Source organism: Carcharhinus amblyrhynchos, chromosome 3, assembly GCF_965287045.1.
Source record: "Carcharhinus amblyrhynchos chromosome 3, sCarAmb.v2.hapA, whole genome shotgun sequence".
Taxonomy (NCBI): Eukaryota; Metazoa; Chordata; class Chondrichthyes; order Carcharhiniformes; family Carcharhinidae; genus Carcharhinus; species Carcharhinus amblyrhynchos.
Window position 1 is genome coordinate 118,292,476 of NC_137326.1, and position 288,358 is coordinate 118,580,833.

At 42.6% G+C, this 288,358-nt stretch overlaps 6 protein-coding genes across 8 annotated transcripts in view; 4 read left to right on the forward strand and 2 right to left on the reverse strand.

Annotated features, from left to right (window-relative positions):
* Positions 1-85,266: 85,266 nt before the first annotated feature.
* Positions 85,267-101,020, reverse strand: LOC145341069 (D-beta-hydroxybutyrate dehydrogenase, mitochondrial-like). Of its 2 annotated transcripts, none has more exons than XM_080185866.1 (6): positions 100,907-101,020; positions 97,378-97,435; positions 94,934-95,044; positions 92,118-92,259; positions 91,133-91,285; positions 85,267-86,986 (listed from the first exon to the last, which is right to left on the reverse strand). In XM_080185866.1, exons 1-6 carry the CDS (start codon positions 100,969-100,971, stop codon positions 86,517-86,519), a joined length of 999 nt encoding a protein of 332 aa, XP_080041992.1. In that variant the 5' UTR covers positions 100,972-101,020; the 3' UTR covers positions 85,267-86,516. The 2 variants fall into 2 exon arrangements, with proteins under 2 accessions (XP_080041992.1, XP_080041991.1); XM_080185865.1 differs by having other exon boundaries at positions 97,378-97,438.
* Positions 101,021-112,973: 11,953 nt separating this feature from the next.
* On the forward strand, positions 112,974-144,853 carry LOC145341508 (D-beta-hydroxybutyrate dehydrogenase, mitochondrial-like). 2 transcript variants are annotated; one of them, XM_080186484.1, is made up of 5 exons: positions 112,974-113,350; positions 124,313-124,423; positions 133,810-133,951; positions 140,819-140,971; positions 144,049-144,853. In XM_080186484.1, the coding sequence occupies exons 1-5, from the start codon at positions 113,138-113,140 to the stop codon at positions 144,516-144,518; spliced, it is 1,089 nt and encodes a 362-aa protein (XP_080042610.1). In that variant the 5' UTR covers positions 112,974-113,137; the 3' UTR covers positions 144,519-144,853. The 2 variants fall into 2 exon arrangements, with proteins under 2 accessions (XP_080042610.1, XP_080042611.1); XM_080186485.1 differs by having other exon boundaries at positions 133,816-133,951.
* A 13,068-nt stretch (positions 144,854-157,921) lies between these two features.
* On the reverse strand, positions 157,922-162,979 carry LOC145341509 (uncharacterized). The gene is made up of 2 exons (XM_080186486.1): positions 162,872-162,979; positions 157,922-158,929 (listed from the first exon to the last, which is right to left on the reverse strand). Exon 2 carries the CDS (start codon positions 158,927-158,929, stop codon positions 157,922-157,924), a length of 1,008 nt encoding a protein of 335 aa, XP_080042612.1. The 5' UTR covers positions 162,872-162,979.
* Positions 162,980-167,563: 4,584 nt separating this feature from the next.
* On the forward strand, positions 167,564-219,319 carry LOC145341510 (very long-chain specific acyl-CoA dehydrogenase, mitochondrial-like). Its single transcript, XM_080186487.1, has 19 exons — positions 167,564-167,664; positions 171,574-171,643; positions 175,071-175,143; positions 189,079-189,143; positions 189,885-190,019; positions 192,133-192,277; positions 193,538-193,661; positions 194,308-194,433; positions 196,344-196,542; positions 201,403-201,507; positions 203,326-203,412; positions 206,326-206,388; positions 206,710-206,811; positions 208,414-208,511; positions 210,629-210,701; positions 211,546-211,618; positions 214,075-214,147; positions 217,349-217,424; positions 219,182-219,319. Exons 1-19 carry the CDS (start codon positions 167,564-167,566, stop codon positions 219,317-219,319), a joined length of 1,926 nt encoding a protein of 641 aa, XP_080042613.1.
* A 13,575-nt stretch (positions 219,320-232,894) lies between these two features.
* LOC145341511 (apolipoprotein D-like) lies at positions 232,895-263,878 on the forward strand. Its single transcript, XM_080186489.1, has 6 exons — positions 232,895-232,946; positions 235,435-235,561; positions 239,354-239,475; positions 243,939-244,027; positions 253,859-253,888; positions 262,758-263,878. The coding sequence occupies exons 2-6, from the start codon at positions 235,454-235,456 to the stop codon at positions 262,982-262,984; spliced, it is 576 nt and encodes a 191-aa protein (XP_080042615.1). The 5' UTR covers positions 232,895-232,946; positions 235,435-235,453; the 3' UTR covers positions 262,985-263,878.
* Positions 263,879-275,272: 11,394 nt separating this feature from the next.
* Positions 275,273-288,358, forward strand: part of LOC145341254 (apolipoprotein D-like) — a 25,944-nt gene continuing 12,858 nt past the window's right edge. The window contains exons 1-4 of the mRNA XM_080186181.1: positions 275,273-275,352; positions 279,112-279,212; positions 281,863-282,002; positions 285,953-286,083. Of these exons, the coding sequence (XP_080042307.1) occupies positions 275,273-275,352; positions 279,112-279,212; positions 281,863-282,002; positions 285,953-286,083 (452 nt within the window). The remainder of the gene's footprint in view (positions 275,353-279,111; positions 279,213-281,862; positions 282,003-285,952; positions 286,084-288,358) is intronic.

The following is a 288,358-nucleotide window of genomic DNA, read 5'->3' on the forward strand; positions in this document are numbered from 1 at the left end:
CAACTCAATCAAGAACAGTGGGGTAAAATAAAGTAATCTGTCCTACACTCCAACATCTGGACCTTTGGGTTTGAGCTTTGCCATCACCAAGACTGGTTCAACAAAAACTATGCTGAAGTATGTGACCTAGAAGAAAAGTGAGCAGCCTTCATAGCCTGTAGAACAACCAGGATCACAAGTCAAGAAGGCAGTATTCCAAGTGCTCAAGCCTAACGCCTAAAGACGAATCCAGAAAGAACATGGTGGGTAGAGAAAGTTTGGAAGATCCAATAAAATGACTGATCACCACGACATACAAAACCTTTTTGAAACCGTCATATATAGACCAAGAATAAATGGACAAGATCTTCTTTGCTCACAGGATGAAGGGCAGGATTTTATGGTCCCGCTGAAATTTCCACCTGAGGTCAAGGGACATTTCCGTTGTCCGCTCTTTGCCCACTCCAATTCCTTGGTGGGTGAAATGGTAGAATTCCAATGGATGTATCTCTTCTAAAGAATGACAATGCCATTGTCATTGCTGGAAAGAAAATTTTCAACAACTCCTCAACCCTGAATCTACAGTGACAGCTGATATTCTTTGGATTACCCTCCAACTACACTGAAGTAGAACACACGGATGAGCCATGAGAGTTGCAACAAGTAGTAAAATAGATGTAAACCAACAAAGCCTGAGCCCTGATAATATTCCAGCTGAGCTCTTCTAAGCTGGGGGCTTTTTGCTCGCATCAAGACTTCATGCATCCTGTGGCATTGGGGGGTGGAATCGCTAACGTTTCAGGGGAAGAAAAAAATCTTCAAGACACTCTGAACCTCGCCTTGAAGCCCAGAAACAATGATGTTAATGACTGGGAAGAGCTTATGGCAGATAAGTAAAAAAGGAAGTAAATCCAGCATTCCAAATCCCACTACTTCATGGACTATCCTGAGCGATGCGCCAGTGATCTGTAGGTCAAAAATTGGCCTGTTTAGTCACAGGAAAACCCATAGCTGAAACTCACGATCCTGAATAGATGTCATTTTCAAATCCAGGGGCAGCTGACATTTGTTTCAGATTTAATTTTAATCTAAAGGTCTTGCTACTTAACACTTAGCTACAACAACAGTTTGCATTTCTATAGCTCTTTAATGTAAACATAGTCTCAAAGCACTTCTTTGACTTTCCTCTGCCCTTTTTTTCTTGTTTCTGGAATTTTCTGTTCTTAGCATCAGGGGGCTTGCTTTATGTCCCTCTGTATTGTCCTGTCTGCACTGGCAGCGTTTGTGGAAAGCTTCTTGCTTCTGGGTTACACTGTTCCAATTGAACTCAAATACTTCTGCTTTTCAGTGTGACCCTCTTGTTATTGAGCTCACAAGTTTAGTTTTGTTTAAGCCTGTAATTGCATTTAAATTGTAAAATCTCAATTACAATGCAAGCAAAGTTTAAAGTGAAACTAAAACCCATAAACTTGTAGGCACCAAAAGTGAAGTAAACTGAAATGATTAACCTTTTCTTCATAAATGCAGAAAGACAAAAAATAAACATAAACTGATAGCTTATTTCTGGCACACACAGACAAATATAAATTACTTAAACTGTCTCTATTTCCTAACAAGATTGTATGTCATTTACCATTCTGCTAAAGATTCATGTTATATTGACTTGAGTATTTGTGATGATAACACGTAGCAGCTGCAGTTCTGTATGAAAAACTATTGTAAAAACCATAAATAGATTCATGAAAGGTCCTGTACTTAGTGGAATGTATAAACTCTCCTGGCTGTGCACCATGTGACACCAGATGGTTATGTGAAAGCACTACTCAAAGCTGCATAGTTAAACTGAAGGTCATACAAGCTACATGAGGTAGCAAGAATATAAAAGTAGGTAGGTTTTGTATCCTTACCTTCTGGCTTTTTTTTTACAAGACAACTTTCTGTTTTAAACTGAGTCAGAAATACTGTATTATAGCAGTTGTCAGAGTCACCAATGAAACAAGAACTACCAACCCTTATGTAGTGAACAGTTAAAACAGGAAGCCACTGCCAAAAAATGTACACCAACCTATCCAAAGTACAGAGTGCTGGGCCAGCAACACCGAGTTTCATTCCTCGTCTTTTAAGGACTCCTGGATCATGCTGTGCAAACCTCTATCAGTCTGATTCTTTCCACTCTGCTCCTCACCAGTAGCTCAGCATCATCTTTGAAGCGTGTATCACCACCACAAAAGAGATTACACTTATGCTATCACAATAAATGTCCTGATTAGAATTTTACACATTTCCTGTGTGATATCAAGATTATACTTTACTGGGAACAATGGATACGCTATTGACGAAATTGAAAGACGCTATCACGCAGATACATTTTGGCACTTACACCTATGTTGCATATGTTTGGGCATAAAAGTTGACCAGTTTTGTTTAGCTATCTCTGGGTGCATACATTGAAGGGCAGATATAAATATATTTGGTGATTGGTTCACTAACGTGCATCACTGACAACTCTCTTTGAGTTGAACAAATAATTATTTAAATTGACCAAACCTTGGTGCATTTTTGAGGGTATTTCAGCAGTTTAACCTGTTCAATTTGGCGAGTTGGCTTGAAACTACAGACAGAAAAATCTAACCGTTTGACTTCCATAAGTGGAAAGACCAAATGAATAGTGGTGGTCATAGAGTTCAATGTAAAACCATGCATTTATTACAGAAATTTAATTCATTTTTTTTTCAATGTTGACTATTATAACATGTACTGTAACTGCAAACTGCAAGTTGTTTGCAAGTAACTTTAAATCTACTTGATAATTAAAGTTTAAAATCAGTTTGATATTGTGATACCTCATTATTTACTGAAGGTCCAATATAGGAATAGAATAGATCCAGTAGTGAAACCAAGTCACCGAAAAGCCATGCGTTCATTTTATTGAGCTTGATTGTGGAACTCGTTGCTCCATAGCATGGTGGAGTCTGAATTGTTGAATGGTTTCAAGATGGAGATAGATATATTTCTAATATAAAAAGGGATAAGTGGATGTTTGCTAGAGCAGCTGGGGAGGATTTAAACTAATATGCCAGGATGATAGGAACCTATGTAAGGAATCCGATAAGGAGGGAGCAAAAACAAAATGTGGGGAGAATATTCCAACTACATCAGAAATCAGGAAAAAAGTTAAAAGGAAGGAGAACTCAGAAGATGTTATTAGTGGAAGTATTAGAATTCAAAAAGAGGGTACAAAAGGGCAATTTATCTGAATGCTCATAGCATTCGAAACAAGATAAATAAGTTGACAGCACAAATCATTGTGAATGAGAATGATTTGGTGGACATGGTTGTAGGATGTTCACAATGGGAGTTAAATATATAGGGGTGTCAGACTGTTAGGAGGGACCGACAGGAAGGTAAGGGAGATGGTGTAATCTGATATTTAAGGATGACATCAGGGCAGTAGGGATGATATAGGTTCTATGGAAAAAAAGATTGAAACCATTTGAGTGGAAATTAGAAATAATGAGGAGAAAAAAATCACTGATAAGTGTAGTCTTTAGGTCATCAAATAATGACATCATGATGGTGTGAGAAATAAACAAAGAAATAACTGATGCATGTAAAAATGGTATAGCAATTATCATGTGGGATTTTAATTTACATATCAATTCGTCAAACTAGGTCGGTCAAGACATCCTTGAAGAGGAGTTCATAGAATGTATCTGTGATAGCTTCCTTGAACAGTATGTAATGGAACCTACAAGGGAACAAGCTATCCTAGATCTGGTCCTGTATAATGAGACAGGAATAATTAATGATCTTGCAGTTAGGGATCTTCTTGGAAGGGGTGATCACAGTATGGTTGAATTTAAAATACAGATGGTGCGTGAGAAAGTAAAATCCAATACCAGTGTTTTGTGCTTAAACGAAGGAGACTACAAAAGAATGAGGGAGGAGTTGCCCAAGGTAGACAGGGAGCAAAAACTTTACGGTGGGACAATTGAGGAACAGTGGAGGACTTTCAAAGCGACCTTTCACAGTGCTCAGCAAAAGTATATACAAGTGGTAAGGAAGGACTGTAGAAAAAGACATAATCAGCCATGGATATCTAAGGAAATAAAGGAGGGTATCAAATTGAAAGAAAAGGCATACAAAGTGGCAAAGATTAGTGGGAGCCTAGAGAATTGGGAAATCTTTAAAGGTCAACAGAAAACCATGAAAAAAGCTGTAAAGAAGATGGATTATGAGAGTAAACTAGCTCAGAATATAAAAACAGGTATCGAAAGTTTCTAAAATATATAAAACAAAAGAGTGGCTTAAGTAAACATTGGTCCTTTAGAGGACAAGAAGGGGGATGTAAGAACTGGAAATGAGACAATGGCTGAGGCATTGAACAGGTATTTTGTGTTGGATTTCACAGTAGAAGACACAAATAACATGCTAAAAATTGATAAAAGGAAGGCTATGGCAGGTGAGAACCTAGAAACTATCATGATCACAAAAGAGGTAGTGTTGGGCAAGCTAATGGGGGCTAAAGGTAGACAAGTCTCTTGGTCCTGATGGAATTCATCCCAAGGGTACTAAAAGAGATGGCGGGAGAAATAACAAATGCACTAGTGGCAATTTACAAAATTCGCTGGACTTTGGGGTGGTTCCCGCAGATTGGAAAACAGGAAATGTGACGTCACTGTTTAAAAATGAAGGAGATAAAAGGCGGGTAACTATAGGCCGGTTTGCTCAATTTCTGTAGTAGGGAAAATATTTGAATCTATCATCAAGGAAGAAATAGCGAGACATCTAGATATAAATTATCCCATTGGTAAGACGCAGCATGGGTTCATGAAGGGAAGGTCATGTTTGACTAATTCGGTGGAATTCTTTGAGAACATTACATGTGGATGGACAATGGGGAACCTGTGGATGTGGTGTATCTAGATTTCCAGAAGGCATGTGATAAGGTGCCGTACCAAAGATTGCTACATAAGATAAAGGTGCACAGAGTTACAGGTAATATATTAGCATGGATAGAAGATTGGTTAACTAACAGAAAGCAAAGAATGGGTATATGGGTGTTTTACTGGTTGGCTGGTGGTGTGACTAGTGGTGTGCCTCAGGGATCAGTGTTGGGACTGCAATTGTTTACGATTTACATTGATGACTTGGAGTTGGGGACGCAGATAACACTAAGATGGGTGGAAGAGCAAAATTTGCAGATGACACTAAGATGGGTGGAAGAACAAAGTGTGCAGAGGATGCTGAAAGTCTGCAAAGGGATATAGATAATCTAAGTGAGTGGGCGAGGGTCTGGCAGATGAAGTACAATGTTAGTAAATGTGAGGCCATCCATTTTGGCAGGAATAACAGCAAAATGGACTTTATTTAAATGGTAAAAAATTGCAGCATGCTGCTGTGCAGAGGGACCTGGGTGTCCTTGTGCAGGAATCTCAAGGAGTTGGTTTGCACGTCAGCAGGTAATTAAGAAGACAAATGGAATTTTGTCCTTCACTGCTAGAGGGATGGAGTTTAAAAACAGCGAGGTTATGTTGCAGCTGTAAAAGGTGCTGGTGAGACCACATCTGGAGTACTGTGTATAGTTTTGGTCTTCTTACTTGAGAAAGGCACTGGAGAGGGTGTAGAGGAGATTCACTAGGTTGATTCCAGAGCTGAAAGAGTTGGCGTATGGGGAGATACTGAGTAGACTGGGGCTGTATTCATTAGAATTCAGGAGTATGAGGGGAGATCTTATAGAGACATATAAGATTACGAAGGGAATAGGTAAGATAGAAGCAGGGAAGTTGTTTCTACTGGCAGGTGAAACTAAAACTTGGGAGCATAGCCTCAAAATAAGGGGGAGCAGATTTAGGACTGAGTTGAGGAGGAACCTCTTCACACAAAGAGTTATGAATCTGTGGAATTCCCTGCTCAGAGAAGTAGTTGAGACTACCTCATTGAATGTTTTTAAGGCAAGGATAGATACATTTTTGAACAGTAAAGGAATTAAGGGTTATGGTGAGTTGGCAGGTAAATGGAGCTGAGTCCACAAAAAGATCAGCCATGATCTTATTGAATGGCAGAGCAGGCTCAAGGGGCCAGATGGTCTACTCCTGTTCCTAGTTCTGAAGTTGTTGAACTCAATGTTCAGTCCGGAAGGCTGCAAAGTACCTGATCGGAAGATGTGGTGCTGTTCCTCCAGTTTGCATTGGGGTTCTCTAGAAAACTGCAAAAGGCCAAGGATGGACATGTGGGCAGGAGAGCAGGGTGGTGTGTGGTGTGTTGAAGTGGCAAGTGATGGGAAGGCTTGGGTCATGCTTGCGGATGGACTGACCCAGTCAGAGTTTAGTCTTTCTGATGTAGAGATGGGGAACAGATGGGGAGGTGGATTTAAGACAAGGGAGAGATCAGCCATGATCTGATTGAAAGGTGGAGCAGGTTTGATGGGCTGAAGGTGCCTTTCTCAGCTCCTAATTCCTATGTTCCAACGTTCCTTGATAAAGAAAATCTTTTCCAGACATCAAGGTCTGGGAAGATACCTCAAAGACCACTGAGAATTAAGATTTACCTCTAAGAGAAATGTAAGATACAGAAACTGAAGCGTCTTGAGTAAGAGATATACGAAAGACTCGAAATATAAAATGCCACTCACAAAATACATAAAGGGCAGGTTTTTTAATGGTTAAGATAGAAGCAAAATACCACGGATGCTGGAATCTGAAACAAAAACAGAAAAATGCTGGAAAATCTGAGCAGGTCTGTGGGGAGAGAATGGAGCCAACACTTTTAGTCTAGATGACCCTTCATCAGAACTGAGAGGAAAGAGAGTCAGCAGATATTTATGCTGTGAGGGTAGGAAGGAGTGATGGAATTGGACAAAGGGAATGTCTGATAAGATGTTGAAAGTGTCCATTAAGTGATCAGAATATGTGAATGGCAGAACAAAGGTACAGCTTGGTAAATGACTGCCTGAGGAATGTGGCAGTAGGCCTGGAGAAGGGAGAGGTGGAAAGAAGGAGAGCAATAAAATGGGGAATGAAATGAAATGAAATAAAATAAATGGAAATGCGGTGGAGGGGAGAATTCATGCTCTGAAGTTGTTGAACTCAATGTTCAGTCTGGAAGGCTGTAAAGTACCTGATTGGAAGATAATGTGCTGTTCCTCCAGTTTGCATTGGGGTTCTCTAGAAAATTGCAAAAGGCCAAGGATGGACATGTGGGCAGGAGAGCAGGGTGGTGTGTGGTGTGTTGAAGTGGCAAGTGACGGGAAGACCTGGGTCATGCTTGCGGACAGACTGACCCAGTCAGTGTTTAGTCTTTCCGATGTAGAGTAGATCGCATTGGGAGCAGCAAATGCAATAGATCAGACTGAAGGAGATGCTGGTGAAGCACAGCTTTACTTGAAAGGGATGTTTAGGGCCTTGGACAGTGAACAGGGAGGAGGTAAAAGAGCAGGTGTTGCACCTTCTATAATTGCATGGGAAGGTGCCGTGGGTAGTGGGTGTGATGGAGGAGTGGGCCAGGTATTCTAGAGAGAATGGTCCCTGCAGAATACTGACAGGAGGGTTGAGGGGAAGATATGTTGAGTAATGGCATCGTGTTGGACTTGGTGGAAAGGAAGGAAGATGATCCTTTGAATGCGGAGACTCATGGAGGTGAAGGGATTGAGAGAATGGGATGGAGACCTTACAGGATATGGTGTGTGAAAAGCTGGAGTCAAGCTAGTTGTGAGAGTCAGTGGGTTTGTAGTGAATACTAGTGGATAGTTTATCACCAGAAATGGAGACAGAGAAGTCAAGGAAAGGAAGAGAAGTGTCAGAGATGGACCACGTGAAGGTGATAGAAGCATGGAAATTGGAAGCAAATTTGATAAATTTTTCCAGGTCCAGACGGGAGCATGAAGTGGCACCAAAACAGTCATTGAATTTTAATGGTTTCTCAGTTGATAAGTGAAATATGTTGCATGTGAGTTATATCAAAGATCTGTAGAACACACACACACACACACACACACACACACACACACACACACACACACACACACACACACACACACACACACACACACACACACACATGCAATGATATGAGTGAGAGAATAATACAGAATCTTTGGTTTATTTGATTGTTATAATGAATATGCAGTTTCTTAAAATAATATGTTAGTGAGAAGATGTTTCATAGGGCTTGTGTATTAATTAGAGATCAAGCAAGCTATAAATAGCTTGTACCAAATAGTATCATTATTATGAAATGTATGCTGTAAAGGTGGTGTTTTGTGTGGTTTCTTTATTAAGGAGAGAGCCTCAAAAGTATTTGTTATACCAGATGGTGCTGTATGGGGTGTTATGTCAAGATTTCCATTGTTTTGCTATTAAAAGGAAGAAATAATTGCTGCAACATGCATTGTAAGATAATATTGATATGATGATTGCAATGTAAATTCCAATTTCCTTGGACCTAATAAGAGTTCTCCGTATTATCATTGCCAATTGATACATTTGGGAAATTTGTTATAAGATCATAGTTCATTAATTTTTCGTGTTGGGTTAATTTATTTCTAATATGTATTTGTAATTCATACTTCTTGAGATCATTTGCCTCAACCTCACTATAAAAGCTGCTACTGCCTTCCTGGGGGCTCTTGCTGTTGAGTTGAACTTATATCATTGCATACTGACCAAGGGCTTTGGCTAATAATGCCCTTATACTATTTACATGAGTTCTTTGGAGGTTTTAAACTCGGTCCATCTGGAGAAGTCAAGCTTCTTACCAACTTATAACTTCAGGCACTGCAGACTCTATTTACCCTTTACCTCTGTCCGCACCCCCCCCCCCGCAAACCAAACCACCACCTATTTCATTTGCTTTGAAGAAGTTGAGCAGGTGTTCAATCTATTGAACCAAATCCTCCAAGTTAATGTTGAGTGGCTCAAGCTTTCCGAATAGAAGCATTATGATAACTCACTGACTGCTGAACATAAGAACATAAGAAATAAGAGCAGGAGTGGGCCATCTAGCCCTTACAGCCTGCCCCGCCATTCAACAAGATCATGGCTGATCTGAAGTGGATCCACTTTCCCGCTTTCTCCCCATAATCCTTAATTCCCTTGTCTATCAGAAACCTATCTACCTGTGACTTAAATATATTCAGCGAGGCAGCCTCCACCACTTCAATGGGCAGAGAATTCCAGGGACTCACCACCCTTTGAGTGAAGAAGTTCCTCCTCAACTCTGATCTAAACTGCCCCCCCTCCCCTTATTTTGAGGCTGTGCCCTCTAGTTCTGCTATTCTTTCTAAGTGGGAAGAATCTCTCTATCTCTACCCTATCTAGCCCCTTCGTTATCTTTTATGTCTCTATAAGATCCCCCCTCAGCCTTCTAAACTCCAACGAGTACAGACCCAGTCTATTCAATCTCTCCTCACAGGCTAGACCCCTCATCTCCGGTATCAGCCTGGTGAACCTTCTCTGCACTCCCTCCAAGGCCAATATATCCTTTCGCAAATGCGGCGACCAAAACTGCACACAGTATTCCAGTTGCGGCCTCACCAGTGCCCTGTACAGTTGCAGCAAGACCTCCCTACTTTTATATTCTATCCCCCTCGCTGTAAAGGCCAACATTCCATTCGCCTTCTTGATCACCTGCTGCACCTGCAGACTGGGTTTTTGTGAATCGTGCACAAGGACCCCCAGGTCCCTCTGCACCGTAGCATGCTGCAGCTTTTCGCCCTTTAAATAATAATCCCTCCTACTACTATCTCTACCAAAGTGGAGAACCTCACATTTGCTAACATTATACTCCATCTGCCAGGTCCTCGCCCACTCACTCAGCCTAACCAGATCTCTCTGCAGACTTTCCGCGCCTTCCACGCAATTTGCTTTTCCACCCATCTTCGTGTCATCAGCAAATTTCATTACCCTACACTCAGCCCCCTTCTTCAGATCGTCTATGTAAAAAGAGTTTACATAGACAATCTCCATAAAGAGTGCTTCCAACGTCTTGTATATAAGGCTTGTTCTGCCGTTCTCTGTGCTAAATGAAAAATGTCCCATTGATCCTCATCCCCTCCAAGAGCTAACAGCTGATGCCTGACTGCAGTGAATCAGGTGCCAAGCATTGGGAAGTCAGTGTGAAACACATGGCGAGAGAACTAGCCCATTATCATATTCTACATAGCTTGTGCAAATCACCAGTGACGCCAATGGGAAACACTCTGGCTTTCCCTCTGGTGTGGATACTAAATTCCAACTGGGAATAATCACAGCCAAGAACTTGAAGAGACTTAAGCACAAGAACAGGGATTTTAAATTTGAGATGTTAGGGGTTGCCAATGTCCAGTTATTATGGATGACGTTGATGAGTTATTGGGACAGTATACAGAATACAAAATGGGCAGCAGAGATTTTGGATGAATGTAAATTTAGAGGGTGGATGTTGGGAGGACAGCTGGGAATATATTGGAGTAGTTGCACCTGGGAGTGTTAAAGACTGGCATAAGGATTTCAGCAGCCCAATGGCTAACACTGGGGTAATAATATTGATGGACAGGATGGGGAATCATTATCGAATAGACACTCAGATTGTTCCAGTGGGATGGTGCTCAGGGTTGGTGGAGGACAAAATCATTGACAAACAGGTGCAGTTTTGATGGAATCTTCAGATTTCCAATGTTTACTTTGATATTAGAGAAGTAATGACAATACAGTCAGTGAGAGGTTTGGGAAAGGAGATGGTGAAACTGAGCTGGTTGTCATCAGCATCTCCGTGGACGCTGACCTCATTTGTTCTGATGATGTTGCCAGGTGACATCATGTGAATCAGGAAGGAAAAGGAACCTATGATAAATCCTTGGGATATTCCACAGACAATGGTGAGGTGATGTTGTACAGAAGCCATAGCTGGGGATGCTCTAGCTTCAACCGGTCAGGTCAGGATGGAAGCAAGGGGAGTCTCACAATGGAGGAGGATAGTGTGGTTGAGTTTGTCACGTATGCCAAAGTGAGAAACAAGCATGGATGAGATAATGCACCATGGTCAGACTCAAAGAGCATCTCTTTAGTGACTTTGATGAAAGTCACCAGAGCAGAAATGTGATTGGAAGGCTTTGAACAGCGGAGGAAGGATGGACTCAGATTTGGAAGGCAACACCCATGAAAATTGAATGAAGTTCAAAACGGGAAGGTAGCATGCATGGACGGAGGGGAGAAAGGCACCTTTTTGAAGAGGGTAGTGTGTATTTACAGTTGTTTAAAAATAGAATTGTCAGCACCTAGGAGCAGGGATTATAATGCTTTCCTGGTTTGGATCAAATCATTTATCATAGACTCAGAATTAAACCTATCACTTTCTCTACATCTTAATAACTTACTGATCCACTGGAGAAATTCCAAAACATTTTGAATGTATTTTATTGAGCTTCGAAGAGTGAGCCAATGCCTGAAAAATAAATATCAAATAATGACCAATTCAGGAGCTTTTATCCCAAAACGTAAGTCAGCAAAGTGCCTTTTGTCCACAACTAATGTACTTCTTTATTGATCAGCAAAAAACTAATTAAAAGCTGCATATGTCAGCGTGACAAAAACTTCATTGCATTTGATGCATTACTCCTGTGGGCATTGCAAAAGTTTTTTTATTCACTCGTGGGACATAGGTGCCGATGGCTAGCCATTATTTATCGTCCATCCCTAGTTGCATGAGGGCAGTTGTGAATCAACCACATGTAGGCCAGACATGGTAAGGATGGCAGATTTCCTTCCCGAAAGGACATCAGTGAACCAGATGAGTTTTTCCAACAGTCAAGAAGTCATTGGCAGATTCTTAATTCAGATTTTTTCATTGAATTCAAATTCCACCATCTGCTGTGGTGGGATTCGAACCTGGATCCCCAGAACATAAGCTGAGTTTCTGGAGTAATACAGTGTGTTAATACCACTAGGCCATCACCTCCCCCGTGCAGGATTTAAGCAGTTCGGCTATTATTAGATCAAGTTATAGCCAGTACTTACTTCCCGACGTCCTGCTGTATTTACGGTGTACCTCATAGTTTATGTCACTTTATCAAAATGCAGCTGTGGTTGTGGAAACAAAGTGGCCTCAACTACCACTTGAGTTGTGTGCGTCAAGACCAGTGATACACTGATTGATTTGGATTTATTGCTGTCAACCTTTCAAGTGGAGAAATGAACTCAACTTGCCTCCTGTGATCTATTTAGAAAATACAATGAAACCAATTTAGTTTCAGCAGAGGGCAGGTGACAATTGGGCTGCTGTCCCTTACTGGCACTTCTGAAAGGTTTGAAGAATTTTAATGGTCAGACCTCATTTGAATCTCATTGGCAAGTTGCTAATGTGTTTTTCAGCAATGATAGACAGCTTGCCTATTGAAAGATCAACTTTACCCATGGCTCCTTACAAATAAAGCTTTAAAATAGTTTGGGTAAGTAAATAGCTTGTGAACTTAGAATTTTAAAGCAGTTACTACTTTTGAGCAGGTAGATGTACCAAGAAACTGTGTGTAGACCTTGGTTGACTTTACGTAAGCTTAATTATTTCTCTTGCTTTTTGTTGCAGCCCAAGGACTACAGCAATTGCAAATTGAGACACTGCAGTTCATGGCCATGTCTCTTGGAGCCACAACCCTTCCCAGGCCTGCACAGATTGAAGTCACACCTGTGTTTATTTGCACATTTGGGGGTCAAGCACACATGTGGGGGGGGGGGGTGCACTGTTGGTGCTGCTCTCTATCACAAACCAGCTGTCCAGCCAATCTGTAATCCAGGCTAAATCACAGTGCATATCAGATGGCATGAATGCAGTTAACATACATTACCCTCTGTGATATCCATCACATTTACGGATTTGCTTTGTGTGTGAACAGCCACAGTTTTTATCTGGGGCGTTCAGAAAATCATACCTTCCCAGCTGCGGAGTATAAAGACTGTTGGCAGGATTTTCCATGCAACTTGCTGTCTGATTTGCAGTGGAGAAGGCAGCCTACCATTGTCCGGCAGCAGGATCTTCTGAATCCCACCGTTGTCAACAGGGATTCCTGTGGATGCACCCATTGTGGCTGTGAAACTTGAGGCGGTGGAGCACCATCAGCTGGACTGGAAGTTCCTGCTGGCGTGAACAGCCAGAAAATTCTGATCTATGTATTTCCCTCAATATGAAATTTTATTGTTCACTAAATGATTACAGGTTTTTTGCTTCCATTATTCTATCTGAAAGTCCACTCCATGTATTGATAAGTCTATACATAAAAACATCCCTCCTGATGTCAGTCCCAATTTTACCTTTACTACTTTGAGCCTGTGTTCCCTTGTCTTTCTTTTACAATATAGTTTGATGTAACTTTGTGGATTTTTCTTTGTTACAATGTTAAGTATCTCACTGAGGTTATTTCAGGTTGCTCTCATTCTAGCCATCTCCATCAGCCTTACAAAACTGTAACCTCAATCATGTGCAAGGACGAGGGCAGCAGACATATGGGAACCACCATCTGCAAGTACTCCTGCAAATTGCAGGTATTCTGACTTGGAAATATATTGCTGTTCCTTCATTATTGCTGGGTCAAAATCCTAGAACACCCTTCCTAACAGCACTGCAGGTGTACCTAACCAGATGGATTGTAATGCTTCATCACCACCTTCTCCAGGACAAGTTGGGGTGGGTAATTAATGCTACCCAGCTTTCTCAGTGAGGAATGTAGGGTTAGGATTGGGATCAGCACGACTTTAGTGGTAGTTATTGTCGGTCCAGTCTCAATAGGCGGAAGGCCTTTTCTGTGCTTTATGACTCTAGGAGTAAGTTTGTCTAGCCTTCTTCATTCAATTAGATCATGACTGGCCATCTACCTTGATATCACTTTCCTAGGATATCCCCGTATCACTTAATGTCATTAGTATCCAGATATCTATCAATTTCTGTCTTGAGAATACCCAACAAGTGAGCTTCCACAGCCCGCTAGGGTAGAGAACTCCAAGGATTCACAACCCTCTGAGTGAAGAAATTTCTCCTCACTTCAGTCTTCCTGGTATGGTGGCACAGCGGTTAGCTGTGCTGCCTCACAGCACCAGGGACCTGGACCTGATTCCTGGCTTGAGTCACTGTCTGTGTGGAGTCTGCATGTTCTGCGTGGGTTTCCTCTGGGTGCTCCAGTAACCACCACCGCCCCCACCCCACCCCGCCCCCGTCCAAAAGCACTCGTTAGGTGTATTGACCATACTAAATTCTCCCTTGGTGTACCCAAGCAAATGCCAAAGTGTGGCGACTAGTGGATTTTCATAGTAACTACATTGCAGCGTTAATATAAGCCTACTTGTGACACTAATAAATAAACTTTTTTAAACTAAAAAAAACTTAAATGGCCTGTCCCTACTTTTGGGGCTAGTGTCCTCTTGTTCTAGATGCTCCAGCCAGGGAAACATGCCCTGTAAGAATTTTGTAAGTTTCAATGAGATTGCTGCTCATTCATTGAAATATCCCATGAAAGAATATTTTATAAAGCAACCTGCCACTTTTGGTCAGTTGACTGGCATACCAAAATAAAATCTGGCAGTCAAAACTTGCCAGTCCTCCTACCTGTGTGGGATTGTTTTTTGTCCCATCTTTTTTCTGCCAGGAGTTAAAATCGACCCTCTTGTTTTCTTCCACAATGCTCAGTACCTCTTTATTATTGTAATCTCTTGAATAGCTTCTCAGGCTTTTTTGCTATGTTTAGCAACCTAAATCCATCCAGAATTCTCATTTCCTTGGTTTTTGCAGAGTTTTCTAAATTGAGACAGTTTTGCTTTATTACATCAATCTTGCTCATTCTTAAAGATCAAACAGAAATTGTACTTCACAGCGCCCTTCTTAATTATGCTTCTTTCAACGGGCTCCACTTTTGAATTTCTCTCTCTCACTTTAACCTCCTAATTGTTAATGCCTCAGGTCTTTCCATATGATTTTACTTAACCTTTACATTAGCTCCTGTAACTCACCTTCTTCCATCCAAATACGACAACACAACTTACATTTATATAGCGCCTTTAATACAGAAAACAATACAGGATTCCTCACAGAAGGCAAACGGAAGATCATCATTTTTGAAGAGTGAGGGAAGATGGAGGGATTTAGAAAGGAGATTTAAGAGAGTGAGGGTGAGATGAATGAACGTTTTACACCAACAATGGTGGAATTATTATAAAGGATACTGCATGGAAGTGCTGTATAAATACAAGTTCTTTATTTACCCCTACAATTTCTCCAATCCAATGCCCCAGTTTATGCCTTATGGCCATTTAACTCGATTGCACCACACCCCGTCCCTCATGATCCAAAACAAAGTTAGCTCCCTTATACTACATTTAGGCAGTGAATAATCATCAGTTTCACCAAGTGTTGTAGATCCTCAAGCTTTGCTGTCCACAATGCTACCACACAAAAAGGTCACTGTGGTATGTCAAACATTGCAAATAAACACTGCGTTCCACCCACTGCTACTTAATCCCGAGGCAATCAGTTTATCCGTCACAGGGACAGACATATCATAGTGTTAATTGCTTTAATATAACTATGATTTATTGTGTACCAGGCAGAGACACTGTTTATTTAGAGTACTATAAAAGAGCATGAAGCAATGTAAAACCTCCTTCGTTACTTTTGTGTTCTGTTCTGAACGGCCAAATTCTTGTTTCAGAATATTAGCAAATTAAATCAATAGCAGTGTTACTGGAACATTGATTTCAATATAATGGCCCTAGAAGCTCTGGGTTTGGAGACTGTGTACATATCTTTGCAAAGCCAGAAATCTTTGTCAGAACCTAATAAATGCTGAGTTTTGTTGCTGTGGAGTTTCGGGATGCCTGGTACAATTATAAACAGAAAAAGCTGGAAAAACAGGTCAGGCTTTGCATTGTACAGTCGTCTGCCTTCTCAGCGGCAGACACACGCAAATGACAGGGTTAGGATGGGATGACATGACCTGTCCTAAATCATGTCAGTCCTTCTCTCCTATTCACTCTGGCTGAATGTGCACCACAATCTAAATGAGGAAGTCTGCCAGGCTACATATATCAAGGTAGAAGTATTTGATTAAAAACAGAGATTGCTTTTGGTGACTTTTGACCATATATTGAGGTTCTCTGCAATTACAGGAAAAACTTTTCCATTTATACTTGGCATACCTTTCACAACGGTTAGCGCCGCTGCCTCACAGCACTAGGGACCTAGGTTCAATTGCCGGCTTGAGTCACTCTCTGTGTGGAGTCTGCACATTCTCCCCCTGCCTGTGTGTGTTTCCTCTGGGTGCTCCAGTTTGTTTCCACAGCCTGAAAGATGTGGTGGTTAGGTGCATTGGCCATGCTGAATTTCCCCTTAGTGTGCCCGAACAGGTGCCAGAGTGTGGCGACTGGGGAATTTTCACAGTAACTTCATTGCAGTATTAATGTAAGCCTACCTGTGACACTAATAAATAAATAAATTCTTTATGTTCGGCGATACCTTGGAAAGCATTCTATTTCAATACAATTACTGAGATATTTTGTGTAATATACATGAAAGAGGAAGAAGTGGACATGACAAGCTAGATTTAATCATGCAGCAGCATAGCAAAGCCAGTTTATCCCAGAATAGCCATCTGGTAGGATATATAGATCCAAGGCCTTTCCCAGGGGATCTGGAACACGATCTTACGAGCTGTTCACACCATGCTACCACTACAACAAATACAGAGAATTTGGCGACAAGCCAAATCTCCGTTCATTGCAGCAGTTTGGGAAAATCCCGTAACGTGAATGGTCAGAAAATTCTGGCCCAGGTGTAAGGAGACTGTAGCTAGAATTTTACCGGCATGCCCGCCCAAATTCCGGGGACAGACAAGGCTCGGAAAACGGCATTCTCCATTTGGCCTCGGCAAGATTGTGCGAACCTCGGGCGGAAATTCCGCCCTGTGTTTCAGTCAACATATGAATTGGGAACAGGAGTAGGGCACTTGATCCCTTAAGCCTGCTCCACTGTTCAATAAGATCATGGCTGATCTGATTGAGAGTATAGAGTTGAGGTGACAATGTCAACTCCATATTCCCACATACCCTCAGTAATCTTTCACCCTCTTTCCTATTAAGAATCTATTTCTTTCTACCTTGAAAATATTCAAAGTCTTTTCCTCCACCATCTTTTGAGGAAGAGAGCTCCAAAGGCTCACTACACTCTGGAAAAAAAAATTCACCTTATCTCCATCTAAAAGGGTGACCCCCTTATTCTTAATGAGTGACCGCTAATTCTAGATTTCCACAGGCGAAATATCCTTTTCACCATCTATCCTGCCATGACCCCTCAGGATCTTATATGTTTCAATTAAATTGTCTCTTACCCTTCTAATCTCCAGCATATACAGGCCTAACCTGTCCAACATTTCCTCATAAGACAACCTGCCCATTCCAGGCATTATCCCTCTCTGAACTGCTTCTAACATACTTGCATCTTTCCTGAAATGAGGAGACCAATAACTGGAGTACACAATACTCCAGATGTGGTCTCAATGCCCTGTGTAATGGAAGCATGATTTCTCTACTTTTCTTTTCAATTCCCCTTGCAATAAACAATAATTTCTTGCTGTACCCCTATACCAACATTTTATGATTCATGCACTAGACAGCATCTCCGAGCTCTGCAATCTCTCAACAATTAGATTTTATGCTTCTTTTTTATTCTCCTGGCCAAAATGGACAATTTTACATTTTCCCACATTATACTTCATTTGCCAGATCTTTGCCTACTCACTTCTACATCCTTTTGTAGCCTCCTTACATCCTCTTCACTACATAATTTTCTACCTATCTCTTTATCACCAGCAAATTTAATCATGAAACTTTGAAGCCATTCTGATTATTTGCAGGTCCACGATACACACAGCTCTGACTGGCAAACAAAGTGATCACAGTTTTCAATTTTTATGTGACAGGCTCAATCTAAAGAGGACCTTTGCTAGGTCAGCCAATTTCCTATGTATTGCCCCTCTGAAGGCAAGTCATCAATTATCCTCTTTATCAGGCTTTGTCAAAATGTACAACTCTGCAAAACTTCCTGATGGATAACTGAGAAGGCCATCAATTTGTTTTCAAGATGGCCAGATTCCCAGAGTTGATTGTACCACTGCAACATTACATGGCCCAAATGAAATTTGCTCAGCACACCCCCCCCCCCCCACCCCCCGTCTTGTTTATATGACCTGCAAAGGCTTCCTTTCTCTGAATATGTAGCAATTTTGCTGTTACAACTTTGTAAATTCATGATATGATGGGAGCTGGCAATGGCTATTGTACTTTGCCCACCCAGTGTCTTAGATCTATTCCAATAGCAGGAAGCTACAAGCAGTATGAACACATGGGATGACAATGGTCACATGACTTATTGCACCTCATTGTAAGAGCAAACATGAAGACAAAGCTAAGAATTGAACAATTGACCATGAAGAGAAACAGTCTCTGAAGCATGCGTATTAGTTCCACCACTGTTGCTGGACATGGTTATAAGCTTAACACAATCAGAAAAATCCTTAAGTTTCTGATGGACAGTCATCAAATTTATTTTATTCTTTCTGAGATTCTGTCTTACATAACTTGCAATCAGAGAGAATGTACGCCCTCCAAGACCTGATATAGAATTGAATGAGTTTCCTGGACCTTTCATGAAGTGAGGTCAGGTCAACAGGTTCTCCTGCAGCAGCTGCTGAATCTACATTGCCCTGTCAATGTTACTGCACAACAGGGCAGGTCTGAAGTTATTCCAGCTGCCTGCTGGGATTCCCAAGAGAGCTCCCACAGATATTCCACATGCATATGGCCCTCTATTTGGATCCCTCCTTAATGAAAGGATCCACAAGATCATTCTTCCTCATTTTCTTTGCAGCCAGGCGCTGACATTAATTATGCCTCTGCTCAACCTCACTCGGCCTTAACTTCCACGTGTCCCCTCTGTCATCTTGTGTTTCACCATGTGTCGTTTCTACAGAACCTGTTACTGTCTGAAAAGGGTGAGTGAATGATTGATAGGGGGGCAAGTAGTCACCAGTTCTGCCACAATTTTACGTTCTACAGTCTGTGGGGAGCAAAAAGATGCAGTTAATAGTCACATGCTTGAGTAGCATTCTACCTTAATGTGAAAAATTGGACAGGACCCATAATTGGCTGGTAATCTTTGCCGCCATTTTTATACCTGGGTAACGAGTTGAAATTGCCCTGAAGGATGTGCTGGCTTTGGAAAGGGTCCAGAGGTGGTTCAGAAGAATAATCCTTGGAATGAAGAGATTGTCATATGAGGGATGTTTGAAGATTCTGGACCTGTACTTGTTGGAATTTAGAAGGATGAGGGGGTCTTATTGAAACTTACAGGATACTGCGAGGCCAGGATAGAGAGGACATGAAAAGGATGTTTCCATTAGTAGGAAAAACTAGAACCTGAGGGCACAACCTCAGGCTAAAGGGATGATCCTTTAAAAGAGAGATGAGGAGGAGTTTCTTCAACCGGAGAGTGGTGAATCTGTGGAACTCTTTGCCGCAGAATGTCGTGGAGGCCAGGTCATTGAGTGACTTTAAGACAGAGATGGATAGGATCTTGATTAATAAGTGGAGCAGGGGTTATGGGGAAAAGACAGAAGAATGGGGATGAGAAGAATACCAGCCATGATGGAATGGTGGAGTAGACTCGAGGGGCCGAGTGGCCTAATTCTGCTCCTATGTCTTATGATCTTTGGGTCTTATGGCCTTCTCATTCCTTTAATACTGCAAAAGTTCATTTCAATTGTATCACATAAACCTATGGAGTGAGTATTCTACTTTTGCAATGTTAAAATCTTAATGTGATCAGCAAATTAATAAATAATTTCACTTGCTAGTTATAAAATTCGTAAAATAGATTCCCATAGCTGGAATTATGCTCTGTCAGTAGAGCTACTTGGCCTCCAGCCTTGTGATCCTACGCTCCTTATTCCACGTGGCACCATTCTGGTCTGCAGGGAGTGGCAAGCTCACAGATGTACAGTTAGAAGATGTGCTTCCAATTCTGTGCTTCCAAACTGCAACATTTGGAAATAATTTGTATTGCAAAGGAGAAATACCAGAAAGGATATTCATAGGCAAGTGCCTGAACTGCAGTGCCTGATATTCACAGTTAGCTTACTATGAACCTCTAGAGAGCCCACCATCTGGTTAATGAACTGACAAAATCCATTTATTACCAAAAAGCAATATAATTTCTTTCGAGGTTTCTCAGTTGTTGCTTGGCGCTTCTAATAATTAATGGTAACACTATAACTCCAGGTTAGTAAGCATAAGGAACTGAGATTATTTTGATTATGTGATTGCATGTGTGTATACTGTAACAATTTAAACAAATGCGTTACAGATGTGTTTGATCTACACATGTGGGGCTGAACAGATTTACTATATTTTGAGGGCGGGGTGAATAACCAAAAATAAAACTTACAAGGAAATGTCTTCCCAAACACTGAAGGAAATTATATAGAAACTCCACAAGATATCAATTTATAGATCCATAGAGTCACAGAGGTTTACAGCATGGAAACAGGCCCTTTGGCCCAACTTGTCCATGCTGCCCCTTTTTTTAACCCCTAAGCTAGCCCCAATTGTTCGTGTTTGGCCCATATCCTTCTATACGGCATCTGACCCATGTAATTGTCTAAACACTTTTTAAAAGACAAAATTGTACCATTTCTACTACTACCTCAGGCAGCTTGTTCCAGACACTCACCACCCTTTGTGTGAAAAAATTGCCCTTCTGGACTGTTTTGAATTTCTCCCCTCTCATCTGAAACTTATGCTCTCAAGTTTTAGATTTCCCTACCTTTGGGAAAAGGTATTGACTATGTAGCTGATCTATGCCCCTTGTTATATTGTAGACCTCTATAAGGTCACCCCTAAGCCTCCAGAGGAAAAAAAGTCCCAGCCTATCCAGCGTCTGCTTATAACTCAAACCATCAAGTCCCAGTGACATCCTAGTAAATTTTTTCTGCACTCTTCCTAGTTGAATAATATCCTTTCTATCATAGGGTGACTAGAACTGTACACAGTATTCCAAATGTGGCCTTACCAATGTCATTGTATAACTCATGGAATTCTATCTGGACTGGCTATATGTCCACTATTTTCTTCTTCTGAAAAGATTTTCAAATGTAAAATACCAAGAGCTGCTCATGGTATTGTATCCTTGCCAGAGAATAACATGCTGTAAAAAACATCCATGATAGGGATGCTTTTATTGGTTTTTTTGCCATAAAATAGGCGCTAGTAAGCACAAGCATATTTGGCTCTTTGGTGTACAGGTATGATTATTGCTTCAGGAGTTTCCTTGAATGAATTTACAAAAGGCCCTGGGTTCAACTCCCAAATGAGCCCTTCTGTCTATCAATACAGGTCAGTGGCGCTATGAATAATGCGTCTGAATATCGCTCAAAAGATTCCAGGTTCAACTCCTCGCAGACTAGAGGTGAGCTTTCCAAAAAGAATTTATGGAGAAGTTATATTTTCAATTACTTTAAATGGATATGGCCCAAATGCAGACAAATAGGATTAGTTTAGATAGGCATTTTGGTCGGCATGGACGAATTTCCTTACGAACCGATAGACGGGCACCGCAACAGCTCAGTGACTAGCACTGCTAGCAGTGCAGATACATGGATTTGGGCCTGTGTCTGTGGGAGTTTGCGCATTCTCCCTGTAGTTGCGTGGGTTTCCTCCGGGCGCTCCGGTTTCCTCCCACACCCCAAAGATGTGCTCTTAGGCTAATCGGTTTCTACCAAATTGACACTATTTCTTCCCTGAATCTGACTGAGTAGGGTCCCATTCATAGACATGCAGGGTAGAATAGGTGTAGGGTGATGCAGCGGCGCGGGCTCGTTGGGCCGAAGGGCCTGTTTCCCGTGCTGGGTTGTTCTTTGTTCTTTGTTCTTTGTTTTTGAATTTGGGCCAAAGAGCCTGTCTTCATGCATTAGATTCTATAAACATGTAAAGGACTTGCTCATTCGAGGGTCATGGGCGTCCCTAGCTCGCCAGGGTTTATTGCCCATTTCTAGTTGCCCTTCGAGGGCAGTTGAGAGTCAACCACATTGCTGTGGCTTCTGGAGTCACATGTAGGCCAGATCAGGCAAGGACAGCAGATTTTCTTCTCTAAAGGACATTAGTGAACCAGATGGGCTTTTCTGACGATTGACAATGGTTTCATGGTCATCAGTAGATTCTTAATTATTTCATCACCATATCTGATGCCACATTTTCCTGGCTTTGTGCTTGGTGGAAGTTCGCAGAGCAGCTCTAATGTCACTGCTCTTCTCAAGGATTTGAGAGTGATAGGTAGGAAGTCTGTCCAGTCTCAAAATAGTAAGGCTGTTGGGAGCAGTCACATTGCTGGGGGTTGGCCTGTAAAATCCAAACCTATCTCAATGGTCTGGACCCAAAAATACGTAAGAACATAAGCACATAAGAAATAGGAGCAGGAGTAGGCCATCCAGCCCCTCAAGCCTGCCCCGCCATTCAATAAGATCATGGCTGATCTGAAGTGGCTCAGTTCCACTTTCCCGCTTTCTCCCCATAACCCTTAATTCCCTTGCCTACCAAAAACCTATCTACCCGTGTCTTAAATATATTTAGTGAGGTAGCCTCCACCACTTCAACGGGCTGAGAATTCCAGAGATTCACCACCCTTTGAGTAAAGAAGTTCCTCCTCAACTCTGTTCTAAACTGCTCCCCCCTTATCTTGAGGCTGTGCACTCTAGTCCTGCTGTCCTTTCTGAGCGGGAAGAATCTCTCTACCTCTACCCTATCCATCCCCTTCATCATCTTATACGTCTCTATAAGATCCCCCCTCATCCTTCTAAACTCCAACGAGTATAAGCCCAGTCTATTCAGCCTCTCTTCATAGTTCAACCCCCTCAACTCTGGTATCAGCCTAGTGAACCTCCTCTGCACTCCCTCCAAGGCCAAAATATCCTTGCGCAAGTGCGGCGACCAAAACTGCACACAGTACTCCAGCTGTGGCTTCACCAGTGCCCTGTACAGTTGCAGCAAGACCTCCCTGCTTTTATATTCCATCCCCCTCACTATGAAGGCCAGCATCCCATTTGCCTTCTTGATCACCTGCTGCACCTGTAGGCTGGGTTTTTGCGACTCATGCACAAGGACCCCCAGGTCCCTCTGCACTGTAGCGTGCTGCAGCTTTTCGCCCTTTAAATAGTAATCCCTCCTACTATTAATCCTGCCAAAGTGGATAACCTCACACTTGCTAACATTGTATTCCATCTGCCAGGTCCTCGCCTACTCGCTTAGCCTATCTAGATCCCTCTGCAGACTTTCCACACCCTCTGCACAATTTGCTGTTCCACTTATCTTTGTGTCATCAGCAAATTTCGATACCCTACACTCAGCTCCCTCCTCCAGATCATCTATATAAATGGTAAATAGCTGAGGCCCCAGCACCGATCCCTGGGGCACTCCACTAGTCACCAACCGCCAATCCGAATAGCACCCATTGACACCTACCCTCTGCCTCCTATTAGACAACCAATCCTCTATCCACGCTAACACCTTACCCTCAACTCCATGCCCCCTAACCTTCTGTAGCAACCTCTTGTGCGGCACTTTATCAAACGCCTTCTGAAAATCGAGAAACACCACATCCACCGGTCCCCCTCCGTCCTCCTCACAGGTCACATCCTCATAGAATTCCAATAAATTCGTCAGACACGACTTCCCCTTAATGAAGTGCTGCGTCTGCTCTATCAAAGAATTCTTCTCAAGATGCCTCACTATTTTCTCCTTGATTACGGATTCAAGCATTTTTCCAACAACAGACATTAAACTAACTGGCCTATAATTCCCTGCCTTTTGCCTGCTACGCTTTTTAAACAGCGGCGTAACATTAGCTGTTTTTCAATCTTCCGGCACTTCCCCGGAATCCAGCAAGGTTTGGAAAATAATCACTAAGTTACATTCATGTCAGTTCAAGCTCAGAACATATTGTGCAGGTGGAAAGTAGGAAATAAGGAAATTTGGCGCCAGTATGTGTTGAAAACAGAGAACTGCTCAGGTGTTTTCATGGAACCATTCTAACATAGAAGGAAGTGATTCAACCTGTGCAGGTTTTGTCACATAAAGATTGTGATAGAGAGAGCGCTGAGATTACAAAGAACGCAAATAGTGCCTTTGAGTCAGATCTATTTATCTGTAATGTACACAATAGTCATTATGACAAGGTTTTATTTAATGTCCTGACTGCCTATTTGACAGCAGTTGCTATCAGAGTGGATGTCAAAAGACAATGAGCTTTGTTTCATTGACAATTTTGTTACAATCTGTGCTGAATGATTAATGATTAAATGATTATCACTGCAGGTTTTATCTCTGATAACCGTTAATCATGGGGAAAGTGGTCACTGAAGAATCATTAAAGATTAAGAGATGAGACAACAGACCCAGAAAAGAGAATGTTTAATGTGTGTGTGGAAGAGTATTGATGAGCTAGCTGGAAAAGGGTAATAATCAGCCTCCTGCACTGTGTAAGCATTCCCTGCTAATTCCAAGCATATAGATGATTCACTTCCGAGAATTTGGATGATGTCTGAAGGATTGCTTCACTTTCCCCATTGGCGCCTTTTTCTTTTGTTTTATCTGCCCACATCTACATTCCTGTTTTCACACACTTTTCTCCTCTTGCCGAGAAAATAGACTAGCAATCTTGGACTTCTGCCAGTGCTGCTCTGTAACTGACTCTTCAGATGAACACAAAAAGGTGATCCCTTTAGTGTGCAGCTTCAGTGTTAATTTACTTCCGTCCCTTTGCGTCTCCGCCCAGCACTCTGGTTAAGGTACAGACACAAATCCATGTCCTAGCACACCTATATGGTGGTGTAGGTATTAAGCTTCGTGAAGTAACAGATTTTATTAGGCCAAAGCTGTGGTAGACAGTGAATTAATGGTCCCTGCAATGTGTTAGAATTGCCCACCTCCAAAATCCTGTTGCACTGGAATATTATAGAATAGAATTGTAGAAACCCTACAGTGCAGAAGGGGGGCCGTTCAGCCCATCGAGCCTGCACTGACAACAATCCTACCCAGGCCCTATCCCGACAACCCCATATATTTACCCTGCTAATCCCTCTGACACTAAAGGTCAATTTAGCACGGCCAATCCACCTAACCTGCATGTCTTTGGACTGTGGGAGGAAACCACAGCACCCGGAAGAAACACACGGAAACCTCTGGAAGCTAGAGATCCAAATGACACAGGGTCTTCTACAGGACATCTAGAACCTATGTGAACAGGGTAAGCAACTGTGCTTGTTCTTGAACTATCAGATTGGATTATTCAGTTCAATGAACTGCCTGAACCAGGAAGTATAAATTAGACTATTTAATTCAAGGTCAAATCAAGTGTAGAAAGAAAAACAAAACAGAAAACAAAAATTTTAAAAAAAATCAGCATTCATTTGTATGAAGATTTATGTAGTGCTGTTAATTTTGGCATCATTTATACAGAACTCATTATTATAAAAGCAAAATACTGCGAATGCTGGAGTCTGGAACAAAAACAGAAAATGCTGGAAAATCTCAGCAGGTCTGACAGCATCTGTGGAGAAAAAACAAAGCCAACATTTTGAGTCTCGATGACCCTGCGTCAGAGCTCTGTTTTTGTTTCAGACATTATTCTGTTGTCATCACTAAGTCATTCTGCTGTAACTGCAAGCACATAGACATGTCAATGAAATATACAGCAAGACTGACAAGTATGAGACTAAATGCTAAAGTTCTAAAATTATAGGTTTGGAATTATTTCTCTGTCTGCTATTTTAACAAAAGCATTAGTTCATTTAAAGGTCAGAGGTTTACAGCATAGAAACAGGCCCTTCAGCCCAACATATCTGTGCCTCCCAATTTTCACCACTAAGCTAGTCCCTATTGCCCGCATTTGGCCCGTATCCCTCTATACCTATCTTATCTATGTAACTGTTTTATTAAAGACAAAATTGTACTGCCTTTACTACCATGTCTGGCAGCTCATTCCACCCATCACTCTCGGAATGAAAACACTGCCCTCTGGACCCTTTTGTATGTGATTCCATTGTGCTTATAGAGGATTACAGTGTGAAGAATAAAAAGAAGTCATAAGCACATGGGTGTTGCTTTTAAGGTAGGAAAGCTTTCTATTCTTAGTTTATTTGAATTTGATTGCAATGATGAGACAGAATACAGGAATGAGATAGAGAATCTGGTGAACTAGTGTGGCAACAATAATCTCTCCCTCAATGTCAACAAAATGAAGGAGATTGTCATTGACTTCAGAAAGCATAAAGGAGAACATGCCTCTGTCTACATCAATGGGGACGAAGTAGAAAGGGACAAGAGCTTCAAATTTTTAGATGTCCGGATCACCAACAACCTGTCCTGGTCCCCACATGCTAACACTATAGTTAAGAAAGCCCACCAATGCCTCTCAGAAGATTAAGGAAATTTGGCATGTCAGATATGACTCTCACCAACTTTTACAGATGCAACATAGAAAGCATTCTTTCTGGTTGTATCACAGCTTGGTATGGCTCCTGCTCTGCCCAAGACTGCAAGAAACTACAAAAGGCTGTGAATGTAGCCTAATCCATCACGCAAACCGGCCTCCCATATATTGATTCTGTCTACACTTCTTGCTGCCTCAGCAAAGCAGCCAGCATAATTAAGGATCCCACGCATCTCTTCCAACTTCTCCCTTTGGGAAAAAGATACAAAAGTCTGAGGTCACGTACCACCCGACTCAAGAACTACTTCTTCCCTGCTGCTGTCAGACTTTTGAATAGACTTTGCATTGCATTAAGTTGATCTTTCTCTACAATGTAGCTATGACTGTAACACTATATTCTGCACTGTCTTGTTTCCTTCTCTATGAAAGGTATGTTTTGTCTGTATAGCATGCAAGAAACAATATTTTTCACTGTATGTTAATACATGTGACAATAATAAATCAAATCACATTAAATCAAATCAGTTGGGTACAAGACACCGGGGAGTGAATATCCCTCAACTGTGCCAGGAGAAGCTGGGCTGGACAATGGAGTTATAAAAAGATGCAGGATTCCTAAGAAACATGATAGCATTCAGATAACCAGGAATTTGGGACAGAAAAAGTGTCTAAGATGACTGAAGTTAAGCAAACAGAGACCAGGGTATTTTTCAGGAGCATTCAAGGAAGAGTGAACAATGAGTTCTGAGTTAAAGATATAATTGCAGTAACCCCAGATTTAAGGTGAGAAAGCAGACTCCAGAGATAAATCAAGCGCTTGATGCTATGGAGCCAGAGAATTGAGAGTTAAAACAATTGTGAACAGTTTGTACAGCAGTCAAGACAAGAAAGTCCTAATGGTGTAAATCCTGGGCTATATGCACTGTTAAAGGTGGAGTGAAAGCTTTGTTTAATAATGTTATTTGGAAAAGCTGGACTGGATTTTGGAATGTAAACTGCTAGTTATAGAGGTTTACAGCATTGAAACAAAACAAAGAACAAAAAAACAAAGAACAACCCAGCACGGGAAACAGGCCCTTCGGCCCAACGAGCCCGCGCCGCCGCATCACCCTACACCTATTCTACCCTGCATGTCTACAAATGGAACCCCTAACTTAGCCAGATTCAGGGGAGAGTAGTGTCAATTTGGTAAAACCAATCAGCCTAAGAGCACATCTTTGGGGTGTGGGAGGAAACCGGAGCGCCCTGAGGAAACCCACGCAACCACAGGGAGAATGCGCAAACTCCCACAGACACAGGCCCAAATCCATGTATCTGCACAGCTAGCAGTGCTAGTCACCGAGCTGTTGCGGTGCCCGTCTACAGGCCCTTGTAACAAAGGGCCGTTGAAACAGGCCCTTTGGCCCAACTTGTCCATCCGCCCTTTTTTTAAAAGCACGACCCTTAGACTAATCCCAATTGCCTGTATTTGGCCCATATCCCTCGATATCCATCTTACTCATATAACTATCTGAATGTTTTTTTAAAAGGCAACATTATACTCGCCGCTACTACTACCTCTGGCAGCTTGTTTCAGACACTCACCACCCTCTGTGTGAAAATGTTGCCCCTCTGGACACTTTTGTATCACTCGCCTCTCACCTTAAACCTATGCCCTCTAGTTTTAGACTCCCCATCTTTGGGAAAAGATAATGAGTATCTATCTGATCTATGCCGCTCATTATTTTATAGACCTCTATAAGATCACCTCTCAGCCTCCTATGCTCTGGAGAAAAAAGTCCCAGTCTATCCAACCTCCCTTTATAACTCAATCCATCAAGTCCTGGTAGCATCCTAGTAAATCTTTTATGCACTTTTTCTAGTTTCATAATATCCTTTCTATAATAGGGTGACCAAAATTGCACACAGTATTCCAAGTGTGGCCTTACTAACGTCTTGTACAACTTCAACAAGACATCCCAACTCCTGTATTCAATGTTCTGACCGATGAAACCAAGCATGCCAAATGCCTTCTTCACTACTCTGTCCACCTGTGACTCCACTTTCAAGGAACTATGAATGTGTACCCCTGGATCTCTTTGTTCTGTAACTCTCCCCAGTGCCCTATCATTAACTGAGTAAGTTCTGCCCTGGATCAGTCTATTGAAATGCATCACTTCTCATTTGTCTAAATTATACCCCATCTGCTATTCTTCAGCCCACTGGCCCAATTGATCAAGATCCCGTTGCAATTGGAGATAACTTTCTTCACTGTCCACTATGCCACCAATCTTAGTGTTACTAACCATATATTCTCCTATACTCTCATCCAAATCATTAATATAAATGACAAATAACAGTGGACCCAGCACTGACCCCTGAGGCACATAACAATTTACCCACCACAGAAAGCATAGTGAAAGCATTGTGAGTGAAGCATGTTCTGTTGTGACTGGAGTTTAGAAACTTTCATGTGACAATCATCTGGAGTATGTCTGCAAATATTCACTTGGGGTTCAGAGTGGGGAGTGTATTTGACTACATCCATCTTATGTGTTTAAAAAAGGAGGTAGTGTTACTGAGACTATTGTAGTTTAAGATACACTTTGTCATCCATGTTCAGATTAAAATCTGTGTGCATTTGTTAAGATAAGGGGGAGTGAAGGAATATTGTATAATCAACTTCTCATGTTCAATAGATTTTTTTCTTGTTAAGACAACTTAGCAGTCTTGTGACTCTGCGAAAAAAAGAAATAGAAGTTTGTCTTTTGAGCCAGTGTTCCATTCCAGGATCTTTCCAAGCAGTCACAACATTGACTTGGCTCATAATAAGTTTCAAATTAAGCTCAGTGTGTTTTGCAGATGATGAACTGGACAGATATATTTTTAAAAGCAAGCTGTCAAAAAAATAAAATTCACAGAATCATAGAATCCAACAGTGCAGAACGAGGCCATTGGGCCCATTGAGTCCGCACTGACCATCATCCCACCCAGGCCCTATCTCCATAATCCCATGCATTTATCCGAGCTAGTCCCGCCTTACAGTAAGAGGAATTTTGGCATGGCCAATTCACCTAACCTGCACATCTTTGGAATGTGGGAGGAAACCGGAGCACCCAGAGGGAACTCATGCAGACACAAAGAGAATTGCAAACTTCTAATGGACGGTGATCCAAGCCAGGAATCCATAAATTTAATGATGAATTTAATATTTTGAGACCAGGTTAAAATTACATTAAACCATTTCTAAAGGCACAACTATGTTGAAAATTCAACAATTTAAATAGGGACCTGGTAATCAGAATGTGTTGCTGTCACGGGATAAAAATGTGCCATTTATTGTAAATGGATCAGTTAAAAGACTGTGTGCAGCAGCAAAAGAATGAGGAATGTTAAAATGTTTTCCCCAGGAGTTCATGAAATGGAAAGGCATAACTTCTCCAGCAACATTCGTGAAAGTGTGAGCTGGTAATCTTAGCCAACCCACTGTCTGGGGGAAGGGAAAGGAGGATATGTGGTGCTCAATGTGTGTTGCTTCCTCCTGAAGGGAGGACTGACAATAACCTAGGCAAACAAACAACTATCTTACTCACACAAAGAGACCAACAAGCAATTCACAAAATAGGGCAAGGCAAGTTTCTGACTGAAGTAAATTCAGTGTAAAATTATTCAGGGTAAAGCTGCCTAGGAATAAATTACATAGCAGCAATCTCAAGGGCATGACTGGAGGTCAGTGTTCTCATTGTTTTGTCTGAAAGTTCTGCAGTTGCTGACGAAGTACATGCAGAAAAATGATAACAAAATAATATTCAGCCCCTCTCTGCTAGCTTTCTTTTGCATCCAGGAATCTCTCTTAAAGCAGAACTCAACATTCAATCTCTGTGAACCATTTGTCAACTCCTTCATCAGTACAGAATGCTTGTCTGGAATCTGCAATGCACTGTCTGGGAAGCTAGTCAAGGCTGGAAACCTTGCAATCCTTTAAAAAATATTTGGATGAGCACTTTAAAATATCATGATATTGAAGGATATGGGACAAGTGCAGGAATATGGGATTAATGCGCTTTTCGTGGTAGATGTTGTTAGTGCAGAATCGATGGGCCAAAGGGCCTTTTCTGCACAGTGTGACTCAATGGGTGTGATTTTCCAGCCGCACTCATTCCAAACAGGAAAATCTTGCCCGCTCCCATCCCGTCCGCTGCGATTCCCATGGCAGGTAGGACAGTAAAACTCCCCCCCGACTATATGGACGGCATTTTCTGCCTGCACTCATCCCAAAGTCAGAAAATCCCACCCGAGATCAACAGACCTTTGTAAGATCGGTCTTACATAAAATGTAAGCGACTCATTAGTGGTCTCTACTGACACTGATGCAATGTGGACAAGTGTTCCAGTTCTCCAGTATTGAAATTCCACACTTTGATGAGTGCAAAAAGGACAGATAAACAATGGCTCAAATATTCTGCAATTTTAAAATAGCTTTGAATTCAGGTCATATCAGACCATCAAATAACACTGCACACAGTAAAATAATTGATACTGGTCAAGGTCTTCACTTCTGATAATGTATCAGATTACACTGTTACAAATTAAAGGACCGGTTGAATAGTGAACCCAGCTGTAGACACACTTAATGACCTGAAGAAAAATTGCCCCTTTACAATTCAGTTCTAAAGGTGATGAAATGTTCCTTAGGGTTGGCAGCTTGTCATTGTGGACAAGGTGAAGTAGGAACACATATTGTCAATGTAGTCATTTTCATTCTAAGATTAAATAAAATTACAAGACATCGTAGAAGAAAAAGTCAGATGGGTTTTAGTCCAACAACAACAATGTTCATTTATGTAGTGACTTTAACATAGATAAACAGGAACATTAGGAACATTAACACACAGATGGATCTGAGCCCGCAGGTCCACAGTTCCCTAAAAGTGGCATCACAGGTTGCTAAGGTGATTAAGAAGACTCATGGCAATATTGCCTTCATCTACTGGGGCACTGAACACAAGAGTTGGCAAATCAACTTGAAGCAATGTAAACCCTTGGTTAGGCTGCATTTGGCATTTGGAGTATTGCGTGCTGTTCTGGTCACCACACTACTAGAAGGATGTGGAAGCTCTGGAGAGAGTGTAAAGAAGGCTTACCATGATGTTGCATGGTCTCGAAGGCGTTGGCTGTGAGGAGAGGTTGAATACACTAGCATAGTTTTCACTTTAAATATGGAGGCTGAGGAGAGATGTGATAGAGGTGTACAAAATTATGAGAGGCATAGACAGGGTGGATAGTCAGAGGCTTTTCCCCAGGTTGCAAGTGTCAATCACAAGGGGGCACAGGTTCAAGATGAGAGGCAGAAAGTTTAAGGGAGATGTATGAGGCAAGTTTTTCATGCAGAGTGTGCCTGGAACACGCTGCCAGAGGTGGTGGAAGCAGGCACATTAGCAACATTTAAGAGACCTCTGGATGGGTACATAAATAGCGAAGGAATAGGGAAGGACCCAGTCAGGGCAGGAGGTTTTTATTAGTCTAGTTAGGGCACCATGATTGGCATGTGCTTGGAGGGCCGAAGGGCCTGTTCCTGTGCTGTACTTTTCTTTGCTCTTTGTTTGAAAAAATCCCAAAGTGCTTTACAGTAGCACCATAAAAACACATTCTACACTGAGCTACTGTAATGACTTTAATCAGGCAATTCAGATGAGCCTGTTAGAATGTGAACTTCTTGATTATGGGCCAAATTGATGGTCCAATCAGGGAGCCTCTTGCTTTGTACTTAACCAGGAGTGTCAGTTCCTCTGGGACTCCCAGTGTAGACTGCTAACTGAAAGCACTCTGTATACTGCTGTCAGAAGTGTAAATAAAAGGATTTTGGTGAAGGGACTTCTGCCTCCAAGGACTTACTATAGCCACTAAAGGAGATATTAGGGCAGATAGCTTAGTCAAGGAGTTGTCAAATCATCTTTAAACGAGGAGAGAGATACACATAGATGAAGACGTTTAGAGAGGAAATTCCTAAACTTACAGCTAATGCAGCTAAAGGCACGGTCACCAATGATTAAACATGTAGATGCAAAAGAGACTAGAATTGGAGGTCAGCAAGACTTCAAAGTGTTGCAGGGCTGGTGGTGATTACAGACGAAGAAACATCATCCAAAAATATATTTCATCAGGTTGCTCAAAACACAGTTTTAAAAGCAAAAGATAATTGGGGTGCGTAATTTGGCTGATGCATAATAAAGCTTAAAGTCTACAATACCACACATTGTGATTTTCACACAAAAAATGTATTTCTAAAGATATTCTGCTCTGTGAATCACCACTGATATATTTTACATGTATTGCATACATCTTATCTTGTTCAAATCCTTTCAAAAAATATACTTGTGCAGTTGGGGTTAATCCCAAGACTTACTGTAACAGATGGTCTCACACTGTTGCCGTGAGATCTTTACATAAGCCAGTTGGCTTGGAGATCTACTGTGATTTCAGCAATCCAACAGCTGAAAGGGAACTTGATGATGAAGCTCCCTCTTTAAAAGGAGATTTTGAAGTTGACATCAATCTATATCAAAGAAAAGTGAAAGTAAGGATAATGTTATCAGTATTATAATAAATTCCTTCTAGTGAAAATGCATGACATTATACAGTGGCCTATTTTTGCACATTAATGGCAGAATTTAATGTCTTCCCTCACGGCGAGTTTGGTGACAGGGATGTCATTTAATAGAGTGGAAAGGTGACCACTTTCTCATCTTTAGGTGGCAACTAATGCTTATTTTCTTCCCACTGATTTTAACCCAGTGGCAGATGGGCAATTCTTGCTGGGTTGTTTGCACGGAAGGCTCCTCATTCGAAGGCACTCAATACCTGATCAAGGAACTGGCATCAGGAAGGACAAGGGCTATCAAACCCCTTCCCACCCTCCCAACCCGTGGGGCAGCACAGTGGCACAGGGTTAGCACTGCTGCCTCAAAGCGCCAGGCACTTGGGTTCGATTCCTAGCTTGGGTCACTGTCTGTGTGGAGTTTGCACATTCTCCCTGTGTCTGCATGGGTTTCCTCTGGGTATTCTGGTTTCCTCCCACAGTCTGAAAGATGTGCTGGTTGGGTGCATTGGCCATGCTAAATTCTCCCTCAGTGTACCCGAACTGGCACCGGAGTGTGGCGACAAGGGGATTTTCACAGTAACTTCACTGTAATGTTAATGTAAGCCTACTTGTGACGTTAATAAAATAAAAAAAAGTAAACAGCCCCTGAGTAGCACCTAATTTGATGGGCCTTTCTGAAAAGAGATGACGCAGGGATGTTGCTGACTCTTCAGCTGGCAGGTGAGAACATCATCGTTTGCATTAAAACCAGTCCAAAGCATTAGATTTTAGACTCCAGATTTGTTGTATTGATCAGCTCCATACATTGAAATGTGATCTGTCTAAAATGAAGATGTTTCTGCTTATCCCTGTACCTGAAGATCATACTTCAAGGCTCTTTGGTTCATAACCTCTGATTTACTCTGAATGGCTCAGGCTAGCTTTTCTCGTTCATTATTTAAAGAGGGCTATACTTGTATTGAAGGCAGTTCAGAGAAGGTTCATGAGGTTGATTGTTGGAATGAAGGGGTTGCCCTAGGAGGCAAGATTGAGCAGGTTGGCTCACTGCCCATTGGAGTTTCGAAGAATGAGAGGGGACCTTACTGAAACAGGTAGATACTGAGACAATGTTTCTCCTGGTGGGAGGATTTAGAATGAGGCAGCATTGTTTCAGAATAAGGAGTCATATATTTAACTTAATGAGCTGGAATTTCTTCTTGAGAATCTTTAGAATGCTTTACTAAAAGAGCTGTGGAGTCAAATTTATTGAATATCTTCGAGGCTGGGACAGACAGATTTTTGATCTACATGGGAATCAAGGGTTATGGGGGAAAGAAAGAAGACTTGAGCCTAAAAGCAAATCAGCCATGATCTTATTGAATGGCAGAGCAAGCTTAAGGCATTCTCCTGCTTCTATTCCTTATTTTCTATGTTCTGATTCTAATACATTTAACTGTGATTTATAAGAATTGGAGCCTCTTACCAAAAGAAACCTTACAGCAGATCAGAAGCTGGACATGCTGCAATGAGTAACTCACCTCCTGACTCCATAAATCCTGTCCATTGTCTGCAAGTCACAAGCCAGGAGCGTGATGGAATACTCTCCACTTGCCTTGATGGCTGTTGCTCCAACAACACTCAAGAAGCTCAACAACATCCAGCTTGTCAGTTACTCAATCCCTCAGATACATCCAAATGCAAAAATATCACGGTTTATAATTCACTCGGTCCCTCTCTATCCGTTAGAGATTAAAATTAAACCTTATTTGGTGTAATAACCAGCCACACCCACCCTATCAAAATCAAAGCACGGGTGGAAAAGGGACAGGTTGGAACTTGCAGCAACACACACGCACACACTGGGAATGTTTTCAGGTGTTAGTGGTTTGAAGACTCTTGTGCAAATCACTCTCTTTATTTTTTTGGTTCATTTTTGGGACTGTTGGATGTGTTTGTTTGATTCGTGGGGCCTGCCTTGACGCAGGGTCCTGGAGTGCTTCTGGCTGGTCCCCGCAGCACAGGCGGCGGAGAGAGAATGTTGCTGATCTCACTGTGGATTGACCATATCCATGTTTCAAGATGACGCCAGAGTGTGGTGACTCTTTGTGAGCTATGTGTGGTATGATTTGGATGGCAAACAATGCTTTGCACCATATCTCAGTACATGTGACAATAATAAATTAAATCAAATCAAATCAAACCATCCAGAACAAAGTAACTTGCTTGATTAGCACCCAATCGATCACCTTAAACATCCATAGTGGCAGCAACGTGTCTACAAAATGCATCACCAAACGCCCCTTCCACACCATAACCTCTAACATCTGGAAGGACAAGGGCAGCAGATACATGGGAATACCACCACCTGCCAGTCCTCTCCAAGCCACAAACTACCCTGACTTGGTTCCTTCACTGTTGCTGGATCAAAATCCTGGAACTCCTTTACAAACAGCAACTGTGGATGTACCTAGACCATATGATCTGGAATGGTTCGAGAATGTGGCTCAATGCCACCTACTCAAGCACAATTTTGGGTGGACAACAAACATGCAACGCAGACTGCTGGGGCAGTAATTGGCTGGACTGGATATGTCCTGCTTTTCATGGACAAGTCATACCTGGGTAATTTTACATATTGTCGGGGGGATGCCAACGTGAAAATTGCACTTGGACAGTTTGGCACAGCTAGCATTGGAGGGAGCACAAGTGTTCAGCACTTTAGCCCAGATGTTGTCAAGACCCATAGCCTTTGCACTGTCCAGTGCCCTCAGCTGTTTCTTGATGTCATGTAGAATGAATCAAATTGGCTGAAGACTGGTTTCTGTGATGCTGGTGACCTGAGGAGGAGAAGGCCGGGATGGATCACCCACTCAGCACTTCTGGTTGAAGATGTTTGCAAATTATTTAGCCTTGCAGAGAGGAAAAAGATGCTGGCTGCTTCAGAAAATATCAGAACTTAAAGTACAAAGAACTTTACAATGAAATAATGCCTTGTGCACTGGTGGAAAGAAGCTCGTATCATTGGAATGCTCTGTGTAGTTTTAGTTCAGTTTTTTGCTATGGTGTCAATGCTGATTCCCGCCACATCCCTAATTTTGCCGCACTATGTGACTGCCTGGTTTATCCTGTAGTTGCACTGGCCCTGCTTTGCACTCTCGTACCAGGTTCTATCATTGAGGGGGGTGAAGTTCATGGAGTCTCCTCTTCCTGTTAGTTGTTCAATTGTCCACCAATATTCACAACTGGAAGTTGCAGGAGTGCAGAACTTTTATCTGATTTATAGGTTTTTGATCACTTAGCTGTCTATAGCAGGCTAACACCACAGTTTGGCAAACAGGTATTCCCGAGTTGCTGCTCCACCAGGTTGGCAGCTTATTTTTAATCACTCCTGGCATGCTGTCCTGCCATTCTCATTGATGCAGGATTGAGCCCTTGGCTTGTGGGTCATGGTGGAGTGAGGGATTTGTGAGGCTATGATGTTACTGATGGTGGTCAAAAACTCCAGTGCTGCTAGTGATGACCCACGGTGCCTCATTGCTGTTCAATATTGATCTTTTGGATCAGAACCGAGTCCGTTGCAGCATGGTGGTACTGCTACACAACATGATAGAACATACCCACAGAGTGAAATGGGACTTCACCTCCACAAGGACTATTTTATTGGACAGGTGTAGTAACAAAAGACAGGTCGGCAAAGTAGCAAAATCAAGTAGGTTTTCCTTTGTGTTGGTTCTCTCACCACCTGCTGCAGACCCAGTCTGCGGATACATCCTTCAGGACTTGGTCAGCTCAGTGCTACCAAGTCACTCTTGGTGATGGGTTCCTCACTCAGACTACTTTAGATGCCCCAGATACATTCAGGGGTGCCTTCCAAGTGATGTTCAACTTGGAGGTGTAATGATTCAACAGTAAGACAGGGTGGCAGGGGGTCATTACCAGGAAGTTTCCTTGCCAATGCTTAACACAATGCCATAAGACTTCATGGGGTCCAGAGTTGATGTTGAAGATTCTCGGAGCCATTCCTTCCTGAAGTATACCACTGTACTGCCACCCTTTATTGGTTTGTCATGCCAGTAGGACAGGGCATATCATGGGATGATAATAGACAAGACAGGGACATTGTCCATAAAGTGTGATTCTGTGACTATGGCAATGTCTGTGGGACAGGTCTTCCAATTTTAGCATAAGTCCCTAGGTATTTCTTTTTTTTATTCATTCGTGGGACATGTGTGTTGCTGGCTATATGTGTGAGATTTGAACCCAGGTCTCCAGAACATTAGCTGAGTTTCTGGATTAATAGTCTAGCGATAATACCACCAGATCATTGCCTCCCCTACAGTGCAGAAGGAGGCCTTTCAGTCCATCGAACCTGCACTGATAACAATCCTGCCCAGGCTCTATCCTGTAAACACATGTATTTATCCTGCTAATTCCCTTGGCACTAAGGGATAATTTAGCATGGCCAATCAACCTAACCTGCATATCTTTGGAAGGTGGGAGGAAACCGGAATACCCGAACATGAGGAAAACTCCATGCAGACAGCCAGCCAAGGTCGGAATTGAATCTGGATCACTGGCGCTGTGAGGCAGGGATATAACCACTATGCTAATGTACCACCTGAAGGAGGATTGCTGTATTGGCTGATTGTGTGTACCTTTGTTTTATGCCCAGGTCAATGCTGGGTGGCCCATCCTTTTTATTCTTATTTGAATTTTCCTGAATTGTTTGATACAACTGACTGGCTTGTTAGGCTACATGAGGGGGTGCTTAAGAATCAATTACATTGCTGTGGGTCTGAAGTCACATGTAGGCCAGACCTGGCAAGGATAGCAGATTTCCTTCCCTAAACAACATTAGTGAACCAGAATGGTTTTTAAGACAATTTGGTTTTTTCATGCTCGCGATTACTTAGGTGAGCTCTTTGTCCATTTAATGAATCAAATTCAAATTCCCCCAGCTGCTGAGGTGGGATTTGAACTCATGTCTCCAGAGAACTTGTCTACCTCTCTGGCTCATCTTGCAGTAACATTTCCAGTATGCTACTGCTCTCAATATTTTTGTGGAATTAAATTTCTCCATTCTTAAAGTGCAGTAAGTGATACATTATAAATCGCTTCATCTGCCAGACAAGTACGTAAGTATATGGGACATACATATGATAGATTAAACGAGATATATATAATAACTTCCCCAAAGGATTGTGAGGAAGAGGAACCTGCTGGTGTAGTATTAAATCAAACAGGCCATAAGATCCTAAAATCAATTCCTCATCTGTGATGAGCTAGTTGATCTCAGGAACAGGGATACTCTAATTGGCCTCAGTGCCCCTGTTGGTCAGCTGTTGATTTTTAAGGATGAAAGGTGATCTTAGTGAAATGTATAGAATTCTTAGAAGGTTCGATGCTGAGAAACTGTTTCTCTTGGCTGGGAAGTCTAAAGTTGTATTTTAGTTTTAACTGGCTAAGGAAGGTTGCGGAGACATTGATAAAACAATCACCATTTACTGAACGAGCAAAACTATTTAAAGATATACAAGACTCCAAATCATGAGCTTTTTCTTCTCAATTCTTAGTCATGTGACTCACTCTTACATCATCATGTGGGCAGTACTGTTTCTCTGGCCCCACACATCAACCTTGCTCGCTCTGAACTCTCTAATGCTGCATCTAGAACCAGGAAGGCCATGGTCTCAGGATAAGGGGTCGGCTATTTGGGACTGAGATGAGGAGAAATTTCTTCACTCAGAGTGTTATGAATCATTGAGCACAATTCTCCCTTCTCGAATTAGGTCATAGCGTGGGGTGGGAGAGGTGAATTCTGTTGTAGAGGCTCGTGGGAAACCATACCATACCTTCTGGCCCTGACCCCATTGATAATGCGCCAAGGGGTTTAATTCTGTATTCTGTGGCGAGGCAGCATGATGGTATGCATCCTGCCATCATATTTAGATGCCATATTGAAAAAGTGCCCAAAATCACTGACCCACCATTGAGAAAAGAAATTAGACCTCCTGAAGAAGAAGATGGATCTCCAGGAACAATCTGAGGCTAGAAGATGGACTTGAATTTAGAAGATCCACCTGCAGATGCTCCTCCCACCTACTGCCGGGGTTCAGGGTCCAGGGTTGCTGGCAGCCCCCATCCTGAACTCCTGAGGCAGCCCCAGTCATTGTTCAAGTTGTCAAGTGATTACTGCACACAACATTATTCCAATGGCAAGACCCCTAAGACAGAGGAGCAGAAGTATACCATTCGGCCCATCACGTCTGCTCCGCCATTCAATGAGATCACGACTGATCTGATATGATAATCTACAACTCCACCTCCTGCTTTATCCCCAAAACCTTTCATACCCTTACTGTCTCCCGCATCCTTGAACAAAGTTAATGACCCAGCCTCTACAACGCCTGTGATAAAGAATTCCAAAGATTCACTACTCTCTGAGAGAGGAAATTCCTCCTCATCTCTCTCATAAATGGGTGATGCCTCACTCTGAGATTATGCCCTCCAGTCCTAGACTCTCCCACAAGGGGAGGAACCTCTCAGCATCTATCCTGTCAAGCACCCTGAGGTTCCTACATATCTCAATAAGGTTGCTTCTCAATCTTCTAAACTCCAATGAGTACAGGCCCATCCTCCTCACCTATCCTCAGAAAAAATCTCTTCATTCCCGGGATCAATCTGGCGAACCTTTTCTGCACTTCTTCCAATGCCAGTATATCTTTCCTTAGATAAGGTAATGAAAACTGTTCACAGTATTCCAGGTGTGGTTGAATTCATGCCTTGTTTACTTTTAAGAAGACTTCCATTTTTTATATTCCATTCCCTTTGAATTAAAAGCCAACATTTCATTTATCTACTTTATGACATAGAAACATACAAAAACTACAGCACAATACAGGCCCTTCAGCCCACAAAGCTGTGCTGAACATATCCTTACCTTAGAGATTACTAGGCTTACCTATAACCTTCTATCTTACTAAGTTCCATACTACCTGCTGAATTTGCATGTTAGCATTTTGTGATTTATGCATGAGGACCCCAAAATCTCGATATGTTGCAGGGTTTCTGCATCTTTCGCCTTTTAAATAATATTCAGCTCCTTTGTTCTTCCTGCCAAAGTGCCTAACTTCACAGTTTCCTACATTACATTCCATCAGCCAAATTTATACCTACCCACTTAACCTGCTTATGTTTCTCTGTAGACTCTTGTCATCCTCACCGTTTGCCTTCCCACTTATTTTTGTGTCACCAGCATACTTAACAATAGTACATACATTTCTCTTGTTCAAGTCATTAATATACATTGTAAGTAGTTGCAACACCAGTACTGATCATAGAAATCTTACACTGCAGAAGAAGGCCATTCAGCCCATCCAGCCTGCACTGACAACAATTCACCCTGGCCCTATCCCCGTGACCCTACGTATTTACCCTCTTAATCCCCCTGACACTAAGAGGCAATATAGCATGGTCAATCAACCCAACCTGAACACCTTTGGCGTGTGGGAGGAAACTGGAACATCCTGGAGGAAATCCATACTGACACAGGGAGAACATGCAAATTCCACACAGTCACCCAAGGCCAAAATTAAAGACATGTTCCGGTGCTGTGAGGCTGTGCTAACCATTAGGAAACTATGCCACTGACTCGACGAGTTACACGTTGCCATCCTGAAAATGTCCCTCTTATCCCAACTTTCTATCTTCAATCAGTTAGCCAATCCTCTATCCATTCTAACTTATGGGCTCCTAGCTTATTAAGTACCCTTTCTGTGGTACCTTATCGAATATTTTGGAAATTCAAGTGTATTACATCTAGTGGTTTCCCCTTTATTTATCCTATTCGTTACCACCTCAAAGCATTCAAATAAATTGGTAAGGCATGATTTTGTTTTCATGAAGCCACATAGTCTCTGCTTGATTATAATACGCATTTCTAAATGTTCTGCTATTCCATGCATTATAATGGATGCTAACATTTTCCCAATGACAAACATTAAGGCCTATAGTTGAATAAGGATGTTATATTGGCAGTTTTCCAATCCTCTGGGATCTCTCCAGAATTTAAGGATTCCTGAAAGATTACTACTGGCGCATCCATGATTTCTGTAGGTACTTCCTTTGATATCTAGGATGCAACCGTTAGCCTCAATAGCTTCCTTAGTACTATTTCTCTAGTGATAGTTAATTTGTCCTTTGATTATTTAGCACTTTTGGAATGTCATTAGTGTCCCCTACTGTGAAGATTGATGCAAAGTATTTATTTAACTCCTCTACCATTTCCTAGGTCCCCATTATTATTTCCCCAGTCTCATTCTCTCAGGGGGCCTATGTTCAATTTGGTTTCTCTCTTTGTTTATATTTAAAGAAGATCTGTCCATTTTCATATTACTTTCCCTTGAAGTTTATCTTCTCCCTCTTTATTACTTTTTTGGTTATCTTTTGTTGGTTTTTAAAACTTTCCCAATCCTCTGGTTTGTCACTATCTTTGCCATGTTTAATGTTTTTTTCTTTTGTTTTAATACTATCCTTAACTTCCTTGGATAACCATGGTTAATTTATCCCCATCCTAGAATCTTTCTTCCTCACAGGAATATATGCTGTGCATTTTGTTAGGATTTGGAAGTACTCCACCTTCTTGGTGTATGCAATAAAATAGCGTCTGGTGCTTAGTCACGTTTCTATTTCTTATAGTTTTATGATTAATATCGGGTTAAAATCAGGCCAGAATTTGAGAAGCACAGGTACCTCATAGGACTATGGGAATAGAGAAGATTATAGAGATAGGGCCTTGAAAACAAGAATGAGAATTTTAAAATCAAGATGTTGTTTAACTGAGAACCAATGTAGGTCAGCGAGGATAGAGGCGATAGGAGAATGGGACTGTGTGAATTAAGACATCTGCAGCCAAGTTTTGGATGACCTCAGGTTTACTAAGAGTAGAATGTGGGAAACCAGCCAGGAAACAGTCTGTCACACTCTCGATAATCATTGCTTATTCCGCCCTCAAAATAGAATTCTTTTAAATCCTATTACATTGGAGGTGACAACTAAATGTAGAACTAATAAATCAAATAATACCAACAAGGCATAAATAGCTATCTTTACCTTTTGTGCAACTGTAGATGTAGAGAGTTAGCACACAAAACAGTTTCGAGAGACATGAATTGTTTCTTTTTTCTAAGTGTGCTACATGTGAGAGAATGCTACTTTTATTCACTGTCTCAAACAACTTGTCACCAGTGAAATGATGACTGCTTGGTTTGTGGTTAATTCAGTTCAATAACAGAGTTATGCGGTTGAATTTCAACCACATAGCACCTGTTTTTGGGATCTAACTGGCCTCCTAAACCTACAACATTGGAAGTGCAGGTTTGTTTTAAATTGATTTTCATTTGATTTGATTTAGTATTATCACATGTATTGGGGAGGCAGTGAAAAGTAATGTGTCTTGTGTGCTACACAGACAAAACATACTGTTCATAGAGTACATAAGAGAGAAAAAAAGGAGAGGGTGCAGAAGTGCTCCACTTATTTGGTGTAGGGAAGGAAATGGAGTGAGGTGCCTATGTCTAAAACAGAATTTAAACTTTTTGAAGCCCTGACACATGCAGGAAAATTAGGGCCTGAATCTTGTCCTGGTCAGGCGTGTACGATCAGTGGGCCTGGAAGCCGATACAAAAAGGTGCTTTCAGCTTCTCTTGGTCCCCGAATGCCACTTCACACTGGCTGGCCAATTAATGAGACCTGTGCTGAGAAAGGCTCTGTGCTGCTGGAGGGAGGGGGGTGGTGGGGAGGGGGGGCGGTGGGGGCGAGGTTGTGTGTGTGTGTGTGTGTGTGTGTGTGTGTGGTGTGTGTGTGTTTGTGTGTGTGTGGAGTTGGCAGCAAAATGGTAGGCATTGAGAGTGCAGGTGGGCCCTTCTAATGAGCTCCCTGAAGGGACCTGTCCAAATTAAATGAGAAGAAAATGCAACAAACTGCATCCGTGCAGCATCTTCAAGCGGCTGACAGCAGAACTCAACAAGCTCAGTCCCCCAACACTTTTTCCAATTATATTCCACTCTGGACATTTCATCCCTCCCTGGATTGAGGTTGTAGCAAAAACCTGGAGGCTATCTGGCCGACTGGCCCATCAGCCAATCGTAAAAGTGGATGGTCATATAAAATCGCTTTCAATTCACTCCTTAATGGACCTAATTGCCTGCTAAACCGTCAGCGTGCATGCTTCTGACTGTTGCACACACCCACCGAGTGACATATTATGCAAGTGCACGGTGACATTGGGACACGTGCACAACATCTTCTTGCATGATTTCTCGCAATGTTGAGTTGGGCTTGGCTCCACTGCAATGATGGAAAATTCTGACCTAGGTTATATGCAGCACCCCTTTTAATTTTTCCCTCAATTAATTTAATTTGGTTTAGTTGTTTTGTCTGGAAGACCAGTTAAATGCAGCCTAAGAGGCAGTTGTTAAAGGAACCATTCAACAAAACGAGCACTTAAAAATGTACCTTCCTGATTCTGAAGCCTGGAAGGCTGGAACCTGGAACCCCACTTGGAAACCACTGCTGTTAACCAAAGCCAGACCAGTTAGTAGGACAAGTGACCAAAATCCTGGACAAAGAGCTATGTTCCAAGCAGAATCTTAATGGGAGACAGAGGCTGAGAGGTTTTGGGAAGGAAATCCAGAGCTTAGGGCCAAAGCAGCTGAAGATGCAGCCAACAATGGTGGATTGATGAGAATTGGGAGACTGTAAAGGTTTCACACTTGTGCTAATTAACTTAATGGATTAACACAGAAGTATATTTAGAAGTTAAAGCATTGTATCACACACTTCTGTTAAAAAGCATATGTAGAATATGTACTCATATTGTCACGTTTTGGCCTCTAATAAAACATTATTTAACGGAGCACACAGCAACTCACATGTTGTAGGCTTGGTGGAGGTTACAAAGATTGCCCTAGGAGAGGGATGGAGAGATTTGGAGTCCAGGGTGAGAACTTTAAAATTGAGATGTTACTTATCTGGCAGCCAATTTCGGTCAGTGAACAGAAGATGATGGATGAGTGGGGCTTCGTGCAAGGTGGGATAAAAGCAACAGTGTTTTGGAAGTGTTCTATTTTATGAAAGGTGAAAGGTCAGAGGTGGTCAGGAAATTTGTGGAATAGTCAAGTCTAGAGACGAAAAAGGCACAGATGAAGATTTGAGGCGTAGCAATGCTGAGTGATGTTAGAAATTAATTGGTGTAGACAACAAAATGGTGTGTGGTGCCTATGTCTAAAACAGAATTTAAATTCTTTGAAGCTCAGTGGAGAAGATTGCAGAGATAGGGAGAGGCGAGGCAGTGGAGGGCCTTGAAAACAAGGATGAGAACTTTAAAATCAAGATGCTGTTTAGCTGTGAACCAACGTAGGTCAGCAAGGATAGAGGCAATAGGAGAGCTGGACTGTGTGAGACATGCACTCAAGTTTTGAATGACCATTGATGATGCAGCAAATGTATGTTCAAATCCCAGTTCAGTCAGAGTGGTTAGGGTCTGTTTCAATGACTTTGATCAAGAGTTAGGGAGAGACAAGAACGCACATTGTTGTGTAATTACATTTAATCTATCACGCAAGCAATTAGGAATCCTTTACAAAAATATGATATTGGGTCATTTTCCTTATGTAACAAGGTTTCAGATAATCTGAGAATTGCTGATGAAATTGACCTAACAGCGACATTGACCTAATATCCACACAATGGCCACAAGGTCAGAGGAATTCTGCGGCAATTAACTCACTTCCTGACTGCCCAAAGCCTATTCATCATCTACAAGGCACAAAATGGGAGTGTAATGGAATACTCCCCACTTGCCTGGATGGTTCCAGTTCCAACAACACTCAAGAAGCTTGATCCCATTCTGGATAAAGCAGCCCACTTGATTAACACCCCACCACCAAACATCCACTCCCTCCATCATTGACGCTCAGTAGCAGCAGTGTGTATAAACTACAAGATGCACTGCAGAAATTTACCAAAGATTCTTGGTAAAACCCACGATCAATTCCATCTAGAAGGACAAGGGCAACAAATACATGGGAACACCATCACCAGCAAGTTCCCCTCCAAGCAACTTACCATCCTGACTTAGAAGTATATCACTGTTCCTTTGTAGTTGCAGGGTCAAAATCCTGGAATTCCGTCCCTAACAGCATTGTGCGTCAGTCCACAGCACGTGGACTGCAGCGTTTCAAGAAGGTAGCTCACCACCACCTGCTCAAGGGCAATTAGGGATGAGCAATAAATGCTGGCCAGCCAGCGACACCCATGTGCCATGACTGAATATGAAAAAAATTAAAATAGCTTGGCAGAAACTGACAGGCTGTATGTGGAGATTGTAAATTCAGATTACAGATAAACAAAAATAAGACAATGTCATGCCAATTGGGAAGTATTAGGATGATGTTTAAATTACAGTTGGAGAGGCTATTGGCAATAAGGTTGGTAGATTTATATACCCTGATGGTTTTTAACTGGCACTGAAGTATTCATTTCAAAGGAAGCAAAAGTCAGGCAATTTCTATAAGGATTGACCAATCTGCAAAGGCTTATATATTTTCACACACCACGCGTGATGCCAAACCAGATCTACTAGTTTATACTTCAAATGTTTGTCAGCCTGTGACTGTCCAACACAAACATAAAATGCAAAGTGCAATAAGTGACTCAAATTTCACATTTGTTGTAAAGCTACCAATCAAAAGTCAACACATTGCAGTGCATTGCACTACCCTTTAAAAACAGATTCCTATAGCTACAAAAAAGGAATTAATTGCATTCCTCAAAATATTACGAGGAAGCTTTTGGGTGTCATGACCCTTCCATTTTCTGTTATTGCCATTTTGGCAAGACACTCATTCTCCCATCATTTTTACTATTGCTGCTTTACTTGATTTTTAAACAGGTTTTCCATCACTTGAACCTAGCCTTGTCTGCTGTTCTAATTTGAAATTGATACTCTTTCAACATTCCCTTGCCTCCTGATGATTGACCCAAGCTTTTCTGCACATGCATGCAGTGTGTTGCTCAGTGTCATCTCTTGGGGCCTGAGGCCTCAAGGCCAGTGAGAGTCCACCTAATCTCCAGCTCAACCTGAGAGATGTAAATAAATTGCATTAGGAGCAGAGGAAAGACAGGAGAAAGGGGACAAGTTGGTGTAAAGTGTAAATAAATAAGCAGGCAGAGAAATTAAAGAGACAAGATCTGAGAACAAACAGCAAACATAACAAATCAGCAAACATAAAATCTAACAAAAAGACCCAAAAAACTACGGACTGGGAGAAAGCAGAAAGATGGTCATTATTTGTCTTTGTAAGGGATGACACCTATGGTGGCATGGTGGCAGAGTGGTTAGAACTGCTGCCTCACAGCATCAGGGAGTTGGGTTCAATCCTGGCCTCAGGTCACTGTCTGTGTGGAGTTTGCACGTTCTCCCCATGTCTGCGTGGGTTTCCTCCGTGTGCTCAGGTTTCCTCTCACAGTCTGAAAGATGTGCAGGTTAAGTTGATTGGCTATGCTAAATTGAACCTTATCATTAAGGGCAGAGTAAATACATGAGGTTATGAGGATAGGGCTTTGTGGGATTGTTGTCAATGTATGCTTAATGGGCCAAATGGCCTCCTTCTTCACTGTAGGGTTTCAATGTTTCTATGGTTTCTATGTGGGGAATCAATTAGTAATGGAACTGAATAGATAGTGGTTTACTCCATCAAAACCCATAGAATAGGCAAGTAATCATTCTATTGTTTTAATTATGCAGAAAAGTAAATGCACTTGTTTCCCTTCACAATGGGGATGTGTATGAAGGCTATCCGGTTCACATTTGTAATTTGTATTCAATATTTACTGTATACAATCATCTTTGAATTCTTCATTCCTCATGCAATAAGGCATAGTCCAGCAAGTACATGATCAAATATTCACTTTATACTTCAAGCCTTGAAATTCCAGAAGAGTATTGATGATGGAAAGAAACACAAAGTTGCCCCTCCCCCATGTGCTTACAGCTATAATTGCTGTCGGTAAGGTTGAGGTAGGTCACATTTAATTGGTTCAAATGCACATGTTGACTTCTAAATTTCAGTTTATAAATCACCATGGTATTCTCTACTATTCAGACATAATCACCACGTGTAATATCTACAGGCAGACTCCCATGGAATATATATTTTCTGAAAGTCCTGTTTCCAAAGCGGTATTCAGATCTGTACTTAATATATTATTGAATTCTGATGCAATACACGCTCAGTTCAGAAGTTAAGACAAAATTACAAATGAATGTAGCAATGTCATGGCCAACATTAAATAAATCGACATTCATTTTATTCATGGCTTATTTCATTTTAAGAGAAGAAACACTTTGTTAAACATTAACAGAGGTGCGCATTTCAGCTGTAAATCTACCTCTTGACATCCTTCAGCCGATGTTTCTGTGATTGTAAACATGGGTAGGAGTTTAAAGGAGGCAGCTTGAAATTGATGTAGGAAGCTCAATGTAATATGATGCTAGTGAACTAAATGGGCAATAGCTTTGCAAGTGGCCTTGTCTCCCACCTCAGCAGCAGTCACATCTGAGAACAACCAAAGAAGTTTACTCTGAAATCCTCAATAACTTCAAATTTCCTCATTTTGATTGCACAGGAGTCTGCAACAATAAAAGGCTGCTGTGGAAATGTAAAACAAGATGAAATATCAAGTTAGAATTAGCAGCAAACCTGGTCATTGTGCTAACATATTGCGAGTTCTTAATCACGTCTGGGCTGTCGGAACCATATTGGGGGAGGGGATGGAAAGTTCCTTCTAATGGCCAGTGGAATAATATTGGTGCAGGCTTGCCGTAAGGCCATCTGTGGGGTATTTTAGTGGGTGCACTTTGCAATGCAAGTGAAAAGGTAGAAAGATATTAAAAGGAGGAAAAAATAATTTGAGCAGAATATATTAAATGGAACAAATTGACATTTGAAAAGCTCAAATTCAAAATCCAGATTAAGAATATAATTTAAATCAAACTTTTATCTTGTAAGTATTTAGTGAGTTCAGTGTGTTCCATTAAATAATGTATTATTAGGAGCTATAATGTGACAATATGAGTACATGCCCTACATATGCTTTTTAACAGAAGTTTGAGATACAATGCTTTAACTCCTTAGTATACTTCTGGGTTAATCCATTAGATTAATTAGCACAAAATAAAACCTGAAACACAGGAAAAAGGAAGCATCCATACCAGTTACTACCTAATCAATCACTAATTGCAGTGATTCAGGATATCCTGGATTAGTCTATATTGTTTCAGCCTGTGCTCAATTGATTTGTTGAAGCATGAGTTTTTTTTCTCTCTGACCAGACTAAGGGTAAGTTTCTGTATTTGAGCAAAACCAAAAAGACTGAAACGTTCTCCTCCATTTTGTAAATTAACTTCCAGTTGCGTCCTTTTTATTAAGTGGAGTTTTAAATGTCCTGGGTTTCCTCCTGTAGCTTTAAGGGTAGCAAGACCCCAGTCCACCCACATAAACCCTGCACATCTGCTGACATTGTGGTGGGTGGTATGGTGGCAGAAAGTTCCACCATCCCACCAAAATGCTGAAGCTAGTTCAGCATTTAAGTTCAAGAAAGTTTGTTCCTTTAATTTTCTAGACTGTCATTCCTCCTCCTGCATTCCTATCGTTTAAGTCTCTTCACACCAGGTGTAAGCCACAAAAAAGCGGGATACTTCTCTACTGCTTTGTGTAACAAAACTATATATACCCCAAAAACATTTGTAGCGACCAAAAACAAATTAATTCTTATAAGCAGCAAGGGGGTCTTGTCAATTCAATTCCTAAACCATCCACAAGGTTCTCACCTGTACTCAACATGCTAACATATGCCACCTGGCTTCATGTCCCAACAGAAATTTCTTATCAATTGGGGAATTGTTGGGAAGAGAATCCAAATACATAACTGAAAGAAAAATGTTTACATACATGCTAACCTAGATAATGAGCGAATGCTGACACAGCTCTTATTTCGAGAACAAGCCACAAATATAAGAAGTTATTAATTCATCTGTGATGTATTTGTACACTAATTTGGAACATATACTCTCTATTCCACATGTCTCTGTGGTCTTCATGTTGCTGGTTCTCTACCTAGCCCTTTCTGTTCTGATTCACTCTCCCTAATTATTAATTGTATTTCTCTCTGTCTCCTTCTGCTTTTTCCCTCTTTTTGTTTCTTTTTTGTGTGGGAATGACACAATGTGGCGTGGAGAAGAGACAGCAATGGCTGCAGTCTACATTCAGGATGGTGGCTGTGGTAGAATGTGGTTGTCAGCAGCTCCCTTCTGATGCTCTCTCTCTATTTTTAGCGTTTCCCTGCCTTCCCATAAGCTTCTATCTCAAATGGATCTTACACATACCAGCCTTGAATTCCATGGAGCATAAAGAATCATAGAAACCCTACAGTGCGGAAAGAGGCCATTTGGCCCATCGAGACTGCACCGACCACAATCCCACCCATTTCCTACCCTGATATCCCTACATATTTACTCAGTAATCCCTCTATCCCAGAACACGAAGGAGTAATTTTAGCATGGCCAATCAACCTAACTCGCTTATCTTTCGACTATGGGAGGAAATTGGAGCACCTGGAGGAAACCCATGCAGACATGAGAAGAATGTGCAAACTCCACACAGACAGTGATCCGAGCCGGGAATCTAAATCAGGATCCTGGAGCTGTGAAGCAGCACTGCTTCACATGTGGAATAGAGAGTATATGTTCCAAACCACAGTGCTACTGTGCCGCTGTTAAAAGTAAAGGGATGCTTTGATTAAGGTTCTTAGCATTTTGAAGGGAAGTAATAGGGTAGAAAGAGAGATATGCTTTCTTTCAGACAAAGGAAAATAATGCTAAAATCAAAGCCCATCTATTTGTACGAGGAGGATCATAGAATCTTACAGTGTGGAAGGAGGCCATTGAGCCCATCATGTCTGCACCAACCACAATCCCACCCAGGCATTATCCCCATAACTCCATGTATACCCTAGCTAGTCTCCCTGACACTAAGGGTCAATTTCGCGTGGCCAATCCACTTACCTTGCACATCTTTGGAATATGGGAGGAAGCCGGAGCGCCTGATGGAAAGCCACGCAGACATGGGAAGAATGTACAAACTCCAAACAGACAATGACCCAAGCTGGGAATTGAATCCAGATCCCTGGCGCTGTGAGGCAGCAGTGCTAACCACTGTGCTGCTCCCAAAGGAACAGAAGTTTAGTAGAAATATAGAACCCACACTCTTACAAAATGCAATCAATGCTAGCTCAATTCATAGAAGAGTTTTTGCTAACCAAGAGTGTTAAAAGATCTGGAGCCAAGGGAGGTGGATGGAGTTAGGATGCTGATAAACTATGATCTCATTCAATGGTGGAATAGACTTGAGAGGCTGGATGGTCCATTTTTATGTCTCTGTCTCGCGTTAACACTCCATCACACACCCCTCCTTTTGGGATAATTCTTTAGTTATCCTTCTAACAGATTTGTAGAGTTAGAAACAGTAGTGTGTTTAACGTACATCTTAACATTTCATATGGTAGGAAATGTCTAGTACCGTACTTGAAACTTCTAGATGTTAACCATGAGAAAACATTATCCAATCTTGAAGGTTGTGCTATGATCGGTGCAGATCCGATGGGCTGAATGGCCTCCTTCTGCACTGTAGGCATACTACTGTACTATAATACTTCCAGAAGCCAGTGTTCTAAAAACATATGAGAGTAAAATTGTGCACGGAGTGGGGGGGGGGGGGCGGAATCGCAATGCACAATTAGCTAGTATCCATTCAAAATTGATGGAGGCAGCATGACAACTTCACATTACCTGCTCGCCATAATGATTATGGCGTGCAGCCCAATGCTGAACATGCTGTGTGACTGGTTGCATATCTCAGCACGGGAGGTTTGTGTGAAATGAGCACCATTTGAAGCCAGCCTTGATGTCAGACCGTACCTCTTAAAAAGGAGAAAGGAACATTCTGATTGTAACGGGGGCTGGAACTTGTTAGAGTTGGAGTTAAAGAACATGAAGTACCCACAGCGTGGCAGCTTCCTTGCTCAGCAACTCAACTGATTAAAAAAACTTGATCGGCGATGCCATCAAGAAATGATGCGAGGCAATGGAGTCTGAAAGGAGGGTGAGAATTAAAAGTTAAACCTTCAGCAATTGAAAACACAGCAATAACAACAAGAGCTCAGCACGTGGGGAAAAAGTGAAGGGAAGGAGTCCATGACAAAATCAAAGGGCAGAGATATCAGACTTTCCTCAGGACCATAAGCAGCAGACTATTAGCTGAAAAATAATCAGTGAAGAATCCACGCCTGCTGATTACAGATTTCTAATTTAATTTTATCTTCGAGAGTTTAATAGAAGTAATTAATTCACTATCCCTGAGTAATATGAAATGTCTCTTTATTACTTTCCCGTTATCCCCAGCAAAAGAATTCTAAGCACATGGAGGTTATCAAAATGTACAATGAGAGTTAATTAAAAATTGTAATCCAATCCGTCTTCATAGCAGCATCAAACCAAATTTCCAGAAAAGAATGGGTGTGTTTTCAACCTCCCCTCCCCTCCCCATCTTGCGCTAATAGATGCAAACATGTAAATTTCCTCTTGGCAGCTTTTGTAACCAATAACAGCAGTTTGGATAAAACGTGTTCTGTGGAGTTCAAGTTCAAAAAGTTATTGAAACAAGCAGCAGAATGCATTGCTACACTGTTAGGCTTTGTCAAAGAATGTTAGGGGAGGGGTTGGGATCTATAGAAATTCTAACCACCTCAGCAAGGACAGGCACTGAGCTGAGTGTAGATGCCTTTGAGGGGAAATGTGAGGTGTAACATCGTACTGGGCTTTGCAATACTAGAAAGACCCAGGTTTGTGTTCAATTACTTGCTCTCAACTGAGGGAGAAGTGGAATGCTTGAGAACTTTTTGCACTGAAGCGCAAATCACCAAGTTACAGAATTTGGAAACGCTTCTCCACTTAAGCGCACACTTATTTTTGTAGTGTCATTTTTACTTGCTACTATCATTACAATGGTATCATTTAACACCCCTAATTCCATTTAGCCTAAATCAATCACTCTAAGTGGAATTCTATTGTATCAGTGTGCTTTTAATTGTTGCCCGAGCCAACAAATGACTGATCTATGTCGGAATTGCCCTGATTGCAACTATTTCGGAAATGACTAGTTATCACCAAGATGTCATCTATAGGTTACTGAGCTACGATTTCTAGGTAATGAGGCTGTTAATTAGGCGAGCATGCCGCTGTGGCCAAGGTTGTTAAACTGTTGTCTCAAGATGTGTGGGTTAGGTGGATTGGCCTCGTTAAATTGCCCCTTAGTGTCTCAAAATGTGTAAATTAGGGGCGATTAGCAGGATAATAATGTGGGATTACGGTAATGGGGTCTGAGTGGGATGCTCTGTCAGAGAGTCGGTGCAGGTTCGATGGGCCAAATGGCCTGCTTCTGCAACGTAGAGATTCAATGATTCTATGATTCTAAGAACTTTTTGCTATTGCAAGGACCTGGTTCTTAGATACCTGGATTATTGCTCAGTCTTCATGCTGTATTCATTTTGCAGTTATACCAGTTAATACTCCACTAGGTTACTGAGTTGTTGTTGCCAGATTACTAGGTTATTATCAGGTTGCACAGAAACCATCAAATATTTATTTCCTTTTTAACTCTAAGGCCTCTTTCTTTCCCTTAATGTTCCCTTAGCAGCAGTGAAGATGCTAATTATAGCTTTTCCAATTAAGCCCATCTGAGTTGCTGTCAACTCTGGAAATTGAATTGGCAGGTCTTAGTTACAAAAGTAGTTTAATTTCAAGGTGAGAGGAATTGAAGCACCCCTGGCATTAAAGGTAAACAGCTGCAGATGAAGACAGGATTTACAGAAGAAAGTGCAGCAATAGTTGTCGTGTAAAAGAAGACTAGTTTTCAAACGACTGCATCAGAAATAACACAATCAGGCCCCTGCCCCTCTCACCTCTCATGAAAAGCCATAGGATTTGTATCTCTGCTGACTTTCTCTGTTGATCTGCCCAACCCTAGCCTCCCATCCCACAATGTTTTCATTTCTCCCATTTCTAATACCTGGATTCCTGTGTCTGCGTGGGTTTCCTCCTACAGTCCGAAAGATGTACCGGTTAGGTGCGTTGGCCATGCTAAATTCTCCCTTAGTTTACCTGAACTGGCGCCGGAGTGTGGAGACTAGGGGATTTTCATTGTAGTGTTAACGTAAGCCTACTTGTGACACTAGTTTATAAAAAAAACTTCCTCTATGAGACCTGGCATCAGTTCCTTTGATCTTGCCAGCCAAGTTCTTAGCCACTCAATGACCATTCTAATGCATAATTCTCATTGACTTTCAATAACCCTAGTCATTGCTCCGCCCTTTCGCCCTTCAAAGATTCCCTGTCCTTTTTAAAAAGATCACTTTTCTGATTGAACTGAAATGTCGCCACAGTCCCAGACAACCATAGGTTGCTCTCCCCTAAGAGCTGACCGATGGTGATTTAACCTGAGGGTCACCACACCTCAGGCCTAGGGCAAGGTTGAGAATGTTGGCCTACATGAATTACCTCAGCCGGTATGGGAATTGAACCCACGCTGTTGGAGTCACTCCACATCACAAATCAGCCATCCAGCCAACTAAGCTAACTAAACCCCCTTACCCTGATTACTGCAGTATCTCCAGCTTCTTCCATGTCATCAACCTGAAACCTTTACCTTGTTTCTCTCTTCATAACTGCTCCTGATCAGCATTTTCTGAATTCCAAGTCCCTCTTGCTCCATCAAGATTTGCACACTTTCCATCCACCGCTTACTGTTGCAGACCTACCAGTCTATTCTACTTCATATTGGACTCCAAACGTTAACTCTGTTCCTCTGCCAGACGTACAGAGTTTCTTCAGAGTTTTCTGTTTTTATTTCTAGATCTTCAGCATTTGCAGCATCTTGGTTTTGCTCGTCACCTATTTTCAGATTCTGGCCTATTGTGCATTGTGATGTTTGAGTACCTTTAAGAGATTTTAAAAAAAATCATGTTCATAGCCCTCGGTGATGTCATTGTTGGGAGGAAGAAAAGGCTGCGGGCAGGTCAAGTGGCAGGAGTTCATTTTCAGTTTCAGTTTTGGGAGGTGGATTTTAGAAGGGACATCAATGTTTTCCATCTCTCCCTGTTGCTTTGAAAATTCTGCTGGTTAGTTGAAAACAAGATCTTGTTTTCCTGAAGGGTGAAATCCTGCTGTTGTTGGGAGCTGGACCAGAGTCTCTCTGATGTTTTAGGAAGCTGTCTTGTCTTCAAACGCTTCTGAGTCTCAAGAGCATTTGAGTGCAGAATTCAACTAATGGCCTTGATCCCACTATCATATCAGCATTATTCTGTGCTATGTTAAACCTGTAAAAACAGTCTTTTGTCTATGGGAAGTTTGGTTTTGATTGGGACTGCTTATATGTAGTCATTAAGGGCTATGTATTATCATGATTGTTTGTTTCTTGTTTGTAATTGATAAAAGCCCTTGCTAATTTTCTTATTATACATGTTAACTATATTCTTAAATAATCTTTGTTTGATAAAAGCTCCCTAGTAGGTCATTTGAATCAGACATGAAGTGCTCGAAGGGCTAGATGGCCTACTCCTGCTCCTATTTCTTATGTTCTTATGAAACATCTTATGCATATCCTAGCCAAATTCAAGATGCAAAACTTATGATTCAGGCAGGCTTCATAAAACACTTTGGAGTTTCTGACCTGAACCTTAACACCATCTATCTCTACCACCCCACTACCACCCCCCTCCCCAGAATTGCCAGGAATTAAAGATTAATTTTCAGGAAACTGCTATAAGCCTCTCAGGAGAAAGATCATTAAAGATTGTTTTGTCTCCTTTGTTGCTGATTTATAAGCAAAAAGGATTGGATGAAAGGCTGATAGTCAGGAATGATTCAATTGGGTACCAACGAAACGGCGTGGTTTCAAATTGACATGGGAATGTGCTATACCAAGATAAGGGACATGTCGGACAACTAATGTCAGGAGCAAAGGGGGCCAGATGGTTGGAGGCTGGAGGTCATGTGAATATGCCTTTCATTACCTACTGTTCCTCAATTTGAAGATGTCTATTTAGGGTCACAGGTTTCTGCTATGATATTCATGAGATTGAACAGGCTGAGATCTGCACATCTTTGGCCACATGGGCAGAATAGGTCCAATCTGAGTTGGCCTCCCCAGACAAAAATTTTCAACTAGCATAGTTCTTCACTCTAGAATTGTCTTCTTCAACTTCTACTACTCTGCTACCTATTTATTCACTTTCCGGCAGAAGCGTTAGCCCCATTGTTGGGACCATTGCTGCTCACCACATACAGAAATGATTTGGATTCAAATATTTGGATGAAAATTTGTCAATAATACCAATCGGGAGGGCACAGCTAACAATGTGGAGTATTGTGTCAAAATACAGAAAGATGTAACTGGCTTCAGAAGGAACCTGTAAATTCAAATGAAATTAAATGCAGAAAAGTGTGAGAAGATTCACCTGATGAAGGGGCTAACCCGAAAGCTTGCGAGTATATTATCAAATAAATAGGTTGGACTAAAACCTGGTGTTGTCAGACTTTTTACTGTGTTTACGCCAGTCCAACGCCGGCATACCCACATCAAGATTCTTTTTGGCAGGAGGACTAGCTTAGTGTTTCAAAGGTAATAAACTAAATAGACTGAGGAGAAATATAAGAGTACAGATGTGTAAATTATTAACAGTAGTAACATTAACTGGTAAAACCTGTTAAAAAGCATATAAAGTACTGGGGTTAGTTTCTACAGGAATAGAATCCAAAAGCAGGACTATAGTGATAAATTTGTATTAAAAAATCTTGGTTGTGTTATATTTGGTGTGAAATGTGCAGTTCTGGCCTCTTTATGTTAGAAAAGGGGACATTGAAACATTGGAGAAAATGCAGAAAAGATTTACAAGTATTCTACCAGAATTGAGAGAATGTGATTATCAGCAAAGTCTAAGCAGATGGGAGATTTTTTTTTCTCTGAAATAGATGATTATAAGCAGACATGTTTAGAGGTTTTAAAATTATGCAGGGATTGGATAAGGTTGATGTGGAGAAAATGTTTCCACTTGTGGGTAAGCCCATGACAAGGAAACACTTACTGTACATAGTGTAGTTACCAGATCAAATAAATAATTTAGAAGGAATTAATTTATACGGGGTGGTGAGAATGTGGCGCTCGCTGCCACATAGAGTGGTCAAAGTAAATAGCATCAATCCATTTAAAGTGAGACTTGGTGTGTGCGTGTAAGAGAAGGGAGTCAAGGGAAATGTAGAGGAGAGGGATAATATAAATACATTAGAATGGCCTATTTGTACACAATATACAGTAAGTCAAAAGTCCCACCTCGGGGTGGATTTATGATGAAACACACAGTGCCTAGTGTGACATTAGTCTACCTTTGAGAAGTGTTTTTCATCATGTACTCTGCAATCATAAGCAAACTTTTTCAGTTTGTTTTTCTCATTGTTGCCAGGCTGTCTTTGAGAGTCTTTTTAGTGCTGCATAAATGGGGGTTTGTTTATTTCTACTGGGATGATTATGATTCTGTATTGTTAGGAGACGAAATGGTTGGCAGGTCAGAGGATAGGAGTCTTTTTCATTTTCAGTTTGGAGCTGCAGGTTTGAGGTTTAGTTTTAGAAGGGGAATCAAGCTGAAAGTAAGTCTCTCGCTCTCTCTCCTGGTTTTGGAAACGCCACAGGGCATCCAAAAGCAAGGTCTTGCCTTTCTGAAGGGAGGATCAGCTGCTGGTGGTTTGCCTAGAGTCCCTGATGTCTTGGGAAGCTGTTCTGACTTCAAACTGTTCTGAGTCTGTCAGAGAACTGCAAATTTCATCCAAAGGTCTTAAGTCCAGCACCACATGAGCATTAGTCATTGCTGTGTTAAACCTGTGTAAAGTCTTTTGTCTATGGGATTGGTTTGAGTGGAACACATTGGGTATATAAGGGTTATACATGATATTTGCTGTTTTGTTTTTTGTTTGTAATTGATAAGAATTCTTGCTAATTTTCTTACTATACATGTTAACTATATTCTTTGATATCTTTGTTTGATAAATGCTCCCTAGTTGGTCATTTGAATCATACTTAAAGTGAAACATACCCTAGCTAAATTCAAGAGGCAAAACTTAAGATTTGGATGGGCTGCATAAAGCACTTTGGAGTTTCTGACCTGAACCATAACATTAGGAACAGAATCCCAATCATTGGGAGGGCCCCACTGGCCACCCTGTGGTGCCGCCAGACCTGGTACTGAGTTTTCTGAGCTGAAATGCACATCAACATAGCCAGATAATGAACAGGGCATCCAATCAGAGGCTGATAGGCTGACTACTTTAAGCTTATTCGCAGCAAATGCAGAGCAAAATCAGGGTCTGATTTAGGGTCGACATGATAGCACAGTGGTTAGCACTGCTGCCTCAGGGACCCGGGTTCATTTCCCCGCTTGGGTGACTGTCCATATGGAATTTGCACATTCTCCCCGTGTCTGTGTGGGTTTCATGTTGGGACCATTGCTGCTGGCCACATACAAAAATGATTTGGATTCAGATACTTGGATGAAAATTTGTCGATGATACCACTTGGGAGGGTACAGCTAATAACATGGAGTTTTGTGTCAAAATACAGGAATATGCAATTGGCTTCAGAGGAAACCTGTAAATTCAAATGAAATTAAATGCAGAAAAGTGTGAGAAGATTCTCTTTGGCAGGAGGACTAGCTTAATGTTTCAAAGGTAATAAACTAAATAGACTGAGGAGAAATATAAGAGTACAGATGCATAGATCATTAACAGTAGTACCATTAACTGGTAAAAACTATAAAACATATAAAGTACTGGGGTTAGTTTCTACAGGAATAGAATCCAAAAGCAGTACTATAGTGACAAATCTATATTAAAAAAATCTTGGTTGTGTTATACTTGATGTGAAGGTGCTGCAGTTTCCTCCCACACTCCAAAGGGGAGAGAGCCTGGATAAGATACTCTGTCAGAGAGTTGGTGCAGACTCAATGCACCGAATGGCCTGCTTTTGCATTGTAGCGATTCTTTGATTGGATGAGAACCAAACAGTGGGAAAATAAGTAACAGTTGGCAGCAAGTGCGCATGCACAAGATCATAAGACGATGGAGTGGTACCATTGATGAGGACACAGTGTGGGGAAGCCCAGATCTGCGCTGGTAGCAGGGTGGACACCCCGCACCCCCCACTACCAGGCCAGCAGCAGGCATGTAAGGTCAGAGGTGAAGGCAAGGCACAGCAAGGCAGACTGCCTTAAGGACATTCAGGAAAGCAAGGTGAGAATGGGGAAGAGTGTGAAGAAATGAGGGGTGGGGGGAGACTGTGAGGGGATAGAGATGAGGATGTGGGCTGAGGGAAAGTTTGTGAGGAGGTTGGGTTGCTGAGGAGAGTGTGTGAGGTGGGAATGGATGTGGGGGGGTGCTGGGGGGGAGGTGAATGTTGGGTGGAATGAGTGTTATTTGAAATCCATGAGCAGAATGACAAGTTTATAGTTAGGAGATGAATTCCATTTTTGCAGAGCTAGAACTTGCTGAAAACATGGGATTGACTGTGCACGTGCCTGCTCTTTTAGACTCTTCATCAGCTGCCTAAGGTCAAGATCAGTTTCTTTAGCAATATGAGGGGGCACCATGAGACTGGCAGTTAAAAATGCAGACAAGTGAAGGTGAGACAGAAGGACAAAGCTAAACAAAAAGATAGTTTGTCGATTTAGTTTAGAGAGCTCAAAGTATTTGTAAAGTTATGAGAGGTATGGATACGGTGAACAATCAGAAGCTTTTTCCCAGGCTAGAAATGACAATTACAAGGGGGCACAAGTTCAAGATAAGGGGGGAAAGGTTCAATGGAGATGTACAGGGGAAGTTTATTGTATAGAGGGCGGTGAGGGCTTGGTTTGCACTGCCAAGTGATGAGGCAGTTACGTTAGCCACATTCAAGACTTCTCTTGATAGACATAGGAACAAACGGGGAATGGAGAGATATGAGCGATTGGTTTAGATGAGCTTGGAGGGCAAACGGGCCTGCTCCTGTCTGTACTGTTCTTTGCTCTTTGTTGTTCTTTGTTCTAACAAATAGTGCGCACTCATGTAGAAGAATGGGTGAATTATTTGATGACTTGCCGATTTCCAGGGATACCACAATGACTGCAAAAGTTGAACAAGTGGATTCTGAAATGACAATGGAACTACAAGACATTGCTGATTCTGTTGAAGTGAGGGAAGAAACTTACCCTGAAGACATTGCCTTATGGCCAAAATATGTTCCACTGGGTATGGTAGAGTATTTCATATTAGATAATCCAGAAAACATAAGTAATATGGAAAATTTGAGAAAAAAGCTTGAGGCTGAAGGCCAAAAGCAGGTTAGAAGTCTTCATAAGTCCCATTTTCTGAGGATGAAGAGAAATGTTTCGAGTCTGGATAACCCTTCATCAGAGCTCTGATGAAGGGTTATCCAGACTTGAAACGTTGGCTTTATTCTCTCCGCGCAGATACTGTCAGATCTCCTTTGATTTTCCAATATTTTCTGTTAATGTTAGGCTGATCTTTCTCTGCGCCCTAGCTATAGACTCAGAGACATTGAGGTTTACAGCATGGAAACAGATCCTTTGGCCCAACTTGTCTATGCTGCCCTTTTTTTGAAAAACCCCTAAGCTTATCTCAATTGCTCACATTTGGCCCATATCCCTCTATACCCCTCTTATCCATGTAACTATCTAAATGTTTTTTAAAAGACAACATTGTACCCACCTTTACTACTACCTCTGGCAGCTTGTTCCAGACACTCACCATCCTCTGCGTAAAAAAAATTGCCCCTCTGGACAATTTTGTATCCCTCCTCTCTCACCTTAAACCTATGCCCTCTAGTTTTAAACTCCCCTACTTCTGGGAAAAGATTTTGACTACCAGCTGATCTGTGCCCCTCATTATTTTATACACCTCTATAGGATTACCCTTCAGTCTCCTACGCTCCAGAGAAAAAAGTCCCAGTCTATCCAGCCTCTCCTCATAACCCAAACCATCAAGTCAAGGTAACATCCTAGTAAATCTTTTCCGCACTCTTTTTAGTTTAATAATATCCTTTCTATAATAGGGTGACCAGAACTGCACACAGTATTCCAAGTGTGGCCTTAACAATGTCTTGCACAACTTCAACAAGGCATCCCAACTCCTGTATTCAATGTTCTGACTGATGAAACCAAGCATGCCAAATGCCCTCTTCACCACCCTGTCCACCTGTGACTCCACTTTCAAGGAGTTATGAACACGTACGCTTAGATCTCTTTGTTCTGTAACTCTCCCCAACACCCTACCATTAACTGAGTAAGTCCTGCCCTAGTTCAATCTACCAAAATGCATCACCTTGCATGACTGTAACATTCTGTACCCTCTCCTTTCCTTCTCCCCTGTGTATTCTACGAACGGTATGTTTTGTCTGTAGAGCGCCTAGGAAACAATATTTTTCACTGTATGTCAATAAGTGTGACAAAAATAAATCAGATCAAAATCAAATAATTTCCAATTTTGACTTGACTTTTGAATTGTCGGTGGTGAGCTGGGATCAGCTTTGTTTGCCTTTGCATTCCTTCAGCTTGTTGCAGGGTGGACTGAAAGGGGAACTCTAGATTTGAGGAGGTGTAGAATGCAGCTTGTTGGAGTTTCTAGATATCTGCGTCTTGCCCATTGTTTTCCAAGTAATTAAAATGCGGGTGACAGTGAGGTCATCTCATGAATGGGCTTGGCCAAATCCTGTCACTGCGGCTGCATTGTTTATAACTGGGAACGTTAAACCAGGAGGGAAATGAACTCGCCAACAGCTTGACTGCTGCTCCCATCTTCACCTGTTGTTTTGCTTAAGGAAAAGTAGCATTAGAAAAGCTAAGCTGATGCGTAGTGTATTTTAACAATGTGTGTCTTATGGTACATTGGTATTACAAATATACAAATAGCCTGAGAGATGGTATGCCCTGACACAACAGATGAAACTCGAGGTTTTTCAGTCATACCGTGGGTTGCGAGTTATTTGAATGTTTGGCAGTCTTGTGTGGTAACACAGTACCAGCCTGTACAAAAGAGTTGTTATTCCGCCTAAAAACATCAGGGAGAGTTTGTGCGAATGACTGAATAACTGGTTTGTTCAATGGAGACACCTTTTAACATTCACTCCCTCAGCAGCTGGATTTCTTTCACAATTAAAGCAAGAGTTCTTTTGCCACTGGGATCATTTTGTAAAGAAAGCAGAGAGTCAGTGGACTGTAGACCACTGGGAAGTAAAGGTGTTGATTCCAGCCTTGTTCTCACTTACTGATTATATAAACGCTTTTCCAAACATGGATTCATATTTGTCATCCTCTGTAGTACAGGGTGGCACAGTGGTTAGCTCTGCTGCCTCGCAGTGCTTACCCCAGTCCAACACTGGCATCTCCACATCATGGCTTCACAGCGCCAGAGACCTGGGTTTGATTCCAACTTTGGGTCACTGTCTGGAGCCTGCACATTCTCCTGCTTCAGCGTGGGTTTCCTCCGGGTGCTCTGGTTTCCTCCCACAATCTGAAAGATGTGTAGGTTAGGTGCATTGCCCATGTTAAATTCTCCCTCAATGTACTCAAACAGGCGTTTGAGTGTGGCAACCAGGAGATTTTTACAGTAACTTCATTGCAGTGTAAGCCTGCATTAGAAACCAATATAAGCCCACTTGTAACACTAATAAAACTTAAAACTTCATCTTAATCATTGCACACTGGCTAAGGTCAGCTAACAGCATGGATCAGGAATTGAATCTGACAATCACTGCACACCACATTGCATTTACACATTCAGCCACTGGCAGAGTTTTAGGATCTCTTGAAGGAGGAATATGACCAATAATTGAGTTCTAAAAGGTGGAAAAGGGTGCTCGCTGATTTGCAGGATTTTACGAAATAAAGGGCGGCACAGTGGTTAGCACTGCTGCCTCACAGTGTGAGGGACCCGAGTTTGATTCCCAGCTTTGTTCACTGTCTGTGTGGAGTCTGCACATTCTCCCTGTGTCTGCATGGGTTTCCTCCAGGTTCTCAGGTTTCCTCCCACAGTCCAAAGATGTGCAGGTTAGGTGGATTGGCCATGGTAAATTGCCCCTTAGTGTCAGGGGGACTAGCTAGAATAACTGCATGGAGTTATGGGGATAGGGCCTGGGTGGGATAGTGGTTGGTGTAGACTTGATGGGCCGAGTGGCCTCCTTCTGCGCTGTAGGGATTCTAAAGCACAAAGTAATGGTGTTTAAAAAGGGAACATTATCGCAAGGATCTCTCTTTGAATCAGGATAGCTTTAACCCCATTCCCGCTGCGCTCACCCCCTGCCCACAACCCCCCTTTCTCCCCCCACACCACACACCCACACACAGCTTTACCTCTAGTGTCATTTGCTGACATGATGACATTGACAGCACATGCACCTAGGTCTGTAATTGTAAATATGGGTTCCTGTATGGTCACATCACATGTTTCACCAACAGGATGCTTTGTAAACAGTGGCTGAATGAAGAGACGAAAGGGGCAGGAATGCACAAACATTACTCAACCTGAATCAGCATGCTAATTTGTACTGGCTTAACCACTATTTGGCCATTATCATTTTTGACATCTAGACTAAGGATAACAATGTGATTATAGACTATCCTGTTTACTTTATCTTATTTTTTAAAATCACTTCACTTTAATGATGGGGTAACAGAAGTTCTGGTCTATCACTTCATAGCTTCATTATTATCTGCCAATAGCCTGTTTTAGATTACTTCCATTACAAAACACTAAATATGATGCTAATGATTAGCTGGGAAACGTCAGCATTTGTGCATTACAACATTTATAAGTATGGAAGTTCCTCTTTGAGTCTCAGCTGCAGATTTCTCCCCCAGGGTGAACACTTCAAATATGGTGATCAACGCCCCTGCCTTCAAAACCAGGAGGATGAGGAAATCACATTCATTCTACAAACTGACAATTCTCTGACTCAAATCTGCCCTCTGCTGGTAACACCTTGCCAAACAATAAAAACCTCGCAAAACAGGTCAGGGCTGGTGGTGGGTGGAGGTCACCAGATAGAAATCCTTTTAGAAGATACCTCAATAAGGACTGTTCCAAGCTGATGCAAGCAAGGCAGTGATGCACATCAGGAGACACAAAATAACATGAAATTGAAGGTTAAATTCAATGACTGAAAGAAAGGGGGTTCCGACAACTACAGTTCATTGATGAATTGACTTGTGGGCCAGGATTTTACCGGCTTACCCTGTCCCTCAACGGATGGAACGAGCTGGTAAAATCGCGTGAGAACTGAGAAATCAGGATCATGCCTGATTTCTCGGCTTTCGTGATCTTACAAGAGCTGGATTTCTGACAACGTCACCCCCCTCACCAGATAAGGGTGAGAGGCCGAATAAATTATTCTAATTTATTCCAATGTTAATTTGCATTTGATTAGCGAGTTCAGTGCTGAATTGTCTGGGCCCGCTTACCTTTATGGCCTTGAGGTTCTCTTCAGCGCGGAAAACACCTCTCTCCATGAACTGGGAATCGTCGTGTTGGCCTTGCCGATAGATCTGGAGGCCATTGAGGCCTCCAAGAGAGGCCGCGAGCAAGGTGAGGTGCTCCAACGGCAGTACTAGCCTGGCAGTGCGATCCTGGCATCTTGACACTGCCAGGCTGGCACCTTGGTATTGCCCACCGGGCATTGGCAGTGCCAGGTGCAGAACTTATAGGGATGGGGTTTATAGGGGAGAGCTTATACGGGTGGAGCCTGCAAATGGATGGAGGGGAGGTGGGCCCATTGCCACTCTGCTGGCAATTGATGGGGAAGAGAGAAGGCCTACTCTGCATTGCATTGTTGCGAGGGGGATGCAATCAGTCTGCGCAGTGGTGGGGGCGGTGGGGACTGCATGTTGGGTAGTGTGGTGTGCATGATAGCCTGCAAACCCCCGTGATTATGGGGGGGGGGAGGAGAGTTTGTTCTGGCTGCCTACAGCAGCAGGGGCCTGACAGTTTTCTCTGTCTGTCAGGTTTCTGCTGCTGCTATAGCGCTTGTGCAGAATCAGAAGTTTGCATATGTGCAATAGTTGCTATTGTGCACATGCAGATATGGAGATCTGCGCATTCACAATAGCACCCCCTGCAGGCTGGCTGGCAAGTTAAGCTGTAACCATTGACTGCAACAGCTAGAAATGGTCTAGATCATTTTTCCATGCATTATGTGTAACAAGATTGGGTGTGAGAACTTGCTCAAAAGTGGGTCTGCAACTTTCCCATTTTCACGCTAGCTGGACACTTACAATCATTCTTGTTAAATTCTGCATGAGGTTTCACCTTTTGGTGCTAAATATACTTTTGTTTAGCATATTTACTCTTTTTGATTTCACATTTGATTTGATTTATTATTGTCATGTATTAACATACAGCGAAAAGTATTGTTTCTTGCATGCTATGCAGACAAAGCATACTGTTCATAGAGAAAGAAATAAGAGTGCAGAATGTGGTGTTACAGTCATAGCTGGAGTGTAGGGAAAGATCAATTTAATGCAAGGCAAGTCCAATTAAAAGTCTGACAACAGCAGGGAAGAAGCTGTCTTGAGTCAGTTGGTACGTGACCTCAGACTTTTGTATCTTTTTCCCAACAGACGAAGGTGGAAGAGAGAAGGGTCAGGGTGCATGGGGTCCTTAATTACGCTGGCTGCTTTGCCAAAGCAGTGGGAAGTATAGACAGAGTCAATGGATGGGAGGCTGGTTTGCGGGATGGATTGGGCTACATTCACAATCTTTTGTAGTTCCTTGTAGTCTTGGGCAGAGCAGGAGCCATACCGAGCTGTGATACAACCAGAAAGAATGCTTTCTACAGTGCATCTGTAAACGTTGGTGAGAGTCTTCAACCTATAAGAACACTCATTCGCCAAGTTAAGCCATCCATACAAATTTGAGTCAAATTATGCAAAATCTGGAGACTGGAATTTTCCTGCACGACCTTGATTACAAAGTGATTCATTGTAGATTGGTAGTGGATTGAGCAAGTGGATCCATAGTAATGAGAAGAAACAACTTACAGTGAAAAGTTACATTTATATTAATGAAAGCAATCATTAGTTGGCAAGAATATTATTTGACCCATTAAGTTCTGAGTATCAAAATTTTGGACCCAGGAGATCAAAAGTTTTACCTTATAATTACCTTTAAATAATTCATATTTAGACACCTACAAAAATGAATGGTCACAGATACGTGGAGTAGCTCTAATATTACATTACATATTATGAGGGAAGGGCCGCTTATTCCTAAGTTTCTGGTGAGTTGATTTCTGATTAGTTTATTTCATGAATTCATCGTATATAGACATTAACTGTGGGCATTGTACACTAATGCGATAAGGACACCAAAACCCTGTTCATATCATAGACCTGGGATTATGCACAATCTCACTTATCCAGTTCTTCCCAAAAATTTCCAGAAATTTGAAAAATAAATAAGCTGGAGATGGATAACTTTCTCCTTGATAGCTCAGTAGGCAAACAGCACTACTTGATACTGAGAGAGATATGAAAGGTTTGCAGGTTCAGTCTGTGCCAAGTGAGCTGATCTCAGGACAGATGGAGCAATATTGGAAATGGGTCAGGTGTCTCTGAGCTTTGGAAGAGGAGATTGTTTGGTGGGGAGGTGAAGGGGTTGGTGGAGGGTGGGGGGAACTGGAAATAAATCAGTCAGGATATTTTTCACTCTCGACAATTATTCAGGTTCCTGTGCTGGAAGTCCTGTTAGTGTGACACACAAACATATGAATTAGAAGCAAAGGGAGGCCACTCTGCCCCTCGAGCCCAGCCCGCCATTCAATAATCTCATGGTTAATTGGATTGCTAATCTAACCCCATATTCCTGCCTCCCCCAGATAGACTTTCACCTGCTTTTTCATCAAAAGCCCATCAGTCACTGTGCTTCCACTGCCTTTTGGGAAAGAGAATTCCAGAGATTCATGACTCTTTGAAAGAAAATATATCTCATCCCAGTCCTAAGTGAGCGCCTCTTATTTTTAAACAGTGACCCCTAGTTCCAGATTCTCTAACAAGGGGAAACATCCTCTCCACATCCACTCTGCCAATGGCCTCTGAATGACTTGAATGGACTTATCTTGCATTAAGTTGATCTTTCTCTACACCCTAGCTATGACTGTAACATTACATTCTGCACACTCTCTCGTTTCCTTCTCTATGAACGGTATGCTTTGTATAGTGCACAAGAGACAATACTTTTCACTGTATACTAACATGTGACAAGAATAAATAAAATCAAATCAAAGCACCTGCTGTGTATTCAAAGAACTCCAATAAAATGGTTCAATTTGATTTTCCTTTGGGCAAATTGTGGGCATTGTACACTAACCGCTGATGCATACTCTCTAGACAGAAATGAGAAGACTACAACCTGGTTAAGTTAATGGAGGGCAACTTGTACATGTGAAACCTTACTTTTATAATGCTGGAAAGGCAATGTTAATGGTCTGCCCCTATTCATCCTGATGGTATTAAAAGTCAATCGTACTCTGTGGCACTGGAATCACGTAAGGGTCAAACTGAATAGGAGTGACAGTTTCCTTTCCCTGGTGTGACACAGTGGCACAGTGGTTAGCACAGCTGCCTCATAGCATGAGGAACCTTTCTCCATGCAGAGTTTGCACATTCTCCCTGTGTCTGTGTGGGTTTTCTCCAGGTGCTCCAGTTTCCTCCTACACTCCAAAGTTGTATAGATTAGATGGATTGGCCATGCTAAATTGCCCCTTAGTTTCAGAGGGCTGTGGGGATAGGGCCTGGGTGGGGTTGTTATCAGTGCAGCCATAATAGTTCGAATGTCTTCCTTCTGCATTCTACGATTCTATGACATGAGTTAACACAAGGTTTCCAGGACAATCCAGCAACCTTAATGAAAATTTTCTTGTGCAAGCTTATGATTTAGCACAACTATAAAATTTAGTTTCACATTTTATATGCTAGATGTGGATTGGAATTTATTCATCCAAATGCATAAACCATGAGGCAACCTGAGGAGTGTGAGAGGGCAGGGCATGAAAATGTTCAGTATTTTATGTAGAAGCCTTAAAAAAGAGGAATCATGAATTTGGGAGAGAGATGTGGACCTCAATCTATTGAAGAACAGGAACAATAGAAGATCAATATCTCAGAATATTTTTTATTTTGTAGCAATATTTTAATTTTGCCTTGTTGTTTTAATGAACATTATTTGCTAGAATAGGAGAAACAGCGAGAAAGCGATTTTCTGTCACTCTTGTTCCTCGAATAACATTAAAACACGAGTGTAAAATAATTCATTCTCAAAGTTGAGCGTGTTACTAATGTTGGATTTCTATACAGGTTTATCTGACAAACATGCAATACAAAGGCAACCACCAACTTCAGCTGACTGACAAAATGGGCGTGGAGAAACAACAAACTGACCAAGATGTTTATCTACAATGCTTGTATCCTCAGCACATTGGTCAATGGCAGCAAAGCCTAGACAACCTACTCCTCACCAGAAAAAAAGTCAGAATTTCCCATCTCTGGTGTCGACACATGCTTTTGGCATCACATAGAAAGACAAAGCCACCAATGAAGCAGTCCTTTCTACATGGCAGTGCCAAGCATGCTGGTGTTAATCAAGCGAAGGGGATTCCCTGGCTTGAACACATGCACAGAAGGTGGCTGTGTCCCCAAGGATATACTATAGGAAGGAGTCTGTACCAAGATTTCAACAAGGAACTCAGAAATCGGACTCAAGGACGGTGTCAGTAGAGGGAAGCCCTGTTAAGCTTGTAACATTTTAAATAATTAAATTTGTGTGACCATGTTCCAAGCTGATTTTTTTTTATTTCATCTGTGGGACATGGGCATCACTGGCTGGCCAACATTTATTGCCCATCCAGAGTTGCCCTTAGGGGACTATTGAGAGTCAACCGCATTGCTGTAGCTCTGGAGTCATAGGTAGGCCAGACCAGGTAAGGACGGCAGATTTCCTTCCTTAAGGTCATTAGTGAACCAGACAATTAGCAATGGTTTCATGATTATCAGTAGATGCCTAATTCCTGACATTTTTTATTGAATTCAAATTCCACCAACTGTCATGGTGGGATTCAAACACAGAAGCCCAAAATATTACCTGAGTTTCTGGATTAATAGTCTAGTGATATCACTAGGCTATCACCTTTCTGGGTGTTCCAGCACATCTATATCCCTTCAGCATGTTCATGCATGGATCTTTCCTTGTATTAATGTAGCTAAGAATATTGCGTTGATTCAATTTTTAATTTGTGATTTTTTTTACTGATCCTTCAAAACATATAATAAGTAATCACAGTTGATTGTCTTAAAAGATCACAGTGTTTAAGCAATTTAAATGCATTGTGAATTGCATCAGAGTTAGTAGTAATTAATCTTTATAATTGTATGGTTCACAGTAGATTCATACTTTTCCATAAATATACTGGATATAACTAACACAGAATCATTAAAATGGAACTTATCACAGTCTGATTCATGCTTCATGTCGTTAGTGTGCTTAAACTGGACCATCTCGAGGGCAACATGACAGCTCAGAGACTATCTCTGTTACTGTGCGGACACATGGATTTGGGCCTGTGTCTGTGGGAGTTTGCACGTTCTCCCCGTGGTTGCGTGGGTTTCCTCCGGGTGCTCCGGTTTCCTCCCACATCCCCAAAGATGTGCTTTTAGGCTGATTGATTGGGTACTAAATTGTCCCTAAATTGGACCTCCCTGATCCTCGCACATTAGGCGTAGACTAAAATCATGAATAGGTCACTGAGACAGTGGGACGGCGGCGCGGGCTCGTTGGGCCGAAGGGCCTGTTTCCCGTGCTGTGTTGTTCTTTGTTCTTTGTTCTTTGATTCAAATGTCTGTGCCCTAACAATTGTCTCAATAGCTATTTTAATCATAATGCACTAATGCACGACAGCTAGATTAAGTTACAGCACATACATTGGTAAAAAGGGGTGCGGACCACTTGTAATTATTAGATGCCAATGGTATCTGTGGCTCTGGAGTCACATGTAGGCCAGACCAGGTAAGGATGGCAGATTTCCTTTCCCAAAGGACAATAGTGAACCAGACAATTGACAATGGTTTCATGATTATTAGTAGATTCTTAATTCCTGACATTTTTTATTGAATTCAAATTCCACCAACTGTTGTGGTGGGATTCAAACCCATGTCCTCAAAATATTAGCTGAGTTTCTGGATTTAGCACATCTAAAACTCTTTTCCAATTAATGCTTTTGTAGGTCAGATCATGGGAGAATGGTGTTGGTACACTCTCATGTGTTTGCATTGCTAAAATTTGTTTTCTTGCCAGGTTAGATGTCATATTTTCACAACCTGATCTGATACCATAACACTCGTGACCACATTACTTGTGCCAGATCACACTAAGTGGTTAAACATTGCCTCCAATGGAAGCCTGCATCTGTTCTCTGCACCATGCTTTCTCATTCTGTGCTTCTAAGATCTCCTCCCATGCTACACCATGGATGTCCTCCAACACTTAACAAATACTTTTTTCTGTATCAAATTCTCTTTGCAAAGTTCTCACTCACATGCTGAAAATATTAGCTCCCACCGTCATCACATTCCTTCTTCCTTGCTCAACGCCTGACTGTCGTCCACTGTTCTCAGTATATCAGTAAGTCCTTCTTCCCTGATGTTATTCAGTCAAACATCCTTTATTCCTCAAATCTGACCTTTTAACAACTAATAAACAAAAATATACAACAAAAATTAGAAAAAAACCTCATTTTTTCCCCCCGAATTGCTAATACAATATTCAGGTTATTTCTCCATTCCTGGAAACTCCAAGACAATCCTGGAAGACTGAATTCCCAGTCTACTTTGAGGCCAATATTGAGGTGAACAATCAGGTTTGCCTGTGATGTCCCACTTAGTTGAGCAAGATTGATAATAGTGATATGGGCTTGCAGGTTAACAATAAATGAGGTTAGGCACTACAGTGCAACCTTTGTAATTATCTGATATCATCATTCAAAACTTTGCAGATGGCAGAGGAGAAAATGGTTTGGGGGTGGAGGGAGGTGGCGGGTAGTGGAACGGGAAACTAGATAGTGCAAAATATTTAAATAAGTCTGCAAACTACCACCTGGAAGGACAAGGGTGGCAGTGCAAGGAAACACTACACCTGCAACCTACCCTCCAAGTCACTCACCATCCTGACTTATAGTGCCTTTTCTCTATTGTCTCTGGGTTAAAATCCTTGAACACCCTTCCTAATAGCACTGTGGGTATACCTACAATAAATGGATTGCAGCAATTCAAGGAAATGTCTCATCACCATCTCCTCAAAGGCAGTTTAGGATGGACAGTAAACGATGGCCTAGCCAGTGACACACACACACACATCCTGTGAATGAATAAAGCAGAAAATCTTTCCTCGTGCCAATCCTCAATAGATGGAAATGTTTCTCTTCTTTACCCATGACGTCAGTGATGAACTATTTGACCTCAGCAACTCCTTTTCTCCTTAACCTTCGGGGGTGGGGTGGGGGAGGAGGTCAAACAGACGTCCTCCTTGGGATCAGAGTTGCCAGTTTTCTCAGCTTGATCTCATCTCTAGACAGTGGTGCATTTTTCATTGTTTTTAAACGTTTTGTTTTTAATTCCCAGAGGTTAGTTACGACAGACCCCCTTGAAACTTCTTGTGAACCCCTCGGGGACTGCAGGTTCAGACCAATGCAACTTACACACCTAATATTGCAAATTAAAATAGAAAATCTCGGTGAGACACATCAGATCTCTCGGCAGTTATGGAAAGAAAAGATTAGTTCATGTTTCACAGTACTTTGTTGAAGCCCGAATCAATAAAACCACAGACTGCTCACTTGTTTAGCAATATCACAATGTGAGACTATGTTTACTTGTTCAGATCTTTGGACTGTTTGGAACTGGTTTGCAGCCAATTTTGGCAAGCACTGCAAATAGCTACAGCCTTCTCTGAGGTTGTGCCTGTATAATCGCTTGTTATTGATTTTTGTAAGTTTAGCCCAACATAGGACCTTGTGAAAGATTTCAGCACTGCTCTGTCCTTGCACAAAAAGGGAAGTCTGAGATTGAACCACAAACAACCACCATCTGTTGGAAAGTTAGTAAGAGGAATTAGGTTTTCTAAGTCAAATAAACATGATCTACACAGTTCTAAGAACAAAGAAAATTACAGCATGGGAATAAGGCCTTTGGCCCTCCAAATCTGCACCGACCATGCTGCCCGACTGAACAAAAACCATATCCCTCTATTCCCATCCTATTCATGTATTTGTCAAGATGCTTCTTTGTGTATATCTTTAGTATCTTTTTTTCCCAATGAAATGCCTCACTTTTAAAGGAATGAACTGTCCAAAGTCAGGGCAAAAGTGAGAAAAAAATAATGCTTCTTTAAAAGTGAGAAAAAATAATGCTTCAGTGAACGAAGTGTTAGAGGTTCGATGAATTGTGATTGCTACAAATTGCTCACCAGATGTAGAATCTTAGAGAACTGAGGCTATTCGGCACATTCTGGCTGTTCTGGCTTTTTTCCACCAATTAGTTTTTGCTCTCCTCTTATCTTCCACAGCCCTGTAAATGTTTTTCATTCTTACAGATCCAATTCCTTTTGAAAGTTACGAGTGATTCTGCTTCAGGCAATATGTTCCAGGTCGTAACAACTCCTTGGTGAAACCTTTCATCTTCCCTGCGGCTTTTTGTTAATTATTTTAAATGTGTGTTTTGGCAACTGATCCTCACGCCAGTTTTGGTCTATCTACTCTAGCTCTTTGTGCCTACTTTCTGCTTTCGCTCTTTGCCCACCCTGCAAATGGCTCATTGGATGAGTAATTTGTCAACATATGTAAGTAAGTGAAGTAAAAGATTCTTTCAAACTATTTGGCTACGTTTGGATGAAATTCACCCTTCCTTTAAAATATTTACAACAAAGCTAACCAATGTTGCATGAACAAAAACAAAATTCAGTGGATGCGGGAAACCTGAAATAAAAACAGGAAGTGTAATTAATAATCTTGCTGTTCAGCTAAAGTAAGTTGTCTTTCTCCAAGGCTATTGGACAGAACATAAGAACATAAGAAATAGGAGCAGGAGTAGGCCATCTAGCCCTTCGAGCCTGCCCCGCCATTCAATAAGATCATGGCTGATCTGAAGTGGATCAGTTCCACTTTCCCGCTTTCTCCCCATAACCCTTAATTCCCTTGTCTATCAAAAACCTATCTACCTGTGACTTAATTATACTTAGCGAAGTAGCCTCCACCACTTCATCGGGCAGAGAATTCCAGAGATTCACCACCCTTTGAGTGAAGAAGTTCCTCCTCAACTCCGATCTAAACTGCCCTCCCCCTTATCTTGAGGCTGTGCCCTCGAGTCCTGCTATCCTTTCTAAGCGGGAAGAATCTCTCTACCTCTACCCTAGCCATCCCCTTCGTTATCTTATACGTCTTGGCAGCCTAACAGGACAATAGTAGTCGTAGCAATAAAAAATGGTTACGTTTGATATTCTTAATGTTCTTCCAAAAAGTGACTCCATGGACTGGATTTTCACAACAATGGAAAGGCCCTCCAGCATTGTGAAAATAGTGGAAGAGGTCAGAATTTGGAAATCCCATCCCCAAAAAACAGCATCCACCATTTTTGTGGAGGTGGGAATGGGCCTGGTTTGGGGATTTGTACATGTGCTTTTTGTGGAGGCAATTGCCAACAGCATAAGACAGCAGCTGCCTCAAGTTGTGTCTAATTCTCATTAGCCTGGAGTAGCAACCGGTGTAAACTTTGACAAAGTGGGACATATCCTTTTTGAGAGCTAAAGTCCTCCTTTAGATATGGTTCTGGAATACCTTTGAGGTAGGTCAGGTGCTCCTTGGGATTGTTAAAAGTAGACATAAATTTTTTTAAAAAGTACATAAACTCATTAACTGTCTAGCACTTTGGAACTGTCAAAAATGCCTAAATGAGCTGTCAAAGGCAATGTCAAGCTTTCAGGGCATTTAAAACTCCTTCCCTTTAAACCTTTGAAAAAATGACTGGAATGTTTAAAAAAAATCAGATTGCTATTTCACTTTGTCTATTTGTATACATCTGAGGATTACTGGATTAGTGCTGCATGACTGATTTCACAACGTTCCATTATCACAGTGAGGTGCCTTCTGATTCAAAGCTTTATCGGCTGCTCCAATTGGCTACAGCCTATTTTGAAGTCCGACTACAAATTCAAATCTTCATTTTTATAAGGGACAAGGACTTGAATTAAATATATGTTTTTATAAGAATATAGTTGAAGGAATGTAAATGTAGTGAATATGTTATGAAAAAGTGTTTTTAAATTAAAGTCTGCAATAGAAACTTAGACGAGTGAAGGAGCAGAGAGAGAGCTAAGATTTTACCTGTTAAAAACCTGTTTAAAATAAGTTTAAAGCACTTTGTTCTTTGTAGAACTGTTTAAAGCATTTTTTATTGTATTTACTGCTTTAAGAATTCTGAGGGAGTGGTTAGCAGGCAGTTGTGGGACATCAGCTTTAAATCAGCGCCAGGTTTAGAAGGAGGCCTGGTGTAGACAGCGGGCAGCGTCTGAGCGGGCAGCGGAGTGAGTGGGAAGCAGAGTGAGCTACTAGGGCTTAATATCAAAAAGGGCTGGAAGGAAAAAAGGCCAGGTGAGTTCGTTTGAAAAACAAAAAAAACAAAAAAAATTTTTTTCAAAACTAATACTAATAATACTAATAAAACTAATAATGGAGGGGCATGTGATGTGTGGTTTCTGTATGATGTGGGAACTGGTGGACTCCAGGGTTCATCCCAGTGACCATATCTGCAGTAAGTGCAGGTTGCTGGAGGAGCTCCAGCTCAAGGTGGATGAGCTGGCCTCTGAGCTACAGACACTGAGGCTCATCAAGGGGAGAGAGGGTGCCATTGTCAATGGGGTGCAAGTGACATCCACCCCCCCTAGACTGGCTAACTCTAAGGGTCATGGACAAGAGGGGGCTGCTGGGAGGAGGAAGGGGGGTGAGGAGTGGAGGCCTCAGCCTCTTAATCTGCATAACAGGTTTGAGGTTCTTGCTTCCAGGCTGGACGAGAACGAGGCAGGTGAGGTTGATGAGCAAACTGCACACGGTACAGTGCTGCAGCAGGACATAGGCAAAGAGAGGGGGAAAAGGAACGTAGTAGTGATTGGGGATAGTGGGGTGAAGGGTATTGACACTGTCCTTTGTCACAATGACAAAGTGCACAGAAGGGTGTGTTGTCTGCCTGGTGCTCGGGTACGGGATGTCGCAGCTGGGCTGCAGAGGAACCTGGAGTGGGAGGGTGAGAATCCGGTCGTTGTGGTTCATGTGGGTGCCAACGACATAGGCAAAGTGCAGACTGAGGATCTGGGGAGGGAGTATGAAAAGCTGGGAATGGAATTAAAAAGTAGAACCGACAAGGTGGTTATCTCTGGGCTACTGCCTGAACCGAGTGCAGACAGGCGTAGGGTTGACAGGATTAAGGAAGTGAATGGGTGGCTCAGGGATTGGTGTGGGAGGAATGGGTTTGAATTTATGGAGCATTGGCACCAGTATTGGGGTAGGTGGGACCTGTTCGGGCGGGATGGGGTTGGTCTGAACCGTGCTGGGACCAGAGTGCTGGCGAATCGAGTAAAGAGGACTGTAGACAGGGCTTTAAACTAATTGGGGGGGGGAGGGTGCGAGGGTAGGTGATGGTACGAGGTCTAAAGTTAAGGAGAGTGTACATGTAAGGGAAGAGGCCGAGGATGTCCCAATAATAAAGGGAGTAGGGGGCGTGAGTATAGTTGGTGGTGTTGCGGCAAATAGGGTCCAGGTGAAGGCTGGGATGAAAGCACTTTATCTGAATGCACGAAGCATTCGGAATAAAGTGGATGAGCTGGTGGCGCAGATCGACACAAATGGATACGATCTGGTGGCCATAACAGAGACGTGGCTGCAGGGTGACAGGGACTGGGAGCTGAATGTACAGGGCTATCAAGTGTTTAGGAAGGATAGGCGGGAGGAAAAAGGGGGGTGCGTAGCTCTGCTGATTAAGGATAGCATCACGGTGGTAGCAAGGGATGATATTGGAGCCAAGGAGCAGAGGGTGGAATCGTTGTGGGTGGAGATTAGGAACAGCAAAGGGAGGAAAACGCTGGTGGGTGTCGTCTATAGGCCTCCGAATAATGATCTGGAGGTGGGGCGGGCTGTTAACGCGCAAATAAGTGCGGCGTGCAGGAATGGGACGGCCGTAGTTATGGGGGATTTCAATCTGCATATTGATTGGTCAACCCATGTTGGACGTGGGGGGCTCGAGGAAGAGTTCTTGGAATGCTGCCGGGATAGTTTCCTCGAACAGTGTGTGTTGGAGCCGACGAGGGAGTGAGCTATCTTGGATCTGGTGCTATGTAATGAAGCGGGTAGAATTAGGGACCTTGTGGTGAAGGATCCTCTTGGGGAGAGTGATCATTGTATGGTGGAGTTTCTGGTGCAGATGGAGGAGGAGAAAGTGGGTTCCCGGACACGTGTCCTTTGTTTGAATAGAGGGGAGTACGGTAGGATGAGAGAAGAATTGGCGAATGTGGACTGGGGGAGCGCGTTGGAGGGAGGGTCTGTTGAGGAGCAGTGGAGGATCTTTAAGGAGATCTTTCTTGGTGCTCAGCGGAAATTTATTCCGATGGTCAAAAAGGATAGTAGGAGGAGAGGTAATAAGCCGTGGATAACGAAGGAGGTGAAGGAAAGTGTTAAACTAAAAGCGGAGGAATTTAGAGTAGCTAAGAGTAGTGGGCGAGAAGAGGATTGGGAGAGGTTTAAATGTCAACAAAGATTGACAAAGAAGTTGATAAAGAAGGGTAGGAGAAACTATGAAGCTGGGCTAGCGCTTAATATAAAAAAGGATAGCAAGAGTTTTTATAAATATATAAAAAGGAAGAGGCTGGCTAGGGTGAATGTTGGTCCTTTAGAGGATGAGAAAGGGGACCTAGTGGTAGGGGATGGGGAAATGGCTAAGGTATTGAATAACTTTTTTGTTTCGGTCTTCACGGAGGAGGACGTGAATAATTTGCCGGGTGTTAGCGATGGAAAGGTGGTAGGACTGGAAGTTCTTAATGACATTACTGTTACTAGAAAGGCGGTACTCGACAGACTGGAGGGGCTGATTGTGGACAAGTCCCCAGGACCGGATGGAATGCATCCGAGGGTTCTGAAAGAAATGGCGGAGGTGATAGTGGATGCCTTGGTGGTTATTTTTCAAACATCGCTGGATTCCGGGGAAGTGCCGGATGATTGGAAAACGGCTAATGTTACGCCGTTGTTTAAGAAGGGTGCCAGGCAAAAGGCGGGGAATTATAGGCCGGTTAGTTTAACGTCTGTGGTAGGTAAAATGTTAGAATCTGTCATTAAGGAGGAAATTGCGAGGCATCTTGAAGGGAATTGCTTGATAGAGCAGACGCAGCACGGTTTCATTAAAGGGAAGTCGTGTCTGACAAATTTACTGGAGTTCTATGAGGATGTGTCTAGGGCGGTGGATAGAGGAGAGCCGGTGGATGTGGTCTTTCTAGATTTTCAGAAGGCGTTTGACAAAGTGCCTCACAAGAGGTTATTGCAGAAGGTCGAGGGACATGGAGTTGGGGGTAGGGTGTCAGCGTGGATAGAGGATTGGTTGTCAAATAGGAGGCAGAGTGTGGGGGTCAACAGGTGCTATTCGGATTGGCGGATGGTGACTAGTGGAGTGCCCCAGGGGTCGGTGCTGGGGCCTCAGCTTTTTACCATTTATATAGATGATCTGGAGGAGGGAACCGAGTGTAGAGTGTCGAAATTTGCTGATGACACCAAGATTGGGGGAATGGCAAATTGTGCGGAGGGTGTGGAGAGTCTGCAGAAGGATCTAGATAGGCTGGGCGAATGGGCCAGGAAATGGCAAATGGAATTTAATGTTGGCAAGTATGAGGTGGTCCACTTTGGTAGGAAGAATGGTAGGAAGGACTATTACTTACGGGGCAAAAAACTGCAGCAGGCGACGGTGCAGAGGGACCTCGGGGTCCTTGTGCATGTGTCGCAAAAACCCAGCTTGCAGGTGCAGCAGATGGTCAGGAAGGCGAATGGGATGCTGGCCTTCATAGCAAGGGGGATTGAATATAAAAGTAGGGAGGTCTTGCTGCAGCTGTATAGGGCATTGGTGAGGCCGCAGCTGGAGTACTGTGTGCAGTTTTGGGCACCGCACCTGCGCAAAGATATTTTGGCCTTGGAGGGAGTGCAGAGGAGGTTTACTAGGCTGATACCGGAGTTGAGGGGGTTGAGCTATGAGGAGAGGCTGAATAAACTGGGCTTGTACTCGTTAGAGTTTAGAAGAATGAGGGGAGATCTCATTGAGACGTATAAGATGATGAATGGGATGGATAGGATAGAGGTGGAAAGACTCTTCCCAAAAAAGACTCTGCTCAAAAAAGACAGTAGGGCTAGGGGGCACAGCCTCAAGATAAAAGGGGGGCGGTTTAGAATGGAGTTGAGGAGGAACTTCTTCACTCAAAGGGTGGTGAATCTCTGGAATTCTTTGCCCGTTGAAGTGGTGGAGGCTGCCTCGGTAAATATTTTTAAGAAGCGGGTTGATGGGTTTTTGATAGGAGAGGGGATTAAAGGTTATGGGGAGAGGGTGGGAAAGTGGAACTGAGCAGCGACAGATCAGCCATGATCTTATTGAATGGCGGGGCAGGCTCGAAGGGCTGGATGGCCTACTCCTGCTCCTATTTCTTATGTTCTTCTTATTTTGTTTTATATCATCATGGGTTCTGAGGTCTGCTCACGATGGATACTGGGTGAATTGGCATGGTAGGTGTATGGGGAAAAGGATGATGGGTGGGACATGGGTTGGCACAAGTTGGCAATGTTGAGATAGGAGCTATAAAGGGCCATTGGAATGGGTGGAGCAACATAGATTGGCCTGAAAGGTAGGTAGAGGACATGGGTGGGCATGGGTAGTGCATGAGGGGCTTGAGGGCATTTCGGAGGTGAGGTGCTGGAGAACTATTCAATTTTATTGCTTTTGTAAAATCTTGGGCACAGTGCGGAGCATAGAGACAGGCTCAGCCTACCTCCGTAACTTCTTTTGTTCATTTGTGGGACATGGGTGTTGCTGGTTGGCCAGCAGTTATTGCCCATTCTTAGTTGCCCATGAACTGAGTGGCTTGCTAGGCCATTTCAGAGGGCAATTGAGAGTCAACCACATTGCTGTGGCTCTGGAATCACATGTAGGCCAGACCAGTTAAGGACGGCAGATTTCCTTCCCTAGGGGCATTAGTGAACGAGGTGGTTTTTCTGACAATCGGCAGTGGTTTTATGATCATCAGTAGATTCTTAAGTCTGGATATTTTTTATTGAATTAAAATTTCATTATCTGCCGTGGTGGGATTCGAACCTGAGTCCCCAGAACATTAGCTCAGTTTCTCGGTTAATAGCCCACTGAAAATATCACGGGGAGAGGAGGAGGAGGAGGGAGGATGGCGGGTGGGGGTGGTGTGGCGGGGGCGGGGGGGTGGATGGGGGGGGGGTGGGGGCGTGGATGGGGGGGAAAAGAGGGAGCGATTGGCGGCAGCAGGCACAAATCCCAAAGAACCTCCCAGCCTGCCAGCCTGGAATGAAAATCCCAATCTCTGGGGTCCTTTCCACTGGCTGGGATTTGAGAAGTTGGGAATTGTCTCAACTCTGCTCCCTTGACCCGACTCCTGAAAATCCAGACCTATAGATAAGGAATAACATACAAAAATAGAGACCAGGGATGGATACTTTGGGGAGGTGATGGCCTGGGGGAGGAAAGAGAAGTCGTCGGTGATGAATTAAACATTAAATAGTTAAAATAGGAATAATACAATGAGATTTTCGGTTTCTGAATTGTTTACATTGGTAAGTTTTAAGACTGAAAAAAATGATTTATTTCCACTTTGATTTAAAAGCTTCTGAAATGTTTGGTGCAAATTTTCAGATAAAACAGAGCTTTGTGACTCCTTGGTCTTAAATATTTGATGAAATCATAGAATCCTTACAATGCAGGAGGCCATTTGGCCCATCAAGCCTACACCAACCACAATCCCACCCAGACCCTATCCCCATAGCCCCACACATTTACCCCACTAATCCCCTGACACTAAGGGGCAATTTAGCATGGCCAATCCACCTAACCCTCATATCTTTGGACTGTGGGAGGAAACCCACATGTGCAGACTTCACATAAACAATCACCCAAGGCCGGAATTGAACCCAGACCACTGGCGATGTTTCTTTCCTTTTGTATTCTGATGCAGAGTGTTAAACTGGCTAAGGAATAGTACCTGACTGTGAACTATTCTCATCTGAACTGTCTGTGGTTTGTGGTTTACTATTCTGCACATTCCAATCCTCTTATTCTTCTTGCATTAACGTATCACTGTTGTTTTGTGAACATGAAATGAACCTTCTGAACTCTTTTGCTGCTACATGATACAGACAAAAAAAATGAAAGTGACATAGGGGGTAAAGGAGATTAAGGAAACCAAGTAAACAAAAAAAGGGAAGCAGAGCGAGAGAGACAGAACACATGGAAACAAAGACAAGAAAAAACATAGTGCGAGAGAGAAAATGACAAGCAGGCTGATAAATGGCCAACCTCGGATGTGCTCAGCTGCTGATAGGCAAGTGATTGAGATATGTTGAGATTGTGGTAGAAATTCAGTTGATCGTTGATAAATCCGAACATCATCAATTGTGTTATCATGTGCAATGGGACAATCAGCTCTAGTAGCAATAAGGTAGCAATGGGTCAGGCTGTGCAAGCGCTATTGCAAGCACGGATTTGCTAATGCTGGACATAAGACCATAAGATGTAAGAGCAGAATTAGGCTATTCAGCCCAGTGAGTCTGCTCTACCATTCAATCATGGCTGATATGATTCTCATCCTCATTCTCTTGCCTTCTCCCCGTAACTCTTGATCCCCCCTTATTGATCAAGAACCTGATCCATATGTCTATGACCTTACACCACTACGACCTTAATCACATGAGCTTTTGTCTCAGCTAGGGTCTCAACCTAGTCATGGTTCCATGTTTCTAGAAAATCTTGCTTGCCTTTGGGGAATCAGAGAGCTTTAGTGAGAAGACTGATAGTTAGTACAAAGTTGGAACAAACGGGCTTCAGGGGAAGTATGTCTCTTTCTACTTCCGTGGCAGTTAAATGGTTACCTTTCCACATATAAATATCTAAGTCATAAAGTAAACAGGCCACAGTGCTGAAATATTCAAAGTCCAAGCTTCTTGCCACATTAAACCAAATATTTTACTTCACATAGCACACAGCATTCAAGTAAACACAACTTAGTCATATTTGAACTCAGTTCAACTCAGTGCAAACAAAATGCACATTCAGCTGTGGCCCTCTGGCTTACCAGCAAATTTCGGCACCGGCAGAAAGCTTCACACAGTGAGTTATTTCTTGCCTCATTTTTTCAGACTATTCATGATTCAATGAGAATTTTCCGTGAACATTCATAATCTTGGTGAGCTCAGACAGTTTAACAGGATGGAGACTGACAGTATTCTGCCAGAATTTGGCTTCAATCCACGATCGTGCCACGTGGCAGGGCCAGCTTTTCAAGAGTTCAGCCAGGATTTTAACAACATTAATAATTAACAAACAAGGGTATATCAGTGGCAACGTACTCGCAGGAGGTTATTTACCATACAGCTGTCAAAGAAAATCTCATGACGAATGGGTGACATGCTTGAGTGGTAGTGTCTTCTTAGAGTTCATAGAATCCTAGAATCCCTACAGTGCAGAAGGAGGCCATTTGGCTGATTGGGTTTGTACCTACCAGGCCCAATTCCCATAACCCCACATATTTACCCTGCTAATTCCCTGACACTATAAGGGTCAATTTAGCATGGTCAATCAATCTAATCCGCACATCTTTGGATTGCGGGAGGAAACTGGAGCACTTGGAGGAAATCAATGCGGACGTGGGGAGAACGTGCAAACTCCACACAGATAGTGACTCAAGGCCAGAACTGAACCTGGGTCCACTGGTGCTGTGAGGCAGCAGTGCTAATCACAGTGCCAGCATGTCACAACATTTGCCCCATGACATCTGTGTTGTCTTTTCATTGAAACAATTCAAAACTACTTATGCAACCCTGTGCTTTGCATCTTCCTATATTTCAAATATAGCTTCAAGGAAGTCATGGTCTCTGACCCAAACAGTTTCCACAGCAAAATCTTTCATGTTCCAGCATCACTTCAAAGAGGCTTTTCTCCAAACCTTGCTTCTCAGTCTTAGAATAACTTAAATTATTGCTCCTTCATCATGGATTCTGTAATCAAAGGAAATAGTCATACTCATTCTCTATTAAAACCCTCCAATTTAAAACTCAAATCTTCTCAACCTTCCCAGTATCTTGTTTAATTTGGATTGGGGAGGGGGGGGGGGAGGTGGAGAGAGGAAGTGCAATAAATGGCCTCCTTCATTGTTTAAGAAAGGGAACAGAGACTTCCCCGGGAATTATAGACTGGTGAGTCTTACTTCTGTTGTGGGCAAAGTTTTAGAAAAAATTATTAGGGATAGGATTTATAGTTATTTAGAGAGTAATGAATTGATTGGAGATAGTCAGCATGGTTTTGTGAAGGGTAGGTCGTGCCTTACTAACCTTATTGAGTTTTTTGAGAAAGTGACCAAAGAGGTGGATGGGGGTAAGGCAGTTGACGTGGTATATATGGACTTTAGTAAGGCGTTTGATAAGGTTCACCATGGAAGGCTTCTGCAGAAAATGCAGATGTATGGGATTAGGGGTGATTTAGTTAATTGGATCAGGAATTGGCTAGCAGATAGGAGACAGAGGGTGGTGGTTGATGGAAAGTATTCGTCATGGAGTTCAGTTACAAGTGGTGTGCCTCAGGGATCTGTTTTGGGGCCACTGCTGTTTGTAATTTTTATAAATGATCTGGATGAGGGTATAGTTGGGTGGATCAGTAAATTTGCTGATGACACCAAAGTCAGAGGAGTGGTAGATAGTGAAGAGGGGTGTCATAGTTTACAGAGAGACTTGGACAAGTTGCAGAGCTGGGCCGAGAGGTGGCAGGTGGAGTTTAATGTGGAAAAGTGTGAGGTAATTCACTTTGGTAGGAATAACAGGTGTGTAGAGTATAGGGCTAACGGTAGGACTCTGAATAGTGTTGATGAACAGAGGGATCTAGGTGTATGTGTACATAGATCCCTGAAAGTTGGGAATCAAGTAGATAAGGTAGTTAGGAAGGCATACGGTGTCTTGGCGTTTATTGGTAGGGGGATTGAATTTAGGAGCCGCAACGTCATGTTGCAACTGTACAAAACTCTGGTGCGTCCGCACTTGGAGTATTGTGTGCAGTTCTGGTCCCCACATTATAGGAAGGATGTGGAGGCATTGGAGAGGGTGCAGAGGAGGTTTACCAGGATGTTGCCTGGTATGGAGGGAAGGTCCTATGAGGAGACACTGAGGGATTTGGGGTTGTTTTCGTTAGAAAGAAGGTGGCTAAGAGGGGACCTTTATTGAAACATATAAGATGATTAGAGGTTTAGATACGGTGGACAGTGATAGCCTTTTTCCTCGGATGGAGAAAGCTAGCACGAGGGGGCATAGCTTTAAATTAAGGGGTGGTAGATATAGGACGGATGTCAGAGGTGAGTTCTTTACCCAGAGGGTGGTGAGGGATTGGAATGCCCTGCTTGCTGCAGTTGTAGACGCGCCTAGTTTGGGGGCGTTTAAGAGATCCGTGGATAGGTTTATGGATGGAAAGGGATTGGTTTAGGTTAGAGGGTCATTGCTTTTTTAATTGGTCGGCGCAACATCGTGGGCCGAAGGGCCTGTTCTGCGCTGTAATGTTCTATGTTCTGTGGTTCTACACTGATGAAAACTGAGATTGCCATATGGGGAATCAGTTGTGTATTCCAATGATCTTCCTTATAAAGGAGTACAGTTTAGAGCTTTTCCCTAGTGAATAATTGAGCTAAACAGACTCATTTGAGGCATGGCACCAATGGAACTATACTCGCAAAAATAGAATAACCGCAAGAGAGAAGAAAAGAAAAATTGATGGGGAATAAAAATAATGAAAGGTCAACAACTTGTGCATATCTTATCTGCCAGTTATGAAGGGATACTGAAGGAGGTCTGACTCAGTCCACTGCAGCAGGATGGAAATTTCCACTGACGTGAACAGTTGGAAAATTCTAGCCATAATCTTTAAGGGGAAGAGTACACAACACCAAGACAATGAGTCTTGATGTCTGCCAAAAGAGGTGCACAAATTTACTTCTTCTGCAGAGCCTTGACGTTACAATTATAAGTGTCAACTACTTCCCCTCTTCTTGAATGTCGACCATAACCAGTTCACTCAATCATAGCTGCCAGTTTTAACATCAAGGACCAGTATGCTCCATTAGCTACAGGTTAAATACCATATTTACTCACCAGCATGTGAGGCAACTGCAAAGTGAAATTGATGATAGTGCTTGAAGAATCCAATTTTGAAAGGAACTGCGCTTAAAACCCACAGAATTAGAGGCAAACTTTGATGTGGAAGTACAGCCAAATGGGAGCTGAAGTTAGATTACCAAAATGTTATTTATAGCAGCAATAACTAAACGTTATAATCAAGTCTCTTGGTTTTGATGTTGACATTTACTTTGGCCAGTTTTTTTGGTTCACAAAACTGAGTATTTACAAAGCTGGATATGTTTAGTAAAAAAGTGAGCAGATACTGAGTGTACGGACATACAAAATAGGAGCAGCAGTAGGCCATTCGACCCCTCGAGCCTGCTCCAACATTCAGTAAGATCATGACTGATCTGCTTTGTTTCAAATTCCACATTCCCACCTACCCAATATCCTTTGATTCCCTCTGCCTTAAAAATATTCAATGACCCCCGCCTCCACCACCTTCTGAGGAAGAGTTCCATAATTGTACAACCCTCAGAAAAAAAACTCTCATCTCTGTCCTTAAAGGGTGACCCCCAACTTTAAAACAATGCCCCCTAGATCTGGATTCTTTCACAAGAGGAAACATCCTTTCTGTATCCATCAAGATTCTGAATCTTGAATGATCAAGATCATTCAGCTTCTTACACACTTCAACCAAGTCATTCCTCACCTTTTCTAAACTCCCAAGTGGAAACAAGCCCAACTTGTCCAACCTGTTCACACATGACCCATTCATTCCAGGTATCAATCTACTATACTTCTTCCGAACTGCATTTACATCCTTCCACAAATAAGGAAGTCAAAATTTAAAAAGTATTTGAGATATGGGGTGAATGTTACTGTCCCGCCCGCCACAGGAATCAGAGCAGATCATAGAGAGGTCTGTTGACTAAGGCACGATCTTCCAGTTTCGAGGCGAGCAAGGCTGGAAAATCCCGCCTGTGGTTCCACCAATGCCCTATGTAACGGACAGTAAGTAATCTCACTACACCAGGTTAAAGTCCAACAGGTTTATTTGGTAGCTCAAGCTTTCGAAGCATTGTTCCTTCATTAGGTGAGTGATTTAACGGAAGCATAACATCCTTACCTTTATGTTCAATTCCTTTCGTAATGAAGGATTTGACATCTTAATTACTTGCTTTACCTGCACACTAGCTTTTTGTGACTCTACTAGAACACTTAGATCCCTGCGCAACTTGGAATTCTGTAGGCATTCTCCCTTTAAGTAGTACTCTGCCTTTTTATTCTTCCTGCCAAAACAGAACAACTTCACATTTCCCCACATTATACTCCATTTACCAGATCTTTGCCCACTCACTCAACATATGTCTGCAACCTCATTATGTTGCCTTTGAAAATGTACTGGCTCAAAAGGGATGAACACAAGCTCTTGGCTCACAACTTTTAGGTCATGATTATGCAGGTAGATTTTGAAAAGCAAAACTGTAGAAAACACTTGGTGATGATATTACGTTCACTTCCTTCCAGAATTTCCAGTGCCAGTTTGGTTCTATCAAATGAACAACAAATCCAAAATGTTTTGCTCGGTTCAATTTTATTGATTTGCTAATGATTCAACTGGGAACCTTACATATATTTCATGATAAAAATTTTAAACACCATTTTTGAAGTGATCATTTGGAATAAAGACAAAGGCATCTTTCAATTTAATCTTAATAAATAAATGTATAGATTAGCACCTTGGGGTTTATTAAAAATGTTAATTTGTACCATTTCACTGAAGTTCCCTTAAATACAAACAAATCATTCCCATGTCAAGTTGTCTGAGTAATCTCTACAGTACCAATTCAGGGAATGAGATTCTAGTCATTTTTTAATATCACAGTAATTGAAATGCTTTGCTAACTCTAAAAAGGCAAGTCAAAAATAAAATCCACACAATTTACTTCAAACTCGGAGGAAGGAATTTTCCTATCCCGCCTGCCACAACATTGTGGTGGGCATGTTGGCGGGAGGTTGGGGGGAGGCTGGGGCGGATCTGACAAAGATCTATATACCTTGGGTGGGATTTTCCGGTTCTGAGGTGAGTGCAGCAGGAAAATCTCATCCTAACTCTTTGAAGGAAGCTGAACAAATCTTAATTACAATATATATATATTACAATTATAATCAGTCCTATGAAAGTATGGTGGAGGCTTTTTTTTAAATTTTGTGAATTACACAAATTTCCAACAGAACAATGTGACGCTAATGAAACTGATAACTAGTGAATCAATTCCTGGACAGTTATACCCGATCTAAACTGCTTGGCTACAACTGCTTTCTCACGCATTAGGAGTTAACTCCTGGTAGGTAGATGCAGTTGTACAACATGGGCACCAGTATCAGCACTCTTAAACATGCAAGTAAACCTCTGCTCAAGTTTCTAAGCACCTTTGAAGAACTCCTGTGGATTTTCACTGATATATTTGCAGTGAGACTTCATTCTGCCTTCCATTCAATGTTAAGGTTATGAAATATGAAACAGACTCGCTGAGCAGCTGACAAGACTGCATTTCTGAAGGCAGATTGGGAGTTGTATTGTCCCTTCTATGGAGCAAATGTGGTACCATATTAACGGTCCTGAGCACTATGAGAATTAGTTAGAATTGTTAAATATTCAAGTCTTGATAACCACTAACAAGAGTTTATAAAACAGTGCATTCTGTTCAGTGATTCCATTGTATAAATGTTATGTTTAGACACTGCCTCAATCACAGTATTAATCTGATCAGTAAAAAGATAGAAAGCATTTTTAAAATAAAAGTTATCAGTTTAAAATCACTTTAGTGAATGTATATTCGATCAGATATAGCAGCTGGAAAATGGGTCATTATCTGCATCCTCAACCACCAATAGTAATCCATTGGATTATAGCGGGTATATGGGGATGCAGAGGTCAGTGCATGTGCCACATCGTTAATAACTGTTGACGTGTCTGATGAGCCACCCCCAACATAAGATTGCATTTTGGAAATCTGTTCATCAAAGTATTCCTTCCCATAATCCTTACGGACAATGTCAGGCAGTTCATTCCACATCTTTTCCGTGATCATTTTGACACGCTCAGGACTGTAAAGATTGGTAGCGGCTATGAAATTACCAGGTTCAACGACACTAACTTTTACACCCCAGCGATGCATTTCATAGCGCAAGCAGTCCGAGAACGCCTCCACTCCAAACTTAGTGACACAATAAGGGGAGCGAGCAGGATTGGCCATCCGTCCCAGCATACTTGTGATGTTTACCACACGACCTTTCCACAAAAATGAAAAAGGGAGGTTAAAACGTTGCATCATTATTAAATGAAACGAAAGGTTACACATTATTAATACTCCAGTACATGAAGGTTGTATCAAGTGGATAGTTATAAATAGTATTTCATGGGGTTATAAACTTTTAAGGTATAAACCTCAGCACATTCATACATAACAATGAGTCCAAACAAAAAATTATTCACCACTTATCTGTTAAATTTTATACTCTTGCTTTCATAGCCGTTTCTCTAGTTTAATTCCCAGCAAGACTGTTTCATTTTCAGGGTACTACTAAATCATAAAATCACAGAAACCCTACAGTGCAGAAGGAGGCTATTTGGCCCATTGAGTCTGCACCGACAACAATCCTACCTAGGTCATATCCCCGTAACACCACATATTTACCCTGTTAATCCCTCTAACCTACGTGTCCCATGACATTAATGGGCAATTTAGCACGGTCAATGCACCTAACCCGTACATCTTTGGACTGTGGGAGGAAACTGGAGCACCCAAAGGAAGCCCATGCAGACACGGGGAGAATATGCAAACACCATACAGACAGTGATCCAAGCTGGGAATTGAACACAGGTCCCTGGAACTGTGAGGCAGCAGGGCTAACCACTATGCCACCATGCTGTCTAAACTTGAAATGTCCCCAGTGAGAAATGATTGCATAGATCAGATTGATTTTCTCTTGTACTACCTCCTGCTCATAAAAAGTGTGGATCAGGGTGAATGGAATTTGGGAAAGAAATTGTGTTCCATCTCTCCAAGAGCAGATGCATTTACAAATAGGATCACATAATTTCTGAAAGGAAGCACTCACCAACATAGGTAATGGTTGATTTACAGTGCTAATTCAATAACTTTCAAAGAGAAATCTGTTTCAAATAGACCCCTTCGTCAATGTAATGCAGAGCTGATAATGAATTTCTGAAAACACAGGGTGGGATTTTCTGGCCATGCTTGTCCTGAGGCTGGAAAATCTCACCTGAGGTCAACGGACAGTTGTGTGGTCTGTGTCCTGCCCGCTACGATTCCTGAGGCAGGCGGGATGGGAAAATTCTGCCCATACTCTTTTTAAGCAGAAGGTGGATTTGATGCATTTATAAACTCAGGCAAGCTTGTTCACAAACAGTGGTGAGGGACTGAAGTATCCATATTCTTTCCAAACTTACCTACTGGACATTTCTAATGGGAAAGTGCTACTTCACGAGCATGGATACTGCAGCCTATCATAGGATGATTTTCAGAGAGGAATTGATAGAGTGGACGTGCAGAGATTATCTCCTCGGGTGGATGTAGCTGTTACTAGGGGGCATAACTATAAAGTTCATGGTGGGAGATGTAGGACGGATGTCTGAGGTAGATTCTTCACTCAGAGTGGTTGGGGTGTGGAATAGACTGCCTGCTGTGATAGTGGGGTTGGACACTTCAGGAATTTTCAAGCGGTTATTGGATAGGCACTTGGAGCACTCCAGAATTATAGGGAGGGGATAGCTCGATCTTGGGATTGGACATAGCTCGGCACAACATTGAGGGCCGAAGGGCCTGTACTGTGCTGTAATGTTCTATGTTTCTATGTTTCCTGATCATTTGGTTCATGAACATGGAGGAAGCTGTAATCAAGATGCAAATTCTGAAATCACTAACTGCACACTTGCCACCCAGGGTCATCTGTGAGCAGGTGAGTAGGCAGCCAGCGCTCCCACACAAAACAAGTGGAAGGCTATTGTAGGTCCCAAAACACACTTATTCACCTGATGTCTACCCATATTATTAGTACCACTTCCTTAAGCTGCCAAACACCACAGTACATATTGGGAGGTGGCCATTGCTAACAACAAAGTATCAACCTCTGCTCACAGGTAAAACACTGGAATGTTTGGGAAATATCTTGCTGTCATTACAGCGTGGTTTTGTTGACCAATGCTCATGTTTGCTGCTGAGCATTCTTACTCTTGAGGGACTTCAGGCAATGCAATGCTGGTTGGAGGATCAGGTGGTGATTTAGGAGTAGGGTGAACACAAAGCTAACTCTGCAGAGGAATGCAGGAGAAACTTTGACCTTCCAGTATGTATAGCCCCTAGGGTAATACACTAGCAGTCTGAGAATCAATGAATAAGAAAGCAGTATCTCACCAGAGAGGCTATCGGATGTCCGTTACTTCTTAAAACTAAACCTATAAACCTACATAACCAGTGTTTGTTTTGGTCAAAGTTATTAAAGCCTCCCAGCTTCTTTGCCTCCAGTTCCTTCCAGGCTGCCAGAATGGGTATCTGTAACATCAGTTTTGGGGAATCCTACACCTGAACAAACTCGACCCTCCTAGGCCTGAACTTGCTGCTTGTCCACAGCGAGAGTGATGGTGTAGTAACAAGACGTATGGCCCAGTTGATTTCCTGGCACCAGCGCAGACATTTAGGTCAAGGGAATCACAAGGGTGCAGACGTTCTGTCGTCAAGAGATGGCAACATATTCATTCCCCATTGCATGGCAGCCAGTTCTAGGGGCCACGGACCAGAACTTACATCGCTCAGTGGCAAAATAGAAAGCAGATCAGTGATCAGACTGGAACCTGATCCATACGGCTTCTCAGCTGCCCACGCATTTCAGATTCCATAACTGATGCGATAGACCTTTCAATGAGGAGCCCAGCTGTAACATATATCAAAGCAACCAGAACTTCTATGGATGACTGCAGAGTGCCAACATTATGCACTAGACCACATGCAAGTTGGGGTTCAGTGCTCTGACATGCTGTGAAAGTTTCCTGGCAAGCAATCCAATGGATTCACCAAATGATGATGAGAGCACGCATCAAAGCAGGATGCCCCCTGGGCCTGAATGCACACTTCGGGATTTAGGACTTTGACCAGAGAGTCTGTACAAAGTCTGGTAATGGGCTTACTTATGCTCTGTGTTGAATATGTGTGAGGCAGCTTAACATAGACTGTAAGATGATAGGCAGTAGCAAGTCCCAAGCATGTGTTCAAGCCGAAAGAGCTGCAGTGAAGCATCCTGTTGTAACTTAAGGAGAGATATGGAAGGAAGGATCATGAATATGCTGTGGTTAAATTTTAAAATCTTGCATTTATATAGCATCTTTCACAACCTCCAGACATCTACAAGTGCTTTAAGCCAACACGCACTTTTGATGTGCAGCTACTGTTGTCATGTAGAAATCACAGCAGCTAATTTACACGCCGTAAACTCTTACAAACAGCAATGTGCTGCCAAGCAGATCTTGGACGGAGAGAAACATATTGCTCAGGACACTGGGGATAACTCATTCTCCTTTGAAATATAGTGTCACAGGATCTTTTACCACCATCTGAGTGACAGGCCTAGAATTAACTTTTTGTCTGAAAGAAGGCAATTCAAGATTCTTTCAGAACAGTGGTGGGGAGTTAGCTCTGATATTGTGCTCAAGTCCAGAAGTGGGACTTGAACCCACAACCCTCTGATTCATATGTGAACTTATGGTGATGCAGAGTTCTGACGAGTGTGGAAGAAATGTGTAACAAAGTCTTAAATTAGAAGTTCTGGAGAAGCCATTAATTTGTGTCTGCGTGACTGCTAAGATTTTGGGAACAAGGGTTGCTCTGTCATCTACATTAATTGAGGCTGTAAAGGTTTCCTGTCCACCAGACACCATTCAGATGAACCTGACCTCATTCCTACTGCACAATTAGCATCATCCAAATTTCCATTGCCCTAGATGCAGTCATCATGCCAACAGATTCTGACGAGTGAATGCCTCTAAGAGCCAAATAGGAAGTGCATTGCTCCTTCAAGGGGCTGTTGGCTGGTATTAGATTGCAGCACTAGTGCTGGATTTTCAGCTGTCAAAAATCTGTAAGTGAGCAGGTTATAGGGAATGGCACGAGCACTGGCAGCTCACTAGCTTATTCCAGTGAAGCCAAACCACGAAATGAATCAGAGCATCACACCAATATCATCAGATGGACAGAGTGAATTTTGCTGCTCATCATCTGTCTGATTTTTTACACAATGTGAACATCAACGTCCACTCACTGCAAGGTCACCTTACACAATGGGTGTAATGTTCAGTTCAATTGTATGAGCCACAGAACAGTTCTGCTTCACGCAGACCGTACTCAAGCAAAACTTCACTCACCTTTTGCTCTACGGATATAGGGAAGGAAACCTTTGGTCACACGGATAGTTCCCCACAGGTTAACCTCTGCAACCTGCTTATAGGTATTCATGGTGGTGAACTCCACTTCCCCAAAGGTTGAGATACCAGCATTGTTAATCAAGCCCCAAAGACCTAATCAAAGAAAGGAATTACTGTTTAGAAATACTTCAGTACTTACACAATATTTGAACTGACGTTAATTAATAGTGTACAGCCTAATACTTAGCCTTTAAAAAGAAAAATGAAGTGAAGGGAAAGTGTTTTTTGTTGAAGTGCTTCCCTTTATTACACCAGGAAACATTTACTGGATATTTTTCTCCAACTCCGCTGATAATCTTTAGATAGGGTCCCTCCCCCTGCCAAGCTTGCTCACTAGTGTCAGCTTCTGACAGGATTCCGGTGTGTTTTATGATTGGTATCAATACAAACCATAGAACAAACCACACTCTGCTTATGGATTGCTTTTCACTCCCCAAGTCAGCTTAGCTTCAGTGCTCCCACCTATCGTGATGTTGCAACATGACATTACACAATCATTCCCGGATTACAGAGTTTCAACAACTGGAATCACCAGAGCTTAGCCATAGTTGTGAGGAAATTCATGTTCACTAATGCAAAAATAAGAGTTGGTTGAAACAAAAATTTCTCTCTTACTATTCTTCCATAACTCTATACACACAAATACACACAATTCAACTCTATCAGCAGACACATGGAGCTGAACGGGATTCCTCTTTCCATCCACTCTAATTTTTCTTTTTATTTATAAGACAAGAGTATGTGGAAGTATTGTACTGTCTGCCTGACAGAAAGAAACAATGCTTTACCCAAAACAGTATCTGTGGGCAAAAGTGAATTTCTGAAAATCCTAAAGCTTTTGGAAATATTATTGGCTTGCGCATAAATATTCACCATAAACTCTATTTAAATAAGTTGTAGAGGTGGGCTCTTAAAACCAACTGACCTTTTTCTTTATCTGTTAAATGTTCTTTCACAAATTCCACTGCCTTCTCTACTTCCTCATCCTTGCAAACATCTAACTGGACGACAACCATCCGATCACTCTTCATATCCTCCAGCTTCTGTGGCCCTTCCCCACCTTTATCCTGAAAGCAAAGAGTTACCAGTAGTGCAGAATCTGGATAAGGTTGTAACCCATCACTAGCGTAGTCACAATTCTGTATTGACAGCAGCTTAACCCAAAATAGAATCATAGAATCCTGCAGAGCAGGAGGTGGCCATTTAGTCCATCGAGTTTGCATCGAACACAATTCCACCCAGATTCTACCCTCATAACCCCATGCATTTACTCTCGCTGGTACCTCTGACACTCAAGGGCAATTTAGCATGTCAATCAACCTGCACATCTCTGGACTGTGGGAGAAAACCGGAGAACCCGGAGGAAATCCACGCATACACAGGGAGAATGTGCAGACTCCGCACAGACAGTGACCCAAGCCGGGAATCAAACCTGGATTCCCGATGCTGTGAGGCAGCAGTGCTAACCACTGTGTCACTGTGCTGCCCATTTAAAGTAAGACAACTCTAGATTGGCAACCAGGGTTTCACACAGGTTCACGATGTTCAGGATACCGTAGGATAATATCAAGTGCGGATCAGCTACCTTCCAACCTGAGGAAGGGAGAGAATGTTGGCATTGGTTTGATTATATGCAATCCTTGCTCCTTCCCTCAAACAGTGCTGAAATAATCCTGTCGTGGCAGAACATTTAATACTGGGTGCATAACATTCAAAATGTTCAACTGTGGAATTAAATATACTTGAATATTTTTAAGGTTGAAGTAGATATATTCTTGACATGCAAGGGAATCCAAGGTTATCAGGGAAAGATGGAAATGTGGGATTCAAAATACAAAGAGATCAGTCACAGTTCTTATTGAATGGCAGAGCAGGCTCAGGGGGCTAAATGTCCTACTTCTGCCCCTACTTTGTAGGTTTGTATCTACTTAGACTTGGGCCAATTTACCAACATGGTGCATGTTAATTGCAAAGCATTTATATATATATAGGGTAAAGGCATGGTTGGGTCTGGCTGTGACATGCTCATGGTAAAATGATCTTCGGATTCACACTGTCCCTTGCGACAAATACAAGGGAATCAGCAGCATCTGCTGACTTCTACTTCTAACAGGATTCAACGCTTACAGCACTGGAAAAGGGGTAAAAATTAAAATATATATATATTCTATTGCCTGCAAAGTTTTTACAGGGATAGATCTTATTGGTGTCCAGAATAATCTAAGTATTCCACTTGGCATTCTGAAAGCTCAGTCTCCAATCCAGAATGCTAAATTCAATACAGTACGGAAGAGCAGAAACTGGTTTAAAAAGTCAGGTTAAATGGAAATCTCAATCTGCATGGATAACCAAGAACTTGGACTTTTCAATTTTATATATTAATCTAGTCACTGGAAACTGAATAACTATTACTTTAATTAATTTCCACTTAAAATCTTCAAAGCTGCAATAGAAAGGGATTCTTCTCAGTCTGAGCCACATTCATCGAGAGTGAGGATCAATAACCTCTCTGCAGTACTATACTTTAAAGGAAGTGCTAAGACAATGATTTATCTGCACTTGTGACTTAATTAAAAATGTGCTTGGCAACTGGAAAGACTGTAAATGTTCAATTTTTAACGGTCTTGTGTATTTTATCTTGAAGTTTCTTCTAAGTTACCAGCAGAATGCATTTTTCTAACAATTATAGCCTCAAATGTTTTCCAGACCCAGAGTCTTTTTTTCCTCAGCAACTGTTTAACCTGCCATTGAAGCAGGTTAAACAGCGAGGAAGACTGACAGCATGTGGCTAGGTAGGACTACATTCTGCCTCAACTAAGTAGTCATGATGTGGGTATGCCGGCGTTGGACTGGCGTAAACACAGTAAAAAGTCTGACAACACCAGGTTTTAGTCCAACCTATTTGTTTGATAATATTCTCACAAGCTTTCGAGGGGTTACCCTCTTCGTCAGGTGAATGGAGAGTTCTGGCCTCAGACAGAGCATATAAAGCACAGACCCCGTGACTTGCCTGGGTTTGCAAAACCTCACTTACTGTACTGTCTGGAGACAATACACATCTCTTTAAACTGTGATCAGTGCTCCTACCACTCACATTGTCAGCCACTTCAGGTCTTGAACAGCAGGTTAGGTGTAAGGATTCGCATTTTAATCAGTAATCTCTAAACTGTCTGTGCTTTATATGCTCTGTCTGAGGCCAGAACTCTCCATTCACCTGACGAAGAGGGTAACCCCTCGAAAGCTTGTGAGAATATTATCAAATAAATAGGTTGGACTAAAACCTGGTGTTGTCAGACTTTTTACTCAACTAAGTAGGACAACTTCTATCAAGAGACAAATAAGAGCACGCAAACATCATTGGGATCAAATATATTCATTATTTTCTGTGTACGGAGCTCCTTATTGAAAAGCCTTATGGCTCTCTCTCAGAGTAATCTTTTAATGACGTTGCTCAAAACGCCAAAACTTTTTGCTGCTTTTATTGAAAGATTATCAGGGATAGGTAGGAATGTGACGTTGAGATTAAAATCAGACCAGCCATGACCTTATAGAATGGCAGAGCTGGCTTGAAGGGCCGAGTGGTCTACCCCTGCTCCTAATTCATACGTTTACTACCTGATAAAGCATTAAACATTAAAGGAGAGGATTGCTTTCCTGTTTTAAACCAGAAGCTTTACGAACAAAACAGTTTTGAAGGCAATTCGCACACAATGTATAGTCAAGAAATAATAATATCTGTACCTTTAACAGGCACCCTGCAAATATTTTGAACCCTTTATCATGTAGGTGCTGTGCCAAGGAAAATCCGAATCCAGTGTCACATCCTGTAATGACGATACTTTTGCCTTCACTCTGGTTTAAATAATAAGAACATCATAATGTTATAAATATTTTTAAAAAGAGAAAATGCATTTGCGTAGCATTTTTTGTGACAGTAGGAACTCTCAGAGTGAGTTAGTGCCAATTAAGTAGACCTGATGTGTAGGAAATGCTACAGCCAATATGTGCACAGGAAGCTCCAGTAAAGAGTAATGAGATGATTGCAGGATATGTTATAATGATAGTTACTGGAGGATCAATACTGGTTAATCACTTGAGAGAGCTCCTCTGGTCTTCTTCAAACAATGGCATGGCATCTTTCACCTCAGCCCAAGAGAATTTCGGATCTGCATCAGGGGAGGTGATGGCCTAGTGGCTTTAGACTATTAATCCAGAAATGCAGCTAATGTTCTGGGGACCTGGGCTCGAATCTTACCACAGCAGATCGTGGAAATTGAATTCAGTAAAAAAAAAATCTGGAATTAATGATGACCACAAAACCATTGTCAATTGTTGGAAAAACCCATCTGGTTCACTAATGTCCTTTAGTGGAAGGAAATCTGCTGTCCTTACCTGGTCAGGCCTACACATGATCCCAGAGCCCAGCAATGTGGTTGACTCTCAACTGCCCTCGAGCAACTAAGGATGCACAATAAATGCTGGCCAGCCATGAATGAATTAAAAAAAGAACTCATCTGAAATGTTGCACTTTCCAACAGTTAAGTGTCAACCAAGATTATGCCTCTGGAGTGGGACTTTAGCCCATAACCCTTTAACTGAAGGGACAACCAAGCCAAAGTTGACACCCATGTTTTGTTTTTAATAATTCAGCATTTTTCTTACTTTATTATCAGCCCATCAACCCCAACAACATGGAAGAAACTCTTAGGCTCTGCTGGCGACGAACACCACAAAACCACTTCCTCTTTCATTTCTAATCTTGTACAAGTCACTCTTTGCTCAGTTTTGTTCTCAGGTGGCTCACTAAGATCAGGCAACTTGTGAGTGGGTGATCCTGAGAAAAAGTATCAGTAATAGGCATGCTCAAGACAGAAAAGTAGGAAAACGCTAAAAAATTATATTTGGGCCTTTAAGATCAGCGGCTTTAAAATTAATTTCATTGATTGGATAACGAGAGGTAAATAAGCATTATAAACTTTCCAAATTCACACTCAAGCCAGAGCAGAACCTGGAAACAAACCAGAATTAACAATGTTCCACATTGATGCCATTGTAAATATTCTGTGGGAATGCAGTCCAATTGTTACTAAACCAGTCTGTAATCTCTCCTTCAATGTCAGTAAAACTAAAGAAACAGTCATCTATTTCAGGATACATAGTGGAGGACATGCCCCTGTCAACATCAATGGGGATGAATTGGAAATGGTCAAGAGCTTCAAATTTCTAGGTGTTCAGATCAACAACAATCTGTCCTGGTATCTCCATGCTAACATTATAGTTAAGAAAGCCCACCAATGCTTCTACTTTTTCAGAAAGCTAAGGAAGCTCTCACCAACTTTTACAGATGCACCAAAGAAAACATCCTTTCTGAATGTGTCACAGCTAGGCATGGCTCCTCCTCTAACCAACACCGCAAAATGCTGCAAAGGGTTGTAAACGTAGCCCAGTCCATCATGCAAACCATCCTCCCATCCACTGACTCTGTCTACACTTCCCGCTGCCTTGGAAAAGCAGTCAGTTTAATTAAGGACCCCATGCACCCTGGACATTCTCTCTTCCACCTTCTTCCATTGGGAAAAAAATACAAAAGTCTGAAAATACATACCAACTGACTCAAGAACAGCTTCTTCCCTGCCGCCATTAGACTTTTGAATGATCCTGTCATATATTAAGCTAATCATTCCCTGCAACCTATCTGTAATCTCTCTTTTCTTTCTCCCCTATGCACTCTTTGAGTGGTATGTTTTGTCTGTACAGCACCCTATAACAGATTATCACAATCAAATCCATGTGTTGTTCTTAGACTTACTTACACACACACACACACACACACACACACACACACACACACACACACACACACACACACACACACACACTAGGGCTTTGCTTGCAGACAGTAACGTGACATTCACAGCATACTTTCCGCAGGGAGCTACCATTTGAGTTCTTCTCATTGAGCGCTGAGAATTTATAGCAGAGAATGTAGCCTCCCAGCTCCACCACAAAGATGACATTGAATAAAAGTATCTTTAATCGTACAATAAATAACCTGAGATGCTGAACAAATTCCATTCTATTCTGGAGTTTCCGTTAACTTTATAAAATGCTACTGTGCATATTTCAGTGACCTTTAACTACTTCACTTTGGAACAGAAAGCCTTCCATCACACAGGGCTACTCACTGCGATTGGCTGGCTTGCAAGTGATCGAGTCGCTGTGAGGCAAACAGCTGGCTGCACCCTACTGAAAGGCAGGATAATAAAATAATCATTATACACAGGATTTTTAACAAGACTCATTGCACTCAAGCTCATAAGACAAGAGGCGGACAGATATTTAGACTCAATTATTTTTACAGAGGAAAGGCAAACAATATTGGCAAATTTAAGAGAGGACTGTCATCTTATTTGAACATGCAAGGAAGACTACAAATCTAGTCTCTGTCTTATATACTCAAATGAAGCTTGTGTGGATAATGCAGATGGAAAAGGACCATAATTTGCTGTGGGAAAATAGCTAATGTGAGTCTTCCATGAGATAGATTTCCCCTTCCATATTTAGATTTTTAAATGTTTCGCATGGCAAGTTGCTGAAAGTGGGAGCCAATGTCACAGTGAGAAAAACAGAGTGCTCCGATCCCCATACAGCCCTAAATTTCCAGTGACTAACTGGAAGGATCACACAACAAGATTTAAGGTTAAGACTTTAACTGTAACCTACCAAACTAAAGAAAGCAGGGGACAGGGGCGGTTGAGAAGCGAGCGAGGCGGGGTGGTTGAGAAGTCAGCAGGGGTGGGGGGAGTCGAGAAGCCAGTGAGGATGGGGATTTGAGAAGCGAGCAGAGGTGGGGCAGAGGGGGAGGTCGAGAAGAGAGCGGTGGTGGGGGGGGGGGGGTGTTGGGAAGTGAGTGAGGAGAGGCTCGAGAACACAGCGAAGGTGGTGGGGCAGAGAGGGGAGAGAACATGTACCAGGTGATCCTGTCTTTGTCTATTTGGAAGGAGAATCAGTGCACAAAAGGCAATTGTTCATGGATCTACATCATTTATGCAATGAAATGAAGCTGCTGAGTGAATGACAGCCTGCAAAGGGTTATACTTCAGACACGTGTAAACATTTTAGAGTTACCAACTCTCTCCCCTTCCTCGCCATCCTGTTACTAATCAATTAAAACGTATTAAATTAAATTATTGTTGAAGACATCATTCTTGTCCTCATCACTCTGAACTAATGGAAATGTCTGCATAATAAAAGTTAACTTAAAATATTGTTGATTTTATTCAGTTTCGTATTCATTCCAACTGAATCAAACGTCCCAGGACAGATGTCAGCCTTTGGCAACATTAGGAGAGATGAGAAAAGGTAGGTTAAACAGACAAATTTTTAATCAGCAGCAAAACCAGTAACAATGGCTTTGGTCTTCCTAATGCTTTGTTGGAAGGAACTGTCGCATTTTGATGTTGGACTGGTTAAGGGAAAGGAATTCATACAGTACTGGAATAAAGGGAAATGATGGATAGGTGCTGGATTATCAGCAAATCTATGGATAATGTCATTTAGGGGACAACGTAGAAAACGGGAGGGAACAAACTGCCATCATAGGAAATGCCAAGGAAGGTAATGTCAGGATAAAGGGATGGACCACTTGCAGGTATTTTGTAGGCTGCACTGGGAAATAATTTAAAACTTATGGATGTAAAGCACTTTGTGTTATCTAAGAGCTAGTGGAAGGCACCATAGAAATAAAGGTTCTCACCTCCTACGTGGCACAGTTCAATTCCGGTCTTGGGTGACCGTGTGGAGTTTGTACGTTCTTCCTGCATCTGCGTGGGTTTCCTCCCGTAGTCCAAAGATGGTTAGGTGGACTGTTCATGCTTCATTAAGCCTTAGTGTCCCAAGATGTGCAGGTTAGGGGGATTAGTGGGATAAATATGTGGGGTTACAGGGATAGGGAGGGGAGGTGGACCCGGGTAAGCCATTGCAGACTTGATGGGCTGAACAGTCTCCTTCTGCACCCATATGAAGGCAAATCAGGAATTCACTTATCCCCACTGACCTCACTGAAGGGTGGTTAACAATGAGATGGTGTGTCTTGGGCTACAAGAAGCCAGAGATGGGATGGGCAGATGGGTGGGTAAGTGGCAGATGGAATTTAACTCTGAAAAATGTGAGGTGATGCACTTTGGAATTCTGTGATTTTCTAAAATGGCACAGATTCAGCCAAAGTGGACACAGAGAAACTCTTCCCCCTAGTGGGGAAATCCAAAACAAGACAAATCAGTCTATCGGGAGTGAAATCAGAATCATTTGCTTCTGATTTCACAAGAATGCGAGTGGAAATCTGGAATAACCTGAATTAATTAAAATGTTCAGACTGAAAAATTAAGATTGGAACTAATCGCTTCTTTTGTTCCAGGGGCGGGGGGGGGATAAAGGAACACAGGTCCAATGGAGGTCACAGAATCATAGAATATTACAGTGCAGAAGGTGCCCTTCGGCCCATTGAGTCTGCACCAATGCATGAAAAACCCTGACCTGCCCACCTAATCCCACTTGCCAGTACTTGGTCCATAGCCTTGAATGTTATGGCATGCCAAGTACTCATCCAGGTACTTTATAAAAGGATGGGAGGCATCCCACCTCCATCACCCTCCCAGACATTGCATTCCAGATCATCACCACCCTCTGAGTAAAAATGTTTTTCCTCAAATCCCCCCTAAACCTCCCACCCCTCACTTTTAACTTGTGTCCCCTCCTAACTGACCCTTCAACTAAGGGGAGCAGCTGCTCCCTATTCACCCTGTCCATGCCCCTCGTCATTTTTAACACCTCAATCAGGTCACCCCTCAGTCTTCTCTGCTCCAGAGAAAACAACCCAAGCTTATCCAATCTCTCTTTATATGTTCCACCCCAGGTAACAACCTGATGAAACTCCTCTGTATCCCCCTCAGTGCATTCACATCCTTCCTATAATGTGGTGACCAGAACTGCACACAGTACTCCAGCTGTGGCCTCACCAAAGTTCTTTGCAACTCCATCATGACCACTCTGTTTTTGTTAACCGATTGATAAAGGCAAGTGTGCAATATGCTTTTTTCACTCTCCTATTAACCTGCCTTTAGAGATTTATGGACAAACACGCCAAGGTCCCTTTGTTCTTCAGAAATTCCCAGCGTCAGATCTTTCATAGTATACCTCTTTGTCAAATTACTCCTTCCAAAGTGCATCACCTCACACTTTTCAGAGTTAAATTCCATCTGCCACTTACCCGCCCATTTGCCCATCCCATCTCTCTTCTTGTGGCCGAAGACACACCACCTCGCTGTTAACCACCCCTCAATGAGGTCAATGGGGATGTGAATGATATAGTGGAGGAACAGGTTGGAGAGGCTGAATGGCCCACGCCTACCCCTGTGGTTACACTCCCTTTCCCAAAGCACGTTGAATTCTTGGTGATGGCCTGAATGCAGGCAGATCATTAAAGGGTTCAGCCTCTCTGAACCTTGTTATTTCCATCTCCATGGCAGCAGCCACTATCAATCACACTGATAGTGACATTACTTTTATAATCTTACCCTCAGAGAGATCAAAGCGTGGAAGCCAGGGGAACATTGTCAGTTGCTCAGACAGAAGCCATCCTGTCCCCGGCCAGGTTAAAGTCTCCTTCTCTAACCCGCTGAGCTGAGACCCAGCTCCCTCTCCGCACTCTCTTACCTCAGTACCGGAGGGGATGCCCTCCACAGCGCGGCCCCCACAGCGCGACTCACTCCCCGGTACATCGCCGCCAATACAGTCGCAGCCACCCGCACACTCAGTCACAGCAAGGTCACCAGCTACCGCAATACAGGCAATATGAGTAACAGATACCGTAATACACACAGTGAGAGAAACCTCTACCGTAATACACCCAGTGTGAGGAACCTCAGCCGTAATAGACACAGTGAGAGGAACGTATACCGTAATACGCCCATACCGTAATACACCTAATGAGAAGAACCTCTGCCGTAATACACCGTGTGAGGAACATCTGCCATAATACACCCGTACCGTAATATACCCAGTGTGAGGAACTTCTGCCGTAATACACCCAGTGTGAGGAACCTCTGCCGTAATACACCCAGTGTGAGGAACCTCTGCCGTAATATACCCAGTGTGAGGAACCTCTGCCGTAATACACCCAGAGGAACCTCTCCCGTAATACACCCGGTGTGTGGAACCTCCGCCGTAATACACCCAGAGTGAGGAACGTCTACCGTAATACACCCATACCGTAACACATACAGTGAAGAATCTCTGCCGTAATATACCCAGTGTGAGGAACCTCTGCCATAATACACCCAGTGTGAGGAACCTCTGCCACAATATACCCATACCGTAATACACCTAGTGAGAAGAATCTCTGCCGTAATACAGCCAGTGTGAGTAACCTCTACCATAATACACCCAGTGTGAGGAACCTCTGCCATAATACACCCAATGAGAGGAACCTGTACCGTAATATACCCATACCGTAATACACAGTGTGAGGAACTTCTGCCGTAATATACCCAGTGTGAGGAACCTCTACCGTAATATACCCATACCGTAATACACAGTGTGAGGAACCTCTGCCGTAATATACCCAGTGTGAGGAACCTCTGCCGTAATATATCCCGTGTGAGGAACCTCTGCCATAATATACCCAGTGTGAGGAACCTCTGCCATAATACAGCCAATGTGGGTAACCTATACCATAATACATCCAGTGTGAGGAACCTATGCTATAATACACACTGTGCTTCTGCCATAATACACTGATACCACGATTCACCAAGGGCAAGGAACTTTTACAGTAATACACCCAGTTCGAGAAAGCTCTGCCGTAATCACCGACACTGTCATACACCCTGTGTGAGAAACCTCTACCATAAGACACCCAGTGTGAGTGACCTCTGCTGTAATAGAAAGATATGGAGGGATATGGTCCAGGTGCAGGTCAGTGGGACTAGGCAGAAAAATGGTTCGGCACAGCCAAGAAGGGTCAAAAGGCATGGTTCTACGACACCGTAATACCATAAGTAAGAAGTCTCACAAAACCAGGTTAAAGTCTAACAGGTTTATTTGGTAGCATAAGCTTTCAGAGTGCTGCCCTTCATCGGGGAGTGGAGAATTGGGTCACAAACAGGGCATATATAGATACAAATTCAATTACAAGATAATGGTTGAAATGCGAGTCTTAAAAGATAATCAAGTCTTTACAGGTATAGACAACGCGAATGGAGAGAGGGTTCAGCACAGGTTAAAAAGGTGTGAATTATCTCAAGCCAATTCAAGGCCCCCACAAGAGAGACAAACAAGATCAAAGCTGACAAGGTAAGGCATTTCACCCCACCTTGGGCTTGATCTGACGTTTGATCTTAGCCAAAGGCTGTGAAGCGACATACCATTACATAAGAACATAAGAACATAAGAAATAGGAGCAGGAGTAGGCCATCTAGCCCTTCGAGCCTGCCCCGCCATTCAATAAGATCATGGCTGATCTGTCGTGGCTCAGTTCCACATTCCCGCCCTCTCCCCATAACCCTTAATCCCCTCTCTTATCAAAAACCCATCAACCCGCGTCTTAAAAATATTTAGCGAGGTAGCCTCCACCACTTCAACGGGCAGAGAATTCCAGAGATTCACCACCCTTTGAGATTCACAGCCAGTCAAGCTACCCAGGACAATACTAAGTCTAGTCTATGCCCAGAGACCAAAAAACACTCAGTCTGGCTACCCTAATCATGATAACTCAGTTCGGGTATCATTATTGTAATGCACCCAGTTTGGGTGGCCAGTATTCTAGTAGTCAAAGGCCCACTACTTTAACACACGCAACCTGGATTCACTTAGCAAGTATCAGTCCAAGTGCATGAGGGCCATAATATGCCCAGTCTGGTTACCATTACCATAATGCACCCTGTCTGCGTGCCCAGCACTACAATATACCAAGTTCAAAGATCCACTACCATAATATATCCAGTCAGGATATACTTACCGTAATCCAGATAGTCCGGGTATTCAGTAGAATCATATGTCCAGTCCAAATATCCCATATAGTTATACACCTATTCTGGGTACCCATGCCTTTAATACTCCCAGAATAAGTACCTAGTACGGTGATACACCAGCCTGGGTACACCATACTGTATTGTGACCAGTCTGTGTACCCTTTTTAGTCCATGTATCTGCTTTCACAATCTGTTCAGTTTATCTGTTTCTGAGTTTCTATCAGGTGAATCCATCATCCTCATCTAACAACTAACTTGTTCAATAGTTATGTTCTCTCTTTAGGTTTGTCCATTGCTGTGTTCTCCACAGCACCCTCAAATATTGGACAGTTTCTGCTTCTCTGCAGAATGCCAGTTTCTCCAGCTCATTTTTGAATATTCCACATGGTTGATAGTTTGATCATTCAGTAGCATCTTTAAAGGATTATCAATAGGATTCTGGCAAAAATAGCTCTGTTCTAATTTCTGCTTCAGTACAGTGAACTCTTGCAGTACATGATACAAGATGTTCTACCTAAGTGGCATGAATCAAATCCTTGATGTGTTTCACTCTGAGATGGGCAGTTCTCTTGACCAACACAAAACTGACATCACCATTACATGAAATTTCCTTGGCTCCTTGTTTTACACTGTTGACTTACATTTTGCTGTCACAAGACTTCTACTTCGATTTCTATGATTTCCTCATTTTTCCTGGCTGGCTGGAGAGTCTGTTCATTTTGTTAGTTTTACTCTGTTGGAGCTGTCCATTTCAGGACCATTATCTCCTTTCAATCTAACTTATTTTATTTTTCAGCAACAAACTTTTTCTCTCATCAAAACTTTGAGACTTCACTGCCTGTAATCCCTCAGTGCAGGGGTTGTGACCTGGATGCGCTGCAGATTCTGTTCAAATTGGGAGATCAAATCTCAGCTTTTCACTTTCACACAATTTTGGAACAAGTTTGCAGTTCCCTGAGGCTTTTCTCTCTTTACTTCTGAACTTGCTCAACTGTAGACAATATCTTCTTTAAAAAATCTTCTTCCTTCTTCATGAACCTGGCACTTTATGAGGGAGGACACTCCCTTCCGATGGCCGTGAAGGTCATGCCAGCCCTGAAACTTTTTTCTACCGGATCATTCCAGGGCTCAAGTGGGGAACTTGTGTGGCACCTCTCATTAGCCGACAATTCATGAGCCCAAAAGTGCACCCAAGCATTCATGGATGCTATGTATGCCCCGGCTTCCTACTACATCCATTTTGACTGGGCCAGGCCCAACAAGATGCCCAGGCTGCAGGCTTTGCTGCCATCACCAGGATGCGTCAGGTGCAGGGCTCTGTGGACAGCATTGCATGTCGCTTTGCAGAATTCGGGGGCATCAGGGAATGCCCTCCACCTTACGCAAGAGGTTCCACTTCCTGAATGTCCAAATTGTGTGCGAGCACCAGCTAAACATCATGCACGTGTGTTAAAAAATAAAGTTTATTTATTACTCACAAGGCTAACATTAGCACTGCAAAAAAAGTTATTGTGAACTTTCCTTGTTGCCTGTGGTGTGTGTGTAAGCTATCTGGGATGTTCACGCCAATCCAATTAGGAGGCGTGGTATCTGGCAACTCCAACCCACATGCATGCCCCCTCCCCCCACACAAAGTCTTCAATGCTCCCCCCACTTCCAGAACCCTCATCCGCCTTTCCAGATCCCTTGTTCATATGCACCCTGACATGGTGCATCCCCTTCCCCTCTTTGAGACTGTAATTATATCACACCAAGGTAATGGGCTTGGGTTGGCCATGCCAGCAAATGCCAGCAGGAGGATAATGGCAACATGCTGTGAGGCATGCTGTGAAGCTGCTCTGGCATTGCCAAAGTCTGACTCCTGCCTGTCTTCAGACTGCACGCAGACACTCTACCTGTGTCTAAGTGAGGGTCAGGGCACTTTGTTTGGCGCAATGCTCTGGGGGTGGAGGTGTGGGTCAAAGACAGAGTGTTGCAGCTTTGAGGTGCAATATTCTTTAATGCTGCTTATTTACAACTCCAATTATCCTACCCTTAACTATGGTGTGTTTCCTCACCAATGCCCTCTTGGTGCCTCTATATGTTTGTCTGGTCTGGCGCTACATGTAGGACATCGGAGGTGGAGATGGCCTGCTGTGTTCCACACCTCATGGCTTTTGATGCCCTTGGTGGGTATCCTCTGGAGGGCTGGGATCTGGGGAAACCTAGTTGACTTTCAGGTGTTAAGGATGAAGCCGTGGCCCTGAGATGAACTGGTATCAGGAAGGGAGGATTCAGAAAGGCTGGAGACTACCAGAGCCTCCTGGGTGGGAGGCTCTGGGATGGCCGCCAGCACTTCTTCCTCCCTCAGGATGTCCTTAGGCTCCTGAGATACTGGAGAAGCTCCAGAAGCTTCTGCGTCGCATGGCACTGCCAGTTTTGGACTGGCAACTTTGTCCATACCATGTTATCTGAGCCCTCAATGATCGCCCTCTGAGTTTGGACCAAGACCTGGAGCCCCTCTGCAATTTGCCGCTGTGTCTGAAGCATGTTCCAAGGCTCTCAGCCATGGTCCTCAGAGACCCAGCCATGCCTTAGACTCTGTTAGCAATGGTTACTTATTCCTGCCCTAGGCTTTCCACTGTGGTTGCATCCTTGCAGTGTTGGGCTGGCTGTCACACAATGCCAGCACCATGTACTGTGCCTGAAGGCTGTGAGATTCCTCCAAGTGGCCTTGCAGCTACTGGAATGTTGCTGACATTCCTTCCTGGAGTTCCCTGGCTCTGTCTCTGCATCACCAGTATCTTTGGGAGAACTTTGGGACAGATGGCACATGTCGACACTGTGCCTGAACAGGAAGGGGTTGAGATGAGGAGTGCCAAGGGTATTTGAAGATAATGCTGGGGGTTTGGTGCTGGAAGGTCATGGGTGTCAGGGAACAGATTGATGTGAACATTCCAGCTGTGATAGATGGGAGTGATGCCGGGATGTGACAGATGGGCACTCACTTGCAGCTTGAATGAGGTCATTCATTTTCTTATAGCATTGAGTGGCAGTCCTACATGTCAGGCCACTGGCACTGACCACCACAGCCACTGTATCCCAAGCTGCATTGGCTTCCTTGCTCCTGGCTCATCTATGCACCTGGGGGTACGGGGCTGCCGGCCTCTCTTCCACTGCATCCAGAAGTCTTTTCAGGCCTGCCTCCATGAAATGTGGCAGTGCTGTCTGCACTGCCATCCTCTTAGTGTGACTGGCTGTGGGTGCAGAGGGAATGTTTAAATGTAGCTCCCCTTTATTAATAGTGCACAGCTGCAAGCCAGTTCAGGTGTATCACATAAGAACATAAGAACATAAGAAATAGGAGCAGGAGTAGGCCATCTAGCCCTTCGAGCCTGCCCCGCCATTCAATAAGATCATGGCTGATCTGTCGCTGCTCAGTTCCACTTTCCCGCCCTCTCCCCATAACCCTTAATCCCCTCTCTTATCAAAAACCCATCAACCTGCGTCTTAAAAATATTTAGCGAGGCAGCTTCCACCACTTCAACGGGCAGAGAATTCCAGAGATTCACCACCCTTTGAGTGAAGAAGTTCCTCCTCAACTCCGTTCTAAACCGCCCCCCCTTTTATCTTGAGGCTGTGCCCCCTAGTCCTACTGTCTTTTTTGAGCGGGAAGAGTCTCTCCACCTCTATCCTATCCATCCCATTCATCATCTTATACGTCTCAATGAGATCTCCCCTCATTCTTCTAAACTCTAACGAGTACAAGCCTAGTTTATTCAGCCTCTCCTCATAGCTCAACCCCCTCAACTCCGGTATCAGCCTAGTAAACCTCCTCTGCACTCCCTCCAAGGCCAAAATATCTTTGCGCAGGTGCGGCGCCCAAAACTGCACACAGTACTCCAGCTGCGGCCTCACCAATGCCCTATACAGCTGCAGCAAGACCTCCCTACTTTTATATTCAATCCCCCTCGCTATGAAGGCCAGCATCCCATTTGCCTTCCTGACCACCTGCTGCACTTGCAAGCTGGGTTTTTGTGACTCATGCACAAGGACCCCGAGGTCCCTACCTGTGGATTTTATGTTTGACGTGGGTGTTCATTTAGTGCACCAAGCGTGGGGTGATTGCAGTCCAGTCTGCACCATACAGAGTTGCATGAATCACTGTGGTTTTGTTTTCCTGTCATTATGACAGTCAGTCATTTTTTGAGAAACTTCTGCCTATTGTGTAAGATGACTTTTTACAGCTTCTCAGTTTTTTGTCACAAGGTTATTTTCAGGTCAAAGGATTACATCAAATGTCCAAAATATGGAGTTAGGATTAGCAAATACAGTTCTTATTGTGTTAAACCTCTTTAAATGTAAATCTCTATATGAATTCAGAGCACCTCCTTGTATGCTTTTGCTTTGATTTGATTTGATTCATTATTGTCACATATATTAGGATATAGTGAAAAGTATCATTTCTTGTGAGCTGCATAGACAAAGCATACTGTTCATAGAGAAGGAAGGGAGACAGTGCAGAGTGTAGTGTTATAACCATAGCAAGGATATAGAGAAAGATCAACTTAATGCAAGGTAGGTTCATTCAAAAGTCTGTTGGCAGCAGGGAAGAAGCTGTTCTTGATTTGGTTGGTACGTGTCCTCAGACTTCTGTATCATTTTCCTGACGGAAGAAGTGGAAGAGAGAATGTCTGGGGTGCATAGGGTCCTTAATTATGGTGTCTGCTTTTCTGAGGCAATGGAAGTGTAGACAGTATCAATGGGTGGGAGGCTGGTTTGAGTGATGGACTGGGCTTCGTTCACGACCCTTTGTATTTTCTTATGGTCTTGGGCAGAGCAGGAGCCACACCAAGCTGTGATACAACCAGAAAGCATGCTTTCTATGGTGCATCTGTAAAAGCTGGTGAGTGTTGTAGCTGACATGCCAAATTTCCGTAGTCTTCTATGAAAGTAGAGGCATTGGTGGGCTTTCTTAACTATAGTGTCGGCATGGAGGGACCAGGACAAGTTCTTGATGATCTGGAGAACTAAAAACTTGAAGCTCTCAAGCATTTCTATTTTGTCTCCATTGGTGTAGACAGGGGCATGTTCTCCACTACGCTTCCTGAAGTCGATGACAATCTCCTTCATTTTGTTGACATTGAGGGAGAGATTATTGCCGTCACGCTAATTCACTAGATTTTCTATCTCTTTCCTGTACTCTGTCTTGTCATTGTTTGAGATCCAACCCACAACGATGGTGTCATCAGCAGACTTGAAAGTTGAGTTGGAGGGGAATTTGGCCACACAGTCATAGGTGTATAGTAAGGGGCTGAGGACACAGCCTTGTGGGGCACCAGTGTTGAGGATGATTGTGGAGGAGGTGTTGCTGCCTATCCTTTCTGATTGTGGTCTGTGGGTTAGGAAGCTCAGGATCCAATAAGATCATGGCTGATCTTTTTGTGGACTCAGCTCCACTTACCCACCCGCTCATCATAATCCTTAATTCCTTCACTGTTCAAAAATTTATTTATCCTTACCTTAAAAACATTCAATGAGGCAGCCTCAACTGCTTCACAGAGCAGGGAATTCTACAGATTCACAATCCTTTATGTGAAGAATTTACTCCTCAACTCAGTCCTAAATCTGCTTCCCCTTATTTTCAGGCTATTCCCCTAGTTCCAGTTTCACCCACCAGTAGAAACAACTTCCCCTGATTCTATCTTATCTATTCCCTTCGTAATCTTATATGGTTCTATAAGATCTCCCCTCATTCTTCTGAATTCCAATGAGTATAGCCCCAGTCTCCTCAGTCTCTCCTCCTAAGTCAACTCTCTCAACTCCAAAGTCAACCTAGTGAATCTCCTCTGCACTCCCTCCAGTGCCAGTATATCCTTTCTCAAGTAAGGAGACCAAAACTGTGCACAATGCTCTAGGTGTGGCCTCAACAGCACCTTATATAGCTGCAACATAATCTCGCTGTTTTTAAACTCTATCCCTCTAACAATGAAGGACAAAATTCCATTTGCCTTCTAAATTACCTGCTGCACCTGCAAACCAACTCCTTGGGATTCCTGCATAAGGACACCCAAGTCCCTCTGCACAGCAGCATGCTGCAATTTTTTACCATTTAAATAATAGTCCATTTTGCTGTTATTCTTACCAAAATGAATGGCCTCACATTTACCAACATTGTACTCCATCTGCCAGACCCTCGCCACTCACTTAGATCATCTATATCCCTTCGCAGACTTTCAGCATCCTCTGCACACTTTGCTCTTCCACCCATCTTAGTGTCATCTGCAAATTTTGACACACACACTTGGTCCCCAACTCCAAATCATCTATGTAAATCGTAATCAGTTGTGGTCCCAACACTGATCCCTGAGGCACACCACTCGTCACTGATCGCCAACCAGAAAAACACCCATTTACCCCCACTCTTTGCTTGCTGTTAGTTAACCAATCCTCTATCCATGCTAATAGATCACCCGTAACACTGTGCATCTTTATCTTATGTAGCAGTCTTTGGTCCGGCACCTTGTCAAATGTCTTCTGGAAATCCAGATACACCACATCCATAGGTTCTGCATTGCACATGTAATATTCTCAAAGAATTCCACCAAATCAGTCAAACATGACCTGCCCTCATGCTGCATTTTACCAATGGGACAGTTTATATCCAGATCTCTTGCTATTTCTTCCTAGGTGATAGATTCAAACATTTTCCCGACTGCAGAAGTTAAGCTAACCAGCCTGTAGTTACCTGCCTTTTGTCTATCTACCTCCTTTTTTAAACAGTGACATCACATTTGCTGTTTTCAAATCTGCAGAAACCATCCCAGAGTCCAGCGAATTTTGATAAATTGCACTAAGGCATTTGCTGTTTCTCCTGCCATCTCCTTTAGTACCCTGGGATGCATTCCATCAGGACCAGGAGACTTGTCTACCTTTAGCACCCCCCCCCCCCATTAACTTGCCCAACACCACCTCTTTCGTGATCATGATAGTTTCTAAGTTTTCACCTGCCATAGCCTTCCTGTTATCAATTTTTGGCATGTTATTTGTGTCTCCCACTGTGAAGACCAACACAAAATACCTGTTCAATGCCTCAGCCATTTTCTCATTTCCAGTTATTACATCCCCCTTCTCATCCTCTAAAGGACCAATGTTTACTTTCGTCACTCTTTTTTGTTTTATATATTTGTAGAAACCTTTGATGTCTGTTTTTATATTCTGAATTGGTTTACTCTCATAATCCATCATACTTTTCTTTTTAGCTTTCTTCTTGGCTTTCTGCTGACCTTTAAAGATTTCCCAATCCTCTAGGCCCCCACTAATCTTTTGCCACTTTGTATTAATTTTCTTTCAAATGGATACCCTCCTTTATTTCCTTAGATATCCATTGCTGATTATCTATTGTCCTTTCTTATCACTGGTGTATACTTTTGCGGAGCACTGTGAAAGATCGCTTTGAAGGTCCTCCACTGTTCCTCAATTGTCCCACCATAAAGTTTTTGCTCCCTGTCTACCTTAGCCAACTCCTTCTTCTTCCCTTTATGGTCTCCTTTGTTTAAAGACAAGACACTGGTATTGGATTTTATTTTCTCATGCTCCATTTATATTTTAAATTCAACCATACTGTGATCGCTTCTTCCAAGAGGATCCCTAACTGCAAGATCATTAATTATTCCCGTCTCGTTACACAGGACCAGATCTAGGATAGCTTGCTCCTTTGTCAGTTTCATTATATAATGTTCAAGGGAGCTATCGTGGATACATTCTTACATTAACACTGCAACCAAGTTACTGTGAAATCCTCCAGGCCATGTCAGGAAATGTTTCTTCACACTAGTGTAAAGTGTCACTGTCAATTGTAGCTTAGTTAATAGCATACAACTTTTCAAGTCACAAAGTTACGGCTTTACATCAACTCCAATACCTGAGCATACAAAAAAATCAAGGCTGACACTCCAGTGCAGTACTGAGGGAGGGCTGCATTGTTGGAGATGCAATTTTTTCTATGAGATATTAAACTGTGGCCCCATTTGGGTGGATGTATAAAAATCCCATGACACCATTTCGAAGAAGAGCAAAGGCGTTCATTTCTATCTTTCTTCAGTTCTGATGAAAGGTCACTCTTATGTTTATTGGGGGCATGCTCCTTAAAGATCAGGTGGTCCAGGACACAGACTCCACTCTGGGGTGGAACTTGCCGAGCAGTCTTGTGTTGACTGTGCTAGAGATACGATGTGTTAATTAACAGTTCCAGTTAGTTTATTCCCATTTTCCGTGGTCTTTTATTAGTCCATATTTGACTGCAAGGAACTACAAAAGGTCATAAATGTAACTCAATCCATCACGCAAACCAGTTTCCCATCTATTGACTCTGTCTACACTTCCCACTGCCTTGGCAAAGCAGCCAGCATAATTAAGGACCCCACGCACCCTGACATTCTCTCTTTCACCTTCTTCCATTGGGAAAAAGATACAAAAGTCTGAGGTCACGCACCAACCGACTCAAGAATAGTTTCTTCCTGGCTGCTGTCAGCTTTTTGAATGGACTTACATTGAGTTGATCTTTCTGTACACCCTAGCTATGACTGTAACCCCGTATTCTGCACTCTCTCGTTTCCTTCTCTGTGAACGGTATGCTTTGTCTGTATAGCGCGCAACAATTGATACTTTTCACTGTATGTTAATATATGACAATAATAAATCAAATCAAATCAAACTCATATATAATAGTAACAGACCCTGAAACAGTAATTCCATAATCTCCACAGATGTTACCTGATCTGCTGAGTATTTTTCAGTTTTTATTGCTGATTTCCAGCATCTGCAGCATTGTCTTGTGTGTTTGTTACTCCTGGTGTCCTGGCCATTATTTGTTTCCATAATCAACTTCATAAACACAATTTCTCTGTCATGATCACATTGCTGTTTGTGGGAGCTTGCTGTGTACAAATTGGCTGTGACATGTCCTACATTAGGACAGTAAGTACACTTATTAAAATTATTCCATTAACTGTAAAATGTTTGGAGAAGATCTGGGATAAAGGAAATAATTTTCTTCCCAGTATTAGAAATGTGGAACTCTTTCCTCAAAGCTTAGTGAAAGTCAAAGATAGATGGATTGATAGATTTTTCATTGTTAAAGGTTTTCATTGTTAAGTGTTATGGAACTAAAGTGGATGGAGTTAAGATACAGATCAGCTACGATTGACAGAACAGATTGAAGGGGCTGAATGGCCTGATCCTGTTCCTAACCAAATTGTCTTCTCAAACTATAGTAAAAAGCAAATGACTGCTGGAATTTGAAACAACAACAGAAGATGTTGGAAAAATCTCAGCAGGTCTGACAGCATCTGTGGAGAGGGAATAGGCACAGTAAGTAGTCTCACAATACCAGGTTAAAGTCCAACAGGTTTATTGTGCTACCAAATAAGCCTGTTGGACTTTATCCTGGTGTTGGGAGACGTCTTACTGTGCTTACCCCAATCCAACGCCGGCATCTCCGCATCAGAGAGAATAGGGCCAAGGTTTCGAATCTGGATGAAGGTGCTGTCAGTGGTGATGAGATTTGCCTGAGCTGGTTCGGGGTTTAGTTAGTTATGAAAGAGCAGAAGTCTGTCCAGCACTTTTCAGCCTGCCTGCGGTCTGTGCATATGCGCGTGAGTGCCAATGGTGTTGATGAAATGATACAGTAGCCTGTCACTGTGTTTTCATCACATTTGTACACACGCGGAAGTGATCTCATTCTTTGTCCGGACTGCTTTCCTGGCTTTTTTTTTGTGTATGGGAGGGGATTACATGAGTGGGTGAGAAAGGGACAAGCGGGGCTACTTAGCCAGACTGAGACACAGCAAACCGCAACGCTGATAGTGCAGCCGCTGCTGCATTCGGCTGAGTCAGAGAGGGAGCTAGCTCAGCCCAGCACAACAAGGAGGCAGAGATGTCCAAGCTTTCATACGTGCAAATGGCCCTAATGGTGTTGTTTTCATTCCTGTTGACCCTGGGCTTGGGCTTGTGGCTCCCCGAGATCCTGAGTGCCTTTGTTAAACTGTTTGGCTTTCAGGACGACACAGTGACCTACAGTATCGTGCTGATGTACCTGGTCTTTGTGCTGTACCTGGCGATGCCCTCCCTGCCTCGCGGCTCGGTCAAGGTAAACCCTTTTAAGAGTCCTTTGAACTTGCTAAAAAATACTGCCGGGGTCTCTGTGCCAAGGCGGGTGTTTTTGAAAGAAACCTCTTGATGTTTACAGCATTAACTGTTTCTGAAAGTGACATGTGGATATCATCAAGTATCCAGTGAGATGTGCACATTCAGGATGTAGCATAGCCAGAATAACTTGTGGAGCTTTTTTGTTGTTTAACGGGGGGAATTAAATCCATTATAACAGTATCTGACTGCCTTTTGATATCATTTCCAATCCCACCTCTCTTCATCAAGCTTTCTAATTGCACTTTGAACGACATGATGTTACTTTTCCTGGAAATCTATTGATTACAGTTTGTGCGAAGGACCACTTGAAATCAGTGATCCGTTTGCCCTGTCTTTGTTTATTCTACCGTTCAGTATTAGGAAGGTAAATACAAACAGGGGAGGAGGTTCTTTCCGTCGAAATCCACTTGACCCTTTGTATACTTCCATCCACTCTGTTGTCTTATTTTAAAAGCAAACAGACAAGTTTCTCACAGCTCAGTTTTCTGGTCACAGAATACTACAGTGCAATAGAAGCCCTTGGCCCATGGAATCTGCAAAAAGTCTGACAACACCAGGTTTTAGTCCAACCGACGAGTTCACCTGACGAAGGGACTAACCCCGAAAGCTTGTGAGTCTATTATCAAATAAATCGGTTGGACTAAAACCTGGTGTTGTCAGACTTTTTACTGTGTTTACGCCAGTCCAACGCCGGCGTACCCACATCATGGAATCTGTACCAGACTTGCTCACTTGCCAGCACTTGACCCATAGCCTTGAATGTTATGGCGTGCCATGTATTCATTCGGGTGCTTTGTGAAAATGCGAGGCATCCTGCCTCCACCACCCTCCCTGGCAGCGCTTCCTACTCCGTCGCCATATTCTGGATAAAAATATTTTTCTTCAAATTCCCCCCCTTACTTTTAACTTATCCCTTCATGACTGACCCTTCAACTAAGGGGAAGAGCTGCTCCCTATCCACCCTCTCCATGCCCCTCGTAATCCTGAACACCTCAATCAGATAATCCCCCAGGCTTCTCTACTCCAGAGAAAACAACCCAAGCCGAGCCAACCTCTCTTTATAACTTTAATGTTCCAGTCAGGCGATATCCTGGTGAACTTCTTCTGCATCCACATCCTTCTTGTAATGATACCAGGGATCTTGTCTAGTGGTTCTTCTTGTAGAAATGTAGCAAAGTTACAATGTGGAAACAGATCATTTGGCCCAATCAATCTATTTGTTGTTTACCCTCCTCAAGAGATTTATCCAGCTTGTTCTTTCATCCCATCAGCCATCATTCTTCTTTAGAATAGAATAGAATCCTTACAGTGCAGAAGGAGGCCATTCAGCCCATTGAGTCTGCACTGACCACAATCCCACCTAGGCCCTATTCCTGTAACCCCACCTATTTTGCCTGCTAATCCCCTGACACTAAGGGGAAATTTAGAATGGTCAATCAACCTAACCTGCACATCTTTGGAATTGGGAAAGAAACCAGATATGCAGAAGAAACCCACGCTGACACGGGAGAATGTGCAGACGCCACACAGACAGTGACCCGAGCTGGGAATCGAACCCGAGCCCCTGGTGCTGTGAGGCAGCAGTGCTAACCAATGTGCCACCGTGCTGCCCTTTCATCCCCTTCATCAAACCTGGAATGTTGCCCCAAACGCTAATTCTGGAAGTGCATTCTAAACTCCCACAATTCTCTGCGTCAATTTAAATCCCTCATATTCGGTCTCATGTTTTGACACCAAGTCATTTACTACCCAGTTGATGGGGGAAAAATGTCTTCTGCCCTGTCTCATTCTTTCATAACTTTAAATCGTCCTGTCGTCTGTGCCGTTCAACTGAAAAAAGATCAAATCTTACAATTCTTCTGTCACAACTTGTATTTCCGAATACTAGACAGCATTTCTTCTCCGTGACAGTCACTAGCAAGGCCAGCATTTACCTCCCTAATTGCCCTTAACTGAGTGGTTCGCTTGGCCATTTCAGAGAGCACAGAAAAGTCAATCACATTGCTGTGGCTCTCGAGTCACATTTGGGCCAGAGCAGATAACAATGGCAAGTATAATTACCTAAAGGATCTGAGTGAATCAAATGAGTTTTTACAACAATCTGATAGTTACGTGGAGGTTGTCATGACTGATACTAGCATTTTCATAGAATCCCGATAGTATAGCAGGAGACCATTTGACTCATCATGCCTGCACCAACAACAATCCCACCTGGGCCCTATCCCCATAATTTCACTTATTTATCCTGCTAATTCTCCTGATACTAAGGGGAAATTTAGCATGGCCAATCAACCTAACCTGCACATCTTTGGACTGTGGGAGAAAACCAGAGAATATGGAGGAAACCCATGCAGACACAGAGAGAATGTGCAAACTCCACACAGACAGTGACCCGAGGCTGGAATTGAACCCGGATCCTTGGCACTGTGAGGCAGCAGTGCTAATGACCATGCCGCTCAAATTTTAATTCCAGATTTATTTATTAACTGAATCCAGCTGCCTAAGTGGAATTGAAACTCAGGCCTCTCGGATCATAGTTCCAACCTCTGAATGACTAGTTCAGTGCATAAGCACAATGTCACTATTCTGAATGCATTTAGTGAGGTTTTATATAATCTTTTCAAAAGCTTCATTAGCCTCTTTATTGTGGAATCCAATAACGCACACATAGTTTTGTTTCAGGCCATCATTATATTTTGATACTCATATTCTATACTTTTTTGAGATAAAATGTATTTAATTAAATACATTAGTATTAATGGTCTTTTAATACTTTTTTGGATCTGGACCTCTGTCCTTCTGCCCTTCCCTAGCATCAAGTTCACTCCCTTTCAGAGTATAATAAATAATGCATTATTTTACACTTAGTATCATAGAATCATAGAATGGTTACAGCACAACAGGCCATTCAGCCTGTGGTGCCTGTGCTGGCTCTCTGCAGGAGCAGCTCAGCTTGTCTGACCCCCCTGCCCACCAACATCCTCCACCTTTTCCCTTTAGCCCTGCAATTTGTTTTCATTTCAGGTAATTATCTAAGTCTCTTTGAAAGCTACAATTGCTTCTGGTTCCACTGCACTCTCAGGCATTCCACATTCTAACCACTGACTATGTCCTGATGACACTTTTGCTTTTTTTTGGCAGTCACCTTAAGTTGGTATTCTCTGATTGTCACCACCTCTTCCAATGGGGACAATTTCTCTGTATCCACTCTATCCAGGTATCCCATGATTTTGAACACTTGTCTCAAATATCCTCTCAGCCTGCTCTTCTTGAGAGGAATGGTCCCAGCTTCTCCAGTCGATCCAAGCAATTGAAGCCCCTCATCCCCATAAACATTATTTTAGAATTTTGTTGGATCCTCTTTAAAGTCTTTACATCCTTCCTGAAGTGTGGTGCTTGGAATTTGACACAGTAGTTCAGTTTAAAGTCAAGTTTGTTTATTAATGTCACAAGTAGGCTCACATTCACACCGCAATGAAGTTACTGTGAAAATCCCCTAGTCTCCACACTTTGGCACTTGTTTGGGTACAGTGAGGGAGAGTGTAGCATGCCGAAACACCTTTAGAACTGTGGGAGGGAACCAGAGCATCTGAAGGAAACCCAAGCAAATGTGGGGGGAACATGCAAACTCCACACAGACAGTGATCCAAGCTGGCAATCAAACCTGGGTCCCTTGTGCTGTGAGGCAGCAGTGCTAACCACTGTGACATTGTGCTGACCTTCCCAAAAGTAGGGGAAGTGGCTGAAATTTGGTTTAGATTGGATTTTGTTTTTGAAGTTTGAGAGAAAGCAAAACACAAAAGGGTTGAGGTAGAATATCAGCATGGGAATAAAATGGCTGAAGCCATTGCTGACGTTAAAGTAAGGAAAGATCATAGGAAAAGAAGTGGGCCGTTTGGCCTGTTGAACCTATTCTGCTATTCAGCCTGTTGAGTTCATTGGCTGGTCTATGTCAATCTACATGCCTGATTTCCTAACTTCCATCATCTTGAACAATGCAATAGCATAGATAAGTGATCATGGGACTTAGCTTAAAGCACATAAACATTTATATATTAAATTGATCTTTCTCTACGCCCTAGCCATGACTGTAACATTACATTCTGCATCCTCTCCTTTCCTTCTCTATGAATGGTATGCTTTGTCTGTATAGTGCGCAAGAAACAATATTTCTCACTGTATACTAATACATGTGACAACAACAAATCAAATCAAATCATTTTGAGACAGGAGTCATATATAGATTAAACAAGCTAAAGTGGAGGATTCTCCTCCATGGGCATTAACTTGTGGGGATTTTGGATAATCTGACAGCTTTACAAAGAATAGTTTTTTACTTCAAGATTGTTTCAAATACTCAAACTATATGTAGAGATATTGATGGAGGTGTATATGGAAACAAAAAAAAGAGAACAGCACAGCTGCCATCTTTCACGTCGCAAAATATTCAGCTACCAAGAAATAATGATGAACATGAGACAACTGAGTAGTAATTGGCTAATGTGACAAAGGCAGAACAATTTCAAACAGGAAGGGACTGCTAAATGTGAGAAAAGGTTAGAAATGGTGAAAATCACTTTGGAGCACATTAGGGAAATTGCAGAAGTGCAAGGTCAATACTGTCAATTTTTGGTGTAGTGCTCTGAAGTTGTCTCCACATCACACCTCCCCAAGCTCCCTGGAACTGGGTCACATCCCAGAAAATCAGAAAGTAGAAACATAGAAACATAGACATAGAAGATTGGAGCAGGAGGAGGCCATTTGACCCTTCAAGCCTACTCCACCATTCATTATGATCATGGCTGATCATCCAACTCAAAAGCCTTATCCTGCTTTTTCCCCGTTCGCCCCAAGTGCTATATCTAGCTGTCTCTTGAATACATTCAATGTTTTGGCATCAACTACTTCCTGTGGTAATGAATTCCACAGGCTCACCGCTCTTTGGGTGAAGAAATGTCTCCTCACCTCCATCCTTAAATGGTCTACCCTGAATCCTCAGAATGTGACTCCTGGCTCTGGACTCCTCCATCATCGAGAACATCCTCCCTGCATCCACCCTGTCTAGTCCTGTTAGAATTTTATAAGTCTCTATGAGATCCCCCCCTCATTCATCTGAGCTCCATTGAAAACAATCCTAACCTAGTCAATCTCTCCTCATACATCAGTCCCGCCATCCCGGGAATCAACCTGGTTGCAATGTGATCTCCATATTTAGAAGAAAAGGGTTAAGAATGGCAGTCAAATTCCAGGTTTTTATGACTTGGCATGGTGCAGGGAAATTTTGAAACTGTGATGAAGGATGTAAAAGGAAATATCTTAAAGATGCTATGGACAGTGTGGCTTTTTAGTGGCGGGTCACGATTAACCAACTTACGTGGATTTCTTAGAGAATGTTATGACAGAATGAATGGAGTGGGATAGTTGATGTTATATACCTGGACTTCAGAAGTCAAACACTGCAGAAACTTTGGACCTGAAGAAGAAATTGTAGTGTGCTGGATTAGAAATTGGTTTGTAATGCTCAGTGGAGTATAAGGTAAATGCCAAAGAAAAGCTAGGCAACGTGCCTTAATGACTACTGCCCAGTGGCTTTGACTTTCATTATCATGAAGTGCTTCGAAAGGTTAGTCATGACACCCATCGACTCCAGACTCCCAGATTGACTGGATCCACTACCGTTCACCTATCACCCCAACAGATCCAGAGTAGACGCCATTTTCCTGACATTACACTCAACTCTGGAACAACAAGGAGACTTATGTCAGACTCCTTTTTATCGACTATAGCTCAAGTCGGGCCATACCTATGGTTGGGGAAGGGGGTAGTGAGATGGGAATCCTTTGGGGATTGGTAGTGGGGGGGAGTCTTGTGGGGTGATTAGCGAGAGTGTATGGGGGCGAGAGAGCTCAGTGGGGGTTCATGAGGGATTTGGAGATGTAACACTAGTGGAAGGTTGGTGTGGATCAGCATATTAGTTACCCAGAAGATAGAAGTGATTTTAACTCTAACTTTCTGGGTAACTATTAATGTAACATAGTCACAACCATCTGGAGTTTGCAAGTTTTGAATGGTTCCCAGTGCAGGGCAATTGTCCATCAGGAGTTTACTTCCTGGGCAATTTCTGTGCAATCCTTATCAGAAAGCCTGGAGAAGATGGGGGTAGAGAGGCTCCCCCCCTTAGACACTGCCCAGAGCTCGGAAGTTACGGTGCACAATTTCATCAGAATATTTGTACAGACTAAGTTGAAATGTACTTGCAATGTTGTGATATGAAAAAAAATTTGGCTTTGACCTCTGGAACAGATGGTACAATGTGTGCACCAGAGTGAACTGACAGATATATACAATGGTAATTTCAGTTATGAATTGAAAGTAATAAGAAGATTATGTATGATCTTTTGTGAGACTGCGTTTTGAGTAGTACAGTATTGATCAGTCTTTGTTAACCTATTTTAAGAAGGACATTAGATTACTGCGGTAGGTATAAAGGAGAGCAACTGTATTAAATCCATTTCCAAGAGCTTGAGTTTTCAGGAGATATTAGCTACGCAGGGACTTTTTAAACTGAAGCGTGACTTGTTCAAAGTATTTAAGACTAAGGATTTTGCAGGACGTCGATTAAGACAAGTTTGGTTGCCACGTTGGCAGTTCAAGGGTCATAATCTAAAATGGTGAATAGCAAAGGAAAGGCAAGTTCAAGCAAAATTTCCTTTGAATGAAAGATGATATAAATTATCAGCAGTGCGATCGGTTCAAGGTTTTCCATATCACAGTCATTTGCTTTTGATTTAATCTGTACTTCCCTTTCTCCAAATTTTCAAGGGTGATGGAACAGGAACTGTGAAAAGATTCTTGGCAAGTTCCTGTCTATGGATGGGATTACTGTACATTCACAGTTTTTATGATTATAGAGAAAACCTGGAGTCATATGGAAATATTGGACTTTTAAAAAGGATCTGAGTTCCATATGTTTTAAAAGTGGACAAGAGACAGTAGATCCTGCTGGTTCTTTCAGCGGGGTTTTCAAAATGAATCTCCCACACTCTGCACTGCAGAGTGAACTAGCATAATTCACCTTGAAAATCAGTGGACGGGGCCTTTTCCTACTGAAGAGGTCGGCAGCATAGCGCTGAGTGGACACTGCGCATATGCCGATCTGCCAGCCTGGAATGCTGGGCTCCTGATTGCTGGCCAGCACTGTGACATAAGAACATAAGAACATAAGAAATAGGAGCAGGAGTAGGCCATCTAGCCCTTCGAGCCTGCCCCGCCATTCAATAAGATCATGGCTGATCTGTCGCTGCTCAGTTCCACTTTCCCGCTTTCTCCCCATAACCCTTAATCCCCTCTCTTATCAAAAACCCATCAACCCACGTCTTAAAAATATTTAGCGAGGCAGCCTCCACCACTTCAACGGGCAGAGAATTCCAGAGATTCACCACCCTTTGAGTGAAGAAGTTCCTCCTCAACTCCATTCTAAACCGCCCCCCTTTTATCTTGAGACTGTGCCCCCTAGTCCTACTGTCTTTTTTGAGCGGGAAGAGTCTCTCCACCTCTATCCTATCCATCCCATTCATCATCTTATACGTCTCAGTGAGATCTCCCCTCATTCTTCTAAACTCTAACGAGTACAAGCCCAGTTTATTCAGCCTCTCCTCATAGCTCAACCCCCTCAACTCCGGTATCAGCCTAGTAAACCTCCTCTGCACTCCCTCCAAGGCCAAAATATCTTTGCGCAGGTGCGGCGCCCAAAACTGCACACAGTACTCCAGCTGCGGCCTCACCAATGCCCTATACAGCTGCAGCAAGACCTCCCTACTTTTATATTCAATCCCCCTCGCTATGAAGGCCAGCATCCCATTCGCCTTCCTGACCACCTGCTGCACCTGCAAGCTGGGTTTTTGCGACTCATGCACAAGGACCCCGAGGTCCCTCTGCACCATCGCCTGCTGCAGTTTTTCGTCCCGTAAGTAATAGTCCTTCCTACCATTATTCCTACCAAAGTGGACCACCTCACACTTGCCAACATTAAATTCCATTTGCCATTTCCTGGCCCATTTGCCCAGCCTATCTAGATCCTTCTGCAGACTCTCCAGACCCTCCGCACAATTTGCCGTTCCCCCAATCTTGGTGTCATCAGCAAATTTCGACACCCTACACTCGGTTCCCTCCTCCAGATCATCTATATAAATGGTAAAAAGCTGAGGCCCCAGCACCGACCCCTGGGGCACTCCACTAGTCACCAACCGCCAACCCGAAAAGCACCCGTTGACCCCCACTCTCTGTCTCCTATTTGACAACCAATCCTCGATCCACGCTAACACCCTACCCCCAACTCCATGTCCCTCGACCTTCTGCAATAACCTCTTGTGAGGTACTTTGTCAAACGCCTTCTGAAAATCTAGAAAGACCACATCCACCGACTCTCCTCTATCCACCGTCCTAGACACATCCTTATAGAATTCCAGTAAATTTGTCAGACACGACTTCCCTTTAATGAAACCGTGCTGCGTCTGCTCTATCAAGCAATTCCCTTCAAGATGCCTCGCAATTTCCTCCTTAATGACAGATTCTAACATTTTACCCACCACAGACGTTAAACTAACCGGCCTATAATTCCCCGCCTTTTGCCTGGCACCCTTCTTAAACAACGGCGTAACATTAGCCGTTTTCCAATCATCCGGCACTTCCCCGGAATCCAGCGACGTCTGGAAAATAACCACCAAGGCATCCACTATCACCTCCGCCATTTCTTTCAGAACCCTCGGATGCATTCCATCCGGTCCTGGGGACTTGTCCACAATCAGCCCCTCCAGTCTGTCGAGCACCGCCTCTCTAATAACAGTAATGTCATTAAGACCTTCCAGTCCTACCACCTTTCCATCACTAACACCCAGCAAATTATTCACGTCCTCCTCCGTGAAGACCGAAACAAAAAAGTTATTCAAGACCTTAGCCATATCCCCATCCCCTACCGCTAGGTCCCCTTTCTCATCCTCTAAAGGACCAACATTCACCCTAGCCAGCCTCTTCCTTTTTATATATTTATAAAAACTCTTGCCATCCTTTTTTATATTAAGCGCTAGCCCAGCTTCATAGTTTCTCCTACCCTCCTTTATCAACTTCTTTGTCAATCTTTGTTGACATTTAAACCTCTCCCAATCCTCTTCTCGCCCACTACTCTTAGCTACTCTAAATTCCTCCGCTTTTAATTTAACACTTTCCTTCACCTCCTTCGTTATCCACGGCTTATTACCTCTCTTCCTACTATCCTTTTTGACCATCGGAATAAATTTCCGCTGAGCACCAAGAAAGATCTCCTTAAAGATCCTCCACTGCTCCTCAGCAGACCCTCCCTCTGGCCCTCCGACTCCCGCATAGCCTGATTGCTGGCCCGAACATGTCTGGCCTGTCTCAAACCACCAACATCCCCCACCCCCCACCACCCCCCCCCCCCCCCCCCCCCCCCCCCCACCAACCCCACCCCACCTGCAGCTCACCTCTGTCTCCTCTCCCTTCCCCTGGCAGTCCTGATCTCCTGAACCACTCCCCCCCCTCAGTCCTGACAGCACCAACCCCCCATGTCCCCCGACCTCCCCCAAGCCCCTCCACAAAGCCCAGCCCTGTTTGCTGGCCTCCCTCACTCTCTATCACTCAGCCCTAGTGTAGAGTGGCAGCAGGGCCTCCATTAGGTCCCACTCCCGTGGCACTACCCGATGCCTGGTGGGCAACGCCAAGATGTCCCTGGGCATTGGCACTTTGCCCACTTACCCATAACCTTGAGGCCTGCCTTCACTCCCAGCAGGGTCGAGCCATTAGCTTCCCGCAAGTGGGGACCTATTGTAAACCCCGCTGGAGTGAAACACACCTGGTTGGGGGAGGGTGGGTGGGGAGGTTCTGGCAGGCCTGGAACTTCAGCCCTGGGCTCACTAATGATATGCAAAATACATTAAAATGAGGATTTGCATAAATTATGCTGCTTCGTGCCAATTTCTGGCAGTATTAGCAAATGACATTAAAATTAATAATTTGATCATGGGGTATTTCAATAAAGAGCGATTTCAGAGAAGCCTCACAAAACAATGCATTTACAAAAGCAGTGCAGCAGGTTGGGAGAATCACCCCCATTATGTTTAATGTTTAGATTCTAGATCATGCTAATAATTTCATAACTTCTACGATTTTTTAACAAACTGAAAGCAAACACTTGTCTCGTAATACAAAACCAACGTCGTTTCTAATACTGCTGCTCTTTTTTTTGAGTTGTTGCAACTCTTAATGGAACCGCGTGCTGTTCAGCAGAGTGTTTTCCACTTGTCATTTCCCACAATAGAAGATCATGTAAATTGCTGCAAAGCTGGTGCCTTATAAGCAATGAAATTGTTTAGCTATGAGATTTGTTATGCTGAGATCTCCCTATAGAACTGCATTTGAAATATCTGCGGGGCATCTTACCTCAAAACTGTTCAGGCAGAAAATATATACAAAATCAATTTGCAAGATTTCCTTGAGGTAAATCACTTCCTGTAATTATTTTAGGATGATTTCAGTTGGAGCTGTGCTCAGCACTTTGTCAAGTGGGCTGACCTCCTGTTTTTGGTCTGTATTGTATTGTGCTTGACTAGTCTAATGCTTTGTAAATACAATGTTTTGTGAGATTTCTCTGAAATCGCTCTGTAATGATATACCATGATTGAAATTATTAATTTTAAAGTCATTTGGTAATACTGCTAATGAATTGGCATAATTTTGAAATTGTGTGGCTGTCCTGTGAATGAGCATTACAATAATTTACTAGCTGATGATGCTTTATAGCTAAATTTAAATAAGTAATATTTTATCGCTGCTGAGTTGGGTCCTGTAAAATTAACACATCTGTATTCTTGGTTATCCTTCTTTCTAGGTTAAAGACAAAGCCATCTTAATCACAGGGTGCGATAAAGGAATTGGGTTTGCCTTAGCAAAGCATCTACACACTAAAGGGTTTACTATCTTTGCTGGCTGTCTCTTAAAGGTGAGTTTTTATCACATTCCGTATTGTCCTGCTGACACATTTTGGATTGAAAAGTTTAGCAAAATGTCTTGTGCTCTCTGTTTTTCCAATCACATTTCTATATGGTGAAGGCAAAATCACGGGATATGGAAAAATGAGAAAAATACTAAAAGTGATGTGGAAAGTATGATCTCGAAAGAAACTTTTCTGGAAATTCAGCAGGTTAGGCACATTATTGGAGGGAGGAACACAGGCCAGGGTTTTCCTAACACTGCCCCCACATCGCACCCACCCCCCCTCCACAAAACCCCCCCCACGTCTTCTCTCCCCAGGAAAGGTTTCCCTGCAGCAGATGAGATGAGCTATTGACTGCGATGAGATCATCCAACACTACTAATGTCTACGGACTTCTGCATGGCTCGCCCACCCCAAGACTGGGGGAACCCAACATGGGATGAGGAGGGATTTGGGGAAGGGGGTGTGGCTTTCAGCAGGCCTGGAGGATACTGCAGACAGGGAGAACCAGAAAATCTAGCCCAGAGTTAAGGTTTGGTGGAGTTAACCTTTCATCAACTTTTGGACAGTGTGAGCATTTAGATAGAAATTGGCGATGGCATCTGAAGGGAACGCTAGGCCGCATTTTAATGTTTAAGAATAAAAGTAACTTGGCAATGTTGACACCCTTCATTTAACTTTAGATTGGATTAAAATCCAGGCTCCCCAGGTGAAGAGACCATGGCTGCAATGCTCCCAAAATTGCTGAATTGATGGGAAAACTGTTCTAGATCCTGACTATTTTGTCAGTTCTCACCCGAATCTGTGCACTCTGTGGACTGCAGAGGCCCCAGTCGTGAATCTTATTAAAAACCCAGAGGGGCGAGGCCTATTCGCACCAGAGTCTGAACTGGAACTCTGCACATATGCAGTGGTTCTGATCTGTCAGACTTCTCATTTGCTGGCCAGCTCGATCGCTGGCCAGCCCTGGAACGCTGCGGTGCTGCCTCTCCAGCCCAGCCCTCCCATGGCCCAATCGCAGCCCCCACACCAATTCCCAGGCCAGCCCTGACCCTCCCCCCTAGCCCAGGGGTACCCCGATGTCCAGCCCACCGCTCCCCCCCCCCCACCCCCGCCCTTGCTGGCTGCCCAGGGTCAGAGCACCCCCCAAGAGGCAGGTCAGCCTCCCCCAGCAGACCACTCCAATCACTGCCCTCCCTCCATCTCTGACTGATTGCTATACAGAATGGCAGTGGGACCCCACCCCCAATGATTGCTGCTGAGCCCTGCTCACATTAGACCCGCCCCTCAGCACTGCGTGATGCTGACTGGGCAGAGCCAAGGTGCCCCCTGGGGCATGGGCACTTTGCCCCTTGGGCAGTGCTAGGGGGCACAGGCTGGCACTGCCAGGGTGCCCATGCTGTAGGGACACCGCCCCGTTTGCTGCCTGACCTCCTGGGGGGCCCCGATTGCATCTCCTTCATTCCGGTGGGATCTCCCGCTAGTTCCCCGAATGTGGGGAGCTACTCTAAACCCCACCGGAATTAAGTACTCCTGGCAGGATGGGAGATTCAATGGGGTAAATTCCCGATAATTACATTCAAAAGACAGTTAAAACATATTAAAAACAAATTCAAATGACTTACCTGCCTTCCTGCCAGTTTCCAGTGTGGTCTGACTGTTCTCCGGCTCTGCGTGATGCCCATGTGCTCCCAGCACGTGCGCAAATCCCAGAACAAGGCTGGCGACGTGCATCTCCCGCCCCGATCCGCTGGAAAAGTTGCGGCTTGCGATGGGAGATTCGCAGCTCATATTCTAACCTACTTTCATACCCAATTTCTTCTTAACCTACCGTTTCACTGAGTCATGGTGCAGAATGAAGATATTGCCATCAGAATGCAGTTGGAAAATGGCCCATGGCTGATGTTTTCCAAGGGTCAACTTACAAAGGAAAGAAAGGAATCTTATCACAACATAGTACCAAGATGCAGATATTTTGGATTGCCCCTACTTATGTCTTTCTCAACAACTCCACATTCAAAAGCACACAGGGAAAACAGCTGTACAATCTCTTTAAGATGTCAGAATGTCTCAGATTCCTTAGTAGTTGAAAATAAGAAGTAAACAATGGGGCAGCTTTATTGTTGAGCTTTTAAGCACGTACTTTCCACAACAATCTGGTCTTGTTTTTGGAACTGCAGTTACATTTTAAACTCCCGACGTCTTGCAGGGATACTGAGAATTGGTCACTATTGTTCCACACAGCACTACTTGAACTTGGTTAAACTTTGGCATCTGCCACTTAAACCCGGATGGGAAGAACTCCATTTTGTTCAAGCCTGACTGCACCATGTCACAGCTCATGCTGAGTCTTGCTTATGATTTATCATCTGATGCTGCATTCCATTCTTTTACTCTTCCACTAACTCACTTCAACCATATATTGTTGAGACAATTCTGTGTTTAATTATACATTTGACCTCCATACAGCCAACACTTAGGGTACATTTTTGGATGTTATCACTGGAAACAATTTATCGTTCTCCATTCCCCTTCCTTTTTGAAAATGTAAAAGTAAAGTTGCCGTAATCCAGATGACCATAAGCTGCTCTCTCTTTGAGAAGCTGACTGGTGGTGATTTAACCTGAAAATCACCTCACTTCACAGTGGTTAGCACTGCTGCCTCACAGCTCCAGGGACCTGGATTCAATTCCGGCCTTAGGTGACTGTCTGTGTGGGGTTTGAACTTTCTCCCATGTCTGCGTGGGGTTCCTCCGGGTGCTTCGGTTTCCTCCCGCTGTCCAAAGATGTGCAGGTTAGGTTGATTGGCCATGCTAAATTGACCCTTAGTGTCCCAAGATGTGTAGGTTAAATGGCATTAGCCAAGGTAAATGTGTGGTGTTTTATATATATAGAGTGGATGAGAGGACATGGGAAGATACTCTGCCAGAGAGTCAGTGCAGACTCCACGGACTGAATAGCCGCTTCTGCATTGTAGGGATTCTATCATTCTATGGTGGGATTTTCTGGCCCAAAACCTGGAAAATTCCACACAAGATCAATGGATCTTTGTGTGCCCCTGCCTCCCCCCCTCGATTCCTGTGGCGGGAGGGACCAGGGAAATTCAAGTGAGGGGCATTATTGAGAAGCTGGCCGTCGTGAATAACCTCAACCATGTGGGAATTGAACCCACACTATTGGAGTGGCTCTGCATCAAAATGGAATAACAAATTGAATGCCATGCATAGCAAGCTAATGAATAATATTGTACACTGTCAACAACAAGACCACAGCAACGTGCGTATGGGATACAATATCAAAGTGGCTTTGTTAGAGGACTAGTCATCAACAGGCCTGGGTTATTAATTTGGACAAGTTCCATTCTCACCATAGAAGCTTGGGAATTCAGTTAGCTAAACAAAAACAAAGCTGGGATAAATAGCGAGTAACTGTAACGGTAACATTAAAGCTACCTGACACCCATCTGGGTTAGTGAAGGGAAGGAAATCTGACATCCTTAATCAATATGGCCTTAATGTGACTCCAGACTCACAGCAATATGGTTGACTCTGAAGTGGCCCAGCAAGCCACTCAGTTGTACCAAACCATTATAAGAACATCTCAAGACAAGATGTTACTGGCTGTTCACACCCTGCTGCTGTTGCAGCGAGAACAGAGAATTTGGGACCAGAGAATCCCGCCGGCATGAACGGCTATTAGATTTCAGCCTCAGTGTTTCAGGAAGTCTCACCATGACCTTCTCAAGGGCATTTAGGGATGGGCAATAAATGCTGGCATTGCCAGTGATACCTTCTGTGAATGAATAAAAAAAACTGGAAAATAAAACATGATGATCCGGATTATAGATTAAATTTTTGAAAGAAAACTAAATTTGTAAGGCACTGATTTATAAACTGATTAGATTACTGAATATGCATTCCTAAAATAATATAATTAAAAACTAGAGTATGGTAGATTTCCCATTTCACATCAATGTGTTACGCTTCAGATTTTTCCCTAGAATGAAAAAGCTTCCATTCTGCTTGTCTGATTGACTGGATCTGTTCTGTTACCCATTCTGCGTTGTTAAAATGTCCCATTATAGCTAGACAGATTGGGAACTAACTCCATGAGATATCCAGTATTTTATTTTCATTGCCCATATTATTTATGAACTATGCAATTTATTCACAGGAATGTTACTCACTGTGACTGTTCAACTTTATTTGGTCTAACTTATGTACTATCTTGTGAAGTCAATGGAAAGTAAGGTCAGGCAGCGTGTAAAACGGGCAGTCAATTTGATTGTGATAGCTTCCTGTCAAGCAGATTATCTTAAAATGACCTTCAGTCTAAAATGACAAGGGATTTGCTATCATTGTTAAAAAGACAAATTCCATATTTTAGAATGGAGAAAAAATGTTATCTTGAAAAATGGTTTTTCTACCCATCTAGCCTATCTGTCACCTGGATCTTCTGTCAAAATAATTATCCTCACTACCCCAGACAAACAGCTTCCTACCTTTTGCAGAACTGTCAACTTAATATCCTTTTGAATGTTTTACTTGACACAGTATCTGCTGGCAGTCTGTTTCTTAATATCTTCCATTATTTAAAAATGAAAACTGAAAAAAAAATTATGCTCAGCTTATGTGACATAATCATTGGGCAGGATTTTATGCCTTACTCGTCCCGAAACCATAAAATCCCACCCAAGATCAATGGACCTTCCCATTGTCTGCCCCTCGCCCACCCTGATTACCATGGTGGGTGGGACAGTAAAATTCCAGACAATATATCAGCACTTGCCTCAGGTGAGTGTTTATGTATGCACGTCATCCCCCCTCTGTATGGGTTTCCTCCAGATGCTCTGGTTTCCTCCCACATGCCAAAGATGTATTAGGTGGATTGGTCATGTTAAATTGCCCCTTAATGTCGGGGGGATTAGCGGGGTAAATATGTGGGATTACTGGGATAGGGCCTGGGCAGGATTGTTGTTGGTTGATGGACCAGATAGCCTCCTTCTGCACTGATTCTATGATTTTCTATTGTGTCCTGATGAAAGATCATCAACCTGAAACATGAACTTCTGTTTCCACAGCTACCAACAGAACTGCTGTGTGCTCGCAACATTATCTGTTTGCACTTTCCCTTTTCAACCTTAGAACATAAAATATAACTTGGTTCTTCACATAATCCTTATTTGCTTCCTTCGTTCTTGTAAAATATGAATAAATGTTCCATTGGATAATTCACAGTGAACTGAAGGGTTTGAAAATTTAAAGATATGAGTGTAATAGGGTGACACAGTGGCACAGTGGTTAGCACTACTGCCTTACAGAGCCAGGGACCTGGGTTCAGTTCTGGCCTTGGGTCACTGTCTGTATGGAGTTCTCCTTGTGCCTGCGTGGGTTTGCTCCGGGTTTCCTTCCACAGTCCAAAGATGTGTAGGTTAGGTGGATTGGCCATGCTAAATTGCCCCTGAATGTCAGGGGATTAGCATGGTAAAAATGTGGGATTATGGAAATAGGGCCTAAATGGGATTGTTGTCATTGCAGTCTTGATGGGTCAAATGGCCTCCTTCTGCATAGTAAGAAATCTAATGCAATATTATAAAGATTATTTATTACTGGCTGTGGAATTTATTGACACTAGGACTGGGGTGATGTATTAAATAGCAGTTGCGGGAATGTACTGTTCAGTTAGCTATTCTGAGTCACTAAAATGTCCAGTTATAGAAAGAGGGCAAAATCCATGAGACATCAAGTAACTTATTTTCATTGCCCATATTACTTATGAGCCAGAAACAGAAAATATTGGAAAATCTCTATATATCTGATGGCATCTGTGGAGAGACAGCAGTTAATATTTTGAGTCTTTCCAGACTTGAGCAGTTAGTTCTGTTCTCTCCCCATGGATGCTGTCAGATGTATTCAGATTTTCTAACATTTTCTGTTTTTGTTTCAGATTCCAGCATCAGCCATGATCTTATTGAATGGCGGGGCAGGCTCGAAGGGCTAGATGGCCTACTCCTGCTCCTATTTCTTATGTTCTTATGTTCTTGTGTTCTTTTACTTATGAGCCGCTTATTTTATTCACATGAATGTTACTCATTGTGACTTTTTGACTTTGTAAACTGCTTTGCGTTTATTTTCTGATTTCTGGTCCCAGGCATTTATCTATAAATTTGAAACTTGGGCAATTTAATAGAAGGACAGTGGAAGAAAATAACATTGGGACAAAGGAATTCCGAGATGAAAGAAATACCAGGATCCGTTAAATTCATTTTCTACCAATAATGGTACCATTATTGATACCACAATAATGGAGCTGTTGGTTAATTGTATTAATCAATCTCCATCAGTAAGGGTACATCAGGCTTAGAAATGACATGAAGAAAATATCATGTGGTGAAGAGCTTTGAGAATTATTACTCCAAAGTCATTGTTGGAAACCTCTGACTTTTTCGTGGCTGGGATCTCCAGTGCCGCTGCAGTAAATGGAGTTAGGGCTGAGTGTCAAATTCTCCATTCTCACTGGCAGCAGTGGCAGGAATGAAAGCCCACCTTGTCTTTGTCCAGCATGCTATTCTTTCCATATCAAATTATCTGTTTATTGCTTCCCGAAAATTATTTGTTCAAGTTTCTAGCTATATTAATACTTTTATCTGTTTTTCATGTAAGTGCAAGAGTGGGAAAATCATAATGTCGAGATTGCAAATATATTTATAGGACAACAACACTGAGAATGAAATTTGAAGGGTGGGATACTACGTTAACTGAAAAGTTGCAGGGCTATGTGGAAATGGTGGGGGAGTGTCACTAAGTGAATTGCTCGCACAGATGGCCAGTACAGACATAATGAGCTGAATGGCCTCTTTCTGTGCTGGAATCAATTCATGAATCTTTGGTTCTACCCCAAAAGATGTACTTGTGAGAAAAAAGGGAACTGATTTTGTACAAGATGAATTTTAAATGGCAGTCCCTATATGACAACACTGAAAGTTATTCATTTCCAGCAACTGGCCTATGAGGAAATCATAAAACATAGGAGCAGAAATAGGCCATTCAGCCCTACAAGTCTGCTCCACTATTCAATGAGATCATGATGAAACTGATATACTCCTCAACTCCACTTCTCTGCCTTATCATCACCTTTGATTCCCTTACTGATTAAAAATCTGTTTCTCTCAATCCTGAACATACTTAACGACCCAGCCTTTACAGCCCTCTCCAGCAAAGAATTCTACAGATTCACTACCCTCTGAGAGAAGAAATTCCTCCTCATCTCTGTCTTAAATGGGTGATTTGAGATTCTGCCCTCTGGTCCTAGACTCTCCCACAAGGGGAAACATTCTCTCAGCATCTATTCTGTGAAGCCCCCTGAGAATCCTGTATGAGATAGCAAGATCGTCTCTCATTCTCCAGTGAGTACAGGCCCAACCTATTTAACCTCTGTTCATAGAAAATCCCTCCATACCCAGGATCAACCTGCTGAGAGTGCCTTCAATGCCAATACATCTTTCCTGAGTTAAGGGGACCAAAATTGTTCACAGTGATCTGGAAGGGGAGAATGAATTATTTATTTTCCATTATGTGAGAGATTGCAATGAATGAACAGGGAGCTTAAAGGCTTCCAGTAAATACTGTACAGTAGGGAATGCAATACTTCTGCCGTAAAAGGAAATAGTTATTGTGGACGCAACTTGAGATTGTACCATCTTACTCTGTTGAAACTTGTGTTGGAGGGTGTTGCAAGAGTAACTGAACAGTTACCAGTTGTAGCAAACTCAAAAGATACCTCAAGTATTTGATTTCCCTATTTTGCAGTCAACAGCAATGTATGGTGCTTGCTATCTATACTGATAGCTGCCCAGATAATCTTTGCAGGTTTTTGAGTGGTGATTTGCTATTATCTGCCATCTGGATCACCCTACTGAAGGGTCTTCAACCACTCGGATTGTGGAATCCTCACTGAGATTCCAAGACTAAACCTCGAACACCATGAATAGAAAGCAAAATAAAGAGAAAAAAGGAATATATATATATATTTATATTTCCTTGCTCCAACATGAATTAAATTCTGAAAGAATGAGTTTCTATGTTTGCAATAAATTTTCAGGGCTAGAGAGGTTGCTTAGCAATGGTTATTTCCGATCACACCATTAGAAAATTGTTCTATCCATCAGTTTAAATATTTACTCCCTCTACCATTGTGCACTTTAGCTGTAGTGTCCACCATCTAAAATGATGCATTGCAACAAATACCAAGGATTATTTGACAGCACCTTCAACACCTCCAACCTTTGCCATCTAGAAGGACAAGGACTGTAGGCATATGGAAACAGCTGCACTTTATCCTCCAACTCACAAGGCATCTTGTCTTGGAGATGCATTGCACTTTTATCATCTTTGTTGGGTCAAAATCAAGAAACACTCGTCCGAACAACACTGTTGGTGCATCTACCCCACATGACTGTAGCGGTACAAGAAGGCAGCTCGCCACCATGAGTGGGTAATAAATGCTGACCTTGCCAGTGATGTCCACATCCCATGAATGAATTTAAAAAAGCCCTACACCTGAATGCACCAGCGCTAACATTGGTCTGCCATGCTTAGTGGGTAAGCAGTAAGTAACTTCATGCCTTCAATACCAACTCTGTTGGTGAGGTTCTGTTGTAATGCAGCCTGTGAAGGAGCAGAGTAACTCAGAGGCTGCAGCCTTTGGATTTCTACATTTTACTGCACAGTTGGAGACTCCAGAAGTTGCTGTCCAATTTACTGACAAGAACAATGACAGTATTTCTCAGCACAGAATCTGGGCCAATATATTAGACAGGTTTTGATGCTTTTTAAAAAGTGCCTACAACTTTCCAAATTTACACTTCATTTTGTAATTTCTTTTGTCAAATTTCCTACTTTTCCTCTGGGTGTCTTTGGAGAAACCTATCTTCATGGATATCCCTATGGTACAGTGCACAAATGATCATTCCTCACATGTGAGCTTAAACAATGAGTTTCAGCAGGCGATTAGATTGTGAACACAGTTGTGAACATAACTATTGTGAACACTGTTGGATAAGCAACCATAGTCAACTTTCATTCAACATTTACACCTGTGTACATTATAGTGGAGTCAGTGACCACAGAGCACATCCACTGAGAATCCCAGCTGAACATCTTGTTCTCCGCTATCAGTAGCTTGGGGACCTGGGTGATCAATTGTTCTATTCCAATGCCATGCTGGTCAAAATCTGTTAATTCAGCATAGATCCACAATTGAACATTCTTGCAGTGTTGTTTACTGTGACACCAGTTAGTGCATTTGCTCACCAAGTAGTTTAGAGCGAGAGAGTTTGTTTTTGCTTCATTTAGTTGTTGAAAAATTGCAGTAATTGTATTTTTCTTTGGAAGGATAAGAATGGAGAAGGTGCGCAAACACTTGAGAAGATGAAGTGTGAACGTATGAAAGTTCTTCAAATGAACGTATGCATAGATGAGGAGGTGCGAGAGGCCGTGAAGTTTGTAAAGAGCCACTTGAAAGAACCTGAGAAAGGTATGATATGGGTTCCATTTCATATAGAATGTAGTTGTACAAGCAGCACAATTTTAGCAAATGGAGTTGAATGTTTAACCTTTGAGAAGAAAGATGTTTTAATATTAGTGAGTAAGTGAGGTACTCCTATGCTGATGTGGTCTAGTCAATGAGGTTGGATGTTGTAGTGAGAGGAGTGTGCCTTTTTCCTTATGGCCTGCATTTCACATTCCTCCCCCACTGGTAGGTTTTTAGCAGAGGGGCTGGATGTGAAATAGAAAGAACCCTCTTTCTATTTCACAATCTCTTGAGTTCCTGCCCGCCCTGACCTCACAGCAGTTTTATGTTGCAGTGGATGAGGCCTCAGGATAGGTAGACTGCCCTTGGCCCACTTGAGGCCCTTGTGGCCTGTTATTGGCCATTTACAGCTGTATCCTGCCTAGCTTCAATTTTAGGCTGGTGGGAGGATTACTGGGCATAGGAGAAGCCCAGAAATGATTGGTCTTAGGCTTTGGGTGGGAAGGGGTGGCTCCATCAGCTGGTCCATTCTAACTTTGGATACCCCACCGTTAAGCTCTAGTGGCCATTCCCACCTGCCACCCCACCACTGGTCTCTTCCCCCAATGCCCACTTTCCATTCTCTCAGGACTTCTCTACTCTCTCCATCCTGGGACCCTGAAACCTTACCTTGCTGTCCAGTTCTGGGACTTGAGCTCTGTCAGCTTCCTGTACTTCCTCTTCTGTCCACTGCAGCTCCTGTTACAGCAGAGACTAGGGAGTTGCCAGCCAATCAGATTGGGTGGTGGGGGCTCTGTAAGGTGGGGGTTCTCCTTCAGAATGAGGGGGCGGAATCCTGCTCTCCCCCCCTCTCCACTGCCTGCAGCCAATTGATGTTCATTTGAACATGAAATGGCTGCGGGGCAGGTAGAGTTGGGGAGGTGTTTACAGCCAACCCTTTAGAACATTACAGGACAGTACAGGCCCTTCGGCCCTCAAAGTTGCGCCGACCTGTGAAACCAATCTAAAGCTCATCTAACCAACACTATTCACTTTGGCTGGTGGGAAGGGACACTGGCCATTTGAAATAACCTGGCTTTTGTGTTTTTTGCCCTCTCTGATTTAACTAGATCTGAGACATAACTATAGGTGAAATTGGTCTTCTCTGAAGACTTGTGGGTCTTTTGTCGAGGTATTTTTGGGTTTCTCTTTTCTCATTACCAGAACATGATGTACCCTGTGACAACTGGATGGACTCCATTCATGAGCTTTTACAGAGCACCAGAAGAAAATCATATGAGCGGCCTGATAGTGCAGAGCATCATCAGAGTGATCCATGCAACTAACCTTTTCCTTGTGTAAGCGTTTACCTCAACAGTTATTTTCTGAGCATCACCAAGGTGTCATCAAATGCACTGGCACTCCCTGAAAAATAACAGTCTTCCATCAGTCCCAGTGGAATACTTTTTTTATACTAGTCTGACATTTCCATTTTTCAATGCAGGAATTCTCCCCCGGCTGCATTGGACACTCAGTTTATGCAAAGGTTTTAGCAGTTTTATGTTACAGACTCACACACACTTAGAACTGGTTTTGTGTTGCCCAAATTCAATTCATGTAGGCGGGGAGGCGATGGCCGAGTGGTATTGTCACTAGATTATTAATCCAGAAATTCAGCTTATGTTCTGGGGATCTGGGTTTGAATCCCACAGATGATGGAATTTGAATTCAATAAAAAAAAATCTTAAACAGAGGGAAGGGGGACACAATTCAATGGCTGTTTACAGGTCAAATCTGTCAAATCCCCTCCCCTCATTCCGACCCACACTTTCCCTTAAACCTCCCACCACCTGACCCTCTACCCAACCTACCCAAATCCTCCCTGCCTAAAACTCTGGATTTTCCAGCTGTTGGATGTATGGGCTTTGATCTTCTTTTCCTTCTGCAGTCCTGGCAATTGTCACAGGTCTCTTCCTGGTGCTGCCAGAACTGCTGGAACTGATGGTGAATCAGTGTGGCTGGCAGCTCCACAGGGCAGGACCTGTGTCTCAGTGAGCGCTGCGAGTCTCACTCAGACCTCATTAGTCGACTGCAGACTGCTGTATGGCTGTGGGATGAACTGTTTTAACTCCTGTCACATCACAAAAATTGCAGTCCATAACATGGCACTGTTTCCAGTCAGGTTTTAGCTATGTGTATGTCTTATTCTGACTTCAACCAAGAATGTGTTACACTTACATTGGAACTGGACTGCTTGATGGACACCACAAGGCGATAATTTTGTTATTCAGCTTCAGCCTCACCAGACACAGCTTTCACCTTCACATGGAAGGACTGTAAATAAGGTATCTTCAATACCTTAATTGTAAAATATGGTGCGTTATGCTCAGAAATAGACTAAGCGGATCCATGTAACCTTGCAACCTTTGTGCCATATTTGCCCCCAAGATAAACTTCTGAGCACAGATTCACACCATCGCAAAGACCACCTCTATCCACCTCCTTAATGTCACTTGACTTCTCCCATCTTAGCTCACCAGTTGCTGAAACCCTGATTTTTGCTTTTGTTTGGGGGTAAGGGCTCAAGCGAGAGGTTCAGCAAGAGTTTGGAAGTGGGGCAGAGGAAGCAGGCCAATGGTGGACAAGATATCCAGGTGCACGCTAGTACCAGCACCAGCTGAGAGATGCACACAATCTCCTCAGCAGTGGGAGAAAGTGTGTATGTGACAGTGGATGCAGTGTGAGCTGCGTGCACATACGCAACTGTTCATGGTGTCAGGAGATAGAGTGAAATATTGCAGGTATTAGAAGATAAAGTGAAATTTAAAATAAATCCGTGGAAGCAATATTTCAATGAGTGATTAATATTGATTAATTCAGCTGAAAATTGGATAACATTTTGGGATGTAGTATGTGAGTAAGTTGGCAAGTGAATAGCGTTGAATGTTTGGAAGGTGACTTTGGACTCATGGTTCCCAAAGGTTATCACCACTGAGATCTTCTTTACCTTGTATCTGAGTCTGTTGAGGACAGCTTGGAAGAAATTGATTTTTATTAATTAAACACTCCATTATTGTTTTTGTATGGCCAACATGGTGGCCCAGTGCCTCATAGTGCCAGGGTTCCCCGGGTTCGATTCCTGGCTTGGGTCACTGTCTGTGCAGAGTCTGTACGTTCTCCCTGTGTCTGTGTAGGTTTCCTCTGGGTACTCCGGTTTCCTCCCACAGTCCAAAAGATGTGCTGGTTAGGTGCATTGGCTATGATATATTTTCCCTTAGTGTACCCGAACGGGTGCTGGAGTGTGGCGACAAAGGGTTTTTCACTGTAACTTTGTTGCAATGTTAATGTAAACTTACTTGTGACACAAATAAATAAAACTTTAATGTATCATCCAGCTGCCAGGATGGTAGAAAGTTGTTTGTCCAGCAACTCTCATGTTTCCATGTAAAGAAGCTGTTCCATTGTGCTCCATTGTAACTGATCTCAGCTCATTTGTTCTGTAATTACCATTTTCTTTGCGTGATTTCTTTTTCAGTGGAGCACAATGAAACACAAATAAATAAGCCTTAGTAATGCCAACGCACCCTATGAGCTGAACTGGTCATCTGGCTAACACAGTTAATATTCCAGCTCATAAACTATATTGAGCTGGAGTTTATCATTTGGCTGCGAAGTATTAAAAAGACGCGCTAAAGGAGTTTAGTATCAGTTGCTTATAAGTTTAAGTTTGTAAAGATTAAATTTTTCCCTTTTGCAGGTTTCTGCACAGTCTGCTGTTTATTTATAGTCAAGAAAGACCTTTGCAATTAACTTCTAGAACTATTTTTAGTCAACTGCAAAACCCCTGGTGATAGAAATCTATTAATAGTGTGTTATTTTAATTGAATTGTATGCATGGTAGGTATTAAAGGAGGAGTCGCTTGTGTCCCTATAAATACACACAAACTGCTCCCGTGATTCTTGGGCTAGGAAGTGCTTGCTTATAATCAGTAACTGTGTAAATAAATACTTATGGAAGTGTGTGGAGATTGGCTCCAGTTATATACTTCACCACTGGATTTCTTGAGTCTACAAAAATCTATTGGTGTACAGGAGGATGGTAACCAGTAATTGACCTTGAAATCTTAAGCCATTTCTGGACATAGATTCTCTTGATGTCTGCAGTTAGCCATTGATGCTTCTGGACACTGAACAGAGTGAGGGCAAGTCTACAGCAAGCTGCTAGATTCCCACATGCCCCAATCAATCATTGAATTGGATTTTCTTGCAGGCTACCAGAATCCAATGTTGCGGCCAAATAGGCATTCTTAGCCTGCAGTTGCCAGCAGCGAGACTGCTATTGCGATCCTGTAGCAGGTGGCCCCCTGACTGACCTGCAAGTAAGCTCCCAATGCTGCTGGCCCATTCAGTTTGTCCACAGCAGTGTCAGGCTGGTAGCCCCATTGGAAGGGGTGGACATGTGGATGGAGATCAGGAGCCATGAGGGCATCTCAATATAGAAGTGCTGTTGCTGATCACCAGACAAGGGCTGCGCTGAAGGCATCCATTGTCAGTCAGGATGGAGGGGAACCCGTTCTGTGGCTGTAAAACCATGTGCCACAATTGGGGCATGGGGCCTCTTGCTCCAATGGCCCATTTCCAATCAGTTTGCCAATGGGGAGGCTGCATAGCAGGAAGGCTGCTCAAGTTCCTTCGATGCTGCTAATTCATCCCTAAGTGGGGTGTTAACAAACATAAAAGGCTGCTCACCTGCAGGGAGGGGTCCTGTTACCAGCCTGTTCTCTGCCAGGGGGAATATGTCAGGGAGCTGTTCTGATCTGGCTTCCCTCTAATCTGTAAGTAATTAAGAAGGCAAATGGAATTTTGTCCTTCATTGCTAGAGGGATGAAGTTTAAAAACAGCGAGGTTATATTGCAGCTGTATAAGGTGCTGGTGCGATCGCACGAAGTACTGTGTACAGTTTTGGTCTCCTTACTTGAGAAAGGATATACTAGCACTGGAGGGGGTATAGAGGAGATTCACTAGGTTGACTGTGGAGTTGAGAGTGTTGGCTTATGAGGAGAGACTGAGTATACTGGAGCTATACTCATTGGAATTCAGAAGAATGAGGGGAGATCTTATAAGATTATGAAGGGAAAAGATAAGATAGAAGCAGGGAAGTTGTTTCCACTGGCAGATGAAACTAGAACTAGGGGGCATGGCCTCAAAATAAGGGGGAGCAGATTTAGGACTGAGTTGAGGAGGAACTTCTTCACACAAAGGGTTGTGAATCTGTGGAATTCCCTGCTCTGTGAAGCAGTTGAGGCTACCTCATTGGATGTTTTTAAGGCAATGATAGATAAATTTTTGAACAGTAAATGAATTAAGGGTTGTGGTGAGCGAGTGAGTAAGTGGAGCTGAGTCCACGAAAAGATCAGCCATGATCTTATTGAATGGCGAAGCAGGCTCGAGGGGCCAGGTGGCCTACTCCTGCTCCTAGTTCTTATGTTCTTATGTAATCTCTTGGCCTCCCCTCCTCTGCCTTTAACTCCATCTTCACTGGGCTGGTAAGATCCAGCCCATTGTGGAAATAAACCTATTGACAGTAGCAGGAATAGAGCTTCAGGAGTGTCAGCTGTGGAATGCTTAGGCCAGCTGGTGAAAGCCTGAAAAACAGATGCTAGTGACAATCGACTATTGTTTGATTGGCCTAAACAATTTGGACCTCCTTTCAGAAGCGATGGCTCAGTTGTGCTTGAGAGGTGGGAGGGATAAATTGGTGGATTAAACCTGTTTCAGTACTGTCTGTTTTAAAGTGAAATGGGATTGCAGACACATTTTCCATTTTATTTTCATTTTCTGGTACAATTGAATAGCTTCTTTGTAATGTTTGACTATTTGGTTGTATGTGTTTTGGGGGCTCAGTTGGCTGGAGGGCTGGTTTGTGGCATGGTGTGGTGCCAACAGCGCAGGTCCAAATCCAATATCAGCTGAGGTTATTCATGAAGACCCTGCCTGCTCAATCTTATTCTTCGTCTGTGATGTAGTGATGATCATCAGGTTAAGGGGCAGCATGGTGGCTCATTGGTTAGCGCCGTTGCCTCACAGTATCAGGGACTCAGATTCGATTCCTGGCCCTGATCACTGTCTGTGTGGAGTTTGCATGTTCTCCCCGTGTCTGCGTGGGCTCCCTCTGAGTGCTCTGGTTTCCTCCCACTGTCCAAAGATGTGCAGGTTAGGTTGATTGACCCCGCTAAATTGTCCCTTAGTATCAGGGGGACTGGCTAGGATAAATACATGGGTTTATGGGAATAGGGCCTGGGTGAGATTGTGGTTGGTGCAGACTGGATGGGCTGAATGGCCTTCTTCTGCTCTGTAAGCATTCTATGATCCTATGAGGGGGAGAGCAGCCTATGGGACTATGGCGACTTTACCTTATGTGTTAGGTGGGATGGAAATACGATTGACTGAATAGGGAGGAAGATGTGAGTGGAGTCCCCCATTAACCAGCACTTCTGTGCCCCCAACTCCAACGTCAGCTCGTACTTTTTCATGTCTATCTTTTACCACCACCTTCCTCTTATGATGCTGAGGAAGTTCTCTTTGTTAGTCAGTAAAGTGAAAATTGAACAAAGGGAGTGCAATACAAGATACTGTTCCGTATGCGGTAATAGTTATACAGTGTGAGAATTCAAACAGCAAACAAAGATGATAATTATATTTGATCAAAAATAGTGAAAAGCCAATTTGTTTCCCCAAGATAATTGAGAGCGGTTTAGAATGGCAGGCCAGCTTCAGCAGGCTATAAAAATGTTCCTTTCATAAATTTTCCTTTGTATGAGATACTGAGGGTGATAATTGTGATGCATGAACAGCTGGTAGTGATCAAATACCCTTGTGTGCTTTACTCAGGTCTCTGGGGTGTGGTGAATAATGCTGGCATATCAACTTTCGGAGAAGTGGAGTTCACAAGTGTGGAACATTACAAGGAAGTTGCAGATGTCAACTTGTGGGCAGCCATCCGAGTAACTAAAGCCTTCCTCCCGCTCATCCGGCGAGCAACGGGTGAGTAAAACTGGGTTCCAGCTCTCTGATCATTTCGGCGAGAGACTACTGTGTAAGAAAATTTGCTTATTAAATCCCCACTACTTTACTGTGTATGTTGTGTGTCATGTGTCTTTCTAGTTTTTGAGCTATCATTTAATTAATTGTACAGATTGATATTTCTATATACCATGTGAAAGCCTGCAGCAGTGTTTACTTGTCAGTTAAAAAAGTGAATGTTGAGGTAATCTTGCTTTGGTTAAAATGTTTATACCAGTCCAGATCAGCATAGTCCACATATCTGTTGAAAAGTATGACTGGACTTCTACAGTTTATGAAATAAGTACTATGCTTTAGTAACAGGCACGTTGCTGTTAAGGGATTTTGAAGTAATTACCTTTTTGAAGGTGCTTTAGTGGAGCAGCTACTGTCCTCTGAACCTCTCTGTACTGTTCAGGAGACTATTCAACAAACAAAGAGCAAAGAAAATTACAGCACAGAAATAGGCCCTGTGGCTCTCCAAGACTGCATCGATCATGTGCCTGACTGAACTAAAACCCCCTACCCTTCCGGAGCCCATATCCCTCCATTCCCATTCTATTCGCATATTTGCCAAGAAGCCTCTTAAAAGTCACTATCATATCTCTTCTACTATATTCCCTGGCAGACAGCTCCAGGCACCCACCACCCTCTGTGTAAAAAACTTGCCTCATACATCTCCTTTAAACCTTGGCCCTCACACCGTAAACCTATGCCCCCCAGGAATTGACTCCTCCACCCTGGGAAGAAGCTTCTGACTACCCACGCTGTCCATGCCTCTCATAATCTTGTAGACTTCTATCAGGTTGCCCCTCAACCTCTGTCGTTCCAGTGAGAACAAACCAAGTTTCTCCAACCTCTCCTCATAGCTGATGCCCTCCATACCAAGCAACATCCTGGTAAATCTTTTCTGTACCCTCTCCAAAGTCCCCACCTCCTTCTGGTATTGTGGCGACCAGGATTGAACACTGTATTCCAAGTGCGGCCTAATTAAGGTTCTACAAAGCTGAAACATGACTTGCCAGTTTTTAAACTTAATGCCCCGGCCGATGAAGACAAGCAGGCTGTATGCCTTCCTGACTACCTTCTCCACCTGCATTGCCACTTTCAGTGACCTGTGTACCTGTACACCCAGATCCCTTTGCCTATCAATATTCTTAAGGGTTCTGCCATTTACTGTATATTTCCTATCTGTATTAGACCTTCCAAAATGCATTACCTCACATTTGTCTGGATTAAACTCCATTTGCCATCTCGCCAGACAGGTGCTTAAGAATGTAGGGCAGTCAATATGGAGTGGCAGTGGCCCATTGAGGTGTAATAAGGAGAGACAGAAAAATAATAAAGAATCCTGAATGGCAATATTGAAAGAGGAAATACATATTACAGAGAGAGTTGATTTGGACTCTCAAGATGGCTCAGTACAAAAAAGGATGTTATATTAATGACGTGTATTAGTGACTTCCAAACTGTGAGAAAAAAACAGAAGAAGAAATTTAGGCTAAGAGAGATTCGTAGGGAAAACAACATTATTATACTTTAGTAAAGTTTATTTATTAGTGCCACAAATAGGCTTACGTTAACATTGCAGTGAAATACTGTAAAAATCCCCTCGTTACCACACTCCGGTGTCTGTTTGCATACTCTGAAGAAGAATTTAGCATGGCCAATGCACTGGACCAGTCTTTCGGACTGCGGGAGCAAACCAGAGCACCTACGTAGACACAGAGTACATGCGGACTCTGCACAGACAGTAACCCAAGCCAGGAATTGAACCTGGATCCCTGGTGCTGTGAGGCAGCAGTGCTAACCACTGTGCCACCATGCCGCTCGTGAGGATATGAAAGTTCAGTTTAATGACTGGAGCAGAGAGGAAGTGAACGGAGGATTTCTAGACTACACGTAGGCAGACATCCTTCAGCTACATAGCTGAAATTCTCTGCCCTTGCCCACGGCTGGGGTTCTCCAGACCCGCTGCAGTGAATGGAGGTTTAGCTGAGCGTCAAATTCTCGGTTCACATTGGCAGTGATGGAGGCGGGGGGGGGGGTGGGGCAAATGAATTTGGGGAATTCTAGGCATATGTCAACAGGCCTAGTGGTTGGAGGCATAGCTAAATCTGGTAAAGAGCAATGAAGTGGATCATGTAGGTGAGTTAAATGTTGGTGAACACTTTGGGAGTGGAGTCTACAATATGACAAGAGATGAGAGCTAATGAGAAGGTGAAAACTGTACCAAAACTGGAGCATCCAGTTGAATTAGAGCAGATTTCGGAAAGATAAGGAATGAACTAATGTGAAAGGCAACATTGGCGCGCAGGACTGAACAGAGACGTGAGATGTTTTCAAAGAAGAAAATTCAAAGGTATGGAATTGATGTGCCATTAAAAAAACAATAAAATGACAAGTGGTCTTAGGATATCATGGATGGACAGATCAGTAACTAACTAAAATAACTCAGAGAATGTGACAAAATAAGAGTTTCAAAATATAATTTCTACATGCTTCCTTTATCAGTCATGTTTTGCAATCTTGCAAAATTCTGTGAATGAAATGGATGCATTCAGTGTGAAATTTAGGATTTAGGGGCAGCACAGTGGGGCAGCATGTGGTTAGCATTGCTGCCTCACAGCGTCAGGGATCTGGGTTTTATTCTGGCTTTGAGCGACTGGGAAGGATTCTCCTTGTGTCTGCGTGGGTTTCCTCTGGGTGCTCCAGTTTCCTCCCACAGTCCAAAGAGAGCATGTTAGGTGGATTGGCCATGTTAAATTGCCCCTCGGTGTCCAAAGAAATGCCTAGATTAAGTGGGTTAGCCATGGTAAATGTGTGGGGTTACAGGGATGGGGGGGGGGGTGAGCCCAGGTAAGATGCTCTTTCAGAGATTTGGTGCTGGCCCAAAGGGCTGAATGGCCTCCTTTTGCACTGTAGGGATTCTATGATCCTGTACTGAAGGCTTAAAACCATCCATGTGACCAGATCTATCCTAAGAAAGGATTTAGTTGATCTCTATTTATTCATTTGAATTAACAATCGTCTTTTTTTGCTGTTTACAATGTTTGCAGGTCGTGTTGTTAATGTTGCCAGCATGCTTGGACGCATGGGCCTAGCGAGCCACTCTGCCTACTGCATTTCAAATTATGGACTGGAGGCCTTCTCAGATTGCCTGCGCTATGAACAGCGGCGTTGGGGTGTTAAAGTCAGCATTATTGAGCTGGGGAACTACATAGCTGCCACAGGAATCCTCAACCGCGATCGTATTGAAAGCATCGCTGATAGAATGTGGAATGAAGCTGCTGATATCGTACACGAGGATTACGGGAAGGCTTACTTTGATCGACAGACAATGATCATGAAATCTTTCTGCAGCAGCAGTTCAAAAGACACATCTCTTATTTTTGACGCCATCTCTGATGCACTAACTTCCAGATATCCATACAGCCGTTACGAACCAATGAATGCCTATTGGTGGATTCGATTGCACATCTTGGCCCACTTACCTACTCCGGTAGCTGACTGGTTATATAAACGTTAATTGGCTCACCAGTGCATTGCCAGAAAGGTCTGCTTCCAACACTTTGTGCCATTTTCCTCGTGCTTCCTGCTTCTTTTTCATTACCTAGTGTCACCAACGGCTACTCTTAACACAAGGACACTAAATGGAATTGCACAAACTTAATCAATCTATTTTGTAGGTTTTATAAATATTAGTCTAATGTAATTATTTTTCATGTGTGCACATTATGTGATTGTTACAGGGTAAAAGGTACTGCAGAACTGCTGTTTATTTTTTAATGTAATATATATATATGTTTAATTCCATTCCACAGTGGAAAAAATATGCTTTGTTCTTCAGTATTTTTACATGTATGTGATACTATTTGTTAAATAAAAAAAAATCCTATGATTAGTTGCTACATATTTCATTCTTGGTTCTCCCCCCCACCACTCTTTTCAATCATTGGTATCACTTCAACAGACCACTTAAAGCAGATGGGTTGTTAAAGATCTTTTCAGAGTCCCTTAGTCATGTTCTAAAGCTAGTCACGAGTTAAAATTTATCATTTATTTATTAAGCACAGGTAGACTTACATTAACACTGCAATGAAGTTACTGTGAAAATCCCTGAGTCACTGCACTCCAGCATCTGTTTGGGGTACAAAGAATGAGAATTTAGTATGGCCATTGCATCTAACCAGCATGTTTTTCAGACTGTGGGAGGAAACCGGAGCACCCAGAGGAAACCCACATAGACACGGGGAGGATGTGCAGACTGCGCACAGACATTGACCAAGGCTGGAATTGAACCTGGGCTCCTGGCACTAACCACTGCGCCACCGTGCCGTCCTCCCACTGCAGCAGTGGTAACTTTTTGGCTCATTCTCACTCACAAGTTTGCAACAGAAACTGGAGATTCGGAGACTAAATTTGCATTCTCTCACTGCATGATGTCGCATGTCAGATTTTAAATATTCATATTTCTGGTTGTATGGAGCACATTTTATTGCTGCTAGCATAAAATGTCAGCATGGAAAGGGGCTGTAGTTGGTAGTTGCTTCCCTCACCAGACCTTTCACTATGCGCCCAGCAACTATGCTCTTCAATCTCAGATAGAATGAGAGGTGAGCAACCTACTTCCACCTCCCCCGGGGCACCATGGGTGTGGTAGGGTAGGTTCAGTAAGGAGCGCAAGTTGCTGTCTCAATTCGATCACTAATGTGTCCGTGGTAACACTACCACTTTGTACATTCCAAAATTATGCACTTCTGAAATACCTGTCGTGATATTGAGTAATGTCTTGGGATGCTTCATACTCTAAAGCCTTCGATGCAAATCATAACAAAATGAAGGCGGGCCATGCACTGAAGAGTGTATACTGAGTCTCTATCACATTGATGCTATCAGAGCAATGATGTAACCATATATGCCTGAGAGCAGAAGGCTGCTTCCTTCTCCAGACCTTCAGATAAGGTGAGCAGGTGTTGCAGATTGAGATGTTCCTTGCAGTGTTCCTTGTGCATCAATGATTGACTGTAAGGGAGGGCCAATGGTCGGGTACAAAGGTTTACACAGTTTCCTAGAACTTCAAGAATGAGTTATGTGTCATAGGCAGTTATCCACATGTGTAGTGTTACACAGTCAACTAAGTGGATGCTCTGCATGCCAGGATGTATGCTCCAGGTAAGCTTGCTCGTGTGGTCGCCCCAGCACATTGGAAGCCTTTTTCTTTTGGATGGTAGAGGCTGCAATTTCTAAGGGAGCTGAGAAGTCGGGTAGCATTGTGCGTTTTAGCTGTCACATACTCCTGAAGCTGGATGTTGATGGCAAATGTATAATGTGAAGGTAATTAAAGGAGTTGTTCTAACACCATTGTAGCCTCACTCTGCACAATGTACATCAGCTAAATGCTGTTAGTGCATACAATCAGAGGGTGTAAACTTCTGCTTCCTAATGGCATTCTCAGCATTGTGGACATGGTTTGAATAGGCACCTGGCAGCATTTTTGCTGGTTCATTGGCAGACACATTTGCAGGGTCCAGTTGCAAAGGATTTTGGAAGGTATATTTGTGCATTCTCTTGAAGCCACGGTGATCACGGATTCAGTCATGTTGATGGCCTTGTCTTTCAATATGTGTTGTTGGTATTGTCTCATATTGAGAGTGAACATTTCCCTGACGAAGATTGCCTTCCATATTAAACTTGTATTATGTGAATCAGCCATGGCTACATGGGCTTTAGCTCATCTGCCATGCTGCCCTCTTCCTCTTGTCAGAGCCAGAAGCTTGGACGGGGATCTCCTTCTCTTGCTCCTCATCTCCTTCATTGTCCTCCTTCTTAGATGGTGTGACTATGGGCCACATCAGATTTCAAAGGGACTGTTTGCAATAGGCAGAGTACTCACTGTACTCAACCAATCTGTGCTTGCAAAATCAGAACAAAATGTCTAATGAAAACTATTGGCCAGTATTTTCACAAGATGTGAAAAGAGAAAGATAACTCTTCAATACAGATCTGTTAGGTGTGTTGTGCTGCATGTGAAAATAGACTCACCGTAAGCTTTATGCTATGCAACCAAGGAGAAAGCCATGCACAGACACTACAGCTCCACCAAAACTGTGCTAGCCATTTGTCAGCTACCATAGTGTTTCAACAGTGACAAGAGTCTGGTCAGGCTGGGGCTGTTTTCCTTAGAGCAGAAAAGGCTGAGGGAGGACCTGATTGTGATGTACAAAATTGTGAAGGCCATAGATAGGAAGAAAATTTTCTCCTTAATAGAAGGGTCAATAGCCAGGGGGCATAGATTTAAAGTAATGGGCAGGAGATTTGAAGGGGATTTGAGGAAAACCTTTTTCACCCAGAAGATGGTGGGAATCCAGAACTCACTGTCTGAAAGGATGGTAGATGTGGGAACCTTCACAACGTTGAAGAAATTGGAAATGGGATTAAAATAGATAGGTACTTGATGGCTGACGCAAACATGACGGGCAGAAGGCCTCTTTCTGTGCTGTAAAACTCAGTGACTTATTGACCATCACTGGTGCTGCTATCTGATGTAGGCCTTTCCCAACAAAGGGGTATTTGATGATCTTTGGCACATAGGTTTGAGTATGTTTCCAGTCTGGGTGGTCACTGTTGATGCTAGGTTGACTGATGAGCCTTGTCTATGAAGAGAACAAATGATATATTGTGGGTAACTCGTACATTTGTCTACTGGGTATTGCAAGGTCTAAACACTATTATGTGTAATCACTGCTGTTAATTGTACATTATTTGTATTTAATTGTACGCAGGTGCTGAGTATGAGCTGGGGATTCACTTGAGACCCTATAAAGTGAGCGCTGTGCCTTAGCGGCTGCGAGGTTAAAGCTATGGACTGTTAATAAATTGTGAATGCTTGGGTTGGAAACTTCTCCTTGTCGATGTTTCCACTGCTGCTTGGCTTTGTTTGTTGTCGCTGCCAATAGCTGTGTCAATGAAATTAAACTAAAGTCAGCAGAGGGTACAGTAATACATCTGTGCCCTGTCTCAGTAGGAGGCTATCTCACTCAGTTTCTTCATGGCAAGAAGCCTTTAGAACAGGAATGCTGTAATCAGGCGCACTTGTTGAGTTTTTAGGTGGTTTGTTCTGGATCCTGATCGCTAATGCTTGCTGCCAAAATCTAAATGCAGCATTGGCTGGTAATGAGGTTTATTGTCACTTTGGTCTGTTTTATAGCTGTGAGGTATTGAGATCTTAGGGGGTGATTATCCCTGCTCTTCTGCGAGTTGCCCCAGGCCCAGATCAAGTCAGCTTTGCTCCTTCTGCAATAGCCTGTGCGAAAACTCCATGTTACAGTAAAATCACTACCTTTAAAAAGCTAGCATTTAAGTTGGTTTTAGGTTTCATCTATGTTGGAGGGTATTCAATATATGAATTAGCTTCAGGCAAGTGGATAATCGTCCCTTTACTACCAATAACATGAGAAACAAACAGCAAAAACAAGTTGCTTGATTGGAGTGGGTGGTTTCTGTGTATTGAATGATTCGTGTGTACTAGGTGAAGGTTATTTGCACTACAAAGCTTATCTTGTTTTGGTACTGCAGCCTTGAGCGGGATAAACACAGATTCAACTGCTTGCAGCTCGAATACATTATGTTTGCTGACATTAGCTCAAAGTTAACCGTGAAGTTCATTGATGATATGTGTCAAGGTCTGGTCATTTACACAAAATGAACCATGCCGTCTGTACATGTTAAATAAGTGCTTTATTTTGTGTGAATCTAATGTTCTGTTACCGTTGCACATCGAGTCTAGCTTTATTTGACCTCAAGTTAATTTTATGCAATTAGTTCCAGATGGACTTAAGAACCTGGGACTCGGGAGGAGAAGTAGGCCATTCAGCCCTTCGAATTTCCTGTCATTTGATAAGATCATGGCTCATCTGATTCTGATCTCCGCTCCACCTTTCTGTCTACCAAAAGTTGAGCTAACACAGCCTTGAATAAGAGAATTCCATAAACCAATGACCCGTTAAGAGAAGATAAAATCCTCATCTTGGCCTTTTGACTTGATTTATTATTGTCACATGTATTAACATTCAGTGAAAAGTAATGTTTCTTGCATGCTATACAAACAAAGCATACAGTTCATAGAGAAAGAAATGAGAGAGTGCGGAATGTAGTGTTACAGTCATAACTAGAGAAAGATCAACTTAGTGCGAAGTAGGCCCATTCAAAAGATGGCAGCAAGGCAGAAGCTGTTCTTGAGTCGGTTGGTTCGTGATCTTAGACATTTGTATCTTTATCCTAACTGAAGAAGGTGGAAGACAGAATGTTCGGGATGTGTGGGGTCCTTAATTATGCTGTTGCTTTGCTGAGGCAGTGGGAAGTATAGACAGAGTCAATGGATGGGAGGTTGGTTTGTGCGATGGATTGGACTACATTCACAATGTTTTGTAGTTCCTTTGCAGACTTGAGCAGGAGCCATACCAAGCTGTTATACAACCAGAAAGAATGCTTTCTGTGGTGCATTTGTAAAAGTTGGTGAGAATCGTAGCTATAGTGTTGACATTGAGGGACCAGGATAGGTTGTTTGTGATCTGGACACCTAAAAACCTGAAGCTCTTGACCTTTTCTACTTCATCCCCGTTGATGTAGTTCACAGAAGTTCACAGAATCCCTATAATACAGAAGGAGGCCATTCAGCCCACCAAGTCGGTACTGACCACAATCCTACCCCTCACTTAAATAGGAGAGCTTTTGTTTTTAAAATGTGTACCCTGGTTTTCAAATTCCCCACAAGTGGAAACATTCTCTATCCTATCAAGATCCCTCAGATTCTTACAGGCTTCAGTAAGCTTATCTTAGAACCTAAGTCAATTAGGATTATATTCACTGGAGTTCAGAAGAGTGAGAGGGGATGTCTTAGAAACTTACACAATTCTGTCAGGGTTTTTTAGATAGGGTAGAATTAGAAAGAATTTTCTCAGTGGTGGGTGGGTGGGTCCGGAATGATGGGTTTGAGGATAAGGGATAAACCTTTTAGAACTGAGGTGAGGAGAAATGTCTTCAACCAGAGGGTGGTGAATGTGTGGAATGTAGTTGAGGCCGAAATGTTGTCTGATTCCAAGAAGAAATTAGATATAACTCTTGGGGCTAAAATGGCCAAGTGATACATCAGGAAGGGGGGAAATCAGGATATTGAATTCACTGATCAGCCTCTAATCTACACATCTCAGGACACTAAGGGGCAATTTTAGCATGGCCAATCAACCTAACTCGCACATCTTTGACTACTTCCTCAAAGAACTCTAATGAATTGGCTCAATATGGTTTCAATTACACAAAACTAGTTCACTCTGCCTGAAATTGGGTTGTGTTGTTCTTTGTTCTTTGATCCCAACATAATTTTCTAAATATACTGCTGTAACTTCCCTAATAATGGTTTCTAACAAATTCCAATAATAGATTTTAGGCTAACTGGCCTTTTTTCTTACGTTCTGCCTCCCTCTTCTTCTTGAATAATGGCTCTTGAGTCATTGATAGTGCTATCAAGCAACACTTCCTCAGCAATAACCTGCTCACTGACACTCACTTTGGCTTTTACCAGGGCTACTCAGCTTCTGCTATAACTAAAGCCTTAGTCCAAACTTGGACAAAACAGCTGAACTCAAGAGGTGGATGAGAATGACTGCCTTTGAGTGAATGTGGCATCAAGGAGTCTCAGCAAAACTGGAGTCAGTAAGAATCACGAGGCAAACGCTCCACTGGTTGGACTCCTATCTAGCACAATGGAAGATGGTTGCGATGGTTGGAGGTCAATTATCTCGCTCCCAGGACATCACTGTAGGAGTTATGGTGATGTCCAGGGACAAACCATCTTCAGCTATTTCATCCTTTAACTTTCTTTGATCCTAAGATCAGAGATGGAGCTGTTCATTGATGATTGCACAATGCTCAGCACAATTCACAACCTCCTCAGATTTTGAAATAGTCCATGTCCAAATGCAACTAAACATGGACAATACCCAAGCTTGGCCTGTCCACAATCTACAAGGAACAAGTCAGGAGTATATTCTTCTCTTGCCTGGATGAGTGCAGCTTCAACAAGATTCAAGAAGTTCAACAGAATCCAGGATGAAGCAGCCTGCTTCATTGACACCATTCCACAAACATTCACTCCCTCCACCACCAAGGAACGGTGGCAGCAGTGTGTACTATCTACAAGATGCCCTGCAGGAGTTCACCAGGGCTCCTGAGGCAGCACCTTTCAAACCCACAACTGCTACCATCTAGAAGGGCAAGGGCAGCAGATATATGGAAATACCATCATCTGGATGTTCCATTCATCTTCCTGACTTGGAAACATATCACCATTCCTTCACTGTCGCTATGTCAAAATTCTGGAACTCCCTCCCTAACAGCATGATGTGTGTACCTACACTCAGAAATTCTAGTTACACTTTTCCTGTTAAATATTTGTAGAAACTCTTACTATCAGTGTTTATATTTTGAACTAGCTTTTTCTCCCTTCATTTTTTTTTTGTCATTCTTTGCTTGTTCTTAAAGTCTGTCCACACTTCTAACCCACCAATAATCTTTGCAGATTTGTGCAGTGTTTCTTCTAATTAGATAAAACCTGTAACTTCCTCACGGAGCCACTGTCATGGATTTGAAGAAAGTGATTTTTCAAAATCTTTAACTGAAATTTTGGAATTTGAAATGAAACCCACCAAACTGCTTTTTATAGCGAGGTCATCTTCCACGCTGAAGGTGAGAAAGACAAAAAGAATCATCAAAAGGGAGGGTGAAGAGAGACATTTCAAGATTCATGAGGATGTTGGCAAGACTAATGGGCTTGAGTTACAGGAAGTTGTTGGCCAGGTTAAGGATTTACTCCTTGGAATGTAGGAGAATGAGGGGTGACCTTACTGAGCTGTATAAAATTATGAAGGCATAGATTGGATGAACCTACATAGTCTTTTTCCCCAGGCAGGGGAATTGAAAACTAGAGGGGCATGGGTTTAAGGTGAGAGGGAAATGATTTAAAAGGAACATGAGGGGTAACTTCTTCATGCAGAGGGTGGTGTGTATATGGAATGAGTAGCCAGAGATGTTGAGGCGGGTACAATAGGAACATTTTAAAAGCATTTGGGTAAGTACATGGATGGGTAAGGATTAGAGGGATATGGACAAACATGGGCAATTGGGACTAGCTGTGGGGTTGGGGGGGGTATCATGGTTGACATGGTTCAATTGGGCTGAAGGGCCTGTTTCCATGCTGGATTGCTCTATGACTCTATCTCAGCAGGTGTCCATATCTCGGCTTCTGCTGATCCATTTCCCAGATTGTGGAAATGGTCTGAGTTCAAAGAAAACTGACTCTGAGGGGATATTCATGTTGTTTGTTCCATTTCAGAATACACTGGAAACTGGGATGATAAAAAAAACAACAGCTGACATCTGGGTGTACTTGCGCTGGGGTGTTGCAGTGCATGTGTGACACAGGAACGAGAGCCAGAAGTCAGTCAGTCCTGCAAAATCTCACAGGAAAAAGCTCAGCAGAAACTTCAAGCTAAAGGGAATTAGGCAGCTTTTCAGCCTTCTTGCAGAATTCAGTGTTTCCAAACAAACTGCCATCCTGCTAGAGTCAGCACTATTGGAATAAACTAACTTAACAGCCACAACATACCACCATCTACATTCAAGGATAAGCCAAAAATAGGTTTGTATGTCTGACTTTTATCTAGACTTTAACTTTCCATCTGAGCAGTGTGTTAATGTGTCTGTTACGTTCTTCTTCATATTCTTATGATTAAAAATAAACTCATAAACTTACTCTTTCGTTGGCTCAAGGAGACCTGGTTAATTTGGTTCCTTCTAGAAAGTAAATATATTTGGATTGGGAGAAGGTATCCACTGGGGAAGGGATTCCTTTTAAATTAACCCTGCTGCGACCAACCGAGCAGAGTGTTGAATAAAGAAGGCAAGCCAACTAATTCCTCCTCACCCGGGGACATAACAAAATTGGGGTCCAATTTGGGAAATTAACAAATTAAGGGACTTCCCCAGGGACTGGTTGCAACAAGTTGGGAAATTCACCGGGAGACCAGTTGCAACACCACGGATGATGTATCCTTCTTCTCAAGTATTTCTTTCACAAAGCTCAACTCGAGTGTTCTGTGGCTGGTTGTTAATGTTTTAATGTGGCTACATTTTCTCCCTGTTTACTTCCTTTTGCAATGCTGAAATGTTTTCAATGGTCAAGTACATTTGGTTTGGTTTACTCCCAGTTAAAACATCAACAGTTTGGGACCCTGCTTCATTGGAATTCTTTTATTAACAGCTCTGGTTTCCCCCCTTTTTTTTCTGTAAGCCTCATCAGATCTGAAGCTGTTGACTAGCCCTTTTCCTGGCTCAGTTTTCATTTTCTCAATGGCTATCCATAAGTAGTCTAAGGAAGATTTTATGTTAAAGTTTCATAGAAAGCTACAGTGCAGAAGGAGGCCATTTGGCCCATCAAAACCACACTGACAATAATCCCACCGAGGCCTGATCCCCGTAACCCCACTAATTCCTCTAAACTACACATCCCAGGACATTAAGGATCAATTTAGCTTGGCCAATCAACCTAACCCGCATATCTTTGGACTGTGGGAGAAAATTGGAGCGCCTGGAGGAAACCCATGCAGACACAGGCAGAATGTGCAGACTCTACACAGGCAATAACCCAAGCTGGGAATCAAACCCAGGTCGCTGGAGTTGTGAAGCAGCAGTGCTAACCACTGTGCCACCATGGTATCTAATGAAAAGCAAACAGTTGCTCAGAAAGTGTCTGCCTCTGTGTGAATGCTAGATGCACGCGGTCGGCGATCTAATAGATTCATTGTGTGTCGCCCAGTTCAGGTAAACATGACAATATTGCTGGTTCCTTTGTGTGACAAACGTTGGTAAGTGTAAACTGTGTTCCCTTTCTTATTCATCAGCTCCGATTAGCTCCAAAATGAATGATTGTCCATCCATCAATGTCAGATTTACAATGAATTTGCATATGTGCTGATTGCCTAATTACAGGAGGTCCTCTCCAGCTAATGGTGATACAAAAGAATAGGATACAATCAGAAGTTTAATAGAATGGGATGATGTGGCAGAATACCACATCAATGGACACTAAAGGGCCATGGTTAAAGCGGATCACCTTTCGAAAGAGACGCTCCCTGATCATGTTTCTTTGCTCCCAGTGTGTGTCACTTGACTCTGCACACAAAGATTGATTGCTGCAATCTTTGATTCCTCTTTACAAAATTTTGTTTTTTGTAACGACTGCACTTGGGTCAGATCATTTTGTATTGAACATGGCCAGATCTAAAGTCTGCATGGACCATCTACGCTTAAATCTGACAAGAAAGTTCCAACACTTCATAAGATATTACAGTCAATGCTGCATCCGAAATAAATCCTGAAAAAGTAAAAGATTGAAGAAGAAAACTGGCTAATTAAGTCTTAACTGTAATTTGCAACTTTTTTAAGAGAACAAAATTTTGTCATCCAATTAACAGTACGCCCAAATGAAAATGCCGGATTTAAATAATGTACTGTAGATATGACAATTTTGATAGAGGCTTTCTAGAATGCAGAAAGCCCCACAAAATAATTCAAAACGCATTTTTAGAAAAGTAAATACTTCTATAAATTGCTAATCTTGATCATTTTCAGCCCATCAAATGGGCAAATGCCTTTTCACGACATTGATAGACTTGAGATGAATTGCTTGGTATCAGTCAGAGTGCTGAAGAGCAGCACAGCGGTTAGCACTGCTGCCTCACAACGCCAGACACCCGGGTTTGATTCCTGGCTCGGGTCACTGTCTGTGCGGAGTCTACACATTCTTCCCATGTTTGCGTGGGTTTGTTCCTGGTGTTCCGGTTTCTTCCCACAGTCAGAAAGGCATGCTGGTTAGGTGCATTGGCCATGCTAAATTCTCCGTCAGTGTACCCGAACAGGCGCCAGAGTGTGGCGACTAGATTTTCCCAGTAATTTCATTGCAGTGTCAATGTAAGCATACTTGTGACTAATAAATAAGCAAAATAAATACCTCTGCCTCTGTCGACTGCCATGTGAGCGGTGTTGTTCTTAAGTCCCACATTAATCCTTGTACCACATGCACCATTTTAGTTAATAGAGCAGGTATATGTGTTATTTATCAGGCTCCACCAATGCTGCTATGTCACCGGCCCACTGATAGGTGGGAGGCAATAGTCAGATGATTTGCCTGCTGACGCATTTCTCCCTCCCCATGAAGAAACCCCTGCACAGTACCTTAACCAAATACAGTGAAACCCTGAATTTACGCGCCCTGATTTAGCGCAAATTTGGATATAACGCGATGAATCATTGGACCCAATATCCGTGATGCTCACAGAGGTCACGGATTCACCTTGTAGAGTAACCAAAGCAACGGTATGAGGAAGCTTCAAAGGCGGCAGTTAAAGTATTGGTGCAAAGCATGTAGAGCAACATTCCGGAGTGTCGCCCTCAATTAATGTAATGACATTGTGATCACAGCCTCCAGAAACTCCAATTACTCTTAATAAATGTAATTTGCATGTGAGGGTGGAAATCAGTTCGAAACTTCCACAGGATCGAATCCAACAGAAACAAACATGCCAGGTTTAGACAAACGGTTAACAAAAGTTGAATTGGTATTTCTTGCTTAATAGAAGACGTCTCGGGTTTCAAGTGGGCCAACGTCAACTTGTCAAAAATGATTCATATGTGAGCTATTATGAGACCTCTTTCCAGCTCTTCCACTAATAAGATTTTATCATACTTTTATTATGTACAAAGGAAATCCATGAGTTGTATAGGTTTAAAGGTTATTTGTTTACTGTGGATGGTTCTAAATTACTTGTTTTGTTTATTAAAAAGCTTTACTAAAAATTAAGTCAGTTTGAACACTGATTTTCTTGAACCCTGATTTAGCATAACCCCGCTTTTTTTGCAAAAAAGTTTTATGGACCCCAACCATTGCGTTATAATGGGGCTGCACTGTAGTACATTCAAGATTGAGAACTCACCAAGGGGGCAATTTTACGAGAAAAATTCCTAGTGTCCAGCTAGAGTGAATACAAAAGAGTTTGAGATCCATTTTTTGGGCTGGTCTATACTTAGAATTTTATGCACTTAGACAATGAAAAAATGGGATAGACTACTTCCAGCCCCTAGAGGCAGTGGGCAGGGCTTAAATCACCAGCCAGCTTTCTCCAGTAGCAGAGGGAGCTATTGTGCTTGTGCAGACCTCTGAGGCTGAACATACGCAATTGCAACAGCTAAAGCCTGACAGAGATAGAGAGACCTGCCAGGCCTCTGCTGTTGCAGCCAGCCTCAACAGACTCCCTGCACCCCACCATCTATCACGGGAACCCATGGCTGATTGTGAACCCCACACTTCCCGGAAAGATCAACCCACTTCCCACCCTCCCGCACTGATCACCTGCAGAGTGGCAGAAGGGCCCCCAATTCCTCCCTGATTGGGGTGCTCCAGCCTAGCCATGTCCCCTTCAGGCCCTGCCCTTCCAGACTCTGCCCATCCATAGGCCCCCCAGTGGGAAATGCCAAGATGCCTGGCTGGCACTGTCAAGGTGCCAGGCTGGCAGTGCCAAGCTGGCATTGCCTAAGTATCACACCCCCCCTTGCCCCTGGCTTCACTTGGGGGAGGGCAACAATGGCTTTCAGTTCAACCAGTGAGACCAACACGACTGTCCCCCATTGCTGGGGGCCAGGTATTTCTTCGCTGGAGAGAACCTCTACCGGCAAGGCCACAAAGGCAAGTGGGTCTGGATGATTATGTCCCGGGCTCACTAATTCTATTCAAATGATATTAAAATTAGATTTGAATAATTTATAAATTCTCACACCGGAAATGGGTGTGAGGCTGACTTTACTGGAAATCTGGTACCAATAAGATTGCGGGAGGTGAGAAATTGGGCACGAACCTGATTTCTAGACTCTTGAGCAGTTTTACTGGCTTGCTCCGCCCATCTGGGAAGGGTGAGCTGGTAAAAGCACGGCCCATGTGTCTCATCATCAAACATGGATTTATGTTCCACCACACTTTGGCCTAGCATTTGTCAGCTGCTGCCCGGCCTTTTGCCTAAGACCATGTGTAGTATGGACATGCCATGCTTGGTTGAAGGCATTAGGTTACATTTTAGCTTCATTTGAAACAATTTTTAAAAGCAGCATCTCGGCCTTTTGGCTAAGATGCAAGTGAGATCAAGCCTTGGAAGAGGAGCTATGCGTACTCCAATCAGCTTGGATCATGTGGATCAAGCCCAAGACAGGAGGTGAGAGCCCTGTTTTGTCAGCTTGGATCGGGAATGTCCCAACTTGTTGAAACTCTGAATTGGACTTGATTTGATTGAATTGGAATAAAAATAAAAAAAATGCTTTAGGGACCCAGGTTCAAATCCTGTTAAAGCAGATGATGAAAATCAATAAAAATCTGGAATTAGAGCCTAATGACCATTAATCAATTGTTGTAGAAACTTATTTGGTTCACCAATGTCCTTTAGAGAAGGAAATCTGCCATCCTTACCTGGTCTGACCTTCATGTAGCTTCAGATCCAATGTGGTTGACTTTTAAATGCCCTCATGAATGAGCAATAAATGCTGGCCCAGCCAGTGACGCCCACATAAGAACATAAGAAATAGGAGCAGGAGTAGACCATCTAGCCCTTTGAGCCTGCCCCGCCATTCAATAAGATCATGGCTGATCTGAAGTGGATCAGTTCCACTTACCCGCCTGCTCCCCATAACCCTTAATTCCCTTATCTATCAGAAATCTATCTACCCGTGACATCCCAAGAATATAACAAAGCAGAACATTAATCTTTACATTTATTTTCTTGAACGGATGCATACAAAGCACTTATGCAGAATGTTTCAGAAGCAATTGCTTCAACACATTAACTCCAATTCAGACAGCGTTTTAATCTGTTTCCCATTGAGTGTTTCAGGTTTTGCACATACTGTTGAGTTGAGTGAATACATTTTTTCAGAGTTGATTGTTATCCAGTGCCACAGATATCTCAGGTCGCAGTTACAAATCCACGGGTTCAGTGAGAGATCTATGCCCTGCTCCCATTTGACCCCGATGCGCTGGAGTTTATCAAACACCCCTGGAGGAAGTGACTCTAAGTCCATTGTGTCCAGTTTCAGTAGTTTATTAAACAGCCCCACTGGAATGATCCTAATTTTATTACCATTCAGAAACAAATATTCTAAATTAAGCACATGATCAAAGGTACCAGGGAGAAAGCTGAGCAACTGATTATTTCCCAGGTTTAACCTTTCCAGTTTAGCCAAGTTGTGGAATAAAGTAACTGGCAATTTTTCAAGTTTATTACTGGAAAGATCAAGTGTTGTTAAATCAGTCAAAGTTTGAAATGAATCGAGAGGCAAGGATTTCAACATGTTGTTTGACAAATCCAGTGTCTGAAGGCTGTGAAGATGATGAAACCATGAAGGGTTTACAGCCTGCAGTTTGTTTCCCTGTAAATGCAAGGTAGTTAGATTAAGAGAGCTGTTAAATAAACCGAGTGGGACAGTATCCAGCAAATTGTTGGTCAAATCCAAGGTTCTCAGCTGATGAAGATCCTTCAGTGCGCCTGAAGAGATGTTTGTCAACTTGTTGCTTGCTAGATTAAGGTCTTGGAGCTGGAAAAGCCCAGCAAAATCATTTTCTTTCAAACTGGAAATATTGGTGAATTCCAGCGATATGCTAGTTGCACTGGACGGAATGTTTTCAGGGACTTCGTGAAGGGATTCAAGTGAGACACAAATGACTGATATGACAGAACTGGAGAAGTAGCAAGTGCAGTGCTCAGGGCAAAGGGCCACGGAAGATGAGAAGCAGATGTAACTCAGGAAGAGTATGGTAGTAATCTTCGAGGCACCCATTATCATCTAAAAATCAAGAAAAATGGTATTACTTGTGGCCGTTTTACAACAGCAACAATAATTTAAATTTGCATTGCACCTTTCATGTAATAAAACTTCCCAAGGAGCGTTATAAAATAAAATATGACACTGATTCACTCAGGGGACATCAAACTAAATGCCTAAAACTTGGTTAAAGAAATAGCTCTTAGCAGAGGAAAGTGAGGTGGGGAAGCAGAGAGCTGTACTGAGGGATTTCCAGAGTCAACTGAAGGCATGACCATGAATAGTGGAGCGATTACCATTGGAGATGCTCAAGAGGCCAGAATTAGATGAGCACGGATTCCCAGAGCACTGGAATAAAAATAAAAAACTACAGATGCTGGAAATCTGTATTAAAAACAGAAAACTCTGGGAAAACTCAGTAGGTCTGGCAGAAAGTATTGTGTGGCTGCAAGAGATTACAGAGATAGCGAGGGACAAAGCAATAGAGGGATTTGAAAACAAAGATATTGGGGGATGGGGCATGATGTTGCCCTCAGCGTCAGCGAGAATGGCAATGCGGCCACAAGATCTCACGAGAATCGAGAAATGAGGTCTAACCAACAATTCCCCCCTTCCTCTCGACAGTGACATAATGAGTCTCCCACCCAGAAAAGACAGGGGCCTTATTTAAATGCATTCAAATGGAACATTATCATAAGTTTAAAAAGCCTTCCCTCCACATTATTCCCCCTCACGGAATATTGAAACTTGGCAGGCATGATGTCACGTTAGCGAGGTTCACAACAGGTTTGCGAACACAGGAAATTGTCAAGGTGATCCTGCTGGGGGCGCCAAGTATAATCCCTAATGGGAGGAGGGACATGCCTGGGCAGTGCTCTGGTACTGGTTGCTGGCACTGATTGGCATTGCAAGCCATAGGGGGATTGCGGGTGAAGAACCCGAAAGCCTACAAGAGGGTCAAGGGGGCCCAATGTTGCTGTTGTGGTACACCCATTATTTGCATTGTGGGGAATGGATGGGGGAGAGCCCCAAGTGCTTGTGTTGGGGTCATCCGTGTCCATTGTGGAGGGAGGGGGTGGCGGCTGGGTGGCATTCACTTTCTGTGCTGATTAGGATACCCTTTAAAGATGGCACCCCGATCTTTGTGGAGCCGACCTTGCCAGCTCCACGAGGCCCTGCTCCACTATACCCCAACCAATCATTTTTTTTCAGAGTGCCAGAAAGCCTGGTCTAAAAACTCAGCTGTGCAGCTGAGAGATACATGATGGCCAGAGCCTGACACCATCAAAAATTATGGACTGCATGGTGGAAAGTGGTCAGCACTACTGCCTCATAGCACCAGGGACCCGGGTTAACTACCAAAGGCATGGAAAAGCAGCAGATAAGTTGAGGCAAGGGTGAAGTCGGGCATGAAAGGTGAAGATAGAAATATGTAGTCATAGCTAAGGGACATGTATGAGGTCAAAAACTCATCTTCTGGTCAAATATGATACCTAGATCATGAACAGACTGTTCTTATCTCAGACTGTTACAAGAAAGAGGAATGGTGTCAGGAACGTGGAAGTGGAGGAACAGGACTGAAAATAATATCTTCAGGCGTTCCAATATTTAATCAAATGAATTTTTAACTCATCCATTTTACAGTGGATAACATCAGAAACATGCTTATAAAGGATTTTCATTCATATTTCTAGTCGTTTGTTCCTTTTTAACATATTTCAGTTCATTTTCTTCACAAATGTCTTCATTTAACCAAAATATGTGAACGACATGATGAAGTTTAAATTTTATTTATTAATGTCACAAATAAGCTTATATTAACACTGCAATGAAGTTACTGTGAAAATTCCCTAGTCACCACTCTCTGGCACCTGTACGGGTTCACTGAGGGAGAATTTAAAATGGCCAATAGACCCAACCAGCACATCTTTTGGGCTGTGGAAGGAAAGCGGAGCACCTAGAGGAAACCTGGGCAGACATGGGGAGAATGTGCACACTCCATACAGTCAGCAACCCAAGCTGGGAATTGAACTCAAGTTCCTGAGCACTGTGAGGCAGCAGTGCTAGCCTCTGTGCCACCATGTCATCTGGGAAATTTCCTGATCTGAATGTTAGGGTCAGGTTTTGGATAATAGTTATCAGCCATGATCTTATTAAATGGCAAAGCAGGCTTGAATGGCCTACTTCTGCTCCTATTTCATATGGTCTCATCAATCATAGAAATTTCACTGTCACAACCTGTGACGCCTGTAGAACTGACTCAAATAGTGGATAGATTTTGTGAGATCCTGTTCTGTAGAGAGGCATGCATACAGGAGCATAATTGGGGAATCAAGTGCCAAGGTCAGAATGCCTGAGTTAAAATAGTTTTAGTAGAAAAATCAGGAATATTGCAAAGTGAGCAAGCTTTGTACCCAGTTTTCTGATTCACGTTCTCGTTGAGTTGCACTTTATTGTTGAGAGTGGAACCTCAAAAGGTTTACAAATTACAGCCTATAACTTAACCTGTAGCATTTTCCACACAAACCATTCAAACCTTTCAACCAGATTGTAACTCATTCCCAAAAGAGTATCAGTTTATAGTCTTCAGTCTAACCTATCTGAATCCCTTGATTTGATTATAACCTACAGCTCTTTTAGCATGTCTCCATTATTCTTTATGGAACTGAACCCTTCCATTGGATCCTATTATCCTACCACTATAAAGTTGGATAATACATGGAAAAAATATTTTTCACTGCAGTAAAGAGGCAGGCTGTATAAAGCCTTGAGTGAAAGAGAGAGTGAAAACTCTCAAAGAATTACAAGTGCATGGGAAGAGGAAAGGACGCTGAGAGCAACCTGGCAACAGAAAAGAATCGACCAGACAAAGTCAATCTCAGCTGTCTAATAAATGGGCTCAATCACTGCTTAATTAAACAGTCGAAATAATCTGCATTACCTGAGATTGGTTCAAGTCGGAGACTAATACATTATACAGAGGGTTTCTGAACTGTGCCTATCTTTGTACAATGTTGCTAGAGAGGATATCCCTGTTATTTTTGCAAATTGACTCCTATCTGTGTGTGTGTGGAGTGCTTGTTCATCTAATTACATATCTCATATGTTGTTCATGTATTAACCATTACAGAATAGCAGTCATTATTTCTCTTTCCAGTTTTCAAGCTCACAAATTGATTCGTCCACAATGGCTGCAGAACCTTTCCCTACCCTGTAAAATATTGTTTACTAAGTATGTTACCCTGTGGCTGGAATTTTCTCAACAACAGTGCTTGGTTTGATTTATGGCAGCATGTAGCAGTTGCTGGCTTCTTTGTTAGCAGTTGCACTGAGGCAGTATGTGAACAACTGCCATTCTTTTTTTCTTGCACAATACATTTAACAATTAAAATTTCAGCAAGTATCATTCACTATTTGCAGCGACAAATTTGAGTTCGGCCCGGTGGCACAGTGGTTGGCACTACCATCTCACAGTGCCAGGGACCTGGGTTTGATTCTTGGCTTCAGTCACTGTCTGTGCGGAGTTTGCATGTTTCCTCCCCGCGTCTGTGTGGGTTTCCTCCCACAGTCAGAAAGATGGGCTGGTTAGTTGCATTAGCCAAACTAAATTCTCCCTCAGTGTACCCGAACAGATGCCAGAGTGTGGAGACTAGATTTTCGCAGTAACTTCACTGCAGTGTTAATGCAAACTTACTTGTGACACTAATAAATTAACTTAACTTTTAATTACATTGACCGGGGAGGAAAATAACTGGGACATACAGCAGAACCTTTTTCTGCTGACAGTGATCTGCAGCATGGTCTGCACATGACACAAAATACCCCACAGCATTCATTGAGTCAGATCGCAGAGTAAGCTCCCTCCATACAAATCCCAGCAGACTGAATAGAAAGCAGCTAATAACAAGAGAAAGAGAGGCTGGGGGAAAGCACAGACTTGCAACACCATTAACATATTCTTACCTTACTGTTGAACCGATTCTGAAGCAAATTTGTTCTGCCAGCTTTGTCAGCGGCAATTAATTTGGAGAAGTTTTTTCTATATATGGCTCCACAACTGCTCTTTGCCAAAACAAGCAACCGTCTGCCTGTACTTGTCAAAGCAAGTGAGGCTGGAATACTGGAACTGGTGAAATTTGAAGAGAGGTTACATCATCACTGGAACTGGGAACATTGCTCAGGTCTCTGCCATTTTGGTCAATGGCATTTCATGCAACATTAGTTAGCCCAATGAGCAATAATGAATTTGTACAGAACATGCTGAACGCTTTTATGAAATGTGTGCTATTTATTCATTTTAATCCTGCTGTTCTGAACAAAAGATATTGCATCAGTAAGACTGAAACTTAGAAAACCCTTAGCAATATCTAAAGTCAGCAAACTGTCAGGTGTAATCTGATCTGTTGAAACACTGTAAAGTTTGCTAAGCATTATGCTGGTAAATCATTATCTAAATTGCTTAGTTGTGACAAGCCATAGGATCAGAGGGTCATAGAGTTTTACAGCACAAAAAGATGCCCTTCAGCCCATTGTGTCTGTGCCACACATTGAACACCTATCTATTCTAATTTTACATTCCCAACACTTGGTCCATAACCTTGTGTGCTATGACCAACATTGAGGGAAAACTGTGGGAGATTAAAGGAACAACATTTTCCAAAATATTGGAGAATATTGATACAGAATCAGAGGCACTGTATTGGTATTTGTGAAATATGAACATTTTTTAACATTCTGCACAAGATGTTGCAATTTATTGAGACCTGCACCTCTAGCACAGATTGAGTTGTTTGTGTATACTAATGTTATGGCTTTTAGCTAAGACACTGTTTAATTATCTTAGCAACTTGCTTTAGTTAGAAGCTTAATGTTTTTAATTAGCTTTACTTCCTAGTTACATTCTAACATTCAGTTCTTTGGCTGAATTACATTTTATATAGTTGCGTAAGGCTGAAATTGACCTGGAGAGAACCTGTGCGCAGTGAATCTTAAAGATTTCACTTTGGGCAGTTTATGGGGCATACATTTCACATCCCCATATACAGAGAAGCTGAAAATAATTTGCACAAATAACCCTCTCCCCAGCAAAACATCAAAGGTATCCCTTTCTCAGTGGACCATGTGATGGATTTCTTCCAACATTGTTCAGCTTTGAATACAATTCATATCTGTCAATGTCTGTAGCTGTAGGAACCTCAGTGGTCAACTTCCTCTAGACACTGGATAAGAGCAAATTACTGGAGATGTTGGAATCTGAAGCCCAAAAAGAAGATGCTGGAAAATCTCAGGATGCCTGGCCGCACTATGAAGAGAGAAAAGAGCTAATGTTTCAAGTCCAGATGACCCTTTGTCAAAATGTTTTTAAAAGGTAGAAAATAAAATGAAAACAAAAGGGTCAAGGTGGGGTAGAGTTAATCATCTGAAGTTGTTGAATTCGATGTTGAGACTGGAAGACTGCAATGTGCCTGGCCAGAAGATGAGATGCTTTTCCTCCAGTTTGCTTTGAACTTCACAATCCAAGGACAGACACGTGGGAATGGGAGCAAGATCGTGTGTTAAAATGGCAAACAAACGGAAAGTCAGGGTCCTGACTGTGCACAGACTGAAGGTTTCAGCAAAGTGATCAATTAGTCTACGTTTGGTCTCTCTGATATAGTGGAGCTTTGACAAAGGGTCACCTGGACTCGAAATGTCAACTCTTTTCCCTCTTTGCAGATGCTGCCAGACCTGTTGAGATGTTCTATCGTTTTCTCTTTTGCCCTCAAGACACTCTCTGCATCTCACCAAACCACCACGACCCACTGTCCCCCCACCCCCCTCCATCACACTGCGTGCACGTGCACACACACACACACACACACACACACACACACACACACACACACACACACACAAATGTGGGAGCCCTTTGGACATGTGCACCGGCATAACCTGATTTCTCATTGTGGACAACTCAATGTAGCACAGTCCATAACGGCTTTTCTGGTGCCACAGATTCTGCCGCCACAACTTGATGCTTTTGTCCGAGCCTTTCGAGAACCATGAACATGGATCAAGCCCATAAGTCATCAAGAAGTGATTGAGACAGAAATATATCCTAAGTAAAGACAGCTGACATCTCAATATCCTGATGTAATGGCTGCAATGATAAAGCATCCAGAACAGGAAGGAATCCAAAATTTCTGAATTGTGCACTTTCGATACCAATGCAGAACAGAAAATAAATGAAATGGAAATAATGGCACTGCAAGTCTAGAGAATCTGTCTGTGAAGAGGAACCAAGATAAATGGGGATATTGCAGCAATATATTTGCTTTTGAAGTCCCTGAAGGTTGAGAGAAAAACCTTGCATTAAAATCTCCTCAGGTAGCATAGGAGAGTGGACTGGGCATTGAAACACAGCCCATAGAGACCGGCTCCTATGGTTCGAGACCACCTTAAAACCATTGTAGTGTGAGTGCACAATTTCCAGACTAGGAATATGATAATATTTTAATTAAAAGCTGAAACAACCTTCTCATCCAGAACCAGAATATCTTCACCTTCATCTCCTGAATTCCTCTGGAAACATAGAACTTTGATAGTACCAAGTTTGCTTTCTGAAGTTAGGACATTCAATATAGGATGGTCTCCAATGCCTTGAAGTCCTAACAGATGGTTTCTTCCCACCCCTCACTGTTCCCCTTCCATTGATATGGTATTGTTTTTTGACAGGAACATACAAAAAACATGGGGAGTCAGTTAGCTCAGCTGGCTAGAAGGCTGGCTGGAGGTGCACAGCAGTGTGAGTTCAATTTTCCTGCTTTCTTAGTCTTGTTCCTTGCCTGAGATGTCTTGACACTCTGGTTAAATCACCACCAGTCACCTGCAGTCATCTGGGATTAAGACAACTTTATCCTTTACAACATACCCACACATAGCCCGTGTTACTCTCACAACTAATCTAGAGGAAAAGAGCAAAATGCATACAGTCAACACATGCACATTGACTATCAACTAACAGAAAATCTGCACATGAGTGTTACTGCCCTGGAGAGATGTGACCCACTTAAAAAAACAAACTCTTTAAAGTGTCATTGGTTCTATTCTCTCTTCACAGATGCTGTCAGACTTGCTGAGATTTTCCAGTATTTTCTGTTTCTGATTCATATTCCAGCATCCGCAGTAATTTGCTGTTATCTACATTAAGGCGTGTTCCATCACTCACAGAAAGCAAAACTTCCCAGAACAATAAATTAAACTGTCGCAGTAAGACCAGAAAGCGCAGGATCAAACTGGTGAGATTTAGGATTTGTGTCCTTTTGCAGTCATTCAGAATGTAAATTGGGTTTCAAATGTGGGTATGACAGACAGAAAAAAACAGGAAGAATGTAAGAATCAAGCGAACACTGTAATGTAGGTATTAAGTTGGACTGAAGTATTCTGAATAAGATATAATCAGGCCCAATGGGTTTCCTAATCATTTTGCTTTTGTGCCATATGGGGATAAATGGACTGAATGGACAATAATATGGTCATGCAAATTAATGGCATAATAGCTCAATCATCAAAAGGGAGAAAGCTAAGTAATAAATAATGATTGTGTGCATATAAAATATTTGATTAATTAAATAATTGAAAAATAAAATGGAAACATTTTTGATTCACTCCAGTCAAATACAGTCCAAAGATGTGCAATTTAGATTGATTGGCCATGCTAAATTAAAGTTTATTTATTAATCACATGGAGTCTTACATTAAGACTGCAATGAAGTTACTATGAAAATTCCCTAGTTGCCACACTCCAGTCAGAGCGTGTTTGGGTACACTAAGGGAGAAAATTAGCACAGCCAATTCACCTAACCTGCATATCTTTAGACTATGGGAGGAAGCCGGAGCATCCGTTGGACTTAAACCTGGTGTTGTCAGACTTCTTACTGTGTTTACCCACACAGACACAGGGAGAATGCGCAAACTCCACACAGACAGTGACCCAAGCTGGAAATTGAACCCTGGTCCTGGTGCTGTGAGACAGCAGTGCTAACCACTATGCCTCTGTGCCACCCTTTGCCTCTTAGTGTCAGGGGGGGCTAGCTAAGATAAATGCATGTGGTTATAGGGATAGGGTCTGAATGGGATTGTGCTCAGTGCATACTCGATGGGCCAAATGGCTACCTACACTGCAGGATTCTATGAAGTACACTGCATCCCTTCACATCTGAGAGATGCATCCCAGCTTGTATGAAGAGCAACTGGTTTTACAATACACTGTGAGCAAGTGTGCCTCTGGCGGGAGTCGGGCAGCCAGACCACAGAGAATGCAGAGGAGGCCAGTATCTTTTATAATACCAGCATATGGGGAACCCAAGGAGCAGAAAAATCCTCATATGTTCCATTAGCAAAGATTAATCATGTTAACACAAAAATTGTCATTGGTGGCGTCACAGAACAGTTGCCCTGGAGATAAAGCTCCCCTCGCCATTTACAACAGGATGTGCAGTGCAACAGCAAACTACATTGACTCTGGGGGTGGGAGGAACAGAGGAAAGGGATAGGTTACAAGGCCGAGAGTAAATTGGAGAGGTGTACTGCTGCGGATGGCGGCAGTAGCTGCCCGCCTTGGCGAGTGAGCGCTGAAGAGTTTGCCTCCTGTGGGGAAACTTCAGAGTCCAGGCGATGCTGCCCCGTCTGCTGGTGCAGAGCAGCGCTCGCCGTGACCTTCTCAGCATCTCCCGGATAAAGGGCAGGTGGCGGCGTCCTCGCCCCACCACCAATAGGTGCGTAAACCCATGGATACATACGCCCCATCTATTGATACCAACGCCACTGATTCATGAATATCAATTGCATTGTAGACAATTTGGAATTGGGGTCCGAATCCAGTCATCGCGCGGTTTGTAACTCTGCTTCAAGGGAAAAATTATAGAATGGTTACAGCACAGGTGGAGGCCATTCTGCCCTTTTATAGCTGTGCTGGTCCTCTGAATGAGCAATGCACCCAGTGCCATTTTCATGCCATTTTCCGGAAGCCCGCTTGATTGGCACCACATCTACAAACCTCCACTTTCTCCACCACCAATGCTCAGTGGCAGCAGTGTGTATTATCTACAAGATGCACTGCAAAAATTCAGCAAAGATCCTTAGACAACATCTTCCGAACTCATGACCACTTCCGTCTGGAAGGACATTTGATTGTCGTTTCAAGGAACCCTAGCTGAACTGGAGTAAAAATGGGAATCAGTTGCTTTACTAGCTGGACGGTTAGGTTTGCTTTGTACATTGGCTTACTTTCACCAGGTAAAATGGATCAGTACAGCTTGCAGATTTCAGATTGTCTGACTATTTGAATGGCCTTTTCTCGAGTCAGTTCTTCCTTAGCCTGTAGTATGTCTGAAAGGGTTTCGTTCCCCCAGTCTGACAACAATTCTGTCCTTTATGTACCTAGACTTAAGCTCTCCTTAATCACAGCCTTCGCCAGTCTGTATAATTCATTTAGAAAAGAGTCAACCAGCTTTCCAGGCTGTTGGACACATTCGTTGAATTTTGCGCTGTAAAAATTTCATGTTTCTCAGATTAAGACATGTATCAAAGGATTTAAGAACTTCATCAATTTTATCTGAGGATTAATTTATTTCTTGCCTCACGATAATATAGTTGGCTAACAGATCTACGAAATGAAGTACTGTATTTGTTTGTTCAGCTTCTATCCTTCTGGAACAATTATATATTTTAAGAATCTTTTCCACCAAATTTCCCAATTTTATGTTTGGTTTGACGCTCGGATCAGTCCAAATTGCTCTGGTAATGTTAATTTCTCACTTTGGAGTTCAGGTGAGTACAGCTTTAAATGCGTATTGTCAGAGAGAAGAAAGAAAAGTACAGGTCTGGAACAGGCCCTTCGGCCCTCCTAACCTGTGCCGATCATGATGTCCTAACGAAACTGAAAAAACCTTCTACCCTCATTCAGTCTGCATCCCTCTATTCTTCCCCTATACATGTACCCATCCAGATGCCTCTTACTAATGGGCCTGCTTCCACCACCTCCTCTGGCAGCGCATTCCAGGTACCCACCATGTACTGCATGAAAAACTTACCCCGCACATCTTCCATAAACTTTCCCCTTCTTGCCTTGAACCTGTGCCCCCTTGTAATTGAAAGTGGAGTTGATACAGCAGCTGGAAAACTGTACTGTAAAATGCAGAGCGGACGTTGCAGACAGATTCCACTGTCAAGTTTATCCACCACTGTGAAATACAAGACAAAAATCATGGAGCAGTTTAACACACAGGACTTCTCGCCAGCAAGGAAGAGAATGAGGATGGCTCCCATCCTGACATTGAAGAAGCTCTGCTGATGTCATTCAAGGCAGCCCTAGTGGGGAAGATTCCACCTTTGGTCCAATCTTCCAGCAAGGTGATGTTTGAGCTGATGGCTGGATTAATTTAAGACAAAGCATAACATTGTCTTTGATTTGATTTGATTTGATTTATTATTGTCACATGTATTAGGGTACAGTGAAAAGTATTGTTTCTTGCGCACTATACAGACAAGGCATATCATAGAGAAGGAAATGACAGAGTGTAGAATGTAGTGTTACATTCATATCTAGGGTTTAGAGAAGGATCAACTTAATGCAAGATAGGTCCATTCAAAAGTCTGATGGCAGCAGAAAGAAGCTATTTTTGTATTGGTACATGTCCTCAGACTTTTGTATCTTTTTCCCAACGGAAGAGAGAATGTCCAGGTAGGTGGGTCCTTAATTATGCTGGCTGCCTTGCCAAGGCAGCGGGAAGTATAGACAGAGTTGAGGGATGAGAGGCTGGTTTGCCTGATGGGCTACATTCACGACCTTCTGTAGTTTCTTGCTGTCAGGGGCAGAGCAGGAGCCATACCAAGCTGTGATACATCCAAAAAGAATGCTTCCTATGGTGTAAAGGTTGGCGAGAGTCGTAGCTGACATGTCAAATTTCCTTAGTCTTCTGAGAAAGTAGAGGCATTGGTGGGCTTTCTTAACTATGGAGTCACCATGGTGGGACTAAAATAGATTGTTGGTGATCAGGACACCTAAAACCTTAAAGCTCTTGACCATTTGTACTTTGTCCCCGTTGATGTAGACAGGGGCATGTTCTTCACTACATTTCCTGAAGTCGATGACAATCTCCTTCATTTTCTTGACATTGAAGGAGAGATTATTGTCAATGCACTAGCTCATCAGATTCTCTGTCTCATCCCTGTACTCTGTCTCGTCATTGTTTGAGATCTGACCCACTACGGTGATGTCTTCAGCAAACTTGAAAATCGAGTTGGAGGGAAATTTGGCCACACAGTCATAGGTGTAGAAGGAGTATCGTAGGGGGCTGAGAACACAGTCTTGTGGTGCTCAGGGTTGAGGATGATCATGAAGGAGGTGTTGTTGCCTATCCTTTCTGATTGTCTTCTGCATGGTATGCTGTGAGAGTGCAGAGGTGACAGCCGCAATGACAGATGGTTGGTTCCAAAACAGATTTGGCCACATTCTGAACAAGTATGCACCAAGAGACATGTTTACTATGGATAAACCTGGAGTGTTTTATTGAAGAGATGATCTGGGATTTTGCACAAAAACACAAAAAATGCTTGGCTGCAGTGACAACATTGAAAACTAGTACCACACATGAATGAAAACAGTATGCAAAACAGAAGAAGATCATTGAGTTTTTCCAGAGATAACTCCTGGTCTTTTCACAATGCAAAGCTTCAGCCTTTTGCAAGGCCAGGTCATTGCAAAATGTGAACAAATTGAATAAGTAAAAACTTAACCTTCTAACTTCTAAAAAAAAATGCAACTTCAATGTATGTAATCTCTCCTGGTATATAATCCATGGAGTTCAGATATAATTCTGGTAAATCTATACTGGACACATGCCCAGGGCAATCTGTATCTCTTAAGGCGTGGTGATCAGGCTTGAGCACAATGTTCCAGGTTTGAGCTAACCAGGGCTTTAAAAAGCTATTGTATAACATCTATCTCTCTGGTCCTCTTGATACAAAAGCCAGGATTCCATCAGTGCCTGGACCACTCAAGATCTTTGGAACTTTCTACTGTTTAGAAAGCACTCTGATTTATCTTTTTTAGGCCAAAAGTGGATGATCTCATATTTGCTGACCTTAAAATCCATTTGTCCCTTTTTTCTCCATTTGCTTCATCAATCAATTTCTCTTTGAAATGTTACATTTTTCTCGACATTGCTTATAATGCTGATCTTCTTTGTGTCATCTGCAGACTTGGATATATGGTTCTACCCCACCATTAACATCATTTGCAAGTACAGTGAATAGTTGAGGGCCCAACGTGAGACCCTATGGGACACCACAAGCCAAGTGCAGCTAATTGAAGTCTCTGAAATTATCCTTACTCACTGTCGCTTGTCGCTCAGTCAAGTTCCCAACCAGCTGTATAATTTGCCTGCACTGGCATGAGCTTTAATCTCCAATGGATAAATCTAAAACAAATTAAATTTACAAAACCAAAGTTATTGTCAGGACCTGCTGTAATATCAATTGTCTTTAGTGTTATATTTGGTCTTCAGTGTCAAAATAAGTGTGTAAAAACATAGAGCATATCACTTGCTGAATTGTGTATGATACTCTTTGTGTAATTCTAAAGCCTTACTGAAATTCTCTATCTGTGGTATTCCTTTTTCTAGTTGTATTTTACCAGGAATATTTGCTCCAACCTTCCAGTTTAATGCCCATTATGCAAGCAAAGTTAAAAAGGTGAGCCAAACTGTTGAACCTTTATATGTAATGTGCATTTTTATTTTATAAATAAGAACTTATAGAATATGAGCTGTAGTGGGCCTTTTGACCCTTGGGCCTGCTCCTCCATTCAACATAATCATGGTTGATCATAAACATCATTGCCACCTTTCTGCACCATCCCTAAATCCCTTCATTTCCACAACAGTCAAAATTCTATTGACTTTGTCTTGAATTTACCCTATGTCTGAGCATCCAAAACTTGTTTGGGGCAGTGAAATGCTTTTGAGTGAACCCACTTTTCCTCATCTCAGTTCAAAATGGCAGCCCCTTACTCTGAGAGTAAGATTCCTCACACAGGGAACACTTAAGGGTACACAATCAGCTTGCTTTGGATTCTTTGGTCTTATCTAATGATTAACATGTTCAATTACTTATTAACTCAGGATGCACCAACCCTGTACCTGTTGACTTCCATGGTCTTCTTGCTGCCAATTCACATTCCTCATCCTCATTTATAAATCCCTGTGATCTCTTCACAGCTGGCCTCTGTAACCCTTTTAAAATTATCATTCCCATTCTATGACTTTAATTCCCTGGCCTTTCAACTCCTGTGCTTTCCCAGTACTTGCTTAGCTTCATCCAATATTACCATTGGTCTTTTGGCATGTCAGCCACATTGGCTGCTGTTTCCTCATGCACCCTTGCTCTTTTGCAAGTTCTCCCAGTTGTTTGGATGTATAGTCTACATACCTGATATCACACCAGTCATAGTAAAGACCACATTTCCTCATCTGTTGGCAATGGGTGGAGAGTACTGACCGTCTTCAACCTGCCTATGCTTGCAAAACTCAGAACCGAATGTTCAATGTTAGATGTGTTTCTGTGTTTGGATAACACTTACTGAACAATTCTGAGCTTGTTAAGAATGATGTTAACAACCAACTTAAGAGTATCAGCCACACCCACGTTGTGACTCACTTACATTTGCTGCCAGATACATTATTCAAATGCAGGGCCTTGTCCTCCTTAAACAGAAAGAACATGACCAAGAATTGTGTCTTAATTAAGTAAGCAAAATGAAAGAAAAACATGGGACCCAACTGTCCCCAAGGTAACGCCGCGACCAATTAGAATTCACTTGCCAAACACTCATGTGGTATAAATTGTTGTTCCCTTTGAAATTTGGTGTTCTTGCATTCATCCTGATGAGTGCAAAGTAAACATGCTTTGGCAGTATATTTCTTTTTTCAGCAGTATCCAAATTCTGTATGACCAAATCAGTATTAAATGTCAGTTGTTGTGGGGTGGGTGTCATTAATAACTTAGGAATTCAAGCGGACTGTGTGTTTCCAGTGAAAATATCTTAACCATTACCTCTGTGTAACTGCTGTTTTTCTCCTGTGATATTAAAAAAAAGTTACTTATGGTAGTGTGCATTTTTTTAATAGTTACAGTCCTTTGGAAAGTGTTTTTTTGAAATCCAGTATGAATCACCCATTTTATTTATGGCAATGTGGAGGAATGCAAATACAGGAGTCAGCATTAGTTGGATACAGTTCTGTACTGAACAATATGCTTCAGCTAACCTTTGACTGCACTACTACAGATGTTTTTATTCCAGACATTAGCAATCTTTATGCCCTTTTGAGTGAGATTACCAGCTTTTGTCAAATTAATATTCCATTTCTACTGGAAAAAAATGTTGAAAGTGACGAAAACTGTTTTATTTGAGACCACCTCACTAAGGGAAAGAGCAGACACTGATACATTGGAGCCGGTATTGAGAATTTCTTTTGCAACACAATGGGGAATATTCTATCGCTTTGCACCATTTGGTTACCTCCAAACTTCCTTACGATGGTACAGCTGCAATTGGGAGGTTGCCATACAGTGAATCCCACATATGAGATTGGCTGTGCTGGGGCCATCCATGTATTACATGGTTGCACTGCACCATGCTGCCTTCATCAAACGCCCTCACTCATGGAAAGTTCACATTACTGGAACCTTTTTTTAAATGTTACTTCGTTTGAATCATTTTCGAATCAGCGGAATTATAGAATCACCCAGCCTCAAACTCGGCATTGGAAACAACAGCAAATTCAGCCCTGTTAATACTGCCATTCCTTCACTGTGTCTGAGTCAAAAGTCTGGAACTCCTCCCCTAACAGCATTGTGGGTGTACCTTCACTAGAAGGATTAATATGGTTCAAGAAGGCAGTTCCCTCCCACCTTCTCAAGGGTGGGCAATAAATGGGGCTAGTCAGTGATATCCAGATTGCATAAATAAATTTTTAAAACCTAGTCATAATGTTGGCCTCGATCTGATTGTATCTGTAACCTTGGCTGCTGCTTGGTTTTACTGTTAACCTTGACTCCCTCCTGGTTTTACTGTTAATCTTGGCTCCCTCCTGGTTTTACTGTTAACCTTGGCTCCTATCTCACCATATTGGAAACTCCTGTTTCCATCTATCGTTATCTATCCCAATTTTCTCAATCAGTTATTGACGGAATTAGTCATGCAAGTCAGATATGGGGGCATGGAGGACATCCTGACTGACTGTGTGTGATTAATGAAGATATAATGGACAGAATTAATCATTGTGTTTTATTACTATTCATTTTGGCGTCTTATTCAGTTACATTGTCCTTTTGAAAGCACAATTCAATTTCTCTGAAAACCCGTGTCATATAGCAAAGTTTTTGTATGTTTTGGGCTTGTTAAATGTTGGGAAGTAAAAGCTTTCATTTGGACATTCAGAAAACTATCCTTTCTGGACGCTTTGAGTAAGAATTGCGTGTTGATATCAATTCAGGCCAAATTCAGAGCAATCCCTGTGTGTGTGTCTTATAAAGAAGTAGGCTGAGACTGTCCAAACCCAATTCACCTGGGGCGCTTGCAGCTCATAAACAAAGTATTTTCATCTATCAGTAAAGTTTGAAATGGTTTTGACTAGTTTCCAAAGGTGAAAGTGTTTAACTTACTGCCTCCTCCTTCAGAACAGAGAAGCATGAAGTAGCAAATTGTAAGTTCAAATGGTAATGCCATGAAAACTATTGGAATCCCAGTGAGACGTTTCGAGAGTCTAATAATAACTCAACTTAATCTTCAGTTTTGAAAAAGAATCATATTGGGTTTGAAATGTTAATTCTGATAATCTGGGTGGGATTTTCCGGCTGCACTCGTCTCAAGACTGGAAAACCCTGTCCGAGGTCAATGAACCTTTGCATCGTCCTGTCCCACTTGCTGCGATTCCCGTGGTGGTTGGGATGGGAACATTCTGCCGTCTGTTCACAGATATTGCTGGACCTGCTGAGTTTTCCCAGCCCTTTCTGTCTTTATTTTAATTTTCTGTTTACAGTACTGAAAATAATCTTTTTAATGTAGCTCCTCCAAGCGCTCTGAGTTTTGTTTGTATAATGTGGTTATGTTCCTCTGTAGGAGTCGGTATCCTTTGGTGTGAACATTTTCCAGGGCAGGATCAGCACTGAACAGGTGTTTCCTTATCCATCAGGTGGGTTAATTAGTGGGAAAGTGAGTACATGAAGAATTCTTTTTTGATTATTTCCCAAATGTATAAAATTGTACAGATATCCAAGAGTTCCTGGCACATATATATGCTCTGAAAACTGCCAGTCATACTGTTTTGAGATGGTGGAAGCTGAAATATATATTTGGCACTTGGTGTTGGATTTAACAGTTAGTAAAAATCCCACAGTAGCCTACACCTTTCCCCCTTGATTGTGGGTGGCAAGGGCTGTGCCCTTATGATGGCAAGGTTGTGCAGCATACAACAGATCACGACAAATTTTGACACATGTTCTGATGAGTATTACAGGATTCCTGCAGAGAGTTCCAGCCACAGAAGCATTGCTTAAGCACCTTGCTGGTCTGCTTGATCATATTTTCTGTGGCAGTACAGGTTTTCCTTATATGCATGCTGTCCACACACACTGCAGCCCCAAGCTGAGGGGTCAGTGTGTGGTGTCTTTCCAATCGTATCCTCTCTGTGAAGCCAATAGGTTCCAGTGTATTGCTAAGCTAACTTCCTCAACTCCTGCCAGACTCCAGGACGTATAATTGGCATCTACAGTATCTAGCCATCTCTCCACCCAAAGGAAGAAAGTCAGTCGAGAGTGTTACCTTCCTCTCAATTGTCTCAAATGCAATTGATTCTTAGCTAGATTGTAATTTCCCAGATATTAATAACATAAGAACATAAGAACTAGGAACAGGAATAGGCCATTTGGCCCCTCAAGCTGCTTTGCCATTCAGTAAAATCATGGCTGATCTTTTTGTGGACTCGGCTCCACTTACCCACCCGCTCACCACAACCCTTAATTCCTTTACTTTTCAAAAATTCATCCTTGCCTTAAAAACATTCAATGAGGTAGCCTCAACTGCTTCACTGGGCAGGGAATTCCACAGGTTCACAACCCTTTGTGTGAAGAAGTTCCTCCTCAACTCAGTCCTAAATCTGCTTCCCCTTATTTTGAGGCAATGCCCCCTAGTTCTAGTTTCACCCACCAGTGGGAACAACTTCCCTGCTTTTATCTTATCTATTCTCTTCATAATCTTATATGTTCCTATAAGATCTCCCCTCATTCTTCTGAATTCCAATGAGTATAGCCCCAATCTACTCATAAGCCAGCCCTCTCAACTCCAGAATCAACCCAGTGAATCTCCTTTGCACCCCATCCAGTGCGAGTATATCCTTTCTCAAGTAAGGGTACCAAAACTATACACAGTACTCCAGGTGTGGCCTCACTAGCACCTTATACAGCTGCAACATAACCTCGCTGTTTTTAAACTCCATCCCTCTAGCAATGAAGGACAGAAGTCCATTTGCCTTCTTAGTTACCTGTTGCATCTGCAAACCAACTCCTTGAGATTCCTGCACAAGGACACCCCGGTCCCTCTGCACAGCAGCATGCTGCAATTTTTTAAATAATAGTCCATTTTGCTGTTATTCCTACCAAAATAGATGATCTCACATTTACCAACATTATTGCAAGGGTCCAAGTGAGAACTCTTCAGAAATGATTCCTCCACCAAAAGGGAATAGGAGTCTGGTTTGTGGAGCATTTGACACAGAAGGTTAGATGAGACAATTTAAGTTTCGAGTAAACAGATAAATTTAATATTATGAAAAAGCATGCAACTGGATGGTTAGACAAAGAGTATACATTGCAACACCTACATAATATCCCAAAAAGATGACCAATTCTTATATCTATGTGAGAATCCCAAATGTGAATTCTTACTTAATGCAAATACTTGATTTTAAAAGAAAAGTTGGATATCCGTCAAACATCAAATTATATTACCTTGATTCCGGAGACTGAATGACTTGTTAGGATGGATCTCACATGGGGATGATCCCTACCACACTCTCCCCTAAAGAAGCCTGATAATTCAAATTAGATGGAGATATTTGGAACAAAGTTTTGGTGTTGTATAATCAAAGGATGATGTGGAAAAAGGCATTCACTAAATAATAGAGCACCTTGACTCATTATTCCATATTAGGTGAGAAGACCCTCTTATTATAATTAAATTGCTCATCCAATTTCCAGGAAATGTTTTTCTGAATTTGTTCTTGAAAAACAAAGTTTGGATATCATGTTGACCAAACTGCTTAGTCAGTGTATTGCATTCAGTAAGGTGAGAAAGAATGGTGGCACAGAGGTTAGCACTGCTGCCTCATAGTGTCAGGGACCTGGGTTTGATTCCCACCTTGGGTCACTGTGTGCATGTGGAGTCTGCATGTTCTCCCTGTTCCTTTGTGACTTTCCTCCAGGTGCTTTGGTTTCCTCCCATGGTCTGAAAGGTGCATTGGCCATGCTAAATTCTCCCTCAGTGTACTTGAGCAGGTGTTGAAAGTGTGGCGACTGGAGGATTTTCACAGTAACTTCATTGCAGTGTTAATGTAAGTCCACTTGTGATACTCATAAATAAATCTTCAACTTGGAAGTTGTTCTTTCCCACTCCACTTTAATAACTTAACTGAAGCAAAATGTCATTTCATTTATGAAGATCTTTTTTAAGCATTCATTTTGAAATTTAGAGATTTCATATTTTGTTGCAGTCTTATGTCAGTATTTATTTTACTTTGTGGAAGGAACATATTGATATTCAAAGTTGTGCAGGTTAGGTGGATTGGCCATGTGAAATTGCCCCTTAATGTCACAAGATGTGTAGGTCAGGGGGATTAACGAGGTAAATATGTGGAGTTACAGGGATAGGGCAGTAGGTAAAGATGCTCTGTCAGAATGTAGGTGCAGACTCAATGGGCAAATGGCCTCCTCCTGTTTTGTAGGAATTCTATGGTTCTATAATAGTACTTGGGGCCTAGTGTTCCTTTTATTTGATTGTGATTTTACTTATCCAAACTGGCATTGTACATTAGTGCGAGTTGTCATTGTAAGGACCCTTAGGATAATGGCTTCTAAATGTATGCAATCTTTATCAGCAATGTCACATTGATGTGAAGGAAGTTGACTGTGTATATGCTTGGTCAGCTTTGCTCTTAGAAAATGCAGCTTGCTGCAGGTTCTACTGAAAAGGAGGATTAAAATTAATTTCCTGTATCTATTTAATATATTAAAGCTCTTATTCCTTTACAAGTGGATGGCCTTTTTCAACCAGTAACCGTTCTGTCTTTCAGTGTTTTCCTAGGTTTTTCCAAGTATGATCCCCAGCTGAATGCCCATGGTGGCATAGTGGTAATGTCACTAGGCTAGTAATCCAGAGATTCAGGTGAATTCGCTGGGGGACATGGGTTCAAATCCCTCCAGGGCAGCTGGTGGGATTTAAATTCAATAAATAAATCGGGAATATACAATTAGTTTCAGCAAACCATAATTGAAAATTGCAAAACCCCATCTGGTTCACTACTGCTAAGCAACGTCTGCTATCATTACCTAGATCTGACTTACGTGGGACTCCAGACCCACAGCAATAGAAACATAGAAAATAAGAGTAAAAGAGGCTATTCAGCCTTTCAAATCTGCTCCACTGTTTGTTATGATCATGGATGATCATCCAATTCAAAACCCAGATCCTGCCTTCCCCCCGTATCCTTTGATCCCCTTCACCTCAATTGTTATATCTAACTGCTTCTTGAAATCATTAAATGTCTTGGCTTCAACTACATTCTTTGGTAGCAAATTCCATAGGCTAAGCACTCTCTGGATGAAGAAATTCCTCCTTATCTCTGTCCCAAGTAGTTTATCCTGCATTCTCAGACTGTGACCACTTGTTTTGGACACCCCTCCCACCGTGAACATCCTTCTTGCATCTACTCTATCTAGTCCTGTTAAAATTATGTAGGTTTTGGTGATATCCGCCCTCCCCTTAGTCCAAAGATGTGCAGGTTAGATGCATTGGTCATGCTAAGTTGTCCCTTTGTGTCCTAGGATGCATAGATTAGAGCGATTAGTGGAATAATATGAGGGATTATGGGTATAGAGGCTGGATAGGATTGTTGCCGGTGCAGAGTCGATATGGCTCTGAATGAAAAAAGAACTGAAAAGCTATAATCTCTCGTGCCAGTCAGAAGTAAGCAGAGTGAACATTAGACTTCACCATAATTGCAAGCAGCCTCACTGTGCCATTGATTACACAAACATTGCTTTGCAGGCATCAAACATAAATTCTCAAATGCACTGTAACTAGAAGGGGTTTCACTCCCTCAATGTCCAACCTGACTGCGACCATATTCAGCACATCAAGCAAGACAATCCTCAGTATTCTTGTAGCAGTTAAGATACCTTATTTAAGCAACAGTCCACCGTACAATGTGCATGTATGCCATCACAACAAACTGGGTTAAGGCTTCCCAATTTGTGCATCATGTCCCCAAGTGGTGTTGTGAGCTGTGATTTTGGGGTCTGAGGCAGCAATGGTTGCCATGGAGCTCAGACTGAGCTCCACTGACTCAGACTGACTCAGGCTAAAGCTCCACATCATGGCTACCATCGACACTGCAAACTGCCGGCTCCAAGTGAAGAGGATCTCCAAGAAGATCGCGCGTACCTTGTTCATACCATATTCATAAAAAAATTGTACCATTGCATGCCTTAGCAGTTCAAATTCGGCATCACCAAAAGTACAATGTTCTTTCAAGTTCTTTCCATGCAGCATATAACACTGATGTGCCTCAATACAATTGCACTTACTCATTATTATTTAATTACACATTTCATGACAAAGTTGCATTGGAGGAATTTTTCAGCCCTTTGATAAACTATAGTGGGTGGACTTTGGATCTTTCCTCTTTGAGCCTTTGAAGAGGTTCCCTAAACTTTACTGTGTTTTTTAGCACCTTCTCCAGGTTTTTGGAATCTGCCAGCCTGCACCATTATGTTGTGGGCAGTTCTTTGCACTGGAAGACCAACTAGTTTTGGGCAAACAAAAGAGCATCTTTCCCTGAGTTGATGATCCTCTAGCAGCAGTTAATGATTGTCTTGGAGTCCTCCCTGGAAACATCCTGCAGAACTGAAGAGTCCTGCTTCACAGAGCTGCTCGGAATGAACCTTGGCAAATTGTTTAGCACTGCTGCCTCGCAGCACTAGGGACCTGGGTTTGACTCCAGCCTCAAGTGACTATCTGTGTGGAGTTTGCACATTCTCCTTGTGTCTGTGTGGGTTTCCCCCATTGCTCCAGTTTCTTCCCACACTTTGAAGATATGCAGGTTAGATGGATTTACCATGCAAAATTGTCCCTTAGTGTCCCAAGATGTATAGGTTAGGGGGATTCGTGGAGTTACGGGGACAGGGAGGAGGGGGCGGTCCTGGGTAAGATTCTCTGTTGGAGGGTGGTACAGACTCGATGGGCCAAATGACCTCCTTTTGCACAGCAGAGATTTTGTGAAAAATCCACTGCATCTCTTTCCAGGCCTTCTTTGCAAAAGAACATTGCGGCAGGAGGTGAATCATAATCTCGTCCCCACCACAGCCACCATGAGGACAGATGTCAGCCTATATCTGGCTGTGTGTATGTGCTACAGATCACTCAGGGAGACTGAGTTGCCATGACAACATGCACTTTTGCTTACATGTTGTAATCTGGAGTTCAGGATAATGAGATAGTTGAGGCTTCAACTTTCTTTCCATCACATAGCTGACCAGTAATTTCTCCTGCCCATACTCAACCTGTTTGGCCACATTATGAATTCATCTTCCTTGACCATCAGGTGTGTGTGTGTGTGTGTGTGACTCAAACCTCGAGCTCCTGGCTCTGAGGCAGAGAGCCTACACATTGTGCCCTCTTTCATGTATGAGAGTAACCAAAAATAACTTGTCGCCTGTGTTTTGCTCTCCTTTGCTTTCACTCACGTTAACATTTTCTCAATGCCTCTAGGCTAATTGAGCTTGTGGACTGACAACGTGGGACTCATGAATGCAAAGAGAGTAGCTGGAAACATTATCATTGTGATATCAGGACAGTATTCTATATTTCCTGTAACTATCAATGGCAGTTAGGCATTGAATAGGAAACTATTCTTGGCTGCAAGTTTACTGTGCAGAGAAAAAAATCAATGGTTGCATATTTCACAAGCGTCCTCAGATTGCACATTTCAAGTGCAACGATTCTTCCAGCGTGTTGCTATTGTTAGAGGACTGTAAGATTGTAAGATGCTAACCGCTAAGCCTGGCCCTGCAAGCAGCTTTCTTCTCGCTCTATTTAAAGGTATTTTGCTTGCAAAAAGCAGATGCAAGCAAGTGCATTGCTCTTTACACCTTGACATTGGAACTTTTATATTTTTACCCTCTGTTTTGTAGAAATATTGCAGTCATGTGAAAAATTGTGACGCCTAACATAACCACAGGTACAGAGTTGCAGATTTTGCCATTGAGCAAATATGACATCTGTGGTTTTTTTCAAGCCCTATGATATTAAGCAACACTGCCTCCTTCTAACAGCCATCCGCAGCTGTTTCTCAGGTTTTTTCTCTTCGCTTGCTTTGGTGTTTTTAGTTCCCTTGTTCACCCCGTCCATATCAGCAATGTGACCCTTTAGTCTGACAAACTGCCATGCCAGCTGCAACAAGGGATATAAAATGGGGAGGTGATGGCCTTGTGGTATTACCACTGGACTATTAATCACGAAACTCAGCTAATGTTCTGGGGACCGGGTTCAAATCCCGCCATGGCAGATGGTGGAATTTGACTTCAATAAAAAAAGTCTGGAATTAAGAATCAATGTTGAAACTATTGTCAATTGTTGGAAAAACCCATGTGGTTCACTCATGTCCTTTAGGGAAAGAAATCTGCTGTCCTTATCTGATCTGGCCTACATGTGACTCCTGAGCTACAACAATGGGGTGTCTCTCAATTACTCTCTGAACAAAGGCAACTAGGGATGCGCAATAAGTGGTAGCCAGCCAGTGATGCCCATGACCTGTGAATGAATATTAAAAAAAATGCTTCCAGGTCTGGATCATTCTGGAGGCTCAGGTTGTGGGTCCACCTGCATAGCTTTGTACTCCTGCAAACCTGCATTTCAGTTAAATAAAAGCGAAACACAGCCGATGCTGGAAATCTGAAAACAAAGTACTGAAATTACTCAGGCGGTCTGGCAGCACTGTTCTGAAGAAGAGGCATATTCAACTGGAAAGCTTAACTCAGGTTCTCCCTCCACAGATGCTGCCCAACCTGCATTTTAGTATAGGAGATTAAAAAGTAATTCTAACATAGTTCACTGGATATGCTACACTCTGAGATGACTGCAAACGTGTTTAATTGCTATATATACATGTATGCAGGTTTGTAAAATGGCACACTTGTTAAACAAAATCGATTCTGGTGGCTTTTTATTCCTTTGCAGCTCATAGTCGAGCTTTATGCTGCTTTTAAGTGACATTGGAACAAGCATCCTTTTTTCATAGAATCATAGACTTCACACAGTGAAGAAGAAGGCCTTTCAACCCATTGGGCCTGCACCCAGACTCTATCTTCTTAACTCCACGTATTTATCCTGCTAATTTCCCTGACACTGAGGCTGGAATTTTACCACCCTGCCCACCATGGGAATCAGAGCAGGTGAGGGGCGGTCAAAGGAAAGGCCCATTGACGTCGGGCAGGATATTATGGTTTTGGGACGAGCAAGGCCAAAAAATCCCACCCTAAGAGTTAATTTACCACGGCCAATCCACCTAACATCTGTGTGGGAGGGAACTGGGGTACTGGTTAGTTTTGTTTGAAATGTATTGTTCTATAATTCAGTATACAATGTGAATATTGTTTAGGCTGCATGTCTTGTCTTTAAAAGCAAAACCAGGCAACTTTATTCCTCTCCTCAAGCTATGGGTCTGTTAATAATGTAGGGTTTGCATACGACAGATTAGCACAAGGGCATTGATCTTCGGGTTATGACATATTCTGTGCATTTTTTTAAGCTTGATTTTTGGTGAAATTTGCTCAATACTGCATATTCGTGAATTCCAAGAGTTTAAACACAGGCTACATTTTATAATCTGTTGGAGATTAGTGCAACTGATTTGTTAAGAGGTAACTCAACAGCATTTCAAATGGAAACAAAATGCAAATAGTTTGACAATTAAATGATTCAAACAGCCAAGATTTTAATTATTTCCATTGAAACATCTGAAATTTGTCACAGAGGTACTTAACCTACTTTGCATTGTACAGAATTGGTGTTCTTCTGTTATCACTGATTAAGCTTTCAGTGTTTTTCAAATGTTGATTAATAATTAAGTCTGCAAAATTGCTTTTACATTGATTGGATATATATATAGACATAGGAAGGAGGAGGGATTCCGTTTGGGAACACTGGCAAAAGGGTTTGATTTTTTTTCCCTTATCTTTTGAAAAAAAGCCACCATCTATCATTATGAATAAAAGTTGCTGTGAATTTTTTGTTTTAAATCTATTATCTACTCTGTCCATATTTGGAATACCAATGCCTCTTGAAGCCTTTTTTTTTCGCTATGATGTGTGATGTCTGAATTTTGTCTGCCTTTACTTCCTGTGCTTCTCAAACCTTCATTTAAGCTTTGGCCACTTGTAGATTTATTGATTGCGTGGCACTAGCTAGACTTCCATTGATGCCCTGGGGCAAGCAGTGCCATTGGCTGCTACCTGCATTGGTATCATTGAAGAATGCCGTGGAGCAGCAGTTCATGGCCCATGGTGTTGCCTGACAACTTCTCCCCAAAATTTCTCCAATATCCTCCTTATCAACCTACCACCTTCCAACTGAAATACCCACTTCAGGGATGGGGAGGGCAAAGTCCCTGCCAGAGTTATTGACAATCGTTAAAAGGAAAATAAAAACAGAGTAGAATATAATGAAAGGATTGCACAACTGTCATCATTTTAGCATACAAATAATTGCAATAAATTGCCAAAAGCAGGTCTTCTTAATTTAATGAGTAGAAATGAAAGGTCTACTACACGCTGCATTTTGTATTAAAGTCCGTAGTTCAGATGTGTTCAATGAATTCTCAACCATTTGCACGCTGTTTATGAGTTTTATATAGAAGGGGATTTGGCTGACTTGCAGTTTCTTCATCCCGTCTTATCTGAGGAATGGTCTTTTTCTGCCTGCCCCTGTTGGACCTCCACCTACATACCAAGGATTGATTACAACCTGCTTAAATATAGAACTTCGTAACTACATAACCATTCACTTTGATAGGAATGGTCTCGCCAGCGTTTGTTTACTTTTACGTAATTGTGTCAGGAGAAGGTGAGATTCAAGAATTTTCCAGTGAAATCCAGGAAGAGCTTTGACTGCCTTTCAGCATTGGTTGTCTATTCTACAACTCATTGAATTCAAAACTTCTGGCCCAGTTGATAGCACTTTCCACACTGTGTCACAAAGTTCCAGGTTCAACTCCCTCTTCAAGGATTGAGCACAAAAATCAAGGATGGTATTTCGGTGTAGTACTGAGGGATTACTGCACTGTCAGAGGTGCCATTTTTTGGATAAGTGATTAAAGCAAGGACCAGTCTGCCTGCTTGGGTGAACGTAACAGATCTCCCTCCCTCATTCCCTTTATTTCTCTCTCTACCTCTTCCACCCTTACCCTTCCCCGCAACACTTCTGCAGCCTCCCTTATATCTCTTTGCATTCTTCAGTCCTTCCTTCCTTCAGTGACCTCTTGATAGTAGAGCTTTCAGTTACCTTGACTCCATTCTTTCTTCCTAACGCTCTTCATTGTCCTCAAAGGCTTCATTCTTCCCATCAATTCTTCAGTACCCTGTCAATTTCTTTTATCTCCTGCGTAGAACACTTTCAGATACATTTTCAGCATTAAATATGTCATATAACTACAAATTGCTACAAATGGCTGAAGATTTCCAGCCATTATTTTATCACTGCCATTACATTTAGTTTAGTAAAACAAAAATCCTGCATTCATAATGCTTTAGGATGGATTTAAGTTACATTTAACACAGATGCTATGAGATTTTTCTTTACCTTAACTCATTCAATCAATTAAAATATGGATTCCATGTAATCTTCTGCAATATACCGTGCTTGATTCCGATAGGAACGTTTTGCAGGAGACAATTAACAGGGAGTTTCCCTGGCAGCTTGGATGTGGGTTTGGTGTGAGGGGCACAGAGCCAGGAAAATGGCAAAAAAAAGGCTTTGGGCCACCTCCCCATTACATTCCCACCTCTTCACGCTCTTACCAACAGCAACCACAGAGGGTTAGCAACCTGCATATTGGTTTAGGGAAGCCCATTAAGGTCATCGTGAAGGAATTTTCCATGGACTTTCCAACCTTCCCAGAGAAAATCTAGTCCCTGCGGGGTTCGAACTCAAAGGATTTTTGATTGGATTTGATTTGATTTATTATTGTCACATGAATTAGTATACAGTGAAAAGTATTGTTTCTTTTGCACTATACAAACAAAGCATACCATTCATAGAATATGTAGGGGACTGGGAAAGGAGAGGTGCAGAATGTAACGTTATAGTAATAACTAGGCTGCAGAGAAAAACCAACTTAATATAAGGTAGGTCCATTCAAAAGTTTGATGGCAGCAGGGAAGAAGCTGTTCTTGAGTCAGTTGGTATGTTTACCTCAGACTTTTGTATCTTTTTCCTGATGGAGGAAGGTAGAAGAGAGAATGTCCTGGGTTGAGTGCACAGTGAGGGATCCCAGCCACTTGACATTTACTTGAAATCTGACCACTGTTCGCCAAAAAACGGAAAGACGGTGATGACCCTTAGGCACTGGATTGCAACAGTTCATGGGCCTGAAACTAAGGAGAATGAGAGATCTAATTGAAATCTATGATTTTTTTAGAAGGGGCTTTACAGGCTAGCTGCTGAGAAAAACTAGCAGCTGAAGCTAGAACAAGAGGTCACAGTCTCAGAGTAAAGGATCAACCATTTAGGATTGAGATGGGGAGAAATCTCTTCACTCAAAGTACTGGGAATTTTTTGGAATTCTCTGCCTCAGAGGGTTGTGGATGCTCAGTTGTTGAGTATATATAGAAGGCTGGGATCTGTTGATTTTTGGACACTATGGCCGAGAGCTTACCGGCTCGCCCTTTCCATCAAAGGGTGGAGCGAGCCAGTAAAGTCAAGCAAGAAGCTAGAAATCAGGATCACGCCCGATTTCTCAGCGCTTGCGATCTGGCAAGGAAAATTCCGGAATGGGTGAGAGGATTAATATATTATGCTATGATATTTTAATCCTCATTACCATCTCTTTTGCAAGCCCGGCGTTGAATTGTCTGGGTTTGCTTGCCTCACCGGGAGAGGTTCACTCTGGTGAGGAAAGCACCTGCTTCCCATTAACGGGGAATAGTAGTGTTGCTTTACTGGTGGCCATTGAGCCCCAGGGAGGCTGAAGGCAACAGTAGGGTGCCCTTTGGGCAGTGCCAGGTGGGCACCTTGACACTGGCCACAGGTCCGTGCCAGGGAGTGGGACCTATGAGGGCAGGGCTTATGGGGGCATATGGAGGGGGGGGGAAGGGCTATAGGGACAGCCTGGTCAGGGAGAGAGGGGGCCGCTGCGCACTCTGCCTGTGATTGAATTAGGGAGGGTGGGAACCCGCTGCCACTCTGCGGCTCCAATCTGTGGAGGGAGGAGTGGGGGGAGCATGATTGGTCTGAGCGGTGGGGCTGCATTTCAGGAGGGTTGTGGGGCTTGTGATTGACTGCACCCGCCCGCAGTTGCTGGGGTTGGGGAGGGAGGTTTGTTCAGGGTGCCTACAGCAGCAGGGGCCTGACAGCTCTCTCCCTGTCTGACAGATATCTGCTGTTGCTATCGGGCATATGCAGAATCAGAGGTCTGTACATGCTCAGTAGCTCCCTCTGCAGGCTGGCTGGTGATTCGTCTCGTCCATATTTTCAATGTCTAAGTCCATAAAGTTGGGAGTGAAAATTTGCTCAAAAGTGGATCAGGAACTCTTTGATATTCACACTAGCTGCACACTTAAAATCATTCTCGTAAAATTCTACCCTGGGATTTTGTGGCTGCGCCTGCCCCAAAACTGGAAAATCTGCCCAAGGTCAACGGATCTTTGCATGGTCCGTCCCTGCTCATTATGATTCCTGTGGTGGACAAAGGGAAAAGTCCCCCCAGTGTGAATCAAGGGATAAGAAGACAATGCTGGAAGATGTTGTTGAGTTAGAAGATTAGCATGATCTTTATGATTGAGGGAGCTGGCAAGCCAGAAGTTGACAGATTTTTGGGTGTTAAGGGAATGAAGAGATATGGCATTAATTCAGGAGAGTACAATTGAGGTAGATCAATCATGATCTTGTGGAATGGAAGACCTGACTCAAATAGCCAAATAGAATCATAGAATCATAGACTCCCGACAGTGCTGAAAGAGGCCATTTGGCCCATTGAATCTACACTGACCACAATCCCACCCAGGCCCTATTCCCGTAACCTTACACATTTACCCTGCTAATCACCCTGATGTGGAGATGCTGGTGTTGGACTGGGGTAAGCACAGTAGGAAGTCTCACAACACCAGGTTAAAGTCCAACAGGTTTATTTGGTATCACAAGCTTTCAGAGCGTTGCGGCTTCTTCAGGTGAGTGAACAACTCTTCACTCATTTGAAGAAGGAGCAACGCTCCGAAAGCTGTGCGACCAAATAAACCTGTTGGACTGTAACCTGGTGTTGTGAAACTTCTTACTGTAATCACCCTGACACCAGAGTCAACCCAACATGGCCAATCAACCTAACCTGCATATCTTTGGAGTATGGGAAGAAATGGAGACCTGGAGGAAACCCACACAGACACGGGGAGAATGTGCAAACTCCAGACAGAGAGTGACCAGGTCCCTGGCGCTGTGAGGCAGCAGTACTAATTACTGTGCCACTATGCCTACTCCAACACCAATTCCTTTATTCTTATTATATAGTATGGGGTGTGGATGATAGAGTTTAGGATCGGCTAAAATATGTAGCATGGAGGATGGATAACTGTCCAGAAATGGCTGGAAGTGACGAGGTATTGATGAGGGTTGCATCTGCAGATGAGCTGCAATAGGGGCTGAGATGGCGGCACAGTAGCACAGTGGTTACCACTGCTGCTTCACAGCTCCAGGGATCTGCGTTTGATTTCTGGCTTGGGTCACTGTCTGTGTGGAGTTTGCACATTCTCCTCGAGCCTGCATGGGTTTCCTCCAGGTGCATTGGTTTTCTCCCACAGTCCAAAGATGTGCAGTTAGATTGATTGACCATGCTAAATTGCCCCTTAGTGTCCTGAGGTGCGTAGGTTAGAGGGATTAGCGGGTAAAATATGTAGAGATATGGGGTAGGGCCTGGATGGGATTATGGTCAGTGCAGACTCAATGGGCCAAATGGCCTCTTTCTGCACTGTAGGGTTTCTATGACTGATATTGCAGAAGTGGACAACATACCTTTTGCGATGGTGAGGATATGAGCTTAGAAGCTCACCTCAGGGTTCAAGGGAATGTTGAGACTGCAAAAAGTCCACGTAAAACTGAAACAGTGATGAGGCAGGTAAATGAAGTCATTGGTGAGGAAGGGTTCCTGTTTTGTCTGGGTGCTCCTCCTGGTGCTTAGCTGTAGGATACTCCAGCTCCGACGAAAGTGTGATAGTACAGGATCTATGGTGGAAAGGGATAAAGACAGGTGATGGGCTGATAAGTTATCAACTTCAATGTAAAAATCAACCCCGTATCTTTTGTTGGTGTCATCAGGGAAAAGCAAATCGAGGAGGAAGAGGAAAGGTGACACTTATATCCTTGTGGGTCTTGAGTGTTAACTCCAACAGATGGATAGGAAACCATTACTAGTGGTTATAGTCAGTAAAGAGTAAGAGTGGAGCCACTGTAAAATTGGTGTGAAAGGAAAGCTTACAAGAGCTCCAGCGTGTTTTAAGATATGGAGAAAATCTGGTTGATAGGATATTTTTAACTTGTGAATTATCAACTTAACTCAATTTAAACACTGAACCTGTGTTGTTCTTCCACTCAGTTTTGAATAGTGAGCAATCACAGTTCCTCCAGGAGCTAGTGGATCCAGTCTCCAAGTTTTTCCTGGCAAGTAATGTCGTACTCTTTTTCTACTTCTAACTTGTTTTTGAGGCTGTGAATTCAGTGACTACTCCAGTCACCAAATGCAAAAATAATTAGGATGACTGGAAACTTGATATAAAATTGCATTAGTTCATCCTATTTCCGTTGAGAAGAAATATTTTGCTTAATTTTGTTCACACCCATTCACTGATCTAGTGAACCACATTTTCACTGATCTAGTGAACCACATGCAGTGTTTTGATCCCAATTTGTGCAGAGTTGGCTGATTCCAGCCACCAAAGCAATTGAGATGCCCCAATTAATCTTCATGATTCTAGGGTTTCCATTTCTAGTCCTTTCCTTGAAACTTTGCTTGGAAACATGTGGTCACTGGTGCAAGGACATCAGCTGTGATGTTTCCTCGATTGAAAACTCTCCAGCCTTGTTGTTAAGGTTCACACATTTCCCATAGTAAGAAGTCTTACAATACCAGGTTAAAGTCCAACAGGTTTATTTGGTATCATGAACTTTCAGGGCACTGCTCCTTCATCAGGTGAGTGATGAAGGAGCAGTACATCAAAAGCTTGTGAAACCAAATAAACATGTTGAACTTTAACCTGGTGTTGTGAAACTTCTTACTGTGCCCACCTCAGTCCAACTATGGCATCTCCACATCACATTTCCCACAGAAAGTAGGCCATTGAAACTGAACAGGAATATTAGTAGGTATGAAGTTGAGTTTTAATTTCTGCATTTTTGTTCCAGGAGGTCAATGATGCTGCTGTTAATGATAGTCTGGGGAAGGTGGAGGATGAGACCATGGAAGGTTTAAAGGAGATGGGAGCTTTTGGGTTGCAAGTTCCTGTTGATCTTGGGGGCTTGGGACTCAACAATACTCAGGTAATGGCTTTATCTACAGCTGATCTTTCGTTGTAGAATAGATCTAGGCAGACATATCTATAACCAACTTCAAACATAGAATACCACAGGGCAGGAGTTTTTCAAATTAATTCTCATCTGTTCTACTTGTAAAAAGGTTCAAAATAGTTTAAAAATTTTCTAAAATTGGAAGTTTATTAATTAGTGTCACAAGTTGGCTTATATTAATGCTGCATTGAAGTTACTCTGAAAATCTCCAAGTTGCCACACTCTGGAGTCTGTTCGAGTGCACTTCGGTAGAATTTTAGCATGGCAAATACATCTAACCAACACATCTTTTGGCCTGTGGGAGCAAACCAGTGAACCTGAACGAAACATGCGGACTCCGCACAGACAGTGACCCAAGCTGGGAATCGAGCCCAGGTCCCTGATGCTGTGAGGCAGCAGTGTTAACCATTGTGCCACCGTGCTGCCCCTTTGTGTGAATTATCTTTGCCAAAACTTTGAAAATATTTTTAAAAAGGAAGTGGAGAGGGAGAAACCATAACTCACAATTTTAGTTTGTGAGCAGGCATATTTTAAATTGCATTTGAATTAAGATTGCATCATCATTCCATGTTCTGACCAAAGGCTTGATTTTCCTTGTTTGTTCTGGTAAGATGAGGGTGCATATTGTCGTTTGGGTTATGAATTGTTCCATAATGTCATCCTGCGAGGGGGTCATTTTCTATATCCGTCCTTCCAGCAGTGTACATGAGCAAATGAGGTGAAAATCTCCCCATGTCTGTGTAGGTTTCCTCCGGGTGTTCCGGTTTCCTCCCACAATCCAAAGCTATTCAGGTTAGGTTGGTTTGGCCTTGCTAAATTACCCCTTAGTGTTGAGGGATTAACAGGGTAAATATGTGGGTGGGATTGTTGTTGGTGCAGGCTTGATGGTGTGAATGGCCTCCTCCTACAGCGTAGGGATGCTATTGAATTATTAGAGATTCTTTATATGCTTTGGCGAGCTAATGAAATGGACTTCAAGCTGACAAGGCAGAATACAGAGCACTGCTCAACTTTAGCCCTTATGCAGTAAAAGATAGAGGAGGGCAGCCTGGGTTTACCTTGTGTCAAATCTGTATGCTCTTGAAATGGAGGGAGAAAGAGGAAAAGGGAAACACAAGGTTGGTGCAAGCGAAAGTATGTAATTGAATTGAATTAAAATATCAGTGATGGGGAAGGGGGAGAGGTGAAGAGTTATTGGAGAAGAGTCAGAACCTTCCCGAAGCCCAACAATGTTGTTTGCTTCTCATTGTCTTCATCCTTCCCGTTTACCTGCTTCTAATTATTATGATAAGTCCACAAAAAAATGGAAAAGAACTAAGAATGGGTTGGATTACCCAAGATGAGTAACTAGATAGATGGAGCTCACACTCAAGCTGGATGCTAAATTCTACCATACTGTGATCGTTACTTCAGCGGGATCCCTTAACCTTGAAATCACTTATTAAACCAACCTCATCACACATTGCCAGGTCCAAAATAGCCTTATCCCTCGTTTGTTCGATCACATATTGCTTCAAAAAAGCTTCCTGAATATGTTGTATGAATTCATTCTTTTGGCTGCCATCCATTGATTCCATCTACACTTCCCACTGCCTCGGAAAAGCAATATAATCAAGGACCCCACACTGTGGGCTCTCACCTTGTAACATTTTATGTAGCACCTTACTAAATGCATTTTGGAAATCTAAGTACTCTACATCTATAGCTACCCCTTTATCCATTCTGCTTGTTAAATCCTCAACAAACACTAATAAATTGATCAAACATGATTTCTCTTTCACAGAGCTCTGCTTGACTGCATCAAGAATAAGTATAAAATTTAACTTTCAATGATCCAGATGCCAAATATTGTGCCATCTTTCTAATATTGAAAGTGAATAAACATCTTCTTGCAAGAAAGCAATTCAGATGTCAGGCCTGACCAAAGTGGAAGGAAAGTCAGCCACTACCTACCTCTGCCTCTTAAAGATGTTTAGGACCCTAGAATTATCATTCAGTTTTGTTTGATTCCTCTAGATGTTGTGATGTATTGTAAATGTTTATTTATTTTGAGCTCTGTTGTGTTTTCAAATCTGTGCTCTCACAGTATGCTAGACTGGTGGAGATTGTTGGTCTTCATGACCTTGGAGTTGGCATTACCCTTGGGGCTCATCAATCCATTGGCTTCAAAGGAATCTTGTTGTTTGGCACTGATGAGCAGAGGAAGAAATATTTGCCTGACCTTGCATCAGGTAGGTGAGACTAGTTTGATTTAGGATACCAAGGATAATGGACATCTATTGTTATTTACCTTTAAGCATTGTGCTTTCATTTCTCTTGCTTAATGTAGACATTATTTACATAAGTTACATGAATAGATGTGTTGAAACTGTGATAGCAAGCCCGTTCTATTCATGTGTATTGAGGACTAGAAGCCTACATGTAACTGTTACCTACTTTGAAAGGTGCATACTCATCCAAACTCATTAAGTTTCATTCATAATTTGATTCTTGTGGTTTTCGGTGGGGATTTCAGCCTTGGAAGCCCTATGACCAAAGAGACTTTGTAGTTAATTTTGGTGCATTTCAATAAGATTCTATGCAAAACTGGCGCTTAAGTATCAGCTGAGGAATAAAGATATCAAACATATATTTATAGAAATAGTTGTTTGGTATAACGGAGTATTACTGAAAAATGAGCCATGTCAAAGCTGTTAATCCTGCAAACGTCAGGGGAAAACAATTTATATTGTACGCATGCTGATTGGTGAGTAATCTTTAATTTAAAATCGCCTCCGCACCAATCACTGATCCCACCACTTGCCCCCGCCCCAATGCAGAGTCTGCCTTTCCCTCCCCTACTACTCCGTTCCTATGTTTAGCTTCACCCCATGAGGCCCTGCCCCAGTTAGGCCCCACCCCCTTGGCACTGCCTGGTGCCTGGTGGGCACTGTTAGTGTGTCAGGCTGGCAGTGCCAGAGTCACAGGCTGGAACTGCTAGGCTGGCATGGCTCAAGGGCTCTGGCTTCATTGGTCTCTGGTCTTACCAGTGAGGCCATCACATCTGGGCCCCATTGCTGAGGACCAGCTATAATCTCCGCTGGTGGGAACCTTCACCCGCGAGGTCGGAAACCTAAGTGAGCCTAGGTAATAGCGTTCCCTGGCGCAGGCTGAATACATCACAAAAAAATGGCCCGGGAAAATGGCACCTGCCTGACATTGGGTGCGATTCAGATTTTTGGTCTCTCTCTTAAATTTCTCACCCTGCTATGCTACTCGGGGCTGGAAATTCGCACCCACATGAGTTCAGTAGCATTTTGAAGTAGTTTGTGTAATGGATTGAGACTTGCAGGAACTGGAATAAGACTGCCAATGGGAGAATAGGCTGAAGAACTTTTTATCCTCTAAACTGGATTTCAACCCAGATCTGAAATGTGAATGAATGTACCAAATTCACTCAATTTTCTTCTCCTAATTGAAGCATTTTTATTCCTTTGACTCTCCGCTTGCAGGCAAAACAATAGCCGCTTTCTGCCTTACTGAAACAGCGAGTGGCTCTGATGCAGCCTCTATAAAAACAACTGCTGTGGAGAAGGACGGAAGCTACATTCTGAATGGGGGCAAACTCTGGATTAGGTGAGCGTTGGCTGTATGATCAGGACCATGTTGTAAATGTTAAATGAATTAGACAATCTTGTTGCTCCCTGGATGCACCTTACGGTAGATGTTGTTAAGTCCTGAAGAGTACCAGTAGCTGCTGAAATGGATGGAAATGGTCTTATAATGGCCTCCTTGTCAGCCAAATGTGCCAATGATTTAGATGCTGATGGCCTCACTCGTAGATCAGAAATACAGTGAGAGTCCTCACTCTACTGCTTTAAGTTTCTCACTGCACCTGCAGTGGTCACCACAGTATAGAATCTGTGGAGTTACTTTCTTGTCAGTGGTGGACCCTCCTTAATCTTCAGCACAAGCTTGCATTGCATCTCTTGTGATCTCCAACTTAGGGTTGAGGCTGGGATGGGCACAGCGGGGATGCTGGAATAATGACCCACGGGAACTCCATTCCAAAGACTCCTTAATCAATTGGATTTGGTGTGAACTTCAGTTCCTGCTGTCTTGGATGTTTTAAGGCTATAGATCCAATTAAGTTGCTGGAATGTCAAATTCAATGGCCTAATTGGATATTTGCTCTGCAGCAAAGGGCTAAGCTGTTGGTAGAAACATCCTTCGGGCAAGGAGAAGAGAATTGCTCAGTTATTTATTTTTGAATTTCTTTCAGTAATGGGGGCATGGCAGAGATCTTCACTGTGTTTGCTAAAACTGTTGTCAAAGATGAAGTCACTGGAAAAGAGAAGGATAAGATCACAGCATTTATTGTGGAGAGAAAATTTGGAGGGGTGACTCAGTTAAGTGAAACATAATTTGAAATAATTTTTACTTCTCAATTTTCTGATATGCAATTTTTCATTCAAATCTTTTCATACTTCGACCAATTAACATTGACGTCAATAATATGTGATCATAATGGATTAGTAAGTAAATCACTGTGCCTTTGCCACTTCGACAGTTAATAAGTCTATCATTAAAACCTATTGCACAAAATCTGAGCACCCAGAATCTATAGCTTGCTGTAGTATGCGCTGCTGTTTTACTTAAATACAAAGCTGTACAAATAATGCAATTCTGAAGAAGCCATATGGACTCAAAAAGTTAACTATGCTTTTCTCCCCACAGATGCTGTCAGATCTGCTGAGTTTTAACAACATTCTCTACTCCTGTTTCAGATTCTAGCATCTGTAGTATTTTGCTTTCATTAAATAATGTAAGGAGCTAACCCTGACAACTATACTATGAAAGGTCTGACACTAGGAAGTTCTTCCAGAACAAAGGGACCTTGTTGTGTTTGTCCGTAGAACTCTGAAGGCAGAAAGGCAGGTTAATAGGGTGGTGAAAAAGGCATATGGCACACTCGCCTTTATCAATCGCCGTATAGATTACAAAAGCAGAGAGGTCATGTATAGAACTTTGGTGAGGACAGAGCTGGAGTACTGTGTGCAGTTCTGGTCACTACATTATAGGAAGAATGTGAATACACTGGAAGGAATGCACCCCAAACTGAGGGCCACATGTACCCTTGCAAACTGGCAATTTGATCTTTAACCACACATATCCCTCTCCTCTTTGAGCATACTTTTTATTTTCTGGATTGTAATGTTCACATTTTGTAGGAGAGACGCGATGGAATGAGCTTTCTTCATGCTGTTGTTTCATGCATGTCTGGATAAACCCTGAGTTAGAATTCCCAGATCAATTAGTACCACCAACTTCCAGGATAGCAAATTAATTGGAACATGGACTTGGATATCATATATGGCTGCTAAGGCTTCGTGACTTCAAGTGGACTCTGATTGGTGGAAGCATTGTCAGGGAGAATGAATCATGGAGGAGTTAACTGCCGAGCTTTGTCCAAATTCAAACTGGGCAGGTTGACCCTGATTGAAACATAAAAACTAGAAACCAGAAGCAGGAGTAGGCCATATGGCCCTTCGAGCCTGCCCCAACATACATTTTGATCATGGCTGATCATCAAATTCAATATCCTGATTCTCCCCTTCCTCCTATATCCCTTGATCCCTTTAGCCCTTAGAGCTATATCAAATTTCTCTTTGAAATCAGACAACGTTTTGGCCTCAAATACACTCTATGGTAGTGAATTCCACACATTTGCAGTCCTCTGGGTGAAGAAATTTCTCCTGACCTCAATTCTGAAGGTTTACTCTTATCCTCAAACTATGACCCCTAGTTCTGGACTTCCCCATCAGAGAGAACATTCTTTCTGAATCTACCCTGTCTAATCCTGTTAGAATTTTGTAAGTTTCTAAGTAAGTTTCTTTGATTGGTCAAGGCATTGTTCTAGGCAATGAACCATGGAATGATGGTTCTCTAAACTTTTTGTTAAATTATAACATTGCAAAGCGTTCACATATTCCTTCTGTGTGTGAATCTGTGGGCCTTTGAGCATGTATAAATGAGCCATACGGCAAGCCTGGCCAACAGTCTGAAATTGGTTTTTGGTGTAGTTCTTACAGGTTACAGTTCGGTAATTTCTTGTGAGCTATCCTGATGAATGCAAGGCCTAAAGCTTAGCTAGCATGTCCAGCACTGTTTACATACTTTAAATGTTTTAAAATAATTATTAAGTATGGAACATCTGTTCTTCTTCTTGTTCTACTTCCACCTTCTTCAGTCCCTGGTGCATCATAGTGACTCAATGTGTCATGCAATTATGGCAGTGTTGTTTCTCTTTTGATTCAGTGGTCCTCCTGAAAAGAAGATGGGAATCAAGGCCTCTAACACAGCTGAGGTTTACTTTGACAATGTAAAGGTGCCAGCAGAAAACGTGCTAGGTGGGATTGGAAAAGGGTTTAAAGTAGCCATGAACATACTGAACAACGGTCGATTCGGTATGGCCGCTGCTCTCTCTGGGACAATGATTGGTGCAATTTCCAAGGCAGTGAGTATAACTTTGGTCTGTGGACAATAACAAAAAGTGCTGGAGAAGCTCAGCAGATCTGACAGCGTCTGTGAAGAGAGAATAGAGCCAATCGAGAATAGGCAATTGAGTCTTTGTCTATATATTTGCCTTGTTTGTGAAACCTACCTCTCCACACCTCTGATGAAGCAGCAGCGCTCCGAAAGCTCGTGATTCCAAATAAACCTGTTGGACTTTAACCTGGTGTTGTGAGACTTCTTACTGCATTGAGAATAGACCTGGGGTCATCCAAAACATTGGCTCTATTCTCTCTCCACAGATGCTGTCAGGTCTGATGAGTTTCTCCACCTTTTCCTGTTTGTGTTTTATTTTCCAGCATCTGCAGTGTTTTGCCTTTAAATTTGGTTTATGTTGCAATTACTTTGTATGTAAATGTCTGGTATCAGGTCCAAAATTGAGACATAGGATGCAATGGTACCTCAAGTATCTTTGGCTCCAGCACAGGGCTACTGTTACCTTTTTATGTTATATGTCTTGTGCACAGTTCTATGCAGATGAAATGTAAAAGTTACCTGTTGCTTGGTAAATAGAACTTTGATAATTAACTCATCTGCTCTTACAGGTCAAAATGGCAATGTAAACTTCTAATAGTGGAATTTAATTAGAAAGGGAATTGAAAGGATCGGAAACTGATACTATTTGAAAAGGTAGAAATGGGCTCAGTTTTCCACCTTGCCACAATTGACACTTGCAAAGTGTATATTTTTCGTGCTGAGGCCACACTGAAATATATGCTTGACTTTTCCTTTGTTCTAATGCCCACACGATGTGCTTGGACTTTGGTCCCAGCCCGTCAGGACTAATTCAGTGTAAAACAGTAGGAATTTTAAGCTCTTGATAGTTGATTTGAAGCCTGTATGACCAAGTTTAATTTGCGCAAACAGTAAGGAGACTTGGCAGATGTTTCAATTGCTTCCTAGATTGTATTTGGGAAGCAAGGTGAGGGCATAAAGGCACAGTCTGCCAGTTCAAACACAAATTTTCGTCTTTGAGGCAAAGGCTTGAATCGGGATATTTCCTATCACATTGCAACTGTTTCTGTAGAAAGTGCCCTGTCACCCATTTTCACTCCTTGGGAAAGGGGGGTGGGGGGGAGGGTGCATGAAGAAGTTTGAAGGGCAGCCACAGAGATGGTTAAGTGGCAGGGCAGGCTGGCTGCAAGGCTTGCTTCATTCTCTGGAATTTTGTCTCAGTTTCCTGGCTCTTTTCCAGACTCTCTAGCCCTCAACCCTCACACTCCAGTATTCCCCACTGACTACCCATGCCAACCCCATGCCCCCAAGTCACCACCTGGCCCTTTCCATGCTAAGTTAACCTACTTATACTATATAGAGCGAAAATTGGACCATTTAGTAACAATGATATGTGCAAAACTGCATTAAAAAATCACCCATTCATAATCTACAATTATATATAGAATAATTGTTCTTTATTCTACAACCCTGTAAAGTTTCAATGAGATAGATTATCTTCTGCCAGTAGCAGAAACTGGAGCCATTTGACATCTCTTAATCTTGTGCAAATAAACATTGAGACATTGGCAAAAGAGCAACTTGTTATAACCACAAAAGATTCCAATCTAGCAAAGTCAGCAGCTGTGTCCAGCAACCGTCCACCCACATAATCATGTGCCTGAGCTCTCAGTCAGGTCTCATTCTGCACAGGGCATGATGATTGAATAGGCATGAGTTACAAAGAACAACAAAGAACAACCCAGCACGGGAAACAGGCCCTTCGGCCCAACGAGCCCGCGCCGCCATTTCAACAAAGCCTTTTCCTACACCTACCCTGCCCCGTGTGTATTTGAATGGTACCCCTAATGTAGCCAGATTCAGGGGAGAATAGTGTAGGGTCAATTTGGTACACAAATCAGCCTAAGAGCACATCTTTGGGGTGTGGGAGGAAACCGGAGCACCCGGAGGAAACCCACGCAACCACTGGGAGAATGCACAAACTCCCACAGACATAGGCCCAAATCCATGTATCTGCACAGCTAGCAGTGATAGTCACTGAGCTGTTGTGGTGCCCGTCTGCTGGTCCAGGGTTAAGCACACAACGATATGAAGTACTAGGCCGCTCTCGAAACCTCCAAGAACAGCCCACGCACGATCCACCGTGTGCATGCCCCTCGTTGGACAACAAGGTGGACCGACACCTGTGGATTAAAAGAGACAAAAACATTAACATGTAATAATACATTTCCAGTGTCGTCCCGAGACTCTGACCCTTTCTAATACCGTCTACTATAACCCTCCATCCTTGTTTCACTCATGTGTCTATCTAAGTAAACCTTAAACAAGTCCAACTTGCCTGCCTCCACCACCTTACTTGGTAGCGCGTTCTATACCCCCATGACCCAAGGGGGCACGGGTTCAAAGTGAGGGGGGGAAAATTTAAGGAAGATGTGCGGGGGAAGTGTTTCACACAGAGAGTGGTGGGTGCCTGGAACATGCTGTCAGGGGAGGTGGTAGAAGCAGACACATTAGCAACATTTAATAGTCAACTGGATGGGTACATGATAGGGAGGGAATGGAGAGATACGGAACGAGTAAGGGGAGTTTTTTTTAGTTTAGTTAGGACATCATGATTGGCACTGGCTTGGAGGAGTGAAGGGCCTGTTCCTGTGCTGTACTTTTCTTTGTTCCTTGTACATATGATTCTGGAAAACATACGTGCTGAGGATCCTGTAAATAAATAATGAGTATAAGTTAAATTATCTGTCAAAAGCTGTGTTCTTTGAAGCCTAAATGGGCATTTATAAGCTCCCCTCAATCTGGGAGTGGATCCTTTCCTAGTCATGTGATTGGGACTTGAGCCTAGGCCAATAGATTCCATGTCATGTGAGAAAGGACTTTCTTTACTGCAATAAATGGAATGGAAACTAGTCTAAATACACTCTTGTTAAGTTACTGGAGTAAAAGGAAGATTCAAGAATTGGATAAAGTCAAGACTAAAAATAAAATTGGGACAAAGTAAAGAAATTGGATAAAAAGGAAACAAGTGAGTATGGCTTCCTGAAGGCATGCTAAATTGCCCCTTAATGTCAAGGGGATTAGTAGGGTAAATATTTGAGTTACGGGAATAGGGCCTGGGTAGGATCATGGTTGGTACAGACTCAACTCCTTCTGCATTGTAGAGATTCTATGATTCAGTGGGTGTGTTTGATATGCAAATTAGCTAAGCAGTAGGAAAGTGAGTGTTTACCTAAGTGACTAGGGGAAAACAATGGTATGTAGAAATAGTTGTTAGGACTATAGATGTGAGTTCAAAATTTCTATATTCTCAGTGTTGCCAGCCTGGTGGCCACTGCTGGGACTACAGGCAGCCCCCAGTGCTGAGGAGTACAGGTCTCACTGAGGGAGGGGTTGGGTGGGAGCCGGATTCAGGAAGTTAAAGTTGGTTGATGACCTTCAGGGAGGTTGCCATCGATGAACCCAAGAGGTATGTAAGCGGTGCCTCCCATGCCTGCACGACACCAGTCCACACAGCAAAACTGCTGGGTTTCCTGCATAGCCCAGGCTTCTTGCTGCCAATGATAAAATACCAGTGATGGCAGGATGAGGCCTTAAGTGATCACTACTTGACCACTTGAGCATAAAATCCAGCTTCAGAGCTCAATCAATCAATTTTTCAGTGTGCAGTTTGAACTTTTGAGTATCAGTGCTGGAAAGAAGTTGGAAGAACTCTCTAAAAGCTTCCAGTAGCTTGGAGTGTCCCAATCAAGGATACTCCATTGTACTGGATTCTAATATCCAGCACAATTCATACAGAGGAAGCAGGAGCGATGGATAATTCTGACAATAATGTATTCCCCCCCACCCCCCCGGCGTTTTGCTCCCCTCGTCAAGAACCAGTCTACCAGAGAATGGATGTAACTTCCACCTTCCCTAATTGCAGGGCCTAATCATTGGGATAGACACTGGGGAGTGATCCTTAATTCCCAAAAATGCATGGCTAGGGGTCATTGTAGAAGGTAAAATACAACAAAACCTGAAACAGGAATCTACTTGTCTCCAAGCTAAAATTCCAGGTCCTACTTCAATTTTCACCTCTGTCGTGCTTGGCCCACTGTCGACATGTTCCTGGTTTTCAGGAAATTTTGAGTCAGTAGATGATGTTGAGACGTTTCATGCATCAGGATCGGAGTCCATAGCATTTCAAATGGAATTCCATCAGGCACATCTTCACAGAATCACTACAGAGCAGAATGAGGCCATTTGGCCCATCGAGACTGCACTGACAATAATCCCACCCAGGCCCTATCCCTGTAACCCCATGCATTTACCCTGCTCTGACACTAAGGGTCAATTTAGCATAGCCAATCAACCTAACTCACACATCTTTACACTGTGGGAGGAAACTGGAGCACCCAGATTGGGATTGTGATCAGGGCAGACTCGATGGGCCAAATGGCTTCCTTCTGCACAGTAGGGATTCTCCGATTCTATGAAGTAGGTCGGTTCAAAATGCGCAAACTCCACGCAGTCACCTGAGGCCGAAATTGAACCTAGGTCCTTGGCACTGTGAGGCAACAGTGCTAACCACTGTGTCACCCCTTGTTTTAAGTTGATGAAACAAAGAACTTAAGCATAACAGATGTTGTGAGAAAGCAGAAAAGCTTACATAATATAATCGCAAATTGAATCAAGTTTTGCCGCAGTAGTGCTTTCACTCTACAATAGAGTAGAAAATCCAGTCTGATATGGACAGGAACCAAAATGGTATACTCCACTTGAAATGTTTTGTTTCTTTTTATCTTTAATGGTCAGAATTATTTAATCCTACACCCTTTTGCATTTTCTTTTGTAACTCTTTTAACAGGTAGACCATGCTGCTAATAGAACACAATTCGGTAGCAAGATTCATGAATATGGCCTCGTTCAAGAGAAAATTGCAGCAATGGCTATGCTACAGTATGTAACTGAGGTAAAAGTTCCATAAAGACATTTCTCTCAAAACCTCCTAGGTGGATCGTAATTGAGTCATACAGATTAGAAAGTCTGTGCTTTGATCAGCAGCTTGACTGATCTTGCTGATCTCAATCAGAATGGCAGCAGTCGCACTGGGAAAACTGGATCAGGTTCCTTCAGGCTATTTAGTGATTTTACCTGAGAGGGCCTGATGGAAGTTTTTACTGGACAAGCATCATAGGGACATAAGAATTGCTTGGGGGAAAAAGTAGGTCCACCTAACTTGCCATCTACCAACCTGGTAACCACAACATGAAAATAGAATTGTTAACTAATCACAGTCATTAATCTCTGTTAATTCATCTGTAACAGACTCCCTGTCGGCCTTTTGGCTAAGATTAAGTGTAGTATCGACATGCTGTACTTGACGTCATTAGGTTACATTTTAGCTTCATTTGAAGCAATTTTTAGAAGTGGCATCTCGGCCTTTTGGCTAAGATGCAAATGAGATGACACCTTGGAGGAGGAGCTATGCCTACTCCAATCAGCTTGGATCATGTAGACCAAGCCCAAGACAGGAGGTGAGAGCCCTGTTTTGTCAGCTTGGATCAGGGATGTCTCAACTTGTTGAGACTCTGAATTGGACTTGATTTGACTGAATTGGAATAAAAACAAGAAAAAAATCTGGAACAGACTCCAAGACATGGCATGTGAAATCTGAACGGTGGAGTGCCTTGGACTGGAATTTTCTGGCCGTTTATGCCAAATGGATCTTCCATTCGTGCCGATGACGAATTCCCGGTCTCATGGCAGCAGGGGTGCATTTAATGGGAAAGCCTTTTGACAACAGTGGGACCAGAAGATCCTGCCGCTGTGGTGATAAGGTGGGAAAGTGGAGTTGAGGATTATCATTTCAGATCAGTCATTATATGGCAAAGCAAACTCAATGGGCAAAATGGCCTGCTTCTACTCCTACGTCTTGTGATCTTATCCTATGAAGTGCTTCCTGAAATCCAAGTTCATCTTGTTCCTTATCATATCCCTAACAAAGTCCTTATATCATACCTTCAAAACAAGCTTATAAATTTGATTGGCAAAACCTCCCCTCTAATCTCCATAATTTCTGCAAAAATCGCAGATGCATCTTATCTAGCCTGTGATTTATTTACCCTCTGTTTGGACAACTATGTGACATGGAACAAAGAAAATTACATGTTGGGAGTAATGTGAAGTATGTCATGGCTGTCTGTGAAACTTGCCCCATCTGCTTCCCTCTCCAGATCAAGTAATTATCTATCAACTCCTTGATCATTTTGGAAGTTGCCGCTTTTTGTTATTGTGCATCGGCAGTCAATTGTGTTATCAAAGTATGGTGCACTTCAATTAAAATAAATTTAAAATGTGCATTTCAATCAAGAATAGTATGTCCTTTATCACAGTAGAGAAGTTGCAATTTACAATTGTGATCACTCTGGTACCTTGCCACAAAATGCCACAAAAGGTGTATGGTGCCACAGGGGTTAGCACTGGCCTCCTTCTGCACTGTTGGAAATCTATAAAGATTTTTAGCAATCTTGTGTGTCAGGAGGCATGACTTTATTGTATCAGTTACCAATTTGGCCCTTGTATTTTTTTCTCCATACATACAGTATTCGAGATGAGATCCGTCCCATTGAACTAACTTGATTTTATAAAAGTTTACATATTTTGTGGGCTTGACAAGAGTGAAGAGTCTACACTGAATGCATCATTCCAGTATAAGCTTTCATAAGTAACTGCAATGTAATTCATGGCATAATGCTTTCCTTACTGAAGCTCATGTGTATTTTTACAGTCAATGGCTTATATAGTCAGTGGTAATATGGATTCAGGCGCGAGTGAATTCCAGATTGAAGCTGCAATCAGCAAAGTCTTTGCTTCAGTGAGTATTGGCATTAAAAAATGCTGTTTTGATCGGATCTTGTTACAAAGTCTTAGTACTATATTGCTCCATAGCAAAACTTCCTTATTTGCTTCATCCAGCCTGAAGCTACATTCTAGAATATAACAAAACAAATCTTTTTTAAAATTCATTCATGGGACATGGACAATGCTGGCTGGTCAGCATTTTGATGATTGCCCTTGTTCAGAGAGCAGTTGAGAGTCAACCACATTGCTGTGGCTCTGGAGTCACATGTAGCCCAGACCAAATAAGGATGGCAGATTTTCTTTCACAAAGGACGTTAGTGAACCAGATGGGTTTTCCAACAGTCAAAAATGGTTTCATGGGCATTGGTAGATACTTAATTCCAGATTTTTAAAAAATTGAATTCAAATTCCACCATCTGTAGTGGCAGGATTCAAACTCGTGTCCCCAGAACATTAGCTGAGTTTCTGGATTAATAGTCTAGCGATAATACCCCTAGGCCATTGCCTCCCCATTTGACCTTACCAGAGCACACAGTGATGATAGGGTAATGGTTTGTGTTTGCAATTTGCCACACAGTGAGATTCTGTACTCAGCTACATCCCTGGGGAAGGGTGTTGACCAGGAATCAGAAATTTCCTCAAAGAAACAGATGAGTTGACTGGAGTGACTGCTGGTAGTTAAAGAACGGGGCTGCAATCCAACCTCTTAATATGTTGTAGTGAAATTTCACCTGAGAAAACAACGAACAAAATCTAAACGAGAAAGATGATTTGCTGATAGTACTCAAGACTTGTGCTCAAGAAGTAACCACATTGCAAGGCTAGCAGTTTCCTGTACAGTTATGACAGTAGCATCTCCCTGACAATGTAGTAAATTGCCCAGGTATGTTGCTGTCCATGTGGTACAGAACAAATTGGAATCTGACCAAATACCACCCCATCAGTCTACTCTCAGTTGTCAGCCAAGTGTCGAATGCTGTCAGTGACAATGTCATCAAGCGGCACTTACTCATCAATTACCTCTGCACCAAAGGTGAACAGCCTCAACAACAACTCCCCTCTGAACTTCATAACAGTCTTGGTTCAAATATGGACAAAAGAACTGAATTCCAGAGGTGAGGTGTGAGTGACTGCCCTGGATATTAAGGCACTCTTTGACTGAGTGTGGCATCAAACAATCCTTGCAAAACTAGAGTGAACAAGAATCAGGGGATAAATTTCCACTGTGTGGAGGCATTCCAAGTGCAAAGGAAGATAGTTATGGTTACTGGAGGTCAATCATCTCATCCTAGACATCTCTGCAGGTGTTCCTCAGAGCAATGTCTCCAGGCCCAACCATCTTCAACTGCTTCATCGATGGCCATCCCTCAGAGTGGCAATGTCACCTGATGATTGAGGTGTTCAGCTCTATTTTCAGCTTCTCAAAGAATAAAGCAATAAGACTGCGTCAGCATTCAGAACTTGGGCTAAGTAGCAAGCAACTTTTATGTACACAAATGCCAGGCAATGACAGTCTCCAACAAGAGAGAATTGAACCATTTTCACTTGATATCCAATGGCATTGCCATCACTGAACCCCTGAATATTAACATCCTGGGAGGTCATCCTGGATCGTAAACTTAACTGGTGGACCCACACAGGTGATACAGCAACAAGTATTCTATGGCAACGAACTCATCTTTTGATTCTGCAGTGCAGCCACTATCTAAAAAGTGTAAGTCAGGAATGGAATGGAATACTCTCCACTTGCCTGGATGAGTGCAGCTCCAATAGCTGTTCAGAAGCTGCACTCCATTCAATACATACTCACTTGATTGGCATCCCATCCACCTCTTTAAACATTCACTTCCTTCACCATTGGTGTACATTGGGAGCAATGTGTACCATATACCAAATGCACTTTCAATAACTCACCAAGGTTTCTTCAACAGCACTTTCCAAACCTTCTAGCACCTAGAAGGACAAGGGCAGCAGATAAATGGGAATATTACCATCTGCGAGTTTCCCTCTAAGTCATGCATTATCCTGACTTGGCACTGTCACTGAATCAAAATCTTGCAAATTGTTCCCTAACAGTGCTGTGGGTTAGAATCATAGAATCCTACAGTGCAGTAGGAGGCCATTTAGCCCATTGAGTCAGCACAGACCATAATCCCATCCAGGCACTATCCCTATAACCCCACGCATTTACCCTAGCTAGTGTCCCTGACAATTTAGGGGCAATTTAGCATGGTCAATCCACCTCCCCTGCACATCTTTGGACTGTGGGAGGAAACCGGAGCACCCAGAGAAAACCCATTCAGACATGAGGAGAAAGGGCAAACTCCAAACAGATAGTGACCCGAGCTAGGATTTGCACCCGGGTCTCAAACCCAGGTCCCTGGCGCTGTGAGGCAGCAGTGCTAACCACTGTGCCACCGTACCGCCCACGTACCTGCAACACATGGACTGCAATATTCAAGATGATGGCTCACTACTTTCTCAAGGGCAATTAAGGATGGGCAATAAATACTGGCATTGCCAGTGACATACAGATACTCTGAATGAAAAAAAAAGGCAAGCCTTATCATGAGAAATTTCAAGAGCTTGATTTTATTCTTTCCTGGATTGTAGGCATCACCAGCAAAGGATATTAGACTTTGGTTGGGGAGATTAACTATGGTGTTTGAGTTTAGCAGCATGTGATCAGTTTGCATATCTCATTTGGGACTTACTATGCTATTTCTCTGGCTCATTTCTAATGGCCTTACACTAGCAGAGTGCAAACCCTGATGAAATTATTGAAAGAAGCGCTGGCATATATCACAGAAAGGAAGTATCATTTTGAATGAAATATGTGATGAGTTAAATTAAATATTGAAAATAAATAACTAGTGAAAAATCTTCTGTCCTGAGATCCAGTCCATTCTTTTCATTTTCTCTGCAGGAGGCTGCCTGGTATGTTACTGATGAATGTATCCAGATCCTAGGAGGCATGGGATATATGCAGGTACTGTGGGTGAATATAATGGTTGTGGATACTATATGATCTATGTGTATGTGCTGAATAGAATGTTAAATGATACTGTAAGATGCGTGAATTTCCTGTTTTTGTGAAGGAACTGTGGAAGCTTTATGTAGCTATGGTAGGGAGCATGTGGTAGGTAACAATAACACTATTTGCAGAATTACTTGTTTTTGGCTTTCTGTAGGACACAAAATTAGATAAAAAAAACTAACAGAATCTATAAATAGTCTGCATGTGTATGCTCTGTACCCAGGCTGTCTGTTTATGTTACATACATATTTTAACTTCTTTGCCCTCCAATAGGAAACAGGTATAGAGAGAGTAATGAGAGATCTGCGCATCTTCCGTATTTTTGAGGGTACAAATGACATTCTTCGATTGTTTATTGCACTAACTGGTTTTCAAGTAAGTTGTGACTGCTAACTGACAAGGAATATAACTACATATCCATACAAAATAATGCAGAATGCACTTTAGTTCTCCGATCCATCCAGTATAGTACATGTCGATCTCTTGTGCACTTCCCCTTCTGAATGAATTTTTCTCATTGTTACTCTGCATCAAGCCACTGCATCATGTGCAAGAGCAGCTTGACTTATATTTACCTTGAATTTCTTTCCAAAACACATGCCCTTTTCTTACATCTATTGGCAAAATTAAAATCAGGAACTGGCCATATGTTGGATCATTACAAATATAAACTTGATTCTCCAATGAATCATAGAATCCCTACAGTGCAAAAAGAGGCCATTCAGCCCAGCGAGCTTGCACTGACAACAATCCCACTCAGTGCCCCATAACCCTACTCTTTACCCTATTAACACTGATTAGCACTAAGGGGCAATTTAACATGGTCAATCAACCTAACCCACACATATTTGAACTGTGGGAGGAAACTGGAACACTCGAAAGTAACCCACGCAGACACGGGGAGAATGTGCAAACTCCATACAGTCATCTGAGAGCGGAATTGAACCCGGGCCTCTGATGCTGTGAGGCAGCAGTGTTAATCAGTGTGCCACTGTGCTACCTGTGCATCATGTATTTATTACTGGATCAATGTTATTATGTTCCCCTCTCTCTGGAAGTTGCAATTAATGGTCCTTTTCTGTGTCTATTCAAAGAATAGTCTTTTCAATGTAGTTTCTCCATATTATTGTTCATGGGCTGGATATCTTCCTAGTCAGGATCAGTGAAAGAAAACTGATATCTGATCAGTCCCATACTCTTGATGGTTAAAATTGATTTCTGCCACTGATTAATCATATAACAAGCCATTGATTGAAAATACGCTGTCTTCTCAAAAAGGCAGGTAAGTAGATTGGGGAAAACACTAAAATCTTGCTGCACTTCCTGGTGAGTGAGAATTGGAGAACAAGCGGTCACTGCTGAAACATCTCAACACTCTTCAAAAGCCTTTGACAAAGCAATACTGCATTAGAATCGTAGAATCATAGAATCCCTATAAACCCACACAGGCCCGATTCCCATAACCCCACATATTCACCCTGCTAATTCCTCTGACACTAAGGGTCAATTTAGCATGGCCAATCTACCTAACCTGCACATCTTTGGACTGTGGGAGGAAACCGGAGCCCTGAGAGGAAACCCACGCAGACATGGGAAGAATGTGCAAACTCCACACAGGGAGTGACCCGAGCCCAGAATTGAACTTGGATCCCTAGCGCTGTGAGGCAGCAATGCTAACTGCTGTGTTACCGCGCTGCCCCTGTTGGCAGAAATCTGGCAACTAGCTTATTTATTACCCATATTATCAGCCAAGGAATGTGCAAACCCAACACAGCGGATCTCAAGAAGATGGAAAAGTTAACCTTTACTTTTAAACAATGCAACACTTTTCAAGCTGCCCTATTTCAAATTGCATTCTTATGGAAAGAGTACTGCCTACTGGCAGCGTGTGCAGTAGATTGATGAGTGGTATCAGTGAATTTGGAATGAAATGTGCTCACTGATTTTTCTAAATGTTTCTAAATGCCGGTGTAACAGAAAACTGGAGATTACTTTAAGAGGCTGCAGACGGTTATGAAGAATCCGTTCAGTGATCCTGGAACACTAATGGAGCAAATCTTCAAAAGAGCTAAGCGGTATTGTGAGTTCTGTTGAGTAACCCAATAATTCAAAGACTTTAAATCCCCAACTGCAAAATCCAAGGTCAAATTATTGACCTTGCTGGTATTTGAATTTAATTGTTCTGAAAATGTAATTTTTGTTAGTGTTGACTGTTTGCTGGTGGAGTTATTAGATTCTCTATTGTTGAGATGGTTATTGCCTGGAACTTGTGTGGCACAAATGTTACGCACATTCACATTTCACCTGTGACTGTGCGTAACATTTGTGCCACACATTCTGAACTTTGGTGCATTCTCCAAAGTGGATATTCTCCCTTCACCTTGTATTTGGTTTGAAGGGAAAAAAAGAGCAATTTATTTCATTCCCTGTGTCGATCTCAGTGTCAACTCCTATAGTTTTATAAAATAACAAATTCTCATTGAGTTGAGTTCATATATGTGTTTGTTTAACTTTCCATTCCTACTGATAATAGATAAGTAAAATGTAATCATTTATACATCTGACATGCATGTCTCAGTGCCAGTTCTTATATTCAATATAATGCCTGACCTTCAGACTGCCTGTATTCAGTTACTCATTTTATTCACCAGGAGTCACCCTTTTCTGGCTATGTGTTTTCTTGCAGTAAGGCCACTTTGTATAACGCTCCTGCAACTTGTGGGATAGTTGTACCAACGGTGGAACTGTTTGTGTGATATCCCTGTTAATGAATTAATTTTGTGAGGACAGATTCTTAACTAACTTCTTTTTTAAACAATCCACCAGTGAAGGATCAAATAGTCATTATTACAATTTTTGGAAAATCTTCCTAATCTATATAATAAACTTGTTGCTTCTGTTTGTCAATTGGAGGAATCAGTTTGATTTATAATATAATCACAGTTTTAGTAACTTAATGCTAACTAAATGACAAGTAGCAGATTAATGCCATTAGGTTTCTTGGCTTCCTGTGTGTACCTATGAGGCAAATCAAGATTTACCATTAAATCTTCCATCAATCTGAAGCTCACTGGCAGAAAATGTTTTATTTTAAATACCTTATACATCCAGTTCCTAATCAAGTGTTGGCACCTTAAGAATAATTGAACATTTTAAGTTCCATTATGTTAAACTGCATTGAGAGGTGCCACCAATAAAACTTAGAATCATCGAATCTCTGCAGTGCAGAAGGAGGCCATTCTGCCGATGGAGTCCGCACTGACTCTCCAACAGAGCATCCTACCCAGGTCCTATCCCGTAACCCTCACTAATCAGCCTATCCCACGCACCATGGGATACTAAAGGGAAATCAGTATGGCCAGTCCACCAAACCTGCACATCTTTGGACTGTGGGAGGAAACCTGAGCACGTGAAGGAAACCCACGCAGACACAGGGAGAATGTGCAAACTCCACACAGACAGTCACCCAAGGCTGGAATTGAACCCTAGTCCCTGTCATTGTGTAGCAGCAGTGCTAATCACTTTTTTTAAAATTTAAAGTTGTTAAGTTTATTTATTAGTGTCACAAGAAGGCTTACATTAACACTGCAATGAAGTTACTGTGAAAATCGCCACATTCCGATGCCTGTTTGGGTACACTGAGGGAGAATTTAGCTTGGCCAGTGCACCTAACCAGCATGTCTTTCAGACTGTGGGGGGAAACTGGAGCACCAGAAGAAACCCTCGCAGACACGGGGAGGACGTGCAGACTCTGCACAGTGACCCAAGCCGGGAATCAAACCTGGGTCCCTGGCACTGTGAGGCAGCAGTGCTAACCACCGTGCCACCCTTGGTTTACACAACTTGTGACAGAAATGGAGGATAGAAGAAAGGCAGTTGGATGTCAGCAATGGTGTTTAATGACTGCTGTCAGATATTTCCTCACATTTGTTGGTGCAACCACTGTGTAAAAGAAGCAGAATGGCTTTGCCAATAGAAAGCAGAAATTCCCAATTGCCACGAATTACATCCCAAATGCAACTCTGAAAACAATTTTGTTTGCTGTATTTCGCAATAATTATTAAGGGTTAATTTTCTTGCTCATAACAATAGAGTAAAAACAGGAAGCATCGGTGTCTCATCTGCAGCATGCAGGAGTTATCTTTTTTTCTTTGTTGTTACAGTGTTTTAATCTCTTCCATCTATTCCACAGAAAACTGGGCATGCCCACTGGTCTATCGCTAAGGAATGTAGCACATGCAGATCTGGCTGCGAGTGGGGATTTGGTAATGATTTTTAATTATACACTGAATAATATTACTTCAATATAGTAATAATAATAATATTACTGACATCCCAGATGCAACTCTGAAAACAATTTTGTATTGTGCTGTATTACTTGGAGGCAGGCAAGACATATGGTGGGATTTTCCGCTCATACCCCCACCCCGTCCCTCCAGCGGCATGTTTTCCTGCTGCAGAGGCAATCCACCATTGGCTGTTGGTGGGATTTTCAGGATTGCCGATGTCTATGACATTTTGCATGGTTCACTGTCAGGAGATCCATTACTGGAGATTGCCTTTGGTGGGACTGGAAGATCTTGCCAATGGGATGGTCTGGAAAATCCCGCCCATATGCAAATCAAATGTCTGCTTTAAAATAACACAGGTAACGATTTGATACAGATGCTTAACATGTTTCCACCAAGTGAGTGCAGATTGAAAGTCTGAGTTGGTGGCAATAATTCTCTGACCTCGCCCGTGACTGGGATCCTCCGGTCCTGCTGCAATTAATGGAGTTTTGGCTGAATGTCATATTTTCTGTTCTCGTGGCAGTGATGGTGGGTTGAAAGAGATCAGAGAATTTCGGCCTGTGCACTTCGAGTCATAAAAAGTAATAAAAAGCATATAACACAAGCATTTTGTGACTTCAAGCAATGGAATTCTGCTTCTATAACAAGTGTAAGCTATCTTTTACCTAAGCTGGATTTTGTGATGCTAATTCTGACTCTGTCAGCTGGGAATGATGTGTTTCCCAGCACTAAATTCACCTCCCTTTTTGAACTCCCCATCCCCCCACCCCATTTAAACAAGTTTCAAAAAGCTAACAAGGGTCTTTATGTTTGATAGGTGGTGAAAGCTGTTGAACACTTTGGAGCATCCATCGAAGATCTGCTATTGAAATACAGAAAGGAAATAATAAGTATGTGCGTTGCTGCTTATGTAATGCAAAAATAAGTAAGGGATGGAATCTGATGGAATTCAAGGGGCACAATCTTATCGCCCATACAAGCCATGCTCCCGGTGAAGCGAAGATGGAGATTTGGTGACAAGCCAACTCTCTGTTCACTGCAGCAGAATGGGAAAATCCTGCTGGCGTAAACGTTTGAAAAATTCCAGCCAAGATATCCATCTGTGAGAGATGCATCATGGATTTGGTCATTGTAGAAAGCAGTTTACAGAAGTGTTAATGCATTGTGACTTATTCATTGTCGAACCTGCACTGTCTGATTTTTCTGGTTGACAGCAGCAGGGTTCCTTTGGCAGTGGAATCCTGCAGCCTTTATAGCTCCTGCCCAGCTCTTACTGTGTCCCATGAAGGATCAGCCAACTCTACATCTCCCCACAGATGGAGGCTGGATTGCTGTTTCTGTTTCTGTTTCAGTATATTTACCATGCCTTTTAGAGGGAGGAGATGGCTGCCCTACTGCAACAAATTGTAATCGTTTACATGCTAATAGGCTTTTAAACAAGTAAGAAACCAGATCATTGGCATAATCTGTCATAACAGCCTCTAAACTGTTTTATTCGCTCTTGAATCAATGGACATCTGCAGAGTTGAAATCATCACAATTTTTGAAACCCAGCCAAGCATTCATAATGGCTACAACTGTCATGACAAAAGCTTCCTGTATATTGCCTGAAACTGACAGAACAGAATAGTGTCCAATTTCCATTTCAGAACAAGAGTGCCATTTAATCAATGGAGGGAAGCAGGCACAGAGATTGTGTTCAACTTTCAAAAGCCGTTTTTTTACATATCTGTAGCTGTTAAACATGATAGCAGAGGCTGACAGGACACTTCTTCTTCCTTCACTTCTTAATGCATCATGTCACTTTTCACAATCAGAAAAGTACTATAAGGCATTACAACAATTATACAATGCTGATCAATGTAAGTGTCAACTTCCCTTTGCAGGACTGATCCCTATAATGAATTGCTCCATAACAAGCATGTTTTCATGATAGCACAGAAGATGACCATGACATTTGAAGGTGTCAGAACATTTGGCACCTACTTTTCAGAAAAGCCTCGACTCCTCAGCAGGCTTTCCCCTGTGTTCACAAACTTTCAATTTTCTTAGGGCTTCCAAAACACCCACCATCACATAGCAGTTATGTGTGGGAGGAAACACAATTTTACTGTGCTTCTTACAATGGGGACACGAGCCTTAGAAGAGATGTGTGTGCGAGTTTCACCCAAGGCCTTTCTAAACCGCCTAAAAGACACCCGAAAATGGTAACATGGTGAAGGAAAATTGTGTTGCCAGTAAAAAAATCTAAGTTTAACGTTTCACACCCAATTCGCATCTGTATCGGGGAGATGGAAGTCTGGCTCCAGCTGTGCATGAACAGCAGCAACAATCCGTCTACCTCTGTTCTCTTTTAAAAGGTTATTTATATTTGACAAACTCCCAACCCCATGCCCTTTATATATTCAAGGCTGACATTGAAAAATCAGGAATCAAAGGTGGGTGAGTGCTAATAAACCACCATCTAAATGGACACACGATTAGAAAATCCACTGATTGCATTGTAGGAATTGATGGTATGGGGGAGGGGACATTCCTAAACTGCTGCCCTCTATCTTACCTCAAAATCAAAACAGGAAAATGTGGAAAATCAGGTTGAATAATCCTTCTTTTGTTTAATTATATTTATTTGCTCTGTATAAGGCAACTTCAGTTCTTCACACCCTCCTGAACTATTAAAGTATCAATTTACTGTATATGGAATTGTAAAGGTGTACTCACACTTTATATCTATGCTGTAGAGAACAATATCTTGTTACAGTGCCCTTGCAGAATTAGGGATTTTTAAGAAAGTAGACTTCGTAGTATGTATTCCTTAATGATTATTTAGCTGTGTTTCTGATTTTCAGCAGTCCTATAAGACGTGCAATCAGGAATATTGTGCTGGCCTGTCCTCCACCTCGGATGTTACTCTTATCAGCAACATTTCCATTTGTCTTTGAATTCTCTCTTAACTGTAAGGAACATTCCTGCAACTCAGGGGTGTCCAACCTTTTTGCCCTTGTGGCGTGCATGGCCTGGAGTCCCTGGTTCCTCCTATGAAGTTAAATTTGCGTTAATCTGCATACCTCTCAAGCTGAACTGTTCCGGTTTAAGGTGCTGATATACTCATCACTGACACTATCGCACTGAAAATAGCCCTTTGCCGTCTCTGAGTCCCCAAAATTCAAACAGCACAAGCCAGCCTCTAAAGCCAATATAAACGCACAAAAGATGGAGTTGCTTGAACTTCAGGGGCCAGGCTGCCAAGTCTTGGGGACTGTATGGTGTCAAGAGCTGTTGTAGGGATATCTTGCTGTCAGTCTCTACAAACAGGAGTCTGCACTAACTTTTTGTTGTTTTTCAGATCAACAGTTTTTATTGAAGAGAGTTGCTGATGCAGCCATCGATATTTTCGCTATGACAGTGACCATCTCCAGGTAAACTCCTGAAGTACAATTTGCTGCCTCACCGTATACCTCACCAGATCACTGTTTATCACCGCATTCCAAAAATGGCCCGTGTTACTCATTATAAGTTCTATCTCTTTGATATGAGATACATTGGGGCGAGTTTTACTATCCTTGCTGCCATGGAAATCAGAGCGGGCAAGGGACGGAACATTGAAAGGTCTGATGACCTTGAGTGGGATTTTCCGGTTTCAGGGTGAGCGAGGCTGGAAAATGTATTTATTAAGTAAGGCTTACACTAACACTGCAATGAAGTTACTATGAGAATCCCCTGGTCGCCACACTCCTGCATCTGTTTAGGTACACCAAGGGAGAATTTATCATGGCCAATGCATCTAATCAGCACGTCTTTGGACTCTCACCCATTATTTTATTCTGTGTGTTACAGAACTCATATATTCTAAGTCCTTGGACCAGAAATTCTTCAGTCAAAACTTTTAGTGACTTGGAAGGCTGTAAAAACTATACCATGACATTCTGCAGACCTGCTGGTTTCATTGGCAGATATGGGATGCTAGTTAGAAATAGCAATCTCAAAATTGGTCTTCTCAGTCTCTTTTTTGAGTGCTACTTGGACTACCAAGCAGGAAATGTGTGCAGATTTGTGGCAGTAATTTTGCTGCCTACCATGTTGGTTAGGGTAACAAAATATGTGCCCTTTATCCACGCCTGAAAAACGAGTCAGGCCCTTCTCAAATGAAAATAAAATATGTAACTACTTTTTGAGGCTCCGTTTCCAACATTGGTTTGTCCTGAAACAGCCACACCTAATGTCTACTGTGCACAGGCATTGAGCCATTGGAATCACTTTAAGGCATGAGTAATGAGGCAATTAACTTAGCTGAATGTGGAGCTGGGAGGAGTAACAGTACTACTCCCAGCTTTGCATTAAAGGGACTAATCCCTGTCACTCTCCCCCCACACCCTATCCCCTCCGTCTTCCTCCACTCCCTACCCCACGAACAACATCACTGCTACTGCACTTCCCCATCTTCCCTAATCCCAGGCTCAAGCCCCAAACTTTGTCCCACCTCCTGAACTCTGAACTTGAAACTCAAGCCCTGCCATTGCTTGCTTTGAAAATAGACCAAAATAGAATTTCACACCCTTTTGGAAGAGTCAAAGAATATCTTCTGATGCTTAATTTGATTTCTGGGTACATGGGCTCTTTTTCGATAATGAAATTATAATACTGAATGTAAGGGAATTTTCTTGGGACATCCCACTGGGGAATCTTGTATTTAGCCAAACCCAGCTAATAAAAGACTTGCAAAAGACAGTATGCAGTTAAAAAATATTTGGAGAAAGATGGTCAGAGGATTCTAACCTCTCTCTGATGTTACATCACATGAGCACAACACATCTAAAGATTTGATCCTCCCACCCAACCACTCATCCAAGCTGGATGGTCCAATTACATTAATACACTTCATTTACCTTGTCCAATAGCATTCTACCTTCTAGTAGAATTAGGAATTAATTGGTCAACTGAACCCAGAGATTCCACCACCCCCCCCCCCCGCCCCCCATTGTCTAGTGACCTTTAACTATGTAAATCCAGTAGGATCACTCCTAACACCAGCAGTCCTGGGAACGAAAAGGGAGTCACCTTTCTTGTCTGTTTCCTGTCCCCTTACCAATGGAGGCTGAATAAGCCTATTCATTGCAGCTAGAAGCTGAATCTTTCCAATGATGTCAAAAAGCCCTGGGAGCTTGTCGCTGCCTGGCCTGCCCCTGATAATAGGGTATATGCTTTGTGCTTCATTGTTCCAAAAGAATGTTGTTTGTCTAATTAAATTTATTTCCCATTATGCCAAGGGTAAATTGCTCGGTGGCCAAAGCTCACAAAATACAAAAATGCAATTTATATCAATAATGCATATTCAAAAATGACTTTATATGTGTGCTTATACAGACAATGCCTTTGTATAGTATGTAAGTGAGGCACATTGTGATATCTTTGATGTGTATAAGGCACACTGTGGTCATTATTTTAATCTAATTACTTTGTTTTAATAGCCCCGGAAAGCAGGGTTTCTGTATCCCCTGCTACACTCAATAACACATAATGTATATTGCTAACAAATTGAACAATAAAATGTGTTATGGAGAATATGGTACAATGTATTCTATTCTGTGGAGATTCTGTGCTATGTTATGATGTATCGTGAACCCATCTGGTTCACTAATTTCCTTTAGTAAAGAAAATTTGTCATCCTTACCTGGTCTAGCCTATGTGATTCCAGATCCAAAAGCAATGTGGTTGACTTTTATATGCTCTCAGGGATGGGCAATAAATGTTAGCCCAGCCAGCAATGCCCACATCTCAAGAATGGATAAAAAAGATACAGAGCCTCAATATATCCTTGATCATGAGAGGCTACCTAAGAAGAGAGAGATTAGAAAGTGTACAATGAACATGATTTTGATGATGGACATAATATACTTTAGAGCTAAATAAAATTATACAGCATAAACACCATAATAAAGAGGTCTTATGATGCAGTAGATATGATCCATGCTTCTGAACCAGAAGCTTTGAATTCAAGGCCCACCCCAAGACTTGCAGCAAGACCTCCCTACTTGTATATTCCAACCCCCTTGAAATAAGGGCCAACATTCCATTAGCCTTCCTGATTACTTGCTGCACCTATGTGCTAGCTTTCTGTGTTTCGTGCACAAGTACCTCCAGATCCCTTTGTGTCGCAGCTTTCTGCAGTTTTTCTCCATTTAAATAATACTCTGTTCTTTTGTTCTCCCTTTCAAATCAACAACTTCACATTCCCCCACATTATACATTATACTCAATTTGCTAACTTTTTAATCACTTACTTAACCTATCAGTATCTCTTTGTAAACTGTTTGTATCCCTCTTGCAACTTGCCTTTCTGTCTATTTTTGTGGCATGTGCGAATTTGGCTACAATATATTTGCTCCCTTCCTCCAAGTCATTAATATATGTTATAAGCAGTTGTGTCCCTGTGGAACCTCACTGGTTACAGGGTGCCAACCTGAAAAAGAATCCCTTATCCCCATTTGCTGTTTTCTGCTCATTGGCCAATTCTCTATCCATGTCAATACACTACTTCAGCTGGAATGTTATCCTCTCAAAACGTAATTTAATTTTGGTAACTTATAATGAAGCATATTCACTCTCCTCTTGTATTCTAGGGCATCTCGCGCTCTCAACAAAGGACTCCCATCAGCTCAACACGAGAAAGTTCTCTGTGAAACCTGGTGCCTTGAGGTGTGATTCCTGTGCCTTTTTTACTGAGGGAAGCTCCATTTTATCAAATGTTTGATGCTAATTGTGTTAAGCAGGGGTTGTTGTTATGAAGGTTGAGAAGTTTGTCTAGCTCTTTATTGATCTATGTCCCTGCCTGAATGGGCAAGGGGTGAGATCAATATTTCATTAAAATTGATGAACTGCAATTGCTACTCATGCTACTCATGATCAACTTATTGAATGCGTGGGGCCTAATATTGATTTGTTTATACTATTTAGAAGAGAAGTACAGGCAACTTAAATTCTGTTGTTAACATTGAAAATGGCACGGACGGCTAATATTGTTAGGACCCCCAGATTCTCAAATGAAGAAGAGGTATATAAGAGGAGGGAGGTCCCACCAAATGATGATGGTGGTCTGGGACAGGACGTGGAGCAGAAGAGTCTCCAGGCAAATATCCTGGCAAGTGGTGGGTGACCAGGCCAGTGGATGTCAGGAACATTATAATGCAAAAACTAACTGAAATATTGGAAAGAGATTTCATGGCCTGTCCGGGACCTAAGATAGAAATCCAAAATCTTCTAATTCATTGCTTTAAAGAATGAACTTTTCAGGATTGCTATTCCAATGGCACCGAAAGTAACAATTGCACTGAACTCCTACTATGCTGACGGGTTTCTGCAGCCCTCCTCATGGTTGTTGTAAGTGCCCCATTTGGGACACATAGCCACCTATAGGTGTCAGTCTTTGCTCAGTAACAGCACTTTTACTTTTGACTTGGATATGGATTTGAGCCTTTTTCCAGACATTTGAGTGCATAATCTATGTTTTCACTCCAGCCATCTCAAGACTTTTGAGAACTAAAGATACCTAGCACAGTTTTTGAGAACTAAAGAATTAAAAGTGTTAACCCTCATATTCTGACAACCAACAGCGAGAGAGAAATGGGGAAAGTTAAAAATTTACATTTATTTTAGCCTGATAGATGTAGATATAGGTGTGTTATCTAGATGTACATTTCCCCAAGATCGGGTAGAGTGAAATATCAGTCAAACGTAACTAATAGTGCAGATCGTGAATTAGCCCAGCAGCAGAGGATGCTCGAGAATTGTTACGAGCAGGTTCACCACTCTGACATCTCAGGGGGCTAACATTATCATCCTCAAAGAAGGTGAGACAATCAACTCCACTATACCAACATTTAAGGATAAGATTGTATTGAGAAGTTGCCTTTTATATCAGTCACCATGTTGACTTGGCCGTTCTTTCATTGTTGCTGGGTCAAAATTCTGGAACTCCCTCCCTAACAGCACTATGGGTATACCTACACCACATGGACTGCAGCGATTCAAGAAGACAGCTCATCACCATCTTCTCAGAGGCAATTAGAGATGCGCAATAAATGTTAGCCTAACTGGTGTTGCCCATATCCCGAAGATTAATAAAAAATAAGTCTGGAAAGACTCTGAGAAAGTAGATGTTAATATACTCTATAAAACAATATTACAACAAGTACATTCCAATTATTGTTCCTTTGTATATGCTAATGTCAATTAAAGCTTTGATTAACAACATACTATAATTTATTCCTTCATTCATAAAAAAATCCAGTAACACATTTCTTACTTGATGGATACATGGTCACCGTTATAAACTGTCTCCAGGGATTCCACTTTGCTACACATTCAAAGTGATTCTCATTGCACGTTCTGGTTGACTTGAATGCAGTCTAGAAAATGCATGCAGTGTTTTATCTAATTTTCTGTCTTTATTTCAGGCATTTGCTCGTGTAACTAGCAATCTGAATGCACTAAAATCTGAATCCAGTATGAAGGTCATCAGCAACATGAAGGCTATATCAAAAGAGCTTGTAGCCAAAGGTGGAGTCGTTGCAAACCATCCGCTTGGATTCTAACCTATGGACAACTTTTTTTTTAAAGCAATTGGATTCTTGGTGCAACTTATAATAAATACATGCTGAACCCTCTTATGGAAGACCCATACATGTGGTGATCAGTCACACAAATATTCGAAAGTTTCCTCTTGCAAAATATAGAATCCTACGGTGCAGAAGGAGGCCATTCAGCCCATTGAGCACTGACCATTCAGAACCAATCACAACCCCACCCAGGCCCTATCCTCATAACCTCTTGCATTTACCTTAGCTAGACTCCCTGACACTGAGGGGCAATTTACCATGGCCAATTCACCTAACCCGCATACCTTTAGACTCTTGGGAGGAAACTGGAACACCCAGAGGAAACCTACGCAGACAGGGGTAGAATGTGCAAACTCCACACAGACAATGACCCAAGCCAGGAATCGAACCCAAGTCCCTGGAGCTGTGAGGCAGCAGCGTCAACCAGTGTGACACCATGCCACCCAAATTAAGCCTCTAATACCTGTGAATTCACAGGTCTTTTTTGTTTATTTTCTTTAAGAGCACGTAGTCTTCCTTTCCTGAAATTCCTGTTCATTTCAAGATCTGCATTATGGGAAAGAAGAGCCGGCTGACAAATTGGTTGCGGATTTCGTATCCCTGGAGAATCACAACGGCAATTGACAATGATTGAGGTTATTTATTAAGGACTTAGTGTGTTAGAGATCAGAAAAATTGTAACAATGCTAGTTCACTTTTAAGGATTTTGGCAAATTTGAATCTTGGCATTTTGTCCATAGTAGTTGTTGATGTTAGAGCGTTAGGGGTGACGGATGGGTGAAAGTCAGATGGCAAAGTTAAATTCAGAATGTTGGCCAGATACAGTGATCAATATCAGTATCATACTAGTCTTTAATTAGTTACAAACCACGTGGAGCCTGCTTTAACAGCTTCTGACACCATCCAGGCCCCTTGAGTATATTATAGACCCATCTGTTATTCTTTATACAGCAGAGCATTAACATGCTGTTAAGGCAACAATAAGCATGTTTTGACAAGTTCAGCCGCCTTGTGATCAGGAGGTTCACAAATACATTTAATGAGACCCAAGGGACCAAATTTAACATGGTAATTGTGTTCTGAAAGGAATATTCTACTCACTGACTTACCATTATCTATGTTTCTGTGTCAGATGTTTATGATACCATTTGATATTTCACACAGTGTTGGATAGGACACCCTCCCAGTTAGTGACCACAACCACTTTGGCCTTAGCAACCATTTGATATCAAATCATAATGCCATATGATTGCTATAGGTTACAATTAGACAGGAGTTGAGAAGAGTGATTCTTTACTGTGGCCATTCCTTTCCCACTATCTTCTATTCCAATTTGCTCTTTTCAGCAAGCAGGAACGGCATTTACCTGAAACTGTCAGGTTCCTGTAATTAAGCAGATCAGGCACTGTAATGTCATGCTGTTTCAGGAAAGGCAGATGCATCAGTGCCAGAAGAGGAGTTGGGAGCCAAAAGAGGCCCAAACAGAACAGGACAGCCTTTTGCCACAAACATTTCATTCCTGACTGCTACCCCACTTGCTAGCTCCTGCTTGTTTTGGATGGGCGACTGACTGGAAAATGCAGACGAGGACTGAGAGTTAAAATTGCTTGTGTTTCACACTGCCAAAATCTGGACAGCTCTGGACAGTTTGTTCAATTCTCACCTTCAGTTAAAATCAGTATTGAATTTATCTTGTTTTAATTTTTTTCCATAATTTTAGCTAGTGGTTAAAAAAAAGGCAACATCATCTTTATTGAAAACCGGTGACTAAAGACTACTAAAGAGATTTCTTCTTAAAATATTTTCTCTTATATAAAAGGACTACAAATTAAGTAGTAGCTATTAGAGAAATGTATTCTACAAATAAGTTCCAATTTAATTGTGGATTATAACGTCATTATGATAAATCTACTTGGCAGAGAGAATGGGGAAGAATGATGTTCTGTTTTTAAGCATTAGACTTGACTCAATGATTGCATGCTTGCAACAGTGTAGTCTAACAGTGGTAGGTTTAAGCCCCACTGCAGTCTTTGAGCATAGAATCACTAATGCAATGAGGGAATGCTGCATTGTTGGGGGGTGATTTCTTTTGGATGGGATATCAGAGGGCCCTGTCTGCCCTCTCAGGTGGGAATAAAAGAGCCCATGTCACAATTGAAAGAAGAGTGTGGGAGCTCTCTGGGTGGCCTCTCCAACTTTGATCCTTCTAACGTCTAAAACAGATGATCTGATCATTTACTCAATTGCTGTTTTTGAGATCTTGTTTAGTGTGGTTTTTGGTTGTCAGGTTTTGCTACAGTGCTACAATGGTGGCACTTTGAAAGCACTTCAGTAGCTGTGAATCACTTTGAGCCATTTCGAAATTGTGGAGGACACTGTTGCTGGAATTTTACTGCCTTGCCCGCCCGAGGCCCATAAGATCCTACCCGAGGCCAATGGAGAATGCCGTTCTGTAACGGTAAAACGCCGGACTGCAACTTTCCTAGTTGGGATCTGAGGAGTTTGAGTTCATGAGCCATATTTTAGCGATTGGCTGATCTAACAATCCCTGGATTGAAAAAAAGAAGTGACTTTTATTCAAAGAGAAAGACGACATTTATTTGATGGTGGGGCACAAGTTGAGACAGAAACTGTGTTGCAATGACTAACTGCCTTAGTTCTTCTGTTTTGACATACATTGGAGGGGCATCGCAATTTTGTTTATTTTTCATTCTTTCATGGGTTGTGGATATGGTCAGCATTTGTTGGCCATCCCTAATTGAATGGGGTGGCTTACAAGGCCATCTCAGAGCGCAGTGAACAGTCAGCTACTGTATCACACAAGTGACACGGTGATGGAAAACGGCTGTTGAATCAAAATATCCGCCTCCTGTGTAGCGTGATCTTACTGTTTGCCTGATGGGTGCTGTTTTTCAGATGCCTCTTTATATTAACACCTGCTTATGTTCAGGAAGAAAATATCAAATCAGAATCATGTGGTGAATCTGGCTTCAACTGGACCTGTGTTTTATACAAAAAAAGCAAAACATGTGTTGCTTTCAAGTTCCATGTTTGTAGAAAATATGCTAAAGGGTTATAGACTGGAAGTGAAGATTGACTAGTGAAAGTATAAAGGAAACAAGTTCTTTCAGCATGTGATGCCTTTCATTCTGAGTTGGGAACAGGTATTAACTTCCCTGGAATTTTCTTCATCTATTCCCTCTGGATCGATTTTATTATAGATCCTCTTTAATATATATTTCCAATGGCACCCCCGGCAAGTAACTTGCTTTCAAATATATTGCTCATTTTCCCTATTAATAAGAGATGGGGCAGTAATACTGATAGTAACTGAAGTCATTCACAGCAGAAAGTGGCCCTGTGAGGGACCTTAGTGTTATGGAGAGCATGTGGAATATGTACATCAAATTAATTGTATAATTATATTGATATATTAGAGAAGGATGTGGAATTTAAAATGCTCAGATTTAGAAAATAAATCATGCCTTCTCTGTAACAGCTTGTGAGAATGTTATTGCAGACCTTCAAGGGAGCCTGTCTGCTTTAGACTAATCTTTTTCTGCCTAGGCCTCAAAACATTCTGCTTTTTGACCTTCACCAGAGAGTGAACAAGACCAGATTTTTCTCCATAACAAATGCCAAAGGTGAGGTATGGGGATATGCTACGCAAATGAAGGATTAACAGAAGTCAATTTTTCATTGAATGAAAAAGGGCAAAAAGCCAGGATTTTATTGGCAAATATGCTTGTTGGTGAAAGATGTGAAAAATCACTGGTTCCTGATTTGCTGTAATTGATTATAACTGCTGAGTTGTTTCTCTGTAACGTCAGAACCACTCTAGTCATTTTGATGGAGGGAGGGGAGTTCTCTGTGTGCACAAGTAATTAAAGTATCGGATGCATGGTGTCCAGCTCTATTTGTGTTAAGAGTTGACTAAGTGTGCCTAAGGTTGCTGGTATCCAAGGATCTCTGACAAGGGTTTCCCAAACTTTTCTAGCCATTGAACCCCTTTTGATCTCCCAAGAGTACTGATGGAACCTTGAGAAATATTCTTATTATGTCAAATAGATAAATCACAAAAATGATTCGAAAACAGAAAATGCTGGAAAGTCTCAGCAGATCTGACAACATCTGTGGGAGAGAATAGAGCCAATGTTGTGAGTCTAGATGACTCTTTGTCAGAGTCATGCTCTCTCTCTCTCACGCCTACACTTTCACCTCTCACACAAACACAACCATTGTCACCTCTTTCTCACATGCACACTCCCCCCCCCCCACAAACACACACGCATGTTCACGCTCACACCCTTACCTCTCGTTCACATGCACTCACACTCTCACCTCTCGCACACGTACACATTCTCACCTCTTTTCTACACAACCTCAGGGCGACACAGTGGATAACACTGCTGTCTCACAGTGCCAAATACTGGGTTTGAGTCTGGCCTTGGGTGGCTGTGTGGAGTTTACACGTTCTCCCTGTGTCTGCATGGGTTTGCTCCAGGTGAGCCAGTTTCCTTCCAAAGTCCAAAAATGTGCAAAAAGGTGGATTGACAATGCTAAATTGTCCCTTACTATCCCAAGATGTGTAGATTAGTGGGGTAAAAATGTGGGGTTATAGTGATAGGGCCTGAGTGGGATGCTCTGTTGGAAAGTCAGTGCAGACTTGATGGGCCGAATGGTGGCATTTTTCTGCACAGTAGGGATTATATGATTCCGTCCAAGGCCTCTCTCACATACACATGCACACACACTCTCACCTCTCTTTCACACACACACATTCACCTCTCTCTAACACACACACTCTCTCTCGCTTGATGACCACTTGTCCTCCTGCCCCATTAGCTGCTGCCTACCTTGCCAATTGTCCACTTGCCTTCACTCTCACACAACATTATGGCGATAGATACAAGTTGTAATATCATAATCAAGAATCTGCCACTCTAAGAACAGGCTAGTAATTGTGAAATATATGTCAGAAGCTAGGATAGCGAACTGGAAAATTCTGAACTCTCACTTCTCCAATCCTCATTTTTTCACTTCCAGTAATGGCTCCAGTTGGAATATGATTCCACAGGTGCTTGAACACTACCAGCTCCATACCCAAGTGGCCCCTTTTCTTGTGTGAACATCAATTTCAGGTCTCTACACCTGTTCTTAGAATCGCAACAATGCAGAAAGTGGCCATCCGGCCTATCGGGTCTGCGCAAACCACAATCCCACTGAGGCCCTATCCCACCTATTTATCCTGCTAATCCCCTGACACTAGGATCAATTTAGCATGATCAATCAACCTAACCCTCACATCTTTGGACTGTGGGAGGAAACTGGAGCACCCGGAAGAAACCCATGCAGACACAGGGAGAATGAGCAAACTCCACACAGATAGTGACTCGAGGCCAAAATTGAACCCAGGTCCCTAGCACTGTGAGATAGCAGTATTAACTAGTGTGCCACTGTGCTGCTCCCTCATTCTTCAGTAACTAGTAGTTAACTGGCTGCAAGACAACAAGGGAGATTCAGAGACATAGGGAGACAATTCAAAAGCAAGGAAAGAGAGATGGATAAAATGAGAAAGAAACCAGAGAATTGGGGTAAAGGATAGCTGAGTGGCTGTAGGATCCCATGAGAACCAGTGTTGGAGACACTGTCGTCCACAATTTATGTCAATGATTCAGACCTTGGAATATGGTGGGAGGGGCAAGGGATTGGTTGGCTCATTCCCAAAGGCCTCATTCCTGCCAGGGGGAGCCTGGGCTGCCTGAACTGTTTACAGATGTTTCTCAATGCAGAAACTGACACTAGACCTGAGAAGATACTGTGCATGTGCAGGGAGGGATTGTCAAATCTCATGACCACATTCTTCCTTATGGGCTTGGAAAAACACATGATAAGGGCAGGAAAGCCTCTACCTGACTCCAGTTTAGATTGGAAAGCTTTCTGATTCCCATCCATTGATTGAAACTGTGCCTTTAATGTTTCTGTATAGCTGTTGTCTCCAGTTGCAGATTCCTTCCCCAAATCCCATTTGTGAAAGCGCATTCATCACAGAGGTGTGCAATATTCTGTCAACAGCCTTCTCTTGGTACTGGCTGATGAGGCAGGACTCTAACCTACTGTCAGCGGTCTTCCTGCTGGTACAGTGCTGGTTTGATCTGGGTGCGTCACTGATTCCAGAGCAGACTTGATCCAATTGACAATCACCGCGAGGCCAATAATTTGGTAACTTGAGGTGTGTGTGATGTGAAATTCGCCAGTGCCCATCCTTTATCCAGCATCCTCTCATAAATTAGCTCCCTGTTATGTGGCATGGGGGGTAATTTTAATCCCGGCAGAAAGTTGTATCATGGTAAGTAGTTAAAATAAGGCTGAGGCCCTATGCCCAAGATTGTAATCTGTCTTCTGCAAAAGTACAGGATACTTATTGAAGCACCGTTCTACTTTAAACACACAGATCAGGTCCTGGCAACATTATCAGGGACCAATTATAGTTTTAGCATCATGTCTGAGTAGGCAACCAGTTGGACTTCTCCTGTCAAGTCAAATCTGCTGGGGGCCTTTAGGGAAACAGTGGCTCTCCCTGCTGCATTTTCCTAATTGTGATTGCCCACCAACAAGCTTCCAACCTATCAATAATCTCAGCGTTGGAGGCTGATGGTGCATGCCTGAAATCCCACTCCTGCTATCCTCAAGATATGATGTGGAGATGCCGGCGTTGGACTGGGGTAAGCACAGTAAGCAGTCTCACAACACCAACAAGCTGTATAGCCAAGATCCGCACACATGAGGGTGGCATCGACCAGGATCTTGGGTTCATGTCACACTTTCTGTAACCCCCTCGACTTGCCTGGGTTTGCAAAACCTTACTAATTGGCCTGGCTGGAGACAATGCACATCTTTTTAACCTGTGCTCAACTCTCTCTCCACTCACATTGTATGTACCTTTATGACTTGGTTACTTGTAAAGACTTGCATTCCAACCATTACTTTGTAAATTGAGTTTGCATCTTTATATGCCCTATTTGTGAACAGAATCCCCACTCACCTGATGAAGGGGCAGCGCTCCGAAAGCTTGTGACTTGTGCTACCAAATAAACCTGTTGGACTTTAACCTGGTGTTGTGAGACTTCTTATGGGACCTCTTGATAGTCAGTTTGGCTGCAGAGGTTTACATGTATGGGCATGTCATTTGGGTGGCACAGTGGTTGGCACTGCTGCCTTACAATGTCAGGGAACCGGGTTCAATTCCAGTTTTGGGTGACTCTGTTTGGAGTTTGCATGTTCTCCTCCTGTTTGAGTGGGTTTCCTCCAGGTGCTCTGGTTTCCTCCCACAGTCCAAAGATGTGCAGGGTAGATAAATTGTCCCTTAGTGTCACAAGATGTACAGGGTAAATGTGTGGGGTTATGGGGATAGGGCCTGGGTAAGATGCTCTGTTGGAGAGTCAGTGCAGACTGGATGGGCTGAATGGCCTCCTTCTACATTGTAGGGATTCTATGATTCTATGTCAAGTTACATGTAAGTGATTTTACTATCAAGTGAGGAGGGGTCGAATAGTTCTGTTATTTTCTCAGCCCTTGTTTGACTACAGTAGTTTCTTTGGAAGGATGTTGTTAGGATCCCGGCTGATGTTAATACTGAATAAATGAGATCCTAACACAAAACCTGGCTTGATTGATCCTAACGTTTTTTCAGAAACAGAGGAGGAAAGTTACCGAACAGGTTCACAGAAGCCTGCTGATAAACTTTTAACACAAAAATCAAAACATTTATTAATAAGATAAATCAACTATACCACACCATACAAAAAGGTTGGAAAGACCTCAATAGAAACACAAGAAAACTATTCAAATATTCAATATTCCTTCACCCCAGCTATATTTCTCCAGATGCATATAAATTAGGAAAGATGAAACACTTTAACATATATCAATCTGATGCTCTAAATTCACTGTAAATTTGTAATACTTATAAACTATTTGTTCCACTGTGGTCAGATGCACTATACTCCAAAGTGAATGACAGATGAGACAAAAGACAGTTCTATGGATTGCTCAACAACACACCCCATGAGAACGAGAGATGGAAGGAACCCACACAGGGGTTTGTTCCTTCCGCATCTCAGTTGCTTATGCTGTTCTGCAGAGAAAGCAGATGTTTAAAACACACCAAGGGTTGGTTTGCCACATGAGATTATCTCTCTGACTGCCCAGTGACCCAGTGGCTAAGTGTATGCCCATTGCCTGGTTTACATGATGAGATTATATCTGAGCATGTTCTTTTCAAAGCCAGAGTCCTTCAGCATGATCTTACGACCTCACCCCACTCAGTGTTTGGTGAGGCAAAGTGGCAAGATTGTGTGAGAGGCACAAAACCAGGTTTGCGCCTGTTTTCTCATCTCACACAGTCTTACCGGCCTTGTTTTGCCAGTGCAATTGGCTTCGTGTCCAGAAAGGGTGCCAAGCCAATATAAATATTAATGACATACTGAATCCCGGACGCTAATGTCCAGACTCACTTATACTTACCCCCTCACTGGTCGAACTACACACTAACGATACTTACAGTCTCCATCAGCAGAGACCAAGTTCTGCCGTGTGATCAGAGGTAATTGAAGCCCCACAGGTTGTTTGCGGCATAGCTGGAAAATATTCAGAGGGCAGTACTAGTTTGGCACCCTGTCACTGCCCACTGGGCACTCTATCACTGCCCACTGGCATCATAATTGTGTCAGGTGCTGTGCCAAGGTGGTGGGGCCTGAGTAGGGGTGGGGTAGTGATACAGGAGGCAAGGGAAAGCTCATTAAGCAGGAAAGGAACTCCACAAAGGGGGAGATTTTTGGGGGGTTATTGGTGGGGGATGGGAGCTATGCAGATAGGGGATGAGTGGCGTGTGAGGAGGGACTGGCACAGCGAGTGATTGACATGGGTGGGGGGAGGGAACGGCATAGGGAGCGATTAGAGGGGAGGACGATGTCCATGGGGTGGGTTTGGGGGGTGGCAGGAGGTCTCAGACTTCAGTGGGAGATTGGGGCACGTGCGCAATAGCAGCCGAAGTGCTCTGCAGCTGGCTTCACCAGTGAGTTTAGGCTCTGCCCCCCTGCTGGCGAGAATTGCACCCAGGCTTTGTTTTTCACTGAGTGCCTTAAGATTGCAACTCATGGCTAGCGTCACTGTCTCCCATTTTCTCACTCATTTGACACTTAGAACTTTCTTTGTAAGATTGTGTCTCATGGTCCAAGTGATTACATCGAATAGATTGTCTCCACCCAGTTGGGTACTCCAGGTCTGGATGCTAATGGGACAGGAGGTGGTCCCATTCATACTCTTCAAGACCATTGTTCCTGGTGCAGTGCCTGTAGCTTGGTTGTCTCCATTTCAATGCTTCTGCAATTCAAAAGGTACAGTGATACAAATATGTAGCCATCTTTGACTATGATGTCAAGTCACCAGAATGTGGCTCTAGTCCTTTAAAAATATCAATTCTAGGCTTCCAGCTAATAAATTCAGAAATTATTTTTGATATAAAGCATGGTTTCATAGCAATGAGGGCTGGTGATTTTAATCTCTGATGCCTGGTGACAATTGTAGCATCTGGCTCAGCTTTCTACACCTAACCCACCCTGAATTATTCCTTCCAAAATGCATCACCTTGCACTTGTCAGGATTAAATTCCATCTGCCATCTATCTGCCCAGTATACCAACCTATCTATATCCTGCTGTGTCCCTGACAATCTTCCTCAGTATCCGCCAATCCTGCCATCTTGGTGTCATCCGCAAACTTGCTGATCACACCACGTACGCCCTCTTCCAAGTCGTTTATATATATTACAAAAAGAAGAGGTCCCAGTACTGAGCCCTGCAGCACACCACTGGTGACAGACCTCCAGCCAGAAAAGGACCCTTCCACTACTACTCTCTGTCTCCTGTTGCCCAGCCAGTTTTCAATCCATTTAGCTACCTGTCCTTGTATCCCATGTGCCTTAACCTTTTCTACCAGCCTACTGTGAGGGACTTTGTCAAACACCTTACTGAAATCCATATAGATGACATCAACAGCTCGCCCATCGTCAACCGTTTTTGTCACCTCATCAAAAAATTCTACCAGATTCGTAAGGCAAGACCTCCCCTGAACAAAGCCATGTTGTGTATCCCTAATCAGATCACAATGCTCCAAATGCTTATACATCCTATCCCCAAGAATTTTTTCCAACAATTTTCCTACCACCGATGTCAAACTCACTGGTCTATAATTACCAGGGTTATCCTTACTGCCCTTTTTAAACAGCGGTACCACATTAGCTACCCTCCAGTCCTCTGGGACCTCACCTGTGTCCAAGGAAGAGACAAAGATTTGCGTCAGAGGCCCAGCAATTTCATCTTTCACCTCCTTAAGCAGCCTGGGATAAATACCATCAGGCCACGGAGCTTTATCCATTTTTATGGTACCTAAAATCCCTAACACTTCCTCCCTCGTAATCGATATTTCCCTCAAATGATCTACAGCTCCCTCCAAGACATCACAAGACACCAAACCTCTCTCCTTCGTGAATACCGATACAAAGTATTCATTCAGGATCTCCCCCATTCCCTCAGACTCGATGCATAGATCCCCTCCTTTGTCCCTAAGAGGGCCAATTTTCCCTCTAACCACTCTCTTGTCCCTAATATAAGAGTAAAATGCCTTTGGATTATCCTTAATCCTTTCAGCCAAAGCCATTTCATGCCCCCTTTTCGCCCTTCTAACTCCCCTTTTAAACTCCCTCCTACTCTCTCTATATTCCTCCAGTGCTCTCTCCGTCCCCAGTTGTTTCGACCTAATATATGCTGCCCTCTTCTTCAATATCCCCTGTGATCCATGGCTCTCTAATCCTGCCTTTCCCATCCTTCCTCTTTACTGGCACATGCCTTTCCTGCAACATTATCAGTTTGCCCTTGAAAGCCTCCCACTTGCCAACCTTGGACACGCCTGCTAACAACCCTTCCCAATCAGTATCATTCAGCTCCTTCCTAATCTGGCTATAGCTCGCCTTCCCTCAGTTCAGCACCCTCCCCTTCGGACAGCACTCATCCCTTTCCATTCTTATCCTAAAGTAGACAGACTTGTGGTCACTGTTAGCCGTATGTTCGCCTACTGCAACCTCAACCACCTGCCCCGGCTCATTACCCAACACTAAATCCAGTATAGCCCCCTCCCTAGTCGGGCTAGTTACGTACTGCTCCAAGGACCCTTCCAACACACATTTTACAAATTCGTCCCCATCAGTACCCCCAGCTCTAGGCACCTTCCAATCCACTCCAGGAAGATTAAAGTCACCCACTACAACCACCTTATTCTTTCTGCACCTATCTAAAATGTCTCTACAAATACCTTCCTCCACTGCCCTCGGGCTGTTGGGTGGCCTATAGTACACCCCTAACATCGTAATTTCTCCCTTTCTATTCCTCAACTCCACCCACAGCGACTCAATCCCCAACTCCTCCATATTGTCCTCCCTCTGCACTGCTGTGATGTGCTCCTTTACTAACAACGCCACCCCACCACCTCTCTTCAACCCTCCTCTGTCACACCTAAAACACTTATACCCAGGAACATTCAGCTGCCAGTAAGAACATAAGAACATAAGAAATAGGAGCAGGAGTAGGCCATCTAGCCCTTCAAGCCTGCCCCGCCATTCAATAAGATCATGGCTGGTCTGTCATGGCTCAGTTCCACATTCCCGCCCTCTCCCCATAACCCTTAATCCCCTTGCCTGTCAAAAACCTATCAACCCGCGCCAGTCCTGCCCTTTCTTTAACGACGTCTCCGTCACTGTCACCACATCTAAATTCCTCATGAACATCAAGGCCCTAAGCTCATCTGTTTTACCCGTCACACTCCTCGCATTAAAACAGACGCAATCCAACCCTCCAGGCCCACTTGGATCCTCCTTTCCCCTGATAATATTCCTTTCACCCAAATCTACCCTGTCACCCAACTCGCTCCCGATCCCAGTTCCTATTGAGCTATCAGTCTCATAAGAACATAAGAAATAGGAGCAGGAGTAGGCCATCTAGCCCTTCGAGCCTGCCCCGCCATTCAATAAGATCATGGCTGATCTGTCGCTGCTCAGTTCCACTTTCCCGCCCTCTCCCCATAACCCTTAATCCCCTCTCTTATCAAAAAACCATCAACCCGCGTCTTAAAAATATTTAGCGAGGCAGCCTCCACCACTTCAAGCTAGCCCAGCTTCATAGTTTCTCCTACCCTTCTTTATCAACTTCTTTGTCAATCTTTGTTGACATTTAAACCTCTCCCAATCCTCTTCTCGCCCACTACTCTTAGCTACTCTAAATTCCTCCGCTTTTAGTTTAACACTTTCCTTCACCTCCTTCGTTATCCACGGCTTATTACCTCTCCTCCTACTATCCTTTTTGACCATCGGAATAAATTTCTGCTGAGCACCAAGAAAGATCTCCTTAAAGATCCTCCACTGCTCCTCAACAGACCCTCCCTCCAACGCGCTCCCCCAGTCCACATTCGCCAATTCTTCTCTCATCCTACCGTACTCCCCTCTATTCAAATTCATCCCCACCCTCCCTCCATATTAGTTTAACCCCTGCCTAAACACTCCAGCTAACCTCCCAGCTAAGATATTTGTCCCCCTCCCATTCAAATGCTCCCCATCCCTCCTGTACAGGTTCCCTTCTCTCACAAATACTTCCCAGTGATCGACAAAAGTAAAGCCCTCTACCTTGCACCAATCCCTCAGCCACGCATTCAGCTGCATGATCCCATTATTCCTAGCCCTGCTGGTACTAGGCAGCAGCCCAGAGAATGCCACCCTGGAGGCCCTGCTCTTCAGCTTGGCCCCCAACTCCCTAAATTGCCTACGTACATCTGCCCTTCTCTGTCTTCCTACGTCCTTTTCTCCTATATGTATTATTATTTCTGCTTGGGTCCCCTCACCCTTCAAACGTTCTTGGCACAGGCACCAGGCACCTGCTGTAATTTTCGATGATACTCGTTATGCAGTTTGAGTAGAAGTCGAATAGGTAGCTAACGCTTTAATGGAACATGTTGTGTAGAAGAGGGACATTATCAGTCGGATAATGAACTGGTCATTGTCTGAATTGGTGTTTCTGGGTTCTTGCTGTGTACAAGTCAGCATTTCTCTCTCAAATAACCAACATCTGTGATTCATTGCAGATGTTTAGGAGCTCGGGCGGATGAAGTGCCAGAGAAATGAATGCCCTTCCAGCACCGCGTGCTGAAGTGAGACTTCCCAATAAAGATGTAACAAGTGAGGGGGGTTGGGGTCTTCTAATAAACTCTGTAATTCATCGAAGAATAATGGAGACGAGTGAAATATGGTGCTGCAAAGGTGCGGTGAATGAGCCACATTATTCCCCCCAGGACTAATCTGAACGTGTACATTACTGGGATCTCCCGGGGGACTGGCAGCTACGGTTCCTCTCACCCAGCCCCGTTAGGTAATTCGGATCAGGGCTGACTGCGATATAAGGAGTGGCTGTGGGGCTGTGCAGCAGACTCTGGAACACATCAGCTGGAATCCGGGGTCAGCTTCAGCGCACATCACCGTTTAATCTCCACATTGCTTTAGGGTAAGATATTGGAAATGATTCAAATAGGGGGAAGGGGGAGGGGGGAGGATGTTATTTAAACTGTGGTGGGTTATTGTAATAAACCGCTCTCTCTTGAATCTTGCTAGAATATGATAAATTTATCGATTTTTCTGCCCATTTTGGTCTTGGTCAGTGCTGTGGTTGTCAAAGCTTTTCCACGACTGGGGTCAACTCACTGGTAACCCCCAGTGAACGCGGTCCGAATCGGTTTGTTAACACAAGAGTTTTGCATTCGACAGAAGGATAGCTTTGCATTGACTGAGTGAAATAGATTGGGTTAATTTATACCAGGGCATTGAGAGGTGAACTGGTCAGTGGAGTCCAGTTTGAAGGGGGGAGAAAAGGGAGGCGAGAAGGGTATTTAATAACACCCAGATGCAAAGAATCTAGATAGCTGTCCCCTATGTTGGAGAGCAAGTTTGAACTTCACAAGCCAGAGAGGCACTGAAACGCCTTGGAGTGCTCGCACAGGGAGAAGGAAGATTGCAGCCTAAAATGTATGCTATCGCCGTGAATTAAAACCAACCATTCTGGGAAGAGGCTTGGAGTTCAGATTGAACAACCTGCCAACTGAAGGAGCTGTCTGAGAATGGTGCGAGGAAAGTCTTGAGGAGAGCAAATAGCAAAGAGATAAACCACCATCCCGCCATTTGGGGAAATAAGAACAAGCGAAACGTGGCAATTCCTTTGATCGAATGAATTCTTCCTCTGTAATGAATGGAGCTGATAAAAGCAGCGATAATCCCCATCTCTTGTGGTTCAATGTTTTCACCAACACTGTTTTATTTTCCCAAACCAGTTAGTTCACAGTTGTTAGATTTGGGGGAAAGGAATCGATAGCGATTGAAGCTTTAAGCCCCAAAGGCTGAGATTTCCGCACACCTCCGCCACCGCCCCGCCACCCCCTTTAACAGAGCAATTCGAATTTCGCTCATTGTTTAAACGGCGCCGGGAGCTGTGCCAAGCATATTCTTTTACTCTCCATCTGTGCTTCTAAAACAATTCTAACTCTTGTAAACTGTGACACAGTGGTTAGCACTGCTGCCTCACAGCGCCAGGAACCCTTGTTCGATTCCCGGCTTGGGTCACTGCGTGTACAGAGTCTGCACGTCCTCCCCATGTCTGCATGGGTTTCCTCTGGTTGCTCTGGTTTCTTCCCACAATCCGAAAGACGTGCTGGTTAGGTGTACTGGTTGTGCTAAATTCTCCCTCAGTGTACCCGAACAGGCGCCTGAGTGTGCTGACTAGGAGATTTTTTGCAGTAACTTCACTGCAATGTTAACATAAGCCTATTTGTGATACTAATAAAAAGCTTAAACTTTAAAACTCTCCAACAGTTCTCTATTCAGACTTTTGAATATACCTACCTTGTATTAAGTTGATCTTTCTCTACACCCTAGCTATGACTGTAACACTACACTCTGCACCGTCTCCTTTCTTTCTCTATGAATGGTATGCTTTGTCTGTATAGTGCACATGAAGCATTACTTTTCACTGCATACTAATACATGTGACAATAATATATCAAATCAGAAAGTCTCAGATAACTGGCAAGATTTAGGGAGGAGGGTGTGGAATCTAGGTGCCAACTTTAGGAGAAGGTACCTGAATGAATCAGAAGGGCATTGTTTCTTTAACAAAATAATACGCAGACTAGAAAGGAATGAAAATGCACAAGTTACACTATAGGGAGGGTGGAAAGGAGGAGGTAGCCTGAGGAAAACTTGGGTCTGTTAGAGTCTAACCCATTTGCATAAAGTGTGAGAATGCCTGCAATAAAACATTTCTCATATATGCCTGAGGAAAGTAATCAGCATGATCAAGAACTCAATGCACCCGACATTCTCTCTTACACCTTTTTCTGTCAGGAAAAAGATACCAAAGCCTGAGATCATGTACCAACCAATTTAAGAACACCTTCTTCCCTGCTGCCATCAAACTTTTGAATGGATCTACCTTATATTACCTTATGTACTCGATTAATGCTATGTTTTGTCTGTATATCACACAAGAAATGATACTTTTCACTGGATACTCGACTTTGTATGTTTGATTCCCAGCTTGGGTCACTGTCTGTGCACAGTCTGCATGTTCTCCCCATGTCTGTCTGGGTTTCCTCTGGATGCACTGGCTTCCTCCTGCAGTCTGAAAGATGTGCTGGTTAGGTGCATTGGCCATGCTAAATTCTCCCTCAGTGTACCCAAACAGGCACCGGAGTGTGGCAGCTAGAGAATTTTTACAATAACTTCATTGCATTGTAAGCCTACTTATGACACGAATAAATAAACTTAAACTTAATTATATCATGAATGTCACACTGTTTAAATGCCTCTCTGCTATATTTGAAAGACATGTTTCAGTTTCCGAATTATGTGTCATTCATACGTGCCTCTCTGCTCCAGGATAGCAATGTTGGAATGATGACTTTGAGAGCTCTAAAAGGATCTTTTTATTTCCCCCCTTCCAGATCCTCCCAGGACGGTAAGATGCAGGGGCGACTATTGATGCTGGTAGTTCTTTCCATTTGCTTCACCAGAGGAAGTTGTGCATCATGCCCGAAGATCCCAGTGCAGCAAAATTTCACTCTCTCAGAGGTCAGTCACGTTAAGTAGATGGTTACCTGGCATTGCCAATTCTGCTGTGTCAAGAAATATTCCCTGTGGCTTTTAGAAATTGTAATTAAAGGCACTTTCTAAAAAGTCTGGGCAGCACCAGTCTTTGGCACATGGTTCCTTCATTTCTGCCAATTGGATTTAAATTCAGCCTTTGCCTCCTCTCCCAAAGTGATCAGAATTCCTGAATGGAATGAATTTTGCTTCTTACAACCTGGATCATTTGTGGATGCATCATTTAGTCTAAATAAGTGTATTCGCCTGAAGGTGAAATGTGTGATTGTTATAGCTGCAAAATATAGGAATGCTATTGGAAGATTTCTTGGAATTTTCCTTTAAAGAAAATGTTTGAGAGAGCTTCATTCTGGTTCTGCTTCTGCTACATTTGAATAGTGAGTCCTCACTGCACACAATGGTTCACAAATGTTCTCAAGTGTTGGCATCTATCATTTAGGCTACATGGTGGCACTGTGATTAGCATTGCTGCTTGACAGCGCCAGGGACCCAGATTCAATTCCGGCTTTGCGAACTGTCTGTGTGGAGTTTGTGCATTTGCCCCATGCCTGTGCGAGTTTACTCCGAATGCCCGAGTTTCTTCCCACATTCCAAAGATGTGCAGGTTAGGTAGATTGGCCATGCTAAAATTGTTCCTTGGTATCCAAAGATGCGTTGGTTAGATGGATTAGCCATAGCAAATGTGTAGGGTTATGGGATAGGGCAGGAGAGATGGACTAAGTAAAATATTCTGTTGGAGAGTCAGTGCAGAGTCAATGGGCTGAATGGCCTCTTTCTGCACTGTATGGATTCTATGATTCTTCTACGATCTGGAGGTTTGCAACATTTACACAATGCTGAAGATGTTGCCCAGCACACCACATGATTAGCTCAGAGTCATTGCTAAAACTTATATTGTATTGCCATATGGAAGTTATGTTCATGGCAATTAAAGGCCTAATCAACATCCCCCATATTTAATAAATAAATATAAGGAAATACATTGCAAGACTCTGCCACGTCATCAGACAACCATTCTGAGGGAATAATTCAATCGAAATGTGTTTGTTTACAGACTCTGCTGTAAGATGCACAGCCATATCATAAGTGCTCCCTGCCTTGAGTGGGAACTGTTTTTCATGACATTGTGCACTGGATATCTTCCTATCACTAAAAAACAAAACTGATTTCTGTTTGGAGGGAGACTCACTGAGCCTTTGTACCATTCAGTTTAGCAACTTCTCAGAAATCTAACTGTCAAAGGCAACCTTTCCTATGCAAAACTATGCACGTGGGAATATAGCCTACATTATTGCAGCTAATTTTGTCTTTACACAACACAATAAGCAATAAGACCAAGGGGAAAATCAATTCCCTTTGTTTCAGGTCACATGCCTCTTCTTGACAGTAAGGAATCCACATTTTTTCTTAATGAAAACAATTTTAAAGAAAAGAATCCATCACTCGCATGGCTTAATTTAAGAATCGCTATGATATTCGGTAATTGGAAAACTTAGCATTCGTTGATGCTCGGTTTTTAGTACAGAATTGCCATTTTGGAGGGAAAAGGGGTGCAAGGTTATTTGTTAACGTACTGTGCACTGTGCATGAATATTGTGCACTGAATCATAGAATCTTACAATGCAGAAGGAGGCCATTCGGCCTGTTGAGCCTGCATCAACCACAATCCCACCTAGACCCTATTCTCGTAACCCCACATATTTGCCCTGACATTAGAGTCAATTCGGCATGGCCAGTCAACCTAACCCGCACATCTTTGGACTGTGGGAGGAAACCAGAACACCCGGAGGAAACCCACGCAGATACAGGGAGAACGTACAAACTCCACAGAGACAGTGACCAGATTTGAACCTGGGTTCCTAGTGCTATAAGGCAGCAATGCTAACCACTGTGCCCCTGTGCTGCCCATACTGTGCAGTACACACGGACACTATGCACTGCACATGAATACTGTGCACTGCACACAGATACTGCACACTGCACATGGATACTGCACACTGCATAAGAACATAAGAAATAGGAGCAGGAGTAGGCCATCCAGCCCTTCGAGCCTGCCCCGCCATTCAATAAGATCATGGCTGATCTGTCGCTGCTCAGTTCCACTTTCCCGCCCTCTCCCCATAACCCTTAATCCCCTCTCCTATCAAAAACCCATCAACCCGCGTCTTAAAAATATTTAGCGAGGCAGCCTCCACCACTTCAACGGGCAGAGAATTCCAGAGATTCACCACCCTTTGAGTGAAGAAGTTCCTCCTCAACTCAACACTGCACATGGATACTGCGCACTGCACATGGACACTGTGCACTGCACATGGATACTGCTCACTGCACACGGATACTGTGCACTGCACACGGATACTGTGCACTGCACATGGATACTGCACACTGCACGTGAATTGTGAGCTTAGTGTTATTGTGAAAAGTGAAGAAATAAATGCAGCAGATTTCAGAACTGTAGTTGAATTCCTTACACTTTTTACACATCCTTCACTCAGGTGGACAAATGCCTTTAGGGAATTTTGGTTCTGCTGTGCTCCCACCAATGCCGGACTCTATGGTTATTGTCCTTAAACTCCAAAAGGGCAGAACATCCACCCATCCCTTTGCCAAGCAAGTGGCTGCTGGGTGGGATTTCCCCAGGTGAAGAGTTCCTGCAGCTCAGGCTGGAAGGAGGCCTGGTGTGACCGCAACATTCAACTCAGTGGCCACATACCAAAATCCCTAAGCCAATACATGGGCCCCATCAATGAGGGCAAGGCATTTGAGTTGGATCCTGAGTTAATGTTAAACTGGAAGGAAAAATTGGTAAAGTGGTCACTTTTCTTGTTGGTTGTAAATCAGTGTGTTGGCACAGTTGCAGATGACTAGGACCAACTCTTCCCACCCTGGCAGGTAAGCGCTAGTGTTTCAGACAGGCATGAGCAATTGGGTGCTGGAGCGATTCCCGAAGTGACTCTTAAGCCAGCCTGTCTCATGACAATGGGGTCTTCCTTGCAAATTGCAGTGCATTTAACATTAGAAGGCACCACACCAATACTGCCCTGAGAAATGAATTATAGTCATGTAGATAGTGAATCAATCTGTGTGTGTAGTGTGTGTGCCTGCAAGTCCATATTTTGGATGGAAATACATAATAGGTTGTTGACATTTTTAAACTCCCCTCAAGGTCATAATGTGCTGGGTTTAAACATGACCCCGGGGCTAACACTTCAGTATGGCAGCGCTGAAGCATCATGCAGCCTTTTCAGATGAGACATTAAAACAAAGCCTGTTCAGGGAGGCTTTAAAAGATTCCACTACATTTTCTTGATGAGCAGCAGAGATTTCTTCCAGTGTCCTAACCAACATTCATCCCTCAAATGAGGCAATCACATTTTGATTTGACGTGTCTTAAGTTTCCTTTGTACTTTTTGTTTCTGTTCGGGCCGTTCCCCCTCCTTTTGGGGAGCTGCCCCCTTTTTCTTTGCCCTAATGTAATTTGAGTTTGTTTACTTCGTTTGACCCAAAAGAACTACCCCCCCCCCACCCCCCCAAATGATATTATCAAAGGATCAATCTTCTCATTGCTGCTTTGGGACAATATTAGGGCATCTGATTGTTGCGATCATGTTTCTAAGAGTAATGAACTGATTACGAAGCACTTTGAGATGATCTGAAGACATGAAGTGTTCTCAATGCATGTGTGCCCTTTCTACATTATTGCTGAATCTTGAATGATCTCAGGTTGAGTAATGGAACTTTAATGTTTTTATTTCACAGTTTATGGGAGTATGGTATGAAATTGAAGCACTCAACACACGGTTAATAAAAGGTGATTGCATCACACACACATTCGCTCAGACAGCTGATAATTGGGTACAAGTTAATACTACGGAGAAGCGGTAAGTACTGCAGAAACAGATGGAAAGCAATAGACAAAAGCCAAGAGCACCGATATGCTAAATAATATTGCAAACACCCAGTTTGTTGTTTTAATGATAAAAGCAGGAAATTCTGGAAACACTCAGCAAGACACTCAGCTTTTGTGGAGAAAAACACAACTCAGTTTCCCTCTCCACAGATACTGTCTGACATGTTGAATATTTACAGTATTTTCTGCTTCTATTTCAGGTGAACAGTATTTACAGTATTTTGTCAGTACATAATTGTTTCAATAAATCTATAAACAAATCTGTTTTAAAATTGGAAATTCTTAAAGAAGGCTTTGAAATTAAATTGGATCATACTTCTCCAGATGCTAAGATAGGTTTTGCAGTGTTCAGGTGTAATTTTGTTCAGTTACAGTAGATCTGTCAGTACCCAAATATCTTTAGCTTATATTTCTTAATCTGCTGCTAACATTGGGTTATGCTGTACTGTTATAACATACCAACAATAACCTACAAAAGTTAGATTTGTATAATACCTTTAATGTATTAGATACCCTAAACATCCTCACAGGAGCACAAAAAGACAAAAGAAGGGTGGCGTGGTGGCATTGTGGTTAGTATTGCTGCCTCACAGTGCCAGGGACCCAGGTTCAATTCCAGCATCAGGTCACTGCCTTTGTGAAGTTTATATGTTCTCCCAGCATCTGCGTGAGTTTCTTCCAGGTGCTCTAAAGATGTGTGGGTTAGATGGATTGGCCATGCTAAATTGCCCCTTAGTGTCAGGGAGATTATCAGGGTAAGTATGTGAGGTTACTGCGGGAGAGCCTGAGTGGGATTGTGGTCGGATGATAATCTTAAAATTGAAGTGTTGCTGTATTTTGAGTTTTGGACAGTCTGAAATTGATGGAGGGTGCCAGATACTGGCCAGAATTGAGATAAGAAATAAGAATAGGTGAGAGGCTGGGAATTCTATGGCGAATAACTCACTTCTTGACTCTGCAAAACCTGTCCATCATTTACAGAAGGTGCAGCAAGTGCTCCGAAAGCTAGTGGCGTTTGCTACCAAATAAACCTGTTGGACTTTAACCTGGTGTTGTAAGACTTCTTGCTATATCATTTACAGGGCACAGGTCAGCAGTGTGATAGAATACTTTTCACTTGCCTGGTTGAGTGCTGATCCAACCACACTCGAGAAGCTTGACACAATCCAGGACAAAGCAGCCTGCTTGAATATTGTCCCATCCACAAATATCCAGTCTCATCACCACCAACGCACAAGTGTGTACCATTTATAAGGTGCACTGCAGGAACTCACCAAGGCTCCTTAGACAGCAACTTACAAACCCATGAACAACATGACAAACTGCAACTTCCCTGCCAAGCCACATGCCGTCCTAACTTGTAAAGATATTGGGTGGGATTTTTCAACCATGCTTATTCCAAAACTGGAAAATCTCGCTCAAGGTCAACAGACCTTTCCGTTTGTCCGTTCCTTGCCTGCTCCGATTCCTGTAGGGGTGCGGGGGGAGAGGGGATGATGGGGACAGGACAATTTGCCACTTTGTGTCACTTCACTGTCATTGGGTCAAAACCCACTCAGGCTCTCCCTCAGTAACCTCACAAACTTACCCTGATAATCTCCCTGACACTAAGGGGCAATTTAGCATGGCCAATCCATCTAACCCACACATCTTTGGAGCACCCGGAAGAAACTCACGCAGATGCTGGGAGAACGTGCAGACTCCACAAAGGCAGTGACCTGATGCTGGAATTGAACCTGGATCCCTGGCACTGTGAGGCAGCAATGCTAACCACAATGCCACCATGCCACCCTTCTTTTGTCTTTTTGTGCTCCTGTGAGGATGTTTAGGGTATCTAATACATTAAAGGTATTATACAAATCTAACTTTTTTATGTTATTGCTGGTATGTTATAACAGTACAGCATGCCACCTTCTCAAGGACAATTAGGGATGGCAATAAATGGCGGCACCCACATCCTGTGAATGAATATTTTAAAAAGATTTTTGGAACAGCTGCCTGGCGTGACATGAGGCACAAGGGTTAGCACTGCTGGTTCACAGCTCCAGGGACCTCGATTCCTGGCTTAGATCACTGCGTGTGTAAAGTTTGCACATTCTCCCTTTGTCTCCGTGGGTTTCCTCCGGGTGCTCCAGTTTCCTCCCATAGCCCAAAGATATGCGGGTTGGATTGATTGGCCATGATAAATTGCCCCTTAGTGTCCTGGGATGCATAGATTAGAGCAGGGTAAATACGTTGAGGTACAGGGATAGGGCCTGGGTGGGATTGTGGTTGGTGTACATTCAATGGACTAAATGGCCTGCTTCTACACTGTAGAGTTTCTATGATCCAATAGGTAACATTCCACAGTTAAGCATTTGATCTGGACCAAAGTGAGCTCTGGCCTGCCCTGACTTATTGTGTGTAATACTGAACATAAAGGAGGAGTCAGAAAATGATGACCAGAAGAAAAGGTTATATTCCAAGCTAAATGAAAGGAAGGAGCTGTAGATAGAATGGGCAATCAATTGGACGATATCTATTTTTAGAAATAAAATTAATCAACCAAATAATTTCCTGGAGGAGTCCCAGGAAGCAAATGAATGCAATCTATGGAAGGAGAAAGGTATTGACACAGTGGAATGAAACGTAACGATTATAAGCAGAAATGACAAAATAATTTACTGAATGGTGCTGCAGGAACAGGGAGATCTAAGGGTTCACAAGCATAAACCTTTGAGGGTGGCAGGGCATGTAAGGTAAACCTTTTTTTCTGAAGAGAAGGCATAATGCATGTTGGCCATTACAAATAAGGTCAACAAATGCCAAATCCTAATAAATCACTAGTCAGCATCAGTTGAGGTACTGTGTCCAATTCTGGGCACTGAAAATCGCAAGTGTGTCAAGGCCTTGCAGAAGGTGAACAGACGAGTTACTAGATTGGTAACAGGGCTAAGGAAATTCAGTTACACAGAGAGACTTGAGCTGGGATTATCCTCCAAAAGACAGAGAATGTAAAGAGACTATTTATCTGAGATGTTCCAAATGATGAAGCGTTTAATAGCGTAAGGAGGAGCAACTGATTACAAAAGAACCAGAGATGAAACGAGGAGAAATATTTTTATGCAACGCGCTTATAATCTGGATAGCACTTCCTGAAAGGACAGTAGAAACAGATTAAATAGTAAGTTTAAAATAGGAATTCGATATATAAAAAGGGAAAAAAATTGTATAGCTGTCGTGGACGTTCAATCTGAACAATTTGGCATGTGCAGGTATTGAAAGATATAAGTATAAACTGCAGCTTACAATTGATTGATGGAATGGATGAGAAATCAGTAGTGAAATATCTATCAAAGAATTTTTTTCATGGACCATGATTGGAAAGAATGAATTAATACAAGATGATTATTGTACAATGAAAGTACAAAGTCATCAAATATAACAAGGAAAACACTCTGTAACATTACAAACAAAAAGAATGTGGCAAACGCTTGTTAATGCCCTTTACGTGCGTGAATTATTGGGAAAGAGTCCCTAGAATCCTACAATACAAAAGGATGGCATTTGGACCATCAAGTTTGTCACCAACCACAATCCCACCCAGGCCCTACTCCTGTAACCCCACTCATTTACCCTGCTAATCCCCCTGATACTAGGGTCAATTTAGCATGGCCAATCAACCTAACCCATGCATCTTTGGACTGTGGGAGGGAACCAGAGCACCCGGAGGAAACCCATATGGACACAGGGAGAATGTGCAAACTCCACACAGACGGTGACCCAAAGCTGGAATTGAACTAGGTCACTGGCAATGTGAGGCAGCAGTGCTAACCAGTGTGCCACCATGTTATCCTTATCGTTTTCAAAACTTTTCTGCTCATTAAGTTTAAGCATCTTGTCAATTTATCAATTTGTCCCTGAAGACATCCTTTGATTAATACAATTGAAAGTATTTTTGATGTTCTTAGAAATATAGACCAGAATACGTTTTGATGACGACTATTGCTTCATCCTTTCATCCACCTTCTTTTAAAAAGCAGCACAGAATAAAATTCTGTTTCACGGTCAGTCAGCTTCTTACATTTGTGTTCTGAGAAGGTGCATAAATTGTTTTCCTTTTAATATCAGTAAGGAAAATAAAGCTGCATTGTTACTTTTGTTCATTGAGCTAAATCTGTTCATAGAAAGATAGAAGCCCTTCAGTGCAGAAAAAGGCCATTCAGTCCATCAAGTCTGCACCGACCACAATCCCACCCAGGACCATCCCCGCAATCCCACACATCTGCCCCACAGATCCCCATCTAACCTACGCTTCCTGGGACACTAAGGGACAATTTAACATGGCCGATGCACCTAGCCTCATTAGTATCTGAGATTTTAAATCCTTCTAAAGTCACAAAATGCTGAAGTAAAGATTACTCATACTGTTTTTTGAAATTGTGTTTTGTGCAGGGAAAATGGGAAAAGAATACTATACACAGGAAAGTTATCTCCAGCCCATGTGAATCAAACAGCTAAACTTCAAATAATGTTTACAGAAGGTAAGTACACAAAGAATTTGATCTAGAATTCTTGTCAGGTTTCTCTTTCATTTGTGAATTTGTTACTTAATTGCTACCTCCAAATAGAAAGTTTAGAAATGGAATCAGTTTCAACAGAACTGAATATTTGGTGGGGCATATACAAGGTGGCCAATAAGATAACATCTACTTTTCACAGCTATTCATGATGCCTTGAGCATGTGTTTCTAACTCTACCCAAGGATACAAATATTCTATTCCCTACTCGGTGAAAATGTGTTTGCCTTCCCTATCAATCCTATTAAGGGAATATGTCGCTCTTTATTGCAATAAAAAGTCACCGTAGTTTCAGATGACCTTTGATTGCTGTCTCCTTTTGAGGGAGAGAGCTGACTGGTGGTGATTTAATCTGAGGGTCAGGACACCTCAGGCAAGGGGCAAGGTTGAGGAGGTGAGGCCTTCATGAATAACATAAGAAATAAGAACATAAGAAATAGGAGCAGGAGTAGGCCATCTGGCCCTTCGAGCCTGCCCCGCCATTCAATAAGATCATGGCTGATCTGTCGTGGCTGATCTGTCGTGGCTCAGTTCCACTTTCCCGCCCTCTCCCCATAACCCTTAATCCCCTCTCTTATCAAAAACCCATCAACCCGCTTCTTAAAAATATTTAGCGAGGCAGCCTCCACCACTTCAACGGGCAGAGAATTCCAGAGATTCACCACCCTTTGAGTGAAGAAGTTCCTCCTCAACTCCGTTCTGAACCTCCCCCCCTTTATCTTGAGGCTGTGCCCCCTAGTCCTACTGTCTTTTTTGAGCGGGAAGAGTCTTTCCACCTCTATCCTATCCATCCCATTCATCATCTTATACGTCTCAATGAGATCTCCCCTCATTCTTCTAAACTCTAACGAGTACAAGCCTAGTTTATTCAGCCTCTCCTCATAGCTCAACCCCCTCAACTCCGGTATCAGCCTAGTAAACCTCCTCTGCACTCCCTCCAAGGCCAAAATATCCTTGCGCAGGTGCGGCGCCCAAAACTGCACACAGTACTCCAGCTGCGGCCTCACCAATGCCCTATACAGCTGCAGCAAGACCTCCCTACTTTTATATTCAATCCCCCTCGCTATGAAGGCCAGCATCCCATTCGCCTTCCTGACCACCTGCTGCACCTGCAGGCTGGGTTTTTGCGACTCATGCACAAGGACCCCGAGGTCCCTCTGCACCGTCGCCTGCTGCAGTTTTTCGCCACGTAAGTAATAGTCCTTCCTACCATTCTTCCTACCAAAGTGGACCACCTCACACTTGCCAACATTAAATTCCATTTGCCATTTCCTGGCCCATTCGCCCAGCCTATCTAGATCCTTCTGCAGACTCTCCACACCCTCCGCACAATTTGCCTTTCCCCCAATCTTGGTGTCATCAGCAAATTTCGACACCCTACACTCGGTTCCCTCCTCCAGATCATCTATATAAATGGTAAATAGCTGAGGCCCCAGCACTGACCCCTGGGGCACCCCACTAGTCACCAACCGCCAATCCGAATAGCACCCATTGACCCCCACTCTCTGCCTCCTATTTGACAACCAATCCTCTATCCACGCTAACACCCTACCCCCAACTCCATGTCCTCTGACCTTCTGCAGTAACCTCTTGTGAGGTACCTTATCAAACGCCTTCTGAAAATCCAGAAAGACCACATCCACCGGCTCTCCTCTATCCACCGCCCTAGACACATCCTCATAGAACTCCAGTAAATTTGTCAGACACGACTTCCCTTTAATGAAACCGTGTTGCGTCTGCCCTATCAAGCAATTCCCTTCAAGATGCCTCGCAATTTCCTCCTTAATGACGGATTCTAACATTTTACCTACCACAGACGTTAAACTAACCGGCCTGTAATTCCCCGCCTTTTGCCTGGCACCCTTCTTAAACAACGGCGTAACATTAGCCGTTTTCCAATCCTCCGGCACTTCCCCGGAATCCAGCGACGTCTGGAAAATAACCACCAAGGCATCCACTATCACCTCCGCCATTTCTTTCAGAACCCTCGGATGCATTCCATCCGGTCCTGGGGACTTGTCCACAATCAGCCCCTCCAGTCTGTCGCGCACCACCTCTCTAGTAACAGTAATGTCATTAAGACCCTCCAGTCCTACCACCTTTCCATCGCTAACACCCGGCAAATTATTCACGTCCTCCTCCGTGAAGACAGAAACAAAAAAGTTATTCAAGACCTTAGCCATATCCCCATCCCCTACCACTAGGTCCCCTTTCTCATCCGCTAAGGGACCAACGTTCACCCTAGCCAGCCTCTTCCTTTTTATATATTTATAAAAACTCTTGCTATCCTTTTTTATATTAAGCGCTAGCCCAGCTTCATAGCTTCTTCTACCCTCCTTTATCAACTTTTTTGTCAATCTTTGTTGACATTTAAACCTTTCCCAATCCTCTTCTCGCCCACTGCTCTTAGCTACTCTAAATTCCTCCGCTTTTAATTTAACACTTTCCTTCACCTCCTTCGTTATCCACGGCTTATTACCTCTCTTCCTACTGTCCTTTTTAACCATCGGAATAAATTTCTGCTGAGCACCAAGAAAGATCTCCTTAAAGATCCTCCACTGCTCCTCAGCAGACCTACCTTCCAACGCGCTCCCCCAGTCCACATTCGCCAATTCTTCTCTCATCCTACCATACTCCCCTCTATTCAAACAAAGGACACGTGTCCGGGAACCCACTTTCTCCTCCTCCATCTGCAACAGAAACTCCACCATACAATGATCACTCTCTCCAAGAGGATCCTTCACCTCAAGGTCCCTAATTCTACCCGCCTCATTACATAGCACCAGATCCAAGATAGCTCGCTCCCTCGTCGGCTCCAACACACACTGTTCCAGGAAACTATCCCGGCAGCATTCCAAGAACTCCTCCTCGAGCCCACCTCGTCCAACATGGGTCGACCAATCAATATGCAGATTGAAATCCCCCATAACTACTGCCGTCCCATTCCTGCACGCCGCACTTATTCAGCCAGTACAGGAACTGAACCCATGTTGTTGGCGTCATTCTGTATCACAAGCCAACTGAGCTAACTGACTATCCAAGTGCAGAGATTGGATATCATCCCTTCTCCATAGAAAGTGCACATCTACCATTCCATGGGATCAGGTCCAACTTGAGTCTGCTTTTCTATTCCCTCACAAAGAGATCATATTTATCTCAGTTTGTTTTTCACCCTCGACACTTACATGCTGACACAGAAAGTGTGCATTCTCTTTTAGAGAGCAAACACTTCCCTCTCTTGCACAGAAAATACAATTTTTAAAATATTTGTTCGTGGGATGAGGGTGTCGCTGCTGGACCAGATTTTATTGCTTAACTGCCCTTGAAGGGGTAGTTTAAGAGTCAACCCATTACTGTAGATCTGGAGTTACAGACCAGGAAGAATGGCAGATTTGCTTTCCTAAAGGACATTGGTGAACAGATGGATTTTTATGACAATGGCTTCATGGTTATTATTAGACTTTTAATTCCAGATTTCTTCTATTGAATTCAAATTTCACCATTGGCAGTGGTGGGATGTGAACTTGGGACCCCAGAGCATTACTCGGAGTTACTAGTGTAGTGACAATACCACTCTGCCTCCCGCTTTTCTCTGCCCACTATTCTTCTGCAAAGGGTTGTACTTTATTCCTAATTGGAGAGGCTGAGTCCTCTTCTCTCCGATCCTGCAGTTACCTATTTCCCATTCACCAGATTGAGTGCTTGCTTCCTTCTTGCCCTCTGAAGAAAAACTATTTTTATTTCCTGCCTCTCCTCAATTATAGAAGAGAAACTGATACTTATTTAAGGCACTCATTTGATACATTCTGGAATGATTTGTGATCAGAGCTGATTTACATCAAAATTACAAGCAACGTTAATAATAAAATGCATATCTTAAGTGCTAAACTTTCCAGTCTTGTGGTCAAGTACAGTGTTCAGAAATTTCAAACGGGAGATCAGTGATTTCTAATCTTTTTATCGATCTCCTGGTCTATGTGTCCCCCAGGCTCATGCAAATATTTCAACATGCATGGAACTCCAACACAAAAGATTCAAACCATTTTGGAATGTGTTCAATAGAAAGTGACTTGAGCTGTAACCAATGTTGATTTAGATTAGGAAACAACATCATATTAATGAATAAAAGCAGGAAATGCTGGATAAACTTAACAGGTTTGGCAGCATCTGCGGAGAGAGAAAGTGAGTTAATGGGGAGAATTCTGCAGCCTCCCAGCCACATGTTTCTCAGTGGCGGGACATGGCGCGCTGTTTAGTGGTGACAGGATTTGCTGGTACCACCACAAAATGGAAATGGGGTTTCCTACTGATGTCACCTCACGCCGCTGCGAAACCCGTGGGAGCGATCGTCAATGTCAAAGTCTTTCGTCATCACATCCCACTTGCAGGTATCCTTGTTGCAGAGGCATGGACACTCAGTTCATCATAAAGAAGGTCTTTGGGTATACAGATGAACGTGCCAAATCATGCTTATGGAATTAGTACGCTTCCGGAACAGTTGGTGACCTTGCCCTGCTGTGAGATGTTGAGGATACGTCCGTGACGTTGAAGGTGGAAACTGGTCAGCCTTTTATTTTGCCAACATATCTTGTCAAAGTCTCACCACTGTAGAAGACTGGGCTGGCACAGGCTTGGGTAGACTGGCAGGTTGCCATTCCCAGTCAGTTTGCTATTGTTCCTCTTACCCAGTTTTGACACAACAACTGCAGTTTTTGTGACACGTGTGTTGATTTCAGCATAAGTTGGCTGGAGATTGTCGACCCGAGGAATGTCAAGCAATCAGTAACCATCTGTGGCACATTGTCAATGCTGATAGATGGCTGTATGGAAATGTCCCCGTCATTTGTCTTCCTGATGCTGATTGTCAGACTAAAGTCTTGACAACAATCAGAGAGCCTGACCATTTGAAAGTGTTTCTCAGTGTGGCCTGATGGTGTGGCATGGTGTAGAGCAACTCTCTGAGGACTTGATTTACGTTTGTCTTGGATCTCAGGTGAGTGACGCTGATATGTCAGTAGGCAGCTTCTGAAGGCAAAGAACAAGAGCAAAGAGAAGAATATGCCAATGGGTGATGGAGCCAGAAGGCAACCCTGTTTGATCCCACTGTAGGCTGGAAAGCATTCCTATATCAAAAGAGTTATCTTATTAAGAAAGACTGAACAGATTAGGTCTTTACCCACTTTACCCATTTATAAGAACGAGAGGTGACTTTACTGGAAATATAAGATCCTGAGGGGAATTGACAGGATTGATGCTGGGAGGATGTTTCCCTTATGCGAAGCCTAGAACAAGGGGACAGTTTAGAAAATGAGAGATCTCTTATTTAAGGTGGAGGATGAGGAGATTTTTTTTTGAGGGTTACAGATACAGGGAGTTGTCGGGAGAGCAGTGGAGGCTGGATCATTGAATATCAAAACTTAGCTGGATTTTTGATCGAGAGTTATGGGCAGCAGGCAGAAAAGTGGAGCTGAGGCCACAATCAGATCAGCCGTAATCTCATCAAATGGTAGAGCAGGATCGGAGGGTGGAATGACCTACTCCTAATTTTGTTGTGATTCCAATGTTGCCCCGTTGTAGCTGATCTTAACCTATCACTTTGTTATGAAAGGAAGAGATCACATTGAGCTTTCTTGCTAGGCAGCTACTTTTCTCCACAGCTTAAACAGACTGCCTCTGTTCACTTGGTCAAGTGCTTTGGTGAGATCGATGAAGACAGTCTTTGGCAGTCTCCTTTGCTCTTGGTATTTCTCTTGCAGCTGCTGGATTGAGGAGGTCATTTCAATCGTGGATCTTCCAGTCCTGAAGCCACACTAGGTCAGGTGCGATCCACCAGGAATTACAGTCTGACAACACAAGCAAATCTTCTCCTGTGATGCTGAGCAGGGAGATGCCTTGATAGTTGTTGCAACTGTTAAGGTTGCCCTTCTTACAAAGGATCACAGACTTTGCATCATGCATATCCTCGGCCACCGCCCTCTCCATGCTGCATGGAGCTGAGAAGTTCATGCAGATGTTGCTGGAGTGCCAATTTCTTGTGCTTAATGAATTCTGGCTGCGTAAAATTGATACCAGGAGCTTTGCCCATGGAAAGTGAACCATAGGTTTGGTAAGCTCCTCCTTTGTGTGTTTGATATTCAGTTCTGCTATGACAGGCAAGCTCTTTATGGTATCTGGAGTTTCCTTGGTGACTCTGTTCCTCCTCGTGTACAACTCATCTCTCCAACTGTTCATTGTAGTTGGTAATGATCTCCCCTGCCTTTGTTTCCAGTGCAAATGGTTTCTTTGATGCACCTATTGCCTTTTTGATCCCTTCATACACGATCCCAGCATTCCCTGGATATTCCGGCAAAGTTGTAATTGTAACTCTTGCTGCATCACTCATCAGCCTGTTCGACTTGACCTCAAGTGGCTTTTAATGCATTCAGAGTCTCCTCACTCAGATCTTTCTTGTAAGTAATGAGAACAGATCGCTTGGCTTCAAGGACAGGTTCAATCACAATGATGTTCCATCACAACAGTGTTAACTTGTTGTATCAGTCAGCATGTTGACAAGGTCCCTCAGAGCAGCCTGATACAGAAAACAAAGTCACATGGCATCCACGGTGCACTGATAACATGGATACAGAACTGGCTTGGTCATAAAATGCAGAGCGTAGCGATGGAAAGGCATTTTTCTGACTGAAGATCTGCAACCAGTGGTCTTCCCCAGGGATCAGTGCTGGGACCCCTGTTGTTTGATATATATGAGGAGAATGTAGGTGGTCAGATTAGTAAATTTGTAGACAACACAAAGATTGGGAGGAGCTGCAGACAGTAAGCAGGATTGCTGGAGGATACAGCAGGATATGGATAGGCTGAAGACTTGGGCGGAGAAATGACAGATGGAATTTAATCTGGACAAATGTGAGGTGATGCATTTTGGATGCTCTCATACGGGAGGGAAGTATTCAGTAAACAGCAGAACCTTTAGCAGTATTAACATACGGAAGGATCTCAGCATACAGGCCCACAGTTCCCTGAAAATGGCAACATGAGTAGATAAGGTGGCCAAGAAGGCATGCTTGCCTTCATGGGTTGGGGCACAGAGTACAAAAATTGCCAAGTGATGTTGAAGGTGCATAGAATTTTAGTTTTGGCCATGTTTGAAATATTGTGTATGGTTTTGGTCACCACACTACCAGAATGTGGAGGCTTTGGAGAGGGTACAGAAATGGTTTACCAGGATGTTGCCTGGTTTGAAGGTAGCTATGAGGAGAGATTGGACAAATGTTGGAGGCTGAGGGGCGATATGATAGATGTGTACAAAATGATGACAGGTATGGATAGAATGGAGTCTTTTCCCCTGGGTAGAAATGTCAATTACTAGGGGACATAGTTTTAAAGAAAAAGGGGGAATATTTAATGGAGATGTGAGAGGCAAGTTTTTTTACACAGAGGGTGCCAAGTGCCTGGAGTGCGCTGCCAGGGGAGGTGCTGGAAGCAAATACAATAGCAACATTTAAGAGGCATCTTGACAGATAGGTGATTAGGAAGGGAATAGAAGGATACAGACTGCGTACGACAAAAGGTCTTTAGTTTAGAAAGGTGCCATTTGTCAGCACAGGCTTGGTGGGTCAAAGGGCCTGTTCCTGTGTTGTACTGTCCTTAGTTCTCTTTGTCCTCCCATATTTTGAGCATGCAGTATTGTAAATATATTTTGAACCACGTTCTATTTCACTTCTGAACCCTTGTGTGGGAATGCTGGAGAAAGCCTGTTGAGTCGGGCAGAGGAACTGTAGGTTTTGATCTGGATCAGCAGTATTGCTGACGTTGAGATGAGGACAACATTTCTGCTTTGAATAAAAAAGCTGCAACATAAACCTACTGCACACTAGAAGTTTTTCTCTATCACAGTTAGCGGTTTGGGAGCTGTCCGCATTGAGAAACTGTTCAGAGTGCCTTGATCTTGGATGCGTCTGGGGCACCTTGTAGCATGGTTTGTTCTGTAAGAAGGTGTTGGTCTCACAAAGCTAATGGGAGCAACAAAGCTCCAGCTTCATCAGTTCTCATCTACCTTTCCCTGGCCATGATACCCATGATGTGGAGATGCCGGCGTTGGTCTTGGGTAAACACAGTAAGAAGTTTCACAACACCAGGTTGAAGGCCAACAGGTTTATTTGGTAGCAAATGCCACTAGCTTTTGGAGCACTGCTCCTTCATCAGCTGAGTGGGAGTACTGTCACTACTCCCACTGTCAGTACTCCCACTCACTTGACGAAGGAGCAGTGCTCTGAAAGCAAGTGGCGTTTGCTACCAAATAAACCTTTTGGACTTTAACCTGGTGCTGTGAGACTTCTTACCATGATACCCATGCCAGGAGGATCATAACTCATGGTCAATGCTCGCTCCTACATTGCAATCCCCCAGCCGGTAAAGATGCTGTGGCTTAAGAAATCTGCTGATTTCAGTATCAAGCTCCTCAGTGAACTGAGTTACAGATGTGAGGATTATGGGGGAGATTCTCCCATTTCGACCCGCTAACTTTTTGGTAGGTTGGAATGGGAGACTGCGCATACGCTGATTCGTGGGATTTGCACGTGTGTTCCCGACACACGTGCATCTCTCCTGCCGAAAAGCAGGCGTGGTTAGAACCGTGTTGGAAGCAAGTGAGAAGACCAGATAAATCATTTAAATCTATTTTTAATGTAATTTGAATGTGATTATCGGGCCCAGGACTGAAGCCTCCAGGCCCAATTGCATTTCCCATCCCATCAGTACAATTTCACTTCGGCGGGGTTTATAGTACCTCCCCACTTTTGGGGAACCCCGCTGGAGTGAAGGGGGGAACACTTGGGGCCCCCCAGGTGATTGGGTGGTGGGCGGTGGTGCCCCTGGGTATGGGCACCCTGGCAGTGCCACCCTATGCCCTTGTGCAACTCCACATAGACAGTCCTTGGAGGCTGAAATTGAGCCCAGGTCCCTACTGTTGTGAGGCAGCAGTGTAAAACACTGTACTGCCTGTTAGTCACATGACTAACAGTGAATATCAGCCCCCCCCCCCTCCACCCCTACCCTCCAACTTTGGAATTTAAGTTGGGAGATGAGTGTCAAGACATGTGCTGAAATTTCCTGGGGTATGTAAGTTGCCCTTTGTGAATGTCTCTGACATTGAGCCCAGATACGCAGGACTTACCTGTATGCTCACCCAGCGAATGCTACTCTGGTTAATGTCTAGTCTAACTCAATCATTAGCCAGTGTAATTGAACTGAGCAGCACAACTGACCCTCCCCCAATCATATCGACCCATGCATCCAGTCTAAGACCTGAGAGCTTTTAATCATTTACCTGAATATAGCAGCTGATGTCATGAAAAGGCTACAGTGATCAGAAGTTCTGGGCTGTTGTCCCTCACACACCTTTAGTTACAGCCACAATGTAATTTCAGACAGTCTGGCAGAATGGGCTGTTCTTGCTGGTTGTTGCATCATTTCTAAGTCACAATATTGTTAAGTAATTTTACCCTTAGAAAATTAATCTTTATGCAATCTAATCTTTCAACAAATTTAGTGAATTCTGCCTACTAAATGCAGATAGGACACATTTCTCGTGCAAACAGTTTGCTGGGTTACATCCACAGATAATTTGGGAATTGTGTGCTATTTCTTAACTTCAGATAGGATGTGAAAGTCGCATTCACTCTCCTTGTATTTAGGTGATTTTCTTTTTAAAGTAATATTGATACTGGTACTTTTTAGTTTTGTTCATCTTTGGCAAACATTGTATTAATACATTATTTTTTGTTTTTGTAAATCCAGGTATATTTGTGGACTCTATGCCTATTCAAGGTACGTACTAAAGTATGCAACTCTCCATTTTACAAAGTGATCCAAACCTTTTGATATTCAGATCATCGGACAAGTTGGGAGATGCCCATCAGGACCCCACGGAAGTCCTATTTTGTATGTGCACATGCGTGGGGATTGCCTGAAAAGTTTAAACTTCTGATGGGCTTATCTTCTGCCGACTGGGACATACCAAAATGTGTCCAACCCTGAGCTCCGGGCAGCGACTTGGGCTAGATACATGGGACTTAGCTGCCTACTTAACCTGGGAACAGTAAACAGTATAGTACCTGATGCAACTCAGCGAATAGTCAGTGTAATGCAACTGAACACCACCACTGATCCCATCCACCCCCACCCCAATCTCCAATCCACCTCAGTCATTCATTCACTTAGTTATAGACTTAGATCTTTAAAAACCTTACCTGAATATGGTATTCCCAGCTGAAAAATCATAAAAGGGTCGGCCTTGGAGGGAGTGCAGAGGAGGTTTACTAGGCTGATACCGGAGTTGAGGGGGTTGAGCTATGAGGAGAGGCTGAATAAACTAGGCTTGTACTCGTTAGAGTTTAGAAGAATGAGGGGAGATCTCATTGAGACGTATAAGATGATGAATGGGATGGATAGGATAGAGGTGGAGAGACTCTTCCCGCTCAAAAAAGACAGTAGGACTAGGGGGCACAGCCTCAAGATAAAGGGGGGGCGGTTTAGAACGGAGTTGAGGAGGAACTTCTTCACTCAAAGGGTGGTGAATCTCTGGAATTCTCTGCCCGTTGAAGTGGTGGAGGCTGCCTCGCTAAATATTTTTAAGAAGCGGGTTGATGGGTTTTTGATAAGAGAGGGGATTAAGGGTTATGGGGAGAGGGCGGGAAAGTGGAACTGAGCCACGACAGATCAGCCATGATCTTATTGAATGGCAGGGCAGGCTCGAAGGGCCAGATGGCCTACTCCTGCTCCTATTTCTTATGTTCTTATGTTCTTATGTAATGTGCACAGCATCAACACTGACCAGAAGATCTCAGTATTAATTCAGATGTCATCCTGCAATTACATAATCTAGTCCACTGCTGTAAATTTTTAGTTATTCATTAATAGGATGCATGCAGTATTGGCAAGACCAGCACATTAATTACACTTTCCTAATTGCCCTTTAAAACGTCATGGTGAGCTGCTTCTTGAATCAAAGCAGTCCCTGTACACCCATAGGAGAGAATTCCAGGATTTTCACCCAGCAACAGTGAGAGATCAATACTGCATTTCTAAGTTAGGATTGCGAGTGAGTTAGAAGGGAACTTGGTGTTCCCATGCTCCTTGTTGTTTCAGGTTGGTTTTGTCAAATCTAGAGATGGTGAATGGTTTGTGACTGTTACAATATTGAAGAACAGCATTAAGTGAACACGAATTGTTAGATAGACACTGGTACCTCATGATCTTCACAGACCTGTGCAAAGTGGCTCAACAAGGTGATCCAAAAATGAAGTCCTCATGAATAAAATTGAGGCTGTATGATGGCACAATGCGCATACTGAGAGGACAAATTAATCTGAGAACCCAATACAATAGCAAGAATGAGGATCCAGAGTTCCAGATCATAGATGTTCAGTAAAAATCACTCATCTCAGTTGGAGCAAGTCTAAAGCTTGGACTGGTAACCTTAAAGGTGCCAGAAAGGATTTACAACATGTTGCAGCACAATAAACCATTGAACACTGAGCTCTGGAGGAGTATAAAGATATATTCACAGGATTCAGATGTCTACCAGATGAATATCATCTCGAAATAGATGAGAGTGTAAGATCAATTCAGCTCTTGCCGAGACTTCCAATTACCCTCACATCCAGCCGAAAAACAAGATAGAAGAGCTGGAAAAGAAAGGAGAAATTAAGAGACTGGCAGCTCCTACAGACTGGATTAACAGCATGGTGGCAATGAAACAACCTGGAATGCTGAGAGTGGGTTTAGACCCAAAGGATCTAAATAAAGCGCAGAAGTGGTCTCACTGCCCCAGGCCAACAATCAAAGGAATTTTGTCACAACTTGCCACGGCAAAGATCTTTAATGCTCTAGATGCAAAATATGGCTAGGGCCGAGTGAAGCTGGATGAAATGTTCCTAACTGTGTTCTGGACACCATTTGGGAGATGTAGATGGTTACACTTGCCGGCATTTCCACAGCTTCAGGAAAGTTTCAGACGATGTAGGAGTGACAGTGGAAGTGGATGGTCTGCTAAAGTTTGAATGTGGAGACACAATGGAAGAAACCATTTCTGACCATGATCAGAATCTAGTGCAACTACCAGAGAGAGCACACAAGATTAACCTGAAAGTGAATAAGAAAAAGTTACAATTATTGATGCCTGAAGTTAAGTACATGGGGATATGTACTGACAGTAAAAGGATCCTGACAAGGTGTAGCAGTGACGTGGTGACGACAGATGTGGAAGCAGTACAATGATTTGTTGGATTCCTGAACTATTTAGCAAATTAGTTGCCTACTTTGTTCTTAGAGGATGACCCATTATGATAGCTCCCTGCCAAAGATGTGCAATGGTGTTGGAGAACAGAACAAGAAGCAGCAAGGTAGGTCCATTCAAAAGTGTGATGGCTGCAGGGAAGAAGGTCTTCTTGAGTCGGTTGGTATGTGATCTCAAGCTTTTGTATCTTTTTCCCGACGGAAGAACTTGGAAGAGAGTATGTCCGGGATGTGTGGGGTCCTTAATTGTGCTGGCTGCTTTGCCGAAACAAAGGGAAGTGTAGACAGTGTCAGTGGATGGGAGTCTGGTTTGTATGATGGACTGGGCTACATTCACGACCTTTTGTAGTTTCTGGCCAAACATGAGCAATGAAATTAATGACCACATCAACTAATGTGGTATTTGTAATGAGTATGAAGCTAAAAAAGTTGGAGCGCTAATGATGATGCATGATATTCCATCCAGATGGATGAAGCCAGGAGTAGACTTCTTTATTTTAGCAGGAACTAATCATGTCATCATGGACCATAGATCTACTGGATATCGACCAGCTGATTTGAGTAAAGGGACAACCCTTCAGAACTGAGATGAGGTGGAATTTCTTCAGCCAGAGGGTGGTAAATCTGTAGAATTCATTGCTACAGAAGGCAGTGGAGACCAGGTTATTGAGTGCATTTAAGGCAGAGATAGATAGGTTCTTGATTGGTAAGGGGATTAAATGGTAATGGGGAAAAGGCAGGAGAATGTGTTGAGGAACCTATCAGCCATGATTAAATAGCAGAGCAGACTCGATGGACTGAGTGGCCTAATTCTACTCCTACATCTGATGATCTGATGATCTTATCGTGCTCTCATCACTGTCAGTGAGATTGTAAGAATGCCTGAAAGCACACTTCAGTCATTATTCATTCCAGACATTGTAATGAGTGACAATGGACCTCGATTCATGCGTGATGAATTCAGCTGCTTCACAAAGGATTTGGAAATTCGAAATTATCCATCATCTCCGCCCTATCCCTGGTCAAATGGAAAGGTTGAAGCGACAGTGAAAAATGAACAACAGAATCATGAAGAGATTGTGTAAATGTAGTGCCGATCTATATAAGACAATCCTCGAATAAAGAAATAAGACCGACTGAAGGCACGGAAAGTAATCCAATCCAAAGATTAAGGTCACAGCCCAGCCAAACTGCTCTTCCAAAAGGAAAAATAAACACTCAGGTTGGAAATAGTCACAGGCAAGAGTGAAAAAAATCAAGGTAGAAAGCCAAATCTCAATTTAACAGAACTGCTGAAGTAGTGCCAGAGTTGAGCAGCAGACAGCCAGTCAGGTACAAACCTTTAATGCTCTTAATAGGAGTCAGCAACTTGGAACTTACTTGGAGCAGTTATCACTTTGGTCACACATGTTTGGTGAACGACCAAATACACTGTTGCACCCACAGGGCAGATACACACAAGTAGGGAAGCTGTTCCTTCACTGCAGGCAGCCGATCAGGAAGATGGGATCTCACCAGCTGCACAGAGCACGGAAAGACCATCAGTCACAGAGTCCTCAATGATGGAAATGGAACAACAACAGTTACCACGGCAACAACAAGTACTTACTCCCCAGAGAGGGAACATCACCCAGACAAACAGCCAATGACAATGCACGTGCATACTATTAAGAGACCTTCACGTTTTAATGGACATGTATGCAATTCATGTGCAGAGATGGACTAGAATAATGAAGAGTTTGTTAATGCATGAGAATAGTTGTTGGATAGTGGGTAACTTGGATAACTCACAATTATACATGATAAGTGCATGCAGATGTGTCTTTTGTTTGTGATGAAAAGGAGGATGCTTGAATTGAAATGGAGTCAAGTATCAAGTATAGTCATGTATCCTCTGCCATGAGGCAATGACTGGAAGCAGCCATGTTACATTCTGTTTGAATAAAGACACAGTATAACAAGCTTTGTAGTATTTGAGCTTGTAACATTTTCTTTGATCAGAAAGAATTATGGATACTTAAAAACTTCCCGTGTTTACAAATTGCTTTTAATCCCTTCTCTGATCTGGAGAAATTGCATCAATAACTTAGACTCAACTCCAAACACTCTGAGCTGTCTTATAGACAGATCATTTCCTGCAGAGACTCAGACAGGCTGCTATAACACATGGTGTGAATATCTCCCACCACCATCCCAACAACATAACTGGATTTCCCCGCTGGTCTTCAATGCCAACCTGCTTATTAGACTCTTCAGACCAGGTTTTCTTTCAACTGTCCTAGATTTAAACTATACTCCCCATAATTTTGTCTATCAAAAAATACAATCCTAAAACATCATGATCTTAAAAGAAATACACGCATTGTAACAACAGCTATACAGCTGGGTGGGACAACTCTTACCTTGATTCCATTCTTAGTGCTGTAATTGTAGACACATAATCACCATCAATGACTTTCCATTCCCACACAGTTATCTCTGGTGTCACCCTCGACTCCCTTCAATGTCTCACCTACGCGCTACTCCTCAGTGACATCATCTAAAAACTCATTGGGTTCCTTATGTACATGGACTACATTCAGCTCTATTTCACCATCACCCTTCTCTTAATCCCTTCATAGAACATAGAACATAGAAAAACTACAGCACAACAGGCCCTTTGGCCCACAAATTGCGCCGATCATATCTCTCTCCACCTACCAGGCTTACCTATAACCCTCCATCCTATTAAGTCCCATGTACTCATCATTGGACAGGATTTTACGGCCTCGCTCAGTGAGACCAGAAATTCCCTACCAAGGCCAACAGAGATTCCTGTTGTCGGACGCTCGCCCGCACTGATTCCATGGCGAGGAAGGTGGTAGAGTTCCGGCCATTATCTTTAAACTACCATGGCACAATGGTTAGCACTGCTGCCTCACAGAGCCAGGGACCCAGATTTGATTCTGGCTTGGATCATTGTCTAGTGCCGAGTCTGTATGTTCCCCTGTGTCTGCATGGGTTTCCTCTGGGTTCTCTGGTTTCCTCCCACAGTCTAAAGCTGTGTGGGTTAGGTTGATTGACCATGATCAATTGCCCCTGAGGGGGACTGGCTGGGGTAAATGCATGGGGTTATGGGGATATAGCATGGATGGGACTGAGATCAGTGCAGACTCGATGGGCTGAATGGCCTCCTTCTGCACTGTAAGGTTCTATGATTATACGAACGTTAGATGAACAGAAATTTGCTCCAATTAAATATTGGCAATACAGAAGCCAATGCTTTTGTGTGCCATCATAAGCTCTGCTCCCTCATCACCAATTCCACCCCTCTCATGGGCACCTGTTTGAGACTGAACCGGACTGTTTGCAACTTTGGTGTCAAATTTAATCCCATTTGATAAAAGATGAGATTTTAACTACACATGCTGTCACTAAGACAATCTATTGATCTCTTTGTAATATTGCTCATCATCGCTGCTGCCTCAACTCTTCTGCTGCTGAGATCCTCATCGATGCTTTTGGTATTTCCAGCCTGACAATTGTAACTCACTCCTGCCCAGCCTCCTACTTCCTATCTTCTGTAAACTTGACGTCATTGAAAACCTTTCTGCCATGTCCTAGCTCGCACCAATCCTTATTCACCCATTTCCTCTCTGCCCTCAGACTTAAACCGGCCCTTTAAACAATGCTTCTGTTTTATAACTCTCACCCTTTATTTTCAAATTCCTTCAGGGCTTGGCTTCCTGCCATTCTCTGTAAACTCCTCCTGCACTTTAACATTCAGAGATGCATTTAATCTGCATTTAATTTTGGCATCCTGAGAATCCCTCATTTTAATTGCTACACTATTGGTGGCCCTGTCTTCAGTTGCCTGGATCTTAAGCCCTGGAATTTCTTCCCTAAACTTCTCTATCTTTCCATCATGCTTTTTAAAGACATTCCTGAAAACATACATCTTTGATCAAGCATTTGGTCAATTGCCCTAATATTTCCTTATGTGGCTCAGTGTCTTGCTTGGTTTAGTAATGTTCCTCTGAAGCACCTGTGGACAATCCATAGATTAAAGGCACTATATAATTTCAGATAGTGGTTGTTGTTTCTGCTATGCTTATCCAGGCATGTGGCGTGGATTCCATCACACTTTTGACTTATGCTTTGTAGATGATAGACAGATTTTTGGTCAGCATGGGGAAGAGGTGCAGGGGAGGGATTCATGGGGATAACAGAAGGGGGTGTTATTCGATACAGAATTCTCTTGTATGCACAGTATTCATGTGGCAGATCCAATTAAATTCCTGGTAACCAGTCAGGATGTTGATAATGGAAAATTTAGCAATCATATTGCTGTTGATTATTAAAAGTTGATCGTCTTTTAAAAAGCGTTTAGACAGTTGCATGAGTAAAATAGGTATAGAGGGATATCGGCCAAGTGTGGGCAATTGGGACTAGCTTAAGTGGTTTGAAAAAAAGAGCGGCATGGATAAGTTGGGCTGAAGGGCCTGTTTCCATGCTGTAAACCTCAATGACTCTATGACTCCATAAGTTAGATTATCTCTAGTTGGAGATGGTCATCATCTGGCATGTGTGTGGCATAACCATTACCTGCCACTTTTCAGCCTAAGCCTAAATGTTGTCCATGTAATGTTGCTTGCAGGAACATACTGCTTTGATGTCTGAGGGATTGGAATTAATACTGAAGTCTGTACAATCATTTGCAAACATCCCACTTCTGCTCAGGTCATTTTGGGATGTTCCCAGAGTCCACATGCCTCTGTGAAATTCAAACCTTTGCGTCTAACTCACAGTAGAAGATTGCCCACCCTAAATAGAAGGTAACCTAGCAGCTAAACGATAAGGAAATTAAGGTCATTAATATCAGCAGAGAAAAAGTCTTAGAGAAATTTGAGGGAAGAAAATCTGTTAAATCCATGGCACCTGATGACATTCATCCTCGTGCTCTAAAAAAGTTTGTAATCCTATTCGTTACATCCTCAAAACATATATGTTTATTAGATCGGATTTCCCTTTTGTGAAACCACATTGATTAGTTCAGATCATACAGTACTGACCTAAATACGTTGTTAAAACTTGCTTAATAATAGATTCCAGCATTTCCCTAATGACTGGTGTAGGTTACTTCACTGTTTTCTCTCTATTTACTCTGTCCAGACGCCTCATGATTTTGAATTCCTCCATCAAATCTTCTCTCAAATTTCTCTTCTCCAAGGAAAATAATCCCAACTTCTCCAACCTGTCTCCACAATGGAAATTCCTCCTCCCTGGAATCATTCCTGTGACTCTTTTCTGTACCCTCACATTCTCCCTAAAGTGTGATGCACAGAACATGATGCAATACTTCAGTTGAAGGCTGAACCAATGTTTTATAGAAGATCAATACAAGCTCCATGTACTCCATGCTCCTATGAATAAAGCCCAGGGTACCGTGTGCTTTATTAACCATGCTTTCAATCTATCTTGGCACCTTCAATGACTTCTGCACATTTACAGCATATTCCTCTGCTTGTATTGAATAGACAAGATTCTGAAGGGGCTTGATAGGATAGACATTGAAAGATTAATTCCATTGGTTGGGTATAAGTATAAAGTGCTGATCACTTAGGGCTGAGATGAGAGGAAATTATTTTAGTCGAGGGTTATGAATCTTTGCAGTTCTCTTCCTCAGAAGATTGTGGTTGTCCTTTCGTTGAATATATTTAAGGCTGGGATAGACAGACCTTTAGTCTCTCAAGGAATCAAAGGATATGGGGAATGGGCTAGGAAGTGGAGTTGAATCCCAAAATCAACCATGACTGTACTGAATGGTGAAGAAGGCTCAATGGGTCATATGGTCCATTCCTGCTCCTCTTTCTGATGTGCTGGCCTGTATTTTTTACATCAACCATTTTTAGAAATTTTTTATACTTACCTCCAGCTCACCGCTTCCCTCCCCTCCCCTCCTTTCCATTCATTGCTTTTCATGAGCTCTGGCTAACAGTGAAGGCCTGGGAGTGGAAAACGGATGAGGATTTAAGAGAGGGAAGCAGCAAGCTGGAGTGTTGGGAGAGGAACGGTAAGAGGTCGGGAGAGGATATCGGTGAGTGACTGGGTCAGGGGAAGGAAGTGAGATAGTCGGAGAGGATGAATGGAAAGATTGGGAGAGGGTAGTGGCGGCTTGTTTTCTTAAAAAGGACTGAGCAAGCACAGTAACCATGCCACAATGAAAATGGAGGTAATAATATTCAAGGAACTTCTGTAATTTATTAAGTTACTTCTTTAATTTGCCAAAACGGGAACATACTTTTAACAGGGTGCTTTTAGAGGCTTATCTAAATACTGGGGTTGATTTTTATTATATAAGCAGCCAATTAAAATTACTTGCTTCATCCATATTAATGATATGTCTACTTTGTTTTTACAGATCAGTTTACATTTATCTCATACTTGGTATTAGCCACAGACTATAGGAGTTATGCATTGGTATTCTCCTGTACTCAACGTACCTTTGTTCCCACAAAATATGCCTGGATTTTGTCCCGAGGAGCTGTGCTAGAGGAGAGCACCGTCAAGGATCTGAAAGACATCCTGAAAGAGTATAATATCAAGACTGATGAAATGGATAAAATTGATCAGAAAAATTGCCCTTAATAAAGAGGTGATCGGAATCCACACAAAATTGTTTTAATCTGTTATCAAAAGCAATTCACCTTTAGTTTTTATGATTGAACATCGCAACTGAGGTAGTGTAACTGGAATTGCATCATATAAGCTGAGGTATTTGTATTGAGCTGTGCAATTTTCTTGTACTAAAAGTGAAAGAAATAATATGCATCTCCAAAACATCATCAGGTGTCGATATTTGCTGCTATTCAAGTTAAAATGTGTAGTAAAAACATCTGTTTAAACCCTGAACAGTCCAGCATTTAAAATTACTGAGCCCCAATATGCACGTAACAAACCCTTTCCGTCAAATTATAAAGTGCGTGGCAGAGGTCATGTTAACAAATAGGCAGCATAACTTACTTGTCAAAACTGATGTATATGAACATAATGAGCCTGGTCATTCTGGCTGTGCCTGGTAATCATGACTTTGCACAATTTGACTTCACTATGGGGTAGTTTTTCAACTTGTTACCCAGTTGTAGACTAGCATTCCAGATTGGCTGCTTGTTATAGAAACTACCTGATAATGTATTAGGTATACTTTCAAGGCAGTCAAGTCAGATACCCACCCAGAAAAAAACAGTAGTCTGGATGACAAGTTGAAATTGTAACCTATTCAATTTTGAATTTAAAATCACCAGTTTGTAATGATTTGATGGAGATATCTTTCATTGTTGGCCATGTTGCATTGTAGTCATTTTAAAGAGTAATCCAGGCACTGGGGTTAGTTTTATTATCTAATTTCCAACCCAACTGCCCCATTTTAGTTGCTCTATCACAGTTGATTTATGAATGTGTGAGGTGATTAGAACTTAACTTATTTGATTGTTGTGTGCTACCATTTTGCTTTGTGGATTGTGAAAATGCAAAAAATTTACAGCGATGAATTCTGGTCTTGGCAATAAAATACAAAATCATAATTTCTTATAGCTCTGTGGTATCATTTTGAACGGGGTTGCATATTTTCTGTACACTTTTAGCAATGGTATAATGGAAAATCTGGAAGTGAGAGTACTCTCCACACAATGAATTAGGTATATTTTCTTGGCAATCGAGTGATGTGCCCACTTGAGAAAATATTAATTTATACTAGTTTGCATTTTAAACTATAACGGGGGAGGATTTAACATTACTCTTTATTTAGTTGGCTAACATTAAAATTGGTAAATTGAGTGACAGATCACATTTCAGATGTTATAATTTGCTACTGCTAACCCTTTTTAAAAGAGTTTTTTTATTAAGTGCAGCTGTCTTCTGAACTGACAATCCTTTTAGAGTTGAAACTCCAAGGTTATTTAATTCAGTGTTATCTAAGCTTTTGTTTACTTCATACCAGATAGGATCTACTGCCCGAAAGGAAAACAGCTTCACCTTAGATTATACATTGGATGGTGTGCAGAATGATGCTACAGGGGATGAAATAATGATGTTAACAATATGATACATATTTTCCTGTCAGTCAAAGTTACCCCACACTTTGCATAGGCAAATTGCATGTAATTTTCAGAAATTTCTATCTCTATTCATGAATGAAGGAGAATCTACTAATAAAGCAGCAGAAGCAATATCAATCACATACTATATATGAGAGCAAAAGATTGGAAATACTCAGCAGGCCTGGCATCATCTGAGGCAAGAGTGTTTCAGATCAATCACCTCATTGGCTGAAACCCTCTTGTGGTCACTGTCGACTTAATAATTACAACACACCCCTATCTGGCCTCCTACATCTGAACACCCATTAACTTGAAGTCATCTGAGACCAATTCTGATGAATAGCTACTGTCTCTTTCCTTCTTCAAACTAAGGCTGAACCAGACTGTTCGCACCTTGGGACAGAATCTTATGCGAGTATGATTTTACAGTACCCCCCACCGAAGTCAACAAAGAGAACAAAGAAAATTACAGCCCCTTTGGCTCTCCAACCCTGACTTAATTAAAACCCCTCTACCCTTCCGGGGACCGTATCACTCCAGTCCCATTCTGTTCATGTATTCATTCATGTATATACGCCCCTTAAAACTCACTATCATATCTGATTCCATTACCTCCCCCGGCAGCGTGTTCCAGGCACCCACCACCCTCTATGAAAAAACCTTGCCTCTTACATCTCCTTTAAACCTTGCCCCTTGCACCTTTAACTTATGCTCCCTAGTAATTGACTCTTCCACTTTGGGCAAAAGCTTCTGACTACCCATCTGACCATGCCCCTCATAATCTTGTAGACTTCTATCGGGTCGTCCCTCAACCTCCGTTGTTCCAGTGAGAACAAACCAAGTTTCTCCAACCTCTCCACACAACTAACTGTCAACGGACATTTGGGCAACTCGTCACATTTTACAGCCTAGCCCCCGCGAAGATTTCCGTCCTTACATTTAACTATGAGGTGAGCTTTCAACCAGAAATCCACATTTACCTAATCCACGTCTGGAACATCTCCTGACTCTGCCACTGCCTCAGTTCATCTGCTGAAACCCTCTTACAGCCACTGTTGACTTAATAATTCTAACACATTCCTGTTTGGCCTCCCACATCTGAACACCTATTAACTTGAAGTCATCTGAAATTTTGCTGCTCATGCTTTTACCCGCACCAAGTCCTGTTTACCCTGCACCATTGGCCAGAATTTTACATTGTTCCAATGGGCACTTGCCTGGTCCAGAAGTATAAACCTGCAATATTTTGGTCAGTGAGTGTGCATGAGAATTAGAACCATGCCTACTGACAATCAAGCAGGCATTTTAGCCCATTAAGTTGTCAGCTGAGCACAACATTACGCAGTCTGTTTTTTGATTGGCAGGTGGGCTGATTGGCCAAGTAGCTTTTATGTTTTAGCTTCAACCTCAACCCAGAATGAACTCTCTGGGCTGAAATAAAATTTAAAACAGGTGTTAGTGGACTGAGATTTGTGTCTAAGTGTGCTGCCTAGACACTCCTTGTGTCGTTTTTCCACCCAGAGAAGCCTGACAGTGCAGAAGGAGGCCATTTGGCCCATCAAGCCTGAACCGGAAGAAACCCACACAGAAATGGGAGAATGGGGAGAATGTGCAAACTCCACATTGACAGTGGCCCAAGCCAGGAATCAAACCCAGGTCCCTGGCCCTGTGAGGCAGCAGTGCAAACCACTGTGCACCGTACTGCCCTAAAAGAGAGTGCTCCTTATCTCTTATTAATTTTTCACTGGTCAGCGGCTTCCTATATCTATCACCCCTCAATTCTGGAACTGAAATAATACCAACAAATTAATAAACATAAATTAGAACTGGTACTGCAACTTGTTTGTTGACATTGTAATCTGTGGTAGTTTGTGGACAGTTAATCTTTTTCTACCTGCAAATGACTTGGACCTTTGTATATAGAGTAAAATATCAAAACTTGCAGAAGGTACCAAACTTGGAGTAATGGCAAAAAGTGGGGATGATATAAATTGCCTGCAAAAGGACATGGATAGGTTAATGAATGGACAGACCAGTGGCAGATAGAATTTAATACAGGGAAATGTGAGGTTATTCATTTTGGCAGAAGGTATAGGGAGATGCAATGTTAATTCAATCTTAATTTTTATTTGGGTTTGATGGAGGAGGGGAACTTGCGTTTACCTAGGTAATAACGTCAAGACTGCGAATTGAGCATTTTCCACTTCTGCCCACACTTTAAAGAAAGGATTCCCAAAATACACAGGTTTATTTGTTCTAATGTCTCTGTCTAGTGGTGAAGACCAGGATTAGGTTGTTGAGGGGTCAAGGCTGACCCTGAATTGAGCACATGACCTAAACTTACACGTCAGTGCAGTACTACAGGAAACACTAGTGCTGGTTTTCACACAAGACAGTGGACTAAGGCCTAAAAGCTTGTTCAATCGATGTAAATGATCCAAATAGTAGTATTTGAAGAAAAGTGGGGAAATTCTTCTGGCTACATTTCAATCATTATTCACCACCTGCAAAAACAGGTTATCTACCCATTTATCCATTGCCATTAGTGGGAGCTCATGTGCAAATTGGCTGCTCTGTACATCAGCAAAATGGCGACATAGGCGCAAAATCCCACGAGAGGCCAAAGACGAGAATTGCCTCAGCGAGACCTTGTGATGCAATCATCCCTACTCCTTGCCGTTGATGTCATGAGGTTCCCATCCAAGTATATCAGGAACTTCATTTAAATACATTGAAATCTCATTAGCGGGCTTCCTTGCTGTATTGTCCTCCTGCTTTGGGATTCCCCCTCGAACCCCCAGTGCCCTTGCCAATGTTACGTCATGTTAGTGAGGCTTACAACAGGTCTGGAGTAATGTGAACCCAGTGAAATGACCATGCGGGGTTTGTACAAGTAAGCACAGCCCCTGGTGGGCAGCAGGAGATGCCCAGGGTGGTGTCTGGAGCAGTGTAAGGGAGGTTTCCTCTGCAGATCTCCATTGTGGGGAGAGTTTCCCGTGTTTGCGGAAGGGATGGCTCCCTGTGTCCATGGGGGAAGGCGGGAGTTTTGTGTTTTAACAATGCTTTCATCTTTAATGCTGGAAACCTGGAAAGCTGACATTGCTGGTTGGGCGGGCTCTTTCAGAGTGACAGCCTGTGACAGCTTCCAGTATTATATTTTCAAAGCGCTGGAAAATATGGTGAGAAAAGTCAGCTATGCAGCTGACACGCTGCACACTGCTTTTCTAACCTCAGCCAGCACTTAAGACAAAATCAGAAAATTCTGTTCACTGTATAAACATATGTTCTTTTTCATTCTGTCCAAATATGCTGCAAAACTATTTTAACCAGTGAAATATTTCTTTTTCCTATATGATCACTGAGGTCTCTGAGTGAGGTTGTCCACTAAACTGAAGTATGGGCAGACTTGCATTGTATCCAGCCATCACTTGTTAAGAATTCGTTTCACAGAAGGAACTTCTTAATCAGAGAAATAGTCCATCATTTTTTAAAATTCGTTCATGGGACATGGGCATTGTTGGCTGGGCCAACATTTATCGTCCATCCCTAGTTACCTTTGGAGGGCAGTTGAGAGTCAACCACATTGCTGTGGCTCTGAAGGTCAGACCAGGTAAGGACAGCAGAACTCTTTCCCAGAAGACATGAACAAACCAGATGGGTTTTTCCTAACAATTGACAGTGGTGTCATGATCATCAGAAGATTCTTAATGCTAGATTTTTTTTTATTGAATTCAAATTCCATCAGCTACTGTGGCAGGATTTGAACTTGGGTCCCCAGAATATTAGCTGAGTTGCAGGATTAACAGTCTCATGATAATACCATTAGGCCATTGCCTCCCCTCCTATTGCCTCTGGTTGGATTTGAACTAATTACAAAGCTCTGAAGTGAGAGGATAGTGTGATAACCCACTGTACTGCTTAGTCACATATTAAGCAAATGCTCAGTGTTCCAGCCATTCCCATCCCCTGTCCTGGACTGGAGAACAGCAGCTGGAATGGGCTGTGCTTCTCCAGATCAAGTTGCACCTGATTTCAGTGGGCTAGCTGTATCCCATTCAGAGACATGCTTACACTGAACTATGATTTACACCCAGCTGCTGCAAATCGAAATTTAACTTTTATAAAGCAGACCTTTTAAAAGAAGTGCAGAGACTGAGATGAATTGGGAATATCGCCAGAGATGGGTACCCCAATTTGCATTACTATACATTCCACATTCCGATTCATTGGAATGGAGATGGTTTGCCTGCAAAATCTATCACAGATGTTGGGTGAGATTTTCAGTGCTCCCTGTAGCATGTTTCTTCGTGGTGGGAGGTACGAGGCAAATCCTACCATTGAAAAGGGTGTGAATAGCAGCATCTTGGGAACATTTGTTACCTTTAGATTTTGCTTTGAGTCACATGCGTGCTGACTTTAAAAGATATATTAATCTCTGTCTTGTCACTTAATTAGCATTCTCTTTTTAACATCACTGTGTGAGTGCCATCACCACAATGACAACAACAATCCAAGATGCACTATGGCCACTTCAGGGTAATTAAACATGGTCAATGTCTTGCAATGTCTCTCACATCCTGTGAACAAGTAAAAACTCAGCAGGAATTTGACAGCAAGACCTATTATTCTTTTGCCCTAGGCACATCATGTGAAGGCGAGTCAAGCTAAAAGACTCAGAGGAAGTTTTCAGATCATTGCACACACTGTCCCTCACTCGAAGCCTTCACTGCACCATCTTCAACACCCTGGGGATTTAGAAAATGAAGTTGAGGTGAACGTAATGGTTGATAAACAGAAATAAGGAGCAACAGGTGGCACATGATGTACAGGAACCCATTCTCTGGTGGATTCGCTCCCCAGTTATTGAGGACAAGGATCTAGACATCAGGGACTTATTCTCCGAGCAATGAAAAATGGCTCCAGTTGTTGGGAACGTGTTATCTAACCTTACATAGATAATGGCCAGCGTGGATTAATCCTTTCCCAATGGGATGCCTTGAATAAAGTCATCGGGCGGAACCTTACCAAAAATTGCAAAGTGTCAGGATCTGACTGAAAACCGACAGACAGGCAGGTTTTCCCATCAGATCGTATGGCACTTTGTCCAGTAAAGGCAGAGGGTGTGCTTCACTCTTTCATTTAGGGTGGAGCGGCCTAAAAATGCTGGCTGCACTGAGATCGGGCTGCCGTCCTAAACAGACCAAGAAATAATCTCCCTCTACCCCATCCCGATTAACACAGGCATCTCTCACTCTCCCCCACCTCTCCCAAAGCCAAACAGTGATCACTGGCATTTCCCTCTCTTTCCCCCAACAGTGAGCAGTTTTTCTTCCTCACCCTGCCCCACTACTCCCCAACCTCCTGCACCACCAATATTCATTGCTGGCATTTCCACCCCACTTCAATGAATGCTCTCTCCCTCCCTATGACATACACTTGGCCCCCATGAGACACACACGAGGGCCCACTCCGGGCAGTGCCCCTGGCACAGGTCAGCACTGCCAGGCTGGCACCATGCCAACCTGACAGTGTCTACCCGTGCCAGGGTCAGTACCAGGGCAGTGCTGGGCCAGGGGTCTCTATTCACCTTTATCCATGGAGGGATCTCCATGAGAGATTTATATCTGTGTGAACCTGTTATAAACCTTGCTGACATGATGTTTTATATAAGTGAAGTACAAAAGTTTAATGAAGGGCAAGATTGGCGAGGCAGGTGGGTGGTTAATCACATTTAAATTCATTTAAGTGGATGAAAACTACATCACCAGCGAGGGGCAGAAAAATGGAAAATTGTGATCTCGCTGGCAAATTTCACAGGTTCTGGATCTTGAGCTCCCACCGCTGATCCTATGGATGGAGAGTGCAGTCTCAAGATTACCCCCATCATGACTGTTGCCCTGGAAGTGTCAGTTTCCACTTCCAGTGAAGTGTCATGGCTCTGTGCAATTGGTCATCCACCAACTGCACTTTCAGGGTGTGATATAGCTTGTATGATTTATGAATTATGACTCCTTGAGTTATAAGGAGAGGCTGAATAGACTGGGACTTTTTTTCTCGAGCACAAGAGGCTGCAGAGTGACCTTATACAGATCTATAAAATAATGAGGGGCATAGACAAGAAGATAGTTAATATCTCTTTCCAAAGGTAGGGGAGTCTAAAACTAGAGGGCATAGGTTTAAGGTGAGAGGGGAGAGATACAAAAGTGTCCAGAGGGGCAATTTTTTCACAGAGAGGGTGGTGAGTGTCTGGAACAAGCTGCCAGAGGTAGTACTAAAGGCGGGTACAATTTTATCTTTTAAAAAGCATTTAGATAGTTACGTGGGTACCATAGGTATGTGGGATATGGGCCAAATGCAGGCAATTGCAATTAGCTTAGGGGTTTAAAAAAAAGGGCAGCATGTGAAAATTGGGCTGAAGGGCCATGCTGTAAACCTCTATGACTCTATAATTCATAACTATTAATGTAGGAGCAGGTAAGACTTGGGAGAATCGTGTAATTTGGAATAAATATACCCTATCATGAGATGTCCATGGGGAAGTAATGAAGTCATTAGCTGTGGAAAAAAACATAAGTCACCTGCTTGACACAGCTGTTACTTATGCTTTTACTGATGTTATTGAGATCCTCTGTGACACCCTGGAATGAATCGAAGGTACAAAAGTTCAGGTACTGATGGCCTTAAGAGTCACCAGGAGTGCCACGCCTGATTTGTAACAGAGGTCTCTCACTGCCTGTCTGGTGAATCTACTCTTAGGCATGCATTATTTTTCACTCTGCTTGAAATAATTCCAGCAAGTGCATTCTTCCCATCTTTACAGCTGGGAGGACAATACAAGGAGAATGACTGATAGTGGTCTGAACTGGTCTTGTACACCTTTGTATGGAACTTTAGTTCAGACTAGTACCAGTCATTCCCTAATTTTTACTTCCTTCTGAGACATTCTTCATCTATTTTAGTCTGACGTGGCTGATATTCTGCCCAACTTTCTCCTTCAGATAGCAAGATAAAGAGAGATCCTCATAGGAACACCATGCTACATTTAGATGTGATGTGGAGTTGCTGGAATGAACTGGGGTAGGCACAGTACATAGTTTCACAACACTCGGTAAAAGTCCAACTTTTACACAAGGTTTCGAAGCATTGCCCCTTCTGATGAAGGGACAATTCTCCGAAAGCTTGTGCTACCAAATAAACCTGTTGGACTTTCACCTGGTGTTGTGAGACTACTTACTGACACTATATTTAGGGTTTCTTTGATCCTTTACTTTGAACTTTTTCTTTGACTTTTGCATTTCAGATTATGCCACTCCCCATGCACTTAAGAAAGTTCATATTTGCCTTGATATTTAAATAGTTGACAAACAATAGGGAATAACACACTGAGAAACCACTTCTAGGAACCTTCAAGTATTCGTCGATCTAATGCCTCCATTTCAACTTTGAATTCTGGCAGGATAAGTACAAGACTTTATGTTAGACTTTAAATGCTGAATAAATATATTAAGTTGTAAAGGAACAAGGGAATAATAGAAATATAATTTACATTTACAGCAGCTATTACATAATGATAGGTCCTTTTGCGGAAACTTAATAAATAATTTGAAATGTTGCTCTGAAAAATGTTTCTGCATGATTTATCTTTGATTCTTAGTAAGGAGTTATCCATCTATCTGATACCCTTCAGAAGTCAAACCATTGTTTTTAAAAGGTGCTAAATCAAACTCAGTGGTGGCATCTTGTGACGGCATCACGCCTGAAAACAATTAGTGCGATTGACACTGGTTTTCACGACCGCCGCCATTTTACGATAATAGAAATTCCGGCGCGGTCAGCCTCTTGCCGGAAATGGGCGAGAGGCAGGTTAATTTCTCGAAATGTATCGAAATAAACATTTAAATTTAAATTAGCAAGCCCCGTGCCCAGTTATCTGGAAGTGGCTGCCTTATGGCCTTGCTGGGAGAGGTTCGCAGGGCCACGAACAGATATGCTCGCCATGAATGATAAGCAGTCGACTTAGCCTTACTGGTGGAACTGGAAGCCATTGAGGTCCCCAGGGATGCCAAAGGCAGGGTCAGTGCCCCTTGGGCAGTGCCAGATTGGCAGTGCCAGTCTGACACCTGGACAGTGCCTCCCGGACACCTGGTCAATGCTCACTAGGCACCTGGGCAATGCTCACAGACAGTGCCAGGGGTTAGGATCAATGGGGGAGGGGCCGGTGGGGGAAGGGTCACAGAGGCCAAGGCTAGTGGAGGGAGGGTGCCCTCTGCCATTCTGCAGTAATCAGTTGGGGGAGGGCTGCGAGGCAGCAATCGGTGGGGGAGGCAGGGGATCTGTGATCAGTCTGGGCTGCGGGGGTGTCTGCAGGGGCTGCATCTACAGTCAAGGGTCCCCACGTCTGCATGTGGGTAGGTTCTTCATGCTGCCTGTAGCAGCAGGGGCCTAACAGTTCTCACTTTGTCTGTCAGAGCCCTGCTACTGCTAATGCGCATGTGCAGCATCAGATGTCTGCACACGCGCACTACTTCCCTCTGCATGTTAAGCCATGCCCACAGGTTTCTGCAGTGAGCAACAGGTTTGCACAGAATTTGATAATCAGGATGCGTATGCGGGGTGGGCCTAAAAAGACACCTAAGGAATGGACCTGGAGCTCTCCTAGTTCCCTGGCACTTAGATTAAAAATGGTAAAATACTGCTCAGTAATTTCAAAAGAGCAGACTGGAATGTGCCTCAAAAGTAGTAACTATAGCCAAGAATTTGAACAAACTGCTAACTTCAAAAATCTGGTAAACAGTCACGCATCTGAACAAAGCCCAGATCAATTTTGTGTTTGAATGAAATACGTTGGTTTCTCCCCCAAATAACTGACCAAAATCGGGAGGGTGTCCATCACACCACCTTCTGGTCCATCCTGGAGCTCATGCCTATAATAGTGAGGGGGGCGGGGAGGGGGGGTATGCTGAAATTGGCAGTCCACCCGCCATATTAAAATGAACAATTAAGGGTCAATTAGACTTGTTGCCAAGCCTATTGACCCTAATGGTATGTGCCTGTGTCATAATACATTTGAAGTGGGCAGCAGATTGAGAGTACAAAGTCTGACTTTCAACCTCAAATGGTTAAATAATGGGGGGGTTGCTCTTTGGGGACTGGTCTTTGCTGATCGCTGGCAATCTCCTGTCATTCCTATCCATTACTTCTCTTTTCCCTAATGCTCCCAAACCCTCTGTGCCTGCTAAAATAAAGATGTTACAGTACAATTTTCTTTTAATGAAAATTTAGGAGTGTAATAGCGACCTAGCAAAGTAAAGCACTATGGTGAATAAATGATTTTAGTTCCGCTGTTATGAGGAGATAAAGAAAGGAATCCATATACATTAGCACTGATTAAGAAGGAAAATCACCAGCAGAGACATTGTGGCCCATTCTCGTACACATTCAATTGGTTGGATGAATAGTATAATTGGGAAAAGCCTGATACCATGGAAGTTGTCTACATGGACATTAGCAAGGCCTTTGACAAGGTACCACATGGTAGGTTGCTGCATAAGGTTAATTCGGTGAGGTGGCCAATTGGATACAAAATTAGCTTGGGGACAGGAGACAGAGAAGGTTGTTTTTCAAACTGGAGACCTGTGAGCAGTTGAGTGCCTCAGGTATCAGTGCTGAGTCCACTGTCATTTACATTAATGATATGGATGAGAATTTGGGAGGCATGGTTAGTAGGTTTGCCGGTGACACCAAGATTAGTGGCATACTGGGCAGTGAAGAAGGTTATCTAGGATTGCAATGGGATTTTGATCAATTGGGCCAGTGGACTGATAAATGGCAGATGGAGTTTAATTTAGATAAATGTGAGGTAATGCATTTTGGTAGATTGAACCAGGGCAGGACTTACTCGGTTAATGGTAGGGAGCTGAGGAGAGTTAAAGAAAAAGAGATCTAGGAGTACAGGTTCAGAACTCCTTGAAAATGGAGTCACAGGTGGACAGGGTTGTGAAGAAGGCATTCGGCATGCTTGGTTTCATTGATCAGGACAAGAATTGGAATATGTTGTTGAAGTTGTATAAGAGATTGGTAAGGCTACACTTGGAATGCCATGTGCAGTTCTGGTCACCCTATTATAGAAAGGACATTATTGAACTAGAAAAAGTGCAGAAAAGATTTACTAGGATGCTCTGGGACTAGATGGATTGTGTTATGAGGAGAGGCTAGATAGACTGGGGCTTTATCTTTGGAGCGTAGAAGACACAGGAGTGATCTTATAGAGGTCTATAAAACAATTAGGAGCATAGATAATGTCAATATCTTTTTTCAAAGTAGGAGGGTCGAAAACTAGAGACCATAGGTTTAAAGTGAGACAGGAGAGATACAAAAACGTCCAGAGAGAAAATTTTTTCAGCAGAAGGCGATGTCTGGATTGAGCTTCCACAGGCAGTAGTGGAGGTGAGTATAATTTTGTCTTTAAGAAGCATTTGGACAGTTACATGGGTAAGATGGGTATGGAGGGATATGGGCCAAATGCGGGCAATTGGGGTTAGCTTAATCATTAAAAACTGAATGTCATGGACAAAATTAGGCTGAAGGGCCTATTTCCATGCTGTAAACCTGTAGGACTCTATAACAGGTTGTTACATTATGTATGAAGTGCGAAAACCAAAAAATGTTTAATATAAATACCCTAAGAAAATAAACTGCAATGTTTCTTTAAAGAATGGTACATGTGGAAATTAATGTCTTTGTTTACATACTTCTGCCTGTGTCCCCTGAGTACTTGTACAATATGTGGCATCTGGAGCTTTTGGAGCAGAGGGATTGTTTTGTTAACAAATCGAACATGAACCCCGTTCTTGCTGATTCAGGAATATATAAGCATAGAGGAGAGAAACAAATTGGAGCTCAATGTGCAATGGAGTGGTAACAAGTGAGCCATGAGTTTTTCCACAGGATGGGCACCTCGCAGTATTGAAATATTTTTGTACAGAGGAGAAATATGAATGGGTGGCAAGTTGCTCCATTTTATTCTTGGGCTGTTCCCAACTGTCACCTTAAAGGAATGACAGAGACAAAGTCAATTACTCAGCTACCATATCAATTAGCATGTGCACAGTCCCATCGCACATTGAGAACAGATTCAAATTAGAGATGCTTTTTACAAGGATGGGAGCAAATTAAATATTACATTTGCAGACCATCAATCAGTGTTTTAGCAAGGAGCATGAGTAGGTTGTACAGCTTGGGTCCCTCTGTTCTCTCAGTGAAGGAATGTTATGTGATATGGAGGATGTTTATAGCTTTTGGTGATAATTCAATCTTTGTTGATGTTGGAAAGGCCTGTGTGGAATGTGCTGAAAGAACTTTCATTCTGAGATTGTTTGAAGTCCTGACTTCAGATTGGACTGTCCAGTAAGACAAACACTTCCTCTGAGGGAAGGAGAGAAATTGAATAGCAAAATCCATATTGTTTTTTGTTGACTGGTTTAGCACCTGGTGATTTTGGATCTCATAAACACTGACACAGATCAACTGGGAAAAATAATTTGTTTCTGTGCTGTAAGTTCTGTGGAACACTATGGGATTTTCCAGCAGTGTTTGCCCCAAAGCTGGAAAATCCCACCACGATTCCCAAGGCAGGAGGGATGGGAAAATTCTTGTCTATGTTTCGGTTTATAGATGCAATTCCTCAGTCAGACATGTGCAATAATTAGAAGTGCTAGCCAGGGAATTGCAGTCCAAAACTCCACGCATTTTGAGCCTTTCATTTAAATAGGTGTGAAATTAAAGTCTTTGGGCAGGATTTTCCAGCCGCTCTTGCCCCGAAGCCAGAAACTCCCGCTTGAGGTCAAAGGACATTACTATGGTCCACCTTCAGCCCTTCACAATTCCTGTGCCAGGCAGAATAGAAAACTTTGCCCCTCTGTTTTGATTCAGAGAATAGTGAACCTGGGGAATTCTGTACAATTCTGTTGAGGCTAAGTCCCTGAATATATTTAAGAAGGAAGTAGATTTCTCTACAATAAAGGCATTATGAGTTATGGGAGGAGAGTGGGAGTATGGCATTAAGATAGAGGATCAGACATGATCATATTAAATGGTAGAGCAGGTGCAAAGGACCTTGTTCTGCTCTCACTTTTTATGTTTCCTCTATGTTTCTAAATTTGACTTGTAACTTATCAGATACTGAATTAAGAAATCCATACCTCATGAAGCAAAACTTGGACAACATTCAGGTTTGAGCTAATGAGTGGCAAATAACATTCATGCCATGTAACTGCAAGGCAATGGCCATCTCTGACAAGAGAGAATTTAACCCTTGTCATTCAAAGACATTCTCATTGTTCAGCTGCCCATCGTCATCATCCTGGGGCTGACCATTGACCAGAAACTTAACTGGACTAGCCACCACTGTGTCTCCAAGAGCAGGTGAGAGGCTGGATAGTCTGTGGTAAATGAATTGCTTCTCCCCAAAACCTGTCCACCATCCACAAAGCAGAAATGGAATGTGATGAAATTATCCCCACCTGCTTGGATGAGTGCAGCTCCAACAACACTTAAGAACTTGACACCATTCAAGACAAAGCATCCTGCTTGATTGGCCATACATGCATGACCTGAAATGTTGACTCTCTCCATCTGGTGTACCACAGTTGCATTTTGTACCATATACAAGATCAGCAACTTACCAAGGGCCCTTTGACAACACCTCTCAAACCTACAAATCTCTACAATGTACAAGGACCTCACCACCTGGAAACTCCCTCCTAAGCCACACATTATTCTGACTTGAAAATACAATATCACCATTCTTTCATCATCACTGGGTTAATATCCTGGAATTCTCTAACAATCAGCACTACATTCACCACATAGTTGGCAGTGTTTCAAGTAGACCATTCACCACCATTCTCTTAGGAGAAATTAAGGATACACAATAAACAGTGACCTCACCAGTAAAAGTCACAACACATAAATGGATTTAAATAAAACATCTGAGTGCTCGAATGTCCAATATCACCTCCCTGTGTTTACCTGTGAAGACGTGGATGTGCTGGCGTTGGACTGGGATAAACACAGTAAAAAGTCTGACAACACCAGGTTTTAGTCCAACCGATTTATTTGATAGTAAACGCACAAGCTTTCGGGTTAGTCCCTTCTTGTGTTTACCTGTGAACGCAAGGACATTTTAATATGAAAAAGTTGAACTTGGAGAAGGGATTTTTAGCTTAAAAGTTCAATGGATTCTACTTATTTTGATCCTGAAAATGGCATGTGTATGGACTTGGGATTATTTAAATAAAGCTTCAGAGAATGAGACCAACCTTTCCAAACATGAGGACATAATCTAGGCTGACATCCTAATATAATGATGAGAAAATGCTGCATTGTCTGGGATGCTGTCTTTGAAGTGTCACAGTGAGACAATCGATTCAGGTACTTGCTAAATGGCACTATTCAAAAAGGTGTAAGCTGTTGTTCTGGTGGCTTGGTCAATACAGCTCTCACCCATCACCATTGAAAAACAGGTCACTGCTGTTTGGGGAATTCCATGGTGCTGAGAAAGCACATGACAGGAGGAGCTCGTGCAGAGGGACCTCGGGGTCCTTGTGCATGAGTCGCAAAAACCCAGCCTGCAGGTGCAGCAGGTGGTCAGGAAGGCGAATGGGATGCTGGCCTTCATAGCGAGGGGGATTGAATATAAAAGTAGGGAGGTCTTGCTGCAGCTGTATAGGGCACTGGTGAGGCCGCAGCTGGAGTACTGTGTGCAGTTTTGGGCGCCGCACCTGCGCAAGGATATTTTGGCCTTGGAGGGAGTGCAGAGGAGGTTTACTAGGCTGATACCGGAGTTGAGGGGGTTGAGCTATGAGGAGAGGCTGAATAAACTAGGCTTGTACTCGTTAGAGTTTAGAAGAATGAGGGGAGATCTCATTGAGACGTATAAGATGATGAATGGGATGGATAGGATAGAGGTGGAAAGACTCTTCCCGCTCAAAAAAGACAGTAGGACTAGGGGGCACAGCCTCAAGATAAAGGGGGGGCGGTTCAGAACGGAGTTGAGGAGGAACTTCTTCACTCAAAGGGTGGTGAATCTCTGGAATTCTCTGCCCGTTGAAGTGGTGGAGGCTGCCTCGCTAAATATTTTTAAGAAGCGGGTTGATGGGTTTTTGATAAGAGAGGGGATTAAGGGTTATGGGGAGAGGGCGGGAAAGTGGAACTGAGCCACGACAGATCAGCCATGATCTTATTGAATGGCGGGGCAGGCTCGAAGGGCCAGATGGCCTACTCCTGCTCCTATTTCTTATGTTCTTATGTTCTTATGTTCATTGGATGTGAAGTGCTCGGAATGTTTCTGAAATTGGTGATAAGGTTCTGCAAAAGTGCAACTCTTTCTTCATCATACCGAATCTAACAGGTATCAGGCTCTTGCTGCTGTAATGTAGTTGTTTTTCTATCATTATTTAACAGTATTTTGCTGTGATTGTTTTAAATATTGATCCAGGGATGAAGTTTAGAGACATTCTGATTAGTGCTTTGGTGAGATTCAGCAATCCTCACATTGCCCGATTCACCATTCTGTACAGAGCTGCACATTACTGACTGGCATCTCCCCTGGGGCTGTGAATCAGGATTGTTTTAACTCTTTCCCCGGTAACTCTGATCTCTTGCTGCTTTGGGTAGTGCTGACTGGGATATAAGGAGTGGCTGTGGGGCTGTGCAGCAGACACTGGTACACATCAGCTGGGATCCGGGAACAGCTGGAGAGCACATCACCGTTCAGGGTAAGTCATTGGGAATTGTTACAATGCGGGCAAGGGGATTATTGAATCTGAGGAGAGTTACTGTAATAAACTTGGGGAGGGGCGGCGGGGGATTTAAGGAGGGGGGTTTCGGAACAGAGTTCCTCCTTCACTGAACTGTGATCCTTTTGCCCAGCATTCTGTCCATTTCCATCATGATCAGTGTGTTCAGTGTGTTGGGGATTTTAAGGGAACCCATTTGATCAGATCGGAACATCATGGACATGGGGAGCTTTACACACAGACTGGCCAGTTATAAGTGTGCATCTTTAGACCTTGCGATTTGCCTGCTACTCCACTAAAACCAAGAAAGGTTCACTTATAAAGAGAGATTAATAATCCTATTGTGAAGAATCGAGTAGGTTTATTGCACCGTGCGAGTTGACCGAGTCGAACTGAGTTGATTTATACAAACAAGACTGTTCTGGAGGTGAATGTGTGGCCAGTCAAGTGGGGCTGCTGTGCCCTGAATGGTGTCAAGCTTCTTTGAGCGTTGCTGGAGCCGCACTCGTCCAGGCAAGTGGGCAGGAGAGCGAAAGGAGTGTTGCATCGAGGTGAGTGCAGTTTAGGGAGTGTAATGAAGCTTGTCACAAGTAGGACCCATTTGGAGCTCTGTTAAACTCCTGGACTGAGATGAGCTGGACATTTGGACTGACTGGGGAGCGCATCTCAATGATAAGAGTTTTGCAATGAGTTCCGGGAGGGCGCTGAGCAAAAGGATACATGTGTTTGCTGCGGCTGTTATGAAGCTGAAGCAACGGGATTCAAAGCTCCAGTGTTAGAAATTCCCTGGAAATTACCAGCATGGAGAATAGATTTTTAAATGACAGAAACAGACAAGAATCGTTTCAGATGATTTTGGAGATGAATGAGGAAATGTGGTTAAAACCACATGGAAAGTGGACTGTGAGAGGGCTGGGTGGTCGGAGCCCACTCCGGGGAACAATGCATCCAACCTCAGCGGAACCGCTGCTGTTCCCCCCTCACTCACTGCAACTGGGGCGAGGGATGCTTTTCCCTCTTTACTGTCTGAACCTTCCTCATTCAGCGCATTGGACTGAAGGCTCTGAACACTGACACACATTTTATAAGTGTACATCTGGAAACAGCTGTACCAGTTGGGAGAGCGGCAGCAGCGAGAATATCCGAGTGGAGACACTTCTCAAACTTGTTCCTAAATCCTCTTCTTAAACCCTCAGCTGTCCGCTTCGTCAGCAGCTTTGGGTTTAGCCAAACGTTAACTCAGTAAAGATTGGAGACTTGTCTGAACAGAAGGTGCTGGAAACATATCCCTGTCAGCATCTGATCTGGGGAACATTTTCCTTCGAGACTTTTCTCACAGTTCCTTAATGAACGTGAACGTAAACGCACTAACATAATAACATAAGAAATAGGAGCAGGAGTGGGCCATCTAGCCCTTCAAGCCTGCCCCGCCATTCAATAAGATCATGGATGATCTGTCGTGGCTCAGTTCCACTTTCCCGCCCTCTCCCCATAACCCTTAATCCCCTTGCCTATCAAAAACCCATCAACTCACGTCTTAAAAATATTTAGCGAGGCAGCCTCCACCACTTCAACGGGCAGAGAATTCCAGAGATTCACCACCCTTTGAGTGAAGAAGTTCCTTCTCAACTCCGTTTTAAACTGCCCCCCCTTTATCTTGAGGCTGTGCCCCCTAGTCCTACTGTCCTTTCTGAGCGGGAAGAGTCTCGCCACCTCTATCCTATCCATCCCATTCATCATCTTATACGTCTCAATGAGATCTCCCCTCATTCTTCTAAACTCTAACGAGTACAAGCCTAGTTTATTCAGCCTCTCCTCATAGCTCAACCCCCTCAACTCCGGCATCAGTCCAGTAAACCTCCTCTGCACTCCCTCCAAGGCCAAAATATCCTTGCGTAAGTGCAGCGAATAAAACTGCACACAGTACTCCAGCTGCACTAGAGGGGGTGCAGAGAAGATTCACCAGGATGCTGCCTGGGCTGGAACATTTAATTATGAGAGAGATTGGATAGACTTGAGTTGTTTCCTCTGGAGCAGAGAAGACCTGATTGAGGCATTAAAGATTATGAGGGGCATGGACAGGGTGGATAGGGAGCAGCTGTTCCCCTTAGTTGAAGGGCCAGTTACGAGGGGACACAAGTTAAAAGTGAGGGGTGGGAGGTTTAGTTGGGATTTGAGGAAAAACGTTTTACCCAGAAGGTGGTGATGATCTGGAATGCATTGCCTGGGAGGATGGTGGAGGTGCGATACCTTACATCCTTTAAAAAGTACCTGGGTGAGTACTTGGCACATCAACATTCAAGGCTATGGGCCAAGTGCTGGCAAGTGGGATTATATGGGCAGATCAGGGCCTTTCATGTGTTGGTGCAGATTCGATGGGCTGAAGGGCCTCTTCTGCACTGCAGTATTCTGTGATTCTGTGAATGCCAGCCCACCCCAAGTAAGAAGCAGCAGTCCTCACCAAGGGGAGAGGAACAGGGAACAGATCACTGACTTACAATCGCTCAGCCTTTTACACATAATCATCTAGATTTTTAACAACCAATTTGTTTGAAATAGACTCCACTTGTAATGATGGGACCCAGCAGGAATGCAAAATGATTGAGAAATCTCTCTCTTTGTGTTTCAGATTCCTCTGGAGCTGGTACCATGCAGGGATTATTGTTCATACTGTCCATCGCTTCTATTTGTCTCATCAAAAGAGTCCAAGCTGTCGAATGGGGTCCTTGTCAACATATAGAAGTGCAGAAAAATTTTACTATTGATAAGGTTTCTTGTTTTTGTAATTTGATTTATTATTGTCACATGTATTGGTATACAGTGAAAAGTATTGTTTCTTAATACTATACAGACAAACTATACAGATACTATACAGACTGTTCATGGAGTACATAAGAGAAAAGGAAAGGAGAGGGTGAGAGTAGAGTTTTTAAAGCATGTAGAATGAAAGTAAAAGATCGAATCAGGTGGGGACAACTTGTAAGAAGCCGCCATGTTCCAACACCATCTTGAATTGTCCTATATAGGCATTGTCCTATTAATTGTTCATTTGTTAGCTGCATGGCAACCCAATTAACTTTATATGTCAACCTATAAAAGATCAAGAAACAACATATTCCCAAATACCAACCTATATATACTAACATATGAATTAGGAGCGGACCCCTCCATGACTGATCTGATTGTGGCCTCAACTATACATATCACCTGTCCCCGGTAACATTTGGTTCCCTTGTTAATCAACATGCTATCTACCTCTGCCTTCAAAATACACATTGAGCCTAACTCCACCATACTCTGGAGAAGCAAGTTCCAAATATTCACTACCCTCTGAGAGAAAAATAATTCTCCTCATCTACCCTAAATGGCAGACTCTTTTATTTATAATGAGTGTCCCTCAACACTGGTTTGTCCCAGAAAGAGAAACATTCTTTCAGTATTCACCCTGTCATGTCACATCACCTCAGGATCTTATATGTTTCAACAATATCACATCTCAATTGTCTAAACTCCATTGGATACAGGGCCAGCCTGTCTGAACTATCCTCATAGGATAACTCCCCATATAACATATATGGATGGCATGGTGGTACACAACCCCAGGGACCCAGGTTCAATTCTGGCCTTCGTTGACTTGTGTGGAGTTTGCATGTTCTCCCCCTGTCTGCACTGGGTTTCTTCGGGTGCTCTGGTTTGTTCCCACACTCCAAAGATGTGCAGGTTAGGTGGATTGGGCATGCTAATTGCCCCTTAGTGTCCCAAGATGTGTAGATGAGATGGGAATTGTATTGGGTGACGGGGATAGGGCAGGAAGGAGGGCTTAGCTAAGATACTGCGAGTCGTTGCAGACTCAATGAGCCGAATGGTCCCTTCTGCATAGGAATCCTATGATTTTGTGATACTATGATAGTTCAAGGGAGGCTGCTCTGAACTGTTTCTAATGCACTTATATCCTTTCTTAAATAAGGAGACCATAACTATGCAGGACCCTATACAATTGCAGCAAAACATTCCTACTTTAATATTCTATTCCCCTTGCAATAAACAGTCATATTCCATTTGCCTTCTAATCACTAGCTGTATCTCCTTACTAACTTTTTGTGTTTCAGGTAGCAGGACATCCAAATCCCTCTATATTTCTGAATTTTGCAACCCCTCTCCATTTAAATAACATGCTGCTTTTCAGTCCCTCCTGCCAAAGTGGACACATCACATTTTCCCACACGATGCAGTGGGTTCACTTTCTAGTCACCTGTGGGAACTGAATTTCACATGAGACCGATTATAGATATCCCAGACAAAATCAGTTTGGGTTATTGCAGCCCGGTTTATCTAGTTTATACTTCAACATAAATGGATCTTGCAATACTGTAGTGCTGATTCTCCAACATACAACCCTTTGAAAGTGACCCCCTACTGAGAGCGAGGAATCAGAATTTACCAATAATACAAACTGAAAATGCTGGAATACTCAGCAGGCCGGGTAGCATCGGTGGATCAGAAGAGAGTTACTATTTCAGGTCAATGAAGATCCTTCAGTGTGCTCTGGTGAAGGAAGGGTTATCATCGATCCAAAATGTGACTATTTCTCTCTACAGATGCTGCCTGATCTGTTGAGTATTTCCAGCATCTTCTGTTATTATTTTGGATTTCCAGCATCAGAAACAGTCTGCGTTTGTGTCACTGAATTCACCAATGTATTACCAAATCTGTAGCGCGGGTGGAAGTGAGTAATGTTGGTAAAAATTATCTTTTCATCTGAAGTGGACTTGAATGAAGAACAAATCAAATTTGATATACGTTTAAAATAATTCTATTTAATCTTTCTCGTAATCACCTTAAATCTGTGCAATTGAAATGAAGAAAGTTTTGTCTCAAATATCTTACACTATTGTACTGTAACTCACATTAAGATGATTTTCCCAAATAAATGATCTTTATTTGTGTCAACCATTTTAACAGGTACAATTCTGTTGATCAAGTGTGTTCTAAAAATTGCAACTTTCAAGCAAACTTTCTCAATACAAACCTTTTGAATGGGAATATTGCTGATAGTTATATCACAGCAGTTCTGATACAAAGTCAGCCTCAAGAGCAAGGAGTGTAGGGGGTGATGGGTCAGAGAAATTCCTTTTGTTTTGCACTGGTAAATACTGGAACAATTTGAATTATAATTTAATGATTTTAATTTAAATGTCTTTCCAAGTGCCTGTAAAATAATATCAAAAGTGATGTTCTATGGGCCCCAGTGGCACACTTTGTTCAGTGAATATAGAGGTCATTTTTTTGTAAGGGGTCCAATTGTCTTTTAAATGCAACTGCCTCTGTATTAGAAACATAGAAAATAGGAACAGAACTAGGCCATTTGGCTCTTTCAGCAGCTCCACCTTCAATATGATCATGGTTGATCATCCAACTCAATAGCCTGATCCCACCACCCCCTCATATCTCTGATCCCCTTCGACTCAAATGTTATATCAAACTGCTTCTTGAAAACATACAATGTTTTGGCCTCAACTGCTTTCTGTAGTAATGAATACCACAGTCTTACCGCTCTCTGGGTGATGAAATTTCTCATCTCAGTCCTAAAAGATATATCCTTCATCCTTAGATGATGGCCCCCTGTGTCTGGACATCCCACCATCAGGAACATCTTTCCTGCACCTACCTACCCTGTTTAATCCGAGCAGGAAACAAGCAGTATTCTGTACTGTTAGTTTCATGCAATACTCAATTTTACATGAAAAAATAAGATATATGTGAGGTGACAATCCTTTTTTTAAAAATAGTGTATTTCAGACTTTGTTTCTCACCATTTGCTATCTCAATATTACTCCATTAGATTGTGATCAATACACCAACAGATATTTATAGGAAAGACTGAAAGAAAAAATTCAAAGTGTTGCTTTGTTTGCAGGCGTGGAATTGTATTTGAAATGACCCACAAAATTCTGATGTCTGATTCAAATGCGGAGCATTGAGTTCAGTAAGAAGTCTCACAACACCAAGTTAAGGTCCAACAGGTTTATGTGGGGAAGCACCAGCTTTCAGAGACTAGCTCCTTCTTCAGGTTGCTCCTTCTTCACTCACCTGAAGGAGTAGATCTCTGAAGAAGAGATCGCGTGTTCTCTGCCCTCTTCCTCAATTGGGTGAGTTCTTTTAAATAGGCCACCCTGCCTTCCTCTACCAATTTGACAAATGATGATAATCCAAAATATAACCTGGCTATTCTCTTTCAGATAATATTGTTGTGAATTTCCTGCATTTTGCTTTGAAGTTGTCCTCATCAATAACTGATGAAAGGCATTGGGCGAGTGTTTGAAATCCATTTACTTCCCCCGTCCTTCATTTTTATGAAAAAAATTCCCATTCTCCAGGCCCTAACCCCACACTGTTTTCTTACATGGCAGAGAGGCAAATGATTTGCTCTCATTTCTCTGCTTAGAATGCAACCAGGAGGAATTGCAGGGAGCGCAAATGCTGATGGTAATCTTCTGAGAGAACAGAGGCCCTCCTGATTAATCTAAATTTGGTCTTTGTTGTATGGAGAATCATGGTTACAAAATAATGCCATATACCAGCACTGTACTGTTTAACCTCATAAAAACCTTGTGAAGATATTTTGAGCGATTGTGTTTTTAATGTCTTGAAATAACATTTGATCCCAATATTTGTGCACAAAGATTCATGAAGCTAATACGTTTGCTTTGATTTTCCAGTATTTGGGAACATGGTATGAAATTGAACGACTTTACAATGTCAGTGGGCAGCACAAATGCATTTCAGAAACAATATTACGGATTTTTGACTATCATTATGCCAGGTTCCAGATTCTCACCCGACTGACCAAGTAAGTATCCTAGAGATAATCTTTAGTCTTTAATTAAACATGTTCCTTACATCATCCAGAAATAATGACCATTTGCATAAAAATATTCATACTCTGATACTAAAGTGGAGCCTATAAGATTGAAACAAATTGCTTGGCTAAACCATTCTGTGATGGAGTTTATCCTCCACATGTGCCAAACTCCTAATCCCACATACGTAACCCTTTATTCCCCTTTCCTTCAATCATCAACCTGACCTCCAGTTGAAAGCTATCATGGAATTAGATTTTAGTCTGGACGCAAATTCTGTGGGGGCTTTGAGGTCAGGAAAGCCAGATAAACAGGGTTCCCAAATGCCCTGAAGAATTTAGTTACTCTGTTGCTTTTATTTTTTTTCTATGGGGTTCCAGCCAGCTTGAAGTCAGTCTGATTGACAAGCTGGATATCTTCCAGCAGACTACAAGAGCAGGTGGCATGGTGTGGGAGTGCGAGATAATAGTGGAGGGGTAATGGTGAATCCAATGCTCCTCTGAACCTACCAGCAATTCAGCAAAGGTCACATGCGGGGAGGGCGGGCAGTGACGTTGTAGTATTGTCACTGGACATTTAATCGAGAACCAGGGTAAAACTCTGGGTTCAAATCCCACCAGGGCAGATTGTGAAATTTGAATTCAATAAAAATTTGGAACTAAAAATCTACTGATGACCATGAAATCATTGTCTATTGTTATGAAAACCCATCTGGTTCATTAATGTCCTTCAGGGGAAAGTAAATCTGCTGCCCTTACCCAGTCTGGCCCACATGGACTCTGGATCCACAGAGTGGTTGATTCTTAACTGATCCCTGAAATCGCCCAGCAAGCCACTAAGTTCAAAGGCAATTTGGAATGGACAATAAATGCTGCCCAGCCAGTGACGCTTACATTCTATTCAATGAATAAGTTAGAACAAAACATGAACGCAGCACCTTTTGCTCCCATTAAGCTGTAGAGTTTCAGAGTGACAGAATGACTGTTGTCAAAGGCTTATCACAATACTTGAATTATCAAACCGTTTCCTGCAAAAAAATGAAGCAATCATCTCACTACTGTTAAAACCTGAAGTGAGTGAGTTTGATTAAGATTTTACATTTGCAAGTCGGAATGCATTTGTAAAATCCAGTGCAATGATGTTGGGTTGTGAACCACATTCCCATAATACTGTAGTCAGGTAGGTGTTTAACTTGCTTGTCTGTCATCTAAGACAAACACATTAAATTGCAAGTGGACTAGCCGTAAGCCAATTGACCCAAATTTTACACTGCCGATGACATCATGCAGGGAAGGAAGGCAAACGAGGGCAGGTTGCTTTCTCAGGGAAAGGGAGTATCTCCTGTTGAAGAGTATCTCATTTGCATTGAGGCAATCTTCCCTCAAGATGGTATCCTTTGGCCTCCAAAACCTGGTTCCCACACTTCACTCTCTTGAGATTGATCAATTTCTGCCCAAAATGTGCTGTCTTACCTCTGCCCAGTTTCCATGCCATCTTCTCTGAGCCAGTCCCAGCTGCGCCCACTGTTGAATTCTGGTACTGCAACAGCTGCCCGGTCATCTGATTGGTTGATAGCCCTCAAGGTTGGGATTTCCTTCACTGAGGGGTGAAAGCCCCACATTGAGCTTGTTAAGGCCACGTACAGTGTATTGTTACTGGGGGCAGTCTTTTCAAAAATATGTCCATTCATTACCAGCATCTCCACCTTAAAGAAGTTTGTCTTGACCAATTATCCCTTTAGAAATCCATTCTGACTATGTCTAACTCTTCATATAGAAATATTATCATTTCAATCTTAATTAAAGAGTCCAAAGAGTTTCCTTAACACACATACTAAACTAACTGGTTTGAAAATACTCAGATTAACTCCATCGCTCTTTTAAACATGGACACAATATTGATCAATCTCCAATCCAGTGACATACACCTATACTTAATAGAGCTTGAAGCAAAATTTTCTGGGGTGTTCCTCAAGTTCTGATTTGATTTGATTTATTATAATCATATGTATTGGTATACAGTGAAAATAATTGTTTCTTGCATACCGTACGTAAAGAAGGAAAGGAGATGGTGCAAAATGTAGTGTTATAGCCATAGTGAGGGTGTGGAGAAAGATCAGCCTAATATGAGGTAGGTCCATTCAAAAGTTTGTTGGCAGCAGGGAAGTAACTGTTCTTGAGTCAGTTGATACGTGACCTCAGACTTTTGTACCTTTTTCCCAATGGAAGAAGTTTAAGATAGTATGTCCAGGGTGCGTGAGGTCCT

What these genes read in the sequence shown, in the direction of transcription:
- LOC145341069 (XM_080185865.1), bottom strand. Translation starts at nt 100,971, where the DNA reads ATGTACCGGGGAGTGAGTCGCGCTGTGGGGGCCGCGCTGTGGAGGGCA. An exon ending in TTTAACAGATAAAGAAAAAG is followed by an intron (nt 91,286 to 92,117) that starts GTCAGTTGGTTT and finishes TTCTTTGATTAG; the next exon opens with GTCTTTGGGGCTTGATTAAC. An exon ending in CTATATCCGTAGAGCAAAAG is followed by an intron (nt 86,987 to 91,132) that starts GTGAGTGAAGTT and finishes TTTTGTGGAAAG; the next exon opens with GTCGTGTGGTAAACATCACA.
- LOC145341508 (XM_080186484.1), top strand. Translation starts at nt 113,138, where the DNA reads ATGTCCAAGCTTTCATACGTGCAAATGGCCCTAATGGTGTTGTTTTCA. An exon ending in TGCCTCGCGGCTCGGTCAAG is followed by an intron (nt 113,351 to 124,312) that starts GTAAACCCTTTT and finishes CCTTCTTTCTAG; the next exon opens with GTTAAAGACAAAGCCATCTT. An exon ending in CTTGAAAGAACCTGAGAAAG is followed by an intron (nt 133,952 to 140,818) that starts GTATGATATGGG and finishes TGCTTTACTCAG; the next exon opens with GTCTCTGGGGTGTGGTGAAT.
- LOC145341509 (XM_080186486.1), bottom strand. Translation starts at nt 158,929, where the DNA reads ATGATAATGGGTGCCTCGAAGATTACTACCATACTCTTCCTGAGTTAC.
- LOC145341510 (XM_080186487.1), top strand. Translation starts at nt 167,564, where the DNA reads ATGCTGCCCCGTCTGCTGGTGCAGAGCAGCGCTCGCCGTGACCTTCTC. An exon ending in CCTCGCCCCACCACCAATAG is followed by an intron (nt 167,665 to 171,573) that starts GTGCGTAAACCC and finishes TCCTTTTTCTAG; the next exon opens with TTGTATTTTACCAGGAATAT. An exon ending in ATGACAGTGACCATCTCCAG is followed by an intron (nt 214,148 to 217,348) that starts GTAAACTCCTGA and finishes CTTGTATTCTAG; the next exon opens with GGCATCTCGCGCTCTCAACA.
- LOC145341511 (XM_080186489.1), top strand. Translation starts at nt 235,454, where the DNA reads ATGCAGGGGCGACTATTGATGCTGGTAGTTCTTTCCATTTGCTTCACC. An exon ending in TCAAATAATGTTTACAGAAG is followed by an intron (nt 244,028 to 253,858) that starts GTAAGTACACAA and finishes TTGTAAATCCAG; the next exon opens with GTATATTTGTGGACTCTATG. An exon ending in GGACTCTATGCCTATTCAAG is followed by an intron (nt 253,889 to 262,757) that starts GTACGTACTAAA and finishes TTGTTTTTACAG; the next exon opens with ATCAGTTTACATTTATCTCA.